General features: G+C 45.1%; 16 protein-coding genes across 33 annotated transcripts in view; 6 read left to right on the forward strand and 10 right to left on the reverse strand.

The window, feature by feature from the left end:
• LOC118217480 (calcium homeostasis modulator protein 1) overlaps positions 1-1,471 on the forward strand; it is a 3,210-nt gene extending 1,739 nt beyond the window's left edge. For both annotated transcript variants that reach the window (XM_035399390.1, XM_035399389.1), the window contains exons 2-3: positions 1-286; positions 676-1,471. The exon at positions 1-286 is cut by the window's left edge and continues 272 nt beyond it. In XM_035399390.1, the coding sequence (XP_035255281.1) occupies positions 1-286; positions 676-1,152 (763 nt within the window). In that variant the 3' untranslated portion in view covers positions 1,153-1,471. The remainder of the gene's footprint in view (positions 287-675) is intronic.
• Positions 1,472-5,766: 4,295 nt separating this feature from the next.
• Positions 5,767-14,764, forward strand: zgc:175214 (uncharacterized protein LOC557610 homolog). Its single transcript, XM_035399325.1, has 6 exons — positions 5,767-7,214; positions 11,565-11,721; positions 12,444-12,486; positions 13,036-13,077; positions 13,412-13,494; positions 14,121-14,764. The coding sequence occupies exons 1-6, from the start codon at positions 7,190-7,192 to the stop codon at positions 14,239-14,241; spliced, it is 471 nt and encodes a 156-aa protein (XP_035255216.1). The 5' UTR covers positions 5,767-7,189; the 3' UTR covers positions 14,242-14,764.
• Positions 14,765-15,503: 739 nt separating this feature from the next.
• Positions 15,504-39,498, reverse strand: pdcd11 (programmed cell death 11). Its single transcript, XM_035399302.1, has 36 exons — positions 39,386-39,498; positions 38,853-38,989; positions 38,493-38,627; positions 38,095-38,262; positions 37,802-37,963; positions 37,239-37,356; positions 36,738-36,916; positions 36,344-36,451; positions 35,764-35,970; positions 35,363-35,487; positions 35,120-35,180; positions 34,158-34,304; positions 33,470-33,721; positions 33,181-33,300; positions 32,739-32,933; positions 32,114-32,284; positions 31,481-31,694; positions 30,738-30,890; positions 30,533-30,645; positions 29,891-30,417; positions 29,214-29,279; positions 28,125-28,221; positions 27,872-27,961; positions 27,504-27,606; positions 26,775-26,952; positions 26,201-26,257; positions 25,935-26,057; positions 25,367-25,489; positions 24,006-24,177; positions 23,506-23,643; positions 22,489-22,650; positions 21,665-21,915; positions 20,974-21,142; positions 20,400-20,553; positions 19,845-20,010; positions 15,504-15,959 (listed from the first exon to the last, which is right to left on the reverse strand). Exons 2-36 carry the CDS (start codon positions 38,952-38,954, stop codon positions 15,788-15,790), a joined length of 5,478 nt encoding a protein of 1,825 aa, XP_035255193.1. The 5' UTR covers positions 38,955-38,989; positions 39,386-39,498; the 3' UTR covers positions 15,504-15,787.
• A 188-nt stretch (positions 39,499-39,686) lies between these two features.
• Positions 39,687-41,384, forward strand: atp5md (ATP synthase membrane subunit DAPIT). 2 transcript variants are annotated; one of them, XM_035399339.1, is made up of 4 exons: positions 39,687-39,787; positions 40,496-40,595; positions 40,784-40,879; positions 41,126-41,384. In XM_035399339.1, exons 2-3 carry the CDS (start codon positions 40,509-40,511, stop codon positions 40,871-40,873), a joined length of 177 nt encoding a protein of 58 aa, XP_035255230.1. In that variant the 5' UTR covers positions 39,687-39,787; positions 40,496-40,508; the 3' UTR covers positions 40,874-40,879; positions 41,126-41,384. The 2 variants fall into 2 exon arrangements, with proteins under 2 accessions (XP_035255230.1, XP_035255239.1); XM_035399348.1 differs by lacking the exon at positions 39,687-39,787 and adding an exon at positions 39,873-39,894.
• On the reverse strand, positions 41,190-48,167 carry taf5 (TAF5 RNA polymerase II, TATA box binding protein (TBP)-associated factor). Its single transcript, XM_035399315.1, has 11 exons — positions 47,379-48,167; positions 46,733-46,958; positions 46,085-46,400; positions 45,599-45,762; positions 45,320-45,455; positions 44,841-44,961; positions 43,401-43,530; positions 43,021-43,185; positions 42,687-42,864; positions 42,363-42,540; positions 41,190-41,963 (listed from the first exon to the last, which is right to left on the reverse strand). Exons 1-11 carry the CDS (start codon positions 47,803-47,805, stop codon positions 41,749-41,751), a joined length of 2,256 nt encoding a protein of 751 aa, XP_035255206.1. The 5' UTR covers positions 47,806-48,167; the 3' UTR covers positions 41,190-41,748.
• Positions 48,168-75,997: 27,830 nt separating this feature from the next.
• On the reverse strand, positions 75,998-81,896 carry inab (internexin neuronal intermediate filament protein, alpha b). The gene is made up of 3 exons (XM_035404352.1): positions 80,627-81,896; positions 79,138-79,262; positions 75,998-78,826 (listed from the first exon to the last, which is right to left on the reverse strand). The coding sequence occupies exons 1-3, from the start codon at positions 81,686-81,688 to the stop codon at positions 78,535-78,537; spliced, it is 1,479 nt and encodes a 492-aa protein (XP_035260243.1). The 5' UTR covers positions 81,689-81,896; the 3' UTR covers positions 75,998-78,534.
• A 3,623-nt stretch (positions 81,897-85,519) lies between these two features.
• nt5c2b (5'-nucleotidase, cytosolic IIb) lies at positions 85,520-110,393 on the forward strand. 2 transcript variants are annotated; one of them, XM_035404350.1, is made up of 18 exons: positions 85,520-85,658; positions 88,787-88,913; positions 90,014-90,087; positions 97,728-97,845; positions 98,343-98,438; positions 98,867-98,958; positions 99,271-99,328; positions 100,191-100,284; positions 100,484-100,537; positions 100,689-100,772; positions 101,128-101,169; positions 101,775-101,882; positions 102,251-102,317; positions 103,409-103,579; positions 104,270-104,321; positions 104,535-104,595; positions 105,256-105,432; positions 107,281-110,393. In XM_035404350.1, the coding sequence occupies exons 2-18, from the start codon at positions 88,813-88,815 to the stop codon at positions 107,527-107,529; spliced, it is 1,698 nt and encodes a 565-aa protein (XP_035260241.1). In that variant the 5' UTR covers positions 85,520-85,658; positions 88,787-88,812; the 3' UTR covers positions 107,530-110,393. The 2 variants fall into 2 exon arrangements, with proteins under 2 accessions (XP_035260241.1, XP_035260242.1); XM_035404351.1 differs by lacking the exon at positions 85,520-85,658 and adding an exon at positions 85,723-86,082.
• A 5,512-nt stretch (positions 110,394-115,905) lies between these two features.
• Positions 115,906-153,878, reverse strand: cnnm2b (cyclin and CBS domain divalent metal cation transport mediator 2b). The gene is made up of 8 exons (XM_035402738.1): positions 152,399-153,878; positions 123,053-123,196; positions 121,935-122,072; positions 121,018-121,187; positions 120,430-120,523; positions 118,915-118,977; positions 116,697-116,875; positions 115,906-116,245 (listed from the first exon to the last, which is right to left on the reverse strand). The coding sequence occupies exons 1-8, from the start codon at positions 153,876-153,878 to the stop codon at positions 116,012-116,014; spliced, it is 2,502 nt and encodes an 833-aa protein (XP_035258629.1). The 3' UTR covers positions 115,906-116,011.
• Positions 153,879-156,163: 2,285 nt separating this feature from the next.
• as3mt (arsenite methyltransferase) lies at positions 156,164-162,837 on the reverse strand. Its single transcript, XM_035400558.1, has 11 exons — positions 162,760-162,837; positions 162,189-162,243; positions 161,841-161,968; positions 161,217-161,367; positions 160,755-160,891; positions 160,449-160,518; positions 160,051-160,132; positions 159,284-159,415; positions 158,435-158,577; positions 158,129-158,260; positions 156,164-156,726 (listed from the first exon to the last, which is right to left on the reverse strand). Exons 1-11 carry the CDS (start codon positions 162,786-162,788, stop codon positions 156,628-156,630), a joined length of 1,158 nt encoding a protein of 385 aa, XP_035256449.1. The 5' UTR covers positions 162,789-162,837; the 3' UTR covers positions 156,164-156,627.
• Positions 162,838-163,692: 855 nt separating this feature from the next.
• On the reverse strand, positions 163,693-165,752 carry LOC118219829 (BLOC-1-related complex subunit 7-like). The gene is made up of 5 exons (XM_035403281.1): positions 165,574-165,752; positions 164,914-164,976; positions 164,430-164,473; positions 164,287-164,307; positions 163,693-164,153 (listed from the first exon to the last, which is right to left on the reverse strand). Exons 1-5 carry the CDS (start codon positions 165,703-165,705, stop codon positions 164,102-164,104), a joined length of 312 nt encoding a protein of 103 aa, XP_035259172.1. The 5' UTR covers positions 165,706-165,752; the 3' UTR covers positions 163,693-164,101.
• Positions 165,753-167,337: 1,585 nt separating this feature from the next.
• Positions 167,338-177,079, reverse strand: wbp1lb (WW domain binding protein 1-like b). 5 transcript variants are annotated; one of them, XM_035404490.1, is made up of 4 exons: positions 176,743-177,079; positions 173,465-173,567; positions 171,775-171,936; positions 167,338-171,201 (listed from the first exon to the last, which is right to left on the reverse strand). In XM_035404490.1, the coding sequence occupies exons 1-4, from the start codon at positions 176,830-176,832 to the stop codon at positions 170,492-170,494; spliced, it is 1,065 nt and encodes a 354-aa protein (XP_035260381.1). In that variant the 5' UTR covers positions 176,833-177,079; the 3' UTR covers positions 167,338-170,491. The 5 variants fall into 5 exon arrangements, with proteins under 5 accessions (XP_035260381.1, XP_035260379.1, XP_035260382.1 ...); XM_035404488.1 differs by having other exon boundaries at positions 171,736-171,936; XM_035404491.1 differs by lacking the exon at positions 176,743-177,079 and adding an exon at positions 174,388-174,696 and having other exon boundaries at positions 171,736-171,936.
• Positions 177,080-177,163: 84 nt separating this feature from the next.
• poll (polymerase (DNA directed), lambda) lies at positions 177,164-182,087 on the reverse strand. The gene is made up of 9 exons (XM_035404487.1): positions 182,016-182,087; positions 181,612-181,740; positions 181,141-181,438; positions 180,359-180,485; positions 179,766-180,116; positions 179,274-179,447; positions 178,970-179,098; positions 178,490-178,658; positions 177,164-178,122 (listed from the first exon to the last, which is right to left on the reverse strand). The coding sequence occupies exons 1-9, from the start codon at positions 182,026-182,028 to the stop codon at positions 177,761-177,763; spliced, it is 1,752 nt and encodes a 583-aa protein (XP_035260378.1). The 5' UTR covers positions 182,029-182,087; the 3' UTR covers positions 177,164-177,760.
• A 194-nt stretch (positions 182,088-182,281) lies between these two features.
• Positions 182,282-185,406, forward strand: dpcd (deleted in primary ciliary dyskinesia homolog (mouse)). Its single transcript, XM_035404493.1, has 6 exons — positions 182,282-182,387; positions 182,592-182,672; positions 182,781-182,899; positions 183,140-183,273; positions 184,471-184,573; positions 185,022-185,406. Exons 1-6 carry the CDS (start codon positions 182,318-182,320, stop codon positions 185,124-185,126), a joined length of 612 nt encoding a protein of 203 aa, XP_035260384.1. The 5' UTR covers positions 182,282-182,317; the 3' UTR covers positions 185,127-185,406.
• Positions 185,407-203,383: 17,977 nt separating this feature from the next.
• On the reverse strand, positions 203,384-211,841 carry fgf8b (fibroblast growth factor 8 b). The gene is made up of 5 exons (XM_035406932.1): positions 211,664-211,841; positions 211,537-211,573; positions 210,473-210,653; positions 206,722-206,828; positions 203,384-203,692 (listed from the first exon to the last, which is right to left on the reverse strand). Exons 1-5 carry the CDS (start codon positions 211,693-211,695, stop codon positions 203,384-203,386), a joined length of 666 nt encoding a protein of 221 aa, XP_035262823.1. The 5' UTR covers positions 211,696-211,841.
• A 29,483-nt stretch (positions 211,842-241,324) lies between these two features.
• slc2a15b (solute carrier family 2 member 15b) lies at positions 241,325-263,293 on the reverse strand. Its single transcript, XM_035403048.1, has 12 exons — positions 263,162-263,293; positions 254,879-254,977; positions 251,836-251,996; positions 250,747-250,871; positions 250,058-250,203; positions 249,395-249,527; positions 248,596-248,783; positions 247,449-247,559; positions 246,058-246,159; positions 245,681-245,756; positions 243,693-243,820; positions 241,325-243,247 (listed from the first exon to the last, which is right to left on the reverse strand). The coding sequence occupies exons 1-12, from the start codon at positions 263,201-263,203 to the stop codon at positions 243,032-243,034; spliced, it is 1,527 nt and encodes a 508-aa protein (XP_035258939.1). The 5' UTR covers positions 263,204-263,293; the 3' UTR covers positions 241,325-243,031.
• Positions 263,294-266,200: 2,907 nt separating this feature from the next.
• Positions 266,201-285,574, forward strand: part of LOC118217707 (T-cell leukemia homeobox protein 1-like) — a 97,310-nt gene continuing 77,936 nt past the window's right edge. For 5 of the 11 annotated variants that reach the window (XR_004763274.1, XR_004763276.1, XR_004763267.1 and 2 more), the window contains exon 1: positions 266,276-266,423. The gene's annotated coding sequence lies outside the window, so the exon portion shown is untranslated. The other 6 variants (XR_004763272.1, XR_004763279.1, XR_004763269.1 and 3 more) reach the window with 4 other exon arrangements.

Below are 285,574 nucleotides of genomic sequence, written 5' to 3' on the forward strand. Positions count from 1 at the left end.
CGGGAAAGACCCGACGGTCCTGCGCTACATGTTGTGTTCAATTACGCAGCGCTCTCTGATCGCGCCAGCGGTTTGGATATCCGTGACGCTGATGGACGGGAAAAGTTTCCTTTGCGCCTTCAGCGTCGACTTGGACGTAAATCGGTTTGAAAAGCGGAGAAATCACAACCTCTCGGAAGCGGAGCTCCTAAGATTGCTGGCCAAAATTCCATGCAAGCACATATTCGAGGGCCATGACGTTATATCACGAGAAGAAGCATCCAGGTATATCCAGTGTATATCACAGGTGAGGCCATATATCGTCTAATTATAACGCATGCACAGGCCTACAAATAGTGAAAGATAGACTGAGATATCAAGGTCTGAGTTATCAAGCTGCTGAACACATTTTATCTTTGTGTATCCAGCAAACGGTAAGTAGGCCTAGTGTGAAAAACTGACGAGCGTCACTAACCGTGTATTACTTTCTTTGCAAGTTCACTACAACTTGGCTACAACACAAACGAAAAATAGAAATAAAAAACTCTTAATTCTTTATTATGTTATGAAATTGCTCTGTCATATTCAACTTTGCTTCTATTTTTGTGCTGACTAATTTTACGTGAGAAGGTTGGACATTGGAGATTTTTTACAGTAGGGTTAAACCGGATGCCGCGTTTGCTCTCTATCCCGCAGGCGTTTGGTTGGACCTTCCTGCTGCTGCTGACCGTCATCGCTTTCATGATCAGAGCGATCAGGCCTTGTTTTACGCAGGCCGCCTTTCTGAAAACCAAGTATTGGTCCCACTACATCGACATAGAGCGCAAGATGTTCGACGAGACCTGCACGGAGCACGCGAAAACCTTCGCCAAGGTGTGCATTCAGCAGTACTTCGAGAGCGCCAGCGGCGAGATGCACAGCTTTCACAACCACCGCTTCGACACGCCCGACAGCGACGACGAGGAAAAACACAAGAGCGACGAGGAGAAGCTCCTGGGCATCACGGCCCAGGACGACATGAACAAAGTCCTCTGGAACTGGCACGCGTGCAAACCGCCACTCACCCTGAAAAAGGACCTTCTTAATGGAGACGCCAACGGAAATGGTTTGATGAACGGCTTTGCTCACCAGACGCCCAAGAAAGAGTGGGTTACCTACCATAGTAAGGTTTGAACGTTTATTTAAAAAATGACAGGACAGACAATGGAATTTATATAAATCAAATCGCATGTCCGGGATCCGAGTGGACAAATAATTTGGCGAGCAGAAAATAATCTGTATTTTCACGGGCATCACGCGGCTCCTTAAGAACATGCGAGTGAAAGGCTGCGAACATTTTGAGCTTTCATGTCATGACGTGATGTCAAAAACGACACGACAGTGGCACACTGACATGATCATAACCTATCAAGTGATCTCCTGCTTGATTTATGAAGTTAGACTTTAATATTATTTACAAGCTATAACAAAATAAAGCTATTAAAAAACAAATGAATGAAAAGATTAGCATGCTCTGTAGAGTGTTTTCATTTATATGTGATTTATGTTTTTACTAGAAATCTGAATATTAAGCTGATGTAGATCTGTTAAACGTCCTCCTGCAATTATCCGCCCACCTGTAGGACCATCAATAAACGCTTGACTTACATTCATTTTTTATTTACAAATGAAACACAATATCACCGAATGGAGACATTCTGTTTGGTACAATTTCATGAATGATATTTGCAGGATTGTGGAGGGTTAAAATCATTCAACATTTTTGCCCAGATTAGGCACTAAATCGAGAAGGTTACATAAAGTTTCACATTATGTCGTCACGCGTACTTATTGCCGGACAAAATGCCAAGATCCTTTTGCAGCTCCAGTTTGCCAGCAAAACTGTGATCAGACAGGACTTTAGACCCAGCGCACCCTCCGCTCGATTTGCAAACCAGAGGCGAACATTTCCACGGCCATACAATTTGCATGGTGAGGACAAACACAGAATCGTCATTTGCATGCTTTCCTCGCTTGTTGCGTTTACAGATACGCACTGGCCAAACGCAGTCTTAAGCAGAACATAGAAATGTTGGCGCGGGCGGCAGCGCAGTGTAACGGGTAAGGAGGTCACGGGTTCGATTCCCAGGTAGGGCACTGCCGTTGTACCCTTGAGCAAGAGTAATTAACCTGCACTGCTGCAGCATACATCCAGCTGTATAAATGGATGCAATGTGAAAAGTTGTTTGAGTCGCTCTGGATAAGAGCTTCTGCTAAATGCCTGTAATGTAATGTAATGGACAGCTAAATGGGGTTTGTAGCTTCCCATTGAAGTTGGGGGGGGGGGGGGATTTTATGTTAAATGTGACACCTAAGGCCTCCAAGCTGTTGAGAAAACAGTGATTTGTGCTCGTGTGTTTATGTCGGAGATGCATTCCCTTCGAGCCGCCAGCAGGTGGTGCAGTCGTGCCATATTAATTTCTGTAATATTTCACTGCTTGGCAGGCAGCCAAGTATGTGGGTGTATTCAGTGTCAAAGTGCCAATCCCATATCAGTTATCAGTTCTTCCGCATAAAGGCCACGGGTTAGGACTATGGTTTGGTAAACTTATCTGAGAATGGACAAGAAAGTACCTGAACCTCCAGCTCATCTGAATTCCTGGCTATTGCAAATTGCTTGGTATTAATTTCCCTTTGCAGCCTTGAACAATCAAATTATATGAATTTTTTGTTGTTTTGTCAGCATAATGATTAAATATCATGCCAGTTCAAAGATGTAGGCCAGGTGTTCAACAGAGAACAACTTAAGAGACCACTAAGAAGAAGAACTGTTGAAATATATCTCTTAGAACTTTCTCTTTCAGTTTTTCTTCCACCTGTTTTTTGTTACTTATAATGTGCTTCTGCTGTTTCTTCTCTCTCGCCATGACTCATGCAAGGTGCGTAGCGATGCTAATAGTTACTTCACGTGAGTCAGTGGTTCTTTCAACAATGGTTCAATTCATTGGACGGTGGAAGCAGGGACCCATGGGAAAGAAGAAGAAATCACAACATGGTGCTTCGGCATGCTACACTCGAGCACCAAAATTTCTCAGACTCATTTGAATGAAACTGGGCCTTTCTTGAATAATGCATGCATCTGGTGTCTGGGGTTCATAAAAAAAATGTGCTCGCAGTAACATCTCGGTCTTTGCATGTCCCATTAGCATGGCAAAACCCAGCACGACTTGTACAGTTGGGCACACCGCCTTCTCCCTGGCTTTCGAAAAACAGTTCTTTAAATTACGTCAGCAAAACCACCGTTTCTCACGCTCGCACACTACAGCTTCTTTAAAGATGAGAACCCCTCAAAATGTCTGACAGACAAATATGCCCAAAGGTGACAGTGTAGTGTAATGGGTAAAAAAAAAAACTGGTCTTGTAACCTAAAGGTCACAGATTTGACTCTCAGGTGGGACACTGCCATTGTACCCTTTATACCTGCATTGTTTCACTATATATATCCAGCTGTTTAAATGGATGCAATATAAATGCAGCATGTAAAAAGTTGTGTTAGTTGCTCTGGATGAGAGCGTCTACTAAATGCCTGAAATGTAAATGTAATGTGACGTTCAGCTGAATGGCTAAATGGCTAAAGCTGTACAAGGGAGCGATTGTGGGAGGAAAAAAAAGTATTTTTGTTTAAATTCAGTAAAAGGGGGTGGGGGGAAGAATGTGTACCCTAAGTGAAGAATGCAGCATTGTCTTTAATTTGTTTTGCAGGCTCAGCTGCTGCTAGCACAAAAATAACAGAAAGCCACAGGCCTGCGTCCCGAGCTTCGCTCATGACCATGGTCAGAACGAACGCTGTCCACCGCCGTCTCTCGCACAACCGACAGACGTGAGAATACTCCTCAAACGTACGCTAGACATCTGCAGCCGATTTCACAAACCATCTGAAAACAGAGGCCGAAGGCACACAGCATCTCTCTCTGTGTACGCGCCGATGCACTCACAAAACCCTCCAATCTTAAACGGCATCCCCGGTGAGCAAAAGCCGGAATCTGGATGTCAAAGAGGGTGGAAATCTAGGTCTGTTTTGACATAAACAGACTAAATTAACCCCAAATATAGCTCTGGGTTTTACCCAGATATAGCCTGGCTATGTCCTAAGTCAGCTAGAGATGTAGATGTAGGCCAAGTTTTACCGGAATGCTTACATAGACTTTTCACCATTAAAATGTTTGCTGGGATTGCAAGCATTTACTGGAAGCAGCAGCAAGTACTAAAAGACATTAGCCGTGAATCCCACAGCCACGGTGTTTCTCAGAGCAGCGTCTCAGAGCAACAGGTCTTCTAGTCCTCCTAAACTCTATGGTAGTGCAGCGGGTAGCACTGGAGGTTCCGTAGTGCTTTAGATATACTGTCTCAGAGCAACAGGTCCTCTAGTCCTCCTAAACTCTATGGTGGTGCAGCGGGTAGCACTGGAGGTTCCGTAGTGCTTTAGATATACTGTCTCAGAGCAACAGGTCTTCTAGTCCTCCTAAACTCTATGGTGGTGCAGCGGGTAGCGCTGGTGCCTCCGAGCAAGAAGGCCTTGGGTGGAGTTTGCATGTTCTCCCCCCCAGGTCCATGTGCGTTTCCACCAGGCACTCCAGTTTCCTCTCCTAGCCTGAAGATATATGCAGGTTAGGCTAATTGGAGACTCTAAATCGCCTAAAGATATGCATGTGTAAGCGAATGGTGTATGTGCCCTGCAATGGACTGGCAAAATGTCCAGGGCGTATTCATGCTGGGATAGGCTCCAGTGATCCTGTCCAAAAGGTTCTTTATTCTTGAAAATGCTAGTCTGGTTTTTTCATTCTTATGAAATATGTAGCTCAGCAGTTGCCTGATAGTAAGGCATTACTCAGAATGAAAATATATTCAATATTTAATAAAGATGTTGAATGTGTATTCCTTATAAAATAAAACTAGTCTCAAAATTACAACACAACTAGTTTGCACTGCATGCTGTTCATTCATGTATCTTCAGTAAACATGAAATATAGAAGCATCAGTGGGTCAGCATCCTTCAATGCTGTGCTGTGAACTAATTGAATCTATGAAGCTACAAAAAAGGTGCAAAAGATTCCTGCACTTTCTGCTTGGTCAGAAATACAAGTTCAGAGGGAAATTCAGCAGCTGTCGTCTCTTAATTCCTGCCAGATCGCACTGAAGTTGGGGGCTGCGTACGTCTTTTTGTTGAAGCTTTCTCACCCTCAACCTCGACCTTGTGTTCCTCCCACAGAGACAATGAGAATATATGCACGCTCAGTTCAAGAAGATCATTGCCAGACCATAAATTATCTTTTTTTCCCCCCTTCTTCTTATTCTTTTTCTTCTTTTTATAAGCCACCATCTTGTGGTTAAACTCCAGCACAGCATTTCGAAACAGTGCTATCTGTTGGTCTTGATAAGCAGGCCAGTGTTCCAGTCCCCCCCCCCCCCCTTGTCCTCCCCTTCCCCCTCCCCCTCGCTCTCTTTGTTTTGCTCGTCAGCTCGCGTGTGATTGGCCGCTTTCTCCTGTCACTGGCTCTGCGCACAGACGACGCTGGCAGACTCCGTTCGGCAGGACCCCAGCGTGCCGGCCTGGCTGTGCCTGTTCTCAGAGCTATTTTACAGCTGGAAGGAGAGAGAGAGAGAAAGAGAAAGAGAGAGAGAGAGAGAGAGAGAAGGGGGTGAGAGAAGGGGGAGAGCAGAAAAGACAGAGAGAGAGAGAAAGGTAGAGAGTGAAAGTAAAAGAGACAGAGAAAAGGGGGGCAAGAAAGAAAGGGGGAGAGAGAGAGTGCAGAAGAGAGAGAGCGAGTAGGAGAGAGAGAGTGCAGGAGAGAGAGAGAGCGACTAGGAGAGTGTGCAGTAGAGAGAGAGCAAGAGAGAGAACGAGTAGGAGAGAGAGAGAGAGTGCAGTGAAGAGAGCAGGGGGTGGAAAGGAGAACTGTGATGCAGACAGCAAATCACATGAGCAGAGATCTGTTTACAAACTGAGCAGGAGCTGCTCTCGCCACCATTATGAAAAACCTCCACTGAGGCAGAGCAAACCCAGCTGGGACTTCAGCTGCTGGAGGTGGGTGAACAATCTCAGTCTTTTTTTTTTTTTTTTTCTCACCCCCCCACCACCCCCCTTGATTTTTGGAATAAAAGGACCAGATGGTGGTTACAGAAAAAAAGGAAAGGGAAAAAAAAAAAAGCAAAACAAGGAAATGCCAGTCGGGGCTTGAGGGTCGTCCTCAGTGGAACACGACTACAACTGCGTGGCATCTAGTCTTCCCGTCTTTTGTCTCAGTTTTGGGAGAATAACGCAAAAAAAAAAAAAGGAATAATATTCGTGACGACAGGTATCAGACGGAGGAAAAAAGCAAGAGGAGCTGGGAGCGACAGAACGAGGAGGAGGAGGGTGAGGCTTGTGAAATTTGTTTTGAGGGAGGACAAAGCAGTGTGTGTTTGGAACACTGTGCTTGTTGGGAATAATGGAATTCTGACAGTTTTTTCTTTATTTTTTTTTTGCTGTGTTCGTGTCTTTTGGGATTGTGACAATTTCTCTCTCTCTCTGTTGCGAATGACAACGGGAAAATATTTTACCTCTCTGTGCAAATTCTCCCTGTGGATTGTGAATCTTTAGTGAATTTATCTGTACAATTCTGCGAAAACCATTTTTTCTGTGAAAGCCATCTGATATTTTACTGACAAATCACATTTTGCTCTCTGGTTCTGTCTGGTAAACAACAGGCTGGAAACAGCAGCCTCTCTCTCCTCGATCTCTTGTCTCGTTTGAAAGTCCTGTGGCTAAACTGGACATCTGCTGCCAAAGAGCGGGGATTTGGGGGGGAACAAAAAGAGAGAAATTATTCATTTATGACTCAGCTGACCACAGGAGCTGAGGAACATGTGAACGGCCTTGTCCGACATTTCGTGGAAAACGCTGGTACACACCCGAGTTCAGAGACGAGGTCGCAAAGCCCGGAACGCCGCTGATCGGAACGCCGCTGTTCGGAACGCCACTGATCGGAACGCCGCCGCTCGGAACGCCGCTGTTCGGAACGCCGCTGCCCGGAACGTCGCAGCTCGGAGCCGGGAGGATTTTCCGCTTGGCGCGGTCACCCGTCGGGGACGGAGCCCGGAGCGCAGCGGTCGGCCGGGGCCGAGGTCCAGCCCGGACACCTGGACCCCGGGCATCGCCCCGCTGAGTGCGCCGAGGCTGCTGGGAGATTTCATGCACCCATTCCAGTGGTGTAACGGTGAGTGCAAATGATAACACCGCCAACAACTGCCAAGTCCAGTCACAACATGGCCTCTCCCTGCCGACTGGCGCTCAGACAGTACTGTAAGTCCTAAAGGGAGCTTTCCGTTTCATTCGCTAACGTCTGCCTTACATCCCCCCTTGCCCCAGAATGACCAGGCATGCCCCCCCCCCCACCCCCACCCCCCCTTGAGTAGTGCCTCACACCAGCTCAATCATTTTAAACAACTTTGGGCTGCTCAGGCTTTTAGGCCGACAGCAGCCAATCTGTCCAAATTCACTTTGTTACCGTTGAGCAAATTACAGGCTTCTGTGACAGGCAGGGTCTCCCACCATTGTGTCCCTAAATGGCACCCCCTCCCCGGAGTGACAGTGCTGTGGAGGTGGAGACCCTGGACCCCTTCTGCCCCGCCAACCCCCAACGCCTGCCCCTTTCGCTTGGAGCAGATGGCAGCACTGTGGAAGGGATCTTGCCATCCTGTGTGTATGTGTGCGTGTGTGTGTATGTGTATGTGTGTGTAGGGGTGTTTGTGTGTGTGTGTGTAGGGGAGTTTGTGCATTTGTGTGTGTGCGTGTGTGTGTAGGGGTGTGTGCATGTGTGTGTGTGTGTATTTGTGTTTTGTGAATATATCTCCTTCCCACTTTCCCCAGGGACTAAAAATGGCTCTACAGTCACAAGCTGTCACAAAAAATACAAAATATTTACCCATGAATCTTATTGATATTTCAATGGGCTTTATTATTATTAACAATATTTCACACGCCCCAGATTTCAGTGCCTGCAACTCTGAACTCTGAACAATGCAGCTGAATAAACTTCCTGTCTCACTCAAGCTTTATTAAGAAATGGCAAACCAGAGCAAAAATAGGGACCTAGGTGCAAGAATGCTTTCATTTTTAAGATGTACCAGCCCGAGAAGCTCATTCATATTCATGAGATACTTCCTCACGAGCAGAAGGTACAATAACACCAGACATTTTACTGCCATTAGATCAAGTGCAGCGTTTTTTGCCTCAAGGGGATGAATGTGTAAATTGTTTCAGAAAAAAATATGAAAATGTTTAATGCCCAAACAGGCTATTCAGGTTACTGCTGGCAACCTCTAAGGCTATTTACCACCTTAAAAGTCAAATTAAGGATCATCACCATGACATAATTGTTGTGGTGGTGTTAAATGGCAGTTAACTGATTTATTTAAGCCGTGTGATTTGTGCAGGTGAACCTTTTTTTTTCTTTTCTTTTTTAATCTCTGACAGGGATCTGCGGCTCATAATCAGAGCAGTTGAGCAACAGCCTTTGTGAAGATCCTGTTGCATTTGCTGCATGCAGTGGTCACAAAAACTACCGGAAAGCATTCTATGGGGAAACACATAGTCAGTGGGAAGCTCGCAAAGTTTGCCCAAGGGATAGCCAGATGGGCTGTGCTGTCTATGGCCTGGACAGAGGGTCTGTACGGCGAACAGGCCATTGTTCCCGTGACAATGGAAGACCCTGGGCCACAGCCAAATGGGGTATTTCACCGGCCCCACTGACTGAGAGCGTTGCATCATGGGATGCGTTAGACGGGCTTCAGAGACTGGCCGTGATTATACCAAAGCTAGCTCACCGTTTTCTACTTGCACACGTGGAAAAAACATTACAAATTATTGCTGCTGACACACATTACTTTTATTCTAAAAAAAAAAATACACTGCTGTGAAATATATGCACAGTGATATTTTTTTTAGAAGTCTGAATATTTACAATGCATTTTGCGGTGTATTAATTTCTATAGGGATGGGTAGAGGATAGGTAGTGGGCGGTGTCACTCAGTAGTCTTCAGGCTACATACATACAGGGAAGTACACGCGACAGCAGAAGTGATTACACACTGGCTGCTGTACAGTACATGAAGGGCCTTTCTTTATAATCTCTGGACCCTCATCAGCTAAACGTAATTTTATGACTGAGGAGGCTGCCTGTGACAGAAATCTTAAAGATGAGGTCAGACTGAGCATATGTCGCTAACTGCTATGCTAAAGGCATCCGGTATGGAAAAATGGACCTGGTCTGCCTTCCTCATTGCCTCAGGGACGGGGTCAAAGTTCAAACTTGAGCAAGGTTTGTCTCTCAGCGGACGAATGCTGCTTTATAAGCTAAATTAATATTTTATTATTGACCTTGCATAGCTAGATAATATTAGTAGCGCTTTCGTAGGAATTTCTGATTTGAAGTGACATGTTCCGTATTGATAAATTAACTGAGAAATAATCAGAGGAATGAAGAAATTTCCATAGCTGCATAATTTGACAAAAAAACCAAACAAAACAAAAGAGTATGCTTCATTGGATCACTGCAGCAAGTTAATCAATTCAGCTTGGGCATGCAATGGGCTAAGTGCTTTGCTTGAAAGAAGAAAAGAATGCAACTGAAACAAATCAGATTTAGGATAGAAAAAAATTACAAAATGGATTGTTTCAGTGGAAAACATTGCAGTTCAATTTTCAGAGTTCATGTTTCCCTGACTTCAGGGGATATATATTTATCAAACAATAAATAAGCTAGATTAAGGGGAGAGGTGAAAATACAAACTCAGAAACTGCATTTCCACCAAATGCCACCAGGGGAAGTCTTCTTCTAGCTGCTATTTATAGAAGACCACTTTACACTTTTGAGTTCAGCCGTTGAGCACAGCCAAATGATTACACCTTAAATAAATACGCACTCCCGTTGCGAACCTACCCTGCTTACTATTTGTGGCGTCTGTTGATTCGCCAGTTCAATTCGGATACCGTTCCAGTGCTGTTCAAAAATGGCTTCCCTTCGCAACGCAGCACAAAATTACGTAATATCCTATGTCCAAAATATGAGAGTGAGACATTTGAATTGCAAATTGGGTATGAGACCTCCAAATGCAATAAACGGAAGACGCAAATATGACCATAAAAACACCAGAATGAGCGTGACTGTGCTACGTGTGTGAACCAAACCTCTTTCTTACAATAGTCACCAAATATGACCATGAAAACACCAGAATGAGCGTGACTGTGCTACATGTGCGAACCAAACCTCTTTCTTACAATAGTCACCAAACATGACCATGCAGAATCAGAACTGGTGTAAAAACGTGTGTGAGCCAAAGCAGTGTCTTACAACAAGGGGAGCATTATTTACGTGGAAGTAGTCTTGCATCCGATGCAACCCTGCCAGTTTTTTTTTTTTTTTACTTACATTCCAAGAACTCGTGTCCAAAAGATCTGGACACCTTTGTGATTTGGAGACACCGCAATTCAAAACCAGAATCGTTTCAGAAATAGGCAATTCTCTAATGTACTGTATCAGGACTACTGGTTGCTGACGGCGGCCGGCCATAATGAAAGTTCCATTGCCCTGAACTCAGGAGACGGTAGGAAACCCCTGTGCACCCTGGGAATGCTGACGTCCATTTTAACTGTCATTTTAACGTCTGTTCTGCGCGAAAGCGACTCAGGAGGCCATGGCATCCCTGCAGTTATTTGGTGTGTTGCAAGAATTTGAGCAGGGAGCCGTTTCCAGGCCAGTAGTTCAGTAACAGAATAACTCCTGTTTTTTTTTTTTTTTTTGCTTGCTCTGTCACGGGGGATTGCATGCCTGGAATGTTTTGCTATTCCGTGTCTTCGCCTTTCACGTTGCGACATGCCTCCATGTTGCCATGTTGCCGGCAGCCAAGGCCCCGGTGTTCAGTTCGTCAGCCCCCAGACATGACGAAACGTTCGGGGTGGGGGGGGGCCGGGGGACTGTCCGGATCCGTTGTACTCAACAAACCCTGTGGACAGCACAGCCCAGCGAAACGGGTGTTTTAGGTGAATGAGTGTTTGTAGTTCACGACCCTGCCCCCCTCCCTCCCCCCTCTCCCTCTCCACTGCTCTACTGCACGGGTGAATGAAACCTGGAATCTCATGCTGTCTGTAGTCCTCGGCAAAGCCGGGTTGCGCTAAGGCTAGGAATACTGTACACTGCACGTACAGCCCCCTTCCTACCCCCATTATGCCTGCCACAGAGATGCAGACCTGCTCTCTTTAAGGGGGGGGGGGGGGGAGGCCACAATGCTTGCTGGGTGTTCTACCTGCCCAACCAGGTGAGACACTCCGTTCATGCAAGAGGCTCCTTTCACAAGAGCACAGGTACACGGTGTGACACCCAGCCTTCCCCTCTGGAGCCCTTCCAGAGAGAACACCATGACTATGACTAAAAGAGTACAGTACAACTGACAGAACCCAAAATATTAAAACACATGATGCAAGGACTGGTTGGTTTGAAATGACAAGTAGGAACAAGCAGTGTTTTAAAAAAAAAACTGATTGTTCCACTTCTGCTTCACCATCTCAGGTTGCCTGTGTGGCCTGGGGTTGCAGAGTACAGAAAAGTCCTGCAAGATGACGTCGGAAAACATCTACCACCTTCCGCTCAACGCGTATGTCATCGTGCTGGGCGTCGGCCTCTTCATCTTTATGCTGAGCATGATATTTTGCTGCTACCTGTTCAGGTACAACTGCTCGGGAACGCCGCGTTCGAACACAACTGACAACCGCGCACGGCTGTGCCCGGTAGCCACGGTGACAGCGGCCGCATCACCGCTGCCAGCCTGTGCAGTCACTCCTTACCACCCAATGTTAACTCAAGTTACTGTCCTGTACTGTAAAACACGAAACTGCAAACTCACGCCTCTCTTATTGGCTTTGATACTAAAAGTGATAATCTTGAGTCTGATAAGGAAGAATAATTAGTCCACAGCGGTTGCAACTCAATAAATCATTACTGAAGGGGCAGGGTCAGTTGTTAGGGTAACCGTTATCTACGTCCATCTTCTTCGATTAGCATAGGAAAACTGCGCTGAGTAAACAGCTCTTTTTGCTTCAGTCCATGTTCCAGATTCGGGAGGTTTCCGGGTTTTACTCAGAGCAGTTATCCAGCCAAGTCAGTAATCCTGCTTCGTGAAATTCCCCCCATGTTTCACATAGTCTCATGGCCTGCTCCATGATCAACAAAAAAAAGCCTAAAACTGAAATCCTCCAAATGCCTTGCAACCTGTAATTTTGGACTGCACACAAGAGAATGATGATAAAAACAAGAAGCTCAAGTTCGTATTATCTTATCTACGACTACCTACCTGTTATTACTCAACCAGAACATCCACTTCATAAATTATCTGTCAAACGGCAGCCATTTTGGGCACGGTTTGTGACCGTTTCCATCTTATTTTTGCAGGTTAAGACGACAGGGGACAAGGGAGCAATACGGCTACAATGAGGTAAACAAAATCTGACATCGACGGGTGAACATGCAGCGTCTTGTTCTGGCACCCTAGGTGAAATATTGGAGATTCTCCATACAAAACTCAATTTAGACCAAGGCTAAGCTTAATCTGTGTTGTATGAAACTGGTGAGCCTGGCTCATTCATTATTTCCTTTCAGTTCTAATGTATATTAAAAAAAAAAACATTGCATCATTACCTGTGATCTTATGAACTTTGGCCCAAAACTGACTAGGGGAACTAGACTTGCGAGTCCAAGGCTGTAGGTTCAATTCTCAGGTGGACCACCACCAATAGACCCCTTGGGCACTGTACACTGTACAAAACCTCCAATGTCCAACTGTACAAATAGATTACAAGAAAAAGTAAAAAGAACGTAAGTTGTGCGAGTTACTGTGGGTAGGACCATCTACTACACACCTAAAATGTGAATGCTTAAAAAAAAAGAAAAGAAGAGAATAACCAGTTATGAAGTGATTATGTACAGTGCTTTATTCACTGTATTAATAAAGTATTAATAAAGAACCTTGCCTTTCCTTCGACAGGTCGTGCTGAAAGGAGCGGGGAAGAAACTGAGTCTTCTTGGAGTAAGTATCAGTCATTGTGCACCACCAGCCAGCTCTCCTTAATAAAGGACACTATGTCTTGATGCGTTTTTTTTTTTCTTCTTTCTTTTCCTGAACAATTCACTGGCTCACACCATGACCAGAGTCACATGTGTCTGAAGGGTCTTCATTGTGACTGCCCAGAACATCGGGTTCCTACAAAACGTTAACATTGTCCACCCTTTAAATTCACTCGAGGGGTGGGGCGAAAAAAAAAAAACCTAAACGAATAGCGGTTTCAACGGAAAGTTCTGGAACATTGTGCGTCCTGGGGGAACAAAAAAAAACAGCGGCTCTTCCTTCTCTGATCTTGCAGCAGACCTGCGCGGTGTGCCTGGAGGAGTTTCGGACCAGAGACGAGCTCGGCGTGTGTCCGTGCTCTCACGCATTTCACAAGAAGTAAGTGCCGCTCGTCTCGTCCGCGGCTAGCCCACAGCGTCGGCTAAACATGCAGGCTAACCGCTCGTATTCCGGCAGAAAAAAAACCCTTTCCAGTAAACCGGGTTTAACAAAATACAGCCACAGATGTCCACTTCAAGTTAAACCCCGGATGTCTTCGCCTTAGGCTGTGAAATTAACACCCGCCATCATCGGCCAAATGCCGGTAAAAATTTGGATTGTGTCTGAAAGGTATTTCTCCTCAAGCAGCCATTTTGACAGGTTTGTGTTGTATTGTAAAAGGCAATGTGGCTGGAAAAATGTTGAAAATGGCTGGTGAATCCACAAGCCACTCTGGCCAGTGAGGGGAAAAATATGCAATGTCATGCCGTGCTTCGACTCCAACGTTTGGGCAGAATGGCCTGTTCATCAATTCTTAGGTCGTTTAGCATTCTCACGTACATTCTCTCCTCTGATTGGTGTAGACACCTATCAAAACCTTAAAGCCAGACACATTAGTGTTAGACGCATGTGAGCCAAAGTCCCCTTCCCAAAAAAAAAAAAGGCACCATTCCCAGAATGCCTTGCTGGAAGCGGTTTGGTCATGTGTAATGGAGGCTCTCTCTTCCCCTCCTCCGCTGGGGCAGGTGCCTGGTGAAATGGCTGGAGATTCGGAGCGTGTGCCCCATGTGCAACAAGCCCATCTGCAGGGTGCAGGCCGACGCCCCCCAGGGTGCCGAGGGCCCCCAGGACCCCGAGGAGGTGTGAGGGCGGGGCCGCCAACACGACACGACCCCCAACCCCCGGCCCCCCACCCCCACCCCCACCCCGAACAGCTTCCAGAGGATTCCGCTTAGCCGACGCATGAAACACGAAGACCGCGGAGCCACGCGGCCTCGCTTTGACCTTTGACCTTGCTTCTCAAAGACTCAGCCTGGGGGGGGCTGGGGGCTGGGGTGGGGAACCCGTTGAAACCCGCTGAAATGCGCTGGGTTCAGCCAAGCGATTGAGACTGGGGATCTTTCTTCTTGCATGGGGACTCTCTTGCACTCCTGTTCAAAAGAGACTGACGACGGCGGGGGTCACGCTCTGCCTGGGCATGACCTTGGGCCTGACCTTGGGCCTGACCTTGCCCGGTGCCAATCAATGGGGAGGGTGTAAATGTGAAGTAAACTGGCTTCAGTATCCCCCTGTCACTTAATAAGTTAATGGAAATAGATTCAGTTACCTCTTTATAGTTAATTTTTGTATTGTCATCTAATTTCAAATAAATTGTACTGTTTTGGTGGAACACGCCGCTCCCCGCTTTGCTTAAACACACGGAGCGCTGGACCGCAGGCTGAGGCTGAAATAGCCGCGGCCCGTACGGCTGAAATCAGTAAGGGCTGAAATCAGTAAGGGCTGAAATCAGTAAGGCCTGAAATCAGTAAGGGCTGAAATCAGTAAGGCCTGAAATCAGTAAGGGCTGAAATCAGTAAGGGCTGAAATCAGTAAGGCCTGAAATCAGTAAGGGCTGAAATCAGTAAGGCCTGAAATCAGTAAGGGCTGAAATCAGTAAGGGCTGAAATCAGTAAGGGCTGAATTCAGCCCCCAGCTTTTAGCGCACTTTTCCGCGCGACGCGTCATGGCGGGGAAGGAGAGACTTTTTTTTTTTTCGCGGAAAACGCAAATCAGCGCAGGTCTGAATTCCACACATAAGTAGGCTGAACAACCGACGCTCAGAAACACGCTTTTTACACCGAACCCTGGGGTCAAAATCTGCCACGGGCCAATTCTCCTGTGACCTGAAAGTCATTTCGTTGTGCAACATACAAAACAGAGTCTTCTATTAAAAGCACTCTCACACTGACACAGTAAAAACCAGTCAGTAAACCCCAAATTAGCAGGTGATTCAGTTTGTCAACGGAAGGCTTGATGTTTGTATTATTCTTCACTTTCAAGGATTTGGAGATTTTTTTTGTAATTAACTATCCAAAATGGTTTGCAAACGGAAACTAAACTAAAATTCTACTACATAAACGGACCGTAGCAACGGCAGGGCTACAAATGGTAGCATTTCTTTTATTAAAAAGAGATTCAATACATCAGCTCTTTATAACACATTTTCAGGTGTAAAATGTCTTGTTAACAACCACAAAAAAACAAAAACAAAAAAAGACTCAACTAATTACTGTCAGGAAGTCACACTTTAGAAGAAAAAAAAACGCTGATGGTTTGATTCTCTTCCATACAATATACGATATATTGCATTATGAAACGTTCTGAAGTCCGTTCGTGAATCTTTGCGTGCGACGTTTACCCACAATCCTCTGCTTCAGCTGGCCTCCCCCGGGCCCTTCGCCTCCACGTACTCCAGGGCCTTCTCCTTCACCGCCAGCACGCTCTCAGGCGTGCCGTGCTTCTTCTCGTACTCCAGGTAACGTTTGAAGAAGAACTTTATCCTCTTCACGGCCACGCTCAGGTGGATCACGCGGTCAAACAGGGCCCTAGAAGAGCAACCCGAAAGAAGGAAGAAAACAACAGCTTGAGACGCAAGAAAACACTGATCAACTGTAAGCTTGTAACGGAGCACTAATGTAATAATAAAAATGACGGTAGTTCATATCTTACAGCATCTCCGTTATTATACACCTAGCAATAATTGATCACAGACACGGAATAGCATAGACTACAGGTCAAAAGGGAAGTCAAATGTTAAGTTCACACAAACACTGCAGTAGAAGGCCCCACAGATGTAATCCACTCGTGGGTTGCGTCACCTTGACCTTCCTGTCCAATTCATACGAAACTAGGGTAGGATGGAGTTCAAATCTGGAGACCAGGCTGGGACATTCTAAACTTGACTTCCTGTTCTTCATGCCTCAAGTAGTTCTGACACAGCTTGGATGTGCAGTATGCTTTGGGCCAACATCTGACTGCATGATGAACGACTGACCAACCCAGTCGTACGGCAGATGGTACAGCACAGCGCTGAAGAGTGCTATGGTGACCCCGCTGGTTTGGGATCCAGTCAGCGCAGGTCGCTATGGTGACCCCTGCTGGTTTGGGATCCAGTCAGTCAGAGCAGGTCGCTATGGCGACCCCTGCTGGTTTGGGATCCGGTCAGTCAGCGCAGGTCACTATGGTAACCCAAGGTTGCCGACTGGAGAACCAGCAAAACACCCCGACAGCATCACGGTACCTCCTGCATGCTCTACTGTTGGGTCTCACACACTGAGGAGCCAGCCTTGCACAGATTCAGTGGCGTACACAATCCCTTAGGCAAGGAGCCACAGATCTGAAATTTGGATTCATCAGTCCCCAAAACCCGTTTCCACTCTTCAGCAGTCCAACTGCAGCGCGCCTTGGCTGGAGCAAGGCCTCTACCCGATCTCATTTCGATGCCTTAGCAACGGCTTTCTCTCGCTGCGACTTGACCTTTCGATCCCACGGCACGAAGTCTGCTCCTCACGGTCGACACCGAGATCGGTTAGCGTTCGGCCTTGCTCGAAGTTGAGGTGACGTCAACCGCCTGTCATGGAAGCTGTTCACCCTCAGAAACTTCCCCGGCGTTGGGCCTGCCAGACCTCCTCTGCTCCGCACTTCTCCCAAGTTTTAATGTGCCTTTTGCTGGCATATGAAACAGTGTTAACTGACACCATGTCTTTTTTAGCAACGTCTCTGTATGAAGGTCCCTCATCTCTAAGGGTAACAAATGGATTGCCCATTTTCATTTTGACAGCTGGCTTTCCTTGTCTTTATAGCAGTAGTATGCTATTCCCGAAGTTACAATAATGTTCCTCTAATACTTTTCAGAGGATGAAGTCTTTAGTATGTTCCAACACTACTTTTCTTTAGCCAGAGGTTTTGTGCCTCATCAGTAAATGATTGGACACATTCAGGAAGAGTTTGAATCAACTTTCAAACCTTTTCTCGTACTTCTCTTGTTGGAAAATGGTAAGAATTTGTTCACCTGTTTATACAGCCAAACATGACTTTTTTATGAACGCCAACATGTTTGGCTCCTCTCCTGTGCAGTAAAAGATTCTTCACAGAACTACTCACCTCTTACTTTATGCCATTTGAAGTTATTTACAGAAGATGAACTGCTTAAATTGCACAAAAAATTTAATGTGAGGTGTACTTTTGACCTGGAGCATACATATTAAGCCACATTAGTTATTGCGTACTTGGCTTGTACTACACAAATCCTATTCCAGCATTTCTTTTCTTAATGAGAACACTGTGGTTTGAGGTCAGAGGGGTATTATAAACACCCCCAGCTGACAGATCAGGTCTCAAACACAGGTATCATTAGTTTTTAGGTTTTTTTTTTTTTTGTTTTTTTTACAAAAAAGTCTTGCCAAGAGTTTTTCCATCTCTCTTTTTTATTTCACTTATTTATTTTGAAATACTGTGGATAATACCAGGAAGTCTGGCACAGGCCAACAGTTGATGACGATGGTCTGATTGAGACTTTCCCTACGAGCAGGCCTGGACCGCCTGAGCGTGTGCAAACCGATTCACTGAGGAGCAGCAGCCATCCCACGCAAGCTCAAATTCCCGCACGGATCCGGGCGTGACCTATAAACAGAAGACTGCTCCAACGGCAGGCCGGAGGCCAGCGAAGAAAAGATCTTGCCGTGCTGCAGTGTGTAAACTATCCTTTTGAACTTGGACGTACGGCAAAAATACCAGCGCAACTCCGCTCCTATGAGGCCAAATATGGCCAAATGTCAGTGGCTGGCCAGCCCTGAGAAAGACAAGCAAGCTTACGGGCAAATGAAAAACAGGATAGTAAACGCAAGTAAAGGAGTGTTATACGGGTGAATTAAAAACAGGCTAGTAAACACAAGTTAAGGAGTGATATACAGATGAATTAAAAACAGGCTAGTAAACACAAGTTAAGGAGTGATATACAGATGAATTAAAAACAGGCTAATAACGCAAGTGAAGGAGTGGTATACGGGCAAGTTAAAAACAGGCTAGTAAACGCAAGTGAAGGAGTGGTAGAGCCAGGGCTACCTTCCTCTTCCACAACGAGCTCATCCTTATCTTCAGCCCTTGAACTCTGTCAACAGTGTGTGTCAGGTGTATCTAGCGACAGCAACTCGGAAGTGTACCGTCGCCGGGAGTTACACACCCTCAGCCGTTTGGTCGAGATAAGAAAGTAGGGCACCCGAATCATTAACCGACTTCTTTCCAGGGTAATTCCAGCAGGTTTGGGCAGGCCTCAGCCCGTCGGCAGCACCCAGGGCCGGCGGCGAACGCGGTCTTCGTCTGGGACGCGCGTGGCACACGGCACGTCCGAAAAACGAGCAGACAGACAGGCGGACGTCGCGCCGAATCTAAAGGTTGGATTTACCACCGCGGACAGACGGGGTGCAAAGGGCAAACTGGGAGTGGATGACACAGTTTTCAACTTGTGTTTAACCTGCATTTAACTAGGCACGTTAAACGGCAATTCTCTTTTACAGGGATAACCTGGGAAATAAAAGTGGGCAGGGGGAGTGTAAGATCAGCCGAACAGATGCAGTTATAGGGGTCTGTGTAGCCAATCAGACATGGGGGACAGTGTAGCCAATCAGATGCAGTGGGTGAATAGGGGGCCAGACATTGAGAGCCAGTTTCTGTAGAAATTTGGCAAGGGCACCGGTGGTTAACGACCCAGTTCATTTGAAAAGCAGCACAGGATCACGACTAACCACAGTGAGTCAGGACCTCGGTTTGACACATCGTTCTGCAGGAAGGCGCCATCGCCGCGCTTGGCTGGGGGCTTTTTACATTTTGTCTAGAGGGAAGAGTGCCCCCTCCTGGTCGCCACACAAACACCACTTCCAGCATCGCCTCTGTTTTCCCCCCCAGTCTCCCACCCGGTCGCTAACCTAGCCGAGGCCCGCGTAGCGCTACCGTAACGCCAGCGTCTGGCCAATAGAAGGGCCCAGGGGGCGGCAGCTGTTGGCACGGCAACGTGGCATTGCCCGGGCTTGGGGCCTGGCGCAGAACACCCGTTTGGGTCAGACGTGTTCCGGCAGGAGTGCGATGTTCTGACGCGTAGGCGTCCAGAGCTCGCCTGACACAGGGGAGGAGCCCCCAGGATAAAAGGGCCTGATGAGATCCAAAACACAGTGTGGGGGGGCGGGAACAAGCATGTCACATGACCACCTGACTGAAGCCTGAGCGTTTGTGACATCATAAACATTTGGAATTCCACCAGTAGAAAAGATGATAAGAATCTGTCATTACAACCAGTAGTTTAGCTGACAATATCTAAAAACTGGCTGTTTTCAACAAACAAACAGAAAATTGGTGAATGGGTTACTAGACATACAGGTGCGTAGTTTTTGTCGTCTGACCGTCTGAAACGCGGCACGAAGCTCGTGGCCACTCACCGGACCTCCTTCTGTGTGCCATGCTTCACCATCAGGTCGATGTACACGGACCAAAGGTCCGTGCGCTTGGGGTAGCTGGTCAGCGTTCTGTCGAACATGGACTTGGCTCGTTCCGCGTCGCCGTGCTGGAACTCCAGCTGAGCAAACTTGGCAATCAGATCCACATCTGCGGCGGAGAGAAAGGACGGGACGGGGTCGGCATGGCTTCAGTGGGCAACCAAAATATTTACGTGAAAAAAATCACGTTCAAATACCTGACAAACCATGCTACATGAGGGATGACAAGACTACAAATCTCAAAAGAAATGAAATCCCAGGTTCAGTCTAAATGTACTTTACCCTTAAATAATTTTAAGGAACTACAGGTCAAAAGGGAAGTCAAATAGGGCTTCAACCCCCCACCCTCCCAAAACAATAAAAAGTCCATGTAATGAAACAGTAAGGAAAAACAGACCAGCTCAGCGCGTGCTTAACTGTGTTGTGTAAAGAGGGCGCTGTGTTTTCACAGTTAGCCTGGGCGCAGCGACTGTGCAGAAGCGGCGCTGCGTCTCTTACGCTCTTTGACCGGGAGGCTCTTGAGCGCCCTCTGCAGGAGGGCGTGAGCAGCGTCGCTCTGGTCCTGCCGGAGCAGGTAGGAGCCGTAGCTCAGCCACACGGCCCGCTCCTGCCGGAAGCGCTTCGCCATGTTCCTGTACAGGTCCTCCGCTTCCTGCGAAGAGACGCGGGCGTGCGGTCAGCGAGCGGGAAGACAAATCAGAACGCCGCCAGGAACGCGGGACGAGCGGATTCGCCGATGAAGTTCACGCTAATCCAACCTCACAGAATCCCTCCCCACAACGCTAAGAATAAATAAATCAACAGAGCAGAAATCGCAGCCCTGATTTTTCCAAAGCAGGTTTCTGTCGTCCCACAGTCACTTTTTTAACTTGTGTGTGGAAATGCAGCAGTATAATCACAACACAACACACCGTAAAAACACAAGGGGAGAGAGGAGAGAGCAGGAGAGATAGAAGACAAGGGGGGGGAAACAAATGAGTGAAACACTGGACTCTCAGTGAGGGGAATTCAGCCCTTGGGGGAGACCGCAGGGGCGGCCGGGTGGGGGGTGGGGGGGGCAGAGCCGGGTCACCTTGTGCTTGCCGGATGTGGCGTAGATGTCGGCGAGCTGCTGGTAGACGGGGAGCGGCTCGCAGAACTGCAGGGCGCGCTCGAAGGCGGCGCGGAGACTGTCCGCCGAGCCGTACAGGTTCTCCAGGTTCAGCAGCGCCACCCACACGTTCAGCTTCTCCCGCTCCTCCCTGCGGGGGACGGGACAGGCCGTCAGCCAAACACACCTGCGCCCCGTACCGCACGCATCCGCCCACCAAACCATGCCCGCCCGCCACGTACCCACCAAACCATGCCCGCCCGCCCGCCCGCGCCCATCATTTCGCCGGGCGGAACATTCTTCCATTTTCCATTCGATGCGTACAGTCAGAGTTGGGACAGTCGATTGATTCAGGTTAAGTAACTTACTCAAAGGCTCACAATGACAGTGGGAATCAAACCCGCAACCTCAACTCCAAACCCAGCCACCAACCCCCCCCCCCCCCCCCCCCCCCGGAACACCGCCCGGCTGTACCACCCCTGTCTCTGCGCCACACCACGCCACGCCGCACCTCGAGGCTCACCTGAAGGAGATGGTTTTGAGAGCAGGAGGCTCACCTGAAGGAGATGCTTTTGAGGGCGGGAGGCGGGGGGCTCACCTGAAGGAGGTGGTTTTGAGAGCAGGAGGCTCACCTGAAGGAGATGGGTTTGAGGGCGGGAGGCGGGAGGCTCACCTGAAGGAGATGGTTTTGAGGGCGCGCTCGGCCACGGCGCGGGCCTGCTCGATCTCGGCGGCCTGCAGGTGGAAGGCCATGTACTGCAGCCACAGCAGCGAGCTGTCGGGCGAGCCCAGCACCAGCCGCTCGAACCCGGCCGCGCTCTGGGGCCGCCTCCCCGGGTCCATCAGCTCGCCCTCCCGCTGCGCCAGCGCCGACTCCGCCCGCTGCTGCTCCTGCTCCCGCTCCCGCCGACTCTTCTTCTGGGGCTGAGAGAGAGAGAGGGAGAGAGAGGGAGGGAGGGAGAGAGAGAGAGAGAGAGAGAGAGGAAGAGAGAGAGAGAGAGAGGAAGAGAGAGAGAGGAAGAGAGAGAGAGAGAGAGGGAAAGAGAGAGAGGGAGAAGGAGAGGGAGACAGAGACGGAAAGACGGAGAGGGCCACAGGTGAACCACGGCAACACACAAATCCAAACACACTCATACACACGCACTATCTACAGCTTTTTTATGAACCTTCAAGGACAGTTTATCAAACCTTGTTATTAAACCTTCTTCAGTATGAAGTTAGCAAGGTATTTCCTTATTGAAAATCCCAGCCTCACCGTTTCAAAAACCAGTCTATGATGGCCATTACAGTACAGGAGCCTCTGATTTTAATAAACAATGTTCTACAGGCTGAACATACATCTTCCCCAAACACTTCCTCACAAGAGCAGCTCAGCAGAGTGCATCATGCCAAAGATGTCTCCACACGATTAATCGTGGTCATGTGCACTGTGATCATGTGACCCAGAGCACAGACCGTGGAGTGGGGGGGGGGGTTTGTGCAGGGTCAGCTACTCACCTTGGCCTGCTCTTCCTCATCCTCATCCTCGCTGGAGTCCGCCCCGATTCCCGCCGTGGCGGGACGCAGAGAGCTGAGGGCCACGTCCCAGTTGAAGCCTCCCGCCACCTGGAGCCGGACCGGGCCCCCCTCTGGGACCGCTGGGGCGGCCGGAGCGCTCTTCTGGGACAGGGGGGAGCACAGAAAAGGGAACGTTAAAAACGCAGCCCTCAGGTAACGTACCGCACTGGCTCTCGCGCTTTTTAACACCGGGACCCAAATTAGAACATGTAGTACCTTCCAGGGACCCATAAAATACAGCCCTGCGGACTGCAGACTCCTTCCAGAAGCCACGCAACACACTCCTGTGACCCCTTTTGGGTCCCGACGCAGTTTAAGAAACACTGAGCTGTAGGGATGCATCTGCACCCATCTCATCATTAATAAACTGCAACACGCCAGCCCTAACTTCCTTCTGCTACTCTCAAAATACCAACACTCTACATTTATCTTGCCGTGACAGTTTGTAACAGGGGCCTGAAACTACGGCCCTGTTGAGCTGTCGGTTCTGCTGCCTTTTTGTTTTAAAAACAGCAACCGATTCAGAAACCGAGTGAGGCAACCAAACTATGTAATCAACCGCTTTAACTGACAAATTAAGTGCTTAGCAACTGAAAAAAGCCAACAGGCCTAGGAAGAGAAAAGATCTGGCAATGTGAGATTCGGATTCTTTATTCATGCTTCTTCGTGAATAAATTAATAAATACATTTTAAAACGTTATAATAAAGGGATGAGGAATGCGGGACAGAAATTTGCGGGAAAATGTGAAAGGGAAGGTCACACGGCCTTTAGGAAAGATGGCAACGTACGCACACCGCTGCAGCTCAACAAAACCCCGCTTTGTCTCCCCCGCGACAGCGAGGTGTTGGTGCAGTCTGAGCGCGCGTTTATGAAGAGAAGCACAGCGCTGCACTGTGCCAACGCGCGTCACGCATCTCTCTCACAATCACACCGCATCTGCCGCGGGAATGAAGTACCTTCTCCGGCTTCACGTCTTCCTCATCCTCCTCTTCCTCTCTGAAGTACACCTCCACCCCACTGTCATTCTCCTCCGGTCGTCCTCCCTTCGTTTTCTTCTTCTTCTTCTTCTTTAGATTTTTGGCCGCAGACGCATCCTGAGGAGAGGTCATAAAAATGGCGGTTGTGAAAGTTAGCTTGGCGGGAGGAAAGTAGGATTCTGCTCAAGCGGGAGAGGAAACGGTCCTTTCGTCTGTGAAGGATGAGGGACAGGAAATGGCCCGTTCTCTGTGAAGGACACTCAGTGGAAACACCCCTTCCTCTGTGAAGGACACTCAGTGGAAACACCCCTTCCTCTGTGAAGGATAGTGCACAATAACACCCCTTTCTCCGTGAAGGACCCTCAGTGGAAACACCCCTTCCTCTGTGAAGGACACTCAGTGGAAACACCCCTTCCTCTGTGAAGGACACTCAGTGGAAACACCCCTTCCTCTGTGAAGGACGCGGCGCCTGCTCTCACCGGCTCGCTCTCGGAGGGGGTCCTCTTCCTCTTCCGCTGGGCGGCGTCGTGCTTCTCCTTCTCCTCCCCCCTCAGCCGCTGCGGCAGCCCCAGGGATTCTGGGAGGACGTCCGGCTTCCCCGTGTCTTCAGGAAGCAGCGACAGATCCACCTGGCCGTTCTCTTTGTCCACACTACAGAGAGAGAGAGAGAGAGAGAGACAGAGACAAAGAGAGACACAGAGAGAGAGAGAAACAGAGCGATAGAGAGAGTGAGAGAAACAGAGAAGGACAGAGACAGAGAAAGAGAGAGACAGACTCTTTTAATAAACCAAAAGACAGCTCAAAAGAATTTTCAAGCAAACCAGAACAAAAACACATACAAATAAAATAACCCCCCCGCCCACAGCCAACACACACCTGTCCTACACCACACCTACAGCCAAACACACAACTTCACATGCCCACAGGTAGAGTGGGAAACCCCCAGCAGAACTAGCTGCCTATGCACAGTACATACAGTACACTCCATACAATGAACAGGATCCACTATCCACCAATAAAGAGATACATAACACTGTTGTGGGGTGTGGAAGCGAGGGAGCGGGGGCGAGAGAGAGAGAGAGAACAGGGAGTACAAAAGCGTGAGAAAGTGTGAGAAAGAGAGAGAGAAGGGGAAGAGGGAAAGAGAGAAAGAAGGAGAGAGTGTGCAGTAGAGAGAACGAGTAGGAGAGAGAGAGAGAGAGTGCAGTGAAGAGAGCAGGGGGTGGAAAGGAGAACTGTGATGCAGACAGCAAATCACATGAGCAGAGATCTGTTTACAAACTGAGCAGGAGCTGCTCTCGCCACCATTATGAAAAACCTCCACTGAGGCGGAGCAAACCCAGCTGGGACTTCAGCTGCTGGAGGTGGGTGAACAATCTCAGTCTTTAACTACTACACACACAAACACCGCCATTTTGGCCAATACAAAAGAACCAACATCAACTTATCCCGTCTACTCCTGATGAAGGGGAATGTTTTCTTTTCTAAACAGGACCTACGGCCAGGGCTGCCCAACCCTGTTCCTGGAGATCTGCCATCCTGCAAGGTTTTTATTTCAAACCTAATATAGCACACATGAATCTATTAATTAGCAGCTCGACAGGATCTTCAGCTGTGCAATGAGGTGCCCTTTGTTAGGTTTGGAGTGAAAACCTACAGGATTGTAGATCTCCAGAAGCAGGGTTGGGCAGCCCTGCTCTAGCTGTTGAATGAGGTGTGCTTTGTTAGGGTTGGAGTGAAAACCCACAGGACGTCCTGGTAGATCTCCAGGAGCAGGGCTGAGCAGCTCTGACCTAGACGAACACAGAAAGGTCAGGCAGAAAGGTCACTGTACCCGTACCTCAGCACCTTGGTGGTGAACAGGGAGCTCGGGAGAATGTGCTTGCTGTACAAGCTGTGGTCTCGCACGAAGAAGCTGGTGACCTCCTGGAACTTCACCCTGCCCGTGATGGTCCTGGACAGCCTGCAAAGACAAAGCACCGGCTTACGGACGATGGTGATGCTAAAAAAACGCTAACGCAGTCTACTGAAATCAGCGGGTTGATGGTGAAGACGAGATGAGCCAGATTTTTTTAGATCTGGCAAACAAGAACAGAACAGAGAAAGAGAGAGAGAGAGCCTGGCATGGTGTTGCGAGAACAATCTTGTTTATCAAGTCGCAAGAAATACAGACAGGTTCCCACAGTTCCAGCACCAACGGCTCCAAACATTCAGTTACATTCAAATTCTCCGTGCAGCGACATCATCTAACTACAGTGCTTTATGAATCCATCTAAATTAATTATACTCTAGAGGTGAATTTCTTCCTCGCAAAGCAAAGAAAAACCTGTGAACGTGATTGGAATCCAGACATCAGACTTAACAACTTAAGAAACGAAAGAAAGTCGAGGTTTAACAGGTGGAAATACCTCACGAAAACTCCCTGGTCTCCCACAGATTTGACGTAGCCTCGCACTTTTTGGCCGACTATCAGGTCATCGATGGACAACACTTCGGCATCTTTCACCGGAAGCGCCTTTTCAGGATGGGCCCTGAAGGGAAGAGATCTGTCGTCAGAAAACACCCAACAATACTGACAATGCAATTTGAGCAGGAATACTTTACTGGAAAAAAGAAAACAAGGAAAATAAAAACATAGCGGTTAACGGCGGACCTCATCTTAAATCGCACACACCTGGACGGACGCAGAGACAGCTGCAGTTTATCGTTTTCCTCGCCGACCACGCAGCACCTGGACAACACAAACAACACCACACGTCAAGGCAAAGGTGTACACAAACGTGTACAAAAAAACACATCATCCCATGTCTCACTATAAGCTCACTGTGTAATACCCAAATCACAGTATTTCTGTTCGAATACAGTGCAAACCCGCATCACTGTAAGACTGCGGGGCTGGGTGCCAAGCCTTGTGCTGCCAAATAGCGACACCTGCCCCAAATACCTGACCGCTAAAATAAATGTTTGTGGTTTGTTTCAGACTTCATGGAACTCTGTTTATCTGGATCAGCCCTGAACCAGTTTGAAAGTGAAATGAAGTGAAGCGTGCCACACAGATAAATGTTTCTTGCTCGGTTAAACTGGATTAAGTCCTGCCAGCAGGTCCGCTGTCGGCAAGCCACTCGTTCCGATTCTCATGTCTGAGGTGAGAAAGCGGCCTACCTTCCTCTTCCGTTAACAGTATGTACCTGGCTGAAGGGTGCAGAAGGCCTACTGTATTTTTTTTTTTTGACAGGCGACGCACTGACCTGACCACCTGCCCCTCGCTGTAATGATCCAGAGGGCTGGGCCTATAGGAGTCGGCCAGATCGACCAATGAGGCGAGGCCTGTCCTCCGGAAGGGCAGCGTCACCACAAGGCCGACGTGCGGCACGACCTTCTTCACGGTTCCCAGCGTCCGCACGCCCTCCACGAGGCTGTGTGTGCCTGAGGAAACCGAACACTTACGCATCTCACAGACGAAGGGACACACAGATCTAAATAATTATAGAGGGGGGGGGGGGGTCTCTGTATTCACACGGTAAAGACAGCCAAAATAAAGACAGCCAGCCAGCGAGCGACTGGATCTGCTCATAGACGGCTGGGCCAGACTGCTTCTCCTGGCTCTCCTCAGAAGTGAAATTTACATGGCTTCAAGATGAAGAGACACAATTACAGGCTTCAGTCTCCAGGCAACACAACCGGCCCAGGCCAGGATTAGCCAGTGCTGGTTTAAACCGATTATAAACTTGTCCTTCCGACACTGACTATGGATAATTTATGAAGAGGACGAGAGCACTGTTCGTCTCCTGGATACGTTAATAAGCCAAACATACTTAAGATACTGTAAAAGCATTAATCTTATAGAAACCTGTTTTAAGCCTTATATTATAAACAATACCACAATAAATAATATCATGTTCAAATGACTCTCGTTTAACAGATTCCATGTTTCCCATAGCCTACGTGCAGACAGAAGATGAAAGGGAGGGGTTTACCGGTTAGAGAAAGAGAGAGCCACTTCTTGGAGGAATGGAGTCCAACGACTGTTGCTTTCAGTGCCTGACCCAATTTAAAGAACTTCTCAGGGTGCTTGGCTTCCTAAAATTAACAACAGAGATTGAAAAGTCTTAATGCAAAATGTTTACTGCAAGATGCACTGCTTCTACCAAAAGGTCACTGCCTGAATTATAAGATCTTTAGGTGACAAGATCCTACCATCTACCAGAAGATATCAGCTATTAAGTGACCAAGAATGAGACACATTTTAAGGCATTAGTCAAGTAAATAATCTTCTTAAAGTCATCTTAAAGCAATCGTAAAGTCATCATGTTTATCCACGGGACTCACTTTCAGACAAACTTACTTTCGGATCGAGAGTCATGGCCAGCAGTTCCACGCTGCCGTTGACGGACGGGGTCAGGGCCACATCCAAAAATTTCTTCGGTTTGTCAAACTGGAGAAAACCGAGACAAAGGTCAAAGGGCAATACGGCCGCCAGCTGCCGCAGGACAGTTCCAACTGGGCCAGAGGCTAATTCTGAACTCTAGAACATGTTGCAATAAGGCAGCGCTCGGTCTGTCCACAAGGCAGAGTTGTCAGGCCAACATCTCCGGTACCTTAGACACAAAGCAGATGACCTCGTCGCCAGGCTGATATCTCTTCAGCTGCTCTTTAGCGCTTGTCTGCTGGAGAAGATCATCTTCTTTCACCTTGCTACGAGGAAACGGGAAGGAGAATTTAAGTCAACTGCACAGACCGAAAGAAAAATGAAAAAAACACAGCTATTCACTAATAGCCACAGCCCAGGCCAAAGCAATCAAAGGCTGATAAGATAGCAAAGACAAAATATTGACCATTAGTTTGAGATTCGTAACTTTACGGAACATCAGAGCTGTTGTCCAGGTAATTTTGACTTGTTGAAACTACAAGGTCATGAAGCTTGAAGAGGAAAATGAAGCTGGCACCATCAGGTGAAAACCCAAACTGACCTAATATTACACCTCAAGCTGCAGGTTGCAAATGAAGTGCAGACAGCTTCCCTAAATAGCCCATGTGATTTCAATGGCATCAAAATAGCTGTTTCCTAAAATGGGTTACTGCATTGTATGGTTTCTTGTTTATTTGCACAGTTTCTCAGTTAGCACATTGCATTCATACGGTTAGAATTCATACTGAATGCCATTTACCACCGAACTCAGTCATTAATTCCAAGCATCTCCCTTAAATGATTACAACCATCCATTTAACAGGCGTTTAGAGAGGGGAGAACCAATTACTGTGGAGCTCGGGTTACTGCTGATAAACCCGAGGGTTCGTACGATGCACCCTTATCTGATCTACACCTCGACGGCGTAGAGCGTTGCCGGGAAGATTCTCCTTTAGCTTCAGCAGCGTCAAGACATGTTGGCTGACTCTCAAAGCTGCAGCCCCTGCAGCTGCCCCCCCCCCCCCCAACCAGAGCAATTTACAACTCTTGCATCTGACAACCTCGACAGACCGTCATTTGAGCCAGAAAGGCAGGTAAGACGGGCCTCTCTGTTTTACCCGAACAGCTCAAAGTGCAGTGTCTCCCACCGAACCTTTCGGCTAACAACTCTGAGCCAATAATGTTCATTTACAGGGCGAAAAGCTGCGGCCAACACAACAAGCGCCGTCCGAACACTTCCTAACTCCCGTCACGTGCCAAGGCGAGAGAACATTCTTACCTGGGGGGAAGAAGTGAGAGCTGAGGCATCGTGAAGGTGAAGTTGGGGTGGGAGATGGGCAGGAACCTGCACAGAGACAGTAATAAAAGACTACTTCAGAGGCTCTTTGACTTGCGGCCAAAATTACACCCACCATGAAAAGCAGGCCACCCATAAAATCCGAGGCCGGTAAGATATCCACTTTCTCATTAAAAGATGAAACCCATCGGAAAACGCCCTTGCTTCGGTTTTTCCCCATTTGACATTTACGATCTCAGTAAATCAATGCTAGGGATCTGACATTCATTAACCTTTCAAGGCGTGAGATGACAAAAATAGGCGATCAGAATGTTCGCTGCTGAACATTCTAATGCTGATGTCACAATCACTGCTGGTGACTGAAGGCAGTGGAGTTCCAGAACACTGACACTTAGAATTTTGAAAAAAAACATTCCAAGAATCAGACCCTTCAAAGGGCTAAAGGAGATTTACATACTGGAACCATTTTGAAAATCCACCGTAACCTTTTAATAATTAAGTTTCCTGGAAGGAAAGTTAAGTGACAATAAAACTTTTTACTGCTTTCACAAACCAATAGGTGGAACGCTTTGTTTGTGGTCCAGGTCACTGCTGGTGTTCGCCCATTGAGAACAATGCGTAAACAACACGGTTCACTAAAGGCTCGAGTGGAGACTCACTTGTGGCTTCGGGCCTCCTTCCCGCCGACGACGCGGGCCGTGACGGCGGCGCCCACCTTCAGGGAGGAAGTGGGGAAGCTGCCGGGCTTCACCGCGTCCGAGACGTCCGAGACGTGAACCAGGCCCGTCACGCCGTTCTCCAGGGACACGAGCGCCGAGGTGGGTCGCACGGACTTCACCGTCCCCGTCACCGTGTCGCCCACGCGGTACGCGTGCTTCGGGCCCCTGGGAACCTCGCTGTCCGGGGCAGACGCCGCCGAGACGGTCGGCTCGCGTTTCTTAGCCACGGGGGATTTTACGGACCCCCGGGCCACCAGGGGGAGCCCTCCCAGTTCCTCACAGCTAGGCTCTTTCACGGTCACGGCGAAGGTCTTCCCGGGACAGAGCTTCTCCGACTCCTTCAGGTACTCGTTTAAATGAGCGGCGGTGTGAACCATGGTCAGGTGACCAGTGTCGCCCAATGAGATGACGGCAAAGTCCTGCTCCACATACTCCACTGTTGCAAGCAGATTTGCATCTGCCTGAAGCTGGTAGCAAAGAAAAAGAAAAAAACACCTTTGGTCACAACACTCATCCACCACAGGTCAAAGAACAAACCGATCACCACTAAAATTATAGCAAATTGTAGCGCCCTTTACTTACAGTTTTCTTATTGGCCACCAGGCGGGAAAGGAGGGAAACATAAACGTGAGAGGTGAAGAGATCCACGTGGAGAACAACGCCGGTGACATTCTGACCCGGAGTGACAGTCACGTCTAAAACACAAAGAACCGCAACAGCACTGACCGTTAGAAAACAGAACTGACGTTTCTCTTTTATGCTGGAGATCATATGGGTGCACCATTACCAGTCAAATGGTACTTTGTGGCCAATACTGTAGCGCCCTCGGGCTGGCCTGCCACGAGCTTTGCAGTCCCATCATCCTTCACTTCTTCAACTGTCATCTTCAGCGTGTGTCCCAACGTCAGAGTGGAGAGGAACTGGAGCAGCTCGCTCTCAGCTAGAGTGCGCACGCGCACGCACACACACACACACACACACACACACAAATGAATGGGAAACGTATTCCAAAATGCATAAAACATGGCGTGCTCACACGTACGCAAATCACTTCATCTACTGCAACAATCGGAACAGTGTGTACAGGAGCAGCTCCGAATTATCCACAAAGGAATGACAGGGGAATGTTTTCACACCATGTATTAAACATGATGCGCACACACTAACGTCTCCTATGACGACTGTAGCCAATGGCAGTAAGGCTCCCCCCTCTCAATGCTCAAACACAAAGACAGTTTTGTTTTAGCAGAACCAGTGCAGTACAGCACAGCGCCTACTGCTGCATGCGCATAACATTACCATTAATTATGATGAAGTCCGTCCTTACAGGTGTGGGAGGGAAACTAATGCGGCAGTTAAATGCGTTTTTTAAACAACTCAAAGCCACGGACATAATAGAGCAAAAGAACATGACGCATATGGTTCACACTGCACCCGTTCACTCTGGTTTTTACTGGCGTGGATGAGGGCGGGGGTAGGGGTGGGGGAGAGGGGTGAGACCATGTTTTCCGGGGGGGGGGTGTCCCGTACCTCTAGTGGCCATCATTTCGGTCACGGCCTCCCTCTCTTTCAGGCCCTGGACCAGCCTGGCCCGATCGCGCTCCGCCTCGTCCCCGACCTCTGACACCTTCAGGGTCACCAGGAACCTCTGCTTCTCCTTGTCCAGGTTGGTCACCTTGGCGACCACCGTCTGTCCCGGCTGGAAGGGCGCGGAGGTGCTGCTGAGGAACCTGTCGCACATCGCCTGAGGGGAACACCCCAAATATCCCGCCGAAACACCTGGGCGTCAGTCACCTGCACCTTCGGCGTCACTTACCACAGGGGGGAAAAATCCAGGTCCAGTGAGTAAAAGTCCTCCCCAGTATTTTATTCCAACCACCTGGATTTGCTAATTAGCACAACTCTTCTGCCAGGAGGTAGAACTAATCAGTTAAATCTGCTGGCTGAGTTCATGGGTGGAAGAAACACAGGACAGAACTTTTACTCTCTGACCACTGGACTCTCCACCTCTGTCACTCACAAACACTCCAGTGGAGTCCTGCCAGTTCACGTCCAAAGACCAAATCTAATGGCAGCATTTAGCAACAATAAAAAATGTTGTTTTTTTTGAGCAGGATACTCAGATATTCTCGTTTCCGAGCGTCAGCCCCCCGCGAGACTTACGGATATCGGGGCGAGCCCAACGAGGCCGTGGGGGAACTCCACGAACACCCCGTACGGCATGACGTTCTTGATCCAGCCAATCAGCTCCATCCCCACCTGGATCTCAGAGAACTCGCGGGCGACGACGCCGTCCTGCAGCGCGGCCTTCACCAGCGGCTTCTTCGTCAGCACCTTCAGCGCGGGGGGGGGTTAAGGAACGGTCGCCAACGGGGAACCCCCGAAATACACTTTGAGCCCCAACCCACAGGCTTACACATTACGAAAGATAGGGCGGCTGTCCAGCAACGAATGGAGGTCACCTTCAAATTCTACACAAAAGTCAGCACAACATATCAGGGCGGCAATGTAGTATAATGGGCAAGGTGCTGGTCTTTTGACCTAAAGGTCACAGGTTTGATTCCTAGGTACTAGGGAATCCACTGCCATTGTACCCTTAAGCAAGGTACTTAACCTGCATTGCTTCAGTGCATATCCAGCTGTGTAAATGGATGCAGTGTAAACGCTATGTAAACGTTGTGCAAGTCGCTCTGGATAAGAGCGTCTGCCAAACGCCTGTAATGTAATATCAGAAGCCCTGTTAAAAAGCACAGCCGCGGGAGCAGAAGAGGGCGACTGAGAAGGATACTATGCTCTGCTTGTTCCTGCTGAGGCAGAGGACGTTGGAGATGACGTCCCCCTCGCGCAGCGCCTCCCACAGGAGGCCGCAGTTGGACACGTGGTCGGACAGGTGCGCGGTGGGCAGGAGGGCGGAGGCCTCTTCGGGAAGAATGGACACGCCCAAACCGGTGGGAACCTTCTTCACCAGCCGCGCCTCCACGCTCTGAAAGAGCAGCAGCGCACAGAAACACTGCCGGTTAACGTTACACCTCACGACGAAGACTGCGAGACTAAAGCATAAAGAGTTTTAAAAAACATATTACAATATATATAGAATATAGTATACATTTTGCACAATGAAAAAAAAAACAATCGTATGGTTATCATGCTGCTCTTGATGCAGTTATGAACATGATAACCCACCTTGTGTCCTAATAAATTCCCATGACCTGTAAACTGTTCAACTTTACCTTTCCAACTTCAAAGCTGAAGTTTTCTGCAGCTTCTGTCACGCCGTCGGCAACAGCCTTGAAGGACAGCAGGAGCTTTTCCCGCTCAGCGTCACATGACAGGACCTTGGCCTTAACGACCTGCGAGGCGAACGGCACCATCCATGTCAGAACGTTACAACTCCATTCAGGGAAGAAACATGGCACTCGTTTAAGACGAAGAGCTCAAAATTAAAACTTTTAGGAAATTAATGTCAGGTTTAACATTTGCCCTCCTGCCCCCCTGCCCCCCCCCCCAGGGCCCACCCACCTGTCCCACATAGAAGAGCTCTGCGGGGACGACCACCGGCTCGCTCGTCAGCTCGCGTACGGGCACCAGGCCCTTCACGTTGTCGTAGAAACGGACGATGCAGCCGAAGTCCTTCACGCAGACGATGAACCCGTGGGCGACCCGGCCCACCCTGGCGTCGGCGTAGCTGCGGATCAGCGGCAGGGTGGACTCCACCAGGGCCTTCTTCCTCGTCATCACCAGCTTCCTCACGCGGGGTTCCACCGTCAACACCTGTCCAAAGCACACAGATGACACTCAAAACCAGGGAACCGCACCCCCCAACGCTGGAGAGGCTACGCTAACTTCCTCAGCTCCCCCACAACGTCACAGCAACCATGTTTAAATTAACTCCCAACAGATGAAGCATGCTAATAACCGAACAACCCTCCAGTTAAATTCTCCAGGTCCAACTTTTTTAGGTCCATCTTTGTGATGCATCCTTTTTGTTTATGACCCCACAAATTTCATGAACAACATCCTTAACAACAAGCCTGGTGCATTTAGACGCAATTATGCGGAAGAGGCCAAACCCCTAAGACTTCTGCTCAGAGGGTCAGTAATGATGAGCAACTCCACTGCCTATGTACTCAATCACTTCCCCATGCTGTGATTAGGCCCCGTACGCCCCAGCTCGTGGCTCAGAGAATCGTTCATACGGGCATCTCACCCGACACTTGACCCTGTTTCCCACGCTGTACTTCTTCTCCGGGTGGCTCAGCAACACGTCGGCCAGGTGTGTCCTGGGCACCATGCCCTTCACGTGTTCCGACAGCTTCACCTCCATCCCAAAGCTCTGCAGGGAGGTCACCGTGCCCTGCCAGAGAGTGCGCAGAAGCAACCGCTTAAACCGGGCGCCATTTTGGAAATTCGGTACCTTTCATTACACACATTACATGCCCGGTCAGTGAAAAGAAAACACATCTACCTGAGTCTTGTGAGCTACATGTGCCTGACGGCATTACCAGACTAGCAAGTGTGAGTGCAACATCAATAAAGGACTACAACCACAATACAAATCAGACTCACACAGCTAACATCCATTGTTCCAAAGTAATTAAACCTTTAAGGCGTAAGATTACAAGTGTGTAATTAGAATGTTCTTAACTGAACATTCTACTGCTGATGTCACAATCACTGCTGGCAACTGAAAGCAATGGAGTTCTAGAACACTGACTTAGAATTTTGGGGAGAAATAAGAAAAGAATGCTGGGAGTTCGGGATAAGAAGGGAGGCAAGAGGTAAAGTGAAGGGGGAGGAAGGTCCCCCTTCCCTGACCTCCATGAGAAGCGCACTCCCCCCACCACGGGGCCAGTAAATACAGATACTGTGACTGGGACAAGCTGCCACACAGGGAGGGGAGGGCCAGAAGCTCCAGGGTTGTGGAGCGGAGAGACCTGGCTGGCACTTGATCTGACTGAAGCTGTTGTGTAGCCGTTCTGTTCCCCGCCCTCTACGCCAGTACAAAGGTTTTAACTCAACGGCAGCCCTGACGGGTAGCCAGCGAATGGAGATAAGGAGGGGTTTGACGTGAGCGCGCTCAGGTAGGCTGTAGACAGGGATTTTGAAACCCAAAGCGACACAGACTGCATGCACCAGCAATTCAAACGCCCACGACCTCCGCTGACTTACCTCCACAATCTGCCCGGGCTGAAGGTCCTGATATCGGAGAAAGGCGGCCTCAATAATGCTCCTGCAGGGAGACAGGTAGGAAAGGGCCACAGGTAAGAAAGGACCTGGTTACACGTGGGGCCCACAGGTAAGAAAGGACCTGGTTACACGTGGGGCCCACAGGTAAGAAAGGACCTGGTTACACGCAGGGCTGACTGGCAGGCGCAGGTATGCCCCCCGCGGGGCTGCAGACGGGCGGCTCACCTGCGCAGGCTGGCCAGGTGCATCTGCTCCAGGGGGCTGAAGCCCGTGATGCGGCAGTCCAGCGCGGCGATCGCCTTCACGCGGTTTGGGTTGAACATCTGATTCGGCTCTTTGATGTGACTTTTCTGCAAAATGGAAAAATACATTTAAAAGTTAAAAAAAAAAAAAAAAACAGTACATAACATCTCATCTCTCAAAAATGCGCTTATTTCATTTTTATTTTGCCAGGGTCTTATCACTGGTTTGTCACATTTTCATCTCCAACGGAACAGGCCGACCAACACGAAATCATTCCAAATTTTCAACGTATTTCAACTTGCGACGCGGGTCATGTGACCCTCCACGGGGGTTCCCCCGTCACTGCGACACGACGGCGGGGACGCCGCGGGAGATCCACTCACGTGCACGAAGGCCAGCGTCTCCTCGGGCAGCTCCAGCACGGCCCCGGAGTGGTAGTGCATCGCCGCCATCCTGCAGCCTCTCACCACCTCGCCGATTCTGTCGCTCACCACCGGCTCCACTGCGCCCCCTGGCTGCAGCAGGTGGCTGCGCAGCGACAGGCCTACGGTGTGCGTGCCGGGCTCAATGTAGAGAATGCAAGCCTTCACCTGGAACACAGCCATGGGGGGGGGGGGGGGAAAGCACTGAGCAAAGGCTTAATGTGACGATGCAACTAAAAACAGAATATCTCCTGTCAATGTGGGTTTGAAAAACAAACAACATAAAATATGACAACAAAAGAGACCTGGATGATTGTGACATTCAAAAATTCCAGAGAAAAAAACCGAATATATTACTGAATATGTGACGTTCAAATTTGGCAGAAGATAACCGTTTAAAATGTACGATTCTGGTAAGTATAGCATGTAGTCACAGCTGAACCACAGCATCGGTCACAAAGAACGAATAGTTTGCAAGCTGAGAGCCCCAAACGCATTTGAGGTTTTCTCTAACCACAGCACCTCTACGCGGCACACGTACGTTATCCCCGGGACTGTAGCTGGACGCTTTGTCCGGGTCGACGTGCATGAAGTCCACAGAGCCCCGGAAGGAGGACAGGAACTCCAGGATCATCCCGTGAGGACTGACCTTCGCCAGGAGGGAAGGGGCACAGACAGAGAAAGGATGAGAACGGGCACCTGTCTGTCACTCTAGGAGTTCATCAACTACAACTGAAACAGAATGGCCATTACAGTCACCACACAAAATACATAAGCAAAGTCATCTGCCAGTATTTACGTGCTAGCTTAAAGTCCTATGACAAATGCACAAATAAACACAAACACTTAAATAAATAACACAATTACTATTATTATCTTCATAACTGTTTAAGCTGAAGCAAAGCATTTCACCAGTGTATAATGAAATAATGAACCTGCTTGATCTCTGCTTTGACCACCAGGCCTGGGAGTAGACTGCTGAGGGTCCAGCCATGCTGGGTCTCTGCGCAGGCCCGGGCGATGGCCGGGGGGCTAATGGACACGCGGGCGACGCGGCCGCCATTCTTCACCTCCTCCAGCAGGCAGTGCAGGTACTGGCCCACCTTCAGGTCGGCTGCAGGGCAAGCCGGGTCCAAGTCACAAATCGGTTCGGATTGCATCGCCGTGGGCTTAATCGCACTTACAGAACCGAAAGACAGGTTCTGTACGTAATACAGTGATGCTAGTGTGCTGTCAATTATATAAGTTTCCTAACTAGGAAACAGGAAACCAAAAGGAACAGCTAGGAAAAAGAACCAATATACAACAAAGCATTTGCTCAAATCTATTGAGCATGTGCAGGCAACGATGTCACAAATCCCAAGCATTTTGTCGCAGAAAAGCGAAGGAGATTTCAAACTGCCAATCACATAAAGAAGTTCGGAGGTGCCGCCCACCCTGATGAGCAGCCTTGGCGATGTCCTTTGCTTTTGGGAGGAAAGCTTTGGTTCCACTGAGGCCAATGTCAATCAGGAAGCCGTGGTCTTCGATGCTTTCCACACAACCACTCAGCAGCTGCAGGCATCAGGGAAAACAACAAAGATGCAGCACAACACTCCCCTCCCAAACAACCAGTTAAGATATCATTATGTAGAAATGCACCTAAAAAGTATTATTTTTTTAAACAATTGACCGCACTTCAATATTATAACTTAAGTAAACATCACCCTTGTATCTACAGACAACAAACAAATGTAAATCAGGGGTCCTCAGTCTTATCCAGAGGGGGCCGGTGTACATGCAGGCTTTCATTCCAGCCAAGCAAGTGACACATTGTGATTCTACTCATGAATGCCCTTAGCAAAGACTCTAGTGGTTGAGTGTGAGAACCAGGTGAGTAACTGCTAAGTTGGAGCAAAAGCCTGCACTCACACCAGCCCTTTGTGGATAAGACAGGTGAGGACCCCTGGTGTAAAATGCATAACAGTGGTGCCCAAATCCATGACGTTGGCCAACTCACCATGCCCGCTTTCAGAGATCCAGAACTCAGCCCTTTGTTCACCTCCTTCGGGTTGACCGTTACCCGGAGGCTCACGTGCCCCGCCTTCGCCGTCTCCAAACTAGCCAACGCGCACCGAATCAGCATTCCAGGAGAGAACAGACAGGGAAGAGCCAAAATCTCCTGAGGGGACACAGACACACACAAAAAAAAAAACGGGGAGAGACTTGTTGAATTTGTTCCGTTTTTTGCGTTGGCTGACATGAACAGGAGATCTCTCAGAAACGGTGGCGGTGTGAAAGCCAAGCGCTCACGTCGAGATTGTTCCCAGAGTCCAGCTGCTCGCTCAGGATCTTGGTGTAGGACTCGGAGATGTTGGCGATGGGGAGGTAGCCGTTGAGGCCGCTGGGAAGACTGACCGTCACCGCAAAGTTCGTCACCTCCTTCACGCAGCCGAGAAGAAGGGTTCCCACCTTGAGGCTCTGAAATCACGAGCAAATTTCCCACAATACACTACAGCAGGCGCAAGAAGTGCGATTGCGTTCAAAGAGCAACCGACTGACAGACATGCGGACCAGGACCGCATACACTTACTGGACGTAGAACCATGCAATAAGAGCAACAAGAACACTGGAAAACTGTAAACATCGTCTTTTAATGTTTAAGCTGATAAGCTCTGACATGCTTATGGTGAAGTAGACCATGTACTCACCTTAAAATGGAGAATATCTATGTTGTTGGTTGCATTTAATTTCAGGCTGTCTTCTTTGAATTTCTTCTTCTTTGCCTTGATTTCATCCACCTCTTTTGCAGACTTTCTTTTCTTTTTTTGTTCTGGCTCATGGACCTACAAAATGAGAACACAATGCCAAGTCGTTAATGTCATTATGAAGGACATATTTTGTATCACAGCACCCTTTGCAATTAATTTGCACAAAAATGTGTGAATTTCAACACTGAGTGAATGAACAGGAAGAGAAAGCAAAACATAAATACACATTTTATTCAGTTCGAGGACGAGTAATTAATTGTTTGTCACGTGAGGAAAGAACATGCAGAATTATAAACTTGCCGCGAACAAATTGTCCACTTCAACTTTCTGTCTCGCGGATTTGCTTCCAGTCGGCTTCTTAATGATGCCCCCACGTGGAAAGTCGTCCTCCAGTGATGCCATGTTTTATATTTTGCAATTATCCACGTTAACTTACTCTGAAAACAAAAAGCAGCGGTAGCTAGGACACGATGTTACGCTTATTATAACCACAAGCTAGCCAAACTTAACACAAATAGCTACAACATACAAGCCTGGACACAACGGCTAGGTAACTTGCTTTCAACACATTTCCACAAATACGTCGTTTCAATACTGTTTTGTTGTAAGTAATGTTCATAAATGTGAAGGCCAACGAGAAATGTTTAAAAATAAAATAAAACAACCTAATATTCTTTTAACAGGACACATGGTTAATTATTTGCAGTACAGTGTGTGCAATGCTGTGCTAATATACAAACAACAAATGTATGTATTATGGAAACAGTGCCATGTACAGAGAATAAACAGCTTTACTACACACGCAATATTTTTAAAAAATGTAACCAACTTACCTGGAACGGATTTGCTTTACTTCAATCAACTCTTCAGTAGCAAAATTGATGTTTAACTCACGTGTATGTAACACGCCATGTTTTAACCCGGAAGTACACAACCTTTGCTAAAGGCGTTTGAAACATACTGAACTGTGAAATGTAGCCATTCACTACGCTAGTTCTAAATGATTGATAATTACTTAAACCAATACTTTTTCGGCTGTTCAGAAATAGGCGGTGTCCAACATTTGATTGACATTCACATTGTACTCATGGCATAGGCTATGCATTGACCAATGAGGTCGGGCTGTATCATTAAATGGCGTGGGCTTCACTGTGGGCGGGACTTCCTTTTTTTATTTGCCTTCTCATCCGTTTCTGAAGGGCAATTCGTTCAAACAGTGGGGTCGAGTTTGAAAGGTAAGCCTTTTGCAACTCGAAAAAGAACTGGATACATAGTAGCATAACAGAAAAATGATATATGCTGAAAGATACTCTCCTTTTGTACACCAATAATTCCAGCTCAGGTATTGGAGTTGTTTTGACAGCTCGTGATATTACCACTAAAAACTAGCAGCTAGCTAACGGTAGAAGCAAGAAAGCTTGACAGCTAACCACAGCCTTGCTATAGCTAACTTAGCTCGCTCACTTTCTTAACTACTCGTCTAACGTTAGTAAATGAAATATTGCTAGCTTTAGCTAACTGAAGACATGCCAGCTACAGTTTGTTGCAAAATAATTATGGAATTGGTTATTTTGCTTGCTAGCTTTGCTGGCTCATGGAAACGCGACTTTAGCCATGGAAGGGGTGATGACACTAAGTTAAGTTGGTAACATAAGCAGTAAGTTAACTTGTAAGGCCCTTTTTTAGTTATATAAGATTAGTTCGGCTGTTGAGAACTGCACATTCAGTTACTGTAACCTAGCAAGCAAAATTTAATATAGCATACAATCACACCTCACAATTATTTACCAAGCTAGCTAGGCTGTGCGGCTAGCATGAATTTATTCTGTGTTTAATTTGTTTTTTGAATGCCTGCTTTAAGGCATATTGTCGTTTTTTGTATATTAAAATGGGTTGTGACAGTATAATGTTATTAGCATTGATAATTGTTTAAATTATTATAGGACCAGAGAAAGCATGGCAGGACACGACGCAGGAACGCAACACCAGTTCACTGGTATTGCGAAGTACTTCAATGCATACACCATTACAGGAAGGAGGAATGTAAGTCCCTTTCAGAAGAACACAGGTTTTCAACGCTAATGCTTATGGCAGGAGAAAAGAAGACAATCTTGCAATTTCATCAAAGTTAATTATGTTTAACATTGAAACCGTTTACCCTTCCATCTTACATCCGTTTTCAATTTCTCTGAAGGAAAATTAACAGATTTGTCCCATTCTCGTTCTTCCAGTGCGTGCTGGCTACGTATGCAGGAATTGCCGGGATTATCCTGTTCTTTAAACTGAAACCCAAGAAGCAGAAGGCGGTTACAGCTAGCTAATTTGCGGTGAGTACTGGTTTATTATGCTGATGCACGTGCAGCCATGTGGAGAATTTACCACAATTTATTATCCTGTGTGGATTTGTAAGTGTGTTTCACGTTCACTTTTGGAATGGCTTTACAGTATAGACTAGTCAATACTAGAGATATTGCATGTTCTATATGCTGTGGCTGATTAGGTCCTTGCTACCCATGGAAAACCTGTTTAGTGTCTTGTCCCCACCTCACATGGAGTAATTTATTGTTCTACAGGGATTCCTGTCTGTGCTGTGCTGTATAGAAGTGGAACCTAGCTGGAATTCTTCTTTTTTTTTTTAATGAAGATGGCAACCTTTCAACTCGAGTTAATTTGGGTCAAAAAATAAAGACAGTGATACATAGAAAATGTGTTTTATTTACACTGTAATGTAACTGTATAAAAGACTATACATGTGGGCATAATTGAGGAAACAATGTGATCCTGGCAGTGACTGTATGACAATAAAAAAAGACTGTATAATTTAAAGTGCCACTCGATGCATAGGACCACAGTATTTTACACGTCAACACTGGTCGGAACAGCTAGCTAGAACTGGTAAGCAATCACATCCGAATGGCAGGTCTCTCATACGTTATAACTGACGAACATTCAGTTTGCGCATTTAGCATCAGAGGAAAATACTTCCTGACAGCCTTTGTTTAAACATTTCCTCGTCTCTGACCACCTGTGCAAGTTTCATCCCGACAACAGAGGTCATCCCGACAAATAAAGATAAGGACACGGCCGTCTAATGAGCAAACCGTGCGGGCTACGTTATTTGGCGTTCCGCGTTCAGGATGAAAAATGCACAGCGGGCCATACTTGCAGAAGATAATCTGGTTAGAGATGAACACTGCTAGGGATTGTAGGCCCCGGCGGCCAGCAGTAAATTCCTTCGGGTGAAGTGCAGGTGGATGACGGGCGTGGATTTGGTCATGTACGTGCCCAGCAGGAGCTCCTGGGAGTTCTCCGGCAGGTGGATGTGACCTGTGGCCGCGGTGAAGTCGTCTGTCTCGATGTCGTCGAACGCCTTCAGGGAGTCCCACAGCCGGACGGTGTTATCCATCGAACCTGCAGGCAGGGAGGGCAGCGTTTGTATTAGTTACAGTTAATGATGCTGTAAAAAACAAATGAGCAACTCTGACCAAATGAAAAAAGATTGGTCCAAAAAATGGGTGGGCCAGTTGGTACACGGGTCTTCCAGTCAATTATTCTGGTTTCATTTTCTAAATGGTCAATTACACCAATGCTGGTTTGCTCCAAAATCAGACTCAGGACTTAATCAAAAATGTCAGATTAGATAAATGATTGGGCTAATAAAGTAATTAAGAGTAGTAGTTGGCAGAACAGACTTGACTGATTGTTTTGGACTGGGACGTGCACAATGTGAATAAATTAACTGCACAGCAGTAACAGTGAACGACAGCACTAAGCCGCAGTAACAGCAAGCGACAGCACTAAGAGCCAGACCTGAGGCCAGGATCTCTCCGTCTCGGCTGAATCTCAGGGCGTAGACCGTGTCCATGTGGCCCTTCAGCTCCCCGATCATCAGGCCGTGGCCGATGTCCCACAGGAGCACCCTGCCGTCCGTCGCCCCCGACGCCAGGAACTTCCCGTTCGGCGAGAAGGCCAGGGAATGGATTGGCCCCTATAAAAAAAAAAAAAAAAATGTAGGTGCCTTTCTCTGCAGAGCCCTACCTCCACCCACCCCAAAGCTAGTCACTGTTAGGAACACGGATGCGACCCCGCAACCACCCCTGCCCCGCACTTACTCCCCCCCCCCCCCCCTAATACCTTGTGTCCCGTGAGGATCCGGACGCAGTTCCCGGTCAGGATGTCCCACATCCGGATGGTGCGGTCCGCCGACCCGGTGGCCACGTAGTTGGAGTTGGGGTGGAAGCGGGTGCAGGTGATGTCGGCCAGGTGGCCCGCGAACATGCGCAGCGGCTGGTAGTGATCCGTGGCCCAGAGCCTATCAGACAGCACGACACGCTACGGTCACGTCGGCAGCAGGGCTCACAGCAGTAATGAGGGGGTCCCCCAGGGGGCAGGGAAGGGCTGCATCACGCTATTCTGTGATTCTGAGTCAAACTCAAACGCCGGGGGGGGGGTCGCGCTGCATTCTTACCGAGCGATTCGGTCGTGGCCCCCGGACACGAAATAGTAGCCGTAGGGGGAGAACTGCGTGTCCCAGACGGGGTAATTGTGCCCCTTGTACCCCACCAGACACGTGAAGGTCTGCAGACTCCACAGCCGAACAGTGCCATCCTCAGAGCACGACAACAGGTAGTTCCTGAAGAAGGAAAAAAAGACAAGGGGAATGCAATAGGATTCATTGGTTTCTACAGCACCAGGCACCTCCTTATAGGACAGAGTTTGGTCTGTGCACTCTGGCAGCCTATTTTACAGTATGCAACATCTACATGATGTATGTGAATGGAGAACAGTTTGGCATAATGGGGGGGCCATGACTGCCAGGGGGGAGGGCGGAGCAGGCAGGCAGCTCACCTGTCCGGGCTGAAGCTTATGCCGTACACAGGACCACCGTGCCCGTACAGGATCTTGGACTCGCTCGCCGTCTTCTCATCCATTATCCTCTCCAGCACGTCGTCCGACTCCTTATCGATCAGACTCAGGTCTGGAACAGAGGCCACGGCCGTCACACGCCTGGCGGGAACCACAAAGCCGCGAGAGACCACGACACGACGCACAACGCAACTCATCTGCGCCCAAGCGAACTCACAACACACAACGCACCTCATCTGCGCCCAAGCGAACTCACAACACACAACGCACCTCATCTGCGCCCGAGCGAACTCACAACACACAACGCAACTCATCTGCGCCCAAGCGAACTCACGACGCACAACGCAACTCATCTGCACCCGAGCAAACTCACAACGCAACTCATCTGCGCCCAAGCGAACTCACAACACACAACGCACCTCATCTGCGCCCGAGCAAACTCACGACACACAACGCACCTCATCTGCACCCAAGCAAACTCACAACACACAACGCAACTCATCTGCGTCCAAGCAAACTCACGACACACAATGCACCTCATCTGCACCCAAGCAAACTCACGACACACAACGCACCTCATCTGCACCCAAGCAAACTCACGACACACAACGCACCTCATCTGCACCCAAGCAAACTCACAACACACAACACAACTCATCTGCACCCAAGCAAACTCACGACACACAACGCAACTCATCTGCGCCCAAGCAAACTCACGACACACAACGCAACTCATCTGCGCCCAAGCAAACTCACAACACACAACGCACCTCATCTGCGCCCAAGCAAACTCACAACACACAACACAACTCATCTGCGCCCGAGCAAACTCACAACACACAACGCACCTCATCTGCGCCCGAGCAAACTCACAACACAACTCATCTGCGTCCAAGCAAACTCACAACACACAACGCAACTCATCTGCGCCCAGGCAAACTCACAACACACAACACAACTCATCTGCACCCAAGCAAACTCACGACACACAACGCACCTCATCTGCGCCCAAGCAAGCTCACGACACACAACACAACTCATCTGCGCCCGAGCAAACTCACAACACAACTCATCTGCGCCCAAGCAAACGCACGACGCACAACGCACCTCATCTGCGCCCAAGCAAACTCACGACACACAACGCAACTCCTCTTCCTTGAACCAAACTCACGACAAAAAAATTCCCCAACACAGCCAACTGATGTTACTTAGTCAAGCAGTGTCTATGTTTCAAAACACCACCATATTCTCCTCAGGGAAAAAATACTGAATTCGCTCATCTCTGGCACTGGCTAACTTCCCTGGTACAGCTTCCATAAGATGACCACTTTCAGCAGTGCAGCACCTATTATAACAATCAACTTAACCATTAATGTACCACAGATCTAAGGGCGAGAAAGGGCCGCCTGAGTCTCTGCTTACCGGCCGCAGACTTGACTCCACGGAGCTTCTTGGGCGTCACGCTCCACACGCGCACCGTGGAGTCGGCGAACCCTCCCGCGATCAGGCTGGAGTCGTCGGTGAAGTCCACCGCCGTCAGACCCTGAGACCCGAGGACAAGGAGACCCAATCACATCCTCCGCTCAAAGACGCGAGCGGCGAGCACTTGAGCAGCATCGCAGGACACGGCAACGGAAATTTCACGACCTTTACAATCGTTTCGCGAGAGGATCATTGTGAATGGTGTTAATCGCATGCTTATTATGGCTCGTTAACAGAGACTCAGGAACTGGGACCGTCCCCTCGATGGAAATGCGGGGATCAGGATCCCCCCCAAAGGAGACACAGGGACTGGGACCCCCCCCTCTCTAAGGAGACACAGGGACTGGGAGCCCCCCTCTCTACGGAGACACAGGGACTGGGGACTGGGGACTGGGGACTGGGGACCCCCCCTCTCTGACCTGGTACGCGTTGAGGAAGGAGTAGAAGCAGATGGACGGCAGGGCGTCGGGACCCAGACGAATCCTTTTCGTGGCCTCCTTCATGTTCATGATCTTATCCAGCTTGTCCGAGTCCTTCAGCTCCGGGAGAGGGATTCTGTGGGACACGGCACCACATTAATACTGCACTTACGTTCTGAACATTAACCAATCACATCGCTTGGGCAATTCTCAGTGCTCCAACATGAACAGCTAGTTATGCTAAGTCTCTAGCAACTGTAGTGGGGGCTCTTGAGATACCTGTTCTGCTGGGGTGCGTTTGGGTCCTGTTTTTTGCTCTTTGACCCCATGCTGTCCTTCTTGGGTTTCTTCTTCTTGGGCTTGCCTTCTTCGTTTTCAGCCTCCTCGTCTTCGTCGTCGAGGGGCACCTCGATCTCTGGCTCCTTCAACAGCCCGTAGAACACCTGCAGCCACAACCAAGACAATCCCCACCCCTCACCCAGTTAGTAGATCGTCCACAAGCACGCAAAGCAAAGTCAGCAGTCCAAAAAAAAATAAAAATGAATCAGCTGCACCGTTTGCACGCGTGGCAAAAACACACTGCATACCAAAGGCCAGTCAACACTAACACTCTGCCATAGAGCGCAGGCCAGCTCTTCAATCAGAACCCAAACAGAACGCAGGTGACCAATCAACGAGCTCGGCCCGGTTCTTTTAACACGACGCTACGCCTTTCGGGGAGGACGCCCGCCCGCCCGCCGCTCGCCCACCAGCCCACGTGCGCACCTTAGCCTTGTTGGCCTCGCGCTTGGCCTCCCCGGCCAGGCTCCCCGACATGCTGTCGATCTGGCTCTTGCTCCGCGGCATGCCGTCGAAGATGTCGATGTAGAGGTGCTCCTGGATGATGTTCCAGATCTGGTTGTTCTGCCGCTCCTGCAGGTGCCTCTTCAGCAGCTGGTAGGAGTCCCTGGAGATGCGCAGCACGAACTTGCTGGTGCGGAAGTCCAGCAGCGTCTCGTTGCCCTTCATGTGCTCCCTCTTGCTCAGGCCCGACAGCACGCGCAAGTCGTCCTGGTAGTAACACTCCTGGTCTCCGCTGAACCTTTGAGGACAGAGAGGCAAATTAAGTGCAAGTGTTAAGTATTAAGTAGTTCCGCTGATCGAACCTATGGCCTTCCTCATAACCGACAGGTCATAGGTTCGATTCCCAGTTAGAACACTGCCGTTGTACCCTTGAGCGAGGTACCTAGGCTGCATTGCTGCAGTACATATCCAGCTGTATAGATGGATACACTGTGACTGCTATGTAAAAATAAAAAAAAGTTGAGCAAGTCGCTCTGGAGAAGAGCTTCTGCTAAATGCCTGTAATGTATTGATTGAAACTCAACGACCTAGCCTTGGTTAGATTCTGAAAACGTGTAACGGCAAACTTACTTTTCAAAAAATGCCTTCGCTTCATTTTCGTGGTTGTTGTACACCAGCTCCAAATACATGTGTACAAACAGCGGATAGAACACTTGGGAGAGCTCGGCTCGGTGGCAGTCCAGGACCGACTCGATGAAGTTCTTCAGTCCGTTGTAATACACCGGGTACAGCACCGGGTCCCCCTGCTGGCTGTACGCCGATAGGACGACGTTCACGTCCGGTTGGTCCTCCCCACCTATGGACGTAATATGCATCTCACTGTAAACAACGCCACACACTCACACACGCGTGCGCCAGTCTGACAAAGCATATAAACAGCTAACATTATACGTGGATATAAATAGTTTTGACATATACGCTGCTGGCCATCTTGCAAGTCACAGTTCAGTTAATACAAAGCACAAACGATGCAGCACTATGGCCTTGCAAACTGTTCACCAAGTAGAAAAGTTCTTGGCACAACGTTAGCTAATGTTGGCCAATTCGCTTGTACTAGTTAGGGATGTTCCAAAATAGCATATCCATAGAGCATGTCCTCATTAATAGTACTAATTGTAGCTACAACCGAATGTCTGAATTAAATCAATCCGAGACCACACTGGTAGGTGTGAGGTAGCTGGTGTGAGGCAGCTGGCTAGCTCGCTAACCACCTTACCTTTCGCAGGAGCCGGAGCTGCGGCGCTTGAAGGGGCGGTGGTGGCAGCTGACACGCGGTTTAAAAGGGAGGACGATGCATCCCTACCCTCAACGCCTGTATTCACACCACCACCTGATCCCGTTCCCGCTGCATCGGAGCCCTGGGTGTCGTCTAGGTCTTCCAAAATGCCAGCTTCTCGGCGCAGAATATCGACCGATTCGACCAACTTGTTCCTCCTGAGAAACTGCAGCACGGCAATCAAGGTCTGCTGTTCGTCGGACCCCGCGTTGGCTTTCGGTGTTCCGACCGATGATGCGGCGACCGGAGACGAGGAAAGAACACCACCAACGGAGGCGGTGTGGTTTCCTGCTGCGTCGTTCAACGGTTCTGTTTTCATTTCTTTCTCATTCTCCGGTTCGATCGACCCATCTTGCACCGCCGCCATTTCCCAAACGCGATGAATTATCTCGACCAGAGCTGGCTAGGTGAAGGTCCAGGAACCGCGTTGAAGCTCGCGTAGCGATTGGCATATCAAAACGTCCCTGTGCTTTCATTGGCCATTACTGTGATAGGCGGGACATGGGACACAGTGGCGCTAGACAGTCTGAGGAAAATTGAGAATCATTTTAAAAGCACCGTGAAACTTTTAAATCCCAGTTTTGAACGATGAAGCGTTGGGATATTTGTTGACCTGACATACTGCGGAAATTAAATATTGCAATCTTTAGCACAACTTGATTAAGGCGACCCAGGTATTTGCACAGTTTCAGATCACAAAGCAACATCCGCCCGTTCTTCACAATTTTCTCAAACCTCTGATCTGATTGGTCTAGGTAGTTGCCGTGACTTCCTCTTAGCTGGTGCACCTCTCAAAACTCTCCGGCCTGTGAAAATTGCTACGGTTGCTTGCGTATTTAACAAATCGCACATCATGATTTACCGACGAGAATATTTAATCTCAGGTATTAGAAAACCATGAAGTAGGTTTCAGACGAATGTGTTGGCTGTGCGACTGGATGTGAAGTTTTAAAAGAAGAGACGTGAGCTTGACTTTCTGTTTTTGAACTGGAGTCCTTCGAGGGTGTGAAATTATGAGAAATTTTTAGTGAGAAAATTGTGTTGCAAATTTCCATACTGTAGCACCCCTAATGCCATGTTCACATGGGCAATGAATTTTGGACCAATTTTGGCATGTAAGATGATTATATTCAGCTGGCTTGTAAGATGCAGTACTTTATACAAGGTGAAATATAGCACATACGCAAATAGCATTTAAACCCTCTGTCACATACTAGGAAATTCCACCATTTGCATATTTTTATTTGAAAAAAAATTGGGAATATTGACTGTGCAGATTCACTGTAATTGAGGAATGTTTTCCTTTGATATTTTTAGTTTCTGTCTACATGCTATTGCATTTAATTAGAGTGAACTTAATTTTAATAGCTGATACCTTGTGTAGTTTCACATTTCTTTCAGGATTTTTTTTTTGGTGTGTTTGTGTGTGTGTGTTAAGTGTATTTGTGTATATTTCATCTCAAGGTATATAAATATTTGTGAAAATAATGTTGAGCAAACTTCATGACAGGCTGGCGAGGAAACTTCCGCTTTTCTGTGTTTCACCAGTAGATGGAGCTTTTGTCACATAAAATGTATTTATTTATTTATTTAGGTTTTTTTTCTTCTCGTTTTTCCATCACAGAAAAGCCACGGCAATATCTGTCTCAGTCTTTTTATTTTGTTCCCGATTTGATCACAGAATGAATATCGCAGCGTGTTTTTACTCTATTGCAGTTTACTGAACTCCACTTATCACTCGTGAATTTTAATCCATGATTTAATGTGTCTGCAGTTTAATACAAATAAGTATAATTCATTTTCCTTTGGCTTTCTCTCTGCAAGAGAAAAAAGTTTTATTGTTCAGTTTGACTTGAATTTGCAGCAATGATTTGACTTTTCCTCTGTCAAGGTGAGCATAATTGTGTTTTAAAAATGTATAGTTCAGTTTGCTTCCTTTATTTTATGTTTTTATGTTGCTCTCTTCACTAGCGTGAATAATTTGATGGGGGAAAATAAATATTGTGGTGTGGACAGGTCAGGATATAAGGAGATTATCACAAAATTAGGACAAAGTACTTTATTGATCCAAAGATTGGCCTTTAGATCATGTGTCCATTTAAAATTTTGGTGGGTGGTTGCTAGGTGAGTCTAACAGTTATTGGGTCTGTTTGAATCAGTTTTCTACATGTAATTTCTTGCACAGCTGTGTGTATTGGTATATGAAAGGTACAGCCTACCAAATTGCTCAACTTCAATAGCAGGAAGAGGGTGCAGTAAGAGAAATATGAGCTAAGATCTGAATTATGGATTTTGGTTTTTTAAGGAATAGTATGGCTAAAACCATTTTAAAGAGCACATTTTGAGTCAAAAGTGTATGTATACAGACCAATAAAGTGGCCACAATTTTGTTAGCACATTGTTGAAACAGAGCCTGTATCAAGTTAACCTTATTTTTAATTAAGCTTGCTGTGCTCATGGTACCAAGAGTGTTGGTAAAAAATGTTTAGCCATTTGTGGCATTGGTGCTGCAGCACTGCAATGTCGTAAACAAGATGTCGCATTTTCAGATCTGGGTGTGTTCGAGACAGGGTTGGGTTTGCAGTGTGTTGTGCTTATATGTTCATTTTCCCTTCTATTGGTTGGGGAGGGTTTTGGGCTAGAACCATGCTGGGGGGGGGGGGGGGTAGTGGGGGTGTGTTGGGTGGGAGTGGCAGCAGTGTTCAAAGATTCCATTGCTTCTCACACAACTGCAGTTCTGATTTGTTTGCCAAGTGTAAAAATGTCAGTATTTTTTCTCCCCCCCCCCAAACATCTTTTTCATGTGTAGTATTTTGCAATGCTGGTGCAACCTCCAATCCACAGCTGTCCCTGAAAGAGAGAGAGAGAGAGAGAGAGAGAGAGAGAGAGAGAGCCAGGGATCTTTGATTTAAGATCAATGGCTCTGTGCGCGACCTCCAGACAGATAGCAATTATAGATGCGCGCTTGCCTGCAGCCTGCTGCGTTAATTAACGGATGCTTAGCCACCTGCCTCCTCTGTTATAACACTTAAGCATGCGGCACAATTTGCCAGTCGGTGAAGAGGCAGACAAAAAGCGCCACGCCCATCCTCTAGTGACAAGCATCTTTTCCTCTGGCCTTCTGGGCCTGAACAACAAAGAAACGGCCAGTAATGTATTTACAGTACTTATTCAGCTGGAAAGCTGTCCCAGAACCGCGAGAATGAAGTACAATTTCCACGTGTGGTCAGTGCAGTCAATGTAAGAAAGCAATCATTTCTTGCATGGATAGACCTAATAGCCCAAACATGAAAAAAAGGGTTGATTGCTCAAAAGGTAATCATTGCACAAAAAGCTTTTTGACAGCGTGCACGTTCATTGGCTGTTGGAGTCTTCTTTTTTGATCCATGTTCAATGTCGGCATTTTAAGTGTCAATCAACATTTAATTAATGGTTAGACATTTCCACCCAGGAATTTAGGAGTGTTTCCGAAGGAGACGTGAAGAAACGTGCCTGTGCTTTGAATTCCTGTATTCTTTCTACACAGATGAAGAAACCACTGACAGGATCAATGTTACACGTTCTAATATTCAGAGGGAAATGCTGCATGCAAATTAAAAGCATGCGGTTAGAGGCCACACTTGCGCTGCCGTGGGACCCTTGTAGATGAATATTTAAGCAGCGATTGCTGCAGTGCTGTTGATGTTGATTTACTGCTGTGTGCGGCGGCGGGCGCGCGGGAGGGAATTGCGCTGGAAACGCACCGCTCCTCGAGCGCAGCGCCTGTTTGTGAGGGCGATGTCACACGCGCGCTGTAGGAACACGCGCCGCTTTCATCCTCCGAGCATTGGGTCCCCCGCTGTGCAACCTGGGCGTGGCGCAACACAAAGGCAGCCGCGTGCAGCTGTATCAGGGAAAGCACCGTTTCCTTCACCATTAGCGTTTCACTGCACGAGGTTTATATCTCCGTAAAAATCTCCGTTAAAACTGGTTGCAATAAACGTAAAATTATGATTTTCTCTGACAATGTTCTGTTGAGATTTATTATCAAAGAGGTGGAGCCAGAGGTGAACACTGGGTGTTTGTAATGTTCTGAATTTAATGAACTTCTGTTTTATGAACAGAGATCAGCATGGATACCACGAATAACTGTTTAATAGTGCAGTGATTATGTATCGATAAATAAGTGTATATTCATTTTATTACCAAACATTCCATAGTAGCTTATTCCACACAATACATTTTCAGATATGAGTTTCCCATAGTATTCCAGCAAATAACCTATTATAATATAAGTGCAGCTTATTTTTAAAACCCTGCAGTTAAATGTAGTTTTTTCTGACATATGAATCAAAGACCATAAATACATATTTAAAAAGCTGCAGTTTGCTGGCTCAATATTAAACATATTACCCAAAATTGTGGAAACTCAATTTTTAGTCAGATTTAAAGTATAGAATCAGGGTTGCACCTGATCACATGTTAAAAACCCCTGCCCTTGAAGGATACATTCAGCATTCAGGATGGAACTGGTGTTGGGGCGGGGCCAGGCCTAAATCTGGGAGGCTCGCCCCATCGCCATTGGTTGCCTCTGATAATCAGAAGCTCAGGGGCTGGTGTTGGGTGGAGTGGACAAAGCAGTCCAGCTGTCCATCACGTCTACTGTCTTCCAGACAGGGCGATCGAGGAGAACGGTCATCAGTTAGGTTCAGGTCCAAACATACTGTCACATCAATCTCAATTTACACCATCAGCATTTTGGAATGTCTTTATTTTTTATATATATATTTTTTAAATAATGAATATTAAGAATAAAATTTTCTGGATGGGGTCAAATTTATCTAATTGAAGTAGTGAATTATGTTATGTGAGAAATATGGATGTTTTTAATGTAACAATTAAAAAATCTGTAGCAAATAAATAAAAAAATGAATGTGTTTGTTAAATTGTATTGTCTTTAGTGCTATTAGGCATTGCTGGAGAGGCCACAGCTGCTAGGTGGTCAGTGCAGGTACAGTAAGTATGGGTGCCTTCCCCGCCCCCACCACCCACCCCCGCCTGGAGTGAGATATTCCAGGCAGCTCCACGTACAGTACAGTAAGGACTGCCATGGACCCTCCCCCTGCATCCAGCGTCTGATTGGTGCGTTTCTCCCCCGCCCCCCACCCGCGAGCGACGCCTCCGCACGAGGAGTCTCGCGCACGTGCCTGGAGGGGGTCTGCCTCACCCACGTGGAGCACCTTCATCGGGAGGAGGATGAAGGTGAGCGTCGTCGTGCGCTGTCGGGTACGTCCTCGCTCAGGGGAGGGGCCTCGTGTTCACTCTGTGGATGGTCGAGAGGCAGGAGGCCCCGCCTTCCCCCTGAGCCGTAAATGTTTAACTACCTTCCTCATTAAAAAATAAAAAACAATTGTCACTTCCCATCTAGGGCTTTGTGTGGATGGCACTGTTTAACTAGATTCCTTTAGAGGAGACGGGGCAGCTGATCTGTGTAATGGGGTAACAGAACGTGAGCAGTCTTGAGCAGCACTTAATTGAGTCTGATCTGAGTAATTCATGACCTTCCCATTAAGGAATTAGCCCTTTCCCATCTTAAATGGTAGATAATAAGAACCCAAAGAGCCTTTCTCTTTCAGCTAATATCCTTTCCCTCAAGCTTTAGACACTCAGATTCCATTTTGAAATTCAGTTTGTTAACTTTTTTTTTAGGTTGATGTTTACGTTAAATTAAATGTGTTATTTCCATTCTGGCTATTTCTCGTTCTTCCATTACAGTGCTCACGCATTTAATTAATATCACTTCTAGCTTAATTTTGCTCAAGTATTTGCTATAAGATGACACAGTGTGAGGGAGAGAGGGAGAGTTGTTGACAGTCACACAGGGTCTGCGAGCTGGTAGACCAGTGCTGTTGGGCTGCACGTTCCTGAAAAGCTACATTAGCTAGAAGCGCAGAGCTTGTCGCCATGTAGTCAAATCATCTTTGGGCGGCCAAGAATAATAAGAATTTAAAATGAAAGAATGGAGTCCTTTCTTTGTTCTTTGGTGTAACTGAAGGATCCCCCCCCCCACCCCCACCCCCCCAGTTAATTTAAATCTCTGGTTAATTTATTTCCGATGGTGCGCGTGCCAGCGAGGCTGAGCTTAATAAGGGGCTGTGGATGTGGCGCGGCGGCGGCGTCTGCTGGAAGCGTTCCGACAAGCTGTGCGACCCGCCTGGCAGACGAGCCGGCGTCTCGGTGATGGATATTTCCGTGCGTCGCCCAGATTACACACTACAGCACCACAGCTGCCATCAATCCCCAGAGGACTTCATACAGGCTGCAGCCAGCATCCAGAATCCGTCTCTCCGGGGTCTTAGTGCTTCCTGGAGATTCCCAAAATGAGCATTTCTGCCAATCAGTCCCGGAAGCTGAAAACAAATGAACTCCCATTTTGAGTTTTTTTTTTTTTCTTCTTTCTTCTTCTTCCTCCCCACAGAAACAAGATGGCTGCATAGTGAGGTTTTGTTTCGACCCAACCTCCCTTTTCCTTTGAAATCTTAGTTGAAAGTGCATTAAATGGTGACAGCGGGCCCCGCTCCCCCCGCCAACCCCCCCCCCCCCCCCCCCCCCCCCCCCCCGCTGCGTTGCAGAAGCTCAATATTTCATGTGGTGTGACTCGCAGACGAAGCGGAGCAGAGAGAGAGAGCGCCCGGAGGAGAAGCGGGGTCGTGAGGCTCAGAGAATCCGCTCTCTCCCACTGTGGGGAGCGGCTGCAGCACACACTAAAACATGAACCGCCATGCTGAGCTAACCTGTGTGCCACTGATCACACTCACTCAGCACAGCGTAGGGAAGACTCTGCTTAACATTGCTTCGGAGCACAGCACAGCACAGCACAGGGAAGAATCTCATTAACACCACCTCTGAGCACAGCACAGCACAGGGAAGCCTCTGCTTAACACCACCTCTGAGCACAGCACAGCACAGGGAAGCCTCTGCTTAACACCACCTCTGAGCACAGCACAGCACAGCACAGGGAAGCCTCTGCTTAACACTGCCTCACAGCACAGCACAGCACAGAGAAGCCTCTCATTAACATCGCCTCTGAAGGGCTCTGGTGTCTGATGTAATATGCAATGTTCTGCACTGCTGGCTCGAGTAAATGCTTTAAAAATACAGATTGGACTATGAATCTATAAGTAGTTGTAACTCCCACCGGAAAAAGGCAAACTTGTAAAAGCGATGAGGCATGAAGCTGTAATATGGAAAGACTCAATGCATTTAGGCATTTTGCAGATCCAGAGCAACTTAAACAGCTTTCTTTTCCTTTTTACATAAAATTCCTTTATACATCTGAATATTCAAAGAGGCAAGTCAAGTCATGTACCTCACTAAAGGTTACAATGCTGCACTGTCTCTTTAAATCTACTGTGTGATTGATTCCTGGGTAATATTTGTAGACTGGGCAGTCCTTAGACCTGCGAGGAGAGACGAACAAAGACAGAAAACAAAAGGAAGGTGAGCAGTGAGGGCTGGAGCCGGGAGGTTCCATGGACTCCCATGCCTGAGCATGTACAAGGAGGGAAAAGCATTTCCTTTCAGATCAATACAGTGTGTTTGTTAACACGGGGGCAGGCCTGTGAGTGGGGTGGGTGTGTCAGGTGTGAGAAGCAGGTGGCTTTTGCACTACAGAGACACGGAGGCTTATTACCGAACCAACAGCAAGGCTGCACTGGCTTACTCGCGCAACCTCAACCCAGCACCCCCTCACGTCATCCATAATTATTATTCCTAATTCATCTGATGGACAGTCTCACCCAGGGCCTGTTAGAGTCCCTTCGTGGCGGGGAAACGTCCCGAGTGCACGTCACAAAGACTGCCAGAACAAAGCCTCTGGCACAGGACAGCCAATACGGTACCAGCGACATTCAGCTAAATCATGCCGCTAGAAGCATGCGGCTAATTAGACACGAGCGAGCAGTTAATTTTTAAATGATTGCTAGGATACCCTTTCCTCATCGCCAGGCTTGAAAAATCACTTGCATAGAATTCAAAGAGGACCATTGAGAGCAACCATCAGAGTTGTAGCTAAACGCCTCGTTTGTGTTCACACAGAGGTATCAAAACGTTAAAATTAACACACCTAAGCACCAATAATTGCCTTCAAAAAGTGTGATTTTCGAGAACCTGCAATCCCATAAGACATTGCCCAATTGTGTTAATAAATAAAGGCCTCAACAATTTAAATGGCATTTTAAAAAATGTAAATGAAACAGGTACCAAATAGGAGACATTGTTATTTTACCATTGTCTGTGATTTGGGTTAGTGTTTTTTTTTCTTTCAAGGGGAGATTTCCCTTTAAATAAAGACTTCAGTTCACAGAAGCTGAATCTGACTGTGTCTGACACGCAGCTACGCCCTCCCTGCTTCCTGGTTAAACGGTGGGGCTGGGGCTGCTGGATTTGGGCTGTTTACCCAGCAATGCTCGGGGTGCTCTGGGGGGAGGGCCCAGAGCCTTCGTTCAGTGGAGCGTGATAATGGCTGTCAGGGATGGGGGGGGCGGGTGGTGGGGGGGCACAGGCCCTGTGATTCTGCAGGCAGGGGGGCGGGGGGCAGGGGGGGGGGGTGAGAGAACACAGCCTTGCATTATTCATCAGAGCCTGGGCCTAATTGCATTGCGTGCTGGAGGAGGCAGAACTGACCATATCAGGGCTGAACCTCTCTCTTCTTTATCAAGTATGGCGGAAAACGCTGACAGGACCCCGGCGATGCCCCCTTGCTCACCCGCTGACTCATTTCAAGAGCCCGGCGTATTAATTGCGCTGTGCCCAAAACAGCAAGGGTATTCCTGCCTGGCTTCAAAACAAAAGGGCCCAGCACTGATTACCCACAACCCTCTGCAATACAGGTGGAGACGCGATACACGAATGGACTTTGGCAGATGCTAAATTATGCCAGTAAACAATAGCTCATTTTAACCAGCATTGAAGTGTAATGAAAGAATACCGGAGGGACCAATGATGGGAAAGCCCAGCTGATCTGGTCACCAGCAGCAAACGCGGTGGAAATTTCCTCTTCTAAATTACAGGAACACTGCGGCAGCTGCCCCATACCGAAAAAAATAAAAAAAAAAAAAAATATGTCCAGGAAATAGTGTCGCTGTTTGTGGGAAAATTTCCATGGCGCACTTGAGTCTTGCAGGAACCCCATGATGTCACCTGAAATTTCACATGAAGTTTTTTTTTTTGGGATTGGCGATATTCATTCCTGGTCCTGGTGGGCCACAGGGTCTGCTGGTTTTGTGTTTGCCTTAATATCAGCAACCAATTCAGACCCAAGAAACCAAGTGAGATGAGTTATGTGTGTAACATACTCCTTTAATTTGTCAATTAAGTGCTGAGTAACAACGAAAACCAGTAGACACTTGGCCCACCAGGACCCAGTAATGAAGATCACTGTTCTAGACTAAAGGGTGAAGATTGCTTGGTGGCGTCAGATTTTAATTGCTGAAAATGGATCAATTCTGACAACGATCTGCTTGGAAGAGAAATGCTTTTCACTCTGCACAAGCAGAGTGCTGCAACACAGGTGTTTTTAATGACAATGTCAATCCCCCACAGCTGACCTCTTTATGTCTATGAATTATTCAAATATATCTGCGGCTGACGTGACTCATCAGAGATCCATAATTTGCATTCCGCAGGCTAGCATTTTCCCCGAGCATTACTTGGCACTTTCCAGAGCACCACTGTGATTTATCTTCAGAAGAAGTCTGTGCAGTACTTCACAGATAAGACACACCGTTGAAGCATTCTTAAAAAATCACTTCAACTAATGTAGTCCAAACATGGTTTTGCAAACCGAGGCCAGTTTTCTAAATATTGCATATTGAGGGATTTTTAAAAAAATACCCAATTTACATTACATTTTTGTAGAATTTTCACTGTGGGAGTCTGATAAGAACATGCTTTAATAAAAAAAAGGTGCACTCAAATACAGTCATGGCCTCTTCATTCTACAGTCTATTTTATTCCCTATTAAATGCGGCTTCATGCTTCAGTTAGTGTCTGGACGTCGGGGATTAATACATTATTGGGGCTCACTCAGTGTGCAGTGGACATGCATTGGAGGCATACATGATAAAGAGCTCGGGAGATAAGGAGTAAATTGGTCGAGATTAAAGCCATGGAATATTCAGCGAGGTGCTGAACCTCAGACAGGCTATCTCTTTTTCCGGCGGGCCTAAAAATACCTCGGAGAAGTTAACGCTCGGGCGTCCAACATTTTTCACCGCGGTTTTCATTTAATCTTTGCGTGGGCCTTCGTTTCACGAAGTCTGAAATTTATGGAATTTAATTTAGAATCCATTCCGTGCTCATTGTTCTCTCCTCAGGCTCTTTCCTCATTAAGATGGAAAATGGCCGTTTCTTCGCTTCACAAAGATGAGTCAACTTTCAGTGCTTCCTCACTGAAAGTGAGTTTCAAGTCAAGGACTCTTCACCAAGTAAAATGAATGAAAACCTATAATGACGTTTAATCAATCACACCCGGACATACCCTGTACTGACACACAGCGTAAGATATAGTGTGATACCATCATAAAGTAACCGATCACCTCAGTCCCTGACTGAAATATCACAGTGCAATGATAACCATTATTATGCACTACTGTACAAGCAGACCAATTAAGATCCACGGTAATGTAGTGGAAGAATTTCTGTTTGACACCATGTAAATGCTGACGTGAAATAATGTTGGGTTCATTTATAATCATTAGCCTCTGTGTGAGTGTGTGCGTTTGTGTGATGCAGGTGTGCTGCTCTCAAAGATCCTTGCACCGGGAGAGCACAAAAACAATTACTGTTGCATGGCTGCAGTTACTGTTCTAAGGCTATAGGTTAGCACTGATTTTAACAGAACACTGATTTATTGTCCTACGCATTAAATCTTACTGTGATGGCCTTTGTGTCACCCTGATTATGAGTCTCTGCCGCAGCAAAAACATAAATAAGACATAGTAAAAGGAATGACTGGCTACCGACCAAGTTATTAATATCCGAGTAGCTTTTGTTCTGGGGAATGAGCCATTTTTGTTATGTTAAACATTTCATTAGTTATTTAAAACTCCCTCCACGTCACCTCATTCTAGAGAGTGAGACCGACTCCATTAGTATGATTTATTGGCATGCCTTAAATAAAACAAACAACCGTTACAACATTCATCACTCATTTTATAACAGCGTGTACTGACTATTTTAATGAATCATAGATCCCCTGTTTGAACTGACACGCCTTTTAGTTCATACCTCTCAGTGTTTACATATGACCCTTGGTTTGATTGATGGGGATGGCTCTTGACCCCAGTGGGTAGTAAACATGGAATCTGGCTGTTGAAGTGAATGCATGGTTGGTGGGGGGAACAGGGATGTGTCAAATGTTGCTGGTTTAGAAGCCGTCCCTGGATTAATGGCTTAAATGACTTTCTTGGCCATCCCTTGACGTGTTCTATAAGGCAGATCTGTTCTGGTTGAGCACAGGGTGCAGGGTTTGTCAGAGGAGACTAGGGTCCACCTGGCTGTGTGGGGGCTGGTGGCCTGAATTTATGTGGCAATGGAGTAGGGGGGGCATGGGGTGGAGGAGCGTAGCCTCCCACGGGACAGCCAATCGAATCAGTCACTCAACGTGGTCACACATGTCTAGAAGTGCTGAGCACTGGGGCAGCTGTTCAATCCATCACAGGAAACGATCAGCATCGACTGTGATGGGAGGTGATGATTTCTGCGCCTCCTTCTCCTCCTGTTCCACCTGCTCCTCCTGTTCTTTCCGCTCCTCCTGCTCCTCCCACTCCTCATATTCCACCTGCTCCTGGCTAGCTAAGCTCTCCGCTCCACCTCCGTTCATCGGGCTACATCTGCCGTGGGCCGGATCGGCATCAAAGCTGATTGGGCGAAAAGCAGGAAGTGGCTCACCTCTTCCTGTCAGCGTCGAAGCTGATTGGGCGAAAAGCAGGAAGTGGCTCACCTCTTCCTGTCAGCGTCGAAGCCGATTGGGCGAAAAGCAGGAAGTGGCTCACCTCTTCCTGTCAGCGTCGAAGCCGATTGGGCGAAAAGCAGGAAGTGGCTCACCTCTTCCTGTCAGCGTCGAAGCCGATTGGGCAAAAAGCAGGAAGTGGCTCACCTCTTCCTGTCAGCGTCGAAGCCGATTGGATGAAGGAGCAGTGAGAGGCCCACTACTTTCTGCCGACGTTGAAGGTGATTGGATAAGGCAGCCGGAAGAGGCCCACCACTTCCTGACCTCATCCGCGGAGTCTGTTGAAGGGGAAATGTGGGCTGAACAGAAGGCATGTATGTTTCAGCCTTGGCCAAAACGGTGAACAGGAACATACACAGCACAGCAGCACTCTCCTCCAAATGAGCCGAATGCCTTTCAGCCAAGTGTACTGCAGGACATAGATGTTAATGAATAACTCACGCCTTTTTATTATAAAAAAACCCAGGGATGTGATTATGATTTATGGGTTGTATGATTTCTGTACTTTTAAATTCAGCGTGCTTTGGTTTAGTCTGTTGACTAGGTTCTAGTCAATTATAATTTCACACATTTCACCTCTTTGGGAAAGAAGCTCTGAGCAGGTGTAGATGGAATGCAGAGAGAAAATAGACGTGTTTCAAGGAAATAAATTTCAGAGGAATAACACTTCCAGAGAAGAGAGAACCAAATGGAAACACAATTTGTAAAACTGAAAAGTACACAGCCTCCCTTTGACCTCCCTTTGTTGTGATTGCTCGAAAGCGGTATTATTGCAGACAAATGGAGAAATAGCACAGCATCTCTGGAGCGTGGAACAGGAGTTATTTACCTGTACTTGTGCGTGCTTTGGCCCATGCAAGCGTGGAGACACGAGATCAATTTTTTTCAGCACACCGTCAAAGCCAATGGCAGACCACGAGACCATGAGAACACATAGGTGCGTTTGTGAAATTCACAAGGACGAAAATGGATGTCTTTCTTTTTGAATTGAGACCATTTATATGAAAATGGGTACGATGCTAGTGTCTATCAAATTCGGGAGACCCATCCATTTTAATCAGAAGCCACGCACACGGCAATGCCAACATGTTCAGCTGCGTGCCATCTGCTGCTTGGTAGCCATTGTTGAAAGCAAACATTCATACCACCCAACACAGACACACACACACACACACACACACGGTGTTGAGTCCCAGCTGTGGTTCTGGGGACCCAGCAGGACAGTCCTCACACCGTGTGTCCAGTGTCTGACCTGACCGGGCGGTGATGGATCACCCCCCCCCCACCCCTCCCACCCCCCCCCACCCCGCAGATCGTTCCACACACGGACAGCACCAGCATCTAACTCCTCCATTTCGCAAATAATAACTCATCTGGGCACACTGATCCTCCCGCCAATTGCCTGGCCATTAGATGCGAACTCTCCGTCAGTCCGCTCTCCTGGCACGCCAGTTGGCTTCGGGCTGTAAATATTTTAACAGCGCACATTGGCGGCTCTTCTCTAAAGCGGCCTGCGAGGGCTGTGGATCGCAAGGCCCGGTGCCAGACGCGCATTCGTCAAATTTAATTACCGACAAGTACGCCGCGATGAATGAGATGCTTCTGCGGCGCAGAAATCAATACCTGTTTATGTGTGCACTATGAATACTCGATTCCGGTGTCTGTTTTCTCCTGCGGTCAGCACATCAGTGGCCACTGGGACGCGCAGGAAGCAAGCCACTGCACAAGGCACCTCAGCGTCATGGAAACGGGGGAACATCAAAGTCAGCGTGGGAAAAGGCCGGCTGTATTTTATTTTATTATTTATTTATTTTTTTAAGACAGCAGACAGCCCACTCTCCTTTCAAGTGTTCGTTCCTTCAATCAGACAGGTGGAAAGCAGAGACGGTGACAGGTCAGGGATCACAAAAAGTGATCACAGCTCAGAGGGTGCTGGAGTGGCTCGAGCCCCCACCCGTACATGGATCTGGCTCCATTCAGGGCGGCAGCGTAGTACAATGGGGAAGGAGCTGGTCTTGTAAACTAAAAGTCACAGGTTCGATTCCCAGGTAGGACAGTGTCGTTGTACCCTTGAGCAAGGTGCTAAACCTGCACTGCTTCAGTATATATCCAGCTGTATAAATGGATGCAATGCAAATGCTACAGTATACAAATAAAGGTTGTGTAAGTCGCTCTGGATAAGAGCGTCTGCTAATTATCTGTAATGATTCGGCTGCCCTACAGTCTGCACCGCACGTCTCGTCTGGTGTATCTCATGTGAATTTAATCGCATAAATGTCCAGCTTTACTACGTGTATCCACACCTGTTTGAGTTATTTTCTTTCATTTGCAACCGTTCCTCTGCCAGATGGGTATCGTTTGCGGGCGCCATCGCCTGGGAAACCACTGTAACAGTCATTTTGAGGTTTGCACAGAAGCACTTCCTCTCAAATTATCTTTATTTCCTGAGAGGCTCGAAGAAGAAAGTTTCAAACAATTCTGCTCTGCACTTTATCATTAAGCACACCCAGGATTAGACAAGACTTTTTACCTTTTCCCAAAAACGTTTTACATAACGGATCACAAATAATTGTCCCGGGCAGCTTCAGTAGTTCGCTCCAGTTATTGTCAGGTAGTGCACTTTATCATCAGCACATAGCTCTGCAGACCATACGGAAGGACCTGCAAAATAAATCAGGAGCTAGTTCACCATTTTATGGAACTGATAAAGATGGAACAATTGACCTTAAATTGCTTGAAATGAGCACAGGAAAACAAGCTAGTTCCACCATAACCACCATCCCCCCGACCCCCCCATCATCATGCAGGTTAGAAAGGAAACAGGCAGCTAAGAGTGTCTGCTAAATGCCTGTAATGTAATGTAATGTAATGTGATGTAATGTAATGTAATGTAATGTTATGTGATGTAGTGTAATGTAATGTAATGTAATGTGATGTAGTGTAATGTAATGTAATGTAATGTAATGTAATGTAATGTGATGTAGCGTAATGGCTACAGGTCGTGCATGCTGAAGACCCAGCTCACTGCAGCCGGTCGGGTGGGCGCGTGCAGGGTGACGGTGATAAATCGCGCGGCCTCTCCCTGCGGGCTGCTTATTTTTTCGCGGCAGCGCGGGAGAACGTTCTGGATGCTGTTGGCGCTGACGGAGAGCCCAGCTGCCGGGCTGGAGGGGGAAATGGATAAATGTTCTGAAAGCTTGAATTATGCATGCCAGGCTACATGCAACATCAGCGTAAGACTCTTACGTAACCCAAACCTTTCATCCGTCGGAGATTTGCAGCCACTTGGGCGCGTTACATGGTTCTATATTTTTTCGTACTGATAGATGTGAGTAGGACTGTAGTCTGATTGGTACACGCTTACACGCTTTAAGTTAATATAACTGAGCTCTTTCACAGAGAATAAACAGCGGTAAAGTTGCCCTTCTGTCGTTTTTACTATTAACACTGTGTTGAGCGAACCATAGCTTTGTCGCGATACAATAATACACAGGCGGTATGAGGAAAGGCACGGCACCGTTCTTCTCTTCTTAAATCCCCCGTCACCAGCCTTTTTAGAGAGTCGGTGAATTTGAAAGTGGGATTCAGTCCCGCACAAACTGCCTGGAGAACGACACAGACCCCGCGTCTGATGGGTCCGGTCGGTGACATCACAGAGCGCGCGGGGACTAGGGGCGTCGACCAGCCTATTGTCAGCCAGCCGCAGGGGGCGTTGGCGACGACGACGGTGCTCCGCGCGCCATTGCAGGGGGGAGATGGGATACGCCCCCAGAGAGGCTGCCATGGCAACGGCGCACGGCAAAAGCGCTAAACAGAAATAGGGTTATAGCGGAGTGGAGCCGCGAGGAGGAAATCGACCTGCGCTGTGGCACACGGAGGTGTTGCTCCTTCAGCAGGTACACGAGCTGCACGGCTGCGAGGGGACGGGAGACAGAGGTCTGTGGGTGTTGTCCCGCTAACCGAGGCTTGCCCCAATCAGACTAACTGCAGGAAGATCATACAGTGCACTTACAGTCAGAAGTCATATCTGAGGCAGTCTCCATACGTAGAAAGGGATGCTCATCTCAGAGTTAAGACAAACATTTTGTCTGTTCCTGCTCACAAACACAAGTGTTGAATTTTTATTTGTGTGTGTGCGTGCGTATGTGTTTTTGGAAACGCAATTTTAATTAAACACACAATCTGTTTTGAAGTGTGTGTGCGAAGGTGGCCTTGGCCTGCAGCATTCGGAGAAGCGCGGTGAAAAGGCCCGGACTTCGCAGAATGATCGGGGGATGAGTCAGCAGGCATCGGACGTGAAGGACAGACAGAGGAGAGGCGGTCACACACACCTCTGCAGCACGACATGCATGCAGCGCTTTGGGCACGAGAACTAAGAAAACTCACAGTCTGTGCAATTCAACCCCGTCCCGCCAGTGCCATAGCACACGAGCGAGGGCCTCGCTGGGGGGCGGGAGTTAGCGGGAGTTATCACGTGCATCAATATTCCCTGACAGTCCGATAATAACGCTCCAGCAGTTCTCCTGCTGCTGCTCCCACGCAAGAATAAATGAGTTTTAATCACATTAAAATAATGTGTGGATTAAATACGTCTCCCCACGCTTCACCTGAGGACGTGCACGCGCGCACGCACACATGCGTGCACAGACACACTCACACGTACACACATGCATGCATGCACACACACACACACACACACACTCACACACATACTCACCAACTCACACACACACACACACACACACTCACACACAGATACACACACTATGAGCTGTTTGTTGGCAGTGCAGAGCTGAGGCAGGTCTGATGTTTCTGGGCCTTGTTCCGCAGTGCAGTTCTCCTGCGCTGTGTGAGCGCTACGCGTGCAGAGATCCCCAGCGTGCGGGCCCACAGCGAGCGCTCCACTCTGGCTCTATCACACACCGCAGGATTTATCACAGAATGAAGCGCCCCGGCTCATCAGGGCCAATATATACTCCTGCAGCCAGGAAGGACATGAAGGTGCAACATGTTGCAGAGGGGAACGTTTGTAAGTGAGCACCGTGTCCCTCATCATCAGTAAATCGCCGCAGATATGAGGTTCTGTGAAAGGAAAACTGCACCAGGGCTGCAGAGTAAGCCTGGAAACTGTGCCTCTGTGAACCCCTTCCTGCTTCAAAGGAATGGCCACGTTGCAACATTAAATAACGTCCCCTTTGAAATGTCTCCACCAAATAATGTGTCCATATGACCTGGTGACTTCATATAGACGTGGTGCTTTGCATGTGAAGTCAGTTAGTGTGCCTCTATAATCACTGATTAGAAGCAAAAATATATGAACCCATAAACCAGTCAGCAAAAACTGACATGAGCTATAAATGTGTCAGCATGCCAACACGTTGTTCACACAGTGATTTGTGTAAGTGGGGATGTTTTTAATCACATTTAGCTTATATTTTGATGAAGTCATATGTCAATGTAATGGCTTCCAAGATGGGGAGATTTATAAGCGGTTCAAAGTAAGTCATTTTTCAACTGTCATTAATTTCCAGTGGCTCCTTTTATCATAACATTTATTTGAGGCATGACCCATAACCATATATTTTCCATAAACATGGATAACATGCTCAGTTCAGCCTGCTGCCAGATCATACATTTTTTACTTTACTTTTATTTATTTAAACACATTTTATTTTCAGGCAACATGTGCACTTACTGTCTTTTTAGGGTGAAACATTCAAATGCCATGTGGCTTTGATTGGACACGATTGGCTGATTTAGCAAAAGAAGCTCAGCACCAGTAGGCCTCTCAGTTTTGCAGCCTAGACACTGCTGGCTCGAACCTGCGCTATAAAACCAATCGACTTTGTCATGACTGACAGGCATCTAATGCTGCATCAGCAACTCCCAGTGAACTGCCTGGGGACCAAAGGATACCAGCTGACATCAGTAGGAGAGCATCTTTCTGGCGCTAGAGCTTCTGTAGGCTAGGCAAAGCCAAAAGGATAGGATTTGTCATTTTAAATTCAACCAATTTAATCTGAGGAGCTTTGTAAGGAATTTACTGGAATTATCTGCAACCTTTATCTTTGACTATGAAGATTTGTCATGTGTGTTTATTTTATATTGCAATTGGAAAGGTGTATATGTGAAGAATAAGTTGACATTTTTTTAAAATCAAGTGTGTTTTAAATACGCCAGTGAAAGGAAGCTTTTGTGCTGTCTGACATAGACAGGTTCAAAATCCCCTGTTGATGACAAACTGTCAACACTCAAATTACCAATGTTCCATTTCTTACAGCATGGCCTGTTCAGGTTGCCAAGGTTACCACGGGCCTGAAGGTGACATTGTCATCTTTATGCTTCAGTTCTTCGGTGTGAGCAGAAGAGGTATAATTAACAATTGTCCAAAGATTATCCGCAGAGCCAAAGATGTAGGGTTTAGGATTCTCAGAATTATTAGAATTTTCTCCAACATGAAGCGGTTTATGGATTTTTCATTTCAAATGTATTTCTTCAAGTGCAGATTAATATGTTTAATATGCCTTAACCGTAGTTACAAAGCTCTGAGAGCAAAATGGAAAGGGCGTGAAAGCTACGCTTGCGATCTCTGTGGCAGGAAACGCATTTCCTTCACACCTTGGAGATCGCTGTCTGCGAGTTTGGGGATTCGGCCCCGCCCACGTATCGGTCTGATCTCCAGAGACGCTTTGGCACTCTGTCGTAGTGCAGTTTTTAGAACACGTTTCAGCTTCTGAAGGATAGCGCTGTCACTTTTCATAAGCGTAAGGCGTCACATTCTAAAGAGCTCTTGTTGCGCACCAGAACAAGCCCGCTTTATTTATCCCAATATTTTTTTGTCCCCACACGTTTTTTTTTTTTTTAAAGGCCGATGTCACCCAGGGCTGTAGGCTGTTTAATTCCGAGGGTGCTTGACTGGCCAGTCAGCTGTGATGTTAAAGAACTGCTTTTGTCAAGCCAGTGCACTCAGTCGTTCATTTCTTATTTTATTTATTTTTTTGATGCATATTTCTGCTGGGGACAGCTGTCCTCATTCTTTCACAAAAGCCTTTCTGGTAAAATGACACAGCAGTTTTTTTATTGCTCTTTTTTTATTACACAATTTCTCCTGTAATCCATGGACAGAAATCAAGTGAACCAGTGTTGTGACATACGGAATGACATTCTCGTTACAAACTACATATCCCAGAGTATGTTAACATCCTTTACACATCCCTGGGCATGTGCTGAATCACCTTTTGAGATCAGGAGGCACAATGGGTGCAGGTTTGACTAAAACATGACTCCTTCCTTTTGGAAAGGAAAGAGATGCTTTCCTTTCCTGAGTTGTGTTTTCTGTAGATAAATTTGAGATACACTGCTAGTACCCACCAATTGTGCTGACAGCTGAGCTGTAATACATTTGCTTTCTTTTTTTGCAAGTCACTGACTTCCCCCCTTAGACCCCAGAGTGGATTTCACGTTTCAGACAGAGCTGAGTGCCGAGAGCGCTTCCCCACAGGGAATTCTGGGAAGGGTGCAGCTGTTTTTCCTGCTCTCCCCCGACCAGCATAACAAATCTCCCCTGAATAGAGGAGAAGCAGCCCGGCTCTTCCGAGTCCCTCCGTTAGCATGAATACCCTGCGGTAGCACTTACACAATAGCAAAAACAAATTGCACAGGCAAAGGAGATGCGTCTCAAGATCTATTACTCTGAGAAAGATAAAGGGCAGGCGACAGGTATCAATTTACAAAATGGTACACCATAAACTGAGAATAAAAATGTGTGGCACAAGTCCCAAATGTATAGGTTTTTCTTTTCTTTAAAAAAAAAAAAATGAAGTGCTGATAATTAAATGCAATGCTCTTATGTCAATGGCCTTTCCCGCTAAATAATGTACTTGTGGAATTAATGTTCATTATTCTGACTCGATCGCAACAAAAATAATTCATGAACTGAATAAATCAATAGATACTGTTACTAGGTCCATGCTCTTAAGACATTTCCAAAGACCTTTTCCTCTATTCAAAACTTTACAATTAATTTTCCATGAAGTACCTCTAAGTGACTTCAGCCATTCAAACATGAGATTTCTGAGGGTTTTTTTAAAGGTCTCCATTTGTAGCCATGTATTTGGCACAGTGCCTGAAGGCCTTTGCAACTGCCTTTTGGAGCTCCTTGCCAAACAACCTGGCCCCTCTGAGGAAGAAGATGCCCTTTTTAACTGTGTCTAGGAGATGCTCCAAAATATCTCCTGAGGGATTTGCGATAAACAGCTACTGAGAACCATCACAACGCTGTTAGGTGCCCTGGCTTGGTGACGTGAGGAAGATTATTGTTCGATTTCATCATTCATATTGTTCAGCTTTCATCATATCCTGCAGTGTGAATGCACTATCCTTCTGTCAAAATTCGGGAATGATTTTCAATTCATTACAATACAATTGGATATTAATATTACCAACAAATTCTGAAAGTGTGCTTGTAAATACAATTTCATCCATTTTAAGGATGTCCCCTGAAGTTTTTTTCCCCAGGCTTTTACTGGCTCAATAGAAGCCCGGTGTTGCTTAGCTGACCATCCGTCTTCTAGTCTCCAAGGCAAATGGAGACTGGAAGTGGGATTTTCTCTGTAGATTTTGCTGCGCATGATTGTGTGTTGATTCTGCGACATCCTTTCCAGGCAGCCCGACTGAACTCCAGATAGCCTGCGCTGCCATGTCTGACTTCTGAGGCAGTTTTTCGGACCTGCAGCGCTTGTGCTCCCGGTGTTTAAAAACGAGTCGCTTTCGATTAGGGAGACACGGGAACGGGTACGGAGCGCGTCTTTTGTCTGGGATTTAAGAGCTGTCTGTCTCGTCTCGTCCGGGCGCGTCTGGACGCTCTATTAATAGTGTGGCGGACGCTGCCTCCCTCTAGCCCTGTTCTCCCGGCATCAGTGACCTGTGATTAAACTGCTGAGCCTAAAAGTAAAGTTTGGCCGATTCTCTGGAGAAATTTCCACATTAGTTTTTTCCGGTTCCTTTACAAACGCTACGGCTGCTTTTGGGCTCTGTGTGTTTCGGCAGCTGATCTTTATTATTATCTCGATACGCCGTAGTTTCATGGTTAATAATCTGATTTTGCCTCATGTCTGTGACTCGTTAATCTTTGACACTCTCTCTCTCCCCAGTTGGTTGAGCGGCAGAGCAGAGGAGGTAGATTGCAAACGCTGTCAGTTTGAGTAAGGGCCTGTTTCATGAATGTGTTAAAGTGCCTTCCCCGAGGAGAACGCTGGACATTAACTGGACTTTATGGATTGCTGCCGGAGCACCTGATCCTGTGTTCTGAGAGTGGACCAAAAGCCAGATGGTGAAATGTTGAGTGATCTTAGGTTGCAGTTTACCGTGATATATTTTATTCTCTTATAGTCCGTGTGTCAGGTACTAAAACAGCCTATTAAAATAAGAAATGGTAATAGAAACACAATATAGATCCATGGGTTCCATGCAGGTATAATGATCATGTTGCGCTTAAGGCAAGATTTTCTTTAGCCCCTTCAAAAAATTGTCTGATGTGACACCACACTCAAAGATCATAATCTCAGTGGGAGATTTTCAGCATTGTTGTGTTTCTGTGTGATTTCTCAGTGCTCAAGGACTTCTGTAGACCTTGCCTGAAGACCCCACCCCGGATTCCCCAAAGAGAACTGCTGGCTTTGTGGCAGGCAGACGGGACGTGTGTCTGGGGGTGTGGAGGGTTAGGAAAAGCCAATCTATCTTTGATAATTACCTGGAAGCCACAGCTGTGGCTGCACCATGCGCTCAGCGGGTGATGTCATCAGACAGAGACGGCACAACCAAACTAGACCACTATGCCTCTCACTTACATTACATTACATTACATTATAGGCATTTAGCAGACGCTCTTATCCAGAGCGACTTACACAACTTTTTACATAGCACTTTACATTGTATCCATTTATACAGCTGGATATATACTGAAGCAACGCAGGTTAAGTACCTTGCTCAAGGGTACAACGGCAGTGTCCTTACCCGGGATTCGAACCTGCGACCTTTCGGTTACGAGCGCAGTTCCTTACCCACTGTGCCACACTCCGTCCCTACTTCCCACTTGAGCCAAAACTCCTGCCGAACCTCAGGTCGTTTTCTTGCCAGAAAGCACACGGTGATAAAAATTTGAAAATGGCCTTTGGCAATTACCCGATTCACTCTCCATATGGGAAGACCAAAGCTTTTGATTATTTATGTTTTATTATCTTTTTTTATAACAGATTGCTTGGGATATGAATTTTTGAAGAACATTTTTCTGTGATTGTTGTGATCAGCCTTGAATGGATCTAAAATCAATATTTTAGAAATTATTTGCTTCAGGGTTTTCTGTGGAAGTCCATAGCAGCCATGTATAACAGTAAATATATTGGTCTCGATATCTCAATTTTTGTATGTTGAGATCATGGGATAAATAACTCATTGATCATCATGAGAAACAACTTTTGCAATGGCGAGATCACAAGATAAATAAACCGTGATCACCTCAAATGTTTTCAGAAACGTATTTTGGATTGACTGTTTAGGTGTAATATCAGAGAGTTTATGAATGGGTCACCCTGTTTCTTCGGGTTGAAATCGCTGGGCCAAAACCAATCTAGCCAATCAGTTGCTAATGGGACAAAATTGTGGGGGGCAACAATTTTCCCACTCAATGTCTTGATTGACATCTACATTACATAGTAGTACCTCCAGAGAGGTACTATGATATCACAATTGGGGCGGGGCCAGAGTGCAGAATGCATGAAGCATTTTTCGGACATTAGAGGGCAGCACCAAGGCATTTTATGCCAGTTTTTCTCGCCAAATGGTATTATTTCAAAAACGTTGAAACAACGGCATGGATTAAAACGTTTCATTATAAGTCAAACAAAAGGCATACAGACACGTTCGCAGCTAAAAAAAAAAAAAATCTAGTGTGATCTAGGGTGTAATTACCCTTTAAAGCCTGGTGAAAATTGCTCATGGCTGTGGAAGTCCTGTTAGACTCTTGTGTGTGACCCCCTGCCTCTACAACCCCCCCCCCCCCATCCGCCCCCGACCACCACCCCCATCCCCTCCCCCTGGAGGTTGTCTGCCTGTGACAGGGCCTCTGAGCTCTAGTGAGCATGCTCAGTCTGGCAGGGAGCATGCAGGCCCTCTGGGACTCAGCGAGAGGTTGACAATGGTATCCAAGGCAACTGCCTTCACATTCTAACACTGTTTTTCCAGGAACACGAATGTGACTTCATTGGATTTCTTTATTTGGGGAGGTTAAATACCTTGTTTTTTAAGGCATGTTTTAATGTCTAGGTTATAAGGTGTCGGCTACAAGGCTGTTTAGAAATCTTGCCTGCAGATCTTGGACATGTGTTCCATTTATTTAGGCATTTCTCCCTCTGTCACTTCGGTCACATGACCAGGCAGTCCTGGGCTGATGGCGATGCAGTCGTTGCTTTGCCCTCCAGCTTGTTAATCAGTGGTGCAGTCATGTCTGCTAAATTGCTGATTCATACTAATGTTGTTTAGAAAAAGGTTCAATCACAATCGATTGATTATTCTGTGGTTACAGCACAACAAACCCTTCACTGCTTACAATGATTATGCTAATGATGTTACATTTTTACCTTAAATATTTTACATGTGAAATACTAAATCAAATGTGCCTCCTTCTTCTTGGTTTTGTCCGTTTTGAATGCATGAAAATCATAGACATTATAAATGAATTTTACATTGAGATACCTTTCTACAGGTCACCCCCAAAGATGCTGAACCACAGTTTAAAGTGACCTTGGGTTATCGAACACCCCTCGCCGTCAAATTTGTGTCAGACGTCTTTTTTTTTCCACGAGCACGCAGCGATGCCGCGATTGCATGAATATTTCAGCAAGCTCGCTGCCTCCGTGCCCAGCATTAAGACGCGTTTTAATGCGCAATTACGGAGCGAGGCGGCCCCCGGTGACGGGGTAACGTGTGTGGGAGTCCGTAGGAGCGCGCGTGGGCGGACGTTCTGTGGCAGGTGAACCTGGATCCCGTGTGATAAATGGAATGCGTTTCTGTGGGAGGGTCAGCCGGTCAGCGCGGTGGATGAGACTGTTTCATTTAAACCCCCAGAGCAGCTGTGAAGCTATGCCACGGGTGCTGTTAAGCATTTTCATTAACAAATCCACCTCTGGGTCAAGAGTGCTTTACTTTTCACGTCGGTGGATGAATCATGACCGCTATTACGCCTGCTTCCATCAATGTTTTACTTTTTAATTTTTTTTTTAGTTACAATGAGTGACTGATTAGCGGCAGATTTTAAGATGTTTACCAATCCCTGGGAGCACTATCTCATTATTTGGAGAAAAAAGAAATTACTTAGATGTAATCAGCCTAATAAGTAATATAGCCTAAATGAGGCTCTATCTGAGTATTAATAGTTGTGCTCACTAAATGGACCAATATCTCTGCTCTGTAAAAGGAATTATAGGTGTGTCTATATTCACTGTAGGAGCGTCCACTGCATGTTTCCACATGTGCGCCACTATAATATCAGATTCATTTTCATATTCTGTAGTGTTATTCTTCCCCTCCTGCAATGTTGCACTCGCCAGAAATGATGGTAGAAATAATATTTTGTGGCGATGTTTTATCACACATGGGGCCCTCTTTAGTGGCAGCTTGTGTGACATAGACAGCACTAGTTTCCATATATCTGTCTCAATGGTGCTGTGGGTGTTGTAATTGAGCAGCGGAATATACGGATCTCCGTGAGAGCATATTATCCTAAATAATGAGGATTGCGCTGGTTTCCTCTTATGTGTTGTACGTGTCAAGAGTGATAAACTAGCAATTCCGCTGTTACGGCCGCAGAGCGCTCGCGTTGATCTGGAGCGCCGGTGGTCGAGGCGGAGATTATCGCCGCGACCGATTTCCTCTCCGCTCGCCATGCAGCGCGAGAGCGCGGAGAATGAAAATGATACACGTTATGCAGCGCGCGCTTTCCATCCGTCAGCGGACACGAGACGGCAGCGGAGGCTCTCCGTCCTAATTCAGCTCGCGCTTATCTAAACTGCCATTTCTCTTGCGGCATCCTCGGGAGTTTGCCATAGGCGGGGCAAATGTGATCTACCGCTAGTCATTTACGCGCATATTGACCTGTCGCCTGCTGGAGAAAAAGCTGCCGGGGGTAAAGCGCTTAATCCTACTCTGCATTAATTTTATTTGTTCCTCTTATTTTCTTCTGCATTGCTAGATGGCGCAATAGCTATTGATAAATAAATAAATGAATAAATTGCGTTCTTTATGGGTTAGTTCATTCCCTGTTTTATGGCGGGCTTTGTCATGTCGTTCCCTCATATGCATATTTTCTGCTAGAAGTACACCAGTAAGAGACGGAGTGGGTGTTCATCTGGAGGGAAAGGTGAGGCGTGGTCTGGTGCGGGCGGCTGCCTGTGTAAAAGCGCCTTGCAGGGCGTGGCAGCGGAGACGCGGCCCTCTCCACAGGCAGCATTGCAGGGGCATAAATCTTTGAAGCGCTGCTGCATGCGAAGCTGACTCCGCCGACCGCCTGCCGCTACGACTGGAGATGAGGAGATCTTGAGGGGAGCGTGAGAGAGGAGGACGTGGAGGAGGAGGAGGAGGTGGTGGAGGTGGGCTGGGAGGGAGCACGGCTTAAAAGGTCATCACAGCAAACGATCAATCAGCTCTCCCCACCAGCTCTGTCCCCGAAGGAGACGAACAAAGACGGGGGAAGAAAGGGGCTGCAGGTCACGATGGCTCGCAGTTTTTCTCCTTCTCTTCGTTTAATGCGAAGCCGCAAGGGACCCGCAAATCTCCGATGCGCATAATAAATTGGCGATTAAAATCAAAATGAAAATGTAGATACTGTTTAAAACGTAATTTATATATTTTTTTATTTTCCCAAATAAATAAATAAATGACTAAAACACAAAAACCTACAAACCAGTAGAGACTTTAAACAAAGCATAATATTTAGATGGCCTTTGCAAAGGACAAAGGACTTACCAATGTAGCGCCGGTTGAGCGTGGTTTCATTAATCCTTTAATGGGTGGGGTCGCAGTGAGCTGCCAATCATAGACTTCTTTGGACCAATAAAAATGTCTGTTTCAAACCAGTGACTCACTGATAATATATGGTTGCTCCACCTATTTTTTTTTTAACAATGCCTCATTTTGCACAGTAATTGCAGTAGTGTTTCGGTCAATTACAAAATAAAAGCCAGTGTGTCATCAATAATACACATTTTGAGAAAAGGCCCAAGAGAGCCCAAATTGCCCTTTTACAATAAACTACATAATAGGAGACATACGTTTGGCTGGGTTTGACAGGAACAAGTGAAGTCTTTATATTTGAGGAACAAATCTTGAAAATGAAAAATAAAAATTTGCATCAAGTTGTGTTTTTTCTGGTTAGCCCCCCCCCCCCCCCACCCCCAAACCCTGAAACCTGCTGTTACTGTGACCATTCAGTCACAGTAACACTTAAAGTAAATATTCCAAATCCCAAACAATCCTTTGCCAAACAATGTTGAAGAGTGTGCATTATTGAAGATGACATTCCAAACATGCACTAAGTTTGAAATATGCACATGAAAAATAAAACACTCCTGTCTCCGTAGGAAATACAGTTCTTCATGCATTATTAAAGTGCATTGATAACAAAGCGTACTTTTGCTCACAATGAGGTAATTGTAGCTCACACTCCGGACACGTGTGTAGTCACCCATTAACAGCCAATAGACCAAAAACTGTGTTAAAGGGGAACCTTGTGAATATGTTTCCTCATTAAGTATGGATGCGCCGTGCAATATTAATGCTCATGACTGAGAAATTTTATGTGATGAGGTTGGGAAAAGCGACATCGTGAACGTATGCTCTATTCATGACGGATCGACCTCGCCACGGATCTCAGTTTAAGTATTTATTGTTGAGGTGGAAGCAATTCTCACTTACGGATGATTTAAAACCCAAAGAATGGTTCCGGAACTCTGTGACCTTGGCTTGGAGCTTGGCGCTGATGAACCCTGGGATGGTTTTTGGCTTGGTGTGTGTCTTCTCTTTACTTACGAGGGACACATAATCAATACACACGACCACACACTTTCCACCGAGCTGTTATCAATAAAATGTTCTGGAAACCTTGTTCAGTAAATGTGCATTATCCCCGCCCCCTTGATAGGGTGAGAGAAAAAGGAAACTCCCACATGCACAATACTGTTATTCACCAATTAGCTGATGACATAATGGTGGACTGGCAGTTAATTCTAAAATGGAAGCTGGGATGTCTCCAGCTTTTTTTTTCTTTCTTTTTTTTTTGAATGAGCTGAGCACATAAATGTCAAATTAATTTGTTTAATTGGTTAGATTCAGCTAATTTCTCTCCTATCTTATTGTAAGATACGAGCAATTCATGCTAACAGTGTTTCAGTCTTTTAAGTCCAGAAATGGATTTGGTGATAGTTCATTATTTAATTTGGAATGGTGCTTGTAAAGATTTATTGACTGCTCCTCTGTGGCTGGTAATAGCATAAACTAGGGGTGTACAGTCTGAATAGTGTTCACTGTGTGAACTAAACTGTGTTCTTGGCTAGAAATAGCTGTACAAAATAAGTATTGTACCTTACTGAACCTGTGTTTAGCAGTTGTCTATGACCATGAAATGCACTTTTTGTACATCGCTTTGGATACAAGCGTCTGCCGAATAAATGTAATGTGTACAACTCTGGTCCTGGAGGGTTAGCCTACAGGCTGGTTTTTTTTCCAACTAGTTTTACTTTAGAGTTAGTTTCGGCTAAGCAGCTCTGTGAACTATGTTGGTTCACTCCTGTTTTTGAGCACAGTAAACTCCTCAGGATTTACTTGCAGTCTATGGCTGTAGCTGGTGATTATACAAATGTCAGATCAAGATATGATTTAGTTAACTGAATAATTAAGAGCAGCATAATTGGCATGATTGACTACTGTTGTACACCCCTGGTGTAGACTGATTAAGAAAATTTACTTTTGACCACCAAGTTGCAGGCAATATTCCTGGGTGGAGTCATTACAAACATCCAATACCCACAGACACAATATTAAATGTGAGATCCTTACCCTGGAAAAGGACGTTTATTTATCACCCATAGGATTTTGGGTACTGCAGTGGAAACAGTCCAGAAAAGTGTAGTTTGCACGCATCCAGAAAGATATTATGTGCTGTATGTGCCAGAGGAAAGGAGAAGACTTGATGAGAAAAATAATATATGCACACACTGTATTGTATTACAATTAACATGTAAAGATCTTTGACAAGGATAGCTGTAATAAAGACTCTTTTTGGAGACATTCAAGGGTGTCAGTAGTAGTTGGATATCTTGTTTCCTTAACTTGTTTGAGTCAAAAGCCATCTAAGAGGGTACCAATACTTGAGGTCAACAAAGTAACCACAATTTGAGTCATTGGCCGAAGTCACCCCTTAAACCACCAGGCTGAGTGTTCTAATGCATTAAAAAGTCAACAAATAACAATTTGGACGAAATTGCACACAAGGAAATAACCACAGACATACGGGATGTTAATGTCAAGTCTTTATTGATATGTGCCATAAAGTCATTAGGAACGTAGGAAGAAGAGTATTTTAACTACATTCAGTTACTATGGTTATCAGTTATGTTCTAATTCTAGAAAGAAAGGAGGAGGAAACACATCCTGGACAGAACCATACACTAAGCACACAAACTGTCAGTCGGAAAGCAGCTGCTGTTATTAAGGCAGTTTGACAACCTACAGCATTCATTCAGTTTTTATTAGTTGCAAGTATTCAGGAGGGGGGGAGGGGAATTTTTATTTTTATTTTATTTTATGAAAGCGTGTTGCACATGCATTAGAAAAGTTTGGCAGTGTAGTCAGTCTTTGATTGGATATGTTGTAATGCTTTCTAAAGTCCCCCCCCCCGTACTTCTCAAAGGTACGAGCTTAGATATCGTGGGACTCAAGGCAAACGTGTTGTAGGGCTGTACTCTGTGAGGTCAAAGGAAGGACGACCCCAAGACTCCTTTCAGACATACAGCTGGTTATACAGCATTTTTTTAAGCTATGGTGTGAGCTTTTGTACGCCTGATGTGTCGTTGGCAGTTTATCACTTGGTGTGCTCAAATCTTTCAACTCAGTGAAAGCAAAACTCAACCAATGGATGTAGGTTGCGTGAGTGGTAACATATGGTAAGTGCTGTAAGTACTGTGATCGATCCACCGCAGAACTACAAATTAAGAAATAAGAAGCCGCCCTTGCATTAGCAGTGCGCAGGGCAGAGGTTGGTGGAGGGAACGGCTAGCTTCCTGCTCGACGGCGCCTGCATGTGGTACAACACATTTCAGCCATGACCCCACGCCTGGAATGATCAGGAGCTTGTAGTGAAGGGGAAAAATGAAAGGTCTATGAAAATCTGGCTTGTCTGTTCTATGAAATTTTGGTTTGTTTTTTTTTTTTTGTTTTGTTTTGTTTTTAATAATCACTAAGGCTTAGTATCATGGTATGGAATCTGGTCGTTGCTGTTAAAAGTGTGCTTCAGGCGTCCTCAAGAATACATTTAGAATGTCAGAGAAGAAACTGTGCATACGGTTCTCAAAGCCCAACCCCTAACTATACTGCAAATGTAAAACTTCTGCATCCTCAGCCCATGCATTTGTGCTAAACAACATTCGTTTTTTTTTGCAGCTCTTTTTTTTCTCGCCGGGAAAAAGGACTTCGGCATAAGAGAGAGCGAAGACAAAAGCCTGCTCCACAGCAGTCGTTCAGCCTTTTTAACCCGGACTAGCGAGAACAATATCCTCAGCAAACCTAGTCTGACAGTGCAGTACAGGTTGGGGTGACGTTACGTCATGACATATTGTAGGTGACCGGAAATAAGAACTTTCACCATCACATAAACGCTGACTAGCACTGGAACCAGTGCTGAGCTAAGACATCACATCCACAATAATTACATTAGCCTCAGGGGGTAAGCTGCCTCTCTCTTCCACTTACTCCTTTCTGGTAATGAAATGAAGGAGAACACAATGACAGCTACAGTGTGAGCCATGAAACCTTCTTCACAACTGACCGCACAGCCACGTACACAGAGAATCCATGGCCCCCACAGATGGTCACCATGCAAACGTGAAATATACGTCATGCAACTAAATGGTTCGATAGTTTTCATTCATTTCATTCATTTATAAGATTATATGAGCAAATGCATCAAGAGCAGGCTTGGAGAGGAGCACTGCTTTTGATGGGGAACACTTTTGGGTGCCACAGCCAGAGCGGTTTAGGTATGGACCCCAGTGTGGATATCGGGTTCCTCTGGATCAGGAGATATGTATAATGGGGAATGAGCTGATGTGAAGTTGATTGATTCTTACTGAATTTACGTGACAGATGTGATAGTGACGGTGAAAAGACTAGTTTGAATGAGCCTTCAAAGATATCCTACCTCGACCCATCTAGTTCTGAGCTACTTAAAAGGCTTTAAAGATGCTTCCAACAAACTGCTACCATGCAAGCTAGATCAGTTTTGCCTTGATTGTTGGCCGTACTGCTCATCAAGAACAATTTCCAAGTCAAATTTCAGATGGTTTCAAGATTGTTTTTGTGCTTTGTGCAAATTACTTTGGAATAAAGACAAGCGGTTGCATTTATTCATTAGTATTTGTGGGAATAATGCTGATAAGTATAACCCAGAGATTTGTTATGTCCTCAATTCACTGTGCACAGTGCACACTCATGCACATGCCCTCTGGAATGTGTCGAGAATATTCAACGGTTCTTGGCAGTGCACGTAGACTTGCATGACATCTATTTAATCACTATGCAGCCATTTGTAAACTTGAGAGTCCTATGCGGGATTGGCAAAGTACGGTGAAAGGCCTGAATCTATTATTATTATTTTTTTTTTTTTTTAACTGTAAAGTGCTTCCTGAAATCTCAGAAGTGACTGCGTTTGCAAGAGATTGCTAGGTGAGTGACGGATACGAGGACTGTGGTTGGAGGGGTCGAGGGTGAGGTTAGGGTTACGGCGGCGTCCTCTCGCGTGGGACAGCCTCCCGGGCGCAGAGAGGGACGGGCCGCGCTTTAGTTTTTCGGGCCGGCGGAGTAGACGTCGCCCGGCTCGTTCTTCTCGACCTTCTTGGTGGAGACGATGGTCTCCTCGATGATCTCCTCGAAGGTCTCGCGCTGGGAGGAGGCGGCCTTGGCGGGCGGCTTGCCGCGCGGCTCCTCGCCCTTCTCCTCCTTCTTGCTGGGCTTGGAGGAGGAGCTGGTGTACAGCCGCGTCTGGTACCCGTAGTTCAGGCTGGGCGGGGAGCTGTGGGTGGTGTAGCTCATCCCGGTGCTCAGGCGGGTCTCCTCCCCCTCAAGCAGTTTCCTGGGGTTGAGAGATGAAGGGAAAAAGTAACTCCTTTGAGCTGAGAGGGGCTGTGATCGCTGATTTTTAAAAAGAGGCCACACAGAAAATCTGCTATCTTCAAGCCCCCAGTGACTATTTCTCAATTTCAAAATATTATTTTAACATGGACAGATTTTTCTTTGACCAGTGTAAATGCATACTTACATACATACGAACATACATATCTATATTGGTTTATTCTCTCAGTTTGTATGGGGAAATAAGTAATGCTTTGCTGGTAACATGTGCCACTATCTAGCTGAATCTATTCCATCTGAATCATGTCTGACCTGTAGGCCGCGATTTCGATATCCAGCGCCATCTTTACATTCAGCAGGTCCTGGTACTCCCGCAGGTGACGCGCCATCTCGCTCTTGGTGGCCCGCAGCTCATCTTCGAGCTGACCGACGGTGTCCTGTTCAAAAGAAAATGCCTGAATTCAAACAAAATAACCGGCACATAGTAGCTACTTCTGTAGAGACGAGACTTTGCGGATTTCGCCCAGTTCAGCACCGTGAAACGGTTCAGCTCAGACGATACCTTGCACAGTACATTTTAATAGATAGCCCTACAATGAACGAGAGCAACCTCCCTTCGTATAATCATCCACGAAGTATTCTCGTCTCGTCCACGCCCCTTAGACACTGAACATACTTCGCTATCGATATGCTTTTTACTATGACACAACACAGATCGGAAAGTTGAATGTGGATACAACTGTTCAATTAAATCGGTCTGATCACGTTTTATCAGGCATCGACAGTTATAGCTATAATTAATTTCGAACCGCTCACGCACCCATTGGTTTACAGTCTTAAGCCCGTCAGAAAGTGGATGAACACTAATCTGATCTCTTCGTATTGTATGGCATCTAATTTAGTGAATTGCCTTGCACATTGTGTCGTTTAAATGTGCTCTTTGTTGAAAATAACGGACACAAAAAAGCCTGCAATAAAGTATATTTTCCATATATTTTCAGTCGTTAACTTGATCCGTGACAACTTAATTAGGTATTCCCTTAAAATGTAAAAATACGCGATAACTATCTTTGGTCGGTTCAATCAGATACTGACATTGTGTAAGCATTGTCTGGGAATCACCTTCATCTCATTGCTGTGTTACAGATGGAGGGGCTACGCCCCCATCAACGTCTTAATTCTCCTTTCAGCACCACGGACAGAGGCCATATAATTTTGTTACGCTTGTAAATAGCTACGCTCTCACAACAACAGCTCAAATTCTATAAAATTATGGAAAGATAATGGAAAGGAGAGGTAAACCTTGCACATACGGAAACACGATTATCAGTCTTGCAGCCAAAATTCATTTTCTGAGGGAATATACTGCACAGGCAAACGAATTAGCAATATTGTAAAAGGTGTACAGCAACATGTGTTTACAAACCATTTATTCCCGATTTTACCATTACAAAGCAATGCAGAGGGTATCCATAGTAGCCTATAATACAAGCTTGTCACTTCATACGGAAACGTTCAGATACATCTGTTTTAGTCTCTAACATTCGTTGTACTCCGTATCAGTTCAAGTGCTTCGTTCTGAGTCTATTCAAAAGTGTTACACGTTTGAAATTCGCCCGCTTCAAAAAGCAATACCAACTCCTGTGATGTAAATGTAAAATAAATAAATAAACAAATAAATAAATGTATTAGATTTCTTTTTGAAATTATACACAATTGAAGTTACACGAAGAGACTGAATGTAACTGTACTCACTGTCGATATATTCAGGAGACCCATACATTTGATTTCTATATCTTACCTGGTAGGTGATGATTTCGTTGTTGTGCCTGTCCTCCATCTCTTGGAGTTGACGTTCCAACGATTCGTTGGTGCCCTTGATGCTCTCGATTTCAATGGTCTTGGACTGCAATTGCCTCCTAAATTCATTGAGCTCTTCCCTGCTCGCACGGATCGTCTCGTTGCTCCTGTTGGCCTGGTCGCTCATATCGGCGAACTTCGTCTTGTACCACTCTTCAGCCGACTGCATATTCTGGGACGCCATCGTCTCGTACTGGCCTCTGATCTCCTTCAGTGCGGAGGTGAGATCCGGTTTGGCCACCTCCATCTCAACGGACACCTGGGAGGCCTGGAGCATGTTCATTAGCTCCGCCACTTCTTCCTCGTGCACCTTCCTCAAGAAGTTGATCTCGTCCAGCAGAGACTCCACTTTCTTCTCCAGGTCCAGTCGAACCATGGTGGCGTCGTCCACGTCCTTCTTGAAAGCTTTCAGGGTTTGCTCGGCCTCTTCTCGCGCTCGTATCTCGTCTTCATATTTGGACCGAAGTTTCTGCAGCTCGTCCTCGATGTTGTCCCGCTCAATCAAAGCCTGGGATTTTTCGCCGTTCATCTCTTCCAGTTGAGAACGGAGCTCCCGGAGCTCCTGCTGGTACAGGTCCGCGAGACGGGAGGGTTCCGTCTGCTTCTGCCTCAACACCACCAGCTCGGTCTCCAAGACTTTATTCTGCTGCTCGAGATTGCGCACTTTCTCGATGAACATAGCAAAACGGTCGTTGAGACCCTGCATTTGTTCCTTTTCATTGGTTCGGACGATTTTAAACTCATTGTTGAGAACCGCGCTCTGGCTCAGATCAAAGCCCTCGCTTCGCACAGGTGAGTAAGAGGACCGCCCAGGTCTCCGGTATGCTCCCAGGGAAGAGCCGCTGCTACGGGAGAGAGATTGGGATCTGAAGCCGCTGGATGAGATCGCACTCCGCGACGAAGAGACGCCGCCCAGCCGCGATGGAGAGGCGGAATAGCGTGGGGAGTCTCCGAAAATCTTCCGGTAAGAAGAAGCAGACTGGATTTCAGACCTGTAACTCATCTTGTCGTTTGAGGAGAGAGAGAAGAATACCCTCTGCCTTCTCTTTATATAGTGGGGCCGTCCCAATCAATAATTAACGTGATCTGGTGCTAACCTGGAGCCTGACACTGCAGATAATTTGGTTAAACCAGGCTCTTATCTTTAAAAATCTGATGTATACATTATGCCCACGCCCATCGCATGCATTTTAAATGTCCCATGATCACTGTTTTGAAATGGCGAATTACCGATAAGAACTTTAACCTTTTTTATTTTTTATTTTTTTACAGCCTATGAGGGCAGGGCGGGATTCCTAAAATGGAACTGTCCGTTTTGTCGCAGTGCTGATGTAAGCAGGAAAAAATTTGTTTCTTATTTCAACCAGTCACCCAGGAACAGAATCCACATTGAAATATTTCCAAAATGTTAATATTTAACATTGACAAGTTTACAAAATTTCTTTCAAGCGATTTAAATAGCATATTACGATTGCACCAGCACATTATTATTTACGGTTGAGAGAAATGCATTTATTATGATTTAGGGAGAGGTCAGATGACTTAATTAAAACACATACACTGACAATAATCCTTATTATTATTATTATTATTATTATTATTATTATATTATTATTATTATTAATAATAAAAAATAATAATTTAAATTAATAAACGTTTATTCTAAATTGTTATTACATGCAATGGCTGCAATTCGATTATTTTCTTTAAATTTGATTTATATTTGAATAATATTTATGGATATATAACGCTACATTATAATCGACATGATCTGTAGTGAATAATATGTATCACAATATTTTCTCGTTTGTTATCGAATTGCAACATTATATTCAAAATCTCTAAATTTAGAAACCTAACAAAACACTGTCAAACGAAGTATGATGCTGCCCTCTGTTGACAGTAGCCTGCTAATGCAATTATGTTTTCTCCAAGCAAAGACTACAATAGCAGTTGCGGAGTAATGACATCACCGTTTACAGCAGTTAGTTACATTTTCACGACTCAACACTTTGACAGGTAAATCTTCGTTAATGCTCGTAATAATACCTCACGGTAACATGCTCATTTTAGCTATGAACATTTTCCTGTGTAAAAACAGCAGCACGGATAATACTAACTAATGCTAACTAAAGCATGTAATACTATGCATAATTAATTCATCTATGTGTTCAGTATGGCGTGCTGTAACAGTTACAGGTTATAAACTGGCATAATCCAGATTCTGGATAATTTAGGAACACTATTTTATGAACCAGAGCATATTACAAACACTGGTTAGAGTAAAAAAAAAAAACTGAATCAATGAACAAAAGATCATTCCCCTTCAAAAATGCATGGATGTCCCTATGGGAGCATTTCGTGCCCATGTGCGGAAGCAGATTATCAATCACCTACCATTGTAATAGCTTATGTCCTAGAACATTTTCAAACAAATGAGCGTGAGCCTAGCGATCTTGGCAAGGTTTCACCATTATGCATGCCTTGAATTGGGAACCTTTGGTTTGAGGGAGGAAAGTGTGCTGTTCACTGATTTTCCTCACATGCCGAGTTCAACAGTTTCACACGGACTTTGTGGTGCTCCTACTAGTACCCCTTTATAACAAAATTAAAGTGGTCGCAGTAGATGACCATCCAAGAATGTTGGACCCCGGTATATGTCTTCCTGCATGAGAAAATGCAGAAGCTAAATATGGAGAAAAAAAAAGGTTTTTTTCATATTTAGTACACCTTGAATTACTGTATATGTTCAGCATTGTATGGCGTTACAAGCCACTTTTCTTTCAAGGCTCCCTGGCTGTTAACACTTTTATATTGAATTTCAGCCTTTTGGGCGTCTATTTTTGGGGATGCGTGGTGTTCTGTTGGAATTTACGACGGCGGGTGATCCACATAGCCTTGGTTCTAAAAAAAGGTCCCAAAAGCACTGCTCATAAAGTGCATGGAACTGGAGGAATATAAAGCATCATCCTCAGGGAAGGGAAGCAATCAGCTGTGACAGCGCAGATAAGAATTTAACAGATGATGTGATGGACTGAGATTCATTTATCATTGCAAATGACAATGGGTTAAATGCAAGTAGTATCACTTTGTTAGTCCTTATTTACCCTTAACAGATGCCCTTTTCTAGAATAACTGAACAGAGCCTCTATTAAATATCTCCCATCTATACTTTTTGATATTTGTTGACTGAAGAAACCTGGATCAGAAATCTGCCACCTAGTGATTACAAGGCATATTCTTAAACAGTGATTCAAGGGGGTAAATGCAATGTGGGTAGAGGGTTAAGGAAGTCTAATTTAATTGAGGGTAAGTGCAGGGCAGTTGAGTGCTTAGTCCAGGTATTCTCTGAAGAGACGGCCATTTTGTCTGCAGAGCGACATGGCGAATGACATTGCTGATGTGGTGGTGGCAAGGAGGTAGCAGGATCCAGTGAGCAAGCTTCTCAAGGTCAGGGCTCTTTTCCATCCTATGAGAGACGAAGCTGTGAGGTGTACTGAGCTGGTTGAATGGAGCAGCAGAGCTTGACCTTCAGCAATAGAGGTCAAAGTGGGTTAGCACTGGAGTCTTGAGTTTAGCGTGAGCTTCATCAGGGAGCCAAGTGTCGGGGGGCGACATAGCTCAGGAAGTAAGAGCGGTTGTCTGGCAGTCGGAGGGTTTCCGGTTCGATCCCCCGCCCTGGGTGTGTCGACGTGTCCCTGAGCAAAACACCTAACCCCTAACTGCTCTGGCGAATGAGAGGCATCAATTGTAAAGTGCTTTGGTTATACAAATGCAGTCCATTTACCGTTTACCATTCATCACGTGAGAGGAGGTTGTACACCAGTTGAGATACAGGGGTCTCTCTGTTGAGGCAGGGAGAATGAGTGAATGACAAGGGTCTACCCCAGCAGCTGGACTGCTTCTCTGGGGGGAATGGCTGTACCCTCCTTCTCCTTATATTTTGAAGGAGAAACATGCAGCTATGGGTAACAGCTATGCAGTTCACCACAAATGACAGCTGGTCATGGAAGATTATTCCTAGGTTCTTGGTTGAGATGGGGGAAATGGCGGTTCTATTGTCTCGGGTTTGGAGGTGTTTTGGAGCAGGGCGTTTTTAATGATGCCACGTTATATCAAAGGGTGTAGCCTTTTTGAACGACAGGACATGGAATGATGTCCGATCCTTGTAACTAGTTGCGCGTTTCAGTTGTTGTGGAGTTCGGAGGCATCAGTAGGCATGTGAACATTATCCACATAGTATGACAGTGTTCCTGGACAGTCAATAAGGCTGTTCAGTTGCGATTGCTGGGGACTTTGGACTTCAGCATGGCTGGACAATTAGAGCTCTTCTTGTGTGTAGCAGCAAGCGAGTACCGTGTTCTAAACCTGGTGCAGAACTACCCATTTATTGCTCAAAAACAATATCAACATGTTTTTTTGGTCCCTGTGCTTGATTTGCACAAGCACACTAGAAGATATCAAATTAACACAACACAATTTAATAGCAACTGTATTTACCTCGTCTAGGAATTGAATGCAATCCAGCACATGCATCCCAATGCTTCTTCATAACGTGGTTATTTCAGATTAGCCTATTTTGTATTTTAAATAATGTGCATAAAACTTTTGTTAGCATTTTGGGCATGGTTTGTGCAAATTAATTTCAAAACATTCATTTACTTTAATATTAGTATAGTCTATTGGTAAAGGGTCAAGCCCCTCTAAATCAGGTCATTTTGAACTATGACATTTGAAGCCACCGTTCCTGGGTTTACGTACGTGACATAGTGTTTATTGACATAACTGGGTTCGGGCAGTGCTGCACGCCTGACGAAATTTGGCTCGAAGTCCAAGTTTCCCTAGCGGCGGCGAAGCACTACGCATCCAATGCGAGCGAACCCTCGCTTTTGTTATTGCCCCTTATGCATCTGGTTTGACACGCATGCTCAGATTTGCAGGCAGTGCAGTTGTTACTACGGTGGGAAAGAGAGGTGAGCGTAACAAATCTACTGTTATACAGTTGCTGTACCGTAACTGTCTACCTCTTTAAGTATTTGGTTTTGGTCTGTTGCGAGATAGCTAACTCGGTAACTTGTTAGCCACTCATTGAAACTGACAATATTGTTAAAAAATTTTAAAAAATTGTAGATAAACGCAGCTATATTACTAGGGCAGCAGACTGATTTCGATACAGTACGGTACCTTCAGAAAATGGTAAAACGGGAGTTAGCTAGCTAGCCTGCTTCACAAGCTATCAAAAGAAAATGAGCTGACTTGTTATCTTCCATAGCTAGGGAGCTGAAGTAAACCTGTCAGCTAGCGAGCTATGTTAGCGAACTCGTCGTTCATGTAAAGTTGAGGTGACGGGTACATTTTCGGCTATCAAAGGCGATATCAAATATGTTCTCTGTCCGGGTAACTACTTATATTTTCAAATATTTGCTGGCCTACTTGTGATGTTAGCTCATGGCTAGCTAGTCGAATGATTGTGTTCATTCTAACAAAACGCTTTCTCTCGCAGGTTTAGGATCGTTACATTTTCATTACTCACAAGGTAGCTAGCTAGTCTTTTCCTTGCTGTTAGTTTAGCAGATAGTAGGCTCACTTGGTTGTACCGTTAACTTTGGAAATGTTATCTTAAAATGGCAAAATATTTTTGTATACATTTTTGAATGAAATAGATTCAGTTTGGGAAATGGCAGACAGGAGCTCACAATGGGACGATATTTTTTCTAAGGGTTTTTTTAGTCACGGAAGTAACCTGACGTTACTTCAACTAAGATCTGTCTTTACTTGATGTGTCAGAAGTTAGCTAGCTAATTCCTAAATCATTTTTATCACACTAGACTAGAAGTAACGTTAATTTAGTCTAAGGTATTGCGTACTATGGTTGGCCAAATGTGTGTGCTTCCGAGTTCTAGCTAGGGTATCTGATGTTTAATTGTTATCTTTGACCTGGACAACATTGTTCTGACACGAAGACGTAACTAGCAACATTATGAAGGACCCAGAGGACCGACAGGACCCATGGGATGTTTTTTTAAAATACCGACACAAATTGGATGCAAGTAATGAGTAACAGTTAGCGAAGGGCAAGACTAGCTAATGCTATAGTTGTAGCATTTAAACACGATTGAGATAGCTATTACAATGCTAGCCTATAACATCCACTGTATCCAATATCGGTGACTTGATATTTCTTCACGAAGACCGAATGTCATTGGCAGTATCACAAGCGCGACCGGATACTGGGAAATTGAGCATCTTTGCAAAGGCATCGACCTACATCGCAAGATGCATCAGCCGCGATTGATTTGTTCTAAATAAGACGTAGAGAATGGATTTCACCTTTGGTTGATGGCGCATAATTCTTTCTGGTTGACTTCTCGCAGTGTTGATGGAAGTTAGCCAACAAAATTGACTTAATGTACGTTTAAAATGTACTCTAACCTTTGGGCATAGTAAAATTTTGTCTTGTTGGTTAGATTACTAAAAGACATTTATAGTTTAAGAAGCGTTTTATTCTAATTGATTGTATAGCTACAAAACACTAATGCATTCTTACATTAGGCAATGTGAGTCATTTATAGACCTATAAATGTATTTATATGGTCTTATTAAACGAAGCAAAAGATAACATGACCAACCTTCATACCTTGTAGCTAGTTTCCCAGACATGGAATAAGCCTCGTTCAAGTCTACGTAAATACTTTTCAGTGGAGATCTTCAATGATTTTTTCTTTAAAAAAGCTTTTTTTCTATAAAAGCTGCAATGTTGCATCCTACTGCTGAGAACTTTCTGCAATTTTGAATCAGACTTCTCTGTAAAACAGTTTAAAAAAAAAAAACTCAACAGGGAAACATGGCAAACATCAGCAAATAAATCTATTAAATATGGATTATTTCTCATTTTCTGAGATGTCTCATTTTAGACCAGTGAAACAGCTCAAATTCTTTTTTTGGTATCAGTTTGTTTTTCTCTCAGGAAGAGAATAAATTTGGGTCTGCCATTTGGTTGCTCTTTGGTTCAGTCCTCTGAAAAAAACTTTGTGGTACGGCCCGTCCGTGGGTAAACTGGTTGGGTGATGTCATCGCGTCTGGGCTCCTTTTCAAAGCCCTCCGGTTTCCTGCCTCGTCCGTAAGGAGAGCAGCTGTTGTGATGAGCCTGGTTCACCCCGAAGCTTCTGTCTCGTTTGCGTTTCCACCCGTGTCAGTTGTGATGTGTTTGGCCCATTCCAGCCATTGTTAGCCCATGCTTTATAAAATTGCCCAGATGACAATGCGCACTATGAAGGAAAACATCTGGGACTTGTGCAACACTTTTCAACCATTTTTACTTTCTTGTAAAAGACCAAAAATTGTCCACACTCCTAACGTGTAATCAGCTTTGCACTTATGCACTCTTTCCCAGTATAAGGTCACTTTTCTTGTAAAAGAAAAAAACAAAAAAAAAGAGGTATGCAGTTGTCTTCAGGAAATCACCCTGGGAACGAAAGCCAAATCCCATATTCAAAAGCCAAATGTAGTAAGCCTGCCTGATTACATTTCTGAAGTGGAAAAGGAGTATTAGTTTCTAGTATTTGTAGAAAAATTGACAAATACTCCAGCTTGCACTAAAAAGTCATATGCAGACCGCAAATAGCAATCTGTAATTGGCCATTTAATTGTGTCATTTAATGAGTAGATTCCGTAGATTTTTCGATTCAGTGATGCATGGCTAAATCTATTTCTATCTCTAATTTGGTTCTCTCACTTTTATATGGCTTATGAATTTTGGATGGTAACTTTTTAAAAGTAGTGACGCTTTACTGCTGTGTTTTTAAATCCCTAGGCCCCAACCAGCTTCATTTCCATTTGTGAAATTACACCTGCTTACTGGCGATCTATTTTTATTTTTCTGTTTATTCTCTATTTATACCCTGTGACTAAGCCGGTTTTTTTTTTCCTCCCCTTAAACACGAACTGCATGAATGAGGGCTTATAATGCAATGTGAGTGGCATTTAGGCTAGCGGTAATGGAAGAACAGGAAAACAACAGGAAAGAGAATGGCCTCGTTTGGGCGTTTGATCTGGGCCTTGTCCCTTCAGTAACACTTGTTGCTTTCCCGCCTTTCATCAGCTGATTGAATTTCAAAGGATTTAAAGATGACTACTTCATGGAGCGACCGATTGCAGAATTACGCGGACCTCCCCGCCAACATGGACGGACTGGCTATGAAGAAATACCGACGGGAAGCCTATCACAGGTAAAGATGGCGGGAGGCCGGGACGGAGAGCGGATTACGTAATGCGTTTGTTTTTTTGTTTTTTTTGTACCTCTCCAGTTGCGAGGAGTCGGGTCGCACCTTCTTTCTCGTTCTGCTGTATTTTGTCCAGCAGATAATTCTCTGGTCAGCCGACTTTTTTGACTGCCTGGGTGCCAGTCGACCGGAAAGTGCCCTCTGTCTGCAGGAAACCGCGGTAGAGCCGGCAGTGACCGGAATGTTCCGTTTGTCTTGCTTGCGTAATGCCGTGGGCCGGTGGGGGTCAGTGGTTCCGTGGTCGTGTCCCACGAGGCACACTGTTCACACCACAGACCGAACGACAAAAATGACACAATTCATGTATTTTTTTGCTGTATGTCTGTCTCCGTATGCTTAACTGGTGTTTGTCCGGAAATAATTTGAATGTTGTTGTCTTAAGTACTCTGCTTACGATTTGATGCTATTTCATATTTGGTGTCCATAAGTTTGTACTGACATAGGAGTAATGTTGGAGCGAACAAGCAACCCAAATAGTGTTTTGTAGTTTTTGTACATTCGTAACGATAATATTGTAGTTTATTTGTTATGATGTGGAATTATAATAAGATGATTGAATGTGCCAGACTGCCAGTAAGGTTAGTTAAGAGTTAATAAACAGCAATTCAATATGAAAAATATAATATAAATATGGTGTCACTGTCACTGATGGTAGAGAGCATTTAGCAAACTCCACAACTTGATTTTTCCATCTTCCTTTGTTTGCATGTTGACACCCAACGCTTAGTGCAATATAGCAACTATCAGAACAGTGTGAGCAGAAGCTTGAGTTGCAAAATATGAAGGTTGCTTCCCTAAAACACAGGCGGTGTTGCAAATGGCAGCGGCTCAGCGTTCACTGGGCATCTCCCTGTCTGTGTTCATTACCACGAAGAGCCAAGGGATTTCCATTAACAGTATGTCATTTTAATAGGATGCTTCATGAGCAAATGAGGTCAGCCCCATTTGCCACCCCCCCCCCCTCCCCCCCGAACCCCCCCGCCCTGCCCCCGTACGGTCACCTTTCCTACACCAGCCTGCTCACTGCATGTTTATCCTCTGCGCAGGGTGTTTGTCAACAGAAGTTTGGCCATGGAGAAGATTAAGTGCTTCGGCTTCGATATGGATTACACGTTGGCGGGTGAGTGCTTCTGGATGCTTCTCTCCCGTTCTTCTGGCGTGTCGGGTTCCGGAAGCCCATGAGAGGGCGATCCGGAACCCGCTGACCCCTGTGCTGTGTTTTCCAGCGGCATTAGCGAATTGGCTGACAGGGATGGGTCCACACGGTGTGACCGTTGGGAGGACTCTGCTGGGTTTCGAGCAGGAAGGGGAGAAGGTGACTTCCCATGCCTGGCAACTGCAGTGCAAAATGCCCACATAGCAGCGCGGTGTAATTAGGGTTGTTTTAAATGTCATCAGTTACAGATCTGCCTTTAGAACGAAAAAAAAAAAAACACACAAAAGAACTACTGTCTACTCATCGTCCACAGCGTTTTGAAATGCTCTGTAATTTCACATTTCAGATTGCACAAGGTCCTTTCAGTCCCTCAACCCTGGGCTAGCCTTACCCGGAATAAATAACAGTTTGTAAAAAAAAGAAAAAGAAAAAAGAAAACAACAAAATGGTAACTTAGAAAGTGCATTTTGGTGTAATAAGGACGATAAATGAGCTTTTTGAAATTTAGAATTGAATTATTTGCCTGTGTGAGATTGCCCACTCCTAGCTGTAGCAGGTAGATTGCTGAACAATTTCAGTGTGGATACCCGGAGAAAGAAAGATAGTGTGGATACCCGGAGAAAGAGGGATAGTGAAGATAACTGGAGAAAGAGGGATAGTGAAGATAACCGGAGAAAGAGAGATAGTGTAGTTAACCGGAGAAAGACTAGAGGGACATTGCTGGATATTTGCATGCTGGCCTGATTCGAGTCATTTCTTAGAGAAGCCCAGTGACTGGAGGGCTATATGGGGAAATCTGTCTCCAAATAGCCCAGCTTTGAGAAGTGGGCCATCTCCATGGCATCCAAATTGGAATGAGCCCATGGGAGGGGATCGCTTGCTACCTTTATGGTGGCCGACTTTTTCTGAATGCGAATTTGTGGAAGCTCAGCTGTTGACAACTACGTGTTTATGGCTATGTATAAGTAAGCGATAATGTTTGCAGGAAGGGGCTATAGCTTCATGCTGTTCTGTGATGGGGCAGCAGTTAGACGAGGCAATGTGGGGTGTCGCCTGATCGATTTATAGTGTACAGATCATGGGAATTGTAGTTAATTTCTAGTTAAAATGGTGCCACAGTGCAATACATGTCTGTCTATTATTACGCATTTATTCAGTTTTCTTATGCTGTCTGTTATGTGACTTTCAGTTCTAAAATATATAAACGTTGCCACTTCATGGTGATGGTAATGTTGATGATTGCTTATGTTATCTATGCAAGTACCATCATTTTTGGTTATCAGTTAAAAAACGTATAAAGGATTGGCATTTTTAGTCTGTTGAATGCAGTATAATGGTTAGGGAACTGGCCACATGACCTATAGTGAAAGATGTGCAAGTCATTCTGCATAACAGCCTGTGCTGAATGCCTGCACTGTATTTAGTTGACAGTTTAATGCAGTATATTTAAAAAATGATCTCACTAGATCCCTTGTTTTCAGTATTGCCATCTACCTGACAACAACAGAGCTAATGATTGCCCATGAGTTAGCGTTCTCATATAAACTACTCTGGTGTAGAGTATTTGGTTATTTAGCTAATAGATAGGCTAAGTTTAAAAATCTGTGGATTATTATCTGCTTTTTTGTTGTTGTTGTTTTTTTCAATAATTCTGTCATGCACACCCCTATTCCATGCAAAGAAGGTGAAGGAAAGCACATTAATAATAAAAACATTGGAATAATACTGCATGCAATAAGGAACCACCAACACTGCAGATGAAAATGAGAGTTTTCAATCAATCTGCCACTTGGACCTCAACCCACCGTTTGTCATTTCCGCTGGCCTGTTGAGTACCGAGCCCATGATAAATAGACGTGACAAACTTTAGATTTGGGTCCAACATTAGCTGTCGGTGCCAGAAACAGCCAGAAGGTCAGAGGTCTCGGCTCTTCTGGTCTTCGGCAGAGTGTCGACAGGTCCTCTTTTTGCATGCCCGCGCGGGTAAGGGCTGCCAATGAATTGCTGTAGAAACCAGAGCCATTCGTGGCGCAACTGCATCCACGCTCAGTGTGAAGGACTATCTGGACTATTTGGGGTCTGAAGCATTGATACAAGAAGAAATGGATGACTTCCAAGAATGGGCTTATTTTATACCCAAGACAGTAGTTCTATAGTATTGGTCTAGTCGTTGGTAGAAGCGGTGCTTGTTGCTGAAAACACACACACACGTACTCACATACACATGCACACGCACACGCATGCGCGCGCACACACACATACACACACACACACACACAGAATGAGAAAAATTGCTGAAAGACTTCAAGTGCAAATAAACGTGGTATCTTTTGGATCTTTTATTTTTTTGGATCTAAGTATTGTTTACAAAGTATTTCTATTCCAAGCGCACATTGCTGGACGAATCAAATGGAACCTGATTTGTCCAACCAAATACTTTCCCTGGGTTGTAATCTGGAAACCTTGGCTGCCTTTCACAGAAGGGTTGAACAGGTACCGGGTGACCACAGCAACATTATTTGTTATGCTTTGAGTCGTTTCCTTTTCCTTTGTTTGTGAGGAAACTGAGAAAACAGGAGCACTTACTCTCTGTAAATATGAGATCTTCCCTGGCTTACAGAAGAGAGAAAAGATCCCTGTCCTCTCTTCTGTGCAAACTGCTTCAAAATGGAAATAAATGGAAGAACTGCAATGCTCCTGGATAATTTTGCCAAGAGGCGGCACATAAATCGGGAATAAAATCGACCCAAATGTGTACCCCTGAGGGACTCCTCAGATACCAAGAGCAGTGAAGGATATTCTTTAACTGCCCCTGAAACCTGTATACCAGAGAGATGCTTAGTGAGCCGTACATTTCAGCAGGACCCCGCCACCATCACAGAAAGATATTTCAAATGCAGCCTAAGATGGAGGCGCCTGATTGACCAGCAGGGGTCGCTAGGGAGTGGTGAGATGCAGATTCTGATTGTCTGAACCCTCTGTAACCGTGGGCAACGCTACCAGCAATTATTCACCGCCCTGTTGAACGTCTAGCCGCAGGTGGCATGCGCACTGTTCGTACGGGGCCCGTCCGTGCACTGGAACACAGAGCCTTAACTTGATGAGCCACCCAGCAGCCCCTGTGCTGTGTTGTTTACCATGAAGTACGAGAATAGCCCACCTCTGTGTTTGAAGCGATACTGGCTCCAGATTCCCAGCTCAGCTCGCCAGAGCGTTTATGCGCGGTGTGCATAGTTATGTGTCAATTAGCGGCTGCCGCGGGGGGGACGGGGGGGGGGGGACGGGGGACTGAGAAAGTGGCTGTCTCGTGTGCCTGGCGGCGACGTGAGATGGACGATCGGGGGGGGGGGGGGTCTGTCAGTGGGAGAGAGGGAGAAATATGAGAATTTGTGTACAGGAGCGTGGGTGCCATAAAGCACGGCGACAGCGGCCTACGTGACCGCGCGGAGCCTGCCAGCTAACCCCGGGGGCCCGCTCGCACAGCGCGTGCCTCACATAAATCAGCAGCGAGCCGCTCGGTCCGCTAATTAAGGCGCTCGTGTTTACCGCCACTGTGCCACCTAAGGCCCAGGTCGAATGCAGGCTACCTGTCTGTGAGGGAGGAGTTACCGCCTGGGAGGGAGGGTTTCAGTCCGCAGGATGTCTCCTGTAACGTTACCCGATGGTTGACTCCTGTGGCTGATCGGTTGCCTGCTATGTGATTGGATGAGCCGTAGCCACGGCAGCTCAGCCGGCGGACTGCTGTGTGGAGAAGAAGGGGCCGGGTTTGAGAATTTCAGAGAACACCGCGGCAGGCTTTGGGCCCTTTAAATTGCAGTGGGACATTTCAAATTATGGGGGAAAAAAAACCCTTAGAAAAACAGAAAAAAGGATATTTAAATACCTGCAGCCTTTTTTTTTGTCATACGTGTTGTTTTTAATGTTAGTCCAATTGTGTGTTTTTACATGGCAACACAGTTTTTTTTTTATTGAATTATCATATGGTGTCAGCAGGCTAGGCCCTTCTCGTTTTTTTTTTTTTTCAATATGAAGACAATGCCTTGATTTTACTGCACACGTAATCCACACGGGTAATCACATTTTAGCTTTCCTAAACAAGCGGTACGTGTGACGGGCCGAAGGACCAGATTCACTAAAGGACTGTGTGAAGGAGTTAAGGGCTTGCAAAAAATGTGGATGGAATTTGTTAACTAGATGTGGTAGGTCAAGCTTGTAATTGACGGCCATTTTCAGGGAGAACACAACCGGACACCTTTGACCTAGATCCACTCCCTGTGATGTCTAATGTGCTGGTATCGGAGTACCTTTACATGGCTGTGCTGCTTTGGGTTTCACCATATCAGTTTTACATTTCTCACCTGTTTGTTCTGTGTGCCTCCATCAGGCAAATCAGGTCTTATTATCCCTTTAAGGTGTGAGGCCACAAATATGTCATTGGAATGTTCTTAACTGAACGTTCTAATGCTGAAGTCACAATCACTGCTGGTAACTGAATGCAATGGAGTTCTAGAACAATGACACTGAATTTTGAATGAACATTCCAAAAAACCTACTCATCAAATGGTTAGGTGTATCTCAACCTCCACCCACACATTTTGGCAAAAGTGTTACAAAATTCTCTTCATTTCAAACCTCATGTCATGAACATCGTGATGTGTTTTTTTTTTGTTTTTTTTACATTTCAGCATTTTATGAGTCACTGAATTTCATAATTTTCTGTGTACGTCATGCCATGTTTCATGTTTTGTTGAAGCTTTTTTTTTTTTTTTTTTAATTCATTTTTATCTTGTGTTCCCTTGGCGTGGGCCGGATAGCCTGCTGCCCTGCTGTGCCCTGTGACAGTCGGGTGGTTCTGGAGATTGACTGTGTAATTACCTGCCTTGCATAACTGCTCTCAGAAGCCATTAAGTTCAGACTGACAGTCTGCGCTGAGTCGGCATTTTGCCATCTCCGTTGGTAAATACAGCTCTCGCTGCTGTCCGCGGCCTTGCAGTAGGGCAGAGACCTTTTATGAAGCGTTTGCAGTTTTTTTCATCCCCGGTGTAAATATGATGTAGCTGTCTGTCGCATTTTATTTGAAGATCTTCTTTTGTTTTAAAGCAGTCAGACTTCTAAGATGTCTTGGAAGGAAACTGACTCAAATTTGCTTGAGGCGGCCAGTTGACTGTTGCGCGTATTGAAAACCCATCGATGGAAATAGACTGATGTGGGATTGCTTCTCGTGTGGAAAAAACAAGACCCACGTTGGGATTTCACAGACAGCACGATGGATAGGCTTTCCTGTGCCGTGAGTCCGATCTCAGAGTTTAATCTCTACGAGCAAAAGCCCACATACACGCGGCTGCTTCGTTACTGTAGAGATATTTGGACGCTCACGGTCATTGAAACCCTGTCTGACTGCCCATTCACGGTTGCGTCTGTATTTGGGCGAAAGTGCATAAAACAAGGTCACGCTCTTGGTGAGTTCGAGCGAGTCGAGCTGAACATTGAGCTCGAGACGCTCTGGCGTGGCCTGAAGTTGCTGCTTGCGGCCGCGGCGTCAGCGCGGAGCTTCGTACCCTGAACGGGGCTGCATCGCAGGTCAATGAGCGAACGCGTGTGTGTCTGTGAACGGGACCGCGGTGCAGCTTTCTCAGCCGACGGACAGGCAACAGAGGAGAGCTTTTACTGTCGCGTTTCTGTTAAAATGCGGGGAAAGCTCCCGCCAAGGTTTTTGGTCGTTGTGTTCCATTGGTGACCTGCCCTGTTCCTGGAGATCTACCGTCTGGTTTTCACTCCAACCCTAACAAAGCACTCCTCATTCAACAGCTAGTGCAGGGCTGCCCCACCCTGTTCCTGGAGATCTGCCGTCCTGTAGGCTTTCACTCCAACCCAAACAAAACACACCTCATTCAACAGCTAGAGAATGTTGTTCAGGTGCTAATTAGTAGAGTCAGGTGTGTCCCAAATCAGGGTTGAATTGAAATGAAGACCTGCGGGTTTGTAGATCTCCAGGAACAGGGGCGGTGACCGCCATCGTAATCGATAATGGAATCTGAGGTCAGGACTCAGAATGTGACACTGCCGTGTTCCGCAGCGCCGTCCCGCCACGCGCCTGCAATGGGAGAGCTCGCTAACTCACCGGAGGGCCAGGCCGAGATTGTGTACTTTGATCCCCCTCCCCGCTCAGCACCCCCCACCCCACCCCCCCGACCACCCCAAAGCAGTTAATAGAATGTTGAGTGACGTGGGCTTTTTTGCTTCAGAGTGCTTTTGTAGTGTGGGGGAGGGGGGGCGGGTAGAGGGTGCCAAAGATTGCCATGGCCAGTCCCAAGCCCGGTGGGGTTGTTTTTTTTGGTTATCTAAGCAGAGGGGCAGTGGGAATGCTGGTGGAAAGGGGACGTCTCAAAATAGGTTTCTTTGTAGCGGGGCACGGCGCGATGTGAAAGGGGAGTTTGGTTGGGGGGGCGGGGCACAGGGGGGGCTGTTATTTGCGGCAGTGGGCTTATGAGTCCTCTGGGCTTCGGCTGGCTCTGATTTCCGCTCCCCCCCCCTTCCCCCACCCCCCCGGCCCCCCTCACCACGGTTAAATTGACGCAGCAGGGCCTCCGGGTCCCGGACGAGCGCTGTGCGGGCCCCCTGGCCTTCGGAGGACGGCCCCTTGGAGACGGCGCCTTGCACGGCGACCGTTCTCATGGCAACGGCTGCCTCTTTATCCGCTCGTCGGGGTGAATGGGCTTCCCAGAGCGGCGGCGGCCAACGCGGAACACGGAACACGGAACACGCACAGGCAGACCCCATTTACTCTCACATCACCCTCCATTTCAGCCGGTTCTGCGCGGTGCTGTGAAAATGCATAACTAATAACTCTCTAAATATGAATCTGAAAGCGTTATTATACACAATTCAGAGTGCAATCAGAAGTTGAATTGAGCAGGGACCAGGAGAATTAAATTTGACATTGTTGAGAGAGGTCCTAAATTACAGTTCATGCGATAGGAAAGTGAAAATGGCTTGTGATAGTGTAATAGCTTAACAAACACTGTCTGGATCTACTCATTAAGCCAAAGCAGTAAAACAGAAAGAAATAAGCACATGGATATATAGACAAAAAAGTAGGGAGTACGAAATCATATTGTGTAAATGATATGGAAAAACAAAATCCCGTTTTTAATTTGGATTGGCACGTTCAGAATTGATTCATACTGAATCAGTGATGAAGCCAAATGTTGAAGCTTATTTCAGGCTGTGTTATGTTGGTATAAAACAGGACGGGTGGGGGGGCGGGGGTGCTTCAGTGAATCCACCCACACATTTGATGCATGGAAGTCAGATCTGTGTGTGATTTTGAAGGCCATAACTTTATTTACTGTAGTTGCATTTTAAAAACATTTTAGAACCCTCTGACGCCACATATGCTTTGTATTGTACAATGTATAGATGCAGTATGTATATAGAAAGCTAATTCTCTCTTGCACAGATGGTAAGGAATAATTACAGGAGCATGACTGATACAGTGTGACAGTATGACGAAAATACCAGGATGCAATTCATTCTTGAATTTGGAGTTCTTAAATAAAGCAAAATAAATATTCAGCGGCTTTGTCGTTCCTGTTCTTCTGCAGTATATAAGTCCCCTGAGTATGAATCCCTGGGGTTTGAGCTGACAGTTGAGAGGCTGGTGTCCATCGGCTATCCTCAGGAGCTCCTCAACTTTGTCTACGACCCCGCCTTCCCCACCAGGTGAGCAGCAGTGACTTTCTGCCGTACTGAGTGACTTTCTGACAAATTCAGTGACTTTCTGACAAATTCAGTGACTTTCTGACATGATCAGTGAATTTCTGACAAATTCAGTGACTTTCTTACATGATCAGTGACTTTCTGACATGCTCATTTATTTGTTGCAGCAGTGTAGTTTAATGAGTAGGGAACTGGGTTTGGAGACTAGAGGTTGCAGGTTTGATTCCCAGGTTATGCACTGTCATTGTATCCTTGAGAAAGGTACATCACTAGGTCAGTGAGTAGCAGTGTGGAGCAATTACTCCTAGGATTGGAGGTTTGAATCCTGGGGCACAGCTTTGCCTCAGTTGCTGCTATAGGAGCATTTATTTGAGGCATTGTTGATAACAGTCCTGGGTCATGACTTTGTAGTATGTTGTGACATTTTCTACCGTGGTAAAATACTGCTGCCAGAGGTATAGACATGTTAAAAATGTCCCTGTCTCTCTACCTGACTGCAGGGGCATGGTGTTCGACACGCTGCATGGAAACCTGCTGAAGGTGGATGCTTATGGGAACATCCTGGTCTGTGTCCATGGGTTTGAGTTTCTACGTGGGTAAGTGCATTCCATGAGTTTTTCTTTTCTCTACCCGCTTCAGAGAGTATCAGAATTACTACCGGTTGTAGTTGCTTCAGAGAGTATCAGAATTACTACCGGTTGTAGTTGCTTCAGAGAGTATCAGAATTATTACTGGTTGTAGTTGCTTCAGAGAGTATCAGAATTACTACCGGTTGTAGTTGCTTCAGAGAGTATCAGAATTACTACCGGTTGTAGTTGCTTCAGAGAGTATCAGAATTATTACTGGTTGTAGTTGCTTCAGAGAGTATCAGAATTACTACCGGTTGTAGTTGCTTCAGAGAGTATCAGAATTTTTACCGGTTGTAGTTGCTTCAGAGAGTATCAGAATTATCACCGGTTGTAGTTGCTCACACAGACTTTCTGGTCTTAATCTGCTCTTGTTTTTTTTTCCATTGACTGTTTAGGCCTGAAACCAGAGAGCTCTATCCCAACAAGTTCATCCAGCGAGACGACACTGAGCGCTTTTACATCCTCAACACTCTCTTCAACCTGCCAGGTAGTGCTTCAGTTGGTCACTTTTTTTCCTCACGTGTAAATACGCGAAGTAGATGTTAGATACTATCTAGTCTGTGTGTGTTCGGAGCACTAGGTACAGTTTAGTCAGAAAATGGCGAGTATTGTTGGGCTGAAAGGCCAGTAAGTATGAGTGCCTTGTTCAAGGGTGCAATGACAGTAACCCACAAACTTTGAGTTTCAAGTCCAGTGTTTATACTACACTGCTGTGTGATGCATAGCTCCTTCTGTAATACTGCTGTGGCTATTCTGCATTGCATTTTGTGTGATAACAGCCCTCTGTCTTGCTCCTCAGAGACCTACCTCTTTGCGTGCCTAGTCGACTTTTTCAGCAACTGTGATCGATATGCAAGGTAAGAGTGCCTCTCTGTCTGTCGTACTGACAGAGGGGGGAAAGTCCACGGGGTCAGAAAGTAAAAGTCCTGCCGTGTTTTTCTTCCACCTATGAGCTCAGCAAGCTGATTTCACTCATTGGCTCTACCTCCTGGCTGAGGAATGGTGCTAATCAGCTAATCCCGGTGGGAGAAAATACTGGGGAGGAATTTTAATTTGTGAACCTGGATTGATTTGCCCAATGATAATATGGTAAAGAAATGGTTAAAAAAAAGTGTACAAGTACAGCATACCAACCTTCTAGATGCCCGTTTGTTTCTCTGCTCTGGCGAAACAGGCAGCTGGCATCGTCACGGCAACCACTCCCACTCTGGGTACAGAGTGTACTTTAGCCTCAGGACTTGCCAAATAAGACAACCAAAATAATAAAAAAAAGAACAAAACTGAATTATGGGGCAGTTTCTTTTGAGCTGTAACCACAATTATAGGAGTACTGGGAAGACCTGTTTGCTGCTGTCTGTGAACAGGTGCTTTTTTTACTGTTTATGTATTGGAGACCGTATTATCGGGCTGAAACGTCTGGCTGTTTTGAACGCCGCGGTGGCTGAATGGTCGTTGTTCAGGCGTAAATAAAGCAGGAAAGGGCTGATATTGGGAACAGAACGAGCCGAGCGCTGTGTGGAGCGCGGAAGGGACGCGCGGGCCCTGAAAGGGCTTCTGGTCTCTTCGGGGGAGAAAGCCGGCCTGTTAGGCTTGAGATCCCCATCAAGGGGGGGGGGGGGGACGTTCTACTTAAGCCAGCATGTCTGAAACTCAGTAATGTGTGAAGCTCAGTTCAGCCTCCCTAGCGGTTTTTTAATGTACCCCCCTCCCCCCCTTCAGCTGTGAAACAGGGTTTAAGGATGGAGACCTCTTCATGTCCTTCAAGAGCATGTTCCAGGACGTCCGAGACGCAGTGGACTGGGTCCACTTTAAGGTAGGCCTGCTCTGACCGCACCCACCATTTTGACTGGGTTTCTCTGTCATTTTTGGAACTTTTTTGTATCTTCGAGTATACACAATGGAAGACAAAGATTGATGACACATCACCAATTTTCCATCATGTCAGCAGTTTTCATAAATATCACTACATTTATATGAAAAAATAAAAATATAGTTATGTCTTGTCTTTTCAGGGAACGTTAAAAGTGAAAACTGTAGAAAACCTGGAGAAGTACGTGGTGAAAGATGTGAGTACCCAGTACACAGTGACAGACACCGTCTGTAGTCCATGTCCGTTGTTGAGTACCCCAGTGACAGACACCGTCTGTAGTCCATGTCAGTTCAGCCTCACGGTTGAGCTACTGACACTCTGTCCGTATCCCCCCCCCCCCCGCACAGGGCAAACTGCCTCTCCTCCTCAGCAGAATGAACGAAGTGGGCAAAGTGTTCCTGGCCACCAACAGTGACTACAAGTACACAGACGTGAGTCATCCCCCTGACTGTTTTTCTAGGCTCTTAGGGCTGCTGACTGCCTCCATTTACATCCCATAATGCTGTGCAAAAACCGTACCAGGAAGTTAGGTTCATGTTGCCGACTGAATCGCCCCTTAAACCAGGTGTTTCTTAGTACCAACTGTTTACTTCCGTTCAGCGCATAAAGTGCGATTGCTTTTTATTAACATTGGATTTTACAGCTGACTAATTTGCTGTGTGCTTAAATGTATCAGTGCGTATATGTGTAGATTCATTTTTTGTACAGCCCATGTTAGATTTTTAAGTGTGGATATTGCCAGTCCGGTCTGATTAATCCAAGTTTCTTCCTGTTTTTTTACTCCAGAAAATCATGACATACCTTTTTGATTTTCCTCACGGGCCAAAGGTTAGTGGATATTATTCAGTTATTATTCATTGTCTTGTTTTTGTTTTCATTTTGGTTGAGAACATTTGTTCTTACTTTGACTCAATCACCAAGCTGAGAGAGTGAAGACAAAGTGTGAGCTGAGTGGGGTGTGTTGAGCAGAGTATGCTAAGCGGAGTGTGTTGAGTGGAGCGTGTTAAGTGGAGCATGTTAAGTGGAGTGTGTTGAGCAGAGTATGCTAAGCGGAGTGTGTTGAGTGGAGCGTGTTAAGTGGAGCATGTTAAGTGGAGTGTGTTGAGCAGAGTATGCTAAGCGGAGTGTGTTGAGTGGAGCATGTTAAGTGGAGTGTGTTAAGCGCAGTGTGTTAAGCAGAGCGTGTTAAGTGGAGTATGTTAAGTGGAGCGTGTTAAGCAGAGCGTGTTAAGCTGAGTGTGTTAAGCAGTGTGTTAAACAGAGTGTGCTAAGCAGAGTGTGCTAAGTGGAGTGTGTTAAGCAGAGTGTGCTAAGTGGAGTGTGTTAAGCAGAGTGTGCTCAGCTGAGTGTGTTAAGCAGTGTGTTAAGCAGAGTGTGCTAAGCAGAGTGTGTTAAGTGGAGTGTGTTAAGTGGTGTGTGTTTCTGTGCTGCAGATGGGCATGGCTCATCGGCCGTGGCAGTCCTACTTCGACCTCATCCTGGTGGACGCGCGGAAGCCCATGTTTTTTGGGGAGGGCACAGTGCTCAGGCAGGTGGACACGGTGAGTGTGGGACGGGACGGGGACCGTGGGACTGGGGCAGGGGGACATGGTCAGTGTGGGACGGGACGGGGACCGTGGGGCTCAGGCAGGGGGACATGGTGAGTGTGGGACGGGACTGGGACTGTGGGACTGGGGCAGGGGGACATGGTCAGTGTGGGACGGGATGGGGACTGTGGGACTGGGGCAGGGGGACACGATCAGTGCGGGACGGGGTCTGGAGGGGTGCTGTAGCTGACGGGGTCTGTAGGGGTGCTGTAGCTGACGGGGTCTGTAGGGGTGCTGTAGCTGACGGGGTCTGTAGGGGTGCTGTAGCTGACGGGGTCTGTAGGGGTGCTGTAGCTGACGGGGTGGTGTCTCTGCTGTTTCAGGCGACGGGGCGGCTGAAGATCGGGACCTACACCGGACCCCTGCAGCACGGCATCGTGTACTCTGGAGGTAACGGGTTCAGATCCCGCTCGGGGCTTTTGGGTTCAGATCCCGCTCGGGGCTTTTGGGTTCACATCCCGCTCGGGGCTTTTGGGTTCGGATCCAGCTCGGGGCTTTTGGGTTCACATCCCGCTCGGGGCTTTTGGGTTCGGATCCCGCTCGGGGCTTTTGGGTTCAGATCCAGCTCGGGGCTTTTGGGTTCAGATCCCGCTCGGGGCTTTTGGGTTCGGATCCCGCTCGGGGCTTTTCCTGTTTGCAGTTTGCGCCGTGTTTCTCCCCGTGTCCCCGTGGGTTTCCTCCGGGTGCTCCGGTTTCCTCCCGCAGTCCAAACACATGCCGGTCAGGTTAATTGGACTGTAAATTGGCCCTAGTTACGAGTGTGTGAGTGAATGGCGCGTGTGCCCTGCCGTGGTTTGGTGATCTGTCCGCTGGGTATTCCCGCCTCTCGCCCAACGCTGGTGTGTATGCAGGCTTGTGTTTCCACCAGTCCCCCTGCCTCTTACCCTAATTAGCTCTACACATCAGTGCTGGGTCACTCATAGACCAGAGCCCAGTAAAATGTTTCATAAACGGTTATTATCGGATTGTGCTTCTGTCATAGCTCTGATAAAATGGCCAGCTCATGCGTATGATTGCGGACACTCAAACAGCAGAAGTTGGCATCAAACTCAGACACAGAAACGGCCTTCCTCGCCCTCTCCTGGGTTTACTGGATGGACTTTCACACCAGAAATGATCCAATTATCAGTTCAGAGGCAGGAGTTGCGTTGTAAATGGCTGGCAGATTAACTCGTATGTGGGGAGTGAATATGAGGTTACACCTGAGATGAGCACCAACAACACCCCTTGATAACATCCTCAGTGTCCTATCGCCTGGGGCGTAAGTGTTCAGGGTGCGGGAGGTGGGGATCCAGAGGGTGTGGTGGACGGGGCTTGTGGTGTGGGCAGGGCTTATGGGTGGGTGGGGCTTGTGGTGTAGGTGCGGCTTGTGGGTGGGCAGGGTTCGTAGGGTGGGTGGGGCTTTTGGGGCAGTGCTTGTGGGACAGGGTGGAGCTTGTGGGATGGGCGGGGCCCTCTTAACATTCCACCGCACCCCCCAGGCTCCTCAGACATCGTGTGCGACCTGCTGGGGGCCAAGGGCAAGGACATCCTGTACATCGGGGACCACATCTTCGGGGACATCCTCAAGTCCAAGAAGAGGCAGGGCTGGAGGACCTTCCTGGTGATCCCAGAGCTGGCCCAGGAGCTGCACGTGTGGACTGACAAGAGCTGTGAGCCCCGCCCCCTTTCTCTCTCTCTCGCTCGCTCACTCTCTCTCTCTCGCCCTCTCTTTCTCTCTCTCTCGCTCGCTCACTCTCTCTCTCGCCCTCTCTTTCTCTCTCTCTCGCTCGCTCACTCTCTCTCTCGCCCTCTCTTTCTCTCTCTCTCGCTTGCTCACTCTCTCTCTCGCCCTCTCTTTCTTGCCCTCTCGCTCACTCACTCGCTTTCTCTCTCTCGCCCTTTCTCTCGCTCTCTCTCTCTCGTTCACCCTTTCTCGCTTGCTCGCTCGCCCTCTCTGACCCTCTCTCTCTCTCGCTCGCCCTCTCTGACCCTCTCTCCCTCTCGCTCGCTCTCTCTCTCTCTCGCTCAGCCCTTATCTGCGGGGTGATGCAACGCCTTATCTCCCGCAGCCTTCCTGGGACTGCCGATGGACGGCAGCTTAATGGTTAACTTGCTAACTTCACTCCATGTGTGTGGCCAGGAAAACTGAAGAGTTCATCAGTGTGGACTGTACCTGTACAATAAATAGCATAAATAAATAAAATGGATGCACGCAGAAGGCGGCACTGTCAGTGTTTGGTAGGCGATGGGTTTGCTGTGCGGCCCTGTGGTCGTAAATAACGGAGATGATGGGAGGAGCAGTGCATGCTGGGTACGCCAATGCTGACGTGTCCCTGTCTGTCTCTCTTTTTTTTTTCCAGCCTTATTCGAGGAATTGCAAAGCCTGGACATTTTCTTGGCAGAGCTGTACAAGTGAGTACGACCTCTGTGGCCTACCACCACCCCCCCCCCCCCCCGCCCGCCGCCACCCCGGTGGTTCCCTTCTGGCTGCCACACGAGGACGGTACAAAGTCTAAGGGTCCCGGTGAACAGTGCTGATAAGGCAGAAAACCGGCCCGGGTCTATTTTTGGACGCGTGGCGCTCACTGTCTCTCACTGTCCGTCCGTCTGTCCGTCTGTCTCCAGGCATCTGGACAGCAGCAGCAACGAGAGGCCGGACATCAGTGCGATTCAGAGACGCGTTAAGGTACCGCCGTCTCCCCCCCCCCCTGCACCCCCCCCCCAAAAAAACAAAACACAAAAAAAAAAAAAAGAGGTGAATGCCCATCTGGACAATGATGTGTTTAAAAATAGGTGTTAGAAGGAAATATATGTTGTTCTCTGTACGTTTTTTATCAGTTGTGGTGGATTATGGAGAGCTTCCCCATCCTGTTTGCATTTACCACAACATAACGGAGTATTTCGTAAGAGGGGTAAGAGGAAATGTCAATAGACTAGTTAATGTGCATCTGCATTTCTCAACCCGCAGTTTGTTTCGCCCCCGAACACAGGCCGCTGGCAGTCCGCTACCGGGAAGCGCCAAAGGCATGGCGTGTAAATCGCGACTGTTTACACATTCTGCCTCTCAGCGCTCACTCTGCACACGCAACACTAGACTGCTCCAGAGATAAAGCTAACTTCTGAAACAGCTTCATTCATCTTTGTTTTATTCATTTGTTTGAACATTTTAATCTCTGTATTGATAGAAAAATGTAAGAATGTATGTGAAGACACACCATTTACTGGCGGCCTGTTGTACAGTTAACGATAACCGATGACTGCGATACGCAGACGTAAACAAAAAAATACGCGTGGCGGCCGCCCGGTTGAAATAGCCAATGAGCGAAGAGCTCGTGTCTCCTCACAGAAAGTGACGCACGACATGGACATGTGCTACGGCATGATGGGAAGCCTGTTCCGCAGCGGCTCGCGCCAGACGCTCTTCGCCTCGCAGGTGATGCGCTACGCGGACCTGTACGCCGCGTCCTTCATCAACCTGCTGTACTACCCCTTCAGCTACCTGTTCCGCGCCGCGCACGTGCTGGTGAGTACCTGCCCCCTGACCCTAACCCTACCCCTACCCCTACCCCTTCAGCTACCTGTTCCACGCCGCGCACGTGCTGGTGAGTACCTGCCCCCTGACCCTGACCCTAACCCTGACCCTAACCCTAACCCTACCCCTTCAGCTACCTGTTCCGCGCCACGCACGTGCTGGTGAGTACCTGCCCCCTAACCCTAACCCTACCCCTTCAGCTACCTGTTCCGCGCCGCGCACGTGCTGGTGAGTACCTGCCCCCTAACCCTAACCCTACCCCTTCAGCTACCTGTTCCGCGCAGCGCACGTACTGGTGAGTACGAGCCCCCAATCCAACCCAGGGTGTACTCAATGGTGCACTGTACTCATTAGGGGGACTGGGCTTACGACTGAGGTTGCAGGTTCGATTCCCAGGTGAGTGACGTACTGAAGCTGAGCTGCTTCTGCAGACACCCGGCTGTGTAAATGGACGGTGCGTAGGGAACGTACGGTTTGCTGCGGCTAAGAGCGCACGCTAACCCTCCAGAGTGTGAATGGACAGTGCGTAGGGAACGTGCGGTTTGCTGCGGCTAAGAGCGCACGCTAACCCACCAGAGTGTGAATGGACAGTGCGTAGGGAACGTGCGGTTTGCTGCGGCTAAGAGCGCACGCTAACCCACCAGAGTGTGAATGGACAGTGCGTAGGGAACGTGCGGTTTGCTGCGGCTAAGAGCGCACGCTAACCCGCCGGAGCGTGACTGTGAGGAGACGAGGACAGCAGACCCCTGATGCTCTCCAGGCCCAGCGATACGCACCCCCGCTCTGGGCGCTCGCTCCGTTATTAGGGATCTGCTTCCTGTCTGAACTGCCCCTCTTCAGCTTTGATGTCCCGTCCAGCCAAAAGCCTGGAGAACCGCTTCTCCTTCTCACGGTCAAGTCTCTTGTAATGTTCTTTTCTGCGATGCCAAATCCCTTAAGAACCGTCTTATGCTCTAACACGCATTCAGAGAGTCTCGGTACAGCTTCTGCCTCTGTCATGCGAAATGAGTGTAATCGCACTGAGACAGGCTTCAATTTGAATAGTCACAATGCATGCGCTTATTTTGAATAAGTGCATCAGGGTGGGATATTTTTTGTATAGGGCTGCATTTCAGACGGCTTATTTAGAGGTATTTTACTCAGCAGGGGAAAGCGTTAGTTTGGCGAGAGTGAGTGTGGGTGTGTAACGCTGTGGCGGCTGATTTCCTAACGCTCACAGATGTCATGTAACGGCCTCTTTATCTCGCTGCAGAAGAGCTCGATCTGGGTTACGCACACAAAAAAAAAAAAACCCAGATAAACCAGATGACCTGAAAATCTCTCTGATGGCCTAAAGCCACATCTTGGCTCAGCTGATGGGTGCTGGCAGGTGTGCAGTGAAAGAGGAATTGGGAAATTGTAAAAGTGTGTACTTCTTGCATGAAAGAAGTGAATTATGTCACACCATTCAGTATGAACTTCAGAAGAACTTAAGGCTGCAGACTGATGAGAGCAGGTCAGTCAGCTCATCTAGGCTTGCAGTTTACCTATATACGCATAGGGCCGGTTTCTCAGGCGCAGATTAAACTTGGTCCTGGACTAAACTGAGGCTTAGTCCTGGACTAAATTGAGTTTTGTTCGGGAGAATCTCCATTCAAAATTGAATGTAGTCTAGTGCTAGGCTGAACCTGTGTGTGAGTACTGTACCTTATCTGACCCGTGGTCTGTAGTTGTCCCAGCGACGTTCCGTGTGCGTGATTGCAACTTCGCTTTGAATAAAAGCGTCAGCCAAGCGGGATGTAAAACGGTGAAAATTTTGTGGAAACGTGGAAACATGCCCTGCGTTCCCCTGTCCCCCAGATGCCCCACGAGTCGACGGTGGAGCACGCGCACGTGGACATCATCGACACCGAGTCGCCCTTGGCGACGCGAAACCGCCACGCGATGGACTGCAAGGACTTCGACTGCAAGCGCAACCAGCTGACGCGCTCGGTCAGCGAGATAAAGCCGCCCAACCTGTTCCCCCAGACCCCGCAGGAGATCACGCACTGCCACGACGAGGACGACGACGAGGAGGAAGAGGAGGAGGAGGAGGAGGAGGAGGAGTAGAAACAGTAAGCTTTGAGCACAAGGAGTGACCGTTTGTAGTGCTTCCTGATAGGAACCCCATTGTAGAGGGAGGGAGTGTAGAGAAAGGCATTTAGACATATTGGTTACACTTTATATATGGAAATTTAAGTACTTATTTTTCATTTTACTGTTTGTAAATGTATATAACAGATTAGGCCCCCTCATTTTAGATTGTTTTATTTTTATGCAATACAGTTAATTTTGTGATACTATGATTAGTTTTCCGGGGGGTCGGACAGGAGTGGGTGAGGGTTTTTGACCAAACTCAAGCGGTCGCTTTAGCTGACATGGGTAACCCTATGATTAATGGTTGTCCTGTCAAAGAAAAGACAAAAAAAAAAAAAAAAAAAAACACTTCTGGTTTTTCTTTTTTTCTTTACCTGCAAACAGGTAGTAGAAACTCCAGTTTTCCTTTTGTGTTTACACTCTAAACCATGATGTATGCAAAACAGTGTGAAGCAACGTGAACTTGAAGGCCGAGAGTTCTCACAACGGTAGACTCTACCGTACGCTCATGGATTCGTGGCTATGTACGTTCTGCAGAACGGAACCGCCCGGTCTTACGGTCCTGTGCTGATGTAGCTCGTGCATTTCCATCGATCATGGTCCAGTTTTAATTTGTTTTTTTGTTTTTTTTGATTGACATTTTGAGATAGCTGACTGTCTCGCTACTGTGCTGCAAAGCCTCTGCTTAAACGAAAAGTCCTGCCTTGGGTGTGACGGCTTTGCCCAGCCCCACCGTGTTAAAGTACAGCATACGTGCGTTTCAGCTGCGCAAAGCACAAACATTATCGTTCGTAGGTTTCCTAGCGAAGATATATACCAATATAGCATTTTTACTCTAACAATAACAAAAACACAGAAACAAAAAAAAAAACAGCACATAGTTTAGATTTTTAGACTTTGGCTGCAGTGTGCATCGTTGGTAGAAAGCACAGGCTGCCCTCTGCTGTACAGTTATGGTACTGCATCCTGTGATGCTAGCATGCTAGCATTTACTGAGCCGCCTGCTCCAACTCAGTAAACATGGCTGCCGCCCGCTGCTGCTCTGTCGTCTCACTTTCGCTGAACACGCAGGCGTTTGGGTATCCTCAACGTCGCTGAGCGTCATTCAGAGACTTCAGTCACGCAGCTCGTGTGCTCTCCGTTCGCTGCTCTTTCTACGAGTTTGAGTTTGAGTTTGAATGATTGTAACTATGGAAACTCTGTATTGTTGTTATTATTGTTATTATTTTTATTTTTATTTTTTTACCTGAAGTGTAACGTTGCAGCTGATTTTTTGCAAGGCGATGACAGCTTAACGCAACTTGGGTGAGCTCGCCGTCCTCGCGTCGCCGTGGGAACGTAGCGTAACTGTGACTGAATGACTCTGTCTGTACATAGACTCTGGGGACCCCCCCCCCCCCCCCCCCCTGCTGGGAGAAGGCCATCCTTGGAGGGCCTGTAGATACAGCCTGAATTGGCCCGTTTGAGCTCCCCCCCCGCCCCCCCCCCCCCCCCCCCCCCTTCCGTTCTCTCAGACCACAGAGGGGCCTTCCTGCACGAGTGAAACTTTGGCCTCTTGACCCCCCCCTGGAATGCGGCAGGGTGAAGGAGGGACTGCCTCTGTGAGCTGCTCAGGCGAGCTCGTCACCGTCGTGTTTGAAATATGCACACTGTTCTTTTTTTTAATACCCCCCCCCCAACGCATTGCCGAGCGTTGTGCTGAATGACATACTAACCTCAGTCTTCTAACTGATGCAGTGTTGTGACAGTGCGTAGGATGGGAATGAGATCAGGCTTCAGAAATGAAACTGTTTTTTTTTTTTTCGTTTTTTCTAAAGGGAAACAGGATGTATGTGGAGTGAGTTCACAAACGGACAAATCGCTTCACAGCTCCTGTGCTTTTTGTCAGCCCCCCCCCCCCCCGCCACACAGCGAGCATGATAAGTACACAAGTGTTCATCTTGGACAGAGTAACCGAATGTATGAAGACAAGGGGGTAGGCCCTGTTTTTGAAGCTATGCTGGTTACATCACGTTAGTTCCAAGTCTTATTTACAGGACAAGAGAAGTGGAATTTAAGACTCAGCTCTTAAAGTCATTATTTTTTACCTTTGCCTTTTCAAGAAGGGCAGTATGGGAGTCCTGCCTGTTTGTGAAGCCACAAAGCATGCAAAGCTGTCCATTTCACACTGGATTGTGAAGGTTAGCTGGTTCAGAGAGAGAGAGAGAGAGAGAGACGAGTGGAACTCATTCTGAAAAACGTGTTTCCAAGCGGGGAAGCCTTGAGATCTGAGGACATTCTACTCTCTTAACAGCAATAGCAAATCAAGCAGGCAGAAAAGCTGGGATCTCATCAACTGGAGCAGGAAAGTCGAGGAATGGATCCCTGCATTTAGCAATGCAACTTCCCGTTGTGGTTTCCTCCTATGTTATATGGCTAAATCCAGCTGTATATAAACTTTCCTGACTTCAATGTCATGTTTTTTTTGTTTTTTTGAACTCCCATACATTTCTGTTCCCATAATATTTTAAACTGTAGCACTAACGGTTTCAGAGTTCATGCAGAGGAAATAAACTGAAGTAAACTGTCCCTGTCATACAGGTAAATGTAAAACGGTTTTAGAAAATGGCGTGTTACACACACACATTTCCCTAAACGAAGACCGTAGGGTGCCAAAGCCTTTATCATGCATTGGTTTAAAAAAATATATATATATTTTACAAAATAGTTTTGTGCATGTTATACAGTAGCTCTTACGTTTTTAAAGGACCTGTTAGTTTTGTTTCCTAAAAGAGTATAATTAAAAGTGTACATTTAGGATGTGTCATTTTAATGTAAAATAAAGCTTATAACTTACAGCCTTGTGTTTCTTTCTTAAGTGTTTCAGTTATACATGGTGCAAAGCGCTTGGCACGTATGTGTGTTTATTCTTGTAAAAAAAAAAAAATTTTAATAAAAAACTAAAAACTCACATGAAATTCACTGTTAAATTCACATGAATTCTGAAGTGAACCGTTTCAGTGGGAGGTAAAAGTGGACTCTTTCCATCTGGCGTGGAGATGAAGTATTTTGTGTGGAAGTATTTCGGCTCTGGAAGCGGGCCACGGTGGCCAGTGCAGGACGGCCGTTAATACGCTCATTGCGGCTAATGTCGCGCGACGCTGCCAGTTTCCATTGAAGTTTCATTTAGCGGGAACTCCGCTGGGATCGCCCCGCCAGAATTCCCGCCAGAAACTATAAATCTGACAGACGGGGACACATCAGAAACAAGCCGTCAAAGAGAGGAACCGCATCTCTTTATAGTCGCTTATAAACTGTCCAGACGTGCAGCGGTGGAAACTATTCAGCGAATCTCAAGGTTAGGCTACAACTCGCATGCCACGCCCGCATGCCACGGCTAAGCTTTCTCTGAATGCTTTTTTTGAATGTTTACATCATCTCTGATAACACACTCCTGGAAAAGTCAGTAAACGATCACTGAAGCAGAGCTGAACTTGATTTTCTTTCTTTAATTGGCACCCATTAGACATCCTTAGCCATTGGCCACTGTCTGATGTTCATTGAGAAAATCATTCAGTATCAGCCAATAGCATTATTTTATGCCCCCCACCCCACCACATATACTGCCGAACAGGCTTTACCTGGACTCACCTGGGAGAACTGCACAGTGGAATGTCCCATTACAGTGTCTACTGAATTTAGTGCAAGTCACTTCAGAGTTGTGTAAAAATGTATGCCATGCAATTAATGTGCTAATGGATACACTTGTCCGTTGTTTTAGGTATTTTAAACAACTGCATTTAGATTTTTTAAAATTGTCAGTGAGCTGTTGTGTATTTACACTAGGCAGTACATGACAACCCAACTTCACTGATTATTCGTAGAACTACTAAAATCCTACGATACCCAGTGTTTTATCAGTCGACAAGGTTTGAAAGTCTGCCACACTGTGGCAGAGGACTGTAATTACAGAGTACAAATTATGAACAAATTGTGTTTTTATGAAAAGTAAGGATAGAAATTTTCAATATTCACAGTATTTTACAGTTGAAATAAAAATATATTATAGGCAGCATGCGTAGTTGAAAGGCTTTCTTTAGCTTAACACAAGGCAAAGTCTGGTCTTAGTTTTTATTTCCACATTCTGCCATAAATGAACGTTGTCAATATTCACCATCCATTAAACACAACTAAAATAAATGAATTCATAAAGAGCTGTGGACCTATGATCTGTTAACAAATGTGCCAAACAATTCTTTTCAGAGAACCAGGACCCCTCACTTTTGTGCTAAAGGGAATCTTCTTTAAAAAAAAAAAAAGAAAACAAATGTATCGCCAGCAGAGGTCATTCTGTTAATCATTTAATCTTTATTGTGCCAAAATCAACCAGCATATACTGCTATATATTCTCTTCTGGTTGATATTAAATATTATGTACTGTATGCATACATTAATGATCAGAGCTACACAACACACATTTTCAGATTCAAAATCAGCAGTACGATTGACACGAAGACAACAAGGCCACCATTCAGAACTGCAGGTGAGTTGCCGGAGCACCTAATCTTAAAACAGGAAGAGAACGAGAGAGCGGGAGAGAGGGGGCCCTAGCAGACTTCCTCTCCCCGTCGTTCTGCAGTGCTGTGTTTCCTGTGGAAAGGTATGGACACTGGGGACACCCTGAGGTAGAAGGAAGACTGCAGGTCTTTCTGCATATCCTTCACTTCACGATGAAAAGTAAATTACCTTTATTCCTTTTGACTCTGTATAGAAATTAACAAGACCAGGTTGAAACCTAGTATATGTGGCCAGTTTGTTACAGGGATAGTCAGCGGTAGTGTCCATACGACCAGTGCTGTAACTTCATCACTCAGTCACTCGGTCACGGGCATTCGCGTTTGCAGGGCTGGCCCCGCTGTTGCGGTCCAGCCAAAAAAGAAGCGCGCCACCGTCCTGGGCCACGTTAAAATTCCCCCAACTTAGTTTAAAGGTCGGAGGGCAGAGGAGCACAGGGTAGCTACAGTGTCACCCGCGGGGTTTTTGTTTTTCTCAGGCACTGAGCGGTAAGGTCAGCGGCGTGAGCTCCGTGCGTCTGCCTGGCAGATACGACAGGTTCAGGCCGGTGCCTGAAGTGTCCAAAGTCGCCGGTTCACCGGCCATCGTGCCTGGAGCTTCCGCCGCCCCTGCCAAGCTTTGTGATGCAGAGAAACATCGTCTGAGTCGAAAAGCTTGCAGTCAGAAGGCATGCAAAAAGATCAGCTGCACAAAGATGTCGTAAGACCTGTTTTTATAAATACATGCAGCAATTTAGGAAACACAGATGTGTGGATTTTCTAACAGGAACGATCCTCCTTGAATAGCTGCAGTAACTTCATACACTCGATACACAAATACTTATAAACAAAACTATAAATCTTTTAAGTTTTTTTTCCTTCAAAATCCTACTTATTTCCCAGCCTTGAACTTCAGGAAAGAGATGTGCTCCTACAAGCAATGGGTTGAGCTTGCTTTTAGTTAGCTAACGGTTTAACTAAAAAAGCTGAGATAAGGTAACTGAAAAGGTGAGATCACAGGTCAACCCTTAAATTCATATCTAATGACATCAGATTTTGTTATACATGACTTCTCAGGCGCTGAGGTAGTGCCCTTGACATACTGTAGCCAGCTGCAGGTGATAGCTTCATTTAGTGTCATTCGTAAAAATATGATTGAGTATGTGGAATCCATTGTGCTGGTGTTGCTGAGTGCTGCACCGTTAAACTCCTGACTGGCCCCTCCCCCCTCCCACCGTGATGGTCTGCCATACTATAACTAGTATGTAGTTTTTTCTCTTTTTGTTGATTTTATTTTTCGTCATTGCCCTTCAAGCTTTTCCTCCAGGCTTACCGTCGGAATGATTAGCTCCCTCTGACAAGTGTGTTTACAGTCTGGGATTTTTGCGTGGATTATCTCTCTCTTTTTTCACCATTTTGTTTTTTTACTACTAGTTTTACACACGCCTCGCATAACTAGCTGAGTGAAATGTAATCAAATTTTGAAACGCGGCTACCCTTTGGCAAAACAAACAAGGCCGATGAACCTTGGATGAATACATTTTTATTGGCTAGATTAAAAAGGCTTGTCATCCAAGGCCAAGACGAGGCTACTAACAGCAGCACACCCACCCAGCCCCAGTACACAGAGGAAAATCAGTACGATTGTTTTTCCCAACTTCTCCAAGGGATTAAAAACAGCCAGAATCTGTGCACAGTATTCCTGGCCAAGTGTACAAATCCAGCTATTGCACATTGAATTACATCATGTACATAGTGTCTGGTAGAAAAAAACAAAATGCTTCACAAGTTCTGAGGTTTCAAAAAAACAAATCCAAAACCTTTTTTAGAAAAAGAGGCCATTTGCGTTCTCCTGCCCTGGATCTGCCTCTCGGTCGCCCGTTGTGACCTGTGTGCTTGCAGGAAGCTTTCTCTCTCTCTTTATTTTCATACGCTCTCTTTCGTTACAGCGAACGGCGAGACCGAAATGCAGAACCTGCGTGCGCTCGTGAGCAGCGGCAGTAGCCCGAGCAGAAGAGAGAGGGGGCTGGAGGAAGGCGGTCTGGTTTGGGGGCCTGCGCCGGGGTGCAGGTAGGCCTTTCTTCAGCCAGGTGAGGCGGACGCTGGTCTAAACTGAGTCTGTCAGGAACATTCATGCACAGTTCTGCAGTGCAACGGTGCGCTTGGGGCTGGACATTTTAGATGCACAGCCCCAATGGTTTTTTTTTTTTCTTCCTCAAACTGGCCCTTGTGTAAAATATACCTCAATATATCCTGCTAACGTAAGCAATCAGCAAATCTGGAAAAACAGAAACAAAACAAAAAAAACAACCGAGAAAAAAAAACCTAATGATAGTAACAAACACCATGTACAATTTCAGTTAGAAATATATAAATACTTTTGTCAATGACTATGTATACATTCTGCATATGTGTAAATAAACATTTTAGACATATATTATAGAAAGTGTCCTGGGGGTAAGATAATCAGAGTCACATTTTTATTACTTTCAGGAAATAAAAGATGATTGTTCATCCCGAGCGTCATCGACTACAAAAAAAATGGTCCAAATGTATCCAGTGTTAAGACGAGGAGACGTAATCCATGCGAAAGGCCATTTCACACTAATACCTATTAACACGTTTGGCTGAATGTAACTGGAATTAGCTTAACACACATACAGTACTGTGCCACGAACCTGGAAAATGCTGAACGCGTCGTCTGGTGTTGCCGCGTTTTCTATCGGTTGAGAATGATTCTTTACTAAAATTCTTTTTGCTTTCAGTCAGCATGCTGGACAGCTCCAGTCGATAATACTGTGCAATTATCAAGTCGTTAATAATTATATATATGGAATGAAAAATAATACATAATTTCAAAAGATGTGGCATTGAATGTCCGCCATCTTTGATCCATATTGACAGACTACTGTGACTGAAGTTGGAACTCGTTTTACCACCCCAGGGATGTGATCGTGTGTTGGGGCGGTGGTGGGGTCGGGGGGGGGGGGGGGGGGGGTGCACTGGCGTTTGGGGAGGGGGGGTGGGGTGGTGTCACAGGAAAATCAGCCTTGGCAACATCGCACGGCAGCATTAGGAACAGTAAAAACTGTGACTGTGATCGCTTTGCCCCGTGGACAAACGCATACAACATTCCAAACAAATTTACATACATACATACATACATACCTATACGTCTGTAATTTACAATACAGTGATTTAATCCATAATCATCTCTTAAATAAAATTGTGGTTCATTGCACTTGTTAAGAAATTAATACGATTTTAAAAGGCGAATGTCAACTCTGATTTTTTTTAAAAGGTGGCAAAGAGATACTGTACCGTAAGCCTGATTTAGAATAACAGTAAAAATAACAAGATTTGCAATATACATATTTGCAAAAGACCCTCACATATACATATACATGGATGTATGTGTAAATATATATATGTACATATACATGTACACGTTGTGCATATATATTCGATATATATTTACACGCATACACACATACATATATAAAATAAATAAATACATGAAAACATTCTTGGTTCATGGTTTCCTTCAAAGCGGTATTTGGCACAGTCTTTGACTCACCATATTGTCTGCTAGCTTGCTTGCCTTGTGTCCGTAGATGTGTCCTCCACCCTCATCCACGCCCCCCCGCAGTTAAAAGGGACCCAACTCTTTGGTCTGGGGGACTTCCTGGCTGGTCCGAGCGGGTGCGTGTGATGGATGGGGGGCAGTTTTTCGGGGCCCGTCCGGGGGCTGGCTGGCTGGCTGGCTGGCTGGCGGCCGCGTCTGGGGTGGGGTGGGGGGGGCGGGGGGGAGAGCCCCCCGCGGGCGGGTTGGGTCTGGCGTGCTGGGGGGCGGTGCGGTGCACTTGCGGACGACGCGCGCGCGCGCCCCCCCCACCCCCCCCTCTCTCCCGGGGTGGGCGGGGCTAGACGGCACCCTCGTTGTGCATAGTGTGATTGGACTTGCCGTGCGCCAGGCAGTTCTGCTGCGCCGGTGGCGGCGGCGGCTGCTGGTTCAGCAGGTTCGACGTCTCGTCCGGCAGTCCGTCGTGAAGCTCCGTCAGAGTCAGTTCGATTTTGGTGTACTCTCCGTCCGTGGACTGGGGCGTCTTGTCCATGCGAGAGGCCATGATGGCGTTCTGGTACTGCTGCCGGGTCACCTGACACACAGAAAAACAGACGCAGAAAACAACACATAAACAACAACTAAACATAAACATTTACTGCATCTTTAAACGCTGCAGTTTGCTGCTGTACACTTTGGAGGAAGAGACGTTGACGTAGTGAATAGGAGAGGTCTTCCACAGCATCTTCTACAGTATTAATAAGTCTTCAACATTATTTTATTTTTTGCTTTGATGAGAAATCACTTCACCCTAATAATGGCCGGTTAAATCTGCGAATTCATAGAGGCCAGGAGAGGGAGAGAGAGAGAGAGAGATATAGAAATATAGACAGATAGAGAGATGAAGGCAAAGTAGCAAGAAAACAGGAACACATTTGTAAGCAAAAGAGAGAGAAAGAGAAGAGAGACAGACACAAAAAGAGAGAGCATGACAGTTTGCAACTCTCGTTTTTGAGGTGCGGTTCAGAGCGCAGTAGCGGTCTCACCTTGATGTACTGCAGGTCGGAGACGGCTCTGACGGAGTAGTCGGGCACGTAGACCTGCAGGAAGGCGTTCAGCTGGTTGTTGCTGCTCCCCAGCGTGGGCGTGACCGCGTCGATGCGGTCGCTCCGGTTCAGGGAGTCCGAGTGGTTCAGTCCGAATGGCCTTGGGGGAGACTTATTCTCTACACGGCACAGGAAAAGACATAATGCAGCTAGCTGTGCATTTCAGCTGTAGTTGTTGAAGAGATGTGAGCTGACCAGTGCATTGTGGGTTATGTAGTTTTTCAGCAAATTGGTCAGTAGCAGAACCACGTCATTAATGCTGTTATTGCATTACCTCCCAAGGGTGGATGATGTTTAATGTTTAGTGCAGCACAAAACAAGCGGAAACACTTATCAGAGGAAGTCTTGGTCAGACTGCATTACTGCTTTAGTTAGTCCAACAGGATTGCTAACATTAAGGACTTTATTTATTTATTTATTTATTTTCACGGAATATGCAGTAAGATACAAAAAAAAAAATGCTATAACGTGTCTCATAATAATATGGTTCAAATAATATTGTTTTTTTTTATTTTTATTTAAACTCAACAATGTAAAACTGAGCAAAGACTAAACAAAAACAAATGGTTTTCTTTACTGAGAAATGTCACGCTGGTGAATTTCCGTTGAATTAGTGTTTAATTCAGTTCAAATAATACAATAGCAGAAAACACGGAGCACAATTAAATGTACTTTGGACATTTCTCACAATCTCATTCTTTACAATTTCAGCAAATATACAAGAACATAAAACACACAAACACCGTACAGACCAGACCACCTTGCATGAACAATCACTCCGAGCACAGTATTTTATTGGCTCTTTCATTGGCAGAAGTCTGAACACAAGATGGCGCTCGCAGCGCAGAGAACGTGACATGGCATCGGCCTCGCGAACAGGCAGATTTAAACATGCAACAGTTTTCGTCCAATAAACAAACGGCTTCTCCGTCAATTCACAGCGGAGGAGATGCTGCAGCTCAGCTGACCTTGCAAAAAAGTTACACCGAAAACAAAATCAAAGGGGGTGCCAAGGAAAAAATAATGATAAAATGCCCTTTTCCAGACGGAAGACTTGTTCTTTTTAATTAAAGACAGATTATGTTTTCCACTTCTTAAAGAAAACGTTGAAAGGGCTTCCGCAGGGCAGCATTAATACCGCAATTTGGATGGAATGTATATAATCCCGGTTTGGATGTCTGCATAAAGCAGCGCGACGCGGCAGTACGGTAGGCTAGTGAACCGAATGTGATTAGGACACTACCTTGCCGTAGTTCCCGCGGGGCCAGGGCACGCCTGATGTAATTTGGCAATCGGAAAATTCTCGGAGCGGAGGTCATTAATAGAGGTAGGTTAGACCGAGAGTGTCTAGCTAGCGCTAGCGTGAGCCCAGCGGGCTAACTTTAATTCATGTGCTTGTTTACAGGGCCGAGCTAGTGGGAGGGCCCTGGCAGGGATAGGGGCGAGGCGGTACGCTACCCCACACACTGTGGCGGTAAAGAGGCCGCGGTGACCCAGCCACACACTTGGAAACTACAGAAACGCTCGGCTCCTCACAGGCTTTTACTCGACCTGTCTGCGGCAAAAAAAACACCCATCGTAAAAACCGTTTGCGGTAGATTTATGAACACCGCATGGTTGTAGCCTACTTTTAGGTTCAAAAGTTCATGTAAGTGAAAATATTGTACAATTTTTTTTCTAAAAAAGGATAGTTCTGAAAAGGAGATCATAATAATTCTACAAACTGATGTAATATCTTTAAGACTGATCTTTAAGCCTGAGCTTTTTTGACATGTAACATGGAATTCAGATCAGGGGTATGTTTAATTTTAATGTTAAGACTTTTTAATTATATTATACATTATTACAAGCTATAACCAGCTGGCTGGTCATAACTCGTAATGAGTAAATTGCTTTACATTTTTTTAGTCTTTGCTGTATTTGTGAAGGAGACAGGTAGATAATTAAAGATATAACAGCATGGAGCTTCCAGTGTTTCAAACCTGGAGCCCTTGGGTCCACAAACAACAACATGACAGGCCTTCCGTTTATAAATTAAACTGTATTGCATCATAGCGAGCTAGGACAGGTGCACTGAGAAACAGGACAGACAGACAGACAGACAGACAGACAGTTGGGGGTACAGACAGGCTGAGGGAGAAAGGAAGGTTTACAATACCTGGAGATCCTGCTAGTGACTCAGCTCTACTGACCACGAAGGTGCGAGACAGGGAGAGAGGAACTGGAGAGACAGGGACAGAAAGAGGGGAGGAACAGACCAGTCACCAGTGGAAACAACACCCCCCCCCTACACACACACAGCCATCTACACCTACACACTGTGGTCCGGATCCAGCCAAGCTGTGCTTAACTGTGACTCTCTGTGACCGTTTATTTCCCACAAATACAGTTTAGCAAGTTCAGCAATTCCTCAGAAGGAACAAAGCAAAGCTGTGTTTGTGAAGGGCAGAAGCAAAGAAACAGGCATTTGTAAGACCAGGCCTGTATCCAGCCATAAAGCAGCCAATCACAGGAGCTCAGAACGACACTAAAGATCCGTAGCACACACAGGAAGACTGAGTACAGTGTGGAGTATTGGCTAATGTAGCATGTAGCCAATAATTATAGGTATTTTTCAAATGGCCTCAATGTGATTTATAAATCCCTGCCCCCTCAGAGAATCCTACCAATAAAACTAAGAAGGGTTAAATATACAGAATAATAGCTTTGATGTTGCAGTTTCCTACATTCACTGAAATTAATTAAATAAAAAATGACTTTTGAAGGTGGTTCCTGAGGGTAATTCACAGGAATGAGCCAAATCTGATGTTTACTCTGCACCCTTACGTTAGGTTGCATTTAAAATTTGTTTGCAGTAAAAGACTCTGTGCTTGAAACGGGGTGCAGTTCTTAAAATTCAACAGCAGGTGTCTCTAAAAACATGAGTGAATGAAAATTTGTGTATGAATGAGAGGAAGTGAATGAAACTCTAAACCGTGAAAGAGGGGAGAGCGGTAAGCGAGCTAGCGCCTAGCAGCCTCGTTCCAGGACACGATCCGCCGCGCGGCGAGAGAACGTCAACGACCGCGCGCTGCTCCTGCCGGGCCTCGGAACTCTCAGCCCCCACTGCCTCCCCCCCCCCCTCCCCCCCCCCCCCGGCCAGGCTGGACTATGACATCATTTCACCAGGACCCTGACTCCAGCACCAGGCTGCGCTGCTGTAGCACCCAAGGCTGTGCTACTGTAGCACCGGGCTGGCTAGCACCAGGATGTGCTAGCGTCGGGCTGACCTAGCACAAGGCTGTGCTACTGTAGCACCGGGCTGGCTAGCACCAGGTGGTGCTATTTTAGCACCAGGATGTGCTAGCATCGGGCTGACCTAGCACCAGGCTGTGCTACTGTAGTACCGGCCCGGCTAGCACCAGGCTGTGCTATTGTAGCACCAGGCTGGCTAGCACCAGTCAGTGTTATTGTAGCACCGGGCTGAGCTAGCACCAGGCTGTGCTACTGTAGCACCGGACTGAGCTAGCACCAGGCTGTGCTACTGTAGCACTGGGCTGGTTAGCACCAGTCAGTGTTATTGTAGCACCGGACTGAGCTAGCACCAGGCTGTGCTAACACCGGGCCACGTTAGCACTGGCCCGCTGCTAGCACCCTTTGCGCTGCATGGGCGGTGATGAGGCGGCTCGGTTACCTGGCGAGGCGGTCAGGGCCATCACTCCGTAAGAGGAAAACGCTCCCGCCTCAAACTTCATCCCTTCCTTGCCCGCCTCCACCTCCACCTTCCCCTGTCAAGCACCAGACGAGAAAACACTGTTGCTGCCTCTTGGCTTCTACTATAGGCGTTTCACAAAGGCCCCAGTGACATAATACTGTACTACATGTCAGGACAACTGGAATGTACTCAGTTACATCACCAGAGCAGGATTTTACATCAAATATGCTAACAGGCAAATATAATACAATGAAGTGCAAACATTTTTAATTATTCAAGAAAACAGTGAAAATTAGAAAAACATTTTATCTATAAACTGCAATAAAATATCAGACATTTTTGCACCTTTGTGGTCAAAAGCACATATTCATGACTCACTTCGATTGAAAAAAAACAAGCCTTTCTCCCTCCTCATCATCATCATCAATATTTGTTAAAATAAAACGTTAGTCTTATTGAGAATTGATACAAAGCTAATTGTAGTACAAATACTCCTAGGACTGCAGGGGTTTATGGGAAATCTAGCTGCGGTTCCCCGGAGTAGCTGGGCGGCCGCAGGGGCCTCACCTGGAGGATGAGGATGAAGTGGTCGACGGGCTTGTTGCGGTGGAAGAGGTAGTGCTCCGGGCTCCTCCTGTTCTTGTCGTCGTACTTCAGCTCCTGGATGACGTTGGGGTGCTTGAGCAGCCGAAGGAGGATCTTCTCGGACATCTGACCAGGGCTGAAGGGCTCTATTTCTGTCCACGGAGAAGACGACAGGCGTCCCCCAAATTATCAAACTTTCCCACGTCAACGAGTACAAAGTAAACTACATTCACAGAGGGTCGCCAAGCTTGTGACATCAACCAGAAACTACAGGGTTATGGGACACGGCTGAGCCTGAGACCATGCTAATGTAATTATGGATGCTTTACAGCACGTACAGTATCAAATTTAAATCGGATCAACCTTGTGTTTAATTTTCTATTATTTTACATCTCTAATTGTGGGCTGCAACAGTAATTCCATCTTTGTCAGCTTCCTGCAAACCAGAAAATGCCAGCAGCGTATTTACTTGTCAGCTGGAAGTCAGTTCTACCCTAAACGGGGGTACCAGGCTCTGGGGTATCTGAGGTATCGGCACTAAGAGTGTCAGGCTTTTAATTTGTGATTAGCAGGTCTGGTTAAAGTTCTGAGCAGATCCGGGACCCTTTTTGTAACCATCACTTAATGAGCTCAGGTTTTTGAACAAGCGCTTTAACTTCCCTGGTCCGAGGCAAATCCGTGCTGACTCTGGGCCACTAGATAAGAACCGCCAGGGGCTGATCTCAGCGGCGAATTTAATTCACGGAACAACCGCGGGACCCAGATGGGGCCCGGGACTCGATAGGCCGTACGCACGGACGTGTTTTTTTAGGTCAGCGTTCTCAGAAGCCCGCTAACCCCTCAACCGCCGGACCGGGGCAACGCGAGCAGGAATCCAGGCGGTAACGCTCCACACTTGCCTGTTGCCAGGAAACGCAGTGTGGCCAGTAGGAGCTGAGGTGATATTTTAACCTTCATCTCATTGTCTGTGGGCTTGAAGGCCGAGAAATCCTGCTTCCTCTCCCGGTGGGTGATTTTCTTTTTACTCTTGTTGTCGGCTGGGGGTTGAAATCGGGGTGGAGAGGGGGGCGGGGTGGGGGTAGGGGGTGGGGGTGGGGAGGAAGAGAGAAAGAAGAGACAGCACACCTCAGATATGACTCCCATTGAATTTCAATGCTATCTAATCAGGAGGAAAGCCCGGCTGAGTTTAATTGTCAGCTGCACGGTCCAGTGTTCGCAAAATAAGCGCTGGCAATCGGGCGAGCCAGCTTTTATGTGGGCGTCCGCTACGCCACGCATATAAATGATCGCGGGAGCCATTGTTAAAATCACCAGGCAGCCTCCGCGTGAGATCTCGGTCGCTTCAGTGTGGATGGGAACACTCCGAGTGAGGCTTTTCCCTAAGCTCTGGCTTGTCAGTGCTAGCCACTTCTGAGGGGACAACACACACCAGCAGCTTCTGCAAAGCTCGCACAAGAAAGCAGCCATTTTAAAAACAGCTGGCCAAGCTTAAGAAAACTGGCACATGATGTATGTTACTGAATCACATACAAACTGTTTGTTCGTATGCTACACTGGAGAAGGGTTTCCATAGCAACAGAGGAAAAACCTAAACACCAAGCTTAATTCATTATCATTGTACAAGTTGGAGGCAGTAAAAGTTGTCACTAAATAAATTCAGAAGCTTATGTAAAATATCAAAAATATCATTCATCGCACAAAACCGGCCTGGGCCAATTAAAAGATACACTAAAATAAAATAATTTATTATTTTTTTATCCAAAAATGAATGATCATTTTAAGCTATGTTGTAAAACATACATACATACTGAAAAAAGGGCCAACATAAACCAAATGAGCAAGGAACCATCTTAAGTATATAACCAAACATGGAGGATGAATTGAGAAAGAAATAGCCTATAACCTCCAACTACAGACTGCCCGTCCCACACCTGCACTGACTGAACCCACAGTGAGCTACGCGCGGTCAGTCCAGCGGCTGGGTATATGAAAGGCCTGTTCGCTGTTGGGCACCTACTGTACAAGTCTGTCTCGTCCAGGATCTCGGACTTGATGATCTCCTCGATGACGTCCTCCAGGGTGACGATGCCCAGCACCTCGTAGAACGGGTCGCCCTCCCCCTCGTTGTTCACTCTCTGGACGATGGCCAGGTGGGATTTACCTGGGGACAGAGGAGGGGCACAGTTTCAGTCAGGGGGTGATGGCCGGGCAGTGTTTCGGGGGTGGGGGGTGGGGGGTGGGGGCGGGGGGGATATCGAGGACGTGCAACGCTTCGCAAATTTTCCAGAAATGACTTGTCTCAGTTTTCAGGAATTGGAAATGGTAATATTTTGACTTTCGATGGTGCGTATCGTGATAAATCACTGGAGGAAAAATAAATTCTTCCTCTACCAAGTAAAGAATGAAATGTCATTCCGTGGAAGATCTACGCCATTTTGAAAAGTTTTTCGTGTTTTTAATAAGTCATCTGCTGGATGTGAAAAATACCTGGGCTGTGACAAGCGAGAAACCATAAAAGACGAGAGGCTCTCCACCCGGACAGACGACAGACTGACCACTTTACCCCACGGCCACAGAAATATCCACAATATCTCCTTTTTCCCAGGGCTGGCTAACGCACAGCTTTTAAAGCTCTCGTTTGTGAATACTGTCAAGCAAAACGCTAAACAAATTCTTCTCCTATTCTCAGCTTGTGATCATTTAAAAGGAATTTTCCAGTGGGGAAGGCTAATATTAGACCCCGAAATGAAGTTTCCATTCCACTTGGGCGATATTCTCACTGAAGTGACTGCTGTGTGATCTGATTGTCTTGGAGCTACTTGTTTAAATGCAGACAGGCAGGCTGGGACACTTGGTCCCCTTTTCTGTAGAAAAACTCCCGGCCTCTCTCTCTTTCTCTCTCTCTCTTTCCTCTCTCTCTGTCTCTCTCTCTCTTTCCTCTCTCTCTGTCTCTGTCTCTGTCTCTCTTTCTCTTTCCTCTCTCTCTTTCTCTCTCTCTTTCTCTCTCTTTCCTCTCTCTCTGTCTCTGTCTGTCTCTCTCTGTCTCTCTCTCCCTCTCTCTCTCTCTGTCTCTCTCTCTCTCTCTCTCCTCTCTCTGTCTCTGTCTCTCTCTCTCTCTCTCTCCTCTCTCTCTGTCTCTGTCTCTGTCTCTCTCTCTCTGTCTCTCTCTCTCTCTCTCTCTGTTTTGAGAGGAACACACCAGTGGGCACGTAATCCACAGGCCTTGGCCCCTGAGGGTCGTCCACCGATGCCCCCCCCCCCACACACACACACACTGCCCCTCCTGTTGTCATGTTAGCTAAAACAACACACATGAGTTTGACTCGATGAGTTTTAAGCATGAACCAAATGTCTTTAACAAACCACACATCAAACAAACAATAACCTCTCCCTTCGCATCCTTTTTCCCCAGCCCCCCATGAGGCACGTCTCCACAGAACCGTAGTCGCATACGATTGGCTACTGCATTTTCACCAAAGCCACACCTGTAGCGCTGAGAGAGGGCCTCCAGTCAGATACAGCTTCGGTGCTGACTGGGTCAGATCACAGCCGCTAGCTATTCATGCTTAAATAGCACCAGATACAGTGTACCGAAGCTAGGGCTAAAATTATACAATTGAGAATACGTGTTCTAAATGGAAGTGCTGCATAAATAACTAGGCTAATTATTCGCTTTTTGATTGACACTACAGTACAAAACCGCTCACAATTTTGCAGTTACAAGATTAGTTATCGACCATCAGGATCGTACACTTCAGAGAGGGTTTCAGAATATTACAGAGGGTAGAACGCAGCCTCTCTGAGATGAAGTACTGGTCATGTCCGAATCAGCACACTTGCCCACTATTGAGTATACAGGTTGTATACAACTTGTATACTCAACAGTAGGCAAGTGCGCTGGTTCGGACACGGCCAAGATTCTGAATATTGTCATGTAAGCAGCAAGTAGCCTACACATACTACATAGTCTGAAATCTGGTGGAGGAGGCCTGTTTACACACACGGTCATCATTAGACCCTTTCTCATCGTGCCTGGCCTTGTGGATGTCACTGGGAGTCGTGTGGGTGGCCGTTGTGTACTTCACGTCATTGGAAAGTGATGCAATGTGCAATCTTTGCTGGAAATGACGGCATGCGTTCTTTGCTTTCTTGTGATGCCGTTCATCCTTCAGAAAATGAATTGTTTTCACTCAACAACTACTCGAATGAACACGCCGGTGGTTCTTAATGCCTGGTCCTTCAACAATTGAGTGAAAGAAGGTCTAGCTCTTAGGACACAAATGAAATCTGCCTGTATTACAGAGTTAATTACCTTAACTCAGCGTCCAGGGAAATATCCACATTTCTCCTCTAGTTTTACTCCTTTAGTTTCTCCAGTAGTTTGCTAGAAGCATCCATAGTAACATCCTTTTTTATTTTATGAAAATGCCAAATTTAAAAGGTTTGTTTATAAATCGCACCGCTGTACGTTTTCAGTCTAGCATCGAAAAGCATAGCACAGGACTGCACACAGTAAAATACCCTGTGTTAATTCAATTCAGCTGGGACCACATGTACTCTATAAGAGTTGATGTAACATTGAGCATTTTTACTGTGCGGGGATGTACCCAGAATCCGTGGGACTTCACCAAAACAAAACCAAAAACTCAGAAAGGAACACAAGCTTCCCGGGACGAGGGCTGGGCACTGAGCATATAAATAAGGGACTTAATGCAGGCATGTCCGGCCGTCTGCTGGGACCGGCGGTGGATGGGACCCACAGAGCAGCTGCAGCGTCTCTGGGGTCTACAGACATGTGTACTCATCCACCCATTTCAGCTCAGAGAGAGGGGGGGAGAGAGAGAGAGAGAGAGAGGGGGAGAGATGGAAAGGGGAGACAGTGGGGGGAAAAGAGATGGGGAGACAGAGCGGAGAGAAAGAGAGCATGTCACTCAGTGTCATTGTGGAGGAAATTCAACGCCAGTTTGGATTCTGAACTCTATAAAGACAGTGGAGGCCTGGAGGTACATTTTTCTTCTTTAAGGAACAAATTTCCCAAATGTGCCCTGAAAGTGAATTATTAACCCCATGGCTAGGGGTACAGTTTTATGTACCTATAGGTTAGCATCCCAGTGGCAAACATTGCACCTTTTTAGCCACTGTTTCATACCTTTTTTTACATTACAGGCATTTAGCAGGCGCTCTTATTCAGAGAGACTTACACAACTTTTTACATAGCATTTACATTGCATCCATTTATGCAGCTGGAGCAATGCAGGTTGAGTAACCTTGCTCACACGGTACACCACCAGAGTCCAACCCTGCAATCGAACTTGTGATCCCTGTGTGAACGACAATGTGTCAGATGCTGGTTTTTCCTGAGCATGTGGCTTGAAAGTGGACTTAATTTATTTCTGAATTAACATTGTTGTATTAGTGAACCACAGATCACTGAAGACGGTCCTCCTGTAGTAAGAATTGTGCAGTTAGTTCATTGTAGTAATATTTTTTTTTTAAATACGGCTCTATTCATCCACTCATCTTTACGCTTTCTCTGTAATTAACATTGGAATTGGAAATGCTGTATGTATTACAGCATAATTGAGTAATGCACGGGTAAAAACTACTCTGAAGTGAAGATATTGCAGAATTGTGAGGCCGTGTGGGGCTGGGGGGGGGGGGTGAGCTTTGATCTCCAGGCGTCCTTAATGTGACGGCCTTTATCAGTTATCGGGATTTATCAGTTAGCGGGGGGGAAAGCGCAAACCGAGGCTATGGATAATTAGCCTAGCGGAGATCTCTATCTCTCAGAACAATGAGAGTCCAACAGGTGAACCCGTCGAAGCCGGAGTGTGAGTGTGACGGGCCAGGTTACGGCTGGCCTATCTGTCCGAATTCCACAGTTACCTGCAAGTGCGTGCGTGCACGCAGCCTCTCACGTTCCAGAATAACCCCGATGACACGCGCGGCGCGGTTATCTGGTCTCAGTCGGTCACGCCGAAGACGATCCTTTTTATGGCGTCGGCTGTGCCAACAAAGATAAGCGCCTATCTCTCCCGATTAACGATTAAGCTCGTCTTCAGTCTTCGCCTTTGGGGCTTGCACTCGAAATACGCGTCTTTCCAGGAGATCCCACGACCAGGATCCATTTTTAACTGGCAAATTCTCTCCGTAAAAATGTAAACACTTAGTATCACTTTAGCTGAAGGCAAGGCCTTTTGAACATGTATCTGAATAGAGCATTTCAAACCCGATGAATTAGGCCGCAATTCAGTTTGAATGCGGACGTTCCATTTAATTAGCCTTCATATAGGTTAATATAGGAATGGAACAACTACTACTACCAATAATGAACACCAGAGAGACGACAGTGAACATATCACATACCATGAGAACCACCAAACAGTGCTCATTCTGCTGGAACTGAAATAAAATTCAGTATATGCAGGAGATGCACTCTAACATGGAGCAGGTGTGTGTGCACCACCACCACTGTTTTAAGAGAAACGAACGGCTGAATGAAGGACAGGAAAGAAAGGTTTCGAGTTTTCCCGTGTCCTTTATCGCTCACGCAGACAGGACAGCATCGTGAGTGTGTGAGCCGTGCGCTTGACCTGCGTGTCAGCGTGTGACTTCTGTTCAGACATACGAAGCTCGGAAGCTCGGCCTTAAATCTTTCCTGTCTCACTGTCCCACAAGATGACTGCATACTTTCCACTTTCCCACAAAAAAAAAACGAAGAAGAAAAAAAAAATTTAGAACGACAGGAAAATGCGACTAATGTCTTCCAAAAATACGCTGAAGACAAACACGCACTGTGTATTCATAGCTCCTTGGCTGCTATAATTACAGCTGCGGGTTTTTTTTCTTTTTTCGGTTCTCCGTGCCGGTTGACCTCCGGGAGGCCCCTGGGAGCCGTGTGGACGGTGGACAGCTTTTTGGATCTGTGGATGGCGGTGCTGGCGCCCCCCAGCGCCGAAGCCATCCGCTGGGCCCCGGAGGCCCGCGGGCCCCTCACACTCCAGGGGCCTGGTCCTCTCCTGGAGGGACCACGGAGCCAAGCTAACAGCGGTTAGCGATGATTATTTAAACTCTAACTTGGCACACCTGACTCTGAGATCTCCAGCTGTTGAATGAGGTGCGCTTACTTAGGGTTGGAGTAAAAACCTACAGGATGGTAGATCTCCAGGAAGGGCAGCCGTGATTTGAAATATACATCCCAAAGTGTAAGCGCCTGTGGAATCCATGCTGTCCTGTCCTGTAGTTCAGCAGACACGTCTACATCAAGCAACCAATTTCACAGAAGAGAAACCTCCACTACCTTACACTGCGAGGTCACGCACGGTCACCATCATGCCACATTCCCCCTGTCTAATACAGAAGCGAGGACTGGAAACTGCATTTTTTTACACTTGGGTTTAGAGGGTAACATTCACACCTGCACCTACAGAAGTAGCACCACAGAGAGCTACTACATATAATAAAGCGATCAAAACGTGAGAGAGAGAGAGATGTTTTTGTAAATTGGACCTCGATGCCGAACACAGCACGTAACAGGCCGTTCATCCATAAGGGATATAATACACCCAGGATTTTTTAGTCTCCCGTCACCCCACCCCAATTTATTCCGCCGCTCAGTTCCATAAGAACGGGACCGGGGCGGGTAACGGCGGAGCAGGGGGACCGGATTGGTCGAACCAGGGGAAAGGCCGAGCGGAGCGGAGGGACCGGATTGGTCGAGCTGGGGGAAGGCAGAGCGGAGGGACTCCGGATTGGTCGAGCCGGGCAGAGTGCGTGGCACTCGTTACTCACCCTGAGAAATTCTCACAAGGCCTTCTGGGACCTCCCCCCCGCTCTTTTCCACCATTCCCAGCTTATTTATGGAATGCAATTTGTCATATTTTTCCATAGTGGAATTTCCTCTATAAATAGGGCGGTGAGGCTCGCGGGCCGGCCCTGTGTCTGTGCAGGCCACCGATGCCTGTCTCAAACATTTCGGGTTTGATAAATATAGTAAAACTCCAAAAGGCAATGGGAAAAGGATCGAAGAATACCCCTCAGTCCGGGTTCAAAGCACCACAAGTCATTCAGGCCAACTCTTCGTTTCGCTGCCTCCGGACCCTTGAAAGTGACCACTAATAATGAGCCAATTACACACACACACACACACACACACACACTCAATCTATTTTAAGGTCCCAGTTTTTCAGAATTACCATGGCTTGGATATACATCAGACAAGCTCCAATGCTGTCCACAGGCTAGTGATGTCACCACAAGGTGTTTGATAGTTTTACTCATGCACAGATAGGTCTGACTGTGGGGATGTTCATTAAAATGTAGGGTTTTTTTTCCAGTGGCAAATGACACCCAAAAGCATTTGGTTTGGATGGACAAGTACTTACAAGTTGAAACTCAAAAACATTGACATGGTTGTGGCCTAATATGTTCAGTACTAAATGTTTGGTGGTTCAGGTTCAACACATCCAACGAAACACTTTTGCTGTGTTGACAGCTCAAATCATAACTTAATCTTGTGCACAGATCTTGATGAATTTGTGACATTGCTCCCAGTTTCAGTGCTGATATAAAGTGGCCGGCTTCTGCCTCTGTCTGACTTAGCAACTTAGCAAGCTCGCTGCATTCCTCATACTTCTCAACTGTTCTCAAAATTACCAAGCTATGCTAACATTTGTGCTTAGTTAACCTCTGTGATTGTGAAAGGCAGAAACCAGAATTAAATTTAATTTTTTCCCATTTTCTCCCCAGTTTAGTCGTTATACCAGTTCCCCGCGTGTATCACACAGTCCTGGTCGATGCGCTATCCTCTGTCGGTCTTGGGAGGGTGTAGACTACCACATGCCTCCTCCGATACATGTGGAGTCGCCAGCCGCTTCTTTTCACCTGACAGCGAGGAGTTTCACTGGGAAAGCGTAACGCGCGCGGAGGTTCACGCTATCTCCTCCAGATCCCTCTGAACAGGCGCCCCGACCAATCAGTAGGAGTTGCTAATGTAACGATCAGGACTCATACCCTCACCGGATTTCCCACCCGCAACACTGCCGGGGATTGAACCCGGGTCTCTGCGGTGGTAGGCGAGTGCTTATACCTCTACACTACCCAGACGGCCCAGAAACCAGTATTTTTTTAAAAACCGGAGAGACCAAAGTTAAGCCTGCTCAGGTATGTAGAGTGACACACTAACCTATATTCTGAGTATCAGTGACTGAGCCTGCTGGCTTTCATAAAGAACCAGTGCTCTGACTGTGCACTTACTGAACAGGACCTGTTTCTATTGAGATCAGTCAACACTACCTACATACCACCATTATAAAAATCATAAAGCACTACATGTATTGAGACAAAACGAAATAATTTTTATATTAATAAATTTGCTTGCAATCAACAAAGAGGACAATTTAATACATTTAATAAAAACAAGCACCACATTTATATGCATCAACACAGTGCTTGGTACATAATGAAATTGGCAGACAAATATTGGTTAAATTGGTAAAATTTTGTGGCTAAGAAAGATATTCTTTCTGCATTAACATCAGTGTAAATTTTTGTGCTGTATCTCGTTCAAAACGTAAGATTTTCATCCAGATCCTTTTTCATTGTTTATTGTAACTATTTTTAATGTGCTTAGTAGGTGGCTTGCAGTACTTAAGTAGAAGTGAATTATTTGTTTAGTGCTAAAGTACTTTATTCGTAAACTTAAAAGCACAGGGGGACATGAAAACTGGATTTACAGTTTGAATACCGCTCTGACAACTGATATATTGGTGTTAAAACAGCGTTCAACACATTTTTGCAATTTATAGACCGGAGGAGTGTGGGGTTATTATCGGGTCTACGGAACGTCAAAGATCCTTCTCTCTCTCTCTCCAGGGGCTAACGTGGCCACAATGAAGCCCCAAGCTCCCTGGGGGGAGAGTTTTATGGCCCTAGTAAAAGTTTGGGTGACCCTAAACCCTTTGGATTGATGAAAAAAAAAACAGAAAACAGTAGTAAAAAAATAAAGATCATCGGTGCAATGGGGTCAAGGTTTTACACACTGGGTGAACTCTTGAGTGCCTACAGCGAGAGCCGAAATAAACATCTACTAAAAATGCAGGTCCTCGGTTTTCCCAGCACCAACGTCGAGGAGCCAACGGAAGAGTCTGCATGACTGTCCATCTGCTGCCGTATAAAAACTGGGCCACTGAGAGGCGTACGACCTACAGCCTTCAATGCAAACAGGGACAGGACCGGGACGCCCCACTATAGAGATATGTGGTTCACACACCCGTTTGCAGCATATTTCACACCTTTCCTGTTCCAATGTAAAACCGTTACTTTTTAAAATCACATAAAATAACTTTACCATGAACCTTTTCCACACAGAGGCCCAAGTTGATTTTTTATCAATATTTTCACGGGGTTGTATGTAACTGTGGACACAGCGACAGACAAATATGCAAATATATAACATGGATTGCAGACCCTCCAGTAGTCGTGTATAATAATGGTTAAGAACATGGGCTTGTAATTTAAAGGTTGCGGGATTGATTCCCAGCTAGGGTGCTACAACTGTGCCCCTGAGAAAGATGCTTAACCTGAATTGCTTCAGTAAAATATTCAGCTGTATAAACAGACTGTGTAAAAAAACAAGCTCTGTGTAAAGAGCTCTGGACAAGAACAGCAGCTAAAGGCATTAATTAAATTTAATTAAACAGCCTAATGGGAATGACTGAGATCTGTAAACACTGTGCCAATGGCCACACCTCTCGTTATTTATTAGAAACCAGTTGTAAATTTTAACCGGGCGAAAGAGTTATCCCCACCAAAAAGCATCTTAGCTACTGGCAAGAGGAGGCATCTGATGCAGTAACCAAGTGTGCAAACAAACAGGATGCTGAAAAGCCTGGAGAAGAAACCAAATCAATGCCCACGTTCACCTGCAATGAAATACCCGCTTGACCTCAGTGAATAATACGCTGCAGTGCACCCTGCTTCCGCTGACTTCCTGCAGAAATGTGAATGGTGCTCTCCAACTCTCCGCCCCCCAGGCAAACAGGTGATTACGTCTGGCTTAATTGTTTTCCCTTTGTCTGAATAATCCCCGGATAATTAGCTAGGAGGCATTTGTCGAATTATGTAATTATTCAGAAAGAAAGCAAAAAAAGAAAAAAAAAATTGGTGTTGCCATGGTTTCTGAAAATTATGCAATGCATTGACGTCATATATAAACAAATACTTCCCATCAATGGTGACACGGATGCAACAGTAAAGTGATCCACTTCCATAGCATTCCAGAGCTGAATAACGACACATCGATCAAGATATTAATCTGGGAACACCGTATGTGACGTGTGCACCAGCACCATTGCACCCTGACAAATATGACAGTTTGCAAATAGGTTCTGCATCTACCGAATATGTGCTGAGGTTGTTTTAAAAGGGCCAGCGGACTCTGCAGCTCTGATGTGGCAGTAACAACCACACACACAGACAGATACCTTATTAATGCACATACTGATAAACTGACTCCATTAAAGATCCTCTTATCTTTGCAGTCTCTCTACAAACATTGCACGGTGTTTTTCTTACTTTGCAAAAAGAAAAAAAAACCTGTGTGATGTAGTAAGCTCCTCTGCTGCACCAGAGCAGACACAGAAGCACACGGTTAATCTTGTGCAAATTAGTAAATTCTCCACACACCAGGCAAGACGCCAGAAGCACACACTGGGGGGCATGCCACGGACGTCGGACGGCTTACCCAGCATGCATCTGGCAGCTAGCTGGAGAAACCCAAAAAAAAAAACACACAGGGATGGCATAGCCATTCAGAGCAGACCACACTCCTCTCTGTCAAAATAAAAGTAATGACAACAGGTAAAAGGTGGGCCTGTCTGGCATATATTCTGTTTAAGGTCGTACCGGCATGCCAGCACTTCCTGTCGACTTCATAGATGCACATTTTTCAGTAGGTTGAGGGAGTGTTATTCTGTTTATTTTGGGACAGAACCAGAAAAATTTTATTTTACTTTGATACAAGGAAAAGCCTGTGTAGTCCAAATAACATGAAAATGCACGAGAGGATTTTCAATAAGTTATTTGTTCATTGTATTTAAGGTAAAACAACCAACTACACATTCAATCAAATTTCTATTTAATCAAAAGTGTTTTTTGCATAAATTTTGTTTTCTGGAGAGATGCCATTAACATTTTTAAACCTATGGCAAAACCAACGGAATGTTGTTTAAAAATAAATAAATAAATAAATAAACAATTCAAAAATCAGTCTAAGTTCGCGCTGTGACAGCCAAAATCCCACATAATTCTGAAGACTGACCCTGCCTCCACATCTAAGGCAACGCGTGTAGCATAACCAAAGATTAAGAGTCCGGAATCAAAGCATACCAGCTTCCCCAGTTTAAAATTCCAAAGAGGCCGACAGCTCTGTCTTGGGAGAGTTTCAAACCTTCAGAGAAACGGGGCAGAAATATGACTGGAAAACAAATGTAAGCAATCGCGTGAGAGAATGAGAACAGATCATTCGACGGGTCCTCAGCTGTTACAACCGCGCAAAGTCCCTTGTAAGTGAGAAAAGTTTTAGTTTTTCTTTTTTCTTTTCTTTTCTTTTTTTTTTTGCTGAAGTTGGAGAACAGACACTGTGCCCAGTGTAATCAATGAGGCCCGCGCTGGGCTTCCCTCTTGAAAACTGGGGCTTGGATGGCGTCCACGGCCGGGCATTAAAGCTGCGTTTGTGTCGTTTGGAATTTACAACATTGAGGGAAAGTGGGCACGAGGACAATAATGCAGGACAGTTGCTCAAGCCACAGGCGGGTAATTCTGCCCCTGATTGCGTTATGCGCGTCGGTGCCAGACCGGGTAAACGCGTTATGGAAAAATGCGTCCGAAAACCGCTTGATCGTCATCAGCCTTTTATCCTCGCGTGACATTTTTAACGGTTTTGTTTTATCGATTTTTATTTATCTTGCTGAATAGAAACGCACCTCGCAAATGTTTGAGACCCAAGAATCTTAAGACTGAAGCACCTTTCCAAGAATGATAATGTGCATTGAAGCAATTGAGGTGCATCAGAGTGTCAATTAAATAAAAAGACTGCCATACTTATTCATGAATAATAATGGTAATCCTTAACAATTAAGTTGACATGGATAACTTAACATTTTTGTCAATGAGCAGTCAATCTGTGCTCATTCAGCATCAACTGCCTTGGTGTAGAAAGTGCAGAGGGATTAGCCTCACTATGTTTGCACAAATCTCTCATTCCATGCTCTGTAAAAAGGCATAATATGCATGCACCACAATGTATTATGGTAAATAAAATTAAAATGTGCAATAAACTGAGCAAAAACACAATCATGTAGAAAACTTTCAAAATCTAGCCAACAGTTAAATTGAAAAATACAGTTATAGTAATAAAAACAATAGCAATAACAATAAGTAGTATCCCATCAGTCTATCAATCATTTATATGATAAGCCAAAATTGTTGTCTGCTGATTTGTAATCAGCTAATAAATGAATGTGCCGTATCTCTCATGATAGGAAAAAATCCATCAGTAAAAATGAATCCTTTTGGTGCTGAAGAGCTCAACAGCTTAGAGGGGGGGGGAAATCAATCAATAATACAACGTTGTCACTTCCGCTTTTGTCTGTGATGTCACTTCAGTTATTGACGAATGCACTATCCACCCGTAACCCTGGGTGTCCAAAAAATGAGGCACTTCACAGACTATACTGCAGTATTAGAAATTATTTTACGAGCATTACAACGCGTACATTAAAAGGATCATAAAAGGTTATAATGGGTCCATATTCACTTTTCTCTACATTTCTTCACGGATGTTTTCTTATGCCCTCCAATGGACTTCTGGAGAACTGCGGATGCTTCAGTTACTGTGACTTCATGCTATTTTCATGTTATTGTTACAACACCAGGTCAGCAGCACACGCATTTCATGTCTAATAGTTTAGCTTATGATTCAGGTTTACCTTCAAATTCAAAATGTTTCTGTAAAATTATCAACAGCAGCAAAAGCCTTGAAATCAAATCCATTAAAACCACTAATCAAATTGACTAAGCAAAGTTTCCACCCGACAACAATTACTTCAAAGCTAATCATGACTGTGCAAAATTGCATTATTATGTAGTGTATTTCAGTCCCTCTGTCTCTTAATGGACTTTGGAGAAGCTTTCAATAGAACTTTGTTTTCACGGTTACAAAAATGACACAACATTTTAAAACAGAAGAAGCAACCGTAACAGATTAAGACTTTCTGCAAGTTTTTCAGAATAATTTTACACCAGGATCTGCATGCAGCAGAGTTCTGAATAGTCATAAATCATGTCACTCTGAGAACAGAGGAATGAATCTGACTCGATCTCACGGTTGCTCTGATCACATCTGGTCTGTGCGTTAAATGGATAAGCACGTCCATGTGGGTTTGCCGGTCTGATTCATGCAATCTGGTGATACCAATTAGCCTTGTACTGTCCTATCTTTTGTTTTCCGATGCAGGCCACAAATCAAGAAACCCAAACCACCACAAGTCAGCCATATGTAAAAATATTCTTCTCTCGTAAGCTAAAGGGGTGACCTGCTGGACACGCGGTGAACATGAGCATTCATGCTTTCCTTATGGCTGTCGAAATAACGTTTCCATGGAAACGACCGCCACGCGCCACAAGGCGCGTCAGCCATTTTAGTTGCTGTGCTAAGTGCTTGTGCGGCTCTTCAGTCGGAAAGTTTGCTTTCATAATCATTCGAAAATGGACATGCAAAAAAGACTCCTGGTTAGCGTATGCACTTGAAGCACTGCTCAGTGCAGTTCTGTGCCCCGAGGCTGAGCTGGACTCAGGTCGTGCCAGTGTCCCCTGCAGACCCAGAGTCCTTTGTGGAGACAAAGACCTGAAGTGTCTCCCAGGGACGGACATATTCGGTCAACACAGGGAACCCGCCTGGTTCCTCAACAGCACCTCCTCTGGCCTATCAGGCGTTTACAGAGCATCTGTGGCAGCTGCGTCAGCAGTCACTGCACAGGGACTGCAGACTGACTGCGCAGCTCAGCTGGGGGACTGCAGAGTGACTGCGCAGCTCAGCTGAGGGACTGCAGAGTGACTGCGCAGCTCAGCTGGGGGACTGCAGAGTGACTGCGCAGCTCAGCTGGGGGGCTGCAGAGTGACTGCGCAGCTCAGCTGGGGGGTTGCAGACTGACTGCACAGCTCAGCTAGAGGACTGCAGAGTGACTGCGCAGCTCAGCTGGGGGATTGCAGTTTGGAAAGGGGTGATGGCTGACTCATTGTTTCAGAGGAAGCAGTGCTTGTGGTCCTCTAATCCTGAACAGCAAAGGGAAAGGCTACAGTTACGAGTGGAAACTCCAAATTCGGTAAGAGAAATGGGGTATAAAAACTGCTGTAAAAAAAAAAAAATTCTTTACATTCTACGTGTGCATTTTTTTTACACTGCTCTCATTGCAATTATAGCAATAAAGAAATATACAACATACCTTTCCCCTTCCCTCATGCAGGGAAAATGGCCGCCATTTTCCATATGTTTTAGAGTACTTACATTTCACTCCAGTTATCTATAGACACTCAAAAGTGTTTTCTTTGGCTGAAGTGAGTCCAGAATCAGAGACATGCATATTAAACACACTGGGATTTACCCAAACAGCCTCGCAAGAGCCAAGGATTACAAAAAAAAAAGAAAATAGTTTTTACTGGCTAAATCAACTGCAGACAAAATATAGACACATTTGCCTGAAATGCAATCCATCATGGCAAAAAAACTTGGCCTATTACATTTAAGTGTTTTCTAAAAGAGGGAAAGACACATTACACATTAAACACACAAAGTCTATTCCCAGCAGATGTGCTTGTGATTTGCATATATTTTAAATAATCCGGCCAAGACAGATTACAAATACAGGCTCATTTTATTTAATGATTTTCCTCACGTCAGGGATGTACGTTTGATAGTAATACTTGCATATTATAAATTCTGCTTCAGCCATGCTATGCGAAGGCAGAGTCAAACCAAGCGGGGAACTTAAATTCGCTGATCATAACAATATTTAGGTTATTGCAAATAAAGTTTTTGTGTGAATAATTTTCAGTCAACAATTGAGGTTTTGACCACCAACTTTGCGCCAAATAAACTCACTTTAAATACTTATTTCTGTTTGAGTGAAAATCCAAGAATCACACTTTCTTGTCAAAAATAAGACAGGTGCAAGTTCCTGACCAGGAATGCTGAAAAAAACGGCTGAGGTCATAAAGTTTGAGTATGAAAATATTACTATTTTTACAATTGATGTTCATATTTTCCCTATCTTCGCCGTTGCCATAGCTTGGTGAGGAAACTGATAACTGCTGTTAAAATGAAACGCTCCCTGAGGTATTATTCTGTCAGATTTGCAAATCCAACAAAAGTGCTCAGTCGTGCGCACGACCGTGTTTCAAAACATTTCGCAGTGGGTGTTTTGTGACGGTTCCTCTAAAACAGCTCATATTAAATCCAGCCCCCCCTCGTAATCACGCTGCTTACGTGGCTATGGGGGATCAGGGGTGCCCGGCGCCGTCCTACGGGCCCAGGCCTACCATGGCCATGAATAGCAGTGCTGGGAACGCAACGGTTGGAATTCGCGACACATTATCGGAATTCTGAGGCTTTCAGTCAAAACAAAGCTTTAGCGGCTACCCTGGAAAACAGTCGCGAGCTAGTTACGCGCAGAACAGCTTTGCTATTCCCGATAATGACCCTAATGCTGTCTGACGGGAAACCTGACAGGTAGAACAGATTAAAAAGAAGAAGAAGAAAAAGAAACACTTTCAAGAACTTTTGTCGATAACTCGCTGTATTCAAACTAAAAGTGGGGGGTGAGTGAGCAGAGAGACATAGAAAAAAAAACGTTTGTTACATCTACACCATTGTTTTCACAAAGTAATACAAGCCTCTTCACAAGCACAAACAGAAGAAAAAGAATGCACACAACTTATTTATGTCTGCACCCCTCTCAAGAGATCTTGCTTGTTTTCTCATCTACAAGACAAACAGTTCCAGTGCATGGCTAGTGCAGTTCATACAAACAGGGGAATAAAAATGAGAAGCTGATAGCTGCCCATAGTGTGTTAGCACACTTTATTTCCATTTTATGAGTGGAATAGCATTTTATTAAAGAAAAGACAGTATGAATGAAAAAATTCCCAGTGCACGTCCCTTTTCAATTTATTAATAAATAATAATAATAATAATAATAATAATGATCCAAAACTATTACGACACAGCGCTTCCCTCCGAGGTTTCACCGCACATTAAAGGCACCCCAGCCTCATCATTCAGACTCACCTGGAAGTGGTTCGGGGAATGACCTCAGTCAGCACAGTGATGTAAAACCGCAGCGGTGATGTAAAGCGACGGCCCTGCCAAGTGCAGAAGCGTGCCACGGCAATCAGGATTACAAAGCCTCCCAGCCCCCCCCCCCCCCACCCCCTTCCCCTCCCCCACCAAACAATGACCATTTAACAGGGCTCAGGCCCGAACTCTGAGGCACGGACGGGCCTGCTTCCTGGCAGGGTTTTGTGACGGTTTTTTTTTTTAGGATGGCTGATTTCGGTCCTGCGCGAAAAACAAGGTGAAGGACCGAGCACCTTTCCATGTGCATGTGAGGGGCAACTGGTTTTAAATATAATTACATAACATAACATAATGATGAGAACAGGCCACTCAGCCCAACAATGCTCGCCATTTTCCTGACTAATTTAGTGCTCTGATTACCTATAGATTAGATAGTGTCTGACACTGTATCAGGCCTAGTCGTGAAAATCTCCAGAGTTTCTGTCTCTACTACATGATGTGGCAGACTGTTCCACACATTGACTACTCTCTACATTAATTTCACATCGTTTTTAAGGTATTTTGGAATTTGAGGAATTGTAATGTATTGAAAATCACATGTCATGTAAAAGCGAATGCATGAAATGTATATAAATCGCATATTTAAGATATATACACCTCATAAATAACCAATCCACATTTTGTATGCATCCTGGTATTATAAAGTGACAGAATGGTGCTGAGATAATGCCTCAGCAGGATACAATGCCTATAAGACCTTAATATGTCATATGTATTGACATAGCGTGTCAGCTGATAGGAGACTGAAACAAACTCTATGGCAGAAACCTGTCTGGGAAGAATTTAGCTAAACTTTAACTGACACACCCTGTGGTCCCTTAACTCGAGGCTGATTTTAGGTACCCTGACACTTTAAAAGCCTGAAACGTCTTCACAACTGAATTGCCCTAGTCCTGCTTCACAGCACTTAATTTAACCCTTAAATGTGAGATCACAAATACGTCATCGGAATGTTCTTGGAACTGAACATTCTAATAATGCTGATGTCACAGTCACTGCTGGTGATTGAAAGCGGCGGAGTTCTGAAACACTGACATGGAATTTTGAAAAAAAGAAAACCCACTCTTCAAAGGGTTCATTTATTGCCATAGCAGTGTATACTAACTCACATTCGAGGGATTTGAAATTTTGTGCGCCCTGTCCCGCTCACACGCTGCACAAGGGGCGCGGGTCTGCGTTTCGGACGTGACCGTCCTCCTCCACACTGCGGCCAGCTGATGCTACAGGAGAGCTAGCACCAACCAATAACCCTAGGAGTCTGACTGATGTAAACTCGTCCAACTCATGGCAGATTAAAGCCAACTGTGTCCTGGTGCTTTCTCATACCCGGCTAATGACGTAGCGCAGGATTATGATGACGTTTCACCTGCACAGCTCTCGCTGACTCCTGGATAGGGTTGCCAGATATCCTGTTTTCAAACTGTTGGTACGTGTTGGTAAATTACTGGTTTGTGTTCCGACCGGAACGATTGTAATGTCCGGTCCGAGTAATTGATGGGAGAAATTTACTAGTAGTTCCTAATGCGGGTCAGTGACTCTCTGATCGGCCATTGGTTCCGAAGGGGGCACCCCCCAGACCCTTGCTTTGTTTGCGGATAAAGTCAAAATCTGGCAACCCTACAGCAGGAAAGGACCATTACTCCATGAACTACTCAGAAGTGCTATCTGTCTTTTAAACTACACATTTTATCCTGTAGCAGTAACTGTGACCTAATGTGATCCTTACGCTACTTTCACTTTAGATGTAAATTTGTGTAGTATAAAGCATTTTTAATTAAATTTAAAAAGTAATTAATGCCTTGTACTGTCGATTGCCCTGGATAGACAGATCTCCTAAATTGGGTTTTACTTGATCGTAACAGCGATGGGGGAACACTGATACACAGCGTTTATACGACACGCCGAGCTTCACACACGGAAAATGTGACTTTTCCTTACGGGCGGCTGTTTGACCCCTTTCTCCTAATTACGGGATTAGGAATTCCAGTCGCATGGCATGATGTCGGAAAAAAGGCTTTCATTTGAAGTCTGACCTGAAGTGTGTCTCAGCTGATCGTCTGATTTAAAAAAAGTAAGATCCTAACTGCCAGTTAATAATCCAATCTAGTCTAACCTAATCATTGACTCAGCTGTTTATGTGTTATGATGTTCAAAACATGGAGCTGGACTCAGTGATGCCCTGACAGGTCACTTCAGCATTACTCAATACGCAACATGCAAAGTGAATGAAGCTCGATTTCCTTCACAGTTTTGTATTATAAACATCCAGGCACAGTCATACTTCTCGGCGATTGAGAAAAAAAGACAAAATAAAACCTTTCAATGTTCATTCATTGCAATTGACCAGATGCCAAAAAAAAGGTAACATCCTGAATAAGTCAACATATAGCCTACACTTCAGTGTTCAGCCTACGTTGAATATTTTTAATACTTTTTTCATTTCTACATTGTGGATTTGATGTGCTATATATTTGTTTTCAATTATGCCTAATATACAGGCCTAGGACTCGTAGAAAAGGGACCATTCATATGTCTTTTAACATTAGATGTAGTTAAATAGCATTTTATGTGAGTTGCAACGCCAGAGCAGACAGACTTTGTGAATACACTTAGGCTTGATTCACACTTCTCGAATGTTTCACTAATCTGTTTTAAGTCTCACTTCATGTTGCACCAGAATCTGAGGAATGTAGGCCAGTCGAGCAGCAAAAGCTTGCCTTGGGGGTCATCAACGGACATACTACGCAGAAACGCAGCCAAATGGAAACTTAAGCGTACACTTACGCATTAAATTATTAACATTATTAAATTATTAACAACGTCCTCAGCAGATGTTCCCCTTGACTGACATAATACACTGTGTTCATAATCTTATTTTATTTCATACTTAAATACATCACACTTAATGTGTATCAAACTTATCTGTCCCAACCTGTAGAGGACCATGTTTCCGGTCAAGACTTTAAAGGAGTGGGAAACTTGACAGAAACGAAAACCATGGACCTGACCTATCCACTATGAACTCTGACCTTAACGTTCGACCAATGAACTAGCACATAAGTTTTGGTTTTGTCAACGCTTAGCCGACGCGATGATGTAAGCACCGACGGCCAATAGAAACTACAACAACAAAAAACTATTGGGCTCGGACGAAAAAAAAACAGGCTAACGCCCGCCCTAAATTCACGGCTCAAACGTTCAAGACGAAGCACACGGCGTTCAGCCTGAACACGGGCCGGTGTGTGAAGCCCGAGAGGCGTGTCACGAACCTGCAGGATGGAGAAAAGTCACGGAGGAAGCCGAATGTGTTCAAAGGGGTATCCCACGCCCAGGCAGCACCGCGGTTCTTGCCAACATGACGCCACTTAATCCCGCTGCTCATTTCGGCATAAGCAGGCCTGTTACCAGGCAAGAGCTCAAACAAACTTTTTCCCCCCCTTTTTTTTTTTTGGCAAATGATACAACTGCACAGCTACAACAGTCTAACATTGGGAAGTAAGCAATCTGGGAGAAATACCGTTTAAAAAAAGGGAAAATAATGCGATTTAATGAAGCTGGGGCGAAACTGTATGTGTGGTATACGTCTAGAAGGAAACAGAAAAAGAGGCGGGTATGTGTGTTGAGTATGGACTAAGCAGAGATTGCCCTACATCGGGTAAAGGAGGGAACTGGTTTAATACGAGCATGGGATCATGTACTGCAGTCTCCATTCCACCACAGGTCCCCCATTTCTGTTCATAAATCATTATTGAAATATATTGTACAATACGTACCATGCAATAATCTTTGTATTTATTTACACTATCAAGTTTAACTAAATACAATATCCACCTAAATATACCTGTGCCAGTACATAGCAAATTTTTTTTTCAGTGGACATCATCACCAACATGTCCATCATTTCAAAATGTGAAGGTACTGATGGATTACTCTCTTACATTTGTTAACGGAAAATTGTTCTGTAGTGTTGCTGTGGCCCGTTGAGGAATGCCCCCGAAAACTGTGTGAATGTCCTCATGGAAATAAATGTCAGCTCGCACTCACTTACTGTACTGGAAGAAATACGAAAATTCCCTTTAATTACAGAATGAGAAAATCTCTTTAATTTGAGCAACAGTTCCAAGAAATTACTGCAGGATGAAAAAGTGGGTCATAGTGAACCGAATGTTGGCACGGTAACAGTCTGAATTTAAGTAGTAAATTTAGCAAATACTCTGCCTGGTGCACGCACAAAGATTTCATTACGTAATTGCATTTATTAATTAATTAATTAATTTATTTATTTATTTAATCGATAGTATATCAATTCATAATTAATGATTCAATCCTGACTTTTGGGTTGATATTAACAAATATATCCAGTACAGTAACAGTATTTCAATTTATGAATAATAGACTGTGTGTCAGTGTGTGTGTGTGTGTGTGTGTGTGCCCAAGTGCCACTTTGGCCCTAAAACATTAGTTTTCAGATGTTATTACATACGGATATGTTTCTTATCAAATTTCTACTCAGTGAAAAAAAATATATATCAGTCTTGTGATTCATGCGCTTCCCATGGCAAATTAAGTCAGGAAAAATATGGCAGATTAATGTATTTTCTAATCAGCTGCTTCCTTCGAGAGGGCAAATTAACTAAACAGTTTTTTTTTTTTGCTTTAGTTACTCAAAAGACCGCTATGACATTAGCAATGCAAAGGAGCAGGCGATCACTGTTCCGCCTGCGTCCACATTTATTTTATTGTGTTGTATCGTTTATACATGTATTGTATTGTGATGTAATTTGTGTTGTGGTTTGTTGTGTTGTACTGTAGTGACTGGAAAGCACGTTGGCGCAACTCCTGTTGTTTTTAAGTGTACTATATAAATAAAAGTGACTTGACTTGACTGTTACATTTCCAGAGCTAACTATCGGCAAACAGTGACTGGACGTAATTTTTTTTCTCTTTTTTCTTTCTTTTTTTTTGTTCAAGGAGGAGATTCAGTGAAAAGAGACGGCTAGAAAGAAACCCTGCTGCACCGTGCCTCAAGGTCTAAACTGATTATACACTAATTAACAAAATATAAAAGCGTGGTAGCCTGGAATCCTGTTGTGTGCCCGATGCTACTTCAGCTGCTTCTGCAGTGAACTCACATTTCACAGCGCTGACAGAGAGAAAAACAGGGTTTTTTAAAATATATATATATATATATCTGAGGTGGCGTTAGGAGAAGGCATTTAGGAGTTTAATCTTTAGCCCAGAAGGCTTTGGGCAGTGAGGTCATTTGTCATAATTTAGCCAATATTATAGCTCTGCTGATAGTTTAAGCTACAATTTATGCTGAAATGCGGCACCTGCAGAAGTCTTACATTTGGTCCAGCAAGTGCAGGTACTCACAACATGTTTCTTTGTCCTTTGAATAGTGGGTTTTCTAAAAATGTTTTTTTCTAAATTCCAAGTCAGTGTTCTAGAACTCAATTTCTTTCAGTCACCGGCAGTGATTGTTACATCAGCATTAGAATGTTCAGTTAAGAACATTTGTGATCTCACACCTTTAGAAGGGTTAAAAGCTATGCCAATGCCTCTCGTGACCACCCCCACATGCCATTACAGGCTTTCTGTATGGTCAGCATGTCTTCATCAGAATGACTTTCCAATCCCGGTTTCAAGAGGTGAACTTGTGAGATGCACCACAAACAGCCAATGAGAAATTAGTTTAAGAGCGTGCCAGCAGCCAATCACCTCGAGCACCTGTTTCCTGTCGAGCCACAAGAACAACAACAAGTGCAGCATGAGGTGTAAGGAGATCAGGCCATCCAGAGACCTGCTTTGACAAACAAGCAGAGAATGTGGGGGTGTAATCGCTAAACAGCTTGGCGGAATAGATAATTTTTTCAGAAATTCCAGATTTACACTCTGTATTTTCAGAAATCCCAAATGGTGGCCTTGCACCTCTCACTAGATAACTGGACGCGAAATAACGGAACCAGAAAACTTGCACCAGTGGATTTCCCTGGGACCCAGTTTACTGTGACACTCTATGTTGGGCACGATATCATATCCGTACCTGTCATTTGTTTCAGTTCAATTCAGTTTTATTTTGGTAGCCCTTTTGACTGAGACACTGTCACAGACACTCTACAGGAAAACAGAAAATAGGAAAATTTCTAAAATAGGAAAATTTAGAAAGACTGAGCGTGAACATCCAAAAACCAGCAAGCAGTTCACAACTGTTTGCAAAAAATAAAACAGCAGAACAACAGTCAAACTGAAATGCGAACCGAATGGACGTGCTTGGAGTGCAGAGGGAAATCGTTGTATCAACCGTCAACCTTTTGATTCCTCGAGCCTTCGCCGCCCCGCATCAGCACTTCTGAGCAAAAGTGTTGAGTTCAAGTTTTTTTTTTTTTTTTTTTTTTTTGAATGAATGAATGCATTATATGAGCAAAATGACCAGGCAGCATAAACTCTGCGAGAAACAATCCATTGTCCTGTCAGACCCTACGAGAACCTCTTCACACCTGGCATACGAGCACGTTGCAAACACGGCATTAATCACCGATAACAATGCTGGGACCCAGCCAGGGTTCTGAGGACACTTGGGCTCAGGCAAGATGAATCAATCCCAGAGGAAAAGGAAGATTGGAGCTCTCTTATTTTCCTATCGGTCTATCCTCAGCCCAGTGCTAAGACACCTGGTTCAACTGATTAACTGATTGTGGTCTTCAATCAGGACCTTGATAAGTAGAATTAGGCGTCTTAGAGCTGGGCTAAAGCAAAAACCTGCAACCAGGTTTTTAAGGATAAGACTGGACACCCCTGCTACAGACCGAGCTGTGACCTGTTTTCTGCAGTTAAACAAGGAACCTGCTATCGCAACATTGCACCGCCGACACGTTCAAAAACATTTGTGTGCTCAGAGGCTTTCTGATGAATCGATTCAGTTCGCAGAGAGTCCCCTTCAGCCGAAAAACGATCTCATTCACTGTATGTGCATAACAAGCGGATCTGTGTTTGTGAAAAGTGTGTGTTTGTGTGTGAATAATCTGTTTTAAAATGGCAATTGAAGTCTGAAAACAATGCTTCCCTTAGTGTATTTTAGTTCGCTAGAGTTGTATGATTAGATGCCTGATTTGCTTCACATAGATAGACTTGGGTCGCAACCAAGTTAATACTTTCACCCACTCATTATAATTGTAAAATCTGCTGCTTGGTGCTCACTTCCTGTCTGACAAGTCCTAATTGTTTCAGTCGCAGACAGAAAGCAATTAGTGGGTAATTCATAATTTCCATTTTGTGCCTGCCTCGATTAGGCAGTTAGACTGTGCAGTCTAGACCAGGAGTACCTCCTGACCTTTAGAGCTTAACCATTTGAGAGAACTTGCGATGGTACATGTGCCATGTTAAAAATGCCTACTTGAGTCTGTGACAGTCGAGCTCCCTGTCATTAAGCTACAGAAGCCACAGCATTGCACCTGTAGTTCTACGAATTTAAAAATACAGAAAAAAAATTCAAGTTTCCACTGCAATAAAAAAAACGTAATTGAAACTGAAAGCCGAACAAATAACACTTTCCAGGTGTGCTTTGAAGCAGTGATTTTTTCTTTTCTTTTTTTTTTCCAGAAGGCTCAAGAACTCCACAAGAGCCATCAAATTAATTAACAGTGACTTACAATACAAAGCACTTTGAACCTAGCATGCGCCATGACTAGAGCCAGATTGACTCAAAACTTTGACCCCCTCCTAATCACTCATTACAGTCCCAGTACCGATGGCGCACCCCCTCTGGACAGCCGCCAACCAGCGGGCTCACGCACACATCCGCCATCGCCGCGAGCAACGGCCAAAACGAGCAGACCCGCAAGAGAGCTGGCAGCGTTCATTCCATTTCTGTAACCGCTGCATTTTAATAAAATAAATCTTTATTTACATTGCATGACATTACATGCCATTTATTTGGCAGACGCTTTCATCCAAAGCGACGTACTGTACAACAAGTGCATGCCAAAGGTCACTGAAACAACTGCAAAACACAGCAGACCCGATAAGGTAGAGTACTCATTTTGTACAGTTATTCATAGCTATGAACACATTAAAGGCCAGTTCACACAGTGAACATTACTCTCTGACCTAACCTATGCTAAGTCAAACTAGGAGGCATTACAAGCTACAACATCAAGACAATGATACGAGGCACAGTAAGTGCTGGATGGAGGCACATGTAACAGGAGTGGCACAGCAGGTACGTGTAGCATGAAAGAGGGGAACAGTGATAGAAATGATCCGCAGAGTGGTGATAGTTAGTTAGTCCAGGTAATATTTATTAAATATTTATTTATTCGGTTGGTAACAGAACATAGATTTATATTCACATTTATGTAATAATACCAGGGGGGACCCCTGCATTCATTCACAGGTTAAAATCTTACACTCCCAGAAGAAAGGGTTCCAAAGGGTTCCTCTGTGTCTCCACTGGGAGAACCCTGTCCAGGTCACGGGTTCTTTGTCAGACAAAATGGCTCAATCTGGAAGCTTACGCACTTTTCACACCAACCATACGGGGTTCCAGAAAGAACTATAAAGGGTTCTCCAATGGAGACAAGCCAAAGAACCCTTTTTTTGAGTGTGTATGAGTTTGTAAGCGGCAGGAACTATACAATGGGTACACGTAAAAAGAAAATTAGGTTTGATTGAATGTGGATTTCACACAAAGCTTTCAAAAGCACGGTATTTACCACAGACAGGGAGATCACTGCTCCCCTTAAAGCAAGATGCAACAGTTATGTATTTATCCAACATGCTGTACGATATCAAAGCAGCACATGGAAAGGTTAGGTCTACTGGTACGGACTGGAATGACTGTTTTGCAGAAGCTGTTTTAGCCTCTACCAAGAATTAATTTTGAAAGCGCCGGTTTATGCATTAATTTCAGACGTTATTATTTTACCAAGCTCCTTAACGTTCAAGTGAAGGAGACATGAGTTGACCTCCCGGGTTAATTGACCATTCATTTCACAGCGTTTTTTCCGTAAGCCATCGTTGCACAAGCTCATTAATGTGTTTTAAAACATTAAACAAAAAGGTGGGCTCAGGTAGAGGTGGGAATGCGGAAGCCCCTTTTCTCATCGTTCGTACCACACACCTGTATCCGATTCTGAGACCGTTTCGTACGCAAATTCATCGTCTTTTTAATTCAACCCAGCAAACTGTCCTTCCTGCTTCCAGGCCAGAATAGGGTTCACGGACATTAATGACATTGCGTTACTGTGATTTAGCATATGCACTTATCTTAAAAAAAAAAAAAAAAAAACCCGTGTAAGCCATTCTGGATAAGAGCCCATTTAAAATGGCCGTAATGCAATGTAATGGGCACCCGAGAACGCTATTCTGGCCTGGATGTAGAAAGGGACATTTTTCGTTGGTGCAATTCAGGCTAATCACCTTGATGAAGGGTACAACGGCAGTGTACTACCTGGGAATCAAACCCGCAGCCTTTAGGTTTCAGACATGACCGCTGCAAAGGCCACCTTTGGCGGTGCACGTATTTCAACGCACGGGCAGCAGTGTGCAGTGTAGTGTAATGGGTAAGGAGCCGGTCTTGTAACCTGAAGGTCACGGGTTTGATTCCCGGGTAGGGCACTGCCGTTGCACCCTTTGGGCAAAGTACTTAACCTGCATTGCTTCGGTATGTATCCAGCTGTATAAATGTCTGCAGTGTAAATGTTTTGTGAAAGATGTGTAAATCGCTTTGGATTAGGGCGTCTGCTAAATGCCTGTAATGTAATGTAATGCAATGTCAACATGGCCGCTCACAGCACATTCTTCCACCCACCCCCCCTTGTCCAGTATTATCACTACCTCACCCCTGAACACAGTTTCACTGGTGTTACACGACTGCTTTCACAAGGCACTACCCGAGTTATCTAATTTCAAATTATATTTACATGTATCTGTCTGTGCAACCTCCTGTCACGATGACTGCCTCATTCGTTTGTATTCTTAAGCTCGACTATGTCAAAACTGACGTGTAATCTTTAATGGTGTCCAGTCACATCCGTTCAACAGTCAATATCATTTAAAATAGTGTTATGTTGTTAACGTAGGGTACGTGGGAACATCTTAAGCAAACATTTCCTACAGTATAGCTCACGATGGATGAAAAGTGTGGCATGCTGGCCAACTGTATGAGCTTGCCATGTACCGGACAGCATTCTACTGAATCCTTTAAAATGGGCAGAATCTGCAGCCACACTGTGGTGCATTTAAGTCCCTGTGGGGCAAATTGAATCACTGTTTAGAAGACTAAAGAGTCTCAGGCATCCTTACGCACCATAAAATGTGGCGTGATATTTACTCACCTGTACATCGTGAACAACAGGTGCCTGCTCAGCATGTTCCATTTGGATTTTCAATTAATTTTCACCTCGTCCACGAGCTAAATTAGGACTGTGGTGTTTCCACAGACAGGTATTTTCCATGAAGGGGAAAGGTCTTCCTTGCTACAACCTAAACATTACACAAAGCATCTCTCAATTTAATAATGGCGTCGTAATCAATACCGTTAGGTGTTGGCTTAATAGGTATACAGCCAGTTGGACGTTATATCAAATTAATTTTGGGGTGAAGGCACATTAATACAGATAGTAAATTCAATGGTACACAAATGAAACTGGTCTAAAGGTTGGCCCTAGTTTAAAATGACGCAATCTTCTTATCTCACTGAAACACAACTGATGCACTCATATAGTTTCTTCTTCAGGTCTGTCACATTTTGCTGAGAAACTGATGATGGCGAGATGCAATCGATCTGCAGCACTCAGTCCAGCAAAACTGATCATTCTGCTGATGATTCGCTCATTTGCACTGAGACGTGTGTCATGTAGCATATAATTGTACATTTTAACAAAAAATCCTTGGATGAAATGTTTGAACAAATATGACTATGACATTTTATGCCCCTAAAGAAGATTGCACCATTTTCAGCACCTGTTACTCCTTACCTAAAGCAATGCAGTTAAGTCTGAATGTTTCCCCACTGACATGTGGAACTGTTCATAGGCCGGCTCTGTGCTAAAGGGTCACACTCAGACACATTTGGGGCAGAGCGTGACTCTGGAGCAACAAAAAACACTTTAGCGCGCGAGCACTCGTTAGCACCTGTCCCAAAATGTGCAAAACACCTGCGCTGTTCATTCCTACAGCAACCTCGTCCTGTAGGAATCTTCACCGTACCAGCACCTGAAACCTGTCTCAGCAGAATTAACTGTGGTAGGGTTCTACTAAAACAGAGCTGTCAAACCCTGTACCTGGAGATCTACCGTCCTGCAGGTTTTTCACTCCAATCATAACAAAGCACACCTCACTCAACAGCTACAGCAGGGCTGCCCGACCCTGTACCTGGAGATCTACCGTCCTGAAGGTTTTCACTCCAACAGATAACAAAGCACACCTCATTCAACAGCAAGAGAGGTTGTTCAGCTGCTGCAGAGTCAGGTGAGCCAAATTAGGGTTGAAATTAAAACACACAGGAGGGTCGATCTCCAGGGAAACGGTTTTGCCCTCTTCCACAACATCACCTAAAAAAATGGGAGGTCATTGATTGTTCATCACCGAAACACATTTCACTCCCAGAATTCATGCGGGTCAGACCAGTAATTAGCTGGTGAAAGAGGAGTTAATCACAGGAAAATCACTGCCTCATAAGCAATTAGTGACTTTTCACTGACCGAACCTCAGTCAGCCAGTAGCTATATCACACCATGCAAGCCGAGGCTCTGCTGTCCTTCCTCCCATCTTGGATGTAGTCTCAACTTTACTTCAGATTTTTCACATTCCATTCGCGGACAAAAAAAAATACGTACCATTCAAAAGGCCATCAAAAAGTGCTAGGCAAACATACTGTTGAGCGGTGTAAACACACTGGGGTTTGTGGGGGGTGTGTGTGTGTTTGTGTGCGTGTGTCAGTGTGTGTGTGTGTGTGTGGGGGGGGGTGTGTTTGTGTGTGTGTGTGTGTGTGTGTGAGGGGTTGGGGGTTAGAGCTGTTATTCATTATCCAAACAACTGCATTCCAGGGGCTCAACAAAAGAGTAAATTCTCCACCATCACTCAGAAGCAGGCGTTAAAGGGAGAGTGATTAAGCAGGTCCACAAACACGATGCCCCACCTGATAACCTTGGCGCGGCTCGCCCCGTTCTCTCACGGCCTGACGCATTCGAAAACAGAGAGAAAAGAGAGAGGGAATTTATAAACATTAACGGTAAAAGGGGGGTGGAGGCGATGGCCAGAGATAAACGGCACTTCTCTGACGGGAAACGCGCAGGTGTTTCGAGCGCGAGAACGTGGTCCGTCACGGGAGGCGTGCGGATGTGGGACGGGACTGGGAATGAGAAGATACTGAAATGCATCATGCCAAATCCTTACAGCAGAACACAAACAAACACCGTTTTACTCAGTCCAGCGCCAACACACTGAATAATTTTCTTTAAAGAGATTAAGGAAACGTTACTTTTTTTCATTGCCGATGCAACTTTATGAGCTCAGCGGCGACTGAAATTAAGGATGCTGTAATAAATGAGCGCGTGCAGCCAAACGCCTGCCTAAACTTTGTTATTCCAAAAAGTGAAGGAAAAAGCACATCGTGGCCAGATTTAATCTGAGCCAGCGTCCCCCCGGTGTACACACGGGGGAAAATAATCATGTTTTCCGTGTCTTTCTCCACGCTAAGCACTTTTCCTGGACGTGGGGTGCAGAGTAGAAAGGCCCACGCTCCTGAAGAAAGCGGTCAGAACATTTTATCGTCAACCGGGCTTCCCAACTCACCGTTCAACATCAATTATGTTCAATTTCATAGACAAAAAATAAATAAAAACAAAAACATTTAGGCCCGTAGCCTACATCTGCATGCACATAAATCACTGTAGCAATCACTGACAGGGTAACACAAACTCAAAAACAATCAGCACACTCAAGGTCATTCTCCATCCCTTTCTTGAAATGGAGCTAAATCAGTATATTCCACAGTTTCAGGATGTAATGTGTATACAGTCAGGAAAATTAAAGAGACTTTATATGTTTTAACCAGTTCACAACAACATTATCAGTTGCGTAACAAACAAAATAATAATAATAATTCTTATTATTATTTTGTCTTTTACTTCAGTGTATTTAAACCAAACACCCAAGGAACTTAAACTAAATTTGGCTGTGCTTAAATATTCCAGTGATCGCTGATGTCCCTTTCTGTAAAGTCATGCAAAACTGCAGTTTGAACACAAACACAATCTGAAACAGAATTCCCCAGGGCTCAACGCCCCTTTGGGTGGAAAATCGCTGCTGAAGTGTAAAATCTTTTCATTAATATTGCAACATTCGTAATCATTCCGATGAGCCGGGCAAATTAAATGTAAGCAGGTGCTCACAGCTTGACCTCAGCGAAGCCTTATAAATAAATTACTTTCGCTTTTACGTTCCGCCAGAACAAGTAAGGGTCATCTGCTTAACTTCGCACACCATTAATGATAATAATTTTACTAGTTTCATTTTTTTTTTTAAATAAACGGCCGTGGTAAAATATAGACTGTTAAAAACAAATGGATAGCAGCATTGAATTCAGCATACAGTATGTAGCTACCTGAACGCGTGTGCACACAGTTATAAGTATATTTATGAGGCGTAAGCGTATGTTCGGTAAAACATTCGACTATATCTAATTAAGATGCTACAGCGGACGCGGTCGCGCGACAATCATTGCTCGGATCTGCCGGTCTAAGGCGCGGACCACAGCTGTTGGGCCGCATTAGGTTCAAAGATGCTGCACGAGGAGGTATGCAAGTGTTTGTTTGTTCCTGCATACGTCCCTAGTGCGGAGGAAAACCTCGCTTGCTCAACGTGTAAGACAACATGCCAGTGTGTCACCGCCAGTCCATCACTGTCAACGGGCACAAAAACAACAACGTAAATAAATTGCCTCACCTTTCTTAAATTCCTCCAGCATTGCGTCCAACTTGGTGTCGTTGAACACAAAGTGCAAGGGGTGACTGTAGAACTTGGTGATGGTTTTCAGTGGGGTGCTGTCGTCCGGATCCACGAACGCCAGGTCTTTCACAAACAGCAGGTCCACGATGTTAGATCTCTCCCCTTCGAAGACGGGGATTCGCGTGTATCCGCTCTCCATAATCTCAGACATCGTATTGAAGTCGAGGATGGCATCCCCGGCAATCATGAAACAGTCTCGCAGCGGGGTCATGACGTCTTCCACGGTTTTAGTCCTGAGCTCAAGTGCTCCCTGAATGATGTTCAGCTCCTCTTTGACCAAATCGTTGTACGGATCCGTCACTCGCAGCATCTCCAGCAGTTTTTCTCGGTTGTACACGGTTCCTATCTCTTGACCCAAAAGGTAATCTAAAAGTTTGCTCACTGGGTACGAAGCGGGGAACGTAAGCAGCATGAAAAATTTGGTCAAGAATATAGTGTTTGCACCAACTGCAAGGCCGTGCCTTGAGCATATGGCTTGCGGCACAATTTCACCGAAAATTACAATCCCGATGGTCGACATCACAACCGCAATCAATCCAGATCCCGCAATGTCATCCAAGAGAATGGTCAGTGTAGTATTCACCAAGACGTTCCCCAACAGAAGGGAGCACAGTAGGTAATTCCCCTGACTGCGAACGGGCTCAATCTTCCTCGCGTAGTTCTTCTCCTTTTCGGTGCCGCAGTTCTGAACTATCTGTAACTCCATGGGGTCCAGCGCCATCAGACCCAAGTTTAGCCCGCTGAACATGCCCGAAAGGCAGAGCAGCATCGAGATGAAAATGACCTGCAGCCAGAAGGGAAGCAAAAACTTTTTTTCCTCCACCACCATTACTTTCGTGTCATCTCCATCGTGATAAATCCAAGTGTTCTCGGTCCATGGGTCGTGCAAGCCCGCCACTGCGTGAGCGGAGGTGGCGATGCACAGGTAATACGTTTTACTCCGCTCCGTCTTCCTAAGAGGTTTGACTTCAATCTCAACTACTCCCGACGTTTTTCTGTTTAAGATTATGTTGGGCAGGATGATGATATCCGAAGTTCTGATCCCACATGGATGGAAACTAGACGTATCGTCCCGGCTCTTGTTCCCAGCTGAGCTGTCACCGTCTCCGGGGACTCTGGTCCGCTCGTGCTCCGTAAAAGCAATTTTGGACCACGTCTCGTTATTAATGTTTTGCCCATAGACCCTCAGCTTGACATGAGACCTTTCGCTGACCCGCAAATAGCCCTTGTCCATATAGGAAATATCGTCCGTGTCCTCCAGTCTGAGACCTATGATTACCGTCTCTTCTGTCACTTCCTTGCCATTCGTCGAGCAAACGAAACAACCGCTGACAGTTAAGAAAACCAGAGTAAAGGCTCGAACCCGGTTAAGTGCCGCCATTTTTGCAGAGGGTACTGGGGCCGACTGCTCTGCCATGTTGATAATGGGCAACCTCTTTTGAATGAAAAGGGCTTTTAAAAATCAGAGCCAATCGGAGTCGGCCTTCATCTCCGCTGCTGGTTGCCTTGACTCGTGCATCGGGCTTGCTTGCTTCCACTCCGCGTCTGAAACATTGCAGAGCAGCGCGAGCTCTGTATGAACTCGTGCTTCTGCTGATTTCCCACAGACGGGCGACCCTCTTACCCAATCCAAGGGGGCAGCAGGACGAGGGCGGGCCATTCGCCAGTGCCGTAGCGAATGAAAATCCAAAACAAGCGGACATCACACGCAGAACCAAGGCAGGACTTTCCTCGTGACTTCTCCTGATGGATTCCCAGGCAACCAATAACTAAAGAAGATGGGAGTGGACTTCGGCAGCAAAACGTTTAGCTCCTGTCTTCAAACATCTGGAAAGGACAGGCGCGTGCGGCAGTTGTGAGACAGCACTTCGCAGGACGTGCCGGACGGGAATAAGCGTTAATGCAGCGTGTTCTGAAAGACTGCGTCTGTCGCTGGCAGCTTCTTGCATTAGGATACTTGACAGCCTTGCTTCTGAATGAATAGTTGTATATCGGTGCCCTAAATATTTTTTTAAAAGCCTACCTAGCCTATCTCAGTGCTGAGAACTTTAGGGATGTCCTGAGTGCGCATTCTTATCTCCTGTTCTGTAGCAAAGTTTTTGAAATCTTTTATATAACAAATCATTGATTTCCAAAGTAATATTAAATGCACTATTAAATACAGCCTTTAACAATGTCGTGTAGTAGACAGGGCGTGAAGCGTAATTATGCACATGTGTGTGTGTATTAATTACCTTCAACCTTCATTCAACCCGGCTTAGTGTTTCCTTGTTGTTTTTTGCCATTGGCATTTTCCACAGGTGGAACACAGGGTCACCTTATATAATGAAGTGGGTGGGGGAAGAGGGCTCGGCTGTGAAGAGCACTAGTGAGAGCGGGGGGGGGGGGGGGCTTAACATCAACTGCCATTGAATGGGCAGATAGAATGAAAGAGGGAATAATGAAGAGTCTGAGAGGGGGGGAAGATATTAATATTAATGGCAACACAAGGCATGGTTTCCATGGAGCCAGCCGGAAAGGTCTGAATTTTAAAGAAACTGTGGCACCGATGGATCAGTCACTAGTGTCAAAAAGGGAGGTTATGAACGCTGCAAATCTTGAGTCACTGGTTTGAAAAATATGGGAATGACAGAAGGTCACGGTGAAATTTGATTGGACGAAGGGGGAACGGGAGGAGGAGTCTCTGCAGAAGTCTTTCACCCACTTCTGTTGGTAGAACACACACCTTCAGCTCTGGGTCTGGCTCAGTCACTTTAAAAAAGTAAATGTTGAAAGATGGGGGGGGGAGGAAACATGGAAGAGGGAGAATGAAGCCAGACACAGCGGGGAATCCAAAGACAAGATATTCGGAAAGATTTCCAGTCAGTATCTGAGCTATCAGATCAGAGTGAGACGTACAGCACAGAGAAGACAAACATAATTTTCCACAGCTTACTTCTCACTAGGTCCTGTGGTTTTCTAATTTCCTTGATACTGGAAGATACTGTATGATTATGCATAATAGTTAGAGAACACATAATTTATATTTAGCGCATCATTTTAAAATGGCTGCTTTCACTTCAGGAAAAGTTTCAATTAACAGACACTTATTATCCCGAGCAGCTCACAGAAGAGGAGAGCGTCAGTCTTAGTCTCAGGAATAAAATAAAATGTGTGATATCACCAAGGCGCAGAAGGTCTATATTTAACATCAATACATGCAATGTTAACCTAACAAACAGCAGTTTGCATTGTGACAAAAGAAAATACCACTAGACAGATAACGTATCTTCGCATAGCCATTCCTATGCCATTATCGCCAAAAGGAAATCCAAAGAGAGGATATCCAAAGGGAGGGGTTCAGGGGAGCCATGGTGCAATCTGAAAGGGGGGGGGGGGTGGGGTCTTTTTGCCCCTGACTGCACTGGGAAGGCTAGCACCAAGCTAGCACCAAGCTAGCACCAAACTAGCGCCAAGCTAGCACCAAGCTAGCACCAAGCTAGCATCAAGCTTGTGAATTTGAAGCACGCGGATACTGGCAGCCAGTGGAGGGAGTTAAGAAGGGGAGTGACGCGGCTTTGCGAGCGTTGGGACAAATTTTCGGACGTCGTACAGAAAGAATCTTCACGTGTGGCACACTGCTGTGATGTTCTCTGAGGGGAACAGTTTGTTGTCCGGTACAAACTCTGACATTCCTCCCAGATGAAGAGGGCGACGCTGTGGTGCGCTCCACATATTTATTGATCGTAAGCAGCGTTAAGTGTGCAATCAAAATGGATTCTTCATTACAAAAGGTTTGAGTGTCTCTGTACACTTAACCCAGGACTAACAAGTCCTTTCATGTTCAACACATACGAAGATTGAATATGACAGTTATAAACTTGTTTACCTGACTTCAGGTACATAAATGAACAGAACAGGATTTCAGGATGAAATCAAAACAAATTAAGTACTTCCTAAAAAGAATAAAAAAGCTTTGCGGTTTCCCCTGCTGGTATTTTAAAATCAGTTCAGGATCTTCATCAAGTAAACACTAATCAGCATTTCACTTTCATCACAGACATGAACAATTTATGTGTCTTAATCATATTCATAATAAAAACACACTCTTATATATCAATACACGTGTGTAGCCTGGCTTTGGCAACATGATAGGCAGAAATGTTTTCTTGTTTTGTGGTCAAATCTCACTTTCCACAGGATTTCTGTGCTCCGCAGCACCCCCCTGTGGCTGTCCCACCACTTTTTATCTTCTCAGCAAGTTCAAAAGGGTTCACAGGGACCGCCTGAATGAAGGAATTGTTAAAACAAAAATGGAAATGAGTTAAATTTTAAAATTATGTATAATGGCATACATATATTAATGACATAATAAGGGACACATATGGCAGTGGTAGCATTGCACAAACTAGCAACTAAAGGCTTGCAGGTTTGAATCCCAAGTGAGGCATTGCCACTTGTGCCAGTGAGTAAGGTACATGGCCTAAATTGCTTCAGGAAAAATATAGAGTATATCTCTGGATAACAGTGTCTACCAAATGGTTGACTATTACATTTTGTGTACAATATTGTGCATTTATCTTGTTTCATTTCTCAATTGCAAATTGCTATATTATTTGAAGCAGAGGTTGAAGTTACCCTGAGCAAAAAAGAATTGTGCCCGCAAAACATTTCATAACTTTTATCTTGTATTGGTATGAGCTATCTTATCCACATTTTTATTGCACACAGCTTGAGTGGTGAATTTTGTAAGTATATGAGCTGAAACTGTTCATTGGACTCATCATAGTTTCAGAAAGTGTCCAGACTGTGAGGTAACACCCATATGCATGTATGGTTACAATGAGCCTCTACGTGATCTGCACAATAAAGCAATTGTGATCTGCACAATAAAGTAATAAAGTAAGGAAAAAGTTTTAACAGTGACACAAAATGAGAAACATAAGGCGTACAAAGTGTAGAGTTCACAAGCGTGTTTCAATCAAGTTCAATCAAGTGTAATTTCAGCCTAGCATCAGGCTAACTGTGTTCAAAAAATGACCCTATCTTGGTCATATCTTGATGCATCAGCTCTTCAATTAACGACAAGATCAAGTTCCTCTGATCATTAAGCAGAAATCCCATCAACTCCCAAACCGATCGCAGAACATAATTTTGACACACACTGACATAAACTTTAAGACACTAGACCAGGGGTACTCAAATCTGCCCCTGGAGGCCAGTAGTGTTGCTGGTTTTCATTCTTCCCCTCTAATTAGGAACCTTAGGAATTAAACCTGGGACATCAGGTGAGTTACACCTCTGGCCCAATCACTGGCATTAATCATTAAATTACCCATCAGGCAGCAAAGAAAACCAGAAGCGCTACTTGCCTTGAGGGCCAGATATGAGCATCCCTTGCACTGCACCTTTAAACACGTTCAGTGCTCGGTAAGGTGCACTGAAACCTCTCCAGTCCAGCCCTACTCAACTCCAGTTCCTGCAGGATGCAGTGTCCCCAGCTATTCGCTCCAACCCTACACCACACCACTAGATTTCACTCGTTATTACACCTGCTTGGTTCAGGAAGTGAGCTCACTAGTGAGGTCCGGTGGTTTAGCGCAGTGTTGGAGCAAACACCTGCTAACACTGCGGCTCACAGGACCTGGAGTTGAGTAGGGCTGCTCGAGTCTTAGCATCAGCACCCACCTTGGCTGTCGGAGGACAGCAGGATCCAGAGAGCGATCTCTGAGTGTCCGGCTGAAAGGTGAACTCTTCCGCAAACCTGGAGTTCTTCAGGATGCTGGCCAGCTCTCCGTCCACCTCCACGACATCATTCGCCTGCGAGTTCAAGCAGGTTATCTAATCGTGTGGGTTTTCTCACCAAGCACTGATTTTTTTTCCCCCCTCATTTGTAATTCAAAAGGTTTAACGCAGCCTCTGTAAGAATAAGTCACAGACGTCTACTGTAATCTAGGAAACAACTCTGACTATGGCGGTGCAGTGTTTGCAAACCTTAAATGTATAGTGACAGTCAAACTCCAAGGCCTTCTCAGACCCTGTGATGTTTCCATCGTACGTGAGCAAGCAGCTCTTTTTTGGGATGTTTTTCGGGATCTTGAAGAGACGGTAAGTTGCAGAGACAAACTTGTAGTCGCCTGAAATTACAAGGGAGGAAAAAGGAGGACCAGTGATGTTTTCCAAAGTGAGCGAAAGCGATATGGATTCGTTAGTGTGGCTCCCTTTAATCTCAACTATTTAATTTACCCGCGTCCAAACTATGTGCCACACATTGTCTGTCGAAACAGTTTAAAGGTTAAATGTTGAGAAATATCAAAAGATAAGTCAACATGTGTGCAATCTGCAAAAACAAAACGAGCAGAGGTGGAAAATCCAGGTTCAGAAAGTAAAAGTCCTCCTCAGTACTTCGTTCCAGTCACCTGGATTAGCTAATTAGCACAATTCCTCACCCAGGAGGCAGAACTAATCAGTGAGTTCAGCTGGCTGAGTTCATGGGTGGAGGAAACACATGGTAGGACTTCCTTCTGACCCCTGGACTTTCCACCTCTGGTTACAAGCCCTGTACAACACACTACTGACTCCCACACCCAGTGAACTGTAAACTTCACACATGTGCTCCTCGTATATCTCAGACTCAGGCATTATATAGTATACTTTCATATGAAATCTAAACTCTAAAGGTTAGTTTTATTCTTCTCTCTACACTTAACTGTGGAGGGTTGGTTTTATTCTCTTCTCTACGCTTAAACTCCAGAAGTTTAGTTTTATTTTTCATTCTACGCTTAAACTCCGAAGGGTTAGTTTTATTGCTGATTCTTTCTGACTCTGTTCGCTCGTACTCACCAAGGATGCTCTCCAGTTCCTCGTTGTCCACGGTGACGGCGCTGGCAGTGACCAGTCGAGGAGAGCAGAACCCAACTTCCTCCGCTAGACGCACCAGGTCCTCCCAGCACAGCGCCCCACCTAAACATTCACCTAGCAACACACAGAACAACTTCCTTCCTCACCTAGCAACTCACAGAACAACTTCCTTCCTCACCTAGCAACACACAGAACAACTTCCTTCCTCACCTAGCAACACACAGAACAACTTCCTTCCTCACCTAGCAACACACAGAACAACTTCCTTCCTCACCTAGCAACACACAGAACAACTTCCTTCCTCACCTAGCAACACACAGAACAACTTCCTTCCTCACCTAGCAACACACAGAACAACTTCCTTCCTCACCTAGCAACACCAGAACAAATTCCTTCCTCACCTAGCAACACACAAAACAACTTCCTTCCTCACCTAGCAACACACAGAACTTATAGCTCTCAACAGAGGTCATTACTCCAGAAGAGTTCTTTCAACCACTAATTCAGCGAGACACACAGGCACACATGTACACACACACACACACTCTTACACATACACACTCACACACTTACACACTCATGTACACACACTCACCCACACTCACAAACTCACATACACTCATACACACACACACACACACACACACAATGTGTTCAGTTTACATATTGAGAGGTACGTATATTACATCCTGACTGCCCGGCATATCCATACTGGATAAGGTGAAATAAAGCGCTTCCTGTTTCCTTACCCCACAGGACTTTGTGAGACGTGATGTCCTCGGGGAGCCTGGAGCTGCTGTAAATATCGCTGAAGTACAGCTCTCCTCCGTCCTGAAACACAGCGTCAGATTCAGGCCTGCCGCCTGTGCCGGGCGCGAGACAACACGATCAGGCTTGCGGGACGCGTTCGTCTTACGGTCCCGTTAAATAAATAATGACCGTGTCAGCTCGGCGACATCCTCGCGCAGAATTATGGACGAATTATGAGAGGAAAGTATACGTCTGCTCTGATATTGCGCGACGTCGCAATGACTCAAATGTGACGTTCACCTCTTCTGGATTACGCGAGTGAATTATGAGTTAGACTGCAAAGCAGACAGTTTGTTCACACCAGGGGGACGCAGCTGGCCAATGAGACGTCCTTTACCTTGAGCGCACGGAAGGCCTCCCTCAAAACGCGCGGCTTGTCTGGAGACAGATTCACCACACAGTTTGATCTGCAGCAGCGAATCAACAAATTCAGTTTCGGATTTCAGAGAAAAACCACAGGGAACAACTTCAATTATTATGTGAATGAACGAAAACAAGGCACCCCAGTAAAGCTTTTTAAAACCCCAACAGAACAGCGGAACAGAATAATGCATGATCCTGAGTGCATGCTAATTACGGTTGGCTACGATAAATATCACAGTGCAGAGATAAATTTATTATTCAGAACAGAGAGCCATCTTACATTATGATGTCAAAGGAATTCTCTTTCAGTCCCGCCTCTTCCAGGCCCTCAATGTATCCTTGAATGAAGTCCACATTTGGCTCGCTGAACCCAAACTTCTGAGTGTGGTGTTCAATGTACTTCCTGGCCACTACAAGCTGCAAATTGAAAGACTCAAGTCATTTTTTACACAGAAAATTATCTTTTCCTTTTTCTTTACATTTTGTTGAACAAATGTATTCTGAAGTTCACGTTTACACAAAACAAATGCTGCGGACAATCAAGGGGTCAAGAACACTAAAAGAAAAACGAAAAGAGAGAGAGAGAGAGAGAGGGTCTAAAACAGAACTAGTGCAACTGAACTCTGCGAACACAGAGAGTTTGAACAATCCCAAACTGTGAATCCTCCCCATTCCGCAGCCTTGTTGCTGAAGCAGGTAAAGGCCTCGCATGGCACAGAATTAAAACAGCACCCCTCTGCACCTGCTCCTCGGTCATGTCCACCCCCGTCACGTGGCCCCTCTGTCCCACCAGCTGGCTCAGCATGTAGACGTCCCGGCCGCTGCCGCAGCCCAGGTCCAGGACCCTGCACCCTTCCAAACACTCCGGGACCACCAGGCCACAACCGTAGTACCTGCAGGGGGACAATGGCGCCGAGTTACCAGACAGACCAAAACACGCCTGAAATGTAGGGGTAAGCAAACATCTACAGTATAGTACTACTACTACTACTACTGCTACTACTGCTGCTGATACTGCTACTGCTACTGCTACTCCTGCTACAACTGCTGCTGATACTGCTACTACTGTTGCTGCTACTACTACAGCTACTGCTACTGCTGCGGCTACTACTGCTGCTGATACTGCTAATACTGTTGCTGCTACTACTACGACTGCTACTACTACAGCTACTACTACTACTGCTACTACTGCTGCGGCTACTACTGCTGCTACTACAGGATAGGACAATTAGCAATGCTGGATGTGCTCAAGATACTCCGGTGTGCCGTAAGTCTGAGTGACTGGTCTGCAGTTGCTGTGGCGCCCTCTGCTGGCGACTGACAGAGCTGCACAGTCCCAGCCAGCAGGTTCAGAGGGTTATTTGACCTGTCGGTGACATCCGTATGCACGTCAGCCAGGGCCGTGCGGATGTAGGCTGGGATAGGTCTGGCCGGGGCGACGCAAGCGTTGCTCTTGAGGTCAGCGGTCTTCTTCAGCCTCTTTCCGTAGTAATCCTACGGAGGGGGTCACTAATTATTCAACAAAATGAATTCATGAATTCATGCCATTGCCCTTTCCAGTGTCATTTATTCTTCCCTGTCTACGCAATTCAAGACTGATTTTCACTCTCTCCCTCCCTCCCTCCCTCCCTCTCTCTCCCTATACAAAGCCAAAGCACTGGTTGTGGGTAAGATAAGTTCATTTGTTGTATTGAAGCCCATGACAGAACAGTACCTTAACATCGTCACGAATCTTCAGTTCATGAGAGGCACAGTCCTTTGAACACTCACTATGAAAAAAGAGGGAACAGGCACTCATAGTATAAATGCATTTTCCATAATAATAATAATCCTTCATCCCATCATGTGATGGAATTTGAATGCACACAGCTAATATTTAACAACTAGTCTAATGGTAAAACAACACATTAGGCTTAAACAAATTAATATCTAATTTCCTTACTTTTGACAAGGTTACATTCGTTTAGCCCAATTTTACACCTGTATAATGTCCGATGTTTTTAAACTATCCCGTGACTTATCACTGAGGTTGCCACTGAGGGTGCTAAAGATCCAGTATTATATGAAATCATCGCTCTTTCAACTTTTACTTGCATAATATCCAATGTAAGGGCTCTACAATGCATGCAGCTGACACGAGAGCAAATAGATTCTGACAAGCAGTTTTAATTCTAAATTTAGTTAGCTAGCTACCATGCTCACTTGTCATTCAAAAATACACGTGACGCTCGAATAAATATAACGAGCTGGTGATTCTATAAAACGCGAGACAGTCGGCTCGTTACCTGTGCGTGCTTTTCCTGCACTCCGCCATGACTGAGAAATGACCTCAGACTTTGACTCCGATTTCCTGTGTGTTGCCAGCACCATAAAAAAACCCTCAAAAATGTTTCATATTTAACTGACGCCCATACAGACGGTTCGAACACAGTGACATTTAAAATCAGTTATCAATCATGTAATCCTACGTATTCCCACACTAAAATTTCCGAAATATTTTTAAAACGCCTAACTTTGGGATTAGACTTGAAGGCAGTGTTACATAATGTTCAGGGAGCTGGGTTTCTACTGTAAAGGTTGTGGCTGCATGAACGTGAACAACTTGTTCCCGATTATACCTATTACATATGACCAACTACTCAAAACTATTTGAATGAAAATATAGCAACTTTTTTTTTAAAACTCTCCTTTCCTTAATATACTTACAATAAATTAATTTAACCTAATACTGACTATTTCCAAACCATGTGTGCCATGTGCAAGTAAACAAATTTTGCTGGTGTATCTACTAGATATACCAATATATAGAGATATACCCTTGTAAGGAAATTATGCCAACAAATACTTTCAGTGTTACACACTTTTATTTCACATCTAAAACAAGCCAGTATATTTGGTGGACTGCAACATTTCATTAGAACACAAAAGTTACAGACATTTACAGTGTGAATTCGAAATCAGAAAGGTATGGCAAAATATAATTAGCCTGCCTGCGTTTGTTGACAAAAAAAAAAAAAAAAAACCTGTGACAATGTAGTACTGTAATCTAAGCCCCTCTATTTCTCAGGCAGTAAGACCCCCCCATTGGACAGAGGTTAGCTAAGAAGATACAGTAAAGCTTATCAGATCTATGCAATCAAGACAATTATCTCCGAACTTTCTACTTTGGCACAAAGCCTATCGCTTGCCCATCATATAAGCTTTACGTTTGCCTTAAAAAAAAATTAAAAAAAGAAACAATGAAATACAATGTTTTACCACAACATTTCCTCAACAACGTCTAATCCAAGATCTGGGAACTCAAGTGGAGTCTACAGTTCATCGTACACGTTGAAACAACAAATTAGTCGCCAGCAAGGTAAATTTATATTGCATTACATTTACATTACATTTCAGCATTCGACAGACACTCAAATTTACAGTGACCTACACAGATGTTTTTATGTGCAATCCATTTATAAGTCTGGATACGTTTTACTGAAGAAATTCGAGTTAAGTACCTTTCTCAAGGGTACAAGTGCAACACCCCACCTGGGAATCAAATCCAGTCTCTGAGCTACAGACCCAGTTCCCCGACCGCTATGCTACACCGCTGCCACCAGTATCGCACAAATAACAACTTTGCATTTATTTCAGTAAGTGATGTAGTTGGCCCTGAAGATTTCTGGAGTGTTCCACACTGAAAAGAAAGAAAGAAAAAATAAATGCATGTTAAGTTTATTCGTAATTCTACATCTTTTTTGTGTGTGTTACAGTAAACTTTGATTGCAATGTTTTTTTATTGCCATTAACAATGACTACTATTTACTTACTTTTTATGTATAGCTTCTTGCCTGGTTGGCATGAAACAGAAACAAAACATAACTATACGTTCATTCCATCATTCAGTCTTGATAACGTTTATTCACAGTAAAAAAAAATCAACCAAATTTCTTAAATACTGAGTCATACTTACTGATATTGCAAGTGGGTGGTTAAAATTGACATTTTCCTCAGACTCTGAAATGCAAAATAATAATTTCATCAAAACTTATTAACTGATTTTGAAAAAACTTTAGACATAATATCTACAGAAGATTTTGCAAGATTCGTTAAATTTCACTTTTTTTGTGGAGCAATTTATTTCCTAACAAGCAAACAATGTTAACAATCTCCATCAGGACAAAACAAGGCACCACTAATACAAAGTATAACTGACATGAATGCCACATTCCTGCACTGGGAATACTTAAATAAAACATCAGCCTACCTTTAATACGAAACTAAGAAATATTATATCAGTATAGAGAACTGTACAATGCTTGGTACGGTGCGGTATACTGGGATTATGTATTGAACATAACAATCTTCAACATCGTTTCACTAATTTGTTTTGCGAACAGTGGGATAACAAGCTCATTATAAAATTCATATTTTAAGCACGATGGACAGTTGCTTACATCCTCAGAATGCAGTATTGCATCTTCTTGCAGTACCATGTTCCGTGCTGCCTGGCCGAGGAGCTGGAAGGTGTGTGGAAACAACAGTTAGTAAAAAATAAGTGAGCTAGACTCCAACATGCAGCTCCACTGAGCAGCAATCAGTAACTTTATCTAAGGCACTACGACACGTTTGCTAATGATCTCCTTCGGGGAAGGGTTCGGATGGTTTGAGTTCTTGAGTGGGATAATGCTGCCATTGACTATATCAGAAATATAATTGACTGACCACATTAACAAATGCGAGAGCAATTTAATTCCTTCCAGTTTTTAGACGAATCATCCTATTATAAAATGTGTTTCCACAAGGCCCCTCATATCTATCCCTTATATACGTGATAACTCCCCATTTCTCCAACATGGCAACCCTTCCCGTAATTAAAATCACATGATAGGCTGCAAGACAGTTTCTCTGTACTGAACCTAAAAGATTTCCTTCTGGAATAAGACAACATGTAACGCGTAGCGTTAAATACATTTAGAAAACAGTAGCTCAATATCGCAGCTAGTTAATTACATTCATTATTTGTTCGCAACGATATGTTCAGCATCACCACGGTTATCTAATGATTATCATACGTTGCATAGCAAATGGAATAGTTCCATTTTCGGTTTTTTTACCTCTTGGCTGCGGGACCCCTTTAGAACTTGGCGAGTGAGGGCTATCACGTCCCCACTGCAAGAACCCACTTTCTCAGACAATAAACCTTTAACGGACTGTCCAAAACGGGGCTGCGGGTCTGGAGAACCCATTTTTCGGCTTCAGAAAAATCAAGGTACGGGGCGTCGTGTAGGACAATACTTGCGCGTAATATTAAATCGCGTAGATAAAAACCGAGCAGTACTGAGCTGAAAGTAGCAATGTTTGTTCATCAAAAGTAACAAAAAACACAAAATATTGTAAACTACACAGTTGAAATGCAAGTTCATACAAGGAAAATAAATCAATATTTAAAATTTAAAAAATCAATATACAAAATATATAGAAAACGAATTCACAACACTACATCATGAAAATATTATTAACTAGTATGATGTACATTGATGCTGCTTTGGTCTGAGCCATGAGAGTAAAGATCACTTGCAATCTGGTTTAAATACTGAATAGATCCATCAATACAATCAGAGCAGTTCTGGCCTTAAAGTTAAACAGCGGAAATTACTTGAAGCGTGTGTGCTTCCTCTTTAGTATTCAGGTTAAGGAATGGCATTCAAATGCACAAGTCCTTTTACATTGTGCCCGTGTGAACGGTGTTTACCGAGCAGAGCCTTTGCAGGCATCTCAAACAATGACGTGTCTGTGGACTATTCTTAAGCAACAGTCCACTATAGTAACGTGACTAAGACCAGGGCGTGATGGATGAGCGCGCTTGTTTGTAGTCGGTGTTTGTCGTTGCGCGCGGACTGCTTTTCCTGAAAGAGGAAGTCCAGGTGATCTCGATGCATTGCTTACCAAAGAGGTGAGCAACCTGTGGGGGTGTGCCAGGTATGCTGTCTGTTTATCCTAGGGTCTACCGTCGTTGATCTTAGAACTATCTTGCCTGTACGGGGAGGTAATTGCAGTTGTTTGCTGTGCTAGCAGCAGTGTAGAATAAAAACAGACAACATAGTTCGGTTCACTTTGCACAGGTCACTCCCCTCTTTCGTTTGGTTCATACCTCCGAGTCACTTTGGAAAGTAACTCATGTTACATGTATGTCGGCACTTATCCCTGGCTGATGCAATCTGCTAGGTGCTCCAGCTGGGTGTAACAGATTTCCATCGATCCATTATCTATACCCGCGTATCCTGGGCAGGGTACACTTTAAAAATGTTTTAAAAAGTGTATTTTAACAAGCTTTTCAGCAAGAAAATATACCTTCTTCTCAAGGACAAAGTTTGCACGCACGCACATACGCAGACACACATAGTTTCAGCTCCCAATGTGTGGAGGAATTTTTCTATCATGTTGCACTGTAGCATTGCCAAGATGCAACCGATCTGTTTATTTGTGAGAGACTGCAACAACAGGGGGATAATATCGGGCAGCAGTGTCCGGTGACTTAGTTGGAGGAAAGTTTATTTACCTACGTGTCGGTTCATTCCCAGTCCTAGGCCTGTGTCCCACCCATCCCATGCAGGTGTCAATCAAGACTTAGCCTTATGACATCACCCAGCACACCAAAATGACCTAATGAAATATACTACAGGGGGTTTCAATGATTTTCCCGCAGGCAGGAACCTCAAACAAAGGCTATTCAAGAATCCACATTTTTCACATTTTCCAGACGACCGAGACAAACAAATCAACAGTTACCTACCAAGCCCTTAAAACTGACTTCACACACAACAGACACATACTAAGTCACGATGAATAGGACATAAGAAAGGAGACTGTTCTGGGAGTACTTATGTTATTTTTATTTAACATTTAACATTCCCATTATTCCTTGATTTGGCTGATGCTTTAAACAAAATGACTACAATAGGCTTTACATGTAGCAATGAAAGGCTTTTATGCTAAACATTAAGAAATGCAAAGTCAGTACCTGACATCACCTTGCAAACTCCATTGGGAAAGGGATTATTAACTTGATACCTGCTCCAATGAGAACAGTGACGCAGACAACCCTATGTTCTGTTTTTGAACATCAACTACATAGAGACTTATTTTTGGTCTGCAAAAATAAACAATCGAATGATACACGTGATACAAGTGATGTTTTTTTTTTGGCTGAAAGACTAACCAAAGCAAGCATCACACAATACCTGAATAAGAAAAAACTGCTCGCGGCAAAATCATAATCAAATCATCAAACTGAACGAGTGTGACTCGTGATATGAACACAGCTTATTTTTGGTTGATGTGAAGTGTGCAAACTGCAAGAAAATCTTTAGTAACAAACAAAGCACAGTCTAGTTTAAATGGGCATGCGTGGTGGATACACGGGGGGATATTACATATAGACCTTCCTTTGCATGTCATTCATATCCTCCATTTAAAATGCATAGATACGCAACATTTCAGCAACATCTGTAGACCCAACGTGACAACAGCCAGTAAACATGTCAACCCCAGTTCAGCCTCATCAGCGTGACCATTGTGTTAATAATACTTCAACACCAAATAAGTGAAACAGCACTTACGTTCTCTCGACTGCTGCATTAAAGTGACTAGGGTTTTTCCTGCATGCAGTTGCTGGGGATTACTGAAGGCCATTTGTTATTCTTGGTTTCCTGGAAAACACCTCGGCTGCGCGTCATAATTACGCCTCTAGGGGGAGACAAAGGTGCATGACCAACAGCGTGCCGGACTGAAAAAAAAGCAAGACAGGCCTTTCCGAAAGGTACAATTTTCACGCATTGCATTTTAGATAAACCTGCATCTGGTAGCACACTGGGCAATCTGGAGGCTCTTTGACAAATGACATGTGTACTGAACGATGGCACAAGAGGTCTAGCTATTCCAGAGCCTGTAATTTCAAAACAGACGGACATTCACAGCTGTGCTTAAGTGTCAGACATCAGAGCCTCATCCGCGCAGTCGTCTGTCAGCATGGCCGCTCATTTATTTATGCGATAGTGCCGACAGATATTCATCGCAGCGAAAAACACCCCCCACACTCTTCGTGCGAATCGCGGAACAGAAAGCCACAGGACCGTTAGCGTCACTAAAAAATCGCAGCCAACACACAACCCCGTAACGGCCAACGCAATCTCTGGCACACAGAGGCGAAGAACGTTCATACATACAAATTAGTTTCTGTGCTTTTAGGATTGCGTTACAATTACATGAACAGAGCAGCACTGTGAAATGATTCGCCAAACGTAGTTGCGAAAGGTGGTAAAATCATTGCCCGATTCACATGAAACATGAGTAACGTTCAATTGTGAAACCAACCCTATTTTAGTATTTTCTTTTTGTAACTTACATAGACTTTCACAACTGATTTAACAAAGTGAATTATAATGAGTCATCTTGACTCCACACACATCTTCTGATGTGTACAGGAAATGGCCTTTTGAGCAAGGCCATTTTCCCCCCTATATTTCTACGGCCCCAGATAACAGACCAGCCATGCTGAAAGCAGAGCTGCTTCAACACATCAAACGCCAGGCGATGGAATCTTCTAGTGACTTCCTCACAGCTACAACCAATCAGATCTCTTACAGTAGAGGCACAGTGACATTGCTTGCCATAATACAGGACATACTGTAAGCTAATTCAAAGAATATGATTTTACTTAACATTCTGTCATGTCGCAACACAAATGTTTTGGAGAAAATAAATCTTACAACAAAAAAAAAAAGTACTGTAATGTAAAAAGTTATTATGGTCATAAGTCCACCCCTGCTCACACAACCTTTCAATTTAAGACACAGGAGAAAACAAACTGCTTTGCTTCAATAAGAATGAAATGAGAGTGCAGAAATTGCCTCAGATAAAATCTGAAGCTTAAAGCACCTATTTTTTCACCAAAGGCACACTACACCTTTCAACAGCTGGTCTTTGCAGACCATGTGATTATTGGCATATTCCTAACCAGTGAATGAACAAAAGTAATGAATCTCCTATGCATTAAACTGAAGGTTGGAATTATGAATATTACTACAAGGCCACAAAACACATGGAGCTCATTTGCAGCAAAAATCAATATGCACTCAAAAATACAATCACCGTTTGACAGTACTAGGCTTGAGTCTTGAGTTGGGTTATTCACAATCAATATGCTTTTTTTTTCACTTACAAAACAAAGAGAGCTTAACGTGAATTAAGATGCAATCACAGATACAGGACTGCTATTTGATTTATTTCTTAGCCCTGCAGGATCCATTACAGATAAATAAGTTTACACAAATGTGCAAAAGGTAAACGCCAAACTTGAATCCACTGGTAAATGCACTTATTCTGCTTCCCCCACTGCAATGACGACCCAGCCGATCCAAACGGCCTTTGCTAGCTTTGCGCCGTTCGGTCAGCATCAGGTCTCCTGACGGCAAAGGAAGCAGGGACATCGAGTCTAGCACACGCTGCGCCGTCTCAGTCTTAGATACTTACGCCCTTTGGGAGTACTGTACTGCGCTGCGTCAACTCAATCCATTAACGCAAACGCCAGGCGACACTAGTGCGAGGATCTGGCAACCGCTGACAGTATGCATCAGTATCACTCCCATTGCTGTTTGTGCGACATCGCGTAGCCCTGGTCTCCACTCCTGGTCCTGGTGGGCAGCAGGGTCTGCTGGTTTTAGTTTTTTTTTTTTTTGCCTTAATATCAGCAACCGATCCAGACCCAAGTAACCAGGTGTGTTGAGTTAACGGAGTAATCGGCTGCTCATTAATCAGTTAAACAGCAAAAACCAGCAGACCCAGCAGCTCGCCAGGACCCGAGATGAAGATCGCCATCTTAATGAGTCTGAGGCGCTTCCCGGTGCCTAAGCACTACTGAAAACTTCACCGGAACCGAGAAGAGGTTTGGTGCACAGTCCCTAATCCTCATTCACTCACAGTCGTACACCAGTACACAACAAAAAGTACAACAAAGTCTTTTAAAAAAAATCTTCAGCAGCAGGTGTGATAGCTCTCAGCAGCGTTGCCAGGTTGGAGAGACCCCTCCTGCTCGGTGATGGTGTGCAGGAGGTTAACTGGGGCCCGCGGGGGGAGGGGCACAGCCCCATGGTCCGGCCTCCTCTCTGGGGTCTGCTCCTCCTCCTCCTCCTCCTCCCCCCTCCTCCCGGTGGCGGCGGAGGGCGGGCCGCAGGAGTCGCAGCCCTCGCAGAAATCTCCCAGCAGCCCCTTCAGTTCCGGCTGTTCCTCGGTTGCCGGGTAACCGCTGCACACGCACACCTCGATGCCCGAGTCGCCGGTGAAGCAGCGGTGGCGCCCCGCGGGGCCGTCCTTGTCCTCGGGGCGGCCCTCCGAACCCGAGTCCCCCCCCGGCGGGTCCTTGCGCCCGTCCCGCTCCGGGGCCGACGCGGCGCGGTCCGACGGCGGCAGCTGCTCCTCGGACGCGGGCGTCCTCCCGTCCTCCTTCCGGCTCAGCCCCGCCGGCGGGTCCAGCTCCGCCCCGCCGGGCCTCGAGGGGGGCGTGTCCGACGCCGGGGGGACCGGAGTGGTCTGCGTCGGGAGGCGGAGCTCGTCCGGTTGCTCCGGCGACAGAGGGCTGGCACCGGCCGATTGGCCGGCGTGCAAGGCACTGTAAGGAGGGGGCGGTGTCGGGGGGCGGTTCACCACCTCCTCGTACTCGGGCAGAAGATAATTGGGCAGAAACCCTTGAGTGACAGAAGAGAAAGGAGGCACGCGTGAGGCGCTGTGGGCCAAGTTTAACACAAAGAGATGCACATGCTTTCATACACAGACGAGGGAACAGGTGTATCAGGCACAGGCACAGCAAAAGGTGGCCAAGGAGCTCTGGGAGTTGCTGTTATTTAAAAATTTGGTAAATCCCAAAGACAACTTCCAGGGGTGATGGCCCAGCATGGGTGATTATGGGCCAGCTTGCAGGACTGCCCTGTAGGCACAACCAGTTTTTTGGCCAAAAATTGTACATACCTATAACGTGGTGAAAGCAGTCAATTACACAGCAGCGTGGTCTGCTTTTGATGTTGGTTGATGCTATACCCAGCACCTAATTGCCCCGCGGGGGTAAATAAAGTTTACTGAATTGAACTGAAAGGCATATGCAGATGAAGCTCTGTAAAGTAGCAAGTAGCGGGTGAAGTCTAAAGTGGGGGGGGGGGGAGCGGGTGAAAGGGAACCGCAGACGGGCTGAAGGTGGGCGGGGCAGGTGGGGCGGGGGCGCTTACTGAAGTAGAAGGGCAGGGAGGCGTGGCGGGGGCGCTTACTGAAGTAGAAGGGCAGGGAGGCATGGCTGCGGGCTTCGCGGTAGGCGATGAGGTTGATCTCGTGCTGCCGCTGCTGCTGCTGCAGCCGGTGCTTGCTGCGTCGGTGGTGGCAGATGCAGCAGCAGCTGAGGATGATGATGATCACCCAGACGAGCCAGAACCCTGCCCGACCGGACCACACGTCAAATCAAATCAAACTTTATTTATATACCGCGTCGCACAGACAACTGTTACAATTACAACTGTTGGAGCAAGCAAAAGGCAACAGTGGCGAGGAAAAACTCCTGGGTAACAGATAGGAAGAAACCTTGGGAGGAACCAGACTCAATGTGGGGAACCCATCTTCTGCTTATTGGCTCAGGGTGTAGGTTTAAATGACCCACACGGTCAGTCAGGCAATGTTCACATTGATCAAATCAGTGGCAGCTCATTTTGCATCAACTGCCAACCGATTCGATACATAAACTGGCCGTATGAGTGACCTGATTGGTCAGGATGGGTCATGTGGCTGCTGTGCTCTAAAGGGCCTTGGTGAGGATGAGCAGGTGTCATTGCTATGTAGTGAGGGGGCATTATGTATTTAGCCAGACTGAGCAACTCTGGGCATCTGTTTACAGTGGATGAGAGTGGACAGGGGTTGGGTTACAGGAACCAAGAGTCTGGTGGGGGGGGTGGGGGGGTAAAGGGGGGGGGTCTGTTTGCCGTAATACATGAGAAACAAACTGCAGCCCTTGACTCAGCAGATAACGAGCTTCAATTAAAAGCAAGACATGACTAGTCCCTAGTTATTAAAATAAATGGCACACTAGGAAATCCTGTCATGAGCAAGGAGTCACTCATACCCTATGAACCTAAATATTACTTGTATATAAATGTTGCATACTATATGCAGGCAATTTAACATAAAAAGATTTGGGCATCAAACCTGGTGCATACAACACTGTCCGGAGGTTATACTAAATCTAAAATGGCAGCTACTGTGCATACTTATATGTATAAGACTCGTTGCTCATAGAATTGTTTACACAGAGCAAAAATACCTTGCAGAGAAAACTATGAATATCCAGTTACACTAAATTTCCATAACAGAGGGTAAAGGGGTAACATTTCAACAAGTTCAAGTTCAATACGTACTTACCACCTTCCGTACAGAGTTTTTGACTAACCCAATATATTTGCAGCGATAATGGAAATGCATGTGCCACTGACATTCGTATACACACCTAACAATTCTGGAGGGAGCTAAAGCTAAAATAACTTTAGGATCTCTTAAATTGTTTTGAAATAAATGTGTGTGTTTACCCCATGCATGGGGTTAAGACACTGCACGTCAGAACGTCACCACACGCTATGATTGAGTACACAAGGGATGCAACAGCACCCACTGCGCTGAGCAGAAAGACCTCGCTTAGGAAGAGAACGCCGGAAGTCCCGTGCTAATTAAAGCCCAAAGTAACTGCAGACGCACAATGACCTTGGCACAAGCAGCCCTGATAACTTCACAGACGCTAAAAACGTGCACTGAACAATCTGCCTGCACATTTTCCGAGGGTCTTCTTTGGGAATCTCAGCACATTTTTTAGTTCGTGTTATTATTATTTTTTTTTTTTCATTGTTTTTAGCACGCTAGTCGGTCGAATCAGAACCAGTGTGAGATAGACAGAAAAAAAAATGTATAACGATGACTTACACCACAGCTCATAGTAGTAACTGCAGCAGTGGGACTCCCCACAGCAGTGTCCAAACTCACAGACGTAGCTCTGATTGTTCAGTCCAGCGCATAGCAGCCTGTTCTGGAAGACAAACAGAGCAGAACACTGAACGGGCAACAGAAATAGACACTGATAAACTCGAACCACCAGGGACATCACAGCACACACACACACACACAAAAAGAAAGACCCCAATGCACTACTGAACGGTCGCTGTTCAGTCCATCTGTTCAAACGCAACACTGGTGTGATTGTTCTAAGGAACGACTGGAAAACGCACCAGTTCAGCCTTCTTCCGAAAAACAATGAAATCCAGTATGCCACTCATTTCCTCTGTTTCATTCCTGCTGTATTATTACTTGAACACAAAATGAGTAATAAAGAGATCTAGAACCTACTGCAGTAAAACCTTTGCCCCCATTTAAAAAAACGAACAGAATTCCTGTTATGCACTGTGCGGAGTGTGTTGCTTCCATTTCAGCACTATAAATCACTATAAGTTATGAGAAACACAGAACTACACCGTGACCTCACTGCGGATCCCACCAGTTTCATCCGCAGTGCATTACCAATAACAATCACCCTTCAACCCCACCTGGCTATTTATACATCAGTGAGAATCCCTGCAGTATTCCCAGAATTCTTAATGCCAAATACAAAACATGATGCACATAAATTGGAGTCTTCATGGTCATATGAAAATCTCTAGCGATGGTTCACTAAAAATATGGATGTTTAGAAGCTGATATTTCAATTTCTTGCCATCTTTGCATCCCCTCCATCAAAGTCACATTTTGTTCCCCGAGTTTACTGAAGTCTAGAGAGGTCAGTTTTCCCAAATCACCAGTTTTCCCAAATTACCAAAAACATTTCCCAAGTGACCTTGGTTTTCCCAGATTACCTGTCTCATTCCCAGAAGGAAAGGCATGGCGCTCTAGTCCTCCCGGTGTAAGACCCCTTGGAGCTCCCGGGGCGATGACCGCCAGAGAAAGAGAGGAGAACGTGCAGCGCTGCAGCCGAGGGGACGGCGGGCGGTGTTCTCCTCAGCCGAAAATCTCCCGGCTGCACTACAACGCGAGCTCCGCGCCAAGCGGGCTATTTAAGCGCCCGGCTCCGCCCGCCTTCGGAAACCCGGGAGGCCGTGCCAGAGAATGTGTGCAAACGGGGGGGGGGGGGGCCTGAGGGCACAGCGCTGGCTCACACCACGACCTGCCCACCCCCCCAAACCCCTCCCCCCCCCGGGCCTGAGGGCACGGCACTGCCTCACACCACGACCTGCCCGCCCGCCCCAAACCACCCCCCCCCCCGCGGTCAATGCTGGCCCCAAGGCCCCCCCCCACAGTCTGTGACTGGACCTGCTGCACCCCTTGTGAAAATCAGACCCAAGGCTTCTATCACCTGTAGGACCCATCTCTACCTCAACCTGCGTATAAACTTCCACCCGTCTCGTCATGCGATCTTTAGTCATAGAGACATTACAAAACCGGCATTTTTTTTGGATAATAAAAGGATGATTTCATCCATTATTGTTTACTTTATTCTCTGAAATTTTTTCTGCTCAGCTGCGCAGCCAGCGCAGCTGGTGTAGTTTTTTCTCACCACAGTTTGAGGGTTTTCTCCCCACTGGGAGTATTTTTAAATCTCACGTACTATTTGGGGGTTCAGGCCTGGTGTTCGCTCTGTTTGCTCTATACCTTGCCTTGCTACTCAGTAAAGCATCTTTGCCACAGTTCTCTGTAAAATGCACAATTGAATTGAACTGAATCCATTAAAGCACTTGCATGCCTGTCGGCCTGACGGTCACAGGGTAATACTGCCAGGGAATCTGACATTACCACTGGCCAGCATGCTGTACTGGCATATTCAGAACGACTGGTATTAACATACCACACAATCCATCCACCCTGTAAACGCTCCAAAACACTAAATAACACAATGAATTATAAAAGGTTATGTAATGACTAATGCCTGGGCTACTGCTAGAAAAGGGTTCCATTACATGGGTCAATGTAAACCACTTGCGTCGTTCTGAAATGTCTCTGTCAAGACGGCGAGCAAGAAAAGCGCCTAGACTGACGAGATTCCACTGCTGCGAAAACTGGTTCGGCAAACAATCCTTCCTTCTTAAATTAAAAATGAATGGGGGATTACGTTACGCCACCAGAACATGCCTGCGTATTAGAAAACTGTGAAACCCAATAAGTTTTAATAAAGAATTGGAGAAATGACGAGACGTAACGTTTAATGTAAGCACCATACAGAAGTTTTCAGCAACTAGCCTACAGCACATGCTTCGTTAATTGTGACTAATTCTTGATATCGAGCACTGAGCATCTAACTTGCATTGCTTTGATCCGATGTTGTCGGTCACCAATTGATCTAAACAAGCAGAACGAACAGGCAAGTGTAGACCCTAACACACACTATGTTGGATTTCTTACAGTGACTTTGCAGTAAATGGACATGTCTTATGCAGTAAATTGTATCATATAGGCTACACCTAGGAATACTTCACCGGCTTTATAGCATTACGAAACGTCAAAACTGTAATAAAAACAGGTATTTGTTTTATTTTAAAGAACTTTGTTAATGTTGCCTAACTGGACTGGGCTTGTCAACATAGCAAGTTAGTGATATTTACAGTGCATTTAGTTTTTCTTCATAAGCAATGCAAAACTGTTGAATTAGTAGCGCAGGTGTAGCCAGTTAATTTGATTGTTGTCTGGTGATAACACTATCACAATGAAAACCAGCCAATGAATTCTAAGGGCCTTCAGCTTCCTCTGTAACGTTAGGTTGTTTTCATGCAAGCAAGCAAGCAAGCAAACAGGTTTAAAATTCACTGTAGCTATTTAGACTGTGAGCAATGGGTGATATATAACGTTTAACCGAGGAAGAAAATTGGTTTGCTACCAAACCTAGCTAGTTATACAACAGTCACTTCAGAGCGTGCAGCGAACTGCAAACTTTCCTGAAGACGCAAAAGTTAGCTCGCTGGTTATCCAGCACAATTAATGCTTTTGTAACAAATTGAAATAGATCGTTTCCAAGCGGAAGTAGTCTATCTACGTAACGCAAACGTAAGCTGTTTATCTGGAGCCTCCAAGAAACTCCATAAAAAGTAATACACGTACAACAGGGTCTGGAGATTTTGCTCAGGCAGAGGGTAGGAAATAGTCAAACATAACTGTTCGGCCTGTCATATTTAGCTAACGTTAGTTACCTCGCTAACGTTGGCTAGCAGTTTAGTTCTTACCTCTTCTATGGTCGCCTGTGTCGGTCTGACAGGACCAGCGTAGAACAGAAACATGCCCATTTTCAGAGCGATACACTCTGTTTCCGTCATTATCCCACTTTTGCCCGAGTGTTAATACATATAGCACACTATTGACATAAATGTTAAGTTATTTGGGATTGTAGCTTTAACTCTAAGCTCGTAAAGTAGCGAGCTAAGTAGCTAGCTACATGCACCGCCTTCTTGTCACAAATAATTGGACCGTACGAGGACGCACTTCCTTGGTGTTGGCTGTCCGAAAGGATACCATACTGGCTGCCTCAACTGTCACCTACAAGTCACAGCCTCGCTGTCGCCGGGACTTTTTGTTTTGCTTTGTGGGTGCAGTAAAAAAAAAAAAAAGCAAACGTAAGCAAAAGCATTGACAAATGCAACAATTTAAAAAAAAAGGCATACAGACAACTTGCTTTATTGTTTACATCTTTACAATTAAGCCTCTCTAATGTCTATATTCAATATAAATATTATCAATATAGTTGCACTTGCAAAACACCTGAGAGAGAGGCTCATTACACAGAGGGTCAAAGGTCAGCAATTTATGCATCAGATAGGCATGCCAACATTATTGAGTTTGAAGGAGTGATCATTCAAAAAGTCAGGACATACATTCTGCTAAATGCTACTTTGTGGCCAGGCTGAGTAAGACCCCGGTTCTAAAAGAAGCATGGACTAAGTAGTGTGTTTTATTCAGAATACTAACTCACTGGCGAACATTCATGATCATTTGTTTTTTTTTTTTTTTTAAGGTTTTTCATAATATACATTTCTATTCACAAAATTTCATTTCAAGATTTCTATTATGTCCAAGCAAACCACTTTTCCAGAGCATTCCCAGACATTAAACAGGAAGCCGCAGGAAACTAAAAATGACTGAAAATGACAGTTCTCTAAAAGCGCTTTAAATACGATTCATTTCTGTCCGTTCAAACGTAACTGCCGCGCTGCGGTGGGCCAGCGCCAGCCCCAGCGTTGCCGTCGGTCACCAGTCCCTCTCGTGGGGCTCTCTGTAGGGTATGCCCAGGTGCGCAAAGACGTCCCTCTCGGCGGGGGTGGGCAGAGGGACGCCCGTGCCGATCTTCAGGCTGCCCCGCCGGACCACGTCCCGGTTCAGGGAGTGCTCCGACAGGCTCATGCCCTTGGTTTTGGCCAGGGCCCGCATGGAGCGGTTGAAGTGCGCCGAGCCGGTGAAGTACATGAGCGCGCAGGCGAACTCGCCGTGCGGCACCACGATGATGTCCAGCCGGCGGTGGCGCCGGCCGGGCCCGGGCAGGCGGCACACCCCCAGGTACTTCTTCTGGTTCCCGTTGTCCTCGTGGCTGACCAGGTCGTCGGTCAGGAAGCCTGTCCGGACGACAAGCACAACGAGCAAGAATATCAGCAGCTTTGAATTCGCTCGGCACTCCAGGCAATAAATCAGAAATCCAGGTGGTGGTGTGGTGGTTAAGGAAGTGGGCTGGTAACCTAAGGGTTGCAGGTTTAATTCCCATGTCAGGACATACTGCTATTGAGCACTTGAGCAAGGCACTTTACCCTGGTTGCTCCAGTCAGAATATCCAGCTGTATAAATGGATGACAATGTAAGCCATTTTGGATAAACGTGTCTTCTCAATGACCTAACTGTAACTGTGATACTTGTGTTGCAGTAACATTATGTTAAAACAAAAAGGTATTTAAAATTTATTTATAATATAACAGGAACGTATCATACCGCTCTGACGGAGGCTATGCAGTATTTTGCTAAAAACGCCCTTGTGGGACGTCCCGTCTGGGTGGGTGATCAGGACGTCCACATCTCCGCACGTGGCCTTCCCCCGGCGATAGGACCCACATGCGGCCGCCAGGAGGCCTGGGTTCACCAACTGTGCCGCGTCCTTTACCTGCACGAACACACGCACAGCATCAACACCACGCCTTTCCCCAAGTCACACAATGCTCTTTACTTCAGCTGTGTACCTTACCTGCACACATGCACAGCACAGCATCAACAATACACCTTTCCCCAAGTCACACACTGCTCTGTAAGACCACTTCAATGCGTCCCTTACCTGCACATACACACACACAGCCCAGCATCTCAACACACCTTTCCCTGAGTCACACACTGCTCTGTAAGTCCACTCAAAGGTACAGAAACACAGGCCTGTCATGAACACTGTAGCTCCACTGTTTGGGAGGGAAGAGGTGTTACCGTCTTCTCAATAGCGGCCGCCTCGTCTCTAGACATCCGATCCAGGAAATCATCGTAGTGTTTCAGTCCGACTTTCTGCTGGGAGTTCAGAGTGGCTTTGGTGCGGATGTCCTCCAACGTGCGAAATCCCTTCGATTACACCGGGGGGGACAAAACGTTAAAAACAAAACGAAAGCTTAGCGTTTAAGCGGTCCCCAGATTGAGACAGTCCTTAACGGAAGCCATTCAGCTCGCTTACACTAGAGGCAGCAGTGGGGGGGAAGGGCATTACACAGCGAGCTGACTGCGATGAGACGTGCCAAACCTGCTGGTACCACAGCTGTGCCGTCTTGGCACCGGCACCCCAGATGTTGGTGAAAAGCTCCAGAACTGGCACGGCCTCGCCCAGGTGGTCTATCTTGCGGAGGTGCCCACTCTCCATGATCTCGATGATCTTGTCTGCCATGCGTTTGCCAATGCCTTGGATCTTACAGGCCTCCTATCAAATGAAAAACAGATTTCAGGACCAAGCACAATGGGGGGGGGGGGGGGGGGGGAATGGGCACTTGATTCTATTTTGGCCCTTTTTTTCCATAAGTACAAAACTAAACAATCGTGATGCCACAACATTACAATCATTTCTGCAGAATAATAAGCCTATCCAATTTTAAAACAGAACCCTAAAATAAGGTTCTCACCGTATTCCATGTATTGCCACTTTACGGGGATAATTTATTAATTCAGCCACTGCTATTCTTTGGTTTTTTTGGTTGAATAATTGCTGGAACAATCTCTTATCTTTGAACATGTGACTCACCTCATATGAGGAGATGGGCTTCCCGTAACTCTTCAGGGCGTTGACGGCTTTGGAGTAGCTCAGCGCCCTCCACTTGTCGCCCTGGTGCGTGTACGCCTTGGCCAGGACCTCCAGCTTGTCTGTGATGTGCTGGTTGTGATTGCTGATCTTGCTCTGGGAGGACTGGGCGCAGACCCACTTTCCTGAGAGGGTTTTCTCAGCTGCGTTTATGTTGGCGTTCACGTTCGCATTCGCGTTCACGTTGGCGTTCATGTTTGCGTTTGAGGTCGGGGCAGCAGGCTGGTGTCCATTGATCAGGGCGTCCAGATCGTTCTGCGAGACTTCGTCCTCTTCTTTGTGTTCCTCTGTAAACTTTAAGATACAGAGAGAAAATTCAAAAATTGATATTCAAACGCAATGACAAAATTCAGCTATAACGGACTTTGGACTGTAACATTTGTATTTGAATCGAATGAGCGAATGACTGAACACAACAGGGCTGGACTTCAGCATAGGGCATTACTTTGAGAGGTTTTTGTTGAAAAACAGGAAATGGAAGGCGGTGGTGTTCAGTAGTGTCCGCTGCGATGTAATCTTGAGGGTGATGCCCTTACCTTCTCTGATGCATCATCCTGAGTCGGTTCAAGTAGTGGCGGAATCTCCGTGGCAACAACAGGGCACTCATCACCACTATGTGCATCGTCTCCCACTTCCTGACTGTCAGTATTCACATGACTGACACTGTATGCCATGAGTTTGAAACAGACAGTAGATTCAGTAAATTGGGAACTCGAGTTTTATTTATGGCATGCATTGATTAGACAGAGGAGGCTCCCTTGACATTTATTCCTCCCAACAATATTTGACAGGTGTATTATTACTGTACCAGGCCAGACAGTATAAAGACTGCACAATCAATGCTAAAGTAATGTTAGCTGCAGTACTGTAGTGTGGCTAGCATAGTACATTTTGCCTGAGTTGGCAAGCTGTATTACTGGCTAGCTAGCTAACTAGCTGTTATGAAGCTCTGTGTCACTAACCTCTAACGAGAGCTACATTTAAACCTATCAATTTACAAGATCCTAGCAATGCAGTATATTGTTACCCAGCAGGTAATTCACGCCTAAAGTATTAAACTATACTTTTCCCCGCAGTCAAGCAGTCATATTCAGACGCCCATAAATGTATGTATGTAATGTAACTGCACGCGCAAATTTGCCAGTGCCTTCAGGCAAGTTACTGACACTTCATGAGGCTCCTCTACCTTAAAAATGTAATTCTATCAAAATGAATGGTCTAAATTATAGCTCATGCATAACAATTCTGAACAGATGCCCTTTTAAACAGCCAAAATCAGATGTACATTACAGAAGAACTGTCATGAGTCTATAAATACCTGTCGGGGAGGAGGAGCCTGTGGTCTGTAGTGCTTAGCAGTTTTTTCCCAGTGATGCACTGACCCAGCCAGGAGCACCTGACCAGCTGTACCGCTCCAGGTAGCCTGTCCAACTTCAGTAGCCGCAGCGCTCGTGCACAGTCCATAGAGTCATCCACCATGACGTGTGTCACACTGGGACCGAATTCGCGTTCGACCTGTCCCCCGTTCTGGGTGATCTGTCTTTGAAAGATATCACACCGGGCATTCCCGATACCCGCGGGGAGTAGGTACATAAACATACCGTCAAACAAATGTCCTGCAAAGAAAAACAAGAGCCCACAAAAATATATTAGACACGTACACAGAAACATGTATAGAAACAATCCTGTGCTCCACAAGTGTAAGAATTGTCCTACAGAATTTCTCATCAGCCACACCGCGCAAACACACACGCACACACACTTTCATGCGGTTTTCTGAGCGGCGTACCTGTTACCGTTTCATCCACACTGATTTTCTTTTGGGGTACTTCTTTCCCCACCCTGGCACCCGCCCTCTTCACCTTTGGAAACGCTTTCACGATACCATGCGGCTCCATTTCGGGTGGAGGAGACGCCCTTTGACAAGCATTTGACAAGCACGTTATTACCTGGCCAGACAGCATAAAGACTGCACAATCACTCCTAACGCAACGTTAGGTACCATAATGTAGTGTGGCTAGCATTGTATATTTTGCCTGAGTTGGCAGCTAAATGCCTGTTATGGAGCTCAGCGTCGCTAACATCTAACGAGAGATACATTTAAACCTTATCAATTTGCAAAGCCCTAGCAATGCAATATACTGTTATTCAGCAGTTAATTCAAGTGTAATATTAATATTAAACGGTCCTTACCTTCCGGGTGCATCCAACTACTTCAACGTTAGTCCAGCCGTTAGCTAGATCTAAAGTATAAACTTCCGGATCATTGAGCGTAAATCAAAACAATAAGTCAAACTGAAATAATAAATATAAGTACTATTTTTTTAAATACAATATATTCCAAATATTGACCTTGTTTAAGATTTTGTAAACAATATTTTCAATTTAAAATAATTAAAAAGATTTTGTCGAGATTTGACCCTAGAACTAGAATTGAATGGTCACTGTTGTCGTGGTTACAGGTTTGGCGTCAGAACCAGCGTTGGTTTTTCAAAATGGCTGCAGCATTACAATGCTGGTCTGACAGTTTGAAAGAAGCAAAGAAAACTGCGCTGCTACATGAAGGTAAGTTTAAGAAATATTGTGTGGTTGACAATGTATGATTATTTAAGCTAGTTGGCGTGTGTGTACCAAGTCAGCTAGCTAGCTGGCTAACGTTATCATGGTGCTGGTCAGTCAAATCATGCGGCTTGGTAGCTAGCTAGCTAACATTAGCTAGCTGGCTAATCATGTAGGCTATGTTTTAACTCAAACACCCCTCTCTTTCAGGAAAGAGGAAAGTGCATTACCTTTTTGCGGACGGGAAAGAAATGGCAGAAGAGTATGACATGAAAACTGACGAGCTTATTGGTACGTTTCTTATAAAACTAGCCAACGTTTTTTATAAGTTAGTCTAGCCGTTAGCGCCTTGTACTTTGTGGACGGGAAGTCTTAAACATCAATTTTTGTGCTTTTCAGTACGAAAATGGCGAAAGAAGAGCACTTTGGGAGCACCAGGTCAATGGGAGGTCGAAGTAGGTGACCCGTCTACGATGCAAACTTCAGAACCACATCTGATCAAGGAGAGCAGTTCAAATGTGAGTGCAGTTCGTGTCTCTGTGATAATCTAAATATCTTTTGAAAATGTACAAATGAAAGCATCTATCTATCTATGTTTCCATGCTGTTGAGAATTTATCAAACAGTAGGCTATAATTTTACGTGCAAAATGTACCAACTTTAGACCACATGGTCAGCTGTCTAAAAGCAGGGATGAGGAAAGTACTGTTTTAACATTTCCTCCTGATATGATAATTGAATTTTTCCTATGTCTTTCAGCCTGTATTGATACGTAAAGACACCAAGGCGAGCTTTCAGTGGAGGGTCCGCAACCTTCCCTATCCCAAAGAGGTCTACAGCGTTTCCGTCGAGCCAGGGGAACAGTGTTGCATCATCAGGACAACAAACAAAAAGTAACTCCATCACTGTGTTTGCAGAGTGAGCACGTTGTTGTAGATGTGCAGGAAGGTAATCTGATAATACCCTAAGTACCAAAGAAAAGGGGAAAAATGGAGGAACAAAAATAGGAGGGTTAATTCTGCTGGATGTCCGATGCTGCAGTTGTTACTTGTTTTTATGCATTAGTTCAGCGTTTTGAGTCACTGTACATTTGGGAGAAATGTTGAGGCGCTTGTCACATGTTTGGGAACAACTATTTTTTAGCAGAACTTTACTAGAAGCACTGTAAACGAATTATTAAGACTACAGTTGGCTTAATGATTAAGACTTAATAATTAAGGCTGAAAGTTGGCACACTGGTTATTTTACAGTGTTAGGCCTAAATCATTGGGATGTGGTGAGTTTTTCAACTTAAAATCTGTAGTGCTTTGTTCCTAGCGTAAATGAAGTTGTAGCTCCTTAATGGCTTCCATAGATGGCAGTATTGGCAAAGTAGTGTTGGGTGTGAACAGAAATCCAGACATTCCTTAGCATAAAAGCTAAGGTGATGGAACAAGTATGAGTAATTTAATGTGGTTCATATGTGCAGAGGTTGCTGTTTTATCACCAAATTTAGAGTTCATGAGCAGGCGAGTGCCCCGATGCCGATCGAGGCTGCTTCAGAAACCGCTCTGCTCAGGAGAGAGAAATAAGGCGTGTAATACAGAGGGAGGAAATGTTTCTCTTTCATGTTTCAGGTTGCTCAGGTGCATTGGGCAATCCCACAAATCCCCTCCTAACTACACGGGGGCTTGGCCTCGAAAAGCCATTTCTGAAACGAGTAGAGCAGATCTGCGGGCTTTTTGCCCCGAGGTACCCCGGCACCATCAGGGACCTCATTTTGTGCAGTCCCCCCTCAGACGGGAGCTGGAGGTCAGAGGCTCCTCCGCGGCTCCTTCCGGAGTTTTCCGCCGGCCTCGTGTCGGGCCATCGTGGAAATCGGTCGTTCAGACGCACGCCTCGCGTCGGCTTGTGATTATTCGCTGCACCGAGGAGTAGCTCTCCTGTCACCGTGCAGTTTCCTCTGACACCCGCACCTCTGAAAGGTTGTGCTGGTGTGAGCCACCTTGGGCAGCACAAAATGGCGTTGTGCATAAACCCGCTATTAGTACATGGCTGTTTCTCACATTCCTGTGAGTAAATAACTTTTTTTTTATGTGCTGTAATTGCAGGTATTATAAGAAGTTCTCCATCCCAGATCTGGACAGGTGTCGGCTACCTCTGGACAGCTCCGCCCTCACCTTCAACCACGCCAACAACACCCTGATCATCACTGTGAGTCCTGACTTCCCGTTTGGCTTCGATCAGACAAAGACCAGGCCAGGCAAATCCTTCCAGCGGAACATAAAATGTCGTTTTTTCAGACAGATCTGAAGTGCAGTTGATATTATGGAGCCATTTACTTGGTGTATGCACGTACGTTTCTGTTCATGTTGGTGTAGACCAGAGGTGTCCAGTCTTATCTGGAAAGGGCTGGTGTGGGTGCAGGTTTTAGTTTTACCCCCGCACTAAGGCACCTGATTCTACTTATGGATGTCTTGAATGAAGACCACGATTAGTTAATCAGTTGAATCGGGTGTCATACCGCTGGGCCAGAACAAAAAACCTGCACTCACACCAGCTCGTTTCGGATAAGACTGGTGTAGATGCACCACAGGCACAGTCTTCCTTTGGCCTCCCAGTCCCGACTGTGTCTGTCTCCATTCCTTGGTCCCGTTGACAGTACCAGAAGCCCAAGGAGCTTCTGACCCTGGAGCAGGACTTGCTGAGGGAGCTGAAAAGGATCAAGAGCACCGGTGACGGGGACATGGACTGCAAAACCCAGTGACCCGCCCGACACGCAGGGCCACGCCACGCGACTATGTGACATGAGGACGTGCAGTCTTTCACCAAAGCCGCGTTCCTGCAGGTTATCTTCACCATTGGCTCGCTGTTTATTATTTTTGTTCCCTTTTTGAAGGTACCAAGAAAGAAAAAAAAAAAAGATCTCTTTAAATAGGTTGACTTTTGGTTTGAAGTATTTCGAAGTCTGGACGTCTGGTGTGGAATCAGAATAATTTATTCTGCTGTTAAACTAATTTCTAAACCGTTTTCTACTGTCTGTGGCTAGTCCCCATTGCTTTTGTGTTGCCCGCGATGCACTCTTTGATGGTTTTGGTCGATGGAATTGAAACGCTGCCTGGCAAAAGGTTGTGTAATCTTCAGCGGGCTCTAGAATCCAGGGGCCTTAACATCTCTGAGATAAGAAATGGTAAATGAGAGGATTTTTCATAGGCCCTGGATTAAACCACGTCAGAATGTGTTTTGGCATGCTGGCGGAGGGGTGGGAAATGGCCGACTGCAAAGCGGGGTGGCATTTCGCGAGCGGAATTCCACCCGCGCCTCCCGCGAGGTCCCTCCGTCAGGTTTTCTCCGGGGGGGGGAGGGGAGGGGAGGGGTGGGTGGTTTGTCCGGCCACCCACACTTTTGGGGGAACGGCCTCCCCTCCTCCAGGGGCTCCGACTTTATTGTGCCCGCGCCTTTGGTCTTCAAAGGTCACCGTTAAGTGTTCTTCTAAAGAATACGAGTGCCTCGCCCCGCCAGGATCCACTAACGCGATGCCTTTCCCCCTGAGCCTGAGAGCCTCACCCCTAACAGTCTGCTCCCCCAGGGGAGTTCTCTTCACTGGAACGCGGGACAGGGGGACTGTTCGCTTTTCCATGTTGTGATCGTGTATCCAAATGTTAATATAGGCCTGCTGTAATTTCTATATTTTGATATGAATTTAATAATGACAAAGCGATGTAACAAAAAAGAGTCCACCATTGTACATTTCATTTGCGTTTCCCACGTTCGGTTTGTCAGTTGACGGTGAATGGTAAAATAAGGAAAAGGCGGTCGAGAAGTGCGGGCTGTAATGGCTGTTTCGCCTGGTTTGAAGCCCAGCTGCAGTGTTCACAGAGCTGAGGCGGCGTCTGTAGATTTATTCACACCTTTCGCCTCTCACGCGTTCCACACACATAATGCAACAAACATCCCTGGGCGTGTGGCTGGGTGACCTTTGTGCGGCGAAGTGACATCTTACAAGAGACAATAAAGCACAGCCCCGACGTGAGCTGGGCCTCCAGCACTGACAAACATGACAGACTCTCGCTGGCTGCTTCCAGGGGACCGGCTTTCAATTTCCTCCCGGTGCATAGCACCGTTCACACCTGCAGTGCACACGCGCGTGTGTTTTTTCTGTGTGTGATGTAACAGAGCTGCAGGTGGAAGCGTGCTCCTTATTCTTTGGGATTAGAATGTTGCTAATGCTGCTGAAACAGTTGCCGTGTCTACGGGGGTTCCCCCGAAGCACACAGCCTTGGCTCGGGGCGTGCGCCCCGATTGTGGAGCTTATGCGATTGCGACTTCAGCGATATCCAGCTCTAGCGGTGTTTTTCTTACCGTGTGAAATGCACTTCTGCGAGTCACTTTGGCCAGAAGTGCCTGCCAACGTAAACTGTGCAATGCGTTCAAATGAGTTTTTCGAAATTTTCGCTCGGCTCCTAAGAAGGCGAGTCTTAATTGTGAACTTGCACGGATGCTCGGAAGTCCAGGTACGTCTGGGAAAGACAGAGTACCCTTTAGCAGCTGTTTGTAAGTACCGTGGGCTGGGAGTGATGTCACCCCAGGTCTCTCTCAGACTGAAACTGAAGATGTGTCTGTGCCTCTGTCTGGAGTGCTGAGTCTGTTAGGACGTCTGAGTCTGAGTGTTGACATGAAGTCACCCGCTTTACACGAAGTCCGCTTACGCTGTCATCTCTTACCCCTTGGCATGCTTTGCTTGAAATATAATACACGCACAAGCTGCCTGCAGTCTGTAGGTTTGGGGAGGCGCTGATGTTTTGGTGATAACTGGCTGTGTGTTTGTCTGATGTCACAAGTACGGTTCGTAAAGATCACCAGGCTAATGCAATCATACCACACAAACTGTTTTTCTTTTTTAAAAATTTAAACCGCACTCTAACAGACCTTTATTTGTGTCTTAACCAACCGCAGCACAAAAAAAAAATACAGAAATCGATGCCGGCAGTTAAAATGTTGGAAAGTCGCAGTTGACTGGTTTCGGCAAAAACAAACCATGTTCACATGGTGCTAAATATCTGTACGTTTCAGCAGTTTTGACTTTCGTAAAACGCGTATGACACTGAATAGTCATGATGCAATTCATCAGTGTTCCAGAATGCTTTTTAAGTTCTGGGGAGGGTACTGGGGAAACTGGGAGATGCTGGCTGCTGTGGGCCGGCACCTTTCTCCCTGTGTTCACAGGGAGGGCTGTGACTTTCTTGAGTGATCTGTGTGTGTGTGTGTCTGCCGCTTCACCTGTTGTTTTTTACGGAAAGCGGTCGGGGAGTTTTAGTGCTGGCAGGGGAGGAGGAAATGGTTGTGGGAAGTGTCTGCTGCGTGTAGATCCAGCAGAGATCAAATTTCCATTACAGCATTTATTAATACCTAATGCTGTGTGACTGCCAGGACTCTTACTAGTCTCTCGCTCTCTCTCTCTCTCTTTTTCTCTCTCTTATTCTCTCGCTTTTTCCTCTTTCTCTTGCTTTTGTTCTCCCCCTTCTCTCTCTCTCTCTGTCTCTCCCTCTCCTCTCTCTTGCTTTTGCTCTCCCTCGTCTCTTTCTTCCGCTCTCTCTCTCCCTCTCTCTCTCTCTCTCTCTCTCTCTCTCTCTCTCTCTCTCTCTCTCTCTCTCTCTCCCTCCCTCCCTCCCTCTCTCTCTCTCTCTCTCTCTCTCTCGCTGTACTCCGCCCATGTGACAGGTGCACTCTGTGCTGCTGTTTTTCCCATCACACCCAGGGGACGCCAGACCACTTTGCGCCGTGTTTTCCAGTCCGCAGTAAATTCAGAAACAGGCTCATTCGTCATTCAGAACAACGCCCATGACTCGGGCTCCTAACTTCCCATAGCCCTCAGAGCCGTTTCCCAGGATGCAATATTTCACAGGACCCCCCCCCCCCCCCACACACACACACACACCCACACACACACACACTATAGGTTGTGTACATTCGAATGAACAATATCAAGCACTTTTTTCTTTTTTTTTTTTGTTTCTTTTTTTTCTCATTTATTTTTTTCATACTTTTTCTCGTTTATTTGCAACTACCAATGGCCTCTGAATATCCTGCTATCTCCCTGTTTTCACATTTGCACAAACCCTCCAAAATATTGTGAGTAAGGATGGCTTTTGTGTTCCCCCTTTGCCTGGTTTCGGTGTGAATATTCAAAGGGCTTGCGTGTATTCCCAGTCTCCCTGGGGACCTGTTTCAATTGACTGACCTTGTGTGACCGTGTGTCCCCATAAAAGCCACACACAGCTTTATACACTTCAGCAGATCCCCCGAATTGGCCCTGTTTCCCTGGAGACACTCGGGGCCACGTTATTCTGAGAACTGACCAATCAGGGGTGGGGTTTGAAATCCAACGGTTAAATCCCCTTCCCTTACACTCTCAGGATCACCACACATCAGAACGCAGAGGAAATGAGGTACTACCACAGACTTGAGTGCGTAAGAATAAGCGCTTTTTAGACATGTTTCTCTGACATACAGATCCCTGATATTTTAAAAAGCAATTCAAACATTGAGAGACCATTCTAGAGATACTGTACTGTACATATGGTTGACTAATAGCCTCTGACACTATTAATTATTTGTAAATATAGGCTAAACATCCCGTGTTTCAAAATATTAGCTGCTCTTTGTCTTCCCTGGAGACACCCGTCTCAGAGCTTCACATCTCAGTTAACACAATCTCGTCTAATTCCTCGGGCCTTTTTACAAGCCAAATGTCTTAATTTTCCAAGGTAATCCCTCATTACCCTCAACCCCCCCCCCCGCCCCTCCCCCAACCCCATATCCACCATATTCCAGTTTCCACAGCTACCACAAAAGATTAATCAGCCGCCAAGAGATATTAGAAAGTTGACATCTTCCCATCACGAAATTGTTTAAAAAAAGCAGATTAGCGGCTAATATAATTAATAAATTGAACAGCACCCCCCTCCCCTCCAACCCCCACCCCACACCCCCCACCGCCATCCAATTTCACAGAGGCTGCGGGCCAGTCCTTGCTCTGTCAGCAACACGCTTCCGTGATCACAAGTGGGCCGGCCCGCTGGGCCCAGAGCGCTCTCTCTCGCCTGCGCTATCAAAGGCCAGATTATGTCAAATAACAACTTCTTTGTCGCCATTTAATTCGCTTCGTGGCGATGACTGTGGCAGACCTGTAGGCCTTTGATACCTCGTCCCTGGCAACTATTTAGGGGACCCGTCCGTCCATAGCTACCGCCCCCCCCCCCCCCCCCTTGTCGCTTCCCCCCCGTGCCTCAGTGCTGCGGGCACACCAGTAATCCGCAATCTTCGCTCCTGCGGGGAGGTTATTGGGTGTTTGGCGTGAGCGTTCTCAGCTGTGGGGTCTCTGCCGAAGCTCTGAGGTGCTGGGAAATGCTTCGTGCTCCCTGTCTTTTTTTCCCCCCGCTTACAAAAAGAGGGTTTTAGGAAATGCAAAAACGAGAGGACCCCCATTTCGGAATAATATTTCCCAATAGACAGCGCGACCTCTGTCTGTATAAACGGCATGAGAAGTATCGCGCTATTGAATTAACCACGACCAGCACCAGCAGAGGGAATAAGCTTAAGGGAACTCTGCAAACGCAAATAAAGTAAAAATGACCACTAGAAATATTTCCATCAACAAAATATAGCAAGTCATGTTCCAATGAAATCCCCCAATGGATGACCCCCACCCTCCCACCCCCCCCTTGCACTCCCCAACCCCACTGACCCCAAAATGAAGCATAATTCACGGTCGTATCAAAACATCGGGGCCAACCACCACTTGCCGAACGTTTGGTAACTTCCTCAAGTTGCCGTCATCGTTCAGGACAATTTGTAGCGCGAAAGTAGCATTTTGACCACCCGGGGTCACAAAAACTTTGGCTCGGTCTCTGCGGAGAGACTAAAGAGCTGCAGTGGCCGCGGCGTTGTTTGGACTGACCCAACGCAACCCCAACACGTGCGCAACAGGTTCTACTCCAAACACACTACCATTCAGATAGTGTCCACATAATAGATCCAGGTGAATTAGATCCAATGATAAAACTGTAAGACTACTGTACATATTTGCAAATGGTCATAAAGAGAATACTGCAGCACTGCCTGAAGTTAAAATGCAGAAATATTTTCAAAGTATATTTTTTCATATCTTGGGAATTAAATACAACTGTGATGACAGTACTCTGAATGAGGGGGGTACACAATGGCCTGTGAACTTGTGGTAAATAGTATTGTCCTGGGCCCAATTGATATAATTATTATAATTTTGTCCCGGGCCCAGGACTGTCCCCCAGCAGCCCTGGAATCCCTCCGTTGTGTCTGCGTGGATCTGCGCTTTGATTGAACCTGTTGCGAGGTTTCGGTTCCAAACAAGCGTTTTTGTTTATGTTGTTTTTCGAGATTATAACGGGTAGTTACTTTTACAGGGAAGCGGATACCTGTAAAATGCAACATCAAGCTCCCAAAAACCTTTCACACCGCGGCGTACCGGCACAGATATAATTACCCTGTCAGGAAGCTCCGCCAGACTTTTATTGGGCTGTTATTGTTTCCTCTTTGTCTTGTTGTCTTTTTTTTTTTACTAACCGAATTATTGACTGAAAGGGCATCCCTGCTCCAAACGAGGCACGACAGAAATGAGAAGGGAGAGATAGAAGGGAACGAGCAGACAGTGATTCATCGATTTAAATGGAGTGATGAACTGGGTATAAAAGGGTAAATAAAATTAAGTCTCTCAGTGCTATCCTACAAATATCAGGGCATTTTTTATAATGTCAATAATGTAAGGTCATTTTTCTCATAAGTCAGACGGACATAATGAGGTGGTCCGACAGTCATCCTTATCATAGAGAATAGTACATCATAGCTAACTATTATACGCTGAACATTATACACACATGGACATTATAGCTGAACCTAACTTGGTTCTTGGTGTGTTAAAAAAGGTCACCCCCCCGTTAGTGACCTGTGACCCCTGTCCTGCGGAGTGTGAGCGCGAACCTCATTACTGGACCGGACTCCGCGCCAGGACCTCGGACGCAGAGCGAGGGCCTTTCACCGGCACTTTCCCGCCAATCCCAAACCGGGCCGCGGAATTCCGGGGGAATTTTCGGGATCTGGCGTCCCAACCCAGGCGAAAGGTATAAAGGCATATGGTTTCAGTTAAAAAACGCGAAACGGCCAGTCCCTTAGAATCTAAGCCACGTACACCGTGTAAATTACACCCCTATTATAAACAAGTGGGGCGGGACGAGTCAGGGGAGGCTCGAAATGAATTTTGGGACCTTTGAATGTTGCGGTAAGGAATGTGGAAAAAGCCAGACATCAGAAAGAATAATATCTTTATAGGCAAGATGATCACTCTTTAGGGTTTTAGGGGTTTATGAGGCTTATATATTCCGTGATAAAAAAGAAAAAAACACGGACTTGACCAATTAGGGGCTTTGATGAGGCCGCTCCAATCGGGTTCGTGGTATTTTCTCCGAGAACAATGTGATAGGTAGGGGGCAGTCTTGTTTCACGTGAAAGTTTCTGATTTTATGCAAATTAATACACGGTTTTGAAAATGTGGATTGAGGATTCTGTTTGGCATAACAACAAATTTCAGAACCATTGTTGTTTTGTGATAATCATAAAATAGTGTAACAAATATATTTCTGAGGAGATGTATGCATTTTTTAAATGTAATTCAACAGCAGTTAGGAAGGACAAGAGACCTTGTGGGCTGTTTACAAGAACAGGATTCAGAAAATGACCGTTCAATTCAAATTTTCACATTTATTGTGTTTCCTTTTATTTACAAATTATACATCGAGTGCCTTATTGGGAGAATGGCAGTATTGGTCTGAGGCACTCAATCATAACAGGCCAATAGGTCCACTCCTCTATCCTCTGCACTGTTAAACCTGTGTTCTGCAAACAGAGATTTGTTTGATATTTTCTACTCACTGTGAGCTGGCCTTACTGTTTAAAAAAATGAAAGTGAGGATGTTTACAAATACACTTACAAGATCTTAATTTTTTTAAGATGAGCCATCTTACCGTGTAAATAATGTGTATGGATTATGAAGGTTCAGTACAACCATCAGTATCCTGCAAAGGACACTATCATACCTGTAAGTCATGAAAAACAGGAGGCATAATGTGAAATTAACTTAATTATAGTCAGTATCATTTCAGTTTTGTAATATCTCTCATTTTCATGCTAACTGAAAGCACCTTGTTTGTGTCTGTTAAACTTCAGTTCAACATTTACCACGTTTTAAACGTATTTTCAGCACGTTTACCATGTTGCCACAGGTACTGGCGAAACTGACAGAACTGCAGTAGTTATTTAAATAGACCTGTAAATAAAGAAAAGTAAGGCAGTTTATGTTTTTTAAAAGGATACAACTGCCAACTGCTCTTCCGCCTTCCCTCCCCCTGCCACCGCTAACCTGAGAAGTTCAGTTAGTTGCGAAGGTGATCTGTTTACAGGTCAGTTGACACCTCCATTCCTGGGAATTTTTAATTAAGTTCTCCCGTTGTCGGTGCGGTGCAAAAAGATCGGCTCCATTATCTGCCGGCGGTAGGCTGTCTCATGACCTACTTTTCAGCCATCAGATCAGAGAATTAATGACGTGGATAATCGTCTCTTATTCCCAAATTTGAATTCTTGGCTGAGAAAAAAGGGGGAGAGCTAAACCCTCGCCGATGAATCAGCTGAACGGCTGCAAAGCCTGAGGCCTTTACGGACGCACACGCAACTGCTGTCACTCACTCGCCTAATCCCATGGTGCACTGGGGCATTGGGCATCGGCAAGGGGCTTCCTCTTCAGGCCGCCCTGGGCTGCTTTCTCTATTCAGCCCTGTAATGTTATGCGGAAGTAACATGATGACTACATTTCCCATGAGGCAGCAGAGGAACGGCATCCACCTTTAAACCCTACCTGGGTTCAATTGCCATGGGTCTGCTCTGAATCGGGTGGATCGACTGCGACTGCTCCTGTGTGATGCAGTTAGACGGGTCAGTTCCAGTAAACCAAACTTGTCTCGGAGGGCAGCAGTGTCTGCTGATTTTTGGAGTGTTCTCGGCACAAGTGGTTCATTTATATCTCAGGTGCGAGGCAGAAAGGAATTTGGGATTGTACATGTGACATTGCTGAGACCCATAGCAAGAAAAATTTAAATATTAAAAATACTTAAAACTGACCAGAATGACAGGAACACTAAACACTCAGAAGTTTGCAAAAAAGTCTAAATTCTGGTTACACATGAAAATGGGCGCTCATGAATTTTCTCACGAGTGTTAAACTATCGAACATTACCGAGATACACATGACGAACATCCTGCCCCTGCCGCTGATTTATTTGGTGTGAACTTTATGACATTCTGGGCCGTTCTTAAAAAATCAACATCTGAGAATCCGAGTTTATGACAGCGCCAGCCAGCCTCGTTGCTCCATCTGACGTGCGGAATGTCGAAATGCGTTTCAGATGTCTGAGCCGGGGCCGGGTTCACCAGACGTAACCTCCGCCTCCCTCTCGATTCGATTACGCGTGAGCCTGATTGCCATTGGCTCGGCAACCGCCTCAGTGCTGGAAATGCGTGGCCCTCTCACGGCGCCCAAAAAAACCGTCCCGGTTCCTGCGGAGTGAATCGGCTCGGGGCGCGAACGGCAGGACCAACGGGCGCTACCAACGCTTTATAGCTTTTGGTTTGACTTGGCCGAGGAACTGCACCCACAGCTACTGCAGCCAGGGCGAGCGCTCTGACCGCAAAGCTGCTGAACTGGTCAACACGTCGTTTAAAAAAGATCGCTAATGCAATTTAGGGCAGCACAACTAGCAATTTGCTTTAGCGCCAGATTTAAAAAAATAAATAAAAATAAAGAAAAACCACAGGACAGTGTGCAGAAGTGTTGAACTGTCACGTATCATTGCTCTCATTTCTGAGGGGATTGAATGCAGAGTTTTATACGTTAAGGGAATTATAGCCGAGTCAAAGTACAATCAATAAAACTTTTCATAACCTATATTTGAGAGTTGTATGCCAATGTGCCACTCTCTCTCCCATGCTATAACACTTTCCTGAAGTTTCCCAAGACTGAAATCTATGTTATGACAACGGATGTTTTGATACTCGGTTGAGTGTATAGGAGGTTATGCGTGTTGCATAGGCTACCCGATTCAACAACATTTATTTATTTTGTTGGACTTGATATTGTTTTATGCTGTTTGGGGACTAGGACCCGGTGGAGCGCTTAGCAGTTGGGGGAAATGCTTTGCTTAAATGGAGGAATTTCTGTGCAAACCGTGTGAAAAAGGCGGCCAATGTGCAGCACTGCTCTTCAGTTCTGACGACGTGCTTTCTCGTCAGACCATATCTTCACATGTCCTTTTGGTGTCCTGAATTTGGGTCATTGGGTCCCCCTCCCCATCTTACCATAGATGGTATGGTCCAATGTCAGCTGCCTGCAACAGATACAGTACATCATTTCCCCGTGGTATCCTTGGCAACAAGTGCAGACGAAACACAATCAAAGTTAGGAAACCACTTATTTTTATTTTATTTTATTTTATGAATCCTTTATTTTATCAGGTGGGTCCCATTGAAATCTCCATCTCTTTGTCAAGGGAGCCCCAGCCAAGAGAAGCAACAAGCAGTCAGTTTACACATAAAACACCATACACAAAGCAACATCAGTAAAACCACAGATTTATACAATAGTGAACAGTGAGAGATTATACAAGGTAACATGATTACAAATCAGTTTTTAAGGTCTGTAATAACCTTTTAACTTCTTAAAATCATCCAGAGGCATAGAGCGGTCCGGTTTAATGTCCTCCTGGAGCTGGTTCCAGAATCATGGGGTGTAAATAACTAAGAGCCATCTTTCCAAATTCTGTGGAAGGGCGAGGTACAGTAAAAAAAAGGTAAAAAAAAAAAGTTTTGTGAACGCAAGTTATAAGGATTTGAGCTCCAGTTAAAAAGGCAAGGAGAGTGGCCCTGTTTACAAATTTCCTTGTAAATGAAAGTGTACCAATGGAGTCATCTTGTAAGTTGGTAATTTGGCAGGCCTGGCCTTTCATACAAGAGACAATGACGAGCCAGAGATTTGGCATTTTTAACAAAACCTAAGGTGAAGTTTGATCTTGATTCAAAAAGACGACAATCTTTTCAAGTGCTGTGGATTCAAAGGAGTGCACAGATCAAAAAAAATTAAGCATCAAGATCTTTCCAAAACCAGCCATCTGGAATTTTAGGAATACTTTTGCCTGCAATTTTTGCACTTTTGTATGATAGAGTTTTGTTGCATTATTGTGAGTGAAGTTTAAGGCGCACATAGGTTTCAGTTTCTATATTCTTTTATGTGAACCAAGACTTCTGACCTATTGGACGTAGCCTAAGGTTGTGTGGCTTTTTGGAATATCAACTTGCCCTCTGTAGACCTGGCCAGAAGTATTTTTTTTACTGTTGGTTTACTATCCTGAGATCAAACAGAAGATAAATAGCAGACAAAATTACTTCTCGACAAAATAGCATCTACCCTGACAACACTCTGAACTCCATATGTAGTGGTGTTTATAACTGTAACACCAAAGCCTTTATTTTACTGCTTCTTTGGCTTCAGTCTGCTAAAGCTATTAGAACAATGGGACTATATAGAGGTTCTACTCAATCCTGGTTGAGCCGCAATGTCTGCAGTGTGTGTGTTCCACGGAGACTCTATAACTAAGCATCATACCAATACAGCTACGAGTCAGGCAATCTTGAGCCAATTTAAAATGGCTCCCCCGAGCTGTCATTGGTTTAAAGGTGGCCTGGAAAGCCTACAAAGCTGCATGAACTGAGGTTAGAAAGCACTGAGGTGCTGTAATATTAGTTATGCTGGGCGGCGTCAGTGTTGTCTTAAATGTTTGATTATTTTTCAGTGAGACAAAAAAATGTACTAAGGCATCAGATCACTATTTTTTTTTAAAAGAAACTGAAAAATGCCAGAGCCTTTTAATAAACTGTCGTGTATCAAGGAGCCTGCAAGTGCAGCTCCGGTCCTGCAGGAGGCAGCAGAGGTGCGGAGCGATTGCTTATTTATGGATTTACTGTAAAGCCATTGGCTTTGGAGAACTGTTTACAAGAGTCTGCAGTTCAGAAAGCATAAATTACCTCCCACTCAAGTACGATGTCCTGCGCGGAACGTTCCAGAACAGGGTCCAGCACAACTGCAGAGATCCATCTGAGCGCCACTTGAGCTCCTTCTTCACTGCCCACTGGAGAAAAGACTCTGGGATCGCACACGGAGAGGCAAGATTTCCAAGAAAACGGATCAAACAAAACGCTCCTTGCTGATGTCAGACAATTCCAAGATCCAGCAGCCTTCCAGCATAACTGCGCTTTCAAGGGATTGTTTTAAAACAGCCTTTGCACGTCAACCATCGGCTTCAGGATACCTCCTCTGGCGACCTCTGTGCCTGCTGGTGTACAAACCACGTTCACTCTGCCCCTAAGTGCACTTAAACATCCTTCAATATGCTGTTTTAATCATAGTGTGATTTTAGACTCACATAAGTTGAACACAGCTGCATGGCACAACAAACCATAAAGTCTGAGCAGCTACAGCTCCCTACGTTACATATGTCACTGAATGCTCAAACCCACATCTTTAATCTCATTCTCTATTTCATGGTACTTAGTGTTATATTGCAGGTTTATGTACTGACTAATACTATCAACTGTGACACTGATAAATCTGCATCATATTCTCTTTACCTGAAGCTTAAATGTAAGCAATTTTGAAAGTAACTCCCGGTAAAAGCATCTGCTAAATGCGTAGATGTAAATGTTGTAATATCATAACGCGTATTCGCAGTCGCCGAAATTACTTTGTGGCAGATTTATAGAACTTACCTTTGGCTCCACCGATAGCCTCAGGGGAGCAGCAGTACTGCGTCTCGGCCGAAAGCAGTGCATTCAAGAATGCGCTGACGGAGAAATTGGCAGCCTGAGCTCGGACAGACTGCGCCCTTCAAACAACTCAAAATAGACATGAATAAATAGTGAAAAATATCTACTGAAATGGAGAGATGTGAGCCGGTCCATCTTACTGTGAGCGACTTGAGAGAGCGATCGCTGTTCTGGTTTTCTACCACTTGACAACGTGACAGGTAAAATATATATAGCAGCTTCTAGACAGCTTAACTTTAAAAAAAGATTTATTAAGCCGGTTTGTGGTCAACCGTAGTTTTCAACACGTCAAATTAATTTACACTGGCTTCGCAAAACCAAAACCTCAGAGGGGCGGTTGATATTAATTAAGGTTCCTGCGTCTGTGGCAGGAGTTCCTGGGATGGAGGGGGGGGGGGGAGGAGATGGTGAAGCTGAAGTGATTGAAGGGGGGGCCCGGTGCTCATGGTGGGATTTTTGGCCCTTCAGGCAACAGTGGCTGAGAGCCCGGTATTCTCAAAATAAACTGTTTTCACTCTCTGGATTTGGTGCATAATAGGGCACAAGCCTATTTCTACTGTTCATGGGTTTATTTACTGTCACAGTTCTTCAGGTGGGACATTAATGCATTTGCCTTAATTTAACAACAACAACAACAACAGTCATTTTCATGTTTCTGTTATGGTTTAAAATGAGAAATGTGTACTCAATCATGTACTCAAATGCACACACACACACACACACACATGCCCACACACAGTCTGACAGATACCAGAAAAGAAAAAAAGAAAAGTAAAAGTTATCAATGCATGTCCAGCCAGCTTGCAACCTTTTTTTAAAAAAGAATTGTTCCCAAAACTACTGGTGTTTAAACAAGGCAAATGTAGAACTATTATGAGCAACTTAATCACAGTATGTTATTTATTGCTATGGTTAATTGTCATGATGAGATTTCTGAGAGGGGGCGAACATGAACTCAGTACCCTTGCAAAAGGGATACTGCACTGCAGGAAAAGATGTTCGGTCGAGGAAACGCTGAACCAGGTTCGTTACTCTCTGTGGTCATTAAAGATTTAGTGGAATGTTTCTCGAAGAGCAGGGGATTTCCCCAATATCCAGGCCAAATTTCAAATCTGGATCTCCAAATCGAGCCTGTTAATCATCCACCGGTTTAATTGACTATATAAATCTTCTCCTCTTCACCTCCATCGATGTGGCAGAAAATGGCTGCAGCTTTTCACCCAAGTGGTTTGGTAATTGCTACACATTGGAGCTAGCTGAAGTGTTACCCCCATCGCCCCCCCCCCCCCCCCCCGTGCTAATGCAAGGTGTTTTGTCACCATTGAAAAGCCACTGTGTAAGACTGCAACGACAGACAAGTCGAGAACCTGCTATGAACCTCCAAATGTTGATCTATGTATGTATCTTGCGCACACACGTGAGTCAGTTATCTCATGTAAACATTACTTTTGTGTGCCTATCTGCGTTAAAAGAGCAGTATTTGAATGCAAGGGGACAGTAACGATAGGCTGGCGTGAGATGCAGTGATTTCCATAGTAACAGTGAAATCAGGCATGTTTTTTATGACTTGTTCTTATTTAGTGTTGTCTCCTCCGTCGTCGAGTCCCTGTGGACATTCCTTTTCTGTAAGTCATGCTCAGATGGTTAAGTGGGACATCGTTTTTCCTGTTTCTCCACTCCTGACAAAAACGGTCTACCTCCTTTTTTGGCCTAAGCCTTATTCCTTCATCATATGTCCCACTGATGTGTCTGTGTTAGGAACGACCCCCCACCCCTCCGCACCCCCCCCCCCCCCCCCCCCCCGATCCACCTCATGTCAAGATTTTATTTATTAATTTTTTTGAATGGGTCTTCTTAAAAAAACGTTTCAATATTACTGCCGCAAAAGGGGCCGTTCGATCACAGGGTGACGGTGTGCGATAATAAGATATAGCCACACCCAGGACACGCCCACGTCCACATTCTGCCAGACGAGCGTTAGTGAGGCCGGGCACTGATTGGACGATATGGTGTAACTGAAAACACACAATCAACAAATGCCTACATATATTCCAGGACTTAAAATGTATCATTGGAACGGGCTCCCGTGCAATTTTACAGGTGTAAACAAAGGGGTGGGTCAGTGGTGGGGGGTCTTATTCTTTCATCTTTGTAAAGGGGTGTGTTCTCTCTCTTGTGGTGCGGCTTAGTACGTTTAACCAGGGATTATCGAAATCAGTCAGGTAATCAGACCGGCCAACGTTTTCTGCTCCAACAGAAGAAGTCAACAGGCCCCATGAAAGACACACAAACAAATAAGACGGTGTGCTTTTGATCTTATCTCTGATCACTGTTAGCCTTTCAGTGGTGTCTTTCAGTTTAGTCGCTGGTCTTACAGGTCTACTCCCGCTCGCAGCTCTATGTCCACTGGATGACGGAGAGTAATGCACACACGGAATACAGTTCCTCTGAGAACTGGACGGTCACACACACACGAGGAGAAAATAAAACTTAAAAATCAGAATAAAACTGTAAAAATGTTACATTCAAACAACTTAAAGTAGGGTTGAATTATTAAAGATGCTATACATTTTTCCGTTTTATATTTTAGCTCTTCTTCTTTCCACAGCGTAGCGGACAAACCTTATGCCGTTCCCCAAATTAAACTGAGTACAGCTACAGTTCATAATGATGGTGAATGCCTATTTTAATTTAAGGATTTTTAGCTTTGAGTTCCGTGCGCATGTGCGGGCGTGTGGGGGGGGGAGACGGGGAACTCACCTCACCAACTTTTTTTTTCTTTTTTTTGGGTGCAGGTAGTTGTGGTTTCCTTTCAATCAGAAGCCAATTAAGGCCTTGAGAACAAGGTGTGTGTATTCTTTAGCCAATCAGCATCTTATCCTAATTACTGGGCCGGAAGCTGACGCTATAACCTTTAGGGCTACATTCTGACACGTGCTTTGTAAGAGATTCTGCTTATCCTTTTTTTTCAATACGTTTCCACGGCTTCACAACTGAGGCTGTGGCACTATTACCACAGCCAGCTTGTTTCTCCAAATTCCCAATTTGCACTGCCACATCAATTAATGGACAGAGGAGTTAATGATTTATACATTCTGGAGATAATGAACTATAAGTATCAGTAGCACGGCCATAAAAATGTATATTAGGAAAAACAGGAAATAAAACGCATGCTGTGAAGGTGACTTAAATGCCTCTTGAATGTGAAATTAGTGCAACAACAGAAATGCCCCAGGGAAATTAGGAAAATCAGGAGACTATTTTGACTATAAATTCACAGGAGTAGAAACGGGGTTGACGTTTTTGAGGGGGAAATATGCTTTAAAGTATAAAAAATAATATTACAGAAAATGAATAAGAAAACGTAGAAGGCCCATTATGACACAATGAAATAAAGTATTCATAAAGGATCAACTGGAAGAAACAGGATAGTTTATGATGCAAATAATGCGTTTCCATGTTATTAAGTGCCCTAAACCAAACAATGAATAAACTGGCAACAGAAAAAACAAACGGATTCAAAACATGTTATCTGTTTGCATTTAAGGGCAGGGGCTTTATGCTGTCATGAATTACTGCATGGAAGAAGTGATGAAGGAGTTTAATCTTTTGTGTTTGATGAGCAGGAGGTTCGAGAGGACAGCAGCCAGATTTTGGGGCCAGTCTGGGCCAGGTTGAGTTGACTGACGAACACTGCCCATTACCTGATAACCAGCTCTCTGGAATGGTGACTGTTATGGTCAAATTAAAACAGCAAGATGATGTCATTCCCAAATCGTTAACCTCCTATCAGACCCGGCAGTTTTTTTTTTGTCACCAGGAGGGGACGTTGGTTTTTGGTCTAAATCTCAATATCTATATATTCTTCTATGGTGAAACACAACAGGGGGTCATTCATTAAAACTGATATAAATAATATTTTTGACAATTTTTTCACCGCAACACGATTTCACGTAAAACGCTTGTTTTATGTCCAAAACATTTTATATTAATAAAACTTTTTTTTTCCCGCCAGATCTCAGAAGGAAACATATGAACACTTGTGCAGTGCAGAATCTAAAGACTGACACAGAGAGCTGACTGACAAACGGCCAGATCAAGGGCATACCAGACCGAGAAAGGCGAACTATACATGGTCCCCCCCATCCCTGTCACCACACACCGTTATCTACTTCAGAGTGATTCGACGAAAGCCAAAAATAAATAAATAAAAAGCGCAACTCGAGACGATGTGTGTGAAATGCGTGCGACTCGACTGTGTGTGTGCGGTCACACCCTCCCGATCGGCTCGACTCCCAGAGATTACTGACTTCGGCCCGGTCGAGCCGAGGAAGCTGTTTACAAACATCAAGCGCGGGGTTCCCGCCTTGGGAAAACACCGGGCCCAATCAGATTACAGGTGGGTTAAAAGCTCTGAGGGTGAAAGACAAACACCAGCCTCTGCTTTCGTACACAGCGCGCAGCCGAGGGGTAGCAGCTCCGTCTCGCGGCTTCGACGAGGTTCCTGTCTGGAGAGGACGGCCCAACGCAGTCGGCCTCTTCCTGAAGAGGCGGCCATTTTGCGGTGGACGGTGTCACCGTCGCCGGCAGAACGAGATTAGAGTCCACAGGACGGTAGATATACAGGAACACAGTTTGGCAGCCCTGCTCTTGCTGTTGAATGAGGTGGGCTTTGTTAGGGTTGGAGTGAAAACCGGCAGGATGGTAGATTTCCAGGAATAGGACTGGGCAGCCTTGCTGTATATGCTTATCTAACAAAACCATTAAATGAAGGCAATTGGTCACTGAACCTTCAATATCGTAATGCACTTTAATACATATTTTAAATAAATATTTCATCATTAAAATCCTTTTATGCAACCGCCAATAAAAAATATATACTTGCATATTTATTTAAAAAAAAAAAAAAAACACTCAAAATGCCACAAAAGAAAAAAACAAAACAAAAAGACTTCCTAAAATGCCAAACCATGTACATTTACATCTCCATTTTACAGTTAAAACAGTAGGAAACTGAGGATGATGATACAGATAGCTGCCATATTTACATATGATCAAAGCTGTGTTGCTTTGATTAAGGCCTATCTTCAGTCTAGTCAGAATGCACTTTGCCCTTACTGAGAAATAATATGGGCACGGAGGTTAAGGACATTGGCCTGTAACCCAAAAATGTAGGCTATGTAAATGATCTTATTATTATTATTATTATTATTATTATTATTATTATTATTATTATTAATAATAATTCAGTGACAGCCAAAGTCATGTCGTGTAATTTAACCACCTCTTAAATTTGTAACGGACAGGCAAGTGAATTAGTGGTTGTGGTCAGAATGCATAATGCCCTAATTCATCTACGGTACTGCAAACCAATGAAGTAACAATGAGTTTCCTCTAAAGCCCAGGAGCTTGTTCATCCTATGGCACTGGTTCCCTGTCAATCGGTGAAACACTTGCACAGAACTGAACACATAGCACTGTCTGAACTGAGCACAGCAGTGTCTGAGCTTAACACAGCACTGTCTGAAGCTGAACACCTGATGCCTGTGCTCAACACATGTACTGTTGGAACTGAACACGGTACTGTTTGAGCTGAACAGCCTGTCAGTGCAGTCTCTCAGGCCTGTCACGTCTCCTTGAGCAGCAGATGTGGTGTAGCAAATACTGAGTCATCAAGAACGACACAAAAAACAACAAAAAAACAGATAAAAGACAGAAAAGTCAACACACTGCTAAACGTCAGCACTTCTGCCTCATTCACATACGTCACTTTACATTTATAAAAAAAAACTTTATAAAAGTCAGTCTTTTTTGGTCAAAAGTACAAAAATAGACAGTTTTCTCACCTTAATATATATATATATTTATATATATTTTTTTGTACATTTCTAGATTTTAAACAGCCTAGATATCAGGTACAGTCATTTCCAGTACAAACTAGTGGAAGAGGTTGCTGAGAGGGTCCATCCGGTCATTAGCCGTTTCTTTCTTTTCGCTTGTGCTTCTTCTTCTTCCGCCCACCCCCCCATCCTCTGTCGCCCCCCCACCCCGTCCATCCTTCCTCAGCTCCCTCCCCAGCGGCGCACGCGTTTAGTCCTCCGGCCGAACGGGTGTGCCACGAACCCGAAGGGGCGGCGGTCGGCGGCGTTGGCGTTGGCGGCGGCGTTTGCGGCCCCGCCGCTCGGCCCCCTGGTGGGCCGCTTCATGAAGTGCACCTCGCGCTGGTGCTGGCGGGTGCGGGTGCCGCTGCGGGGCCGCCCGCGGCGGGTGAAGCCCATGTACCAGCCGCCGTGCCGCGCGCTGCGCAGCGCCGTGTAGTTGTTCTCCAGGACGATCTCCGTGAAGATGCAGTCCCGCCCGCGGCCGCGGCTCTGCGATGGGGAGAGAGGCGGGGCGTTCAGCAGGCAGAACGCCGGGGGGTGGGGGGGTGGGGGGGGAGCAGTGTAGCGTAACGGGTAAGGAACTGGGCTTGTAACCGAAAGATCGCAGGTTCGATTCCCCGGTAGGACACTGCCGTTGTGCCCTTGAGCAAAGGTACTTAACCTGCATTGCTTCAGTACATATCCAGCTGTATAAATGGATGCAGTGTAAACGCTGTGTAATAAGTTGTGTAAGTCGCTGTGGATAAGAGCGTCCGCTAAATGCCTGTAACAGAATGTAACACGCTGCCTCCTCCTCCTCGAGGTGACAACAAACGTTTATGAATTGGAACTAATCAAACCGTTTTTTTTTTTTTTTGAGAGAGAGAGAGAGGGGAACGCGGCAGGTAGCCGCTGCCAGCCAACATAAAGAGAGCTACCCCCTTCAGAAGGAGCCAGCCATATGCTGAACACATCACACTCAAGGATCAAGGGGAATGGGGAATGGGAAATGGCTGCAATAACCAATTACTTTGGCTTCTGTTTCGTATGAAGTGCAAATCCTTCCTCAGAGAAAAATCACTCCTTGGACTGTGGATTTTGTTTTTGTATTTTTTGTGTGTGTGTGTGTGTGTGTGTGGGTAGAGCTGATGGGGTATTGGCATCGAATGCGTGTTTGTGTGATGCCAGCCGCAATGCTATGAAATAGTTACAGGCCACACTGAGCAATTAAGAACTGCAAAGGGCCTAACGTGTCAATGCATTTTACTGCTTGAACATATAGAAAGTACAAATAACTTTATAGCTTTTAAATGCAACGCTGTTACTTCAAAATCACATTATAGTCAGATTATTATTAATTATTATGAATTACATTTATATAGCACTTTTCCAAATGGTCAAAGTGCTTTACAGTGAAGGGGAACTCACCTCACCCACCACCAATGTGTAGCACCCACCTGGGTGATGCACGGCAGCCAATTTGCGCCAGAACGCTCACCACACATTAGCGAAGGTGGAGAGGGAGAGAAAGTCTGGGGATGATTTTAGTGGCAAGTTTGTGAGAGCCAGATCTGGGATTTGGCCAGGACACCGGGGAACCCCCTAGCGATCACAAACTATGGCCTCAATGGTAATCAGTCTTGCGAAACAAAAAATTTTACGAGACCAGCAATATAATCCGGCTGACATATTTAAACTGCCATTTTCACAGGAAATATGTAAATACAATCACTGCCCATCAGGCCAGTGTTGGGCAATACTTTTCCTGTCTCTGCTGGGACTTTGGAAAGCCAGAGGCTACCACAGGATCTTCTGGTGTGTTTGTGTGCTGTTGCCCGGGACACAGTAAACCATGGGCATTGCAGTGATGACATAAACCGCAATTCACAAGAGCCAAAGTCACAGTTTCCTAAACAATTTTAACACATTTTTAGCACTCTCCTAACTTTGTTGCTCGAAATTAAAGATAGCCCACAAATCATCAGAAATTGACTGCTACTTTCGCATGAGACCATATCATACTGTATGTGTATGTGTAATATGTGACCATACTGTCTGACAAGATCTCATTCAAATTTTTTTTCAAATAATAAGCTCCACTTCAGCCCTGGAAGAAGAACAAAACATCGTTTTTTCAGACAGGTTTTTCGATCGCCAACCGCCACGTGGTCACATGACACACGAACAGCTGAACGTCTCTTTGCCGTCCAGCCAATCACCTGACACCGCACTGACCGCCTCAGGGCGCCAAAAACCCGAAACGAGCCCGAGCCACTTAACAAACAGGGACGCCAAAAATAAACCTCACGTTCAGAATGTGACACGCATCTCTACCGAGAAAAAAAAAAGAAAAAAGTCACATCCATGCTGCGTTGGGCAACTGATATAGCGCACGAAGTAGGATCAGGGTTGCGAACAGATGGCCTACCTGGCTTGAAATCCGGCAGGTTGGAGGTAGCAATAATGTCCCTGTTCATTACCGCGCACAGCGAGACACAAAACAAACGCAGATCCACCCCGGGGATCGAGAAGAGGACGACTGACAGAGAGTGAATGAGCAGAGGCTCAACACTCGCACTCCACCGCCCACTACTCGCAAACCCAGAAGGCTCGGTGAGCGCCTACACGGAACCTGCTGTTCCCTACAGACAGGCCGCCTCGAGATGGGTGTTTCATTATTGATCGCCGATAGCTCCATTCGTCGAACATTAAATTATATCGCTCCCTGGTCCTTTTTTGTTTTGCATTAGCGCTGTTCTCTGTTCTCTTAATAGCTCCAAATGGGAAGCTTGCGCTAGCACCTGTGGGCCGTATTTTTTGCTGGCATGCTGATTGGACGAGGTGGTGCTGAACTGTGGGTGACAGGCAATGTAGGGAAAATCACAGAACAACTGCAGACATGGAGGCCAATTCTCAGGACACTTTCTTACCGCTGGCACTGAGCGGTAGTGCAGTACAGGGCAGCGTAGAGCTGGTCTTTTTAACCGTAAGGTCACAGGGTCGATCCCTGGGAAGGACACTTGCCGTTGTACCCTTGAGCAAGGTACCTAACCTGCATCGCTTGAGTATATACCCAGCTTTATAACTGGATGCTATGTAAATGCTATGTAAAGTTGTGCAAGTTGCTCTAGATAAGAGCATCTGCTTAATGCCTGTAATGTAATGTAAGGCACCATACTCTTGCAGGGGTCTGAATTTTGTAAATCCATCCATTTTGCACGAACATAAAAGCCACAAATACATAACAACACAATTAATTAATTTTATGTTTCTCAACCCATCTCCACACAAAAAGCCAACAGTGTGTAGGAACTGTAACTTCCTAAAAACAGCGTAGCCTACAGTATACAGCATACCTTGTATAACTATATGTATAGGTATGGGGCATGCCCCCGCCAAGGCGTAACTTGGTGGGATGGCATACCTGCCATCCCAATAAAAGCCGTGGTAGGCAGTGACCAAACACAAAGCACAACCAGCAGACACGTATGAAACTGTGACATATTTAAAAAGATGGCAGTTAAAAAATGTATTATCACCTTGCCCACCAGCTTCCCTCTGTGGTTCATGCAGACGTAGTACCCAGTCTCCGCCCCTCTTATTCGAACCCGGCTCCCAAACGTGTCCGTCTCCACGATCAGTTTGGCTGCAGAGCGAGACGAGGGAGAAAATCTGTCTGTTATGGAATGTACCGGAATGTCAACATTAGCAACATTTACACTTGCGGCATACAAAAAAATTACATTCTGATTTTTATTTTGTTATTTTGTTTCCAACTGATAATTATCAAGTTCCAGATATCATTCAATGTTTCACCTTCTGTCTTACTTCTTTCTTTCTGGCAAGTGTGCGAAACAGTCCCTCTCTCTCTCTCTCTCTCCCTGTCTCTCTCTCACACACGCACGCACGCACACACACACACACACGCAGGCGCACATACATGAAATCTGCGGGGACCATTCCTGGGGATTTATGCAAGCTTGAATTCTTGCACGATGACAAAAACATGTGCGCCACAATTCTTTGAAATGGAAGAAGGTATCCTGGAAGGGCGATAAACTTCTTTATAATTCCGCATTCGCTTCACACATAAGACTTTATCCACATCTTTATTTTAGGTTGCTGGGTGGAACAGCATGTAACGTATGAATTTAAGATCGTCACCAGTGTGGCATGCAATGTGAATTACAAATAATTTATCACGATGCATCATAAAAAGCAAAAAGAGTAGACAATAGACTAGTCAATAATGCTGTACTTTTTTATCAGGTACAAGGGACTGAACCGTGCAATGTAATTACATTGTTAAACAGAAGTATTTTAACAGAAAACCTGTAATACAAAATCACTAATGTCCACCACAAGGACTATATAAGATGAGGTGACTGGCAGGTACGCTATGTGTATGAGCTCACTTTTTTAATGTGTTTTTGCCTAATCTCTTTACCTATCTAGCAGATCTTGATCATTTTTAAAAACAATACCCTACTACTACTTCAATTACATTCTCCAATATAAAATATTATTTTCAGTTTTTCACTACATCCTCCTGAAACCTGGTGGGAAAAAAGCTTAAGTCTTTAATGTCACCTCTCTGTACTAGTTTATGTGCATAAACAAAACATACAGTCATATGAAAGCGTATGTAACTCATGAAAAATACAATATGCAAATGGATGAAGCTGATAGAATAAAATTAATTATACTGAAAAAAGAATCACAACGAAGACTACTGCCATGAACACATTGTGCCTGTTTGTGGAATTCATATCACTTAACACAGAGAGATGCCCTGCGATGGACTGGCAGACTGTCCAGGGTGTATTCCTGCCTCTCGCCCAATGCATGCTGGGATAGGCTCCGGCACCCTCCCGCGACCCTGACCAGGAGTAAGCAGGTATAGATAACGGATGGATGGATGGATGGATGGACGGATGACACAGAGAGAGGCTGAATTTCACAGGGAGGCGATGGATGAAATAGCAACAGGCCACTGATGAGCAGCCCAGCCACAGGAGAGAGATCAGCCTCCAGCGCACGCACCCGGCATGCTGGGAGTGAACGGCTCGCATGTGACACCGGCCCGGTTACCGGAGATCCACCTTCGCCCTTCTAACAGGGCCCAACGGAGCGCTGTGCATTTCAAACGGCCCCGGCTGCTAAGGGCTCAGTTCTGAGCAGTCCATCTCAGTTTCCGTCCAAAACTTCATAACCGCTTTTGACAGCTTGTTATTAAATCCTACTCTGGAGGTGGTTTTTTTTTCCTTCTTTTTTTTTTTAAAAAAAGGATTTAACTTGCTCTGGTGTTTGTCAAAAGTCCCGAAGACCTGAACAATTCAGCGCTCAGTCGTTACTCTCAGCGAGGAATCTGGGCCAGCCGAAATGCTAGGTGATTTTACCATTAGGAGACATCACATTAGCCATTTAACTACCCAGTACATCTCTCTTAAAAGCTAGAAATGTTAGCGACACAAATTTAGCACATTTAAATGCCTAAAATCTACTGTGTATTGCTATTTCTCATTCTGTACAGAACCCTTTGCAAACTGAATGTTTGAAGATACTGAAGACACACTTTATTGAACCCCGTGGGGTAATTTGTCCTCTGCATTTGACTCATCCTAGTTACTTACAGGTGCAGAGGGCAGCCTCAATGCAGTGCCCAGGGACCAGCTCCAGGACTCCCTGGTCAAGGGCAATGGCAGGAGTGCACCTAACCTAACAGGTATGTCTTTTGGTGTGGGAGGAAACCGGAGTACCCGGAAGAAACCCACACTGGACATGGGGAGACCGTGAAAACTCCGCACAGAGAGGATCCGGCCGGCTTCCCTCTTGTGAGGCAACCACTGCACCACCGTGCCGCCAAAACTCTGCCATATACAGCAGAAATATCGACTAACCAAGGATCACAATGCAATGTGCCCTTTATTTTTTAGGACTTAACGAATCAGGATTTCTGTATTAGCTGGATAACTGCACTTAGTAAAAACATGGACTGAGGTAAAAAGAGCTGTTCCGGGTTTTACTCAGTGGAGTTATCCAGCTAACTCAGTAATCCAGCTTCGTGAAATACGCACCAGAGGAGTCACTATTGTATGGCACTCTTATAGGGACCAATAAACCTGCTGAGTGACACCCACCTTGGCCTATACTATAAATAATTACTGTAGGTGGTCCAACCATCTCGAACACTGACTTGGTCAAGACTGAGTACCAGACTGCAGGGCGCATCACTGCAGAAAGCGCAAACCAGCCACCCAACGCTAACAATATAGACAACATTTCATCAACAGGAAATGCCCTCAGCTCATCACAGTGACGTGTACTGTACAAAGAACTGAGCTGCAGTGATGCATTCTTCAAGTTGTATTCCCCATTTCGAATGCCACCTATTGCCTTTGCAAGTCAATGTATCGTGCTCAATCCCACTAATTGATTTTTTACCCCCCCCCCAAAAAAAATAACTACACCGTGTTTATGAATTAGGCAATTAATTGCACGAGTGTCAGTCGCTGAATAATTATTTAATGATCCATGATAAAGCATGATATTTACATAGTTGCTTATTATGAGTTGTGAGCTTTTACAATCAAGACTAAATATTATTTATTGTGTGTTGTGAACAAAATAGTCTGATCCAAAATATAGATCTAAAAGGCCAGAGCAAGGTTCTGGAGATCACTGTAAGATAGGTTCTAATGGCTGTCCCAGACACCGTTTACCCCTGAGAATCAAACACTAAACCATCTAGAATTTCCAGTTTTGTATTTGGATGAATGGTAGCACTTGAATTCTAGTTTAGGTTCTATTTGACTTAAGATGAGTTCATTATCTCTTCTAGGGTGTAAAACAACTCCCTCTTCTGATAGTTACATGTTTGGATGAGCTTACTTTAGCAGGCAAAACTAAAATATATATTTCAAATGTCTCCTAGCCAATGTCATTAAGTAGGCAGAGGTGGAAAGTTCAGAGGTCAGAAAGTAAAAGTCCTGCTATGTGTTTCCTCCACCCATGAACTCAGCCAGCTGATTTCACTAATTAGTTCTACCTCCTGGCTGAATGAATGTGCTAATTAGAAAATCCAGGTGATTGGAACAACATACTGCAAAGAGGACTTGTACTGTTTTGAACCTGGATTTTCCACCTCTGTAAGTACATATCCCATGACACCTAACAACTTTAAAACATCCTTCCTAATTTTTCTCTCTTTACTTATGATGACCTATTCCTAGTGGAAAACAAGCTCAAACTTTTCTACCAAACAAAAACAGTAACATACACGATTCTTACCATGTACATCCCCGTCTTCAGCCATGGCATTGATTTTCTTGTTTCCAAGAACTTGCACGTGCTTGCCACTCGTTCGGCTGTAGAGCTGGTAGGTACGAATTAGCCTACGACTCGTCCGGTCGGAAAACTTGCACTGCTCATTCACGTGCTGCGTAAAATTAGGCGGGGACTGAATGGTCACCTGAAATAAAACAAATTAGACCCCAGTAGTGAGTAAGGATACGTTATATATTTATATATCAAAATACCTTAAGTTCTTCATTTCAAAAAGTGTGGAAGCAAACCATGCATACCACGAAATAATTAATAATATAACTGCGCAAGGACACACTTCCATTTACGACTACCGGTATGGGTGTATATTGGAATGAGCAGATTCCAGGAAAAAAAATCCATTGAATTTACGCACTGAAGCAGAATAACGCCTGAAATGCACTTTAACCTGAACATTTCTGAAAGTACATTTGGTTTCTTTCAATGGGGATGAGGGGATATTGTGTAAGCATGCATAGTTACACTTTTAAAATGGCATCAGTTGTCTGTGACTGGGTTTCTTAAGGATTGGCTATTTTATTTTAATAAAGATGGGTCACTGGTGCATTTGATTTTGGTCATGTCACCGTATCACAGTCCATGGGGCAACAGGAAAGGACACCATAGAAGCCAGCGCGTTATACGATGACGGCTGTCCGACGATGCCACTGTCCTGACGGCGTTTACTGTGATGATATCGATATCATGTCCATAGGCACCACAACTATGATTCTATGGTTTTTCATCCATCTTTCCCTGAGTTACATTCCTTTACGACTGTTCTCAGAAGTTCAGCCATACAGCCCTTCCATAATGTTTTCCCCTCTTTATTACGAGTGACATCCTTGAAGGTAATGAGACCTGTTCTCTTAGTCCTTGACCTTTAAACTACAGGATTAGAAATTTTATAATCTATCGTGATCCGTGGGCATAAATAATAGTTAACACTGTTTTGTCATATTTAACCGACATAAAATTTCAGCAAGAACGTATAGCCAACTTGTAAGTTTAGTTCATAATCGTATACGTACCTGTGCATAGAGACAAAAGGCAAATAAATGGAGGAACCTGAAAAAAACAACATTAATGTATTGTTACATGACACAGTTACATGTGGGAAATCGTTGCTGTTTACAGGTTGACAGCTGATTCACTTACAGGCTATTTGATCTCGACGGCATCGGCATCATTTTTTAAGTTTTCAAAACAGGGAGTGATCCGTTTGTTTAAATTATTCCTCGTGAATTCGACTGTACCCCTGTAGGAGGTTCGTCGGGAAAATGCCAGAACGTGTCCATTTAAGAAATGTATCTCGAAGTTTCTTCGTCTCAAAACCGTTTCAATTATATTATATTGAAAAATTATATTTTTTTTGTAGTCGCAGGTATCCAATGTTATACGTCCTTAATAGAGAGCAGTTTTGTCATTAGCTGGCAGAAAACGGACATTCCTGATGACAATTGTCTGTTCATTAATGCTACTTCAACATTTTTTTTCTTTTAAAAAAGTGCAAAAAAATAGCATTTTTAATTTAGACAAAAGAAACTTTAACACAAAACATATAATGATGGAGTCTAAACCAAAATCTTCTGTCTTCCGATATCCATAGGCGATTGAAGAGGTATACATATAGGTGTACCATTACGCGCCAGCGCGTGCATCATATGCAACTGTTAGCTTATACTTGAAGTTCCCGTTTAATAAAAAGTCCATTCAGTTGTGAGAAAATTAAATTCATTAATATGAGAGGATCCCGGGTCAGATTTCATCTAGTCAGTCAGAGGGCGCCTAGTTCTGATTCCACTGCGGTGGTAGCTATCAGTGTTGTTACTTCAGATCGGTCGTGAGGGACTTAATTTATCCCGTATCCCCTCCTCATCTCGTTGTTGCGGTCTCCAGTGTCGGCTCCCTGTTCTTATTTGTATCCTGGGGTTAAAATAAAAGGAACGTCCCCAAGAAACCAGTTATGTCTCCCTCACTCTCTCTTTGCTTAAAGTCTACCTTCCTCACCTGATGAAAAAGTAAACACTTGCCTGAATACAGGAGGAGCTTATACAAACTAGACAACGCCTAATGACACCTCTCCGCTGGGGAGGTGTTAGAAGAGACGGCATCAAAATATGGGCGCTGAAGTCTATTTGTATTGGAGTACCGAATGTTATATATATTTTTTAAAAGCATAAAAGTAAAATTATAAAATAAATTCTCACCTAAACACGATTAAATCTTTCGCAACTGTCATTAGCTGGTAAAAATGTGTACACCATCATAGATTTCATGTGAAATATTATCGATATACGAGCACATAAAATAAAATATTCTTACGTTACACCGTGAAGTGTGAATAAGATGTTTTGTAACGTGCACCTGGAGGCATACATAGATCTTTAGATTAAATGATGTAAAAGTAATGTTTATTCAATGACAAAGAGACCAACGTATCTTTTGAACATTTTTGATACACTTCATCATGGTATGTGCTGTTCCAAATGCTGCGTAATTATTTACGCGAATGCTTACACTGAGTAATGCTTATATATTTATATAAATATTTTCTATGTTTGAAACATACTAAATAGCATACACAAGTATGAAAACTATTCTACATTTTCACTTATTTGATAAAGTTTCATTTGAAATATTTCACAGGTAGTAGCCTACTATTGTACATGTGTGAGACATGTAAATGATCTCTATATCTCTGATGAAAGTCACAGACTAGGGTGGAGAAATGGGCTGGCTATGGTCAGTAGTAACACTCTGGTGATGCTTTTATTGGTCACTATTGGTAGATTATGTCTTGTACGCTGTGTCATCAATCTTCGAGGCTTGATGGTAGAGCAATATTCCTCTGGGTGAATAGGGCTCACGGGACTATTATTATGGTCAGTATAGTCACCGATACCTCGTCTCCTATTAAGCTACACTGGCCAAGTGTAATGCACTTAACATAGCAACTGCACGCTAGCGAATGCAGGCGCTAACAACCGTATCCCTTGGAGGTAGGACTCTCGGAGACACAGAAGACGGTTCAATTTGAATTAGATTCCAAATTCTACGACAGTAATAAAACATTCCAAATAACAGAGCGCGGCGCACATCCGAAACATGCGAGCAAGTGATGGGATAATAAAATATGTACAAAAAGGGTTAAAATCTGAGTGAGTGTGGATCAGGATTGCAGATTAATGAAATAGAATCCCGTCTCGGGCTGTGTGCGTTAATGAACTATTGGTTGGTCAAGTTGTCTTGAGGTATTTTGAGGACATGTAATACTATATTTCCATAAAAAATAAGTTAAACAAATGTACAGCTCACTGTAGGCTATTGGCTATATTTGAAAATAAAACAGGAAATTAATCAACGATAGGCCCAATGCTCGATTACAATGACTGGATTTCATTGCAGCATTGAGAAGACTCAGTGCTAGACCACCTAGTCTTGCATAGTCAAACATGAAGTCTCACAAGCATGCTGGCTAGTCTAGCAATTCATTCATATGAAAATATTGGGGGTGACATGTCTCCCTCTCTCCCCCAAAAAACCTGTGCGTATGTTTCAGTGACCAGTTTAGCACTGGTTGGTATAAATAATCTCACAGTAAAAAAAAAAAGGGAATCAATAAGGCAACTGATATTTTACTCATTCCTTCTATTGCTTTCTAGTCCTTCCTCTTTGTCCATAAAGTAACTCTGCCAGCTGTTCACAGTGTCTTCTCTCTCCCTTAGTCCTCTGTCCAAATCTCCCCCAGTCTCAAGTGCAGCTCCCGCTATTTTCAATACCCTGTTACAGAAATCATGTCATCACTCATACGCACTGCTACTCTGTACCACAAAACACTCAGACGTCCCGATATTTCTTTCTTTGAAGCTAGCCTTTTCTTTTTTTTTCTTCTTTTTTTTCGTAAAATCAGATTTTTTTTTGGGGGGGGGGGGTTATATTTTGTGATGAAATGTTCTCACAGAAATGGGCTTTTTTTTCTTCTTTTTTTTGTAAACCTAACACACGCTTCATAGCTCAGCACCTGGGTGCAGCCCTCGGAAGAGGGCTGTGGTTCCCATTAACCCCCTAAATCTGTTCCCTTTCAGCTTCTGCTTAACCCATATTTGTGGCCGACGTGGGAATAAGGACTTCTGCTCAATCCGCATCATATGCAGCGCTCGGGACGGGGAGGTGAAGCGGGGCAGAGGGGAAATTTGACCCGCAGGTACACACACCCGCCCTGCTATACCTCACTCACCCATTATGAAACACCCCTTAGATGTGTTTCTGCACTGTTCTGTCTTTGTGAGGTACACATCCCCCCTGGCCTGCTACCATTCAGGGGGTGCGGGGTGCAGCCAACCAGGTACATACACCCGCCCTGCTATACTTCACTCAACCCATTATGAAACACCCCTTAGATGTGTTTCCACACTTTTCTATCTTTGTGAGGTACGCCTCCCCTGGCTTCCCACCATTCAGAGCACACCTGCAGAGATCAACAGCTCGGAACATATTTTAAGACGAGACGAGCATTACTAATGTGTCAACGGTTTAGTTTGTCTCGCAGGAAATGTGATTGGGTAAATTACTCAGATTAGGAAAATCCAGGTTCAGAAAGTAAGTAAATGTCCTCCCCCAGTATTTTGTTCCAATCACCTGGATCAATCATTATTTGCTGATTTACACGAGTCTTCATCATGGAGGTAGATCTAATTTAGCGAAATCAGCTGGCTGAGTTCATGGCTGGAAGAAACACATGGCAGGACTTTTACTTTCTGACCCCTGGACTTTCCACCTCTGGATTAGGGATAATTGCCCAGGGACCTTACTGAACTCCAAAGCCGAAGACGGTAAGGGAAGGTTTAGTAACACCAAGCTATATTTTTTACATTAAGAAGGCCGAGATGTTCTTCTGGGAGTTGTAGTCCATCTTTGTATACACATTTGTTTCCAATTTTATTGCAGCTCTGCAGACAATGGCGGACATTTCCAGACTTACAGGAGGACAAGGTGCGTGAGTAAAATGGCCGTCTAATGGCCACCAATCTTTTTAAGCTCACTGTATCCCTCTCGCTCTTCAAATGTTTTTTTTTTATGGAACAGAAAGTACAATCCCAATTTTCTAATACCAGCCCTTTTTTATTTTTCCTTGGTGGCTGTAATGGCAAATCCTTGTGTTTGGAATGGTTAAAAATGTCCTGTGACACACACACACACACACACACACACACACACTCGCGCACACACACAGTGTAAATTATCACAGGGGATATTTACAGTATATTATGGTGGTACGCTGAGAAACTAAAAATAAAAATGGTGGAGGGATGAAGGGGGGGGGGGGGTCGCTAGGCTTGGAAGCGTGACAGCAAGGCAGGGTGTGGGCTATCTGCCACAAACCTTTCAGCTCCACTCTCCTCCAGAAGACCTGACGCGAGGATACAAGCCGAGGGCCCAGGGAGAGAGATCCCATTATGATACCCATTTAGCCGGCTGTCTCACACACACACAACGGCCCTGCCGCGCCATCACGTTCGCTCAACGGTTTTACGAGAGCGCTGCTTTAAAAAAAAGGGTAACTGACACTCCTCGAACCGGTAACGGTGCATAAAAGCGCGAGAATTAACCACCGTGTTGTTAAGCCAGCATGATCATCTATCCGTCCTGGCAAATGTGTTCGGCTGTCTCTGCCAAGCTGCAACGGGCCGGCCAGAGGCTTGCCAGCCCTCTCCTCAGAACGGTGCGGAGAACCAGGTCGGTTAAATTACGGTGAAACCCATTTCGACAGCACGAAATGTGCCATATCCCGTTTACGTTACATATTTACATTCGTGAAATCCCCGCGGACGACGTTCTAGAAGTTCCAGAAGCAAACGGTGCGTTCTAGAAGCGAATGGTGTTAGTGCAATAGAAACGTCTCTTACTATAGCGTTAGAAGCCTCTGCAGCCAACTGGATTTGCTTCTTGGGGTTTGTCAGTTGGGGAAAATCGCGATGGCCACGCCCCCGTCACGCTGTATTTAAACACGGGGGCGCGCGGTTTTTTAGCGACTCGAGTCCAGAATGCTGTCGGCTTTAAGCCAAACGCGGCCGGACCGCTGAGGTAAAGTGGGCTACATGTAGGCCACTGGGTCGCCACTGGCCCTCAGAACCGCGCGGGTTCGAGTGGAGACCCCGCTGGCAGAGGGTGGATCTGCGTCCGCCAAATTAATGAACCAGAGAGAGAAAGAGAGTCTCCAAATGGTGCGTGCAGCCCAAACGATGTGCTTCCGTTCCGGACCAGAGAGTTGGACCGTGTCACATTGAAAACAAAAAAACTATTCGCAAACTATTTTTCAAGGTTAGAAATGACAGATGCATAAGCACATTGAACGTTTTGCATATTTAAAGCTTTTTTTGCGGTGTATTCCCAGGTCCACTTGGGTACATAGGTTACGTATGCCCATTCAGAAAAGTGGTCAGTGAGCTCATGCGTCACACACAATCGCATTTTTATGCAAATGGCAAACCATTTCTGTTTTGCTTTAATGCACAGTTAGAGCCACCCATATTTCTCTGTGGTCTACGGTCTGTGAAAGCGGTGTAGTGTAGTGTTTTTATGAAGACGGCCAGCTTTTAAGATTTGTTATTATTAGATTCTGAGTGTTTCTGCTTCTTGCTAGTGTGGTTCTTGGTTATATTCAGGGCTGTTTACTTGTCCTCTGCATCTCGGGGGGGGGGGGGGGGGGGGGGGGGGGACAGTGTTTTAAAATGTACCCTCAGGCTCCACCCTTATCGTCACCTCACAGAACACTTACTCAACGGAGCATGCCATCGTAGAACTTTACAAATTTGGGCCTGGTTTTGCAGGAAAGGATGTTGTGAGCCCTTTCTCAATGGCCACGCCGGTTTACGCTGGTTAAATGATTTCTGCTTGCCTCCCACGTGCAGTGCACATTTTACACTTTGAACCACCGTTCCCAACACACAAAATACGCTGCTCGGATTCACACGGCCCCTTTGAGAAGCTAAGATCACTGCGGGAAGATTGTTCTTGTATTGAAAAATGGGGGGTACCAAAAAAAATCTATGCCAACACAGCCAAGTGTGCGTTTAGAAATACCCCGCTACCTTGTTTACGAATAAATACTGAATAGCGTAGAAAATCCTGAGCATATCAATAAAATTATACCCACTTCCTCGCTGGGCATATTAAATGTAACATAGCGGTATTGGGGAAATGCATGGACCAGATTTCTCACGAAGGCTGCTTCTTCAATGTTTCTTTTTCCATTTATTCAGAGATCTCGAATGTAGCTTGCCGCCTACCATGAAGAGCGTGGACTGCAGTGCAGTGCGATTTTGTTTGGAAATCCACCTCTGGGAGAAGCCGTTGATTCCTCTGAGTTTTGCTCTAGCCCCCATTACTCACTCTCTGAGTGCAAACGGATTAGCGTTCTCGTGCTGTGGCTGTGCCTGTGAGAAACGTGTTATACTGAGGCTGCAAAACGTGTCGAACGGCCCATATAAATGTGGAATACCTCCATCACAAACTCAACTTGATGGCTTCCAAGGCCCCCACCAGCGGTGTGGAACTCCCTGTCCCGAAAGTGTTTGCCCTCTGAGTAGCAGTGTAAGGTTTTAACTCCTGGGGGGGATATGAGAGGTGAAAAAAAATACTTTGATTATTTAGGGGGGGGTGGGTGAAACGTACCTGGATTATGAACCACCAGAAAGACGCCGTAAGCAGTAAATTTGACACCTGGAATGATTCAAGATCTTGGTGGATATGATTCTTTATTTGAGATGTCACCCACTTGGTTGGGTAAATTTCTGAACTATGTATGTACCCAGGAGAGGGGTAAGAGGTGGCATTCAGAGGCAAGAAAGTGCCCACACCTCAGTGCCAGCTTCAGATGCCCACGGTACCGCCGCCGCCCCCCTTGGTGTGGGGCGTGTAAATCCACCCCGCTGGGTTCCCACACTCCGCGGGTCTGAGGTCCAGGCGTGGAGCTCCGCGCCGGAGCCCTTGGCCTCGTTCCAGGTGTCACCCCCCCGCTCTCCCTCTGGCTCGTTTGCGCCAGGTGTGCCCGAGACTCCGCGGGCTGCTTTTCGCATTTCGACCCGCCGGCGCTCAGCGGTAACTGCCCGGCGGTATCGGCAGGCGGGCAGAGACACCGTCGGCCGACGGGGCCGTTAAAAAAAAAAAAAAAAATAAAATAAAATTTAAAAAAAAACCGTTGGCAAGCTGGCGCTGGTTATTCTTAGAAGAAGGGGGTGACTGAATGTCTGCGATGGAGAGGAACAGACTCTTTTACTGAAGGTATTATTTCCCAGGCTTGCGAGGGACATTAAAAAACAGGGTGCCATAAGACGGGGGAGGGGGGGGGTGGGACGGTGTGGTGGACGCCACAGAGAGAGAACGCCTAACCGTGGGAAGAAAAACGGGCGAGTGGGCGTCTCCCTGTCACCTGTTGGCATATTGAATGAATGAATGATTGAATGAATGAATGATTGAATGCATGAATGAATGAATGAATGATTGTATTTATACAGCGCTGTTCCAGACGTTCAAAGTGCTTTACAGTGAGGAGGGGGTAAACTCACCTCACCCACCGCCAATGTGTAGCCCCCGCCTGGGCAGCCATTTTGCGCCAAAGTTCTCATTGCAGATTAGCTGACGTGGAGAAGGACAGAACAGTTTTTAGCTGATTAAATGTTGCTTCCAGAAGACTTCTGCGGTTCATAACCAGAGCTCCCCCCCCCCCCCACCCACCCACCAACCCAATAAGCAACATAAGCGGTAGCTTGCCCCCCCCTCCCCCCCCTCCAAATTATTCTAAAACAGAAGAGCTTGGATTGAAGCGTTTCAGTTGGGATGGCAGCAGTCATCAGCATTTTGGTTTTTGGGCGTGAGGCTCGGTTCAGTTTAACCATCCTGTTACAGTGGCGGCCCTCCTAGGAGTGTACATGACTGTGGAGCCCCCCCCCCCCCCCCCCCCCCAGCCCCAACCCCGCCCCTCCCACCCTCATTGCCAGTAAAAGCAGTCTTTCAACCTGCAGTGGGCCAAACACTCGTTTGTGGGGGGGAGTGCAGCTTTGGTAAGAGAGAGGTCACAGGTTTATGAACCTCTCAGCGCATATTTTTGGCTGAGCTGGTCAATCAGCAAAGTCTTCTGAGCTAGAGAGAGAGGGGAAAAAGTTGAGTTTAGAGGGGGTCATTTGTCATGGAGTCTATTCCAATGATGTAATCTCCAAAACTGAGTAAGACATTACAGACTCCCCTACCAGAGACCAGAGAGTGATTTCACACAGTGGGATGAGCAGTTTTACTGTCTGTAAAAACAGGAATATGGAAAAAGTACCAACCGTGGTGATTTTTTATTTATTTATTATTTTTTTACAGTGGTACTCCCACTCCATAGTCCCGAATTCAAAGGGATGACTCCTAAGTTTAACGGGCATAATTAATATGGACTTTGGAATTAGACGTGGAAAGTTTTTTTTTAAGGGATCGGTTCAAATGAATGAAAAATATAGCAGCTGGTGCTATTGGAATAAATTGCTTTCCTGGCTTGGATTGATACATTTTTTTTTGTTTAAACGGTCTCACCTCTGTGGTGGATGGTTTAAGATGACTTAAGCAGAAGGGCGATCTGAAAACCATCCACCCAGCTACGCCATATCTAAAAATGGGGGATTTTTTTTGAAAGTTCATGAGAACCGTTGACTCCCTGGTCCATGTTGAAGACATTTCACCAGTATATGCATAACAGTGGTGGGGGAAAAAAAGTTAGAGCAGACAGAGAAACTGTGGACACAATGGCTGACACATTCTGGACACTTCATCGTGCATTACCAGCAACTCGTTGGCAAATCAGACCTGATGCAAATGGCTGTGTTAGCATTCAAGATCCATCAGACATCTTCATGCGCGTCAAAGAATGGTTGCAACGATGTGCTGGCGTTTACTATGAGGAGCTGGACTGTATATGACGGCTAGATATACCATTTACAGTAAAGCCATTTTGTTTTTACTGCCATTTTGTAAGTTGGAAAAGGTTCTGCTTAACCATGTCCTTCTGAAATCCCCTCTCCTGGGGAAATTAAACCAGGTACAAGCTGTCATTAGCATCAGTCTGTCCATTCCCCTTTGACCTCAGCGTTTCCTTTGACTTTATTGCAATGGCCTTCTGAATAGGGGTGATTTACAGTCTTGTAAACACATAAGAAGTAGCATTGAAAATGGGTTAACAAAGTCAATAAAAACAGACTTCAGTCCTGGGATGTTTCCTGTGTATCTTACTCTCTTCATCCTCCCTCCCTCCCTCCCTCTCTCTCTCTCTCTCTCTCTCTTTCTCTCTCTCCAGCCACCATCTCTCTCTCTCTCCATCTGCTCTCTCTATCTTCTCTCTCTCTCTGTCCATCCTCTCTCCATGTTCTCTCTCTCTCTGCAGCTGCTCCTTCTCTCTTTCTCTCTCTCTTTCCATCTGCTCTCTCTATCTTCTGTCTCCCTGTCCATCCTCTCTCCATGTTCCTTCTTCCTCTCTTTTTCCCTCCACCTTCTCTCTCTGTCTATGTCTCTCCATCCTCTCTCTCTCTCTCTCTGTCACCCCCTCCCTTTCTCTCTCTGCTTTAATGGCGGGAAGCGGGAGGGTGGGCGATGCGTTTTGCAGCCGCGACTTAACCCCCCCCCCCCCACCGCCCCCACCCCGTCCCGGTCTCGCGAGCTGCACACAAGCGGTCCCCTAGCGCCCTCCGAAGGGACTGTGTGAACCGGGCCCGAGGGAGGACCATGAAAGAGAGAAGAAGAAAGACGAAGGAAATGGAGGGATTCCCCCCCCCCCCAGAGGGAACCTGACTTCTCTGTCTGTCTCCAGGAGCTTGCCTAGCTGACTGCGTTGAATCTGCATGGGCGGCCCACCCCACCAAAATGGCGCACGGATTTCCACATTTCAGCCAGATTCTGCGTATCCCAAACATATCTGTGTGATCCGGGCCCATTCCTTCAAGGCACAGTCAAAATTTACTCAGCTGAATGAAGGGGACCACAAGTGCAACATCGCCAACACCCAACAAACAAAAAAGGAAAAGGTTTTTGGGAACTGCCTGCGGGAACTCACCTGACCAGCAGGGGTCACTGGTGCACAATGCTTTGCTACCCCAGCCGACTGAAACCCTCCCATCCCTGGGAGATGCTGGAGTCAACTGTGCCTCAACCTATGGGTCTACACTAGCATGGCTTGGGCTCAACTGTGGCTCAACCTATGGGGCTACACTAGCATGGCCGAGCAATAGCATGGTTTGGATTCAGTACTAGACCATGGTGCCCATACATGCACTGGAGCAGTGCCTTATCAATGCCATTCTGCAGCCCCTCCTACGCTTTACATCTGAGGAGCTAGAAGAAAATCAAAATGGTCTGTTAGTAAAATACAAGTGAGTTCCACTCAAATAATTCATGTGAATAAACGTAATTACAATAATAATGTTTTTAAAAGTTTAAGACCGCTACCAGCATAAGCTCTTAAAATCAGAAAAAACAAGAGGTAGAACATCATGGCGTGCACATTTTGTGTGGGGAGGCCGTTTTCGTGAAATGGCTCTTTCCATATGGGGGTGTGGCGGACAAACTTGGGACTGATTGAAATAACACATGTTACAGTTACACATATGACATTTTCACCTGGTGAGCAAAGAACAGATCTCTAAAGTTTCTCTCGGACAAAGTCCACAAGCAGCAGTGCATGTTTAAAAAGAACTTGTGCCTTGCGCTACTTGATTACAATGACATTTTTTAACAAAAACTAAAATGACATTGGGATTTTGGTATTTAGTGTTTAAAACAAAAATTATTAAATTAGATGCTTTAACAGCAAACCAGAGTTGTGGATCTCAAAAAAAAACTTTGAAACAGGCACCCCTCATTTTAAATCACATTAAAAATATATATAAAAAGTGACCTCTGACTCACCTGGTACCCCCCCCCCCCCCACGAGACTCACATACACAAACCCCGCAAGAGATTAAACTCCGAGAAAAAGAAAGTGAGGAATAAAAGGAAGGAGGGAATAAGACGGAGGGAAATAAAGTGAAAAAACAGAGGAGGAGAAGAAGGAGACCGGGTCTAGCAGGAATTCGGCGGAGAGGGGGAAAGAAACGAGAGGAGAAAACCAGGGAGCCGAGAGCTGTTGTGTTTATGCAGTCTCCTTCAAAGGGGCGCCTGATTCGTTTTCCATACCGCCAGCGACAGCGCTGGCTGCAGGCTTCGGGCCTGCTTTACTGCTAGCTTCAGGCTTCAGTGCCCACGTTAGCGCTAGCTGCAGGCTTCAGGCCCACGCTAGCGCTAGCTGCAGGCTTCAGGGCCCACGTTAGCACTAGCTGCAGGCTTCAGGGCCCACGTTAGCACTAGCTGCAGGCTGCAGGCCCACGTTAGCGCTAGCTGCAGGTTTCAGGCCCACGTTAGTGCTGGCTGCAGGCTTCAGGCCCGTGTTAGCGCTTCCTGCAGGCTTCAGGCCCACGTTAGCGCTAGCTGCCGGCTTCAGGGCCAGCGTTAGCGCTAGCTGCAGGCTTCAGGGCCCACGTTAGCACTTCCTGCAGGCTTCAGGGCCCACGTTAGCACTTCCTGCAGGCTTCGGGCCTGGTTAGCGCTTCCAAGCTTAGCGCACATCCTGCGCCGTGTCCGTGAGCTTCAGCTAACGTTTCTGCCCGCCGTTATGAAATTTGATCCGAATAAAAAATATTAAGATTATATACTTTTCTGCCAGAGTACAATATTTGTCGTAAAAACACACAGATAAATAAATAAATAATAAATAAATACATTTTTAAATTATGGTCCTTTAGCACATCATGACACATTTTGTTTTTCTTCCTGCATCGTTAATATTGAGTCCCGCCCCAGTCTGTTCATCTGTATCTCTTTCTCCGAAGTTGTGTCATTCCAAAATACTAATGGTGTTACAATATATTACAAAATGTATAAGTAACTAGCAAATGTAAAATCAAATATATAGACAAGTGAAAAAATAAATGAGTTAAAAAAACAAACCTGAATATAATGTTGTTTCCAGGGAACTGCAATCACCTTCAGTTGGATGATTAGGAAACAATGGAATAACTTGGCTAGCAAGGACTACAATACACATGAACATGCTTTGCCCTATTGGACGTTTGTCTTGTTTCTTGAGGACAAATAAGAAAAAGACACTGAGCACTTCTTTCCCCAAAGTTACACCCAAAGGTCCACAATTTTAAACTCAACACAGATTAAAATTTTAACTCTTTCACAGATCCGGCCAGATACTTCTGCTCAGGTAAAATTCTTTCTTATAGCCAGTCTTTTGTTAACGAACATACGTTTTTTTTCCTGGACTTGTTTCCAGGTATTCCCTATCTGAAATTCAGTAGTGAGCAAACTTGTTGCCTTTTATAATTTGATGGACACGCGTATTTCAAAACAGGATAAGTATCACATGTACCTAATTTTATTAGCCCTCCCACTCACACTTTAAAAATTTCAAAATCATCCCAAAAATATGTCATCATGTCATATGTAATCATGTTTTAAACCTTACCAAAATGTAAAAGGCTTCTGTATTCGACACCAGTCATGCCCCACACAAGCTTGCTTAGTCATCGTATCTGGCTAAGAAGGGGTCCCCACTGGTTTATGCGCCCCCCCCAAAAAAAAGAAAAAAAACAGGGTCAATGTCACAACTCTCCTTGGCCATCTACAGTACACGGTCAGCGGCAGGCCAAGATGCTCCTGTTTTCTCAATGACAGCCTGTCTGCGAATCGTCCCCTGTGAAGGACATCACTCCCTCTTCCAAATCGTTGTTCCACGTTTCAACGTTTCTGCGTTGTCTAACGATGGTTTTACTGTCAAGATGTGCCCCTGTTCCTCTCTGCTTTTAAAACAATTAAAAAAAATAATTGACTAAATAGAAAAATAAATGGACTTGCTTTGAGAGATAATATGTGTGCTAATATATTTAAGTGGTAGTTAACAGAATTCTAATTCGTATTAATAATGACTTAAAAAGATAAATAGCAAATAAACATAACTGATCTTACCATTAGTCCTGAATACTGGTTTTAATGCAGCCACGTGCAGTACACATTTTTTATGGTGCAGCTACTTTAAAATACAAATTGAAACTAAAGTAGATCCTAAAAAAATAAAAAAATAAAAAAACCAGGATACCAGCAGTGATATTCCACAATTATAAATCAGAGCCGAAGAGTTACTGTCTGCTATAAAGGGATTTGTTGCTTGCAATTAGCTAGAAGCCCCAATGGACTTAAGGGCCCAGAAGCTACTGATTTTGTAGTTCCACACTGTTGAACTAACTGATGTTTGTCTGTCAAAATTATGAAGAATTTCCCTTTGATACTGGCTTAATGCCAGTGACAGCCTCGTTCTTTGTTTAAATAGTTCTGGAAAGTCCCTCGATATATAAAATAATGATGTTATTATGTTTTAAAAGTTTAAAATATTGTTTTTGTTTCGGAACATCAAATATATATTTCGTGTAGTTTTTGGGTCTACTCCTAGGAAAATTACATTTTTTCCCCGGTTTTCCGTTCCCTTCTCTGAACCCGTTGCATTCCCTTATCCCATAGATTGAAAAACGTCTGGCTGTATGCTTTGTGTCTAATATGAGATATTATAAGATTGATTAAAAAAACTGAAACCACAAAGGTTTATGCAGTGAAATGTTGTCAGCACGAACCATTTTATGAAATACCAATCTCTGAATCTCGAGTATCAGTTGACTGTGATTGGTCTCTGACATAGCTAATGGTGACACGGAATAATGTCCGTACGGTATGTTCACCCTACTTACGTAAACAAACAATGAATTCTATTGAGAACAAGACAGTCTTAACCGTCTGGAATGCTTTTAAGAATTCTGGGCTCGGACACACGAGAACGTGAGGGGGAGAAACTGACACATTCCGTAGGGGTTTTTTTTTTCGCTCTTCAGATGCAAATCAACACCGGCATCTCCTCCCCTACCCCTCCTACGGCCCGTCTTTCAGTTTGCGACCGTCAGTGTGGTAACCGCTTCTGAGTGGTGATAGAGGCTTCCAGACGTTTTCATTTCATTCACGTATCTGCTTTACTGGGGGCCATTACTACATCGCTGTCCTGTCTATCTCCTAATGGTAGTGTTAAGCCTCAACGACTCCTCCTTATTCCTAGATTGTGAAAGTCTATTTCATGAAGTCACACAAATAACCACTCATTGTGAGCAAATGAAAACCCTCGGTAATACCTCTTTAATGGAGTGTCATATTCTGTGACTATGGTGCCAGTGATGATGAGGTTTTGTTGAGACAACTACATAGTTACAAAAGTTTGTAACGTCCACGTTTGTAACGTCCGTGCGCGCGCGCGCGTACACACACACACACACACACACACAGGCTGGACTGAGGCCGTCACGGGGCGCGTGATGACACAAGGGCGTCTCCTCGGTCGCGCCTGATGTGGATATTACAGTCTAGAAAAGGGAGACTCCCCGCTTTCTGTCGCGGACTGTTACTCCACGTCACTCACGTGTGGCGTCAACCCTGTATCAAAAGCCGTGAAGGGGAGGAGGGGGAGAGAGAGAGAGAGAGCCACGTTTGTTGCCGTTAAATCGTTGGGCACGATCTTGGGAGAGATTGTTGGATAAACGCATTTCTCCAGCGTGCAAGACTGAGTGTGTTGACTGAGTCCTGCTCAAAGCGGACGAGGGTCAGTGACTGAGCTCGGAGGGGACGACCGACTCAAAACCACCTCCACCTGTAAATGTATCAGTTTTGAACTCTGAACTTCCAACCTCATTTAATGAAACATTTTAAACATAAAAGTGCTCATTAATGGGCAGGTCACGAAAGGAATGACACTTAAATTTAGGGAATGAGGCTGGCATTATAGGAGAAAGACAGATTTGCGAAGGGGTGATTCATTTAACAAAATATGATATATCGAATGTTAGGGAAATGTTAGTGCTGGAATTTCAATTTTTGGCACCTTTAAAATAATCACACAATACAAGAGAAAACCATCTGGCTGATAGGTATGGAAGTGCGGTTCACTTTACTGTTTTCCGTTTTGTGGAAATACCTCTTTATTGCCTGGACATGAAGTGTAAAAAAGTCAAAATCTGAATATGTCAGCCTTTTAAAATCTTTAAGGGCATAATTAATACACTATTTTTGTGTGTATTTGAATGGTATAACAGTGTCGTGGGTAGCTTATAATTGTTCATTCCATTGGTAATTGTTCTACAAGAAAGAATATTTGCTGTGAATCTGCCACATCAACAGAAAACACAAAAAACTTCTGCAAAGAAAAGTGCAGAAATATTGTCTCCAGTGTAACGCGAGAGTGACAGGACAACATAATACTTTTTTTTCTTTTTTTTTTAGGATGCACATAATTTATTTCCATTTTTGCCTGGTTGGGTTCAAGTTTATTTCTGAAGAGGAGACAGACGCATATTCAAACGCACGATAAGGACAGTAATTGGGTGAAATGAGACAGGAGAACCGCTAATTCTGTGGCCTCCCTCAGTGCGTGTGGACAGCTTCTCTTCGCCCCAGCTTTTGGCCAGTAGTTATTATATCACAGTTAGAGTGCCGGTGTTGTCTGTGTCGACAAAGTCAGTTTGGTGTCTTAAAAGTGGCAGAACTGCAAAAGGATGCTCGGGACAATTTGCTTTTGCAAACGGCTGTGCTTGTTCACAACAATCTGGCCTTGCAAACAGTTTCCATTGCCTGTGAGAAACTGTGGAACTGAGGAAATTGCGATCAAATATCAAACTGCTTCATCATAAGCATAGCATAAGCACTACATTACATTACATTGCAGGCATTTAGCAGACGCTCTCATCTAGAGCACCTTGCACAACTTTTTACATAGCATTTACATTGTATCAATTTATACAGCAGGATAAATACTAAGGCAATGCAGGTTAAGTACCTTGCTCAAGGGTACAACAGCTGTGTCGTACTTGGGAATCGAACCCGTGACCTTTACAAGACCAGTTCCTTGCCAGTTCCTAAACACTTCACCACATAGCGTTGATACAGACTCAACTGAAAAAATCAGAGCTGACTGTTTCATCATTTGAGCTATAACTCTCAATATGATAAAACGTATTTTGCATTAATATCATAAACAGCAAGAGCAACAACAACAACAAAAAAATATGCACTGTTTGCAAGAAGAGAAAAAAGAAGCTTTTTAATTGGATTACTTGATGGCATATTAACATTCTGTGAATTTGTTTTGGGTTAATTAGGGGGTATTGCAGCTGCGCGCAGTTAATTTGTATTCACTTGGGAGATCATTAGCACCTCTCACAGGCAGGGATAGGAATGTGTGCGTATAAAGGTGGAGCGATCTCTTAAGAGGAAAACGCAAAACTGCAGGGTGTGCGTCGGCACCGTGCGGTACTGTAGCCTACAGTCACGAGGGTGTACGGAGAAGGCACGTTCTTCTTTAAATTGGTACCACACAGTGATCTAAGTGTCACTGCGTTGGGCTTCATTGTGCATGTGATAGAAACGTACGTTTAGCCGTCTGCCGACATGTGTGCGCCCCCCCCCCCCCACCCCCCCACCCCCGTGCCGTCAGCGCCGTGTGTTTTCTAGCACCTGCCGCAGCGTGAGCGCGCGCGCGCGCGTTGCCCGGAATGATGAATGAAAACGGGCCACAAAAGAGAAACTGCTACACTCCATGGACCGGCGGAGAACTGCACTCGTTCAGACAAATGGAACGTCGTAGAATACTCTGGTGGCTACCGTTCTTCCAAAATCACCAGGTGTCCAGTAATCATTTTTTTCTAAATTAGTGAGCATCATACCAAAAAAAAAAAAAAAAAACAGGAGGACACTACCATGACAATGATTTCATAATCATCAAGATTAAATGAAATCACTGAGGACTCATTCGTCATTTACAGAAGTCTAAATATTCGTCATCTGTTTCAGATCCATGACACAGACCAGCTGAAAACATGGCGTAGCACCTCAGCACACCTCTGCTTAGCACGGCATTATTCAAAGCTTCGTTTTCGCCATCAGGTGCTGTAAACTGTGTCTCGTTAAGGAAGAAGAAGAAAAGAAAAAAAAGCTGAAGAGCGATCACATACCACAGTCACAGACCACAGTGGTAACTAGACAATGTCATTTATTATGAGGGCCATTATGGACGGTCCCACCTGAGTGTGTGTGTCTTTAGCTCCCTCTAGTGACTGTTCCAGATCCTTCACCTGAATACTTTGAGACATCACAGCAAGCAGTGGAATGCTTTCATTGAAATCAGATCCTCATTTAACAGCAGGACAGCTTACGAGGCACATGTCAGTTACAGGTATTTACGCATACCTTTACCTCTTGTAGAAATGTTGAACTGGAAAAGTAAATTCATCATAAATCTAAGATCTCATATTTAATAAGCTTAATACGATGAAGCTTCTAAGCAACCTCTTGATAATTGGGGTTCAATTTTATCTGCAACACGGGCCACAACTATTATGTGCTTGATTATGGCTTATTTAAATGTGGCCAAGGAACATTATGATGGAAAGCAGGGCATTTAGCAGTAGCAACCCCCCCCCCCCCCCCTCCCTCACAAACACACACACACTCAATAAATAATAAGGATGATTTTGGAGCAGGTGGAGCACTGTCTGGAAACTGGGGCTGTATAATATCGCGCTCTCTGTTTATCCGAAACACCCGTGACCCTCAACCCTCAGTCCTTGCCTTTCCCACACTGCCCTGGGTAAACAGCCCCCCCTTGCCCCCCCCCGCCCCCCCCCAAGTAATTACACTGAATAAATTAGTAACAGGGAAGCTAAATGGAATCTAAATGTCTGCACTTGCTTGCTTGTGTTTAACAAATGAGTGAAATTATGATGGCAATGCACTTTGTGTGCGTGCGCTTGTGCATGTTCATATGTATGCATTATGTATATGCAACGGGGAGGAGGAGTCATTAATGTTTTATTATATTTAAAAACAGTCATGGCTAATAAGTATGCCGGCTATACTACTGAAGAAGTACTATCCTGATGACACGCAATACATTTTAGACACACACCTGGCTTTCCCTCGATCCTTTAACATCCTTTGACTGGCCAGTTCAGAGTAAATATGGATTTGTTCAAAAAAAAAAATTTCAGTCTTTTGCAAATGGATATTGTAGGATCTTACCACTCAGCCTTGCTGACCTTGATATGAAGATGCAATAATGCATTGCTTACTGTCTGTAATGGTAAAGGATTAGACTCAATGAAAATAGAGCAGGGTGGGTGTGCTGAACAGTTACACTTTATTAAATTGTCAACAAAAAAAAAAAGAGTATTCCCTCCATGTTTGTCTACAAGCTGGCTTTGTGCTTTATTTTTATTTATTTATTTTAATGCCCCCCTCCTTTCCCTGCCCCCCCCCCCCCCCCAAATCTATAAATACCCTCTCCTCAGTGATGGCTGTCAGTGGCGGTAACCTTGGCTTCTCCTGCGCTGAGCTGATTTATAGCGGGGGCAGCTCGCTCTGACCTTGCACTTGGTCTTAAGCAGTATAAATAATGGCGGGTCATCAGCGCTGAGGGTGTAGGAGATCGCGGGGAAGGGAGGGGAGGGGCAGCTGTTGCTCCAGCGTTGGATACAGCCTGCCTCTCTCTCTCTCTCTTTTTCTCTCTCGGTCTCTCTTTCTCCTTCTTTCTCTCTCCCTCTCTCTCTCCTGTCCTCTCTCCCTCTCCCTCTCTTTCTTACACACACACATTCTCTCTCGCCTTCTCTCTCTCTCTCACACACATTTTTTTTCAATTTCTCTCTCTCTCTCAGTCTCTCTCTAACACACACTCTCCCTCTCCTTCTCCCTCTCCCCCCTCTCTCTCTTTCTCACACACAGACAAACTCTCTCTCTTTCTCTCCATCTCTCTCTCTCCCACAATCTCTCCTCTCCCGCTCTCCTCCATCAAACGGACATCATGTCGCTTTGAAACGTTCTGGGTCCTCTAAGAGAGTGTTAGGGAGTGTAAATACTCTGGGAGCAGACACTGGTCACCGACGTTAGCTTTAATTTCATGCCTAATTTCTCCCCGCACTTGAAAATAAATAAATAAGTAGAATTGATTGTCTGGCACAGTCCACCATGTGGCTGTCAAAGACAGTCCAGTCTCGACCACACACCGGACATAAATGTACTCACACACAATGCGTGCAGTCATACACATGCATGCACACACATACACACATTCAGACATAGAAACACAAATTAAGATGATGACGAAGATGAAGAAGAAGATGATGATTATTAGGATTATTATTATTAGTAGTATTATTATTATTGTTGTTGTTGTTGTTGTTGTTGTTGTTGTTATAATTAAACCATTAAAAATGTGTGTGTCAATGCAGACAGCACCTCTAGAGGGCGTATTTTAGGGCGTGGCCGTAGATGTTAGCCGACCCAGACTCCTTAGCGCCGCTGTTGCTTTTGCCCTGCCCCTTCCCCCCCCCCCGCCGCCGAAACACTGGAGACTCGGGGATAATGACCTTGTCCACGGATCGATCGCTGAAGATCCATGTACTGTAATTCTTATATCATTCAACGCTTTGCAATAAACTCCGGCAATTTTTTAGCCCTCCGTCCGGCTGACAACTTAATGATGTGGTTCACAGCTGTGCAGCCGTTGTCGGCTAAAGCTATGTGGAGTTTTTTTTTTTTTTGTTGTTGTTTTTTTCTTCCTCTTTTATTTCTTTTTCTTTCAGGGGTCAATTGCTTTTTTCCCCAATGCAAGCTTGGCCATGAAATAGCAGAGGAAAGGAGGATACAGATTATCTTCTGAGGCTCTGGCATCATCATTTTTTTCTGCTCAATTGTTTGCCCTGCCAGACTGCCAGACATAAATTTAACGGATATGCTGCTGTTTTGAGTTTATTTAGTTAGCAAATTTTTGTGTTCGAAAAAAACTTAATAAATGAAATGTATTGTTAGTATTATTATACTAATCATAATAACAACAACAATACTAGTAAGTATAATAATAATTAATATGTATTATTGTTATTATTATTATTATTATCATTATCATTGTTGTTGTTATTCATTTAGAACATGAAAAATGCAGTATTCACTAGATTATCTCAACATGCTATTTCTCTAAGCATAAAAAAATATATTTTTTTAATGTCTCTCTTGTTCATTTGCGTTAAAAAGTACAGTTTCTCCATATGAACAAGACATTTAATTGTCTCATACTTACACGTCGATAATGGACAAAGAAATATGAGCTGGTTTTAGTGTCTAAACCTTCATAACTGGAGGACTTTATAACAGTGTCAACCTGACAAAACAATCCCCTCTAGGAGAAAAGGGCTAAGACGGATAGCATCTATTCAGTTCAGCACCGTCTCTTAATATCTTCCTGCTGGTGTCTCGAACCCCAGACCACGTACAGTGCCTCAGTATGCACAGAATAGAGGGAAAGCCACACAGTGTATAAGAGTTTGTACACGATGCACTGTTTGTGTTTTGTCTTCAGCAACCTGTAGCCTCGGTGTGTCAGTGTAACTCATGTTTGCGGGCAGGACAATAAAACAAGAGGTTTTCACTTTGATAACACATGTAAGTAATTGAAAATACTGGCTACTCCACACCTCCCCCCATACATTTCACAAACAGAACTAAATAAATATTTATGTAGTGAGTTCTGTCCAATGGATACCTAGATCATTGAATTTTTTAAATGTATTATTTAAAAAAAAAATCTTTTTCAATCATCACAACATCAACAGAATTATAAAACATTAAAATTCAATTAATTTAAATAAAAAAATTTAAAAAATCTCTATGGGGTGGAGCCTACTTCCTACTGAGAATTCTTTGTGCTTAATTTCCCATTGATTGTGCATCAGGACACCTCTAGTGGGGATGTTCAGTCCAGGAGTTAAAGGTTGCACTGCAGGGTCGCGGTCAGCTCAAGTTTCACACAATCAGGGCCAGAGAAATCAAAAGATGTGCCCTTCTCTCAGACGCTTGCTCCGAGTCACGCTAGTTTGTCAGATTAAGCCGATGTGTCTCTGCTGTGTGCCCCTCTTAGAAGAAAAAACGATTGCCACACGCAGACCTGGCAAGAAGGTTCAAAGGACTATGTCGGGGCTGTCAGCGAAAGGATTTGTCGCTAACAATCTCCAGGCCTATAGGCCTACGAGGGATCTAGGCATAGAATTTACTTTGGGATAGAATGGATTTATTTTAAAGAATTTGAATTAAAACAGGAGATCATATATGTAACACGAGGCCTGACGATGAAAAATTATACCCCAGATTTGATATCTAATGTAAACCAGGTTAGCTGGTTAGCCTTTTCTCTAAAGTGGCTGTTTCCGGAACGTATGACTGTTAATGGTGGTCCAGCACGTGCTGTCTCTAAGGTCGTCCAGCGGTTACTGCACATCGCATTGCGATGCTGCAACACCGGAGGTTCATTTCAATCTCGTAGCACAACGAACAGAACGAAACGCTGTCAGTCCCTTAACTACCGAACAGATGGCTTTATATGACTTTTATGTGTGAGGATGATGCACATGGCTTCTAAATGTAAAGGGGGAGCCGAGCCAAGGTAGTTCTGGATTTAGGTGCTACACGGTGACACGGTCCTCTGGTGATCGCAGTCCTTTGACTTGCGTCTTTTACGCGTACGACTGTTTAGCTCCCCTTCGTAAGGGGCCGTCTCCGCGCCCGTTGGAAGCGTCGTTGTAATGCGGCGCTTTGTGTCCCATCTGTTTATTTGGCAGTGGAATGCGCCGCGTTCATCACTGCTGGCGCAATTTGTCCGTCCTCCATCAATCCTTAAGTTGCGCGGCTAACAGCTGCAAGACGCATTCGCGACCGCTTCCTGCAGAACGGACATAAAGACTGAGGGAGACGGCGAAGACGTTGCCTTTGGGTCTTCGGATACAATTAGTGCGGCTTGTGTGCTTTGACGAGTTTCTTCTCCGCCCCCCCCCCCCCCCCTCTTTCTCACTCTCTCTCCTTCTCCTTTTCTTTATCGCCCTCTCTCTCTTTCCCCCTCCCTCTTTTTTGCTCACTCTCTTTCTCCCTCCCTCCCTCCCTCCCTCTCTCTATCTCTCTCTCTTTTTCTCACTTTGTCTTGTTCACACCATTTCTCTCCCCCCTCTCTCGTGCTCTTCTCTCTCTCTCTCTCCCTCTATGTCTCTCTTTTCTTGCTCTTGTTCTCACCCTTTCTCCCCCCCCTCTCTCATGCTCTCTCCCTCCCTCTCTTTCTCTCTCTCTCTCTCCCTCCCTCCTCTCTCTCCCTCCCTCTCTCTCTCTCCGTTCTGCCTTAATTGGAAGCCGGAGAGACCAGTCGAAATCGCATTAGCAGAGGTCCTGCCAGGAAAAGACATCAATCTTTTTTTATTACAGTGTAATGGGCCTGCTTGGGAGCCGAGATTCGATTTGTCACCAGCCTCGTTCGCTGATAACGGGCATTTGTCATCACTTTCCCTCCGTGTTAATGTTATCATCTCGGGCTGACAGCTGGCTCCATCGAGGGAGTGCCGGCGACAGAGCACATCCGTCAACATAATATTTCCGCGGCCAAGGGGACCGGTACCGCAATAAGCGCACATTAAAGCACTTATGAGCGGAAAATCTGTTGTCATTAATTAAAATGTTAGTGCGTGCGGCGGGTCTGTTTGGTGCGAAAGCAATGTGCATGATAGTGTGTTTGCTGGTGGGGGCGTAATGGTCTTTGTTTCTCCTCTTCTTCTGTTTTTTATTTATTTATTTTTTTTAGTCAAACTAAGCTACTCTTGGGCACAGGAAAAACATTATATACATGTAGTGTGCCATGCATCATGCCGGAAAGCCTGATTAACACGAGAGACAGCAAAACAAAGGCCGATAAAGACCCAAATAACATTTCTCATAAAGCCATTAATGTTTCATGAATGGACTTAAGTCATTTTTTTTTCATCCTGGAAACCTTTATGCTTAATTTAGAGGTGAAAGCGATTGAATACGACCGTGTACTGTGTTTTCTATTGTTCTCCACGTACAGGTTCACGTGGGGAAAAAAAGTAGGCTAACCTTTATACCGAGCAGGAGAGATGAACCAGTGGCTGAAATGGACCGATATACTGCAGCCATCAGGCGCAAAAACACTTGTCCTGTTAGCAACATCATCAAATAAGGACCACGGGCTTCGGAAGGGTGACCGTAATCCATTTTTTAAAATCAATTTTTATTTAATATAGCACTCTTTTTTTTACGAAGGAATTGTCACAGAACGCAGTGCATGGAGTCAATGCGAGTTCTGTGTGACAAGACAAGAAGTGGGTAGAAAAAGAAAGCAGATAATATTTTACCAACAGAGAATTAGCCACCCGGAGTGATATTACTAGAGAAAATATCCCATGTTAAAACTATGCTGGTCTTTAGACAGATGTCTTGGGGAAACACAATTCAATGTTGCATATGGTAAGGTACTTTGTATAGAATCGAGGGATGATACAAACAGTCACAAAAAGACCATGTTATAGAGGTTAAGGAAAGTATTTTGGTCCCACTTCTATTTGGTCCCTTCTTTTGATAAATCAGGGATTAAAGATAATGTGAAAGAAAGCTAACACAGACACAGTTTACTGGACAGCAATGGGATGAGTTCCACTGCAATGCCAACAATGGGCAAGATGGTGAAAATAGCAATAAAAAATGACCTTGACCTTGTTGGTCCTAGTGGAAAATTCTTGACCATAGTGGCATTGAAACAATTAACGTGTTAGCCCTCAAACGGAGTGACAAGGGTGATTGTTCAACTTTTAGACCATGCTATATGGCAGTGGCTCCTAACCTGAGGTTCAGGACACCCCTTGGAGGGGTTTCTAAGATGTTCTGGTCAAAAATGTCAAGTATAAGGAGATAAACTTGTGTACCAAATGTCACAACTCCTGGACAAACAGCACAGAGGTGCTGAGGGGGGAAATTATGAACAATGTTAAGATGCCAGCCACAAATTGAAATGGCTGCCATTTTGTCATCTTTGATGCAACCAACTTCTAACTTGGTGGAATGCTAATTAGGTACAGTAAGGATGAATATTCTGAATTTCAGACTGCGGAGGCTTTCAGACTTCAGTTGACAGATTAAAATTTATCGACAAAATGTAATAAATATTGTATTTATTTTTTGCCCACATGCAAATTTTTTTTCTTCCAGAAACTATGTTCAGACACATTCACTGACGACACATACCAAATCTGGCATCATTCGGACTTAAGGTTTATAAGAAGTTGCCTTTTGAAAATATTTTTAAAAATTCAAAATGGCAGCCAAAAATTATAGGCTGAGCTTATAGGTTCAAGAGGCAAAACATGTCAATCATGGGAAGCTGTACCAAGTTTAAAAATTCTAGGATGAACAGGATGGTGGGGTTGAGGGCTCGACTGCTGAAGCAGGCTAAGGCAGCTCCAGGGCGGCTGTGCTGGAAGTGGTTTAGTTTGCCTCTCATAGATCCAGGATGAGGTGAATACAGAACGGAAAGTGATGTATCACCCACATACGAAGAGAGGAGAATGTGGGAGAGGACCATGTAAAAGTGTATAAACAGGGAGTCGGTTCATTAAATAAATGAATGGGGTCATTAATAGCAACTGTGGGGGACACCGGACAACATTGTTTATTTGTGAGCCGAGAAAGTCCGGTAAGGAGGGGGATGTACATTTTATATATCAGCTTCGGTTATGTCCAACGAGAAAGATGACCTTGAGAGGGAGATTTTTTTTTTTGTTTGTTTAGAAAAGCTGTTTTTGATGCCAAGGAAGAGCCTTTTTGCCAATTGGCTCTCACACTTGCACCTCAGTCCACAGCAAAAATGTTTGAGTCGACACATTTACTTCACACCAGAATGCCAAAATTATGTAAGTAACTTTACTTTACTTTCAACGGAGAAAGCTTGTCAAGCGTATTTAGCAATTTAGCAATTTTTTTGAGTGATGAGGTAAAGGGGTTTTTATGTAACGTGCCAGATTTAGCCTTGGCTTATTTTCATCCGCTGTTAATCGATCAACAGAAGCACTGGGAGCACCCAGCTGCACCAAGGACATTTGGCCATTTGGCAAACCGAAAACGGCGCGGTTTTAAAATCCATCTCTTACTCCTGCGGTTTCTTCCTGAGTTTTTTACGGAAGAATACGAAGACGTACTCGGCAGGCACCCACGCAAAAAAAAGAAAGAAAGAAAGAAAGAAAAAGAAAAAGAAAAAAAAAATGCTCTTGCGCTCGAAACCCGAGTTGAAGCCTGTTGACCCGAGACGTTCAATAACTCCTCCCACAATCAGCAGGCCCCTGGTTCATCACATTAGGAATTTATCGTCCGTTTGTTAGAATACTCTCCCTCCCTGTGTGTAGTCTTACCTCAGAACTTCAAAAACTATGTGCCCATTAAGGCCACCCCCCGAAAAAGCAGCTTCCTCCCCCTTTGCTCAGATTGAACGGGCGCCAGGTCGAGGGGGTGATAAATACACTCGGGCATTTCATTGTGCGAGATGACCGTTCATGTCCATGAAACAATATGCCATCAATGAGCAGGTCCCATAACCTCGGCAATATATTTAATACTTGAACTTCCAGCCGGGGCTTCATCATTTTAATCCTACAGTCAATCATAGGACACTGGGACATTATAGGTATAGTGTGGCAAAGGGCTGGCCAACCCTGTTCCTGGAGATCTACCATCCCGTGGGTTTTTGCTCCAGCCCTAACAAAGCACACCTCGTTCAACAGCTGGAGATGATGTTGACCTGCTAAGTAGTAGCATCAAGTGTGCAAATTAGTGTTTGAATTGAAAACCAACAGTAGATCTCCAGGAACAGGGTTGGGCAGCCCTGCTCCAGCTGTTGAATGAGGTGTGCTTTGTTAGGGTTGTAGTGAACACCTATAGGATGGTAGATCTCCAGGAACAGGGTTGGGCAGCCCTGCTCCAGCTGTTGAGTGAGGTTGGCTTTGTTAGGTTTGTAGTGAAAACCTACAGGATGGTAGATCTCCAGAAACAGGGTTGGGCAGCCCTGCTCCAGCTGTTGAGTGATGCATGCTTTGTTAGGGTTGGAGTGAACACCTACAGGATGGTAGATCTCCAGGAACAGGGTTGGGCAGCCCTGGTTTAGAAGCTGGACCAGTCATTCCTTTGTAAAAGCCATGACACCATGATAGTATTATATGTTAACACCAGGGAAAGTGCAACGTGGTTGGGTGACACGCCCAAAAGCGGATCTGCAATGGCTGCTGCTTAGGTAGGCAGCCTCACCTGCTGACTGCCTGTGACCTGCTGACAAACAGCCATTCCCTGAAGAACAGCAATTCGCTGTGAAATATTCCCTCCCATCAGCGCGCTGGCCTAATTAGCAGATACTCCACAGACCAAGGGCTACACTCAACCCAGATTACAAAACAGGGCCTCAGAGGACGACGGTGTGCTGTAAAAAAAACAAAAAAAACAACAGCCTGAATTATTGGTGTCAGGAGCTGCCTTTCTGACAGATTAAATTAGTCTTGACCATTTTAGCCTTCACGGGAAGGATTCACTTCAGTTTGAAAACGATAATAACGATTTTTTAAATGAAAAGGCAGTTATATCAAGCCTATAAAGTGGGACTGTGTGGAAGAGCCAGCAGAGATGGCTGCTTCTTTATTGTGGCCACTGTACGTTATTCAGGACATTGGAAAGTCCATCCATCTATCCATCCATCCATCCATTATCTATACCCGCTCATCCTGGGCAGGGTCGCAGGGGGCTGCTGGAGCCTATCCCAGCATGCATTGGGAGAGAGGCAGGAGTGCACTGTGGACAGGTTGCCAATCTATCGCAGGGGAAACTTGTCATCCCAACATAAAAATCAAGATGCAGCACGTTGAGCAGGGTTACAAGACTTTCGCCTGTCTAAGAGAAATTCAAGCATTATGGGGGGCATACTTTTGCTAAAATCCTCTGAGCCAGCTACAAGGTTATCTATAAAATACCTGGATATTCATCTTACCAGAACATAATTTTAATGATGCGATAACTGAAAGACTAAAAACTGAAGATATTCACAGCAAAAATATTTTTCCAAATGACCCCATGTGTCAGCTCATTTCCTGCAATAACACAAGTGTGTAATCTTGTCATCTAGAAATCTTATTTTAAAACACCTTTTTAGAGTTAACGTACTGGACTTGATCTGTAGTTTCCTATTTCCGTTTGTCTTCAGTAACACACAAGCACGCACACCACACACGCACACACCACACATGCACACGCACACTCACACACACACACACACACACACGCATGCACGTGCACACACACCACTCATGCACACAAAACAAAACTTTGACCTTGAGTTCTGGATGAGAGGACACATTAAACAAGGCAGGCCGATATGATTCACTCTGCAATTCTTCATCTTGTATCAAGAGGCAGGCAGTTGACAACGTTTATCTATCCTCCACTCAGTCTGGGGGGGGCGGGGGGGGGAGCGAGGGAGCGGTGGGGGGGGGGGGTTTGGAAGGAGTGCACAGATGGAGGATACAGCCCAGGGGGTGGAAAACAACACAGTTTACCTACCATCCACCGCACGCAGAGATTTTCTCCATCCCGCCCCGCCGTACCCGACAACTTCCTTTCCCCCAAACTTGCACTTGGAGTAGGCCCCGCCCCCCACCCTCAACCCCCCCCCCCCCCCCCCCGGAGCAGCACCTCTGAGGCGCATAGCTAATGACACATCGGGACGGCGCGAGCGATTGAAATAAGGATTGAAATGGCTGTTAAGTTAATCTGGGGGTCGCGCGCGCGTGTCTGTAAAATGAGTCCGGGGCTCATATTTTTGTAAATAGGTTTTTGGAGTGAAGAGGGCTGATCTGGGATCAGTTTTTGTGGTTTAGCTCATAATGGGGAAAGGTTAATCTGTGGACTGGGAATACTGATCCCCGATCATCAATGCTACTCTGAAGTGTTTTATATTTAATGTTCCAGACCATTTATTGTCTCCCACAATGATGGGTCATATTTTTTATTTTTTTGTACATCAGTACGAGTAACATAATTACAGGCATTTAGCAGACTGTCTTATCTAGAACTTTTTTTTTTTTCCACATAGCAGTTACAGTGCATGTATTTATACTACTGGATATATACTCAAGCAATGGGCATTAAGTATTTTGCTCAATCAAAGCTGTAACTTTTGGGTTGTAAAACCAGTTTCTTACCCATTATACTACACTGCTGCCCCAGTTTTTCCAACAATCACTCCTTCCAACAATATTTTATATTTGAATGAGCCCTAAGGTTGATATCTGACCTTATTATAGAAATACATTAAAGACAGTGTCTCAAGAATGCAATCCTTCTTAGAATATTATTCAAAGAAATACAAAAATGTACATTTGTATGCCTTTTAAATACACACATAAAACTGTCATGAGCAGTGTCACATAGACAATTGATGAAATGGCCATTATCAGAGTGTAGTTACATAAGAGTTTGAAAAAGTGTGTCCGACGCATAAAGCTCAGAATTAGTGAAGGGATGCATATGAACCAGTCACGCGGCGTAAAGGCGAACTGTACGCTTTTGTGCGTTGCTAAGGGAGGGCCACCGTGACTGACTAGCGGCATGCAACCCTCCCAAGCTCCTTCGAAGAGCGCTCAGTGCTAATGCTCTTAGCTAACCAGTTTACTCAGAGGCAAAAACACAATGACATGAAGGCATAATGCCAAAGTTAAGTTAACGACAAACGAAACAAAACAAAACAAAACAACAGGAAAAAGCAAAAGAAACCGGGGCTGAATCTTTTGGAACTAACGGCAAGATAATTCCGGAATCTTGGTCTGTCTGACTCGCAATTTTTTTTTCTTTTTTTACTTCTTTTTTTTTTTTAAACTGAAGTGATATGGCAGAGTCACATTCCACAGCGCTGGGAGAATGTGGTGTGTAATGAGGTTTGAGCAGCGAGGCAGAGGGAAGACACATAGCCCAATTCATTAATTAAGCACTGAACCCGTCCCTCTTGTGAGTTAATGAGGCCGGTCCTGACTGGCACAGGAGTTACTTGGAACATCATTACACCACCTGCACTCACAGGCCCGTCTTTGAGCAGAAGCAGGCGGTTACTTTCCCGCATTTTCATTGAAAAATATACTTTATAATATAAAAATCTTTATAAATTTGTAAATGTAAAAAAAAAAAAAAAAAAAAAAAAATTCTATAATATAAAAAAAAAAAAAAAAAAAAACATTTTTTGAATCTTCTCCCTGTCCCCTGTCTGACTTCTCAGGGCAAAAGATATAGGGGACAGAGAGTGGTGCAAGCAATCGTCCGCTTGTCTCATAAAAGTTCTTTATTGCAGAGATTTGCCGGCAGAACTTTGCTCGGCACTGTACCCCTGTGAACACAGACTGCCGGTGCTGTCAGTACGCTTCTAACAGGACTGGCCCAAAGGGATTCATAATAGGGGCCTTTACTGCATAGTCGGCACTTATTAATTCTTAAAAAAAACAACTCCCAAGAGCCCCATTGCATTGAAGAAAATCCAAATCTTAGACGCAATAAAACTCCAAATGGAAGAAATCATTAAGACACGTCCAAGCAGGTTAAATCTGTACATTTACAGACACGTGAACATTGCATTTGCCTCCTGGTATTTTTAAATACTATAACAGAATTAACTGGCCCCTCTTGCTGTGGCACTCACCCCCCGACATGGAAACATTTTTAATTTATCACTCAACTCTGTCAGAGTGAGCAGGTTCACACTGAACACACCTTCCAGCTCACCAACCACCCGCAAAACACTGAACAAAAAAAACATACTCCATTCAAACAACTTTATTTCTCTTATTTTACAAAGCTTTGAATAACAAACATTAAAGTACATGAATATACATAAAACATTATCATTATTTTTTTCATATATTCTTATGTTCAGAAAACTATACAGCTGTTTCCAGAACAGATATAGCACAACATTAACTACACCCTTTAGTGTACATTTGTCTGATATGGATCTGAAATCCTGGCATGGGCTATAAAGCCAATAGCACCGCAGTGAAATACTTCTGAACAGATTTATTTATTTACTTATTTTTAAATCAAAGTTGGCTGTAAAATTTTTACGTTGCTCACAGACAGGGAGGGCAAATTGAAACAATGATTTCAATGCCAGAACTGTGCCACATACATTTAAAAAGAAATACAATTCACTTTATAAGCCTAACTCCAGGAAATCAGATCGAACAGAGCAATAGTCAAGTATATGGTGTTGTACTTTTTAAAATTAATAGGTACAGTATGCATAAATAAACACAGTAATGAATTTTTCCATATTTAAGTATGCATAAGGCACAAAGTTGGCATCCTTAGTATACACTAACCCTTACTCCTTTGAAAATGTGATCTCAGTGTTATTCGTCTCATAAAAACACAATGATAACGGTATGGGAATTCCACACCGTTATGAAGTTACATGAATGGCAAACAAAAGTCTTAAACTAACTTGCCCTTAAAGTGGCCTTAAGATGAGCATAACAAGGGTACTCCTAAATAAGTAATCCTGAGAAACATTTCCACTTGTAGCTCACGCCACCAATGAATCACTGAATCCAAGTATGAATCACTGAATCTTTCATTTTTGGGACTGGTTTAATTCGCTGATTTTTTAACATTTTATTTTTATTTATTTATTTTTTTGTGACACAACCGCAGAATAAGTGCAGAATGGTTCTTCAGTTTGAATTCAATTTACCCAAATTTCCTACTTCAACAGTTGCCTAAATGGACAATCACCAAGCCCTAGGAGCTGTTGAATGGGACTTGGGAAATGTACCCCTAACAGGAGTAAGAAAGAAAGAATAACATCCACACTCAATGTTTTTTTGTTTGTTAAAATGAGGCTCAAAGAAGTTTCAGCATGTTACTTTCAGAGAAATAATGTTGTGTGATGTATAGAAAACTCATGTGGCAATGCTTTGAACACCAGTAATGCATTTCAATCTTATAGCCTCATCTAAACAAAAACAAATGTTGAGTACAGATCATAATACAAATGTAACAAAAAAAAAAAAAAAAAATTATAAACAAAGTTTATAAAATCAGTTTATGTACAGAGAGGGAACTGGTGTTCATGAGACTGTGCTCAGAGGAAAGTTCAAACACTATTTTTTTTTTAAACCAATCATTTCCCCCCCCCCTCCACAATACGCAGAGAGATGTTCACTCTGAAACAAGATCTCCAAGGTTCGAGGGACACAGAGATCAGATTGGAACCGAAAAAAAAAAAACCTGTTGTAAAACCACTTCCATCTCACGCCATGGAGAATGCCTGCACATTCAGCACGCACCAGCGCTGTCCTTCCTATGCGGGAAGCACAGAAGACTGAAGGACGGACGCCATTTCAGAACGGTTCAAACCATGATCGAGTCAGTTTTTTTTTTTGTTGTTTTTTTTTACGGTCGAGCGGTACGTTTCCTTTGGCGAGAGTCTCCTGCTCTCTCTCTCTCTCTCTCTCTCCCGCTGATTCCCTACTTCTCCGCGGAGGTGCAGTTCTCCAGCGTTCCGTAGCCGTTCATCTTCGCCATCTTCAGCTGGCTGTTGATGGCCGACTCCTTGGTGTTGAAGAGCTCGCTGATCTCCATGAAGGTCTTGTTCTTGGTCTCCGGGATGATGAGGTACACGTAGGCGGCCACCGCCACGCAGATGCCGCAGAACACCAGGTAGCAGAAGGCCCCGGCCGACATCTGCACCGGAGGGGGGAAAAAGGCGGGAAAAAAAAAGACGTTCAAACGCAGCAAGCCAAACCGCCGTTCTGTCCAACCGCCATTCTGTCCAACCGCCACCGTGCGGGCCTCTCATTCACCCGGTTACCCGCCGATGGCGAGGCAGCCACGCAAGGGTGCCAACCAGCGCCCGTTTGGGGTTCGGCGTCTTGCTCGAGGACACTTCGACATGCTCATAAGACTGGGGAATCGAACCGACAACCTTCCCTAGTTATCGACCACTAAACCTCCAGAGCTACAGTAATGTCGCCCCCCCCCCCCCAATAAACAGCTAAGGAAATGTACGCACGTCACAGACATATAAGGTGTCACTGCACTGTGCAAAAGCGGTCGCTGATGAATAGAAAGGAGGGCACACACTGGGGCAGGTTGTGTTGGGGTGGCGGGGGGCGGGAGAAGCGCTCACCTGCAGGAAGGGGAAGACGAAGCCGACGGTGAAGTTGGAGATCCAGTTCAGGGAGCCGGCCACGGTGTAGGCCGCCGGGCGGTGGGACTGCTTGAAGAGCTCGGCGGTCATCAGGAAGGGAACTCCAGCTACGACACCCAAACACGGTCAGTGAGTCAGTGAGTCAGCGAGTCAGTCAGTCAGGCAGTCAGTGAGTCAGTCATTGAGTGAGTCAGTGACTCAGCGAGTCAGTCAGTCAGGCAGTCAGTGAGTCAATCACTCTCCCCACATTTACGTCTCATTCAGTAGACACTACTTTCCAGAAGCACAACAGTAGTAGTCGATACATAAACTTATAACACTGTAGAAGCGTCCTCTGACAAGTCTCCCTTTTCAGGCTCAAAATTTATTTTTCTTTTTTACTGTGTAAACCTTAGTTTTGCATAGCGTCTGTGATATAGGTTCTGAGTGTCTTTACCGCCTAGGAATTTATGAAAATGCAATGCTGTGCTGAAATAATAATATATAGAAAAGCTCTTTGCCAGTGTCGATGAATTGCGATGCCCTTTCAAAGACAGAGGAATGTACACTAGACTCTGTCTGAGAGCAAAGCTACGTCAGATATGCGTGATTTCAGTCTTAAAGCTGGATCTGGATGTACCCTCCTGGAATGCATCTAAATACTGCATGCATTTTTCTTTAAGAGCGCAATATCAATAAATTAATCGTTTACATGTATGAAATGGCAGTCGTTCACCATAACGTGTCACACATTGTCCAAATGGATATCATCATCATCATCATCATCATCACGGCCAAAGAAACGCACACATAAACCCCTAGATTTATGCTCGTGTTGTATTTAAATACAGAGCAGCAAGTCACAGGAAAACTCTAAATTCACTTGTGAAAAATAAGCATACATAAGGAATTCTCTCTTCTTTTTTTTTTTTTCTCCCCCTAGATCTAATGAATCTGTGAACAAGCCAAGCGGTGGCTTCATTGCTGGTGCATGGTAATTGCAAGCAGAGGCTTAATGCAGTCAAATGGAGAAAGAACACAGTCTGTAAATCACTGTTCATGCAGGATTTTGTCTTAAAAAGCCATATTCATCATTGCTTATGAACAATGAGGCATAAAAAAATCGTAATTAAAGACGTAATTACACCAACAGAAATTCTCAACCACAGATGAATTATAGATTTGTTGGCAGAGGCTGGTAATACATCAATTGTGTAAACTGCTCTGGATCCCATTCATCATTCTTACAGTGAGGCCCAGTCCAACAGCTGTGCAGTCTTCAACTTTCTGCCACATAGGAAACATCATTTAAAATAGATTTTCCGTTCCTTCTCTCCCACAAACACGGATTAAGAACCAGGGAAGGGCCTAGCTGGGCGAATCACAATTCTCCTGACAAAAAATTATGACATAGCTGAACCCACGTTAAGTGATGGAGTAACTTGTCAATTGATGATGTTGCACCCACTGATTCTATAATTTAGGCATATAACATCTATCACCTGGAAACTTTGGGAAAAGGTTGATTACAGCATTCAATCAGGGGGAAAAAAAGAAGATCCAGGCACAAACATGTCCATCAAGTAGCAGTGATCACATTACCTTACCATCACTTGGCAGACGTTCTTATCCAGTGCGACTTTCAAAAGCAGAGAACATCAAAGGGTTCCAAATCAGCTCACAGTGGATTAAAAATCTAGAACTCGTTTTCAATTGGTCTACCTCCCTCTGACCTCCAGGGATCACCATTCCCCCCCCCCCCGCCCCCCCCGCGTTTAAAATCTCAACTGGGAGATCCCGTACTCCTGTCAAGGAGGGTTGAAGATAATTGATGGTAATTGATATTACCGACACCATTTACCCTGATAACTAGATGGAGTTTGCCAGTGTAAAGCAGTGAAGAGAGCACAGGCCGCTTTGGTGAAAGAAGGGCACATTAGCAGACAGAGGGCAAACTGGAATAAAAAAATTAATTAAAAACCCCCAACCTGGTCCTATGCAGAAGCCAGCGATGATTCCGATCACGCAACCCACACTGATATAGCGCATGAAAGGAACATGGGTCTGCAAGGACAAAGCAGACAAAAGACAACGAATATAGATATAGCATTCATGGGACACTGCTTCACAGTGACCGTCTGCAATTAAATTAATATCGGATCAAGCTATGAATTAATTTATAAATAAAAAGCAGTACTCCTCAGGAAACCATCACCAAGTGTGTAAAATCATTTTTACCCAACAGTGTTGAATTCCCATCCAAGATAATACATTAAAAAACAAGTGGTCAAAATACAGAAAATGGTAGTGTTTACATGCAAACCTAGTACAAGAAAATAAATAAATAAAATAAAATAAAACTTACCTGTAAGATCAGAGAGAGCGTAATCCCTGCACAGCAAAGCCCCATGAAGCTAAACCCACCAACCATCAGTGGTCGTCGTCCAAGCCTTTCAATGGTGAAACCCTGGCCACAAAATGGAGACCAAGAAAAGGTTAATATCAAAAATATAAACAGTCACTGAACGCCCGAAGTGATGCCCATTTCTGTTCTGATACAGATCCCTGGTTCTTAGGGATTTAGAAGAAACCTTTCCAAGGATTCTTAAACATTACTGCCTCCTCAAACATGGTTGTCCGGGGTTCCCATGTAATCCTTGAGTCAGATTACGCACTCAAGACCTGACACAGACCTGCAAGGGACACCATCTCATTAAATGCACGTTTCCGACTCAACAAACGCGTGAACAAACACCGGCTTCGTACCTGAACCCCTGCAGGGCCCCATTTCACGAAGCAGGATAAAGGAGTAACGCAGGCAACTTCAGCGTGAAACATTGTGGAAAAAACCTCAGGCTTTCTGGTTTCACAAAAAAGTCTAGCCAGGCTCGTTACCACGGCAACACATCCAGGATCAGTAAACCGGCATCAGAGCAGGCCGGCTCAAAATAGGAGCGCCCGCCCGGACCAATCAAAATACCAGACATCATCACAACTGTTCACGAGAGGCCCAATCGCTGGCCTTGGAGCTGAACGAGATGTGCAGCTTTAACAAAAATAACATACTACACAAAAATGCGGCCATTTTATGATAAACTGCAAATCCTTGTTTGCTAAACAAAATTATAAGTGGATAACATTTCACAAAGCCTTATTTGTAATGTTGTTGCTTTACTTCGAGAATTAGTAATAATGATTTAGAGGACAGCGCATTTGAGCATTGACTGGGGAACTTAGCAACACTATGTCACACTAGCACACTAGAAATATAACAATTTATCCTTCAGCTTGACAGTGAGGGTATCTGGAAATACAAGCCTTGAAAAAGGAAACTCTGCTCCATGCATCTGCCCAAATACAAGCCTTAAATACATTTTTTAAAAAGTAGAACACAGTTGTGTCCTCCACTTTTGCACCTTAAACTTAAAATAAAACAAGGACAGTAAACTTTCACCTCTCAAAGTTGTGAGCAGATTACAGCAATTTGTTATGACCGAGAGCGGGAGTAAGAACTACCATATTAGTAAACTGACCTATATTTGTGGGGAAAGGGCTTATGTTTTTTTATTTTTTTATCCCAGAGCACAAGACGTCAACAATATCAGCTGTCACGTTTCACCCGTGCAGCAGAGTACCAGAGTCGACTGATAAGAGGTTTCCTGTTGTTAAGTACTTAAATAACGGATGCAATCCCTTATATGTATTTACAGGCAGTTGCAGAAGTATAGATGGGCCAGTATGCAAATAGGCACTCACTCCCACAAGCCCCGCGATGACCTCGATGGCACCGGTCCCAACAGTCGTGTACTGGATCTGAGGGGGAGGGATCCCAGCGTTCTCAAAGATGGTGTTCGTGTAGAACCAGATCTAGGGGGAGGAAACAAAAATAAATTAAAATTAAGACATTAAAAAGGGACTGACCGGTCATAAAAGCTCAATAATTAACATCATATAAGCCTCAGACGTTAAGGCGCTCGTTGGCTCTCTCGGAATGTTCCCCCACCCCTAAATTCTAAGTCAGTGTTCTAGAACTCCATTGCTTTCAATTACAGTAATTGTGATTGTTACATCAGCGTTAGAATGCTCAGTTCTGATCACATACTTGTGATCTTACGCCTTAAAATCCTGCATAGCATGCCTTTACAGGGTTAATTTAGGCTGGGTGAACAAGTTGAGGAATTTGCACTTCAGTGGCAAGGGATCGTCAGTAAAGACACCAGCTCTTGGCCTCTGGCCCCGAAGGAGAGTGGAGTCTCATCAACCCGTCATTCCCACTTAGGGATCGTTCCGATCGCGCCTTATTGATCTTCATTACCGCCATCCTTAGAGCAGTGGGGTTTAAATCTGTGCAGTCCGACACATTCAATTAATACAGCCGTCAGCGTTTCCCACAGAATGCAGCCTCCTGAAAATGTAGTAATCTTTAAATGATGACTCACTTTTATATGTCTGAACATTGAAATAAAGATTATCCCTAATATATGGGCAAGCAAGGCAACTGAAATATACTGGCTTAACCTCCCACCGCACTGCATTTCAGCACACGATCGCGCAAATAAGGATCCACAAAGAACCTGATGCTTTGCGGTTTGAAATCCCAGTGAGGTTAAATCTGTAGAATTTTAAATTTCCCATCGTTGGAATTTAACCCTCTGAAGAGTAGGTATTTTTGGAATGTTTCTTTTCACACGTACATCAGTGTTCTAGAACTCCATCGCTTTCAGTAACCAGCAGTGATAGTTACATCGGCATTGGAACGTTCGGTGAAAATCCTAGTGATTCCAGAAGTTCAGTCGGTTGGTCTCATCCCCAAGTCCTCTACCCATCCCAGCTGGAGCCCCTAACGGACTCTGCGCCCTTACCCCCCCCCCCCCCCACCCCGAGCCCCCAGGCCGTGCCTCACCGCATCGATGCCGGACAGCTGCATGCCCATGTTGACCACCGCGATGGAGATGACCTGCCAGCGCACGGTCCTGTCCATCAGGAGCTCCAGCACGGACACCGTGTTGACCGACTTCAGGGACCTCTGCTCCTCCTGCATCTCCTCGATCTCCAGCTGGATGTTGCACTTGGCGCGGTACCACTGCAGGGCTGCAGGGGGCAGCACAGACAACAGTTATTGGAAGCCAGGAGCGTATGGGGGGGGGGGGCCGGGGGGTGGGGGTGGGAGGACGACACGGACACCTGTCCTGTTCCACTCTGTGCTTTCGGTAAGCTTGCATACGGCAGGAGACCTTTTGAAGTGCCGGGCTTTACAACATTACGACCACCCAGCAGTAATTCAAAGTCAGCGGACGACTGTTCTTTATAAGACCGTTAAACTTAATGGAACACAACGAGATGAAATGCACTTTAACAGAGAGGACCTTTGAAACACCTGTCTGAAGATTCATTTTCTTCACCCTCCTGTGAGAGAGAAGCCTTTAAAAATATACGTGCGAAATAATTAAAGAACTATTTCAAACGCAATATATACTGCAATATTAAGAGGAATATAATTTTTTTATTTACGCCATATGTTGACTTCAAAAAGAAACACCTCCCCATTTGCTCTTGAAGAATTTAACTGCAATAGCAAGCCAGATTCTAAAGTACATTTCCTCCCCCCAGTTCTGTGATGTAGTCAGAGGATGTACTCCTGCACTTGTGGTTGCCAGATCTACTCCTGCGCTGCGGTTGCCAGATTGGCCGCCGGGCCTCACCCTCGATGGTGGCGTGGACGTTGTGCTTCTCGATCAGCAGGTAGCGCGGGCTCTCGGGGAACCAGGGAAGCAGCATCAGCTGGACGAAGGTGGGCCCCACCACCAGGGAGAGGAGGAGCGGCCAGTGCTCCTCCTGCGGGAACAGGAAGCACACACATAAGCACGCCGACGGCCCACTGCCGCACGCTCGCAGCCTTAACCCAGCAGAACCGGCTGACCGACCGCACCCACAATGCACTGCGACTCTCAGGCACAGCCGTCCCTCCCCACGGCGCCAAAGGCCCCACCTCCACCTTCTTTTGACCTCCTCCTTCAGAAGGTGCCAAGGCCCCCAATTATTGTTTGCCTAGGACCCCCCTAAATCCAGGGATGGCTCTGCTCTCAGGCAAAGGGTTTCTGTTGGATGCACATGCACCTTGTGCTTGTAAAGGCCGAACATCAGAAATTTGAAAAATGATAACATGGAACTAAATAAATATCCCCAGAAACACAGACACTAAGACTAAGAGACGAGTGGACAAATTGTAGTTTTCGTGAAAGGCCGTGATCTCCGTGTAACAGTGCGAAGGCACTTGGGGGAGGGGGGGTGAGGGGGGTTTAACCGGTGAAGTCCGCAGTCAGGCTGCTGAAGAGCAGCGGTGTGGTCGGAGGTGGTAGCGGTACCTTCCCCAGCAGCTCGTGGAGCCCCAGGACCTGCGCACAGAACACCCCGACGCAGATGAATATGCTGGGGATGAGGCCCAGGAAGCCCCGCAGGTTCTTCGGCGCGATCTCTCCCAGGTACATGGGAACAACGCTGAGGCTGAGACCTGTAGGGCGGGTGGGGTGGGTGGGGGGGGGGAGAACAGCGTCCAGTCCGGTATCAGCGGCACGCTCGTCTTACTTTGTACAGTCACGCACATTCAAAGCATCCTCATCCTCATCCGTCCAAGTTACATCCCAGGAAATGATGCGGTATCACACTAAAGCACATTTGCGTGATGCACATCAGCTCATGTAAGGGAAGTAGGAAATGCCTTACATTGTACTGTAGTCCTACTCGTCTATAAGACTCCTGCGCCATTTAACGGCCTCTGTGATTGGTTTTGTTTCTACGCATATAAAATTCCAGGTTTCATAGTCAATACTTTCAGTCAGTAAATGCGCTTAATTCGTGGGCCATTGAAGCTTATATGTATGATTATCCTGACTTTGAAGAGGGACATCGGAAAAAAATGAACCAAACTGAAAATCAACCGGAACACAGGGAGCTTGAAGTTCCAAATACTCCGCTACGTAAAAGGCGCAGCTCGCTAACACACAAGCGCTTCCGAATTTCGCAGGAAGGACATTCAGTCTCTGAAAGGGGGCACCTGAGTGTATCCCGGTGATGAAGCGGCCGATGATGACCATTTCCGGGGAGCAGCAGGCTCGGCTGAAGCCCATGAGGCCGCCTGCGATGAAGACGAGCACGGTGGAGTTCACCAGGGTCCCCTTCCTGCATGAGGCAACCGCGGGTCTATAATCATGTACCGGTCACAGGCTATTAAAAACACCCAGAGACAGTTTATGGACGGGGAAGAAGATGGGGGGGGGGGGGGGGAATTAGCGGAGGAATATAAAAGGATTGATCTTCCACGACCGAGCCGAACATGTAAAACTATCAAGGCTCCATGAGCCGTTCCCATCCCATAATAAATCTCGGGATGAGGCCAGGTTTACTGTCGCACTTGATTTATTTCAACATCGCATCGCATCCCCCCCCTCCGCCGCCCACCAAAAAAAACTGTAACACTGAAGTCATTAGACAAATTCCATAAATCATTTTTTTATGTATATATATATATATATATATATATATATATATATATATCCAGTTCCTGCATTGAACATGTATTGTTAACCAAATGACCCGTATAAAAATTTGGACAAGGGCGTTTTATTTATTTATTTTTTTTACTCTAACGTCAGTACATAACCAAGATTCCAAACTCCTATTGTTGATTCAGTCAACAATCATCTGGTAATCTGACTCCCAATTAAATGCAAGAGTTATTCCCCTCCCCGCCTGCCCCCTCCACCACTACATCACTATACTTGTTTAAAGATCAACTCACCAACTAGATTTGTCATAAAAAAAATTAAAAAATAATAATTTTTAAGATTTAGAAAAGCATTAAATTTGTTTGTCAATATCAAAGGACACATAACATAATGACGAGAACAGGCCGTTCAGCCCAACAGTGCTCGCCGTTTCCCTGACTAAATTAGTGTTCTGATTACCTACAGACCAGACAGTATCACTGTATGTTAGCCTGGTCTTGAAAATGCTGATTTGACAGTTTATGGACAGAGAAGAGGGGGGAGAATTACCGCAGGAATATGAAAGGATTGAGCTTCCACGACCGGGCCAAACGTGTAAAACTATGCCATTCCATCCCATAATAAACTCTTTGCCTCACCTGCCGAACCTGGTCACCAAGGTGGCCACCATGAACGAGCCGACCAGACCCCCGACGGCGAAGACGGAGACGGTGAGGGAGTACATGAGGGTGACCGCTTCCTCGTCCAGGGCGGTGCCATTGCGGCTCACCACCGTGCGGTTGTAGAAGTCTTTGATGTACTGCAAGCATACAACAATGGCGCCGATTATTTTAAAAAAAAGAACTACAGGATGGCAGTGTAGTATGACGGGTAAGGAACAGGTCTTGTAACCTAAAGGACACCGGTTCGATTCCCTTGAGCAAGGTACTTGCTCCGCATTGCTTCAGTATATATATCCAGCTGTATAAATGGATGCAATGTAAATGCTGTGTAAAAAAAAGTTGTGTAAGTCACTTTGGATGAGAGCGTCTGCTAAATGCCTGTAATGTAATATAATGACTAATAAATAACAGTCAGCACAGAAGATCTTGCCGCACAGCCAATGCAAATAAAAAGCTTGTAGGCTTACTGTAACCTGCATCCATAATTACATTACTGTTGGCGTTCTTTCAGTACGCTGACCCGCTTTGAGAAAAAAAAAAAAATGGTTAATGCAATCAGGATGTAAAAACTTGCAACTGTGCTCGTCAACCAGGGCTATAGGTCTGGATAGGTCAGTCAAATTTATGAACACAAGTAACATCGAGTAACTGAAGTTATAATTTATAGAACTTATTAGCTACGTTTTTATTTTTATCAATTTTAATGTATTGCGTTAATTTATTTGGCTGTATGTGCTAGACGGGAGCCAGTAGCAGATACTCAACATGGGTGACTGACAAGTGAGTGTAACTCTGGGGAAAGGATCAATTCAGTGGCACCTTCAGATGTTGCTAGTGGCAAAGTAAAAATGCAACAAACAAAAAAATGTATCGTTATATCTGTGTAGCATCCTTGATATAAACTTCCCAAGGCACATTCAGCACGAGCGATCCACATTTGACTCGCAAAAAAAAAAAATGAAAATCTCATGCAAAACTGAACGTTTTGATATGCGTTTAAATTTACATAAGTGCCGTTTCCATCGAGCTTGCAGTGGTTTCTATGTTACGCAGCATGTAGATGTGGAACAGCGGAAAGCGAGTCTGGTTATAGATGAACAGAGAAGCTTATTTGCAGGTGTCGTCAGTAATGAACAAGCATTTCTGACCGTTTTTCCCCCCACAGGGAAACACAGCAGAGTTCAGTCTGTGCTTCTCTCAGCCATTGTGATGGGGATGGGGGGGGGGGGGGGGAGGAGGAGAAAAAACAGTTATGCAAGTCCGGAGAAGAGAGAGAAGGTACAGTACATAAATCTAATCGTCAGACTATTTTAAGGGCAACGGGGGCATGTCAACACTAGGGTGCGAGAGGCGGCCATTGTTATTATCCAAGTGAACTCTGGGAGTCTTGCTCAGAGCAGTCAGCGCCGTTCGTTACGCAATGCCCCATGCACACAGTCATGCAGCGACCCACAGCACCAGCAGCGGTGACACAGTGACTTGTCACTAGTCCCATTGGCCCAAATGGCCCTGCCATCCTGCCCCATTCACAGGAAAGGGAGGGGGGGGGGGGGGATCTGAGTGTCGTTTTCTGGGAAGATTGATTTGGTTACGGCGTACGAGTTCACAAAAATCCAACAATACGGTTGAAACATCCCAGTGAACAGAGGTAGATAAAAAAGACTTTTAGGATTGTCCGTTTTTTTTTTTTTTGTATTAATTTTTTTATTTTAAACGTAATTTTTCAAACCATAAAATGTGCGCAGATAAATCCAATGTATTTAGTTTGCTATTGTCACTGGACAAATTTCATAAATGGCTGTTCATTTCATGCAGTCGCAAGACATCATATCTGTACATCCTCATAACAGAAATGTTCAAGAGGCCACAATGTAATGAGGATTATGCATAACATTAACCGACTGTTATGATGTGAAGATGACATACGATTAAGGGGTCACTTGCAGTTCAGAAAAGCATATCCCTCGTAGTAAATACACCAGTCATTTCACTCAAGGAAAAAACTGATATTACAGAGAAAGCTGCAACTTAAAATCCTCCTAAGAAATTCATTTCACTCCCACTGTAAGGGGCATTCAATAAAAATTAAATAGACAATATATTTATGAAAATATTTTCACTGCAACATGTCTTTGTCATCCAAGATACTTGAATCATGTAAAAAAAAAAAAAAAAAAAAACTGCCAATTTTCTGACTTTCTGGCCACATATAAAAACTGAATGTCTACAAACCTCTCATTAGTACTTTATCAAACCATTTTGACCCATTCCCCCACCCCACACCGGTCCGCTGGCCCTGATTGGGCAAACCAGTAGAGACGGTCTGGCACAAATCCATCTCAGCAGGCACAAATCAAACCATTTCAAGCATGCCATTTTTAATCGACTCACTGAAAGCAAGAAACAAGTAGAGCACGGCTCGAGTGCAACTGGAGGTGGAGAAGAAAGAGCACAGTTTTCCCCTTTTGCACACTTCGCTACAGTATAATCTGAAATGCATTCCAGTGCATTATATACCACACATTTCCAAGTTGTATGATATGAAACACTGTGGGTCTTATTACTATAAAGTCATCTTACAATGGCTTACAAGATAAGATGCACTGTCATATATGTGGAAATTGTAAGCAACGTGACTAACATTTAAAAAATATTTTTAAATGCACATAAAACCCCACAGTGCATACAGATTTTCCTCGACTCTTAACCTGTATATACTGATCCTGTCCACACTTGATCGTAGTTATAAAACAGGAGTTTGAGTCTGATTAACTGTTTACGGTGATTAGAATGTTCTAAACTGAACATTCTAATGCTTATGTAACAATCACTTCTGGTAACTGAAAGCAACATTTTATAACACAGAAAATTTTTTTTAAAGAATAAATAAATTACCTACTCTTCAAAGGGTTAATGGTCATGTTTGCATACCTGACTTCTAAATTTAAAGCGGATGGGTTTGTAGGGCCTGCACGGTACATGCTCTTCTGTGTAAACTACGTGTAGCAGAAGCACTTACATCAGCAGGGGAGTTCACCACAGCCAGATTGTAGCCATAAAGCATCGAACTGCCAAAGGAGGCCAGGAGTGCCACCACCAGCAGGGACCAGGTGAGGTGCTGAATCGAGGGGGGGAGAGGTGTGGGAGAAACACGGTCAGGAATCACCAAAAACCAAAATAAATAATAAATCATCAAATTATGGACATGTAATCAAAAAAATAACTGGAAATGGAACATACTGCAATGTACTGACAGTTATTGTGGCTTTCAGATAAAATAAATACATTTCTAAAACATTGATCAGTTAACGGTTTCAGAGGTCCAGCAAATACGGCACGGGACTACGCATGCTCACGCCGTTACACAGCAACTGTATTTCTACATACGGTATAGCAAAATGGCAAACTTAATACACAAGAGGTTTCCTCAAAATATTTCCACATTGGCTAAAGTGCTTGGAGATTATTCCTATCACACACACACACACACACACACACACACACGCACACTTGGTGACAAAAGGCCACCTCTCACCACACTGCCCACATGCTACAACTGTCCTCAAAGCTACAAATTCCACCACCAATCAGCGAAGGGCAAGCTGATGACATCATTAATCCTTTAAAGAGTAGGAGGCTGATAACATCATTAACCCTTTAGAGCATAGGTGTCAAACTCCAGTCCTGAAGGGCCAGGGGGTATCTGGCGTGTTCTCAGCACAAACGTTTCATTCAAGGCATCGATTGGTTAAGGGACACACACCTTGTTCCCAAGGCCTTAATTGGCAGCTGATTGAAATTAAACCAAAAACCCACAGACACTGCAGCCCCCTTCAAATTCAGTTTGACACCCCTGCTTTAAAGATTAGGTGAGATTGTTCCGTTAAGGACAACGTAAATCACATACATGTGACCTTAAAGGGTTAAAGGTGTCGAAGGTGAAACCTGGGGGTAAAACATTTCCATGAAAGGTGCTAGGCTAAAACCTGCGCTGCCTGACGTGGTGGGGGGGCCCAAAGAACGATCCAGGTGATCCAGGTGTTGTAACCTGAGATGGGAGGCAGGGATCCCAGCCGAAACCAGGCGAACTGGATCCGGCTCGCTTGGGGACAAACATCCAAGCTCCCAACCATCCTGAGGCCTTTTCAAACAGCCCTTCGCTCCAGACCCACGTTCAACTTGCGTACCTCGCGAGCACATACAACACCCTCTTCACGCGCGTAAGCACTGGAACGCCAGAGAGCTTCGTTGTAACACTTGAACCTATTATCGCTCGAGATGAATGACAGTTTTTCAGTGGCCCCCTTGTGATCTCCGTAAGGAATGAGTCACTGCAGCATTGCAAATCAGTGGCAAAATCAGAGGTCAGGCAAAGCTTTTTTCTGTGAAACTGGTCAAATGCAGCTAATCTGCTGATCATAAACCCTTCCAAGTCTCCAGAGGTTTAAGTTGCGCACGTGCGATGTTAGATGATGAAATCCGCTTGCAGCCAAACCTCATTTTGAAGGCCTGTAGACCACTGTAAAATGATCTACTGTAGATCACTACTGGTGTGATCATGCTATTATGTAAAGGACACGTGTTATCGTACTCTTTAGTAACCAACCAACAGCATAGGATCTGAATTAAACTGCCATTAAAAAAAAAAAAAAAGTTTGTCTTTACATACATACGTTTACAGTTTGATTGTAATCTTGAATAATTCCAACATTCAGCGTTTAGATTTATTACAAATTTAGAAAGCTGCATACATTATAGACACCATCTACTCGGTGTGCCAACAGTATATAAGCCATTTAGATACAGGACATGCCTTTAAATATAATTTTAATATTCGCTGCCTTTATTCATGAGATGGCAGAAACACTGTTTTCAATGAAAGGGAACATCTGAGCCTCCTCCAACATTCTGATTTCTTTGACCTTGCTGAACTTGCTTGGCATCAGAATTCCCAAAATCGAATTATTCTAATTTTTCCCTGTTAGCATCAGGTTATTAAAATATTCTCCCAAACAAGTTATGTGAATAAGAATTAAATTTAAATGGACATTCCACAAGTTTCGCATTTTCAAACCGCTTATTCCTGGAAGGTGAAAGAGCTGAGGCCTATCCCAGCATGCAGTGGGCAAGAGGCAGGAGTACAAGGAAGGGTTAGGAATACCTGGACAGGCTGCCAATCCATTTCAGGGCCCACACACCATCCACACCTACAGGCAATTAGTGCCTCCTGCTAGCCTACTGCATGCCTTTGGCTTGTGGGCGGAAAACCAGAGAGTCCGGTGGAAACGCACACGGACACGGGGAGAGCATGCAAACTATACACAGAAAGGCCCACGGGCAGGACTTGGGCTTGGTACGTATTTTCTGTGAGGCAGCAATGCTGTCAACTGCACCACTGTGCTGCCCCAAATTAGGATTCCTTTCAGGCAAATCAATCAAATACACCTTTGAAATAAAAACAAAATCAAATATAGTTTCCGAAGGACAAATTTTTCACATTAAGTTCGAATAGAACACACGCACACACACACACACACAATCTATGAAAAACCACCTGCTAGACAATGGATGGATTAAAATATCAATGCTGCCAAGCAAATAGCACGTCATTGTAGACGCCCTTTTTGATAGAAATTGCTGTACAAGGAAACATTTCTTTGCGTCCATTTTAGCGGGAGAGAGGCAGTGTTTACAGTGGTAATGTTCACAGAGGTCCAGAGCGCACAGAGCTTTATAGGGATTCCCTCCCCCATGGACATCACGCAGTGTTAGTTCCCAAAGTCTGAAGGCAAGGTCGCGACCTCATAACTTCCCCCGCCTCAGTCCTCAGACCAGCCTCCCAATCTACTGGCACTGGCAGAGGGGTTATCCCAGGGCTGCCTAATCCTGTTCCTGGAAATCTACAATCCTGTAGATTTTTACTCCAACCCTAACAAAGCACACACCTTGTTCAACAGCTAGAGCATGGCTGCCTAGCCCTGTTCCTGGAGATCTACAATCCTGTAGGTTTTCACTCCAACCCTAACAAAGCACAAGAAAGCAAGAAACAATCACTTTAAAGCTTTAAGTGGATATTATAGTAAAGCACTCACTGTAATATGCTACGGTAAATATCAGCCTGTGTGACAAAAGTGGCTAGCAGGAGTTCCACCAGCAACTGGGCCACAACCAATCCAGCCATAAGCTCCCATTCCCACACAACAAAAGACACATTCCGTAAACCGCAAATCAGTCAGCATGCGTGCCGACCGCAATAAATGATTTCCTTTCAAAACGAATTTCCACTTCAACTGCAGCCACAATGAATGAACTTCACCACCCGGGATTAGCAAATAGAAATACATACAGTATTCATATAACGGTTTCAACTGTACGAAATGGCAAAAAGTGTAGGCAAGCTATACATCAGTAAAACTACAAATGACCGTTTGTCGTTGTGGTTTCCATAGTAACGTTCCAGCCGAAACGATGGAGAACATGATTTCAAAAAGGTATGGTCAAGCATTCAGATTAAGGTGGCAAATACTTTGGCATACCTGCCTATTGGATAAAGTGGGTTCATAAGTATGCATCACATGTGGACAGCTTTTCTGTTTATAGATCAGCCTTACAGCCTTTTGGGGGGTTTTTTTCTATCGTTTTATTTTTCTTTGGGGCAGTGTTGTTTTGGCAATTACTGTAGTCTGAACCGTTAATACCCTTATTTGGCCGCTGTTCCCCTGGTACAGAAAAGAAGGTTAGTGGGTTACAGAGGATTTTAAAAAGTTTTCAAGCTGCCTGATATTCTTGAGGATTGTAGCAAATAAAGCTTTTCTCCAATTACAGCAAACAAAAATTAGGTTTGTGCACAAGCACAAAATGGAACCTGTGCAAGAACTGTTAAATAACATCTTCCATTACCAGTGTTGGAAACTCCTTTGAAAGTGTAGTTGTACAAACAACCAATTACTTCACACTGAAAGCACTTGAACTACAGAAAAGTTACCCTAAAGAGAAATGTGGCTTGCCAAAGGTAAAATTTCTAAGAAAATGCTGTTCAAACTACTCTGTAAAAACAAATATTTAAAAATGACCATTATGTCTCCAAGACATGACACGTGTGAGCAAAGCCTTCTTTTTGCACACCGGCATAACCACTGAACAGCTCAGCAACGTGTGACTGTTGAATGTTGGCAACTGTAGGAGAATGGAGTGCTTCTAACCAATCAGAATTAGAGGTGAAAGAGAGAGAAAGGAGGCAGTATTTGGTCAAAGGGGTTTGGAAAACAAGACATTGGTAGTTCCTGCTGTACACCTCAAAATGACAAAAAGTAATTCATGTAGTTAAACTACTCCCAAACACTGTCCATTACCACGGTTAGCCTTGTTACCCACACTACAGATGTGGTGGTTTCTGTGTAAAGGTTTCAAAGTTTCTCCTTGTGTTAAATCCAGATGACTAAAGGCAGAAATAACCATTTTTACATTACATTACAGGCATTTGGCAGACGCTCTTATCCAGAGCGACGTACAACAAAGTGTATAACCACAGTGTATAAGACATTTAAAGAAACTATAGAATAATAAGGGCACACAGAACTCTGGACGAAAACTTAATTTAGCTTACAAATTTTCAGATTGAGATCCTAGTGCAAGCACATGAGAATAGACGTGTGGACAATGCCATCTTGTGACACATAATTGGGGGTAAATGCATCTTTGAAGACGTCTGGTTCACTGGCCACTACGAAATGTCAAGACGTAAGGGGGAGGGGGGAAGCAAGGAAAAAATGACGGATCAACTTCACCTTCTCATTTTCAGTTCTTGCCCATTTATTGTTATTTAACCTTGAACTAATATTTAAGTTGGATAATCAGCTCAGAATGCCTTTCTGTAACAGTGATGGCCTGGGGGGGAGGGGGGAAAAATATCAATGCAGTTCAAGAATACAAGGGATGGTGTAGCTAATAAGTTTAGAGGATAATTAGGTTTCCAGACAGAGAGAGAGTCATTTTGGGAGTTTTACCAGGACTCCAGGGTCCAGACTAGTACTATGGGATGTCGAATGGCCACAGTGAGTCAGGACCTTGTTTAAATGCCCCATGTGAAACACTGAAGGAATCAGCCTCCGAACTACAGCGTCCCCAAAGTGTGTACCGTCTACTATGCATACGGTTTAGTGCGCTCTCATCCAGTGCACTCAACTTATATACTTAATAGTAGGCAAGTGTGCCGATTCGGCCACGACTATGAATATGGTACAGACTGCGTCATCCCCATACGAAGGCACTGGCTCTACATCATGAAGACTGCCCCTTTCTCGACCGCAAACACCACCTTCAGGAAGCCTCCCTGTTGTCCCAAGATGCCACTCACCCAATTTCTAACCAAGCCTAGCCCAACCTAGCTTAAGGCATCACCCTGGGAACTACACAAGGTGGTGGGGCGTGGCTACAAATCAACGAATTGTCAAACGAGCACTGTCGACCTCTATATGTCCACCCGGGGTCATGTGCAGTGCAAGAGCTGCATAGATTCAACACTTCAGGTAATAAAATGATAATTTACTGAAATTAACATTTGATCCAAACATGGCGGACTGCAAATCATCCATGCTTTGAGTGTACCTCCAGCCAGTTAATTGTTGTCTATGTGTATCATGCAAAAAAAAATGCATGCCATTTATGAGATAACCATAATCATATTTCATGGTTTTGATAATCACTGCAAGTCAGAAATGTCAACTTTGTACAGTAAATCATGTGCAAATCAGGTTTTTACACATTCTTAGTGGTAGAAGGTTAAGCACAGAGCAACTCTGTTCAGAATTTGATCCATTCACTTATAACACTTTTCAAAAAAAAAAAAAAAAAACACTCATCTTTTATCTGGCTGAGTGGCCATATAGTTTCACATTCTTTACAAACACAATTTGAGATTTTTGCCTGAGGCAGTCATTTTGTCCTTTTTGGCCAACTTATGTTAAACCGTAACTTACATTTAAACATGAGGGGGGAACGGGGCGCACAAAATTAAACCTGTTAATTGGTTATAAAACAGGAACACTTAAATATTTCAAAGACTACTGTAGGAATGTGGCAAACTTCAGATAAGTTCATTTTTATTATGGTGTCCATTGCATAGTGTGGACGGGAGGGTATACTGCAAAATACACCATATTTCCATGTTGTACCACAGAGCAGGATATGCCCATTTTTATGTTTAACTACAAAATGTTACCATTGACTCCTGAGGCTTGTCATAATCAGTGGCTTTCAAAGTTTGTTGAGACTATATGGATTATAAAATACTTGATGTTCTAATCCGTTAAAAAAAAAACATTTTTTAAATAAAAAAAAACACCATATTGCATGAATTGCAGAAATTCTGAGGCCTAGGACATAAGTGCGTTTCCAAGCAACGAAAAGGAACAGAATAGTTAAAATGCTTAAACATAAACAAGTAAACACGAATATTTATCTTTTAATTGAGGTGTTCTCTTCACGTGTATTCCTGGCCGAACATCCCTGGTTATGGAATTGAAGCACAGTCAAAACTGATATTGTGAAAAGAATTATCCATACTGTTTGCAGCTCTAGACTAAGTGTGTACTTAGCCAATTATCCATACTGTTTGCAGCTCTACACTAAGTGTGTACTTAGTCAATTCTCCCCTCACACACTCCCGCCTCCCCTTAAGGGACTGATCATGCATACCGTAAATGACTATGACCTTAAAACTGGGGGTTCCCTACACATCTTAACCTTAATGTGCACTTCAAGGAGAATCTTGAGGGTCAGTACCCCCAATTGGTAGGTAGACACCTTTATCCATACCCACTGTAGGCTGCAGTACACCAATGCAGTGCATAGAAACATGCAGAAATTATGCAATAAAAACACAAATAACAAAATATTATTTAAAGCACAATGTTGAGGATTTCCTGGGACTATATCATGGGCCCCAGGGGTTCAGTTGGGAACCTCTGCTGTAGAAGAGATCCCAAAAACCTGAGGCCATTTTCACAAAATATCAAAACTGAAATCAAAAAGTTTAGTTTCTCTAAATAATCAACTGTGGTCGCCTGGTCTGGCTGTTCAAATCAGAATAAATAACTGTTGAGTCACATTTTACTGAGCTGTAACTTCTGCTTGACAGAGGCCATTTTCTTCTGTCTATAATTTAAATTAAAAATGAAGTTTATTTCACAAAACATTCCACGGTATATTTATACACGCGCATTGATATTGCTTCGATTAGAATGTCACATTCGAATATCCGAAGAGACTACTTGAGTGTAAATGCATGCAATGCAATATGGTGAAATAATGGCACGAAGGCCCAATTCACCAAACTTTCAGAAACGTAATCAAAGAAACACAAACTAACTTACAGAGAAATAAAAGAAAATGAAGCCAAGAAAGAAATACATGCTCGACAGACACTAATTAATAAATGCGCAAATATTGCGTAGAAGCGGTTTTGGTGAAATCCTACGAAAACGCATTACCGTAATGTAATGTCTCATGTATTTGCGCACTCAACATGTAAAAGTGGTCTTCGCGCACTAAACATTTGAAGTGGTCTTTGCTTGACCGTCCTTTTCCACAGTGGCGACAGATCCATACGGCATTCTGGCGTCATGCACATAATGTACCGCCAAACAGTACCAATCGCGGATTTCAGACTGGCAAAGAAACATACATTTACATTTCAGGTTATCACAGACGTGAGGACAACTTTAAGGGAAACCCCACACGGTGTCTAATTTAAGTTTGTCAAACTGTTGAAGTTTCAGTTGTGTTCCATCACAATCGACAACAAAGTTCCATCCTACGTTTGTTCTAAACTGAATTACGCTGGTCAAATTATCATGGATGCGTTCTCACGAAACACGTGCCATTATGCCGCAATTCAACAGCACACAGACAACGCACACTACAACCTGCTGTCAAAACAAACAATATAAAACTTGATAGAAATTGTTTCTTACTAAGCTGCAGGTACTGACGATGACAATATCCATAAAACCACAAACTTAAACTAAAGCCAAGTATTGTTGACAATAGAAAAGACTTAAAAAACAAACGTAAACGCAAAATAAATTTCAAACAGTCACTAACATACTACTTAAATATAGACATTTATTTAAAATGCGTTGTTTAGAATAATAAATTGATAAGTAGCACAATACAAAACAACCGAACGAAACTTTTGAAAGTCGGAGGTGAATCAACTTGCACTGGAAGAAACCATTTGTTTATTAAACAATCCACTCGTTTCCAAAATTAAAAATGCGTTCACGTTTCACTGAAGACTTACCCCTGAGATTTTCTCACTGGACAATAACACTTCCTCAGCCATTTAAGAATCTGTCATAAAACCTCCTCTGGCAGGGGTCCGGTTAAAACGGATGCAAGCGTCCAATTAGTCCTTCTTATACTGCCGACATTCCATCTCCAAGTTATTTTGGGGGAAAGGAGGCGTGGTTATGTTTGATTTGACCGTTGTCTTAGCTAACGGCGTGCGTTGGTCTCTCAACCAATCCCCAGAGACCTCCGGACAACACATCTCCTCCCCGGTAGCGCCCGTTCCGACACTCCCCGATTACAAACTTGCGAAAGTAGTGTGATCACATGACGATTGGAACGTGATTCGAAGAGAAAGGCCTCAAAATCAATTAGCTAAGTGAATTTGCAAAGCCTTTCCCCCTTTTTTTACGCATGTGTTCTGAAAAAGGAGGAGTAAGAAGTGAAGTGAGGTATTTGGAAAGACAGCGAGAAACGCTCACCGGGTCAGTGAACTGAACAGGCTAGACCGTTACTTACCGTTAAGGTATTTCTGTTTGTGTTTGATGCTATCCAGGTTTCTAATTATCAGCTTGTCTAAATGTCGGACGTTAGAGTGGAGGCTCGACTTCTGGCAGTTGGCCAGAAAAGACGCATGAAGTATATGTATGGTTAATGGGCTTATGGGAAAAAAAACAGACTGTGCAACATTGAGAATGGGTAACTTAAACATTACATTTTGCTCATTGGGGAACCTTAACCCACATGTCATGTTGGTCCGAGAGTGGTGTCAATCCTCAGGCCTGGAGTGCAGCAGTGCCTGCTGGTTCTCCATGTGTTTCAGCACTAGTGACTAATGTAGGTTATTGACTAGCTAAAGAATCCGCACACCTGGTTCTCATGGCCTTATTTGGCCGCTGATCGATAGGAAATCAGAAATGACAACAGACACTGGAGCTCTCCAGGCCTGGAGTTTGACACCCATGGTCTAAGGGTTGTGTAGCAGGTGCCCAAGACTGCGCATTTAGCCTACCACCTGAAAGCCAATGTTACAAAACAATTCTGTTTAGAAAATCTCACCCCCAGAAAGACACCACATTGTTTAATTTTCATTTTCACATTGGATTCAGATCAAAACAAAAAGTTATATTCCACAATTCCCAGTTATCAGCATGTGCAGTATCTTTGGATAAACAGTGTCAATAAACTCGCATGATTTTTTCTTTCCTTAATGTGAAGTAGCTCCTAGTCATTATAAATTCCATGACACAATGGGACATCCTCGCCAGAGGACGAAGTTATGCCTACACCTTCAGAACCTATTCCTGGCCATGGGGGACAAGGCCTTCACGGTAAAATAGTTCACGCCAGCTTTTTTGAACGTGTTGTCAAGGCTCGACGTTAAATTAGCGCACATGATCGAAGTCACAGAATTACTTTGCTCTCTTATTCTCCGATTGACATGGAACCTTCGGGCCTTCTGCAAGGAGCAGCCTGCATTCCAGCTGAGGGCTGCCATGGTTACGACCCAGCAAACTCCACAGAAAACAGGCGTGGAGAGAGAGAGAGAGAGCTGACCATAAGTCATTCTCAGAGTTATCGGTCCCTTAACTACGACAGGATTAATCACGTGTGTTATGTAAAAGGAGGCCGTTCTTTCGCGTTGGTCATAGTGCTCTGACTGTACACATGACTCTTCAACTGACGTTCTCCTTCGTCATGCAGAACAATCCAGTTTCGCTGGGTTCAGTCGGAGTCTTCCTAACCCCCCCCCCACGAGGTTAGTCAGAGAGCAATGCACAACTTTCTTGCTCTAACTCAGGGGTGCACAACAATGGCCAATCCATTTCAGGGTTTTGTGCCAACATTTATTTAATTAGCCCAATCATATCTTGATCTGACGTGTATAAGCACCAGCGACAGCCGCAGCAGACTGCATGTGTATCCTAGTGATTTTGCTGTGCTCAAGTACAGGAAAGAAGCAGTGTCTATATCAATGGTAATCTATGGATGTTCTATATCTATGGTAATCGGTTGGAACAAAAACCAGGACGCAGATCGGCCCTCCAGGTCCGGAGTTGTGCAGCCCTGCTCTAACACGAGCGATCGGTTATGGGGGCGGAAAATTAATAATGTAGTTACAACAGATGTGCCTGTGTGGGCTTGCATAATCGGTTTGTGTGAGGGTTTGAGTGCAGAGTCGAAGGAGAAGCACCCTCAGTCGCTTGAGTAGAGTTTCTGCCCCCCCCCCCCCCAACCCCCCCAACCCCCCCCAGGCACGAACACGCCGGGGTGTGAGGAATATCAGATGGGCGTGATTTGTGTGAGTCACATGAGTGGGGGGGGGGGGGGGGATAGAGGGGCAGTTGGGCATCATTAGTTTTATGAATCCAGTTAGGGATTGGATCCATACTTGGAGGAGGTGGGGGTGGTTCTAAGTGTAGTGGGTAGGTGGCTTTGTGGTTGGGGTGTAGAATATCATTAAGAGTTTGCGTTTGTGGGGGCAACTCTGTTTACTTACTAAGCTGTGCCATTCATCCAGAAGTAAGATACTTTTTCACACATAAACCCTTTGAGGGAGTGTTAAGTGCATTGGTATACTGCACGCACATATAGAAAAGACACATAGCCTACATTACACAGGGAAACAAGACCAGGTCAAAACCTAGTATATGGCTGGACCGAACCGGCCGACCAATCGTGTAACTTCATCAGTCAGCCACTCAGTCTCAGACATGCAGGGTGTAACTTCATCCCTCACTCAGTCACAGACATTCGCACAGACATTTATAGGGCTGGCACCTATAAGTGTTGCGGTCCAGCCAAAAACCACAACTTAAAATAATAAAGGAAAATGAAATCACATAATTTTGTATAAAAATATATCACGACGTGAGAATGTTAAAAACGTTCATCTGTGGCGATGGGGTCTGCACTGTAAACAACTCATGAAATGCAACCAGATATATTTGTGTGCGGGGGGAAAAAAAACCTGCGTGCAGTGACATTTTACAGTCACGTGAAAATGACACCCTTGAAAGAGATTTTATTTGGTTGATTTCTCCGTCAGCAGTTTCGTTGTGAATGAACATGAGCAGCATCTCGGCTATTTCCGGTCCTGCGCTCGCGAGTCCCCCGGGGTGTGTTATCAAACAGTAAAACGGTCTGTCTTCTGATCTAATCGAGACGCTGAATTGATGCAGACACTAACCCGGCGTTTTTTTTCTTAACACGCAGCGTGGAAAAACGGCCATGAACATCTCGTAACATCGAAGGAATGTGTTATTAGGACGCAGGTAGAAAACGATTTTTTTTTATTTAAAAAAAGACTGCAGTGTTTTCACCCTTGCATTGCAGAGTTTACCAATTTACGGTGTAAACTTTTAAAGGGAATAGAGGATTGGGAACAAACAAACAGTCTAAGCAGCTAACTTTCAAATGCATGCTTTCATTGTGAGTAAATGATTTATTTATTTATTTATTTATTTATTTAGTAATCTTTTTAAAGCTGTTGGAATGTTGCGGTCCGGTGACCCGGTTGGAGGCCGTGAAATGATTATGCGGTTTGCTGGAAAAAAAACTTAAGCAGCAAGCCACGTAGACCACCGTTCAGAACAATTTCTAGGGTTATCGTTAGGGGTAACAATTTAGCTTTACCCAAATCAGTTCCCCCTTTCAACTGTGTCATTTTCATTTGACTTTAAATTAGGCTACACTGCATACGAGTTTTTCTTTTTTTTCTGGACACAAATATTCTATTCCGTTCCATGAAGCGTGTATAGCGAAGGCCCCGTGGTCACGGATAGTGTTATGTTAATTCTTTCTTCTTCTTTTTTCAATGCGAGGCCACTGACCCATCGTAGTTGGTATAACCATGGCCCTTGGGTTATATAGACAGCAATATACCAAGAATGCGGTAACATGCCAGTGTTAGAGCAATTTCCCGGGCCTTGCTGAAAGCGTGGCACGAGCACAAAAACAGAGGTAAAAGAAGGGTGTAATGTAGAGGTCAGGGGTGTAGCACAAAATTCTGGGTCCTATACATAAGCAGTCTCTGTGGGCCCCCTTCTTCTCTTGATCCATGTCTCTCGTGCATCATCCCAGGCTCTTGAGGGCCCTCCCCCCATTCGGGCCCTGGGTAGTCAGTCCCACTCCCCCCCCCCCCCCCCCCCCCCCTCCCACTACGACGCCCCTGGTAGAGGCATTAGAGCTGGATGGTGAAGTGGCACCATTTTAGCATGGTTCAGGGGTTAAAACCGCAAATGCGTATTTAAAGATTCGACATTGACGCGTTAAAATCCAGTGGCCCGGCGCACGTAGCCGTTTGGGGCAAGGTACTGAAATGGTTAAGGAGTCTGACGAAAACCAGGCTAATAAACCAGCTAAACATATCCTGAATCTGTAAAGAAAATATTTAACAAAAGAAAGGGAGGGATGGTGTGTGTGTCTATTTTTGTGAAATGTAGACTTCTGTATCTGGAAAAACCTGCATCCTTTTCTGAAGCTCTTTTATAATGGCAAGGGAGAACGTGTTGACGGATGTTGACAAGTTCAGACCAGGGACAAGAATAAAGATCAGCAGTTGAATCGTGCAAACACACCTCCTGTGTGACCTGTTTTTCTTTTTTTTAAATGCCCCCTGTGCAGTCAGGACAAAGTGCTTACATTTGTATTCGTGTGCATTTAAATATGTGTGCTCGTATTGGGGGGGTGGTGTCGTGGCATTGTAGTATTTTACCGTTGTTTTAAGACTGGGGTTGACTTACCTCGTGATGGGTCAGTTCATTGGCCAGAACCCAGTGTTGCCAGAATGAATTACACTGAGCCAGGCTAGCCTGGGCAGCCCCCTCGCTCTCTCTCTCTCTCTCTCACACACACACACACACACACACACACACACACACACGTGCTTCTTCAGGAAACTCTCAGCCCCCCCACAGGAGCTGTCATATGACCTCCATTAGCGCATGCCGTCTGTGTCATTGTGCCGATACGTTCTGAAAATCGATTAGGGAGCTCGCATAATACACTGATCACACGTGAGACCTGGCGCCCGATCCGAACGCCGTTCGCTGTCCCCAGACGCATGTCTGGGCCGGGCATTAACGGCCTGCCTGTGTCGGCGTTAGCGAAATGGCCACGGGGTCTGCTGACAGCCACGATGTTCAAGATGTGGAGTCACGGTGAATTCTCGAAGACATAGTATGCTTATTCATACATAGTATATTCATTCCTTGCGTTGTTAAATCAGCAATGGCCATCATGGTGCTGTTCATTCAATGCTTCAAGGGCTGGTTTGCCCACAGCAGTTATCTGTGTATTTTCAGTGAGCTCCATAATGTTTGGGACTAAGAGATACTTCTATTCTTTTATTGATTTTGGCTCTGTACTCCACAATTTTTTACCTACTGCACAAAAAAAAAAAACAGAATGGTCAGGTTTCAGTTTGCTGTGAAGTACCTAAAAGAGCATGCAGAGTTCTGGAATAAGGTTTTGTGGACATATGAGATTCACTTGTATCAGAGTGATGGCAAGAGCAATATCTGGAGACCAAAAGGAACTGCCCAAGATCCAAAGCACCCCTTCATCTGTGAAACATGGTGATGGCGGGTGGGCATGTATGGCTGCCACAGGTACTGCCTCGCTTGTCTTAATTGATGAGGTGGCTGCTGATAGCAGCAGGAGACTTAATTTTGAAGTGTACAGAGGCTTCTTATCCCCTTAAGTTCAAGCAAATGCCTCCAAAACTCATCGGATGGCACTTCATCCTACAGCAAGACAGTGATCCCAAACACACTGCTAAAGCAACAAAGGAGTTTTTCACAGCTCAGCTGGAAAATTCTTGACTGGCCAAGTCATTCACCAGATCTGAATCCAATTGAACATGCGTTTCATATGCTGCAGAGAAAGTAACCCCTGAAACAAGCAGAAGCTACGTATGGCTGCCGTACAGGCCAGGCAGAGGATCACCAGAGAAGATACTCAGTATGTCTTGTGATGTGTGTGAGTCACAGTAAGATGGTGGTGTCAAAGTGCCTCTAAAACACGTTTGAAATGTACAAATACTCCAGTAAATTCACTAAATTAACAAGAGATATTTCTTATTATTGTGATTTCATTGGGCTTCCTACTTATCCAGAGTCTTCAAGAAAGCCAGATCAACCTTGAAGACCTCAAGTCTGCATGGATGAAACCTTGGTGTGGAGCTCTTGGGTTGACATCGTTGTGCTGTGGAACGTGGACGGGGGGGGGGGACGGGGGGGGGGGCGCATGGATGGGTCGTCACACGCAGATGTTTCCAGCGGCTTCACGCTTCACACCGCGGAAAGCTGGCGGACCGCGAGGGATTCGTTTCGGTGGAATTCTTTCTGAGAGATGGAATGCGTCCCTCCAACAAGAAACTCCTCTCAGGAGCGAGGCAGCCCTCTCGTGATTACCCGTTGCCGAGACGACCTTAATGCCATTTTTCATACATAGAGAGATTTTCACCACTACTTCCCCCCCCCCCCCAGGCCCCTTTCTCGAGGGGGGGGCTTCGCGCACCGAGCAGATACCCCCAGATGTGTCCTCTTTGACTCCTGCGTATCCTGTCCTCTCATTGATGTTCTCGGTCCTCCTGCCAGGCGTAGGCCTTGCTGCTTCTCTGCCCTTTCTCTCTGTATGCGTACTCCGCACGTGCTCGTTCAAATGCCGCGCCGGGCTGGACCAATGGGCAGGCGGCGCACGTGTGAGCGGTGGCGAACCGCGCGGCGGCGGCGGCGGTGGTGATAAGCGCACAGGCCTCAGACTGCTGCTCAGGAGAATATATCGGAGAGAGAGAGAGAGAGAGGGCAAGCGAGGCTGAGCCTAGCTCTGGGGCTGGGATAAAGAGACAGAGCTTTTTTTCTGAGGTCGGAGAGCATCTCGTACAGAACAGGAACGGGGGATGGCAGAGAAGGGGAGGGGGAGGGGGGGGGGGGGCAGGGGTCTATTTGTCAAAGTGGAATTAGCTGTCAACCTCTGTCCCAGGGAATTAGGGACACAGTGACTGAGAACTTCGCTTTTATTCGAGCTTCGACTTTTTGCCGGTGGGATTCTTCCTCTCGCCGCGGAATATATTTTATAGGGAGCCCTCATCACTCCGCCTTAATTCCTAATTCCTCAGTGGTTTTTATTTAGTGTTATTCATCGGTCCTCGTGTAAATGATCAGTCCCCCTTTGAGGTCTTCTGTCTGCACTCTTCTGATTTTCAGTCAAGTTTTTTTTGTGCCCCGATGATAAGTGTTAACGTCAAAATGCGCATTAATTCTGCCTACTGACAGTCGTGAAACATTAGGCTCCTTACAGACAGTATTACTGAAAATATGAACTCGAGGCCGTAGATAAGCAAGTGTTGTAAGCTGGTTAACTTGCTAGCCCACAAATTTGCTTACTGTACAACACCTGCCTTTCTTTCAGTCCACATTTTCAGAAATCTGCAGCCGATTAATGTAACATTAATTACTGACTTTATAGTCCTATACTGTATGTATCTTGTACCTTCATATTGTATGAAGCATTGAAATCTAAAAGGTGTTTTGGGGAGATTTCCAAGAACAAGGAGGAAAACCGATGATTCACGTTTGGGCAAAACTAAGGACTAAGCAGAGATAACTGGGGATTGAGTCATGGGGCGATGTGTTCTTTACGCCTCTGATAGAGATACTGTATGCTAGTGAGATCACATATATGTGCAACTCATATGATGTTGTTCACCGGGAGCTGAGCTGTGTAAACTGTCCGCTAACATGAAACTTGCAGGGTGCGCTGGCATTCAGCAGGTGCTTGGTCAGCTCATTTCAGGGGATGCCCCTTTCTGGAGTTAAAATGTTACATTTTATATGTGTGTGTGTGTCTGTTACTGACATAACTAATCGGTATTATCCATGGTTCATAATTACTAATAGTGTAGTTTAGATCATCACAGTAAAGCATGTTGAGCGTATGAAAAAGTGCTTTATAAATGCAGTGATTAATTCATTAATGATGGGAGGGGCCCAGGCTCTCTCTCTCTAATGCAAATATAACTTTATTAACCTTATTTGGGAGACCAGTGGAACTAATGATGATTGGCTGAGTTGAAGGTAAACACCCAGTGATGTGATATGAATGTTATAAATGCTCTGAGGGACTGCCCCTCTGTGTGACTTGGAACACTGTTCCCAAGAGTTCTATCACTTTCAGGACAGGAAACTTGACTTTTTTATTTTGTCCACTGGCCACAATGGCTGGTGCATCCCAAAATTCATTCAGGCAGTTTCACCGTTTCACCAGACAACTGGATATTCAGAATAGAGCAGGACTTCTGAATGATGGGTGGTTACCTGCTAAAAATCGGCTGGTAGTGTAGACAAACCTATCAGCCACAAATAAACATTCACCAACATCTGACTGGTGGCTGGTGTTAATTTCTCACCCTTTCCTGTTAAGCAGGAGTAGAATTTCTCAGGGTGTGTCCTACCTCCTACCCCCCTGTCCTCCCTTTAAACAGGTCAGTGAACTTCTGCCTTTTACCCCTCTGTCTTCCCTTTTAGCAGGTCAATGAACTCTCTTCCTGTGTCAGCTAACATGTGTGCAGCCTGGCTGTGTAGTGTCATGCTTAAGAAACTAAGAACTTGCAACTGAGAGGTTGCAGGCTTGATTCCCGGCTGGCGGCACAGCCGTGGTTTCTGAGGCTGAGCTAGGCACCGCACCTGGTTATTTCAGCAAACATTCAGCCATTTAAATTGGCTTGCGTGACATAAATATATGCTGTGTAAGTTGCTGTGGACAAAAGCACAAGTGAAATGTCTAAATGTAATGTAACCTTTCAAATTTATACCTGTAGATTAAAAATACAGGGCATATAGAGGGTTTTCACTTTGCCCCTACCGAATTAGAAACTCCAGCTCTGACCTATCACGGACCAGACTTCTGTACACAAAAAATTCAACCCAGTGGTTTTATTGTGTGCTTATTGTGCTTATTAAGTAATTACATTGCTGTCAGAGACCGTAAGGCCACTGCACTTATAAAGGGAATTGGCTTGTAAAACACATTGGCACTAAACTGAAAACTGGTATAGTTTTAGAAAATGGCTTGAATGTTAAAATGCATTGCCTTTTTCCTGCTGCAGTGTATTCGCAAGCAGTACATAATTTGATGGAAAAAAACTTGCATTCTGAGCGTCTAACCTGTGCCCAGTTTACTAGCAATGATATAGCTACCAATTTACCACAACATTTGAGCTTAGCATCTGCTATGTGATTGTAATGACTGCCAAAGCAGTTTGCGACTGCATGTTCCCATCCAAGCCTGTAACTCACTGGATCCTGTTTTCACTAGAATTACTCCACATATTCTCTGAGTGCTGAACCTGATTTTAATGTTTTCTTTAATTGTAGATGAAGTTGATGTCAATTTAATGTTTAATTTTCAGTCATGTTCATTTTTATCAAATTAGAAACCATTTGCTGGTGTCATTTTTCAATATGGTCTTGTGTGGCCTTATCCTGTTAAAACCGAAGTTCTTTTTACTCTTTTGTATTGATTCACAGTTAATTGTCTTTGTAAATATTTTATAATTGAGTGTGTTTTCCGCATCGTGCCATGGCGATTTATCCTCATAAGGTAGTGAGTGCTGTTGAGTGAATGGAGGCGGGACACATTGGGAGCTCTTTATGCACGTGTGTAATCAGCATTATGTCCCTGTTTGTGTATTTTGCAGCTCATGGGGGGGAGAGGTGAACCTGGCTGGGGACACGTGGCACCGAAACCCGATTTATTTATCGTCTCTGCTCTCAGATGAAACATTTCTAGCGGTTTCAACATTTTCCGTTTTAATGTACAGAAGCCGAGCGAGAGGCAAGAAAGAAATAAAGAAAAAAAAAATCAATAGAAGTCCAGGAGGGGTATTAAAGTTACTGCCATCCTCTTACAGCTGAACAGAAAAAAAAGACAATTATCCACCGAGATGACCTTTTCCTTCATAGATGTGACAGGTCCCCTTAAAAAATACACCCTTATCTGAGATTGGAATCTCCAAAGTGCATTATATTTTTTATTTATTTATTTATTTTTCTTTCAATTTTATTTTATTTTTTACTGTTGTTTGCTACCCTCAGGTGAGGGCATTTAAGATGTTAGTTAATGTTACAAATCCTGTGTAAGCACCCACTTTTTTCTTTTAGATATAATGAGTAAAACAAACAAACAAAAAAGATTAAATGAAGTCCAAGGTGAAAGCGCTGAGTTAATTTAATATTTAAACGTGTTTTCTGAAACTTTCGAACGATTGCAAGTGAGAGAGGATAAGTTTACATTCACAACTCCAAGCAATATGTTAACTCCACGATTTTTTTTAACTTGTGTCCATATTTATAATGGCCAGTTGTTCCCTTGGCAACAGCGTTGTCTGTCACTCCGGGAGGTAGAGAAATGGCGGTTCCATGAGGCTTCCCGCCATTTTGTTAGTGCTCTCTGCAGCCTGCCACCTGAGGTGCACAGTGACTGTACAGGAGGAGCCCCCCGCACTGTACCCCAGGGGTGTCCTGTCTTACTCGAAAAGGGCCATTGTGGGTGCAGTTTTCTGTCCCAGCCCAGCGGTAAGACACTACTTACTATACTTATCCAGGCCGTGATCGAAGACCACGATTAGTTAATTAGTCGAAACAGTTCTCATAGCGCTGGGCTAAGGCAAAAACCCACACCGGCCCTTTTCAGGTAAGATTGGACACCCCTGCTGTACTATATACTCCGTGCAGGCAGGTGCCTGACTGACCAGAGGTGGCGCTCTTGTGCAATAAGGCATAGAATACACTGCTGTCTACTGCATCCCTCCCTCCCTCGGGCACACTGTCCGAAACTGCGCACTTGCCTACTATTGAGTGTAGTTGCTGAGTACGCTGAACAAGAGCGTTTTTAAGTCAGAAAGCAAACAGAAAGCAAAATTTTCTGTAAATCTAGTGTACTTAAAATCCTGGGGTGATATATGTATTTCAGGGGTTTCGCTGAGTATATTCAGGAGCATACTTTTCAGTGGGTCCTGTGAAATCCGGACCACTGTGTCTTAGTAGACTGGTGTTGTTGGACGTGCCACCCTGGAGGACACAAGCTATTTTTAAAAAGCTAACAAATTGTTTCCTGTTTCTCATCTTAAGGTAATTCCTTGACATACAGTGGCTGCTGCTTCCTCGATATGTGCTTGAATTGATACGATGTTATGTGATGAATTACGTACATCAGAAAGCCTTCAGTGGGGGTCTCGCTAAAAATAGCAGAGCATTAATGGGACATAAATCTTAATACCGTACGCGATGTGTAATGGAATAAAAAAAATAAGACCCAGGGACTTCTATCAATCCTCTCTTCCTGTTCTGAAGCCATCAAAGCCAAATGCTCATTTCTTATTTTCCTAATTATGGGGGGGATCTCGCTGTCTCCCATTGTTTGCAGAGGGACTGCTGCAGACCTGATCGTGTTAAGTGTGAGCTTGATTGATGACTACAACTCTAAACGCCTCCCCCGTGGTATATTTTGTGGCATAAATATAGACAGAGACTGACTGTAAAAAGCCGACAGAACTGAAGGCATTATTGTATTTGTAGTTTTTTGCCTCTTTTTCTCAACCACAGCTACACTGAGGGTGACGGTGATGGTGAGTGGTGGGGAAGGTGTTGACAGTGTTGGTAATGGTCGTGACGATGGTTACTATGGAGACGATGACAGATGACGACAATCAAAAATGGTGATGATAACCATAAAATGGACACTGACAGTGGGGCAGTGCTTTAATACCTGTAGCACGTAATCAAAATCGGCTGACAATCGTGTAATCACCGTTGTATTCTACTGATTCCCATTTTCATTATTACACAGTATGAATTGTCTACACAGCAGTGTGAATTGTCTACACAATAGTGTGAAATTGTCACTAGAAACAAAATGTAATTTCACACTATGTTTATTCACAGTCTCATTGGAACCTTCAGGACCCAGCCAGGTGACTGAAATTATTAGGTTTCTTTTACATTTAAGTTGCAAAATACTGGGCTGTTTTGCTATCATTTGCGATTTTAAAATGTCTACAACTTCCGTTTCATTAATAGTTTTACTTGGCCAGATATATCTTTTTCATACGGGACTTATTCTGCAACATAAAATTTACAAACCTAACACACACACACACACACATCAGAAAAATGCACTGTATTGACCAGTAATATCAATGGCAAAAATGTCCTTATTCTGAATTGTGTGTGTCACAAAATAATATAAATCAATAAATAAATAAATAACTTTTATTTGTATAGCGCCCCCTTAAGTCCACGATTGTTGAACAGAGCATGGATACATATACATAAAAGGATAAAACAACCATGAATACATTGACATATACAGTACCAGTGTGTATGACTAGCTAACTGTTGTGCTAACACAAATCCTATATTCCTCTGTGTGTGTGTGTGTATGTATGTGCATGCATGTATGCATTTATATGTGTGTGTGTGTGATATAGATACAGTATATGCTTTCAGGGGTCGCTAACTGTAGTGCTTACGTAGAGGCAGCAGGGGGAGTGAGTTGCCCACACTCGGCTACACGCACACAGAGACAGTGCCCTCTTCTGGCCAGGCTAGGAAATACATCCACAGCCTCTGGCGCTGCAGGGGGGGCCAGAAAGTGCACTGGAGTCCCATGGTCTGAAATAGAAGCAGGGGTTGTTCAGCTAGCGCACACTTTTAAATCTGTATCAAAATAGAGGGAGAGGGAGGGAGAGATAGAGGGAGGGAGAGGGAGAGGGAGAGGGGGAGGGAGAGAGAGAGAGAGAGAGAGATAGAGGGAGAGGGAGGGAGAGGGGGAGAGGGAGAGAGAGACAGAGAGTGCAGGCCTGCTAACTGCCGTGGTGAGACGGTGCTCAGCATGGCGTCGCGGTTGAGACCTCGCGACGCCGTGCGCCTCACACTGTGCGACTGCAGCTGCTCGGCGCTCTTATGTGGCAGTTTGCTCCCTTGTGTGGCGGTAATACGGCGATAAGTCTACGTCAGAAGGCCAAATAAATTAGCCGTGGAAAAAGACATTCCGTTTATTTAGATCTGGCGACGTAAGTTCCCCCCCCAAAAAAAGAATATCCTCGGCACTCCTTTTCTGGGGCTTTGAGCGGTTGCCTAGTACTCACTGATCTGGTCATGTGACAGTACTACGGCCTATTTGAAACTGCCGTGGAGGAAGTATTGGGTCCGTTGTTGGTCAAGAGAAACGTGAACAGCTCTTGTTTCATTTAAATGTGTAGAACCCGCCATCTGGTCTTTATCGCGTATTTATCTTTGATTTCGCTCTTTGCTGGAGTTTTAAAGCAGCAGCTCAGTGTGAAGTGTTTTCTTCCATTCAGCATTTCCTGTCTGAAGTGTTACATTATAGGATCTGAGTTTTTCCAGTTAAGACGGGAGTAAAGATGAAAATCATTTGGTTCTTTCTTGCTGGAATATAAATATTAAAATATGTGACTCAAAATCAAAACAAGTGCACATAGGCAAATACACATCGTCGTGTTACACCAGGCTTTAGTCGTTAGTCTGGGAAGATGAAACGAAACCAGTCAGCGCCATTTTGAGTATTCGCAAACTTGTGTTATGAATCCTCTCGCTGTCCCTGTTCACTACCAGCCGAGATAAGTCTTCTGTGCTCTGTATTAGCAATAACTGTTGGATGCACCTTTACATTGCAGCAAATCTTAAGAATTGCACCGTGCAATAAACATAACTCACAAGTGTACACACGAACATTTATTAATTTACCAGAAGCTACATATTAATCACCTTTCTGCCGGTCGTAAAGAGATCGCAGTTCTATTTCCACGATTCATGGGGAGCAGCAGCGGTAATCACACTTCTGCCCGCGCGCTGTATACGGCTGGATGACATCATATATAATATAGCTAATCTATTGATGTCGCGCGCACTTCTTTCCATCGCGTGACCTCGATGCGTTACGACCGGTTTTTTTCTTCTTCTTCTTTTTTTTTTCTTTTCTTTCCCCCCCCCCCCTCTCCTCAGTAACGCGCGCGTTCTGTTACTTGCACTAATCTGCGTGACCCTGACACCGATGATTACGGGGAATATGGATAGTTGGCGACGCGGGGCTGAGGGTGCGGGAGGGCGTCGGCGGCGGGGCGGCAGTCGCGCTGGGCCCCGCGCGGTCATTAGGGAAGTGAAGCAGGCCGAGGGAGCCGGCTGGAGCCTCACATACATCACTCTGTTTATCGCCTCTCCCTCTAATTGAACGGTTGATCACAGAATGATACCCCCATGTGCTGCCCCCCCCCTCACCCCCCCAATCCCCCCTGCCACCCGCCACCCCATCCGGCTGCCATTGGCTGCCGTCTTCCCCAACCCCCCCCCCCGCCCCACCCCTGCCCAGCCCCACCGGCTCTGAAAACCGCTTCCATTAATGTGACAAGCCTCCCAAGATGGATTACCCTCAGCCATATTGCCCATCTCCTCCAATCAAGAACTACCCGTGTAAATTGATTGTTCTAATTTGCTCTCTTTATTATTATAATATCAGGACAAAATAACACACACAGCTCACTGTCAGCTCGGCGCAAATCAACCATTAGTTATGGGAGGCCGGCCTGATCGCCGCTTCCCAGCCAGTTGAGACAATGGATGCGAGCTCTCGTCCTAATCAGGTCTGCAAACTGTCCTCCATCTCGGTGATGTAGCATCTAATTATCTCCACTTCAGCGCATCACAGAATGAAAAGGATGAGCATCGATTTCGTTTTTTTTCTTTTTTTTTTCTTCTTCTTTCCGCTCTGTGTCGTATTCCGTCGTCCGTCCGGAGCTGGGGCCCCATCTGAATATGGGTGGGGTGGGGGTGGGGGGCGGGGGGGTGATATCAATCCAAATTACACAAATAAGCACAGAATTAATGAACTTTATAGTAATTACTTGAAGTCAATTATAAACCTAAAAAATATATATCTGTCTCCACTCTGTTATATGGTTAGTTAATTTATGCTACTTTGTATCTGCCTATATGAATTTCTGTTTTTAATAAGGAGCATAAGGCACAATTCATAAATTCAATATATGTAAAATTTAAAAAACTGAAATTATTTTTTGCCAATAATTATTTAATTTTTAAGTCTCAGTTGACAATTACAGTGTATTTAACACCATTTTTTTTAAAAAATTACATATATTGTTATATTTTGTGTACTTAATGTCCTGTGCAATTTGCCCAATATCGTAGAATGATAGGATTAAGTGGAATCTTTTTTTTTTTTGCTATATTAGACATAGGCCTAGTGCTATTCTTTGTTCTTTACCACCGTCTGTGAGAACTGCTTTGAAATTGCTGGTTACATCACACCAATAACATTGAGAGTTATTATTCTGTCCTATATTATTGGTGGGCAATATTATCTTGAGCAACATATAATAATCTCATCTTGCTGGGACCCTAATGCAGGTTAAATGGTGTCTTGTAAGTCTGATAAACGCTATGGCACGTCCCGCTTCACACATTAAGCAGTCCTGCTTACTCAGCAGAAGTGCGAAACGCGCGAAGGCGGATAGGCGGTTGGCGGCTACACCGCATGCAAATTACCGCCGGCAGCTCGCGGTAATGTATCCCCGAAGCCCGCGCGCGAGCCGGCTCCAGTGACGTCCATTTCGGGGAAACTGCAGTTTCGTCATTTCGTGATCAATCCCTGAGCGTTTTTATTACCGCATCAGGGGCGCCGTTAAGGGCGCGCAACATGTTTTTTTTTTTTTTTCAATAGGGTCAGCCCTGCGTACATGGACCACAGTATAGAAGGGTTTAGTGTGGGTGGAAAAAAACCACATCTTCTTTTCCCATTATATGATTGACTTTCTTTTACATTTTTAGTGCTAATGTTTTTTTTTTACGAAGTGTTACTTCATGTATTTTCATTTAGTAATTAGCTGAACTTGACTAATGCATTGAGAAGTCTGTACAGAGAAAGGCCATGTGAGAGTTTGTGAGAGAGAGCAAAAGGGAGAGAAAATATGTGAGTTAGAGAAAGAGAGCAGGTATAGGTGTATTTGTGTGTGAGAGAAAGAATAGGTGAGAGAGAGTGAAAGGGAGAGAGAATGTGTGAGAGACAGAGAGTGTCAGAGGTGTGTGTGTGTGAGAGAGAGAGGTGGGGGGGATCTGAGAGGGAGAATGTGTGCTTGTGTGTGTATAATTGAGAAGGCGGGGGGTGGGGTGGGGGGTGGGGGGAGGTAGAGAGAGACATAATTAAATTCTGAACAGTCTTTTGTGTTTAGATGTTTCTCTGTGCGTCTGATGGCCTCTGGTGCTGGAGTACATGGAAGAGATCCATCCACTCACTCTCCCCCAGCAGGGCCTAATGTGACCTTGAGCCCTACAGGAGAAGTATGCTGCAGACTGCCACTAGTATCCCCTCCAACCCCCCCCCCCCCCATCGCCCCCCCACCTCAACCCCCCAACCCCTGCTGTTATCATTTCATCAACCCCATCCTGGTTCTGTCTGACCTTGAGTGCCAGATTTTCAATCACAAGGAAAGCGCTTTTTTTTTTTTTTTCTTTTTTACTGTTCGTTCCGTTTTTTTGTTGTTGTTTTGTTTAGTTTTTTTCTCTCCCTAGGACAGCCTGTTTCACATGTCTTCTTTGACTAGCACTGACTAAGACAGTGGGATGTAGTAGCCTTTTTTTTTTTTACATTCATACAGGGATTAGCCAAATTGAAATCCCAGACCAGGGCATCAGTGAATCACCTTAATGTGCTGCTGTAAGCCCTCCCCAGAAACAACTGCTCGCAAGTGAGCAAAAAAAAAAAAAAAAGCTATAAATTTAAGTTATGAGTCACTTCAAATATTATCAGCTTAATCATCTTGACTCTATTACTGTACTTCAAACCTAATTTTCAGGTGCACCTTGATTCCTAATCTGATAGAATGAATAAGAAAAATCCTCGATGAAGCTGTTCTCTACCGAACTGCCTTTGCCAGTCTCCTGCTATGAAGGGTACGTTTGGCACCAAATTCATTCAGCCCTCGCGCATGTGACCGACAGTATATCTTTTTAATCATACCGCGTTCTGGCAGAGACGAGACTCTCGTGTAGACGCTCGGAAAAAAAAAACCTCTTTAGCGGTTTGATCCTTGACTGCATATGGCGCCAATTAACATCGCTGGCATCCGAGTTGCCAACACTTTAGCTTCTGCGTGCTTTTTAGATTTCTTTTTTTTTTTTTTTTAGAGTGAGAGAGGCAGAAGGAGAGGAGGAGAGAGAGAAAGATAGAGGGGGGAGAGAGAGTGAGTGAGAGAGAGAGGCAGAGAGAGGGAGAGTTAGGCAGAGAGAGAGAGGGCGAGTTAGGCAGAGAGAGATAGAGAGTGAGTGAGAGAGAGAGGCAGAGAGAGGGAGAGTTAGGCAGAGAGAGAGAGATAGAGAGTGAGTGAGAGAGGGAGAGAGAGAGAGGGAGAATCAGGCAGAGAGAGAGAGTGAGAGAGAGAGGCAGAGAGAGGGAGTTAGGCAGAGAGAGAGGCAGAGAGAGAGAAAGAGGGAGAGTGAGAGAGAGAGGCAGAGAGAGGGAGTTAGGCAGAGAGAGAGGCAGAGAGAGAGAGAGAGGGAGAGTGAGAGAGAGAGAGAGAGAGGGAGAGAGAGAGAGAGAGAGAGAGAGAGAGAGATAGAGAGTGAGTGAGAGAGAGAGAGAGAGAGGGAGAGTTAGGCAGAGAGAGAGGGAGAGTGAGGGAGAGAGAGAGGCAGAGAGAGAGAGAGAGAGAGGGAGAGTGAGAGAGAGAGAGGGAGAGTTAGGCAGAGAGAGAGAGGGAGAGTGAGGCAGAGAGAGAGAGAGAGAGTTAGGCAGAGAGAGAGAGGGAGAGTGAGGGAGAGAAAGAGAGAGAGAGAGAGAGGGAGAGTGTGAGAGAGAGAGAGGGAGAGTGAGGGAGAGTGAGGGAGAGAGAGGCAAGTGTGGAAAGGGCGAATAAACATTACGACTCTGCGACGAGGCCAAAGATAAACTCGGAGGATGTGCTGATGCAGCCGCTCTTCCTCGCCCCCCAGCTGCACACTTTTAAAACTCCGCCTTCCCTCCGTTTCCTCAGATTTATGCGCTCGCGCCCGCCGCTCGGCGACGCCATTACAAGTCGGAGTTTATTGGGAAACGGTTACATTATGCGAAGTGTCTAACAAATTGCTTATGCCCCTGTAATTGGGTTACAACAGCCGCTCGCTCCCATCGGTGAGATTAGGCAGGCTAGGATCCCGCCCACCGCCCCACACCGCCGGTAATTCTATTTGTCTTGCCTCAGTCTCTCTCCCCTAACAACATGTCTCACACTGTCTCCTTGCCAGATGTCTGTTGGTGAAGCAGGCTTGTTTTTTTGGCCCCTGACAATGCAATTACAGGCCCGCCAATTGCACTGCCTGCGCATTGAGTACCTCCCCTCCCCGCCCCCACCCCCACCCCCCCCACGAATGAGCCTGATTGATGGCCGGCCCCACCAATCCGCCGGGGTTATTTCCAGTGTGTGATTGGAGGAGGCGGGTGGAACTTCCTGGCTGCTGTGCTTCTCGAACTGTCCCTCCTCGCTACACTCCCTTCCCCCACGCCCCCTCATCATTGCTGCAGATTAACGCCAATTTACACTGGGGGGGGGGGGGGGGGTGATGGTATGGGCGATGGGTGGAGTTGTGAGGTTCAGCCAACTACTTGAGGTTCACCTGAATCCCCATTGGCCTCAAAGACATTTTGGCATTCACCATACAGACTTAACCGTACAAAAAAAAATTAAAGACAGATTACAGGAGAGAATCGTTACCTGAGTAGAGCAATGTTCTCACCTGCTGGTGTGTGATTAAATGTTGTGTGAAGCGCGTGGTCAGATGCATTGGGTGCAGACATTCGTTTTGCGGGTTGTCCACTTTTTGAGGAGGTAAAATTATACCCAAATATCGTTTCAGTAATTTTTAACCAGCCAGCTTAAAAAAAGGAACACAGTTCTGTAAAAGACGAGCACACCTATAAATTTACACCTTAACACTGGTCTCATAGCAATTATAACGCACGATCATCAAATTTTATTTTAATTCCTGCGGTTGGCATAGGCCCCGGCGCAGAGCAGTTTTACATAGCTTTCATTTTTTTATTACGTGTTTATGCAGCTGTTGGCTTATTTACTGAAGTGGCTCACTGTGTGAAGTGCTTTGCCTAACAATGCAGCAACAGCCTTCTAACCTGAGATGTGAGACCTAACCAGGAAGTCTCCACCGTTCCCAGAACACCTTGCAAGCCAGCAGTCGGTCGGCTAAAAAAAAAAAAAAAAAAAAAACCTTGAGACCCCACTGCAGAGCTGCAATAACCCGATATTGGTTCCATCTGTAATAAATGGGGAAAATGGATGGCTTGTCGAAGTGAAAATAGCAGGGACCAATTCTTAGTCAAACAGACCGGGGGAAAAAAAAAAAAAACCTGTCTAATTTTGACCCAGATAAATTGAAATGCAGAAAGCGCTGTACGGCATTGAGCCTCTCTGACACCTACTCTGCTTCCACAGCCCTTCTGTAATTAGGCAGCGGCGGAAAAAGATATAATATATGAGTCTAATCTCATTAATGAAATCCGTCCTCTTGCACAAAAGTAATTTTGAGAGGAGAACCGTTGGAGCATTTTGATAATGGTTTAATCCTTTATCGCACCCTGCTGACTGAGATTATCCGACAAAGTAATGGTTAATCAATAGAGACTTAAGTTGTCAGGTGAAACATATAACGCACTAAAAGGGATTGATTGGACAAATTTTCTCTCTTTATGAGAAAGTCTATACTAACAGTGGCAGCGTTAGATTGGTGTGTGGAGGCTTGTTCCTGTGTTCCTGTTCGGGCTAAATTGCGGTCTGAAGGTTGGGTGGTTGGGGGTGGGGGTGGGTGGGTAGGGGGGGGTAGCAGTCTGTCAAACGGGAAAGGAAAGAAAGAAATAAATAAATAAATAAATAAACAAGCGAAGGAACTGCTGACCCGCGCGTCTCTTTTGACATTGACCTAATTAAAGTCGCCTGCCGGACCCCTGCGTCCAGCCCCATGCAAAGCAGAACATTTTAAATGTAAATTAAATGAACGGAGATCTCCAGCTTTCGCCCTCGAAAAAGGCCATGGAGGTGCAAGTGACAGGACGACCGGTCCCTGGCCCCTCCCTCATTAGAATGATCACAGTTACTCAGCTCATTCTCTACCCTTAATAACATAAATTATTTACAAAATACCGATTGGCAGTATGTCAAGAAGTACACTGGTACAAACTTATGTTATTTTATTTTGTGTCATTTCTGTTATGTTACACGCAAAGGATATATAATCTATATAATATGATTATTATGAAATTGTGTCTATTTATAAAATAGAAATGCATGTTTTTGATATGTTGTATACATACCTACCAAGGTAAGGAATTGTGTGTTGTCATATCCAAGTAGTACAACAACCATAGTCGGATATTTCTAGTTCTTAAAGGTTTAGTGAAAGAACACAAATGTTACTTCCTTCCTCCTCTTCAAACTAGAGTTAAATCACAGATAAACTTTGTGTCTTTTTCAATATGTCTGCCTGAGTTGCCTCAGTGCATGTTGTAAATCCATTTTTTTTTTTTTTTGCAGTAAAAGCACTTTTTTTTCCTCCCCCCCCCCCCCCCGCCCCTCCTCTGTGATCCTTAAGGGACCTGTTTTTTTCTGACCCATTTTTTTGGTTAACCATAGCAACCAGATATATCCACCTCGCTGTTATGATACCTGGAGGGGACGTGACCCCTGACCCCCCGGACCCCCCCCAGAGATGTCATTCTCAGCGAGCCAATTACATTTTAAAGGAGTGCTCGTCTGAATGCCGCACGCGCGAAATCGGGGAGCAAGCTGGCAAAAATCTGGCAGCTGGTACACCCCACCCCCCCCACCCCCACCCCCCCGCCGAGAGGACCCTTCTCTGTCATGTCTGTGACACTTTAAACGTCCGCGCGGACCAGTGTGCCTTCAGACCACTGAAGAGGAGCACTTTAAATAGTCTGACCCCTTTCTCCACCGGTGACCCCCCCTCCCCATGTGTTTCTCCTGAATGGGAGGGAATTGTCTCTTGAAAAAGCCAGATGGCACTCTGGTCATGTCGCCAAGGCGAGGAGGACGTGCCCGTGCGCCGCGTGCTTTTGTGTTCCAGCCCGAACGCACCTCTGAGGGGGTCGGATGTGGGAGGGGCGAAGGGGGTTGTGAACTGCTTGTCGCCACTTCCTGGAGTTAATATACTTAGACTTCATAAAATAGAAGAAGAAGAAGGAGGAGCAGGAGGAAGGGAAAAAGCATCGTTTTATTTGTCATTGTCTCATTTGGCGGGAAGGCGTGTCGTCATGTGCTTGCCCGAGAGCGGCTTGGCGGCGGCGTGTAGCGCCTCCTGTGTTTTTCACGGGAAGTGTCAGGGAGGCTCATTTTGTGGGGAAAAAGTGGAGCTGGCAACCCCTCTGTGTCTGCGGCTGACTTTATCTCCGACAGATAAATTTCTGCTTAATTGTTGTTCAATTTGGATTTGTGCTAGAAAACGTGTAATGGTGACTCAGTCAAGTTTAATCCTATTTCACATGATTGTGAACATAACTGGGATTGTGTGGTTTGTTGAAGAAAATGAAGCGCTATTAGATAGTAATTCAACAAGTTCAAAAACAAATATCACCACAGGCTCTTAGAAAATAGCATAGCTGTAGATTAAGAGATTACAACAAAATATGTTAGACAAACAGCATAGATTAATCCGGGCTCTTTAAACATTATATAGTTTAGAGGAATGTTTTGAATGACTTTGGGACCATCCAGGTAGCAGGTCCTGCTAACCCACTAGTACCTGGTGTGGTGGTGTGGTCCACGGTCTTGAATGGAGTGCCCGGGAGACTGGTGGGTAGAACTGTAAATTGGTGTTACTGAGGAAGGTAGGGTTTTTATTATTTATTGTTATTTACTGCATATTTCCCGCCTCAGGCGGGACATAGCGACTCCAGTGGCCAATAGGGAGCCTGCCAGAAGGTTGCAGGTTCATTTCCCAAGTCAGATGCTGCCATTGTACCCTTGAACCAGGTGGATACCTGGAATTGCTTCAGTGTAAATATTTATTTTAAAATTAATTGACATTGTGAAACTGAGAAAGATGTGTAAGTTGCTCTGGATAACCGTGTCTGCTAAATGCCCATAATGTATTGTAATGTCTGCCACAACAATGGCAGGTAGCTGCATGTATTCATGCAGGCCTGTGTCTCAGTCTGCACTCTTCCAGTATGGTTGGGTGTCCCAAAAAGTGAGAGAAAGTTTTTAAAAAAGTTAAAAAAAAAAAAAAAAAAGTTAAGTTCCTGGGATAATCTTAATCAGTATTTGATCAACTCAATGGCAAATTCGCTCAATTGGCTTTTTCATTTGATAGTCAACATTTAGCTA

Source organism: Anguilla anguilla, chromosome 2, assembly GCF_013347855.1.
Source record: "Anguilla anguilla isolate fAngAng1 chromosome 2, fAngAng1.pri, whole genome shotgun sequence".
NCBI classification, from domain to species: domain Eukaryota; kingdom Metazoa; phylum Chordata; class Actinopteri; order Anguilliformes; family Anguillidae; genus Anguilla; species Anguilla anguilla.

Bases quoted from the DNA above. Each gene is read 5' to 3' on its own strand.
- zgc:175214 (XM_035399325.1), top strand. From the start codon at position 7,190: ATGCACCCATTCCAGTGGTGTAACG. The intron at 12,487-13,035 runs GTAAACAAAATC...TTCCTTCGACAG, and splicing joins AGCAATACGGCTACAATGAG to GTCGTGCTGAAAGGAGCGGG. The intron at 13,078-13,411 runs GTAAGTATCAGT...CTGATCTTGCAG, and splicing joins AGAAACTGAGTCTTCTTGGA to CAGACCTGCGCGGTGTGCCT.
- pdcd11 (XM_035399302.1), bottom strand. From the start codon at position 38,954: ATGGCATCACTGGAGGACGACTTTCCACGTGGGGGCATCATTAAGAAG. The intron at 27,962-28,124 runs GTACCGGAGATG...GGTTTTCTCCAG, and splicing joins TCATCTGCTTTGTGTCTAAG to TTTGACAAACCGAAGAAATT. The intron at 27,607-27,871 runs GTAAGTTTGTCT...TGTTAATTTTAG, and splicing joins CCATGACTCTCGATCCGAAA to GAAGCCAAGCACCCTGAGAA.
- atp5md (XM_035399339.1), top strand. From the start codon at position 40,509: ATGGCAGGACACGACGCAGGAACGCAACACCAGTTCACTGGTATTGCG. The intron at 40,596-40,783 runs GTAAGTCCCTTT...TCGTTCTTCCAG, and splicing joins CCATTACAGGAAGGAGGAAT to TGCGTGCTGGCTACGTATGC.
- taf5 (XM_035399315.1), bottom strand. From the start codon at position 47,805: ATGGCGGCGGTGCAAGATGGGTCGATCGAACCGGAGAATGAGAAAGAA. The intron at 44,962-45,319 runs GTCAGAGAGGGG...CTCGGGTCTCAG, and splicing joins CCTTCCTCAACGCGTACCAG to GGTCTGACGGCGGTGGACTT. The intron at 42,541-42,686 runs GTATTAGGGGGG...TTTTTTTTATAG, and splicing joins GGATCCTCACGGGACACAAG to GGGCCAATCCATTCCCTGGC.
- inab (XM_035404352.1), bottom strand. From the start codon at position 81,688: ATGAGTTACAGGTCTGAAATCCAGTCTGCTTCTTCTTACCGGAAGATT. The intron at 79,263-80,626 runs GTAAGATATAGA...TCTTTTGAACAG, and splicing joins ACGAAATCATCACCTACCAG to GACACCGTCGGTCAGCTCGA. The intron at 78,827-79,137 runs GTCAGACATGAT...TCTCAACCCCAG, and splicing joins ATCGAAATCGCGGCCTACAG to GAAACTGCTTGAGGGGGAGG.
- nt5c2b (XM_035404350.1), top strand. From the start codon at position 88,813: ATGACTACTTCATGGAGCGACCGATTGCAGAATTACGCGGACCTCCCC. The intron at 98,959-99,270 runs GTAGTGCTTCAG...CTTGCTCCTCAG, and splicing joins CACTCTCTTCAACCTGCCAG to AGACCTACCTCTTTGCGTGC. The intron at 99,329-100,190 runs GTAAGAGTGCCT...CCCCCCCTTCAG, and splicing joins AACTGTGATCGATATGCAAG to CTGTGAAACAGGGTTTAAGG.
- cnnm2b (XM_035402738.1), bottom strand. From the start codon at position 153,878: ATGGCAGAGCAGTCGGCCCCAGTACCCTCTGCAAAAATGGCGGCACTT. The intron at 118,978-120,429 runs GTAACCGAGCCG...CTGTCTCTCCAG, and splicing joins GGCCCTGACCGCCTCGCCAG to TTCCTCTCTCCCTGTCTCGC. The intron at 116,876-118,914 runs GTATTGTAAACC...TGTGCCGTGTAG, and splicing joins GTCACTAGCAGGATCTCCAG to AGAATAAGTCTCCCCCAAGG.
- as3mt (XM_035400558.1), bottom strand. From the start codon at position 162,788: ATGGCGGAGTGCAGGAAAAGCACGCACAG. The intron at 160,519-160,754 runs GTAAGATGGCTC...TCGCTGCTGCAG, and splicing joins AATTCCTTTGACATCATAAT to ATCAAACTGTGTGGTGAATC. The intron at 158,578-159,283 runs GTGAGTACGAGC...TTGTAATTTCAG, and splicing joins GGAACTGGAGAGCATCCTTG to GCGACTACAAGTTTGTCTCT.
- LOC118219829 (XM_035403281.1), bottom strand. From the start codon at position 165,705: ATGGGTTCTCCAGACCCGCAGCCCCGTTTTGGACAGTCCGTTAAAGGT. The intron at 164,474-164,913 runs GTAAGCAACTGT...TTTGCATTTCAG, and splicing joins CAATACTGCATTCTGAGGAT to AGTCTGAGGAAAATGTCAAT. The intron at 164,154-164,286 runs GTAAGTAAATAG...CTTTCTTTTCAG, and splicing joins CAAGAAGCTATACATAAAAA to TGTGGAACACTCCAGAAATC.
- wbp1lb (XM_035404488.1), bottom strand. From the start codon at position 176,832: ATGACGGAAACAGAGTGTATCGCTCTGAAAATGGGCATGTTTCTGTTC. The intron at 171,937-173,464 runs GTAAGTCATCGT...CCGGTCGGGCAG, and splicing joins TTACTACTATGAGCTGTGGT to GGTTCTGGCTCGTCTGGGTG. The intron at 171,202-171,735 runs GTAAGCGCCCCC...CTGTCACTCAAG, and splicing joins CTCCCTGCCCTTCTACTTCA to GGTTTCTGCCCAATTATCTT.
- poll (XM_035404487.1), bottom strand. The intron at 181,439-181,611 runs GTACGCCGCTCA...TTTTCTTTGCAG, and splicing joins TGTGGATGAAACGGTAACAG to GACATTTGTTTGACGGTATG. The intron at 180,486-181,140 runs GTATTTATAGAC...CATGGCATACAG, and splicing joins AGGCTCCTCCTCCCCGACAG to TGTCAGTCATGTGAATACTG.
- dpcd (XM_035404493.1), top strand. From the start codon at position 182,318: ATGGCTGCAGCATTACAATGCTGGTCTGACAGTTTGAAAGAAGCAAAG. The intron at 182,388-182,591 runs GTAAGTTTAAGA...CCTCTCTTTCAG, and splicing joins AACTGCGCTGCTACATGAAG to GAAAGAGGAAAGTGCATTAC. The intron at 182,673-182,780 runs GTACGTTTCTTA...TGTGCTTTTCAG, and splicing joins GAAAACTGACGAGCTTATTG to TACGAAAATGGCGAAAGAAG.
- fgf8b (XM_035406932.1), bottom strand. From the start codon at position 211,695: ATGATGCCGATGCCGTCGAGATCAAATAGCCT. The intron at 210,654-211,536 runs GTACGTATACGA...GTTTTATTTCAG, and splicing joins CCTTTTGTCTCTATGCACAG to GTGACCATTCAGTCCCCGCC. The intron at 203,693-206,721 runs GTGATAATACAT...TCCCCATCGCAG, and splicing joins GAGGGAAGCTGGTGGGCAAG to AGCCGCGGCCGCGGGCGGGA.
- slc2a15b (XM_035403048.1), bottom strand. From the start codon at position 263,203: ATGGCTGAGGAAGTGTTATTGTCCAGTGAGAAAATCTCAGGG. The intron at 254,978-263,161 runs GTAAGTCTTCAG...CCCTCGATTCAG, and splicing joins CCAGTGAGAAAATCTCAGGG to CACCTCACCTGGTCCCTGCT. The intron at 247,560-248,595 runs GTGAGGCACGGC...TCCTCCCCCTAG, and splicing joins AGCTGTCCGGCATCGATGCG to ATCTGGTTCTACACGAACAC.